The sequence below is a fragment of the Macaca nemestrina genome, chromosome 9, assembly GCF_043159975.1.
Source record: "Macaca nemestrina isolate mMacNem1 chromosome 9, mMacNem.hap1, whole genome shotgun sequence".
In the NCBI taxonomy this organism is placed as follows: domain Eukaryota; kingdom Metazoa; phylum Chordata; class Mammalia; order Primates; family Cercopithecidae; genus Macaca; species Macaca nemestrina.
In genome coordinates this window covers 19,276,377-19,564,734 of record NC_092133.1, presented here as the reverse complement: position 1 = coordinate 19,564,734, position 288,358 = coordinate 19,276,377, and the positions used below count along the sequence as shown (strand labels likewise).

The 288,358-nt window shown below is 44.1% G+C and overlaps 4 protein-coding genes, 1 long non-coding RNA gene and 1 pseudogene across 24 annotated transcripts; 4 read left to right on the top strand and 2 right to left on the bottom strand.

Moving 5' to 3' along the window:
• LOC112424105 (ubiquitin-conjugating enzyme E2 variant 1 pseudogene) overlaps positions 1-672 on the top strand; it is a 1,925-nt pseudogene extending 1,253 nt beyond the window's left edge.
• A 4,036-nt stretch (positions 673-4,708) lies between these two features.
• LOC105467042 (coiled-coil domain containing 186) lies at positions 4,709-58,023 on the bottom strand. 4 transcript variants are annotated; one of them, XM_011716347.3, is made up of 17 exons: positions 57,448-57,847; positions 56,587-56,711; positions 46,061-46,753; positions 41,032-41,158; positions 34,425-34,553; positions 28,803-29,015; positions 27,739-27,858; positions 20,516-20,620; positions 19,410-19,508; positions 19,157-19,243; positions 18,174-18,316; positions 14,896-15,151; positions 14,114-14,303; positions 12,850-12,930; positions 10,391-10,601; positions 8,813-9,032; positions 4,709-8,141 (listed from the first exon to the last, which is right to left on the bottom strand). In XM_011716347.3, exons 3-17 carry the CDS (start codon positions 46,690-46,692, stop codon positions 8,058-8,060), a joined length of 2,697 nt encoding a protein of 898 aa, XP_011714649.1. In that variant the 5' UTR covers positions 46,693-46,753; positions 56,587-56,711; positions 57,448-57,847; the 3' UTR covers positions 4,709-8,057. The 4 variants fall into 4 exon arrangements, with proteins under 4 accessions (XP_011714649.1, XP_011714653.1, XP_011714640.1 ...); XM_011716351.3 differs by lacking the exons at positions 56,587-56,711; positions 57,448-57,847 and adding an exon at positions 57,854-58,023; XM_011716338.3 differs by lacking the exon at positions 56,587-56,711 and having other exon boundaries at positions 57,448-57,846.
• A 4,660-nt stretch (positions 58,024-62,683) lies between these two features.
• Positions 62,684-116,126, top strand: LOC105467056 (tudor domain containing 1). Of its 4 annotated transcripts, none has more exons than XM_071069091.1 (25): positions 62,684-62,818; positions 71,310-71,640; positions 74,441-74,499; positions 82,561-82,705; positions 84,817-84,922; positions 85,963-86,026; positions 86,799-86,903; positions 87,134-87,313; positions 87,780-87,923; positions 88,417-88,588; positions 89,932-90,018; positions 94,294-94,461; positions 94,573-94,680; positions 95,908-96,078; positions 97,399-97,641; positions 98,022-98,159; positions 100,829-100,939; positions 101,686-101,856; positions 103,849-104,124; positions 104,654-104,773; positions 105,876-105,992; positions 109,366-109,533; positions 110,367-110,594; positions 111,201-111,247; positions 114,766-116,126. In XM_071069091.1, exons 2-25 carry the CDS (start codon positions 71,316-71,318, stop codon positions 114,817-114,819), a joined length of 3,507 nt encoding a protein of 1,168 aa, XP_070925192.1. In that variant the 5' UTR covers positions 62,684-62,818; positions 71,310-71,315; the 3' UTR covers positions 114,820-116,126. The 4 variants fall into 4 exon arrangements, with proteins under 4 accessions (XP_070925192.1, XP_011714681.2, XP_011714690.2 ...); XM_011716379.3 differs by lacking the exon at positions 114,766-116,126 and adding an exon at positions 111,329-112,372; XM_011716388.3 differs by lacking the exons at positions 62,684-62,818; positions 114,766-116,126 and adding exons at positions 65,938-66,043; positions 111,329-112,372.
• A 6,237-nt stretch (positions 116,127-122,363) lies between these two features.
• LOC105467991 (von Willebrand factor A domain containing 2) lies at positions 122,364-175,731 on the top strand. 6 transcript variants are annotated; one of them, XM_071069090.1, is made up of 14 exons: positions 122,587-122,899; positions 132,394-132,455; positions 138,168-138,242; positions 139,415-139,548; positions 145,678-145,787; positions 156,208-156,402; positions 157,266-157,399; positions 158,071-158,203; positions 161,898-161,953; positions 164,113-164,220; positions 165,210-165,782; positions 168,178-168,729; positions 169,476-169,601; positions 170,466-173,368. In XM_071069090.1, exons 2-14 carry the CDS (start codon positions 132,404-132,406, stop codon positions 170,561-170,563), a joined length of 2,346 nt encoding a protein of 781 aa, XP_070925191.1. In that variant the 5' UTR covers positions 122,587-122,899; positions 132,394-132,403; the 3' UTR covers positions 170,564-173,368. The 6 variants fall into 6 exon arrangements, with proteins under 6 accessions (XP_070925188.1, XP_070925191.1, XP_070925186.1 ...); XM_071069089.1 differs by lacking the exon at positions 170,466-173,368 and adding an exon at positions 175,606-175,731 and having other exon boundaries at positions 122,729-122,899; XM_071069087.1 differs by lacking the exon at positions 170,466-173,368 and having other exon boundaries at positions 122,364-122,630; positions 169,476-170,459.
• Positions 174,196-282,446, bottom strand: LOC105467069 (actin filament associated protein 1 like 2). Of its 9 annotated transcripts, none has more exons than XM_071069079.1 (21): positions 282,315-282,402; positions 276,695-276,748; positions 219,167-219,295; positions 212,098-212,172; positions 210,677-210,771; positions 202,167-202,257; positions 198,564-198,647; positions 194,221-194,426; positions 192,434-192,613; positions 188,588-188,677; positions 186,638-186,722; positions 186,022-186,126; positions 183,741-183,952; positions 181,408-181,553; positions 180,433-180,544; positions 179,535-179,780; positions 179,283-179,451; positions 178,349-178,504; positions 176,334-176,515; positions 176,080-176,202; positions 174,196-175,187 (listed from the first exon to the last, which is right to left on the bottom strand). In XM_071069079.1, exons 1-21 carry the CDS (start codon positions 282,328-282,330, stop codon positions 175,161-175,163), a joined length of 2,583 nt encoding a protein of 860 aa, XP_070925180.1. In that variant the 5' UTR covers positions 282,331-282,402; the 3' UTR covers positions 174,196-175,160. The 9 variants fall into 9 exon arrangements, with proteins under 9 accessions (XP_070925180.1, XP_070925179.1, XP_070925185.1 ...); XM_071069078.1 differs by having other exon boundaries at positions 176,322-176,515; positions 282,315-282,401; XM_071069084.1 differs by lacking the exon at positions 198,564-198,647 and having other exon boundaries at positions 282,315-282,401.
• On the top strand, positions 201,107-205,455 carry LOC112424110 (uncharacterized). The gene is made up of 3 exons (XR_003014784.2): positions 201,107-201,174; positions 201,943-202,096; positions 205,183-205,455. It is a non-coding gene; the product is annotated as an uncharacterized lncRNA (long non-coding RNA).
• Positions 282,447-288,358: the final 5,912 nt, after the last annotated feature.

Here is a 288,358-nt window from a genome sequence, read left to right as displayed (position 1 = left end):
AACAGAACTTTTGTACTGGGTTAGGTGGTAGAGATTCTTCTCTTGAATATAATAGCCTATCTGTTTTTATGGAGTGCAATTAGGGGCAGGTAGTCTGTCAAAAAGCCTGGCTGTTGGAAAAAGGCTGGAAATTCCTCAGAAATAAAATATTTCTTAAATATATGCTTCCCTCCACCTTGAGATTTTTTTTTTTAAGTAAGAATCAAGTATGTAAGTTAGGGAGCAACAGCGGCGGAAGGTGGCAGCTACCATAGGCTTGGGAGTAAAAAGGTCCCTCGCAGTTTCCGATTGCTGGAAGAACTTGCAGGCGGCCAGAAAAGAGCAGATGGCACAGTTAACTGGGGTCTAGAAGATGACAAAGACATGTCACAGGACGGACAGGAATGATGACTGGGCCGCCAAGAATAATTTATGAAAACCAGACATCCAGTCTTAAAATAGAATGTGGACCTAAATACCCAGAAGCACCCCCTTTGCAAGATTTGTAATGAAAATTAATATGGAGTTAATAGTTCCAGTGAAGTGGTGGGCCCAAGATCCGTATCAGTGCTAGCAAAATGGCAGAATTCTTAAAGCATCGAAGTTGTCCTGCAAGAGCTTTAGCGCCCAACAATATCTAAAGAAAATATGAAACTCCCTCAGCCTGCTGAAGGACAATGTTACAGCAATTAATTAAAAAGAAAAACCATGGGCCCTTCCCTTCCCCAGAATTCACTTTAAGGAGTCTTCATTTTCCACAGTAGTAAATTTTCTAGATATGTCTTGTAGACCTCAAAGGACTGGAAAGGAAACTCCCATTCAAAGGAAATTTATCTTAAGATACTAAATGATACTAATTTTTTGTCCGTTTGAAATAAGTTGTGCTATACGAAGTTATCCTGTCAAGTGTAGCCACTGTCCACAGGGTTGAAACTCTGGGATCAAGGTAAGTATATTTAAATTGACTCCCATTGTAACTGGTGGGGCACATCTAACTGTGAAAAGACACACCACACAATCACCTTTTTCTGTTGATTACATGGCCTGGGCTCTCGGCCTTCTCTCCTTACCCCTCCCCCTAGGTCCTACCCTCCCTGCAACAGCCCTCTACCCTGGGGGCTTGTTACCCTCTGGTCCTAAATCTTCCTTTCTCTTGCAAACAAATACAGTCTACTGAAAGCAGACTATTATGTTGAAAAGGTTTCTTTACGAATTTTACATTTACTCTACAGATCTTAGTTTCAGGGGATTCTTTCCAACAATTAACTCATTAAGTTTCCTGGCATAATTTAAGTGTACCACAACTGTTAGAGCAATGGGAACCAATGCCTCCCTCTGAGATTGGCCTTCAATGAGGAATTTAGGGCTTTCTCCATATCTTCTCTTCCCCAGCTTTGAGGGGTGCTTTTTCTCCCCTTCTCCTCAAGTTCCTTTTGCACCATCACCACCCAACACTTTCCATGACATCCTTGCTTTGGCCAGAAGCGATTAGGTAAGGTTGGAAAGTTTCCCTGACCTCCCTCACTATTCACTCTCCACCAGGCTACAAAATGAATATTGGGTCCTCAGTCCTGCCACTCTCTGCGGTCATCATCAGCTGATGCGTTGTTTTTAGCTCAGGTTTTGATAAAGTGAATTGTCTCCAGGGTTACTCAGACCTGTCAGCTCTCAAAGTCCTTGGTGGTTAAAATTGGAGAAAGGGCACATGAAGACACTCATAAGCACACATAATCCCTCTGTATTTTTTTTTTTTTTTCCTGTAATTGATTTTGCTTTTAGAAATTGAAGAAGTTTTGAACAGGGCTGTCATTTGGTCATCCTTTCAATTCATTGGGATCTAGTTTGAAATATGACAATTGGAACAAAACTTTGAATCCAGTGCATATTTTGGTTTTGGCGTCGCAGTTGCGTCTGAAGATCCTCGGAAGGGATTGAGACCTTGGTGTGCATGGTAGACCCCTGAAATTGGCGGGCTTGACCTCCTAGCAAATTGCTTCGTTTTTCCACTTCTGTTCAGGACCACTAAACACTGAAATGTGGATGCATACAGAAATAAATGCAGTTCATTATGTACTAAAGTTTTGTTTTTTAACTTGATATTTGTGTAAATCCACCTTTTGAAGCAACAACTATCAAGTCTGAAAAGCAACTGATGTTTCCATTAACGTTTTTCTGGGGAAAAGTTAGTTCTAAGGATTTAACATCCTGTAACTGAAGTTTAACATAACAGTATCCCATAAGCAGTCTTTTTTATTGTCAGATTATTGCCAAATTTTTAATTTTTAAAAGTGTGCGTTTTCTTCAAAAGTGTAAGTTAGAAATTAATAATTAATAATCTACTGGGCAGAAACATCAAGTCTGGTCACACTATTCTCAGTCATTAAAACTTATTAAAACTCAGCATTAGCATCAGTTAATCACAGAGGAATGCTTCTGAGTTGCTGCTCCTGAAGAGCAGGTACTCATTCTGCATTCATTAACTTAAGCTATTTTTATTAAGAAAAAACAGATTTGGATATAAGTTCATCAGAATGGCCTTCCCATCTCATGACTGCAGGTCATACTGACCACGTGAATGGTACTTCGATATAGTTAACCGAATATAAAGGAGCCACTAAAAGCCTCTGCTCATAATTATCACCTCCAGTTCAAGTCACTACTCTCCTGCTACGTGGACCTAAATCAAGAACCACAAGCTAATATCTTTCCTTGATTTACCCTCTTGCCCTGTATCTTCCTTTCTCTTGCAAACAAATCCACAGGCTACTGAAAGCAGCCTGTTAAGTATGTTAGAAAACTTACTTTATTAATTTTACACTTACTCTACAGATCTTGATTTCAGGAGATTCTTTCCAATAGAAAACTCAATAAGTTATATGGCATAATTTAAGCACACCAGAACTGTTAGAGCAATGGAAACCAATGCCTTGTTATGTGAAATATTTCATCCCACACATATTCACTTGATTGAATTAATGCCTTTTTCGTGTCTTCTTATTGAACATACTTAGTTCTTTATTACTGAAGCTAGACTTCATGGCAAGTGAGTTCTATTTCACAGAAAATCTGAACACATCACTGGCTTACCAAGTAAGAAATTTTCACATTACCTATGGGCCCAGAGCCTTCTGTAAAAGGCTCATGTGGTCTGGCTCTGTGTCCCCACTCAAATCTCATATTGAATTGTAATCCCCATAATTCCCAAGTGTTGAGGGAGAGACATGGTGGGAGGTGACTGAATCATGGGGACGGTTTCCCCCATGCTGTTCTCGTGGTAGTTAAGTTCTCACAAGATCTGATGGTTTTATAAGTGTTCGCAAGTTCTTCCTCCTTTTTCTCTCTCTTGCCTGCCACCATGTAAGACATGCCTGTTTCCTCTTCCACCATGATTGCAAGTTTCCTGAGGCCTCCCCAGCAATGCAGAACTGTGAATCAATTAAACCTCTTTCCTTTATAATTACCCAGTCTGGGGCAGTTCTTTACAGCAGTGTGAAAACCAATAAATACAAAGGCTAAGTTTTGCTATCAATAATTTAAACAAAAATTCAAAATACAACTTAGCATTCAACTTAAATCTGCTTACTATTGCTCACTGACTTCCAATCATATTGATAGAATAAAGACAACTATAGAAAGCAAAAATTCCCAGTCTAGTTAAAAAAAAGAAAATTGAAGCTATTTGAATAAGCCTTGCCAACAGTCTGAAGAATCAGTCTGTTTAGCAAATGGTGTATATAAACAAATAATTAAAGATGCCATTAAACTACAAGTTCGTAAACAGGCATTACCTATTTAATAAGTACAATATATACATAGAATCCTCTTGAAAAGCTTCATTTTATACAGAAACGTATTTACAACAAACAGTGTAATCAAATTAAAGATTATCTGTACAATACACACAAATGCATATATATATGTCTTCTGGAAGACAAGTTTCATCACTGCAGTCAAAATGGATAGCCATTTGCATTTTAAAAAAGAATTCCATTCCAGAAGAAAAATACATCTCTAATATACAATTATATTTTTCATTTATTTTCCTAAAAATTCTCCATGTTTAGATTACCTTTTCAATTTTTCTTTGTTCATCCTTGAAAAATTTCAGGTTTCTAGTGCCACCAACTGGTGTTAATTAAAAATCAACAATCTTGGTGTCCAAAAAAAATTGCTTTTAAAAAAAAGGTTATCAAAAAATAGGCTACTGGAATTACCATTCATAAAGCATAAATGACAACATGATTTATAAAAATATTTTCACCAGGGTAGCATATCTAATAACATTTACATTATCAAGGATTCTATTTTTTTCTTTTACTGATAAATCTTGGTTTAAATTTGCATATAACAATTTTTAGAAAATAATATATTGCAAAAGAAAGTTTGGAAACATGCGTGACATGATTAATCTTTATGAGCACCAAATAGGCATTAATAATTTAATGGTAAAAAATCTAATGCCATTTTCTGGTCTTTGGATTTTTTTAAATTTTTCTTAAATAATAAACATTAAACTGTGACAAAAGTTAGGAAACATGCAGAACCACCTGGAAAACAGTAATTTACTCTCAGCGTACCTTTGCAAGGATTTTCCAAAGCCTCATGTAAGAGTGATTTCTGGGCCACTTGCACAAGTAGATAAACCCTCTTCTCAGGCTAGTTATAAAGGGCTGAGATGAGCCACAGAAGTCCAAGACCTGCTCTGATTGTCTCCCAGTTCTCCCAGCTATTTTCTTTCCTTTTTTTTTTTTTGAGACAGGGTCTCACTCTGTCACCCAGGCTGCAGTACAGTGGCAATCACAGCTCACTGCAAGCTTCAACCTCCCAGGCTCAGATGATCCTCCCAACTCAGCCTCCTGGGTAGCTAGGACCACAGGCATGTGCCACTGCATCCGGCTAATTTTTTCTATCTTTTGTACACATGGGGTTTTGCCATGTTGCCCAGGCTGGTCTCAAACTCCTGGGCTCAAGCAATCCTCCCACCTCGGCCTCCCAAAGTGCTGGGATTGCAGGGGTGAGCCACCACACCTGGCCCCAGCTATTTTGATTAGACCATAAACTCCATGAGGATGGAAATGCCCTGGTCTGCTCACTAGTATATATACAATACCCTGTATGGTGCCAGTACAATAATATAGGTTTTCAATAAATGCATTTATTAAATAAATAAATAACATGTTGGTAGCCTGATAAAATTTAATTTCAAGCTAAATCGCTTTAAAATGGGTATGAAGATAGAAAGTAAAAACAAAAAAAAACACCATCAAAGTTCAAATTTATTCTTCTGCCCAAATCTACCATTTTCAGTCCTTAAAACTAAACAGGCTAAAGTCTGAAGTGGTATGGGAAAATGGAGTCACGGAAAATATTCACTTCAAAATTAAAACCTATTTAAGTGTATACATATACATACACAGAAAAAATCACTTCCAGCTCAAATAAACCAAAATATTGCTAAATAACCAAAACAGCCTTGATATGTACAACCAATAATGAACATATAAAACAAACCTCCCTCCAGGTTTCAGATTTATCCAGATCATTTTCCTTTTCCAGATACCCCATTCTTCTCGCCATGTATTTAGAGGGCAGAAGGCCCTCTAAATCCTTACATCAGGAGCTGTCTGTGAATTAGAGATAGGTATCTCTGACACATGTAGATTACTTTGCTCAGTCCTGATCCATATACAAAAGCACACAGTAGACACTGAAGAACAAAAGAAAACTAAAGCATTTTCTTTAAAAAATTTCCATAGTTTCTAAAATTTGTAAGGCAAAAAAGGTAATAGAGTCAAAATATTGTTTATAATAGTTTTCTTCTAAAATTTTCTCACTAAACTTCTCCAAGTAGATGGTAGCACAAATATTAATACTGGAGTGTGCATTTTTGTCTAAAATGTATACACATTTTAAAGTGTAGAGGCATAGGATACTATGGATCTGATCACTATTTGGTCTCCATTATACATTTTGTGCCTTGGAGGAAAAAATCCAAATACTGTAGTTTATGAATCTGTATCATAAGAAACTAGAAAAATTTAGTTATGCTGCCTACACAAAGTAGTCTTTAGGAGTGTTTAGTGTGTCTAGAAACAAATGGTAAAATAATTCAGATTTGATTGCACTTTCCCTCTCATTTTGATAAATTATTAATGGTAAAAAGAACAAGACACATTATGTTAAGACTAATAGTTTTTATAACTATTCTAAAAATAAAACATCTTTGAACACATATTTTCATTTTGAAGTGAAAAGATATTTGTTCTGGGATAACATCTAACTCAATATATAGAAAAAAAGACATTCATTAAATAATCTAATCCTTAGTAAATTATCTTTTTAAACAATGTTGATTAAAAAATGTTAAAACACATTAAAAGGATATTGCCACCATGAGCCCAACTTTTAGAGCCCATACAATTCTTTACAGGCTTTTAATCCATCATCCCAAAACTTAATTCCCTTAATGGGAGAAAAAGGGAGGCAAAAATCCAAACCAAACAAGGCTTGCTGCAGTATCTGCACAAGAGCCAAGGTATCTTATTATAGTAATGATCTGAAGATAATGAAATATGAAAAATCACTCAGAAATTGTAAGTGAGAAATAATAAGGGGTGAGAAAAAATTCAATGACATAGAAATATTGATACTATGGCAACACTTAAGTGTATATCTTAAATAAATATTGTAAAAAATCCAACAAGATAGAAAAATTTGGCTCAAAAATTAAGTTCCTTTGGTTACAGATATATACTTATTTTAGGTACGTGTGAGGTTTTTTTGTTTTAAGAGACAGGGTCTTGCTCTGTTGCCCACGCTGGAATGCTGTGGCACCATCATGGCTCACCTGCAGCCTTGACCTCCTGTGCTCAAGTGATTCTACCACTTCAGCCTCCCGAGTAGCTGGAACTAAAGGCATGCACCACCATGCCTGGATAATCTTTTAAAATTTCTTTGTAGAGATGGGGGTCTCGCTATGTTGCCAAGGCGGGTCTTAAACTCCTGGCCTCAGGTGATCCTCCTGCCTTGGCCTCCCAAAGTGCTGGGATTACAGGTGTGAGTTACTGCACCTGGACTATTTTATGTTTTAAATAAATACACTGAAACATCACATGTGGGGGAACTGTATGATCACTCCACTACAATACATAATTAATATATCAATGTTGAAGAATGGTGCTCAAATGAAATAGTTTATAGTGCCATATGCTGGTTTCTTTTGGAAGGTGGTTCTTCATAAATATTTATCTTTACACAATGTCAGTAAAACTAAAGTATTTCAGTTTCAAAGAACCATTCATCTCTCTGTTCTCATGATAGGATCCATTTCACAATTTAAAATATAAGTAAACTCCACAGAAATTTTATAAATTAATATGTAATTTAAAATCATATTTTAAGTAACTAAAAACTTTAAAAATTCAACCATTAACTCAAACAATCAGAATCTGAAAAAATGTACCTAAAACCGATAAGAAAACCTGACAGAGGTAAATAATGACTGATCATTGCTGGTTACCAACAGCTAGCTTTCCTATTAAGTTCAGCTTTCATTAAAACTGAAATTAGAAGATTTAAGTATTCATACGCATCCCTAAAACTCACCCAATATGCTGGAGTATAAAAATAAAAAATTTTATCATTTTTTTAAGCTGTCTTGATGTTGGAGAAATAGTGTATTACTGAATGCTTACCACCTGTCTTTTCATACATAATTTTCAAAAGGTGAGTCATTTTTGACATTATGTATTTTAAAGGGAAGAAATATGAACAAAGGGCTTGATAAAAGCCTTTGTAATGTTCAACATTTCTTATGAATATAAGCAAATTAAGTTGTTTAGATTCAATGACAGGCTGTTATATTACACCATACAAAAACAAACTTCATCAAAGCTTTCAGTCTTACAGTATATATAGCAATGCATTCATATTGTAAAAGGATATTTTCTGTGTACAGATGAAGCAAAACAATATTTTTACTGGCTGAAACAAAAAGTGGAAGAAAGTGTCCAACGATAGTGGTCAGTGGCACCTACTCCTGTGTGGCTTTTGTCTGTTTACTGAGCAGGAGGCTTGTATTAGGTTTTCTTTGTCTTCTGTTCTAGTTCATGCTGGTGTTTAATAAGACGTTCTATTTCTGTTCCAAGTGTTTGTAGATTTTCCTTTAATAATTGGGGTGAGGGGAAAGGGAAGAGAAAAACAAAAGTATAATAAATAAAACAATTCAGTTTGAACTATTTTTTGCCTAAATTTTGAAAATGAAAGAGTGGTTAGCCCTAAATGCTATGTCAGATAAACTAGCGATCCAGCTGTTTTCAGTAAAGTACTCCTGTCCATTTCAAAGTAATACTCAAACTTTCTACAGAAGCTACAGCAATTTTTTAATGCATAAAATAATTTCTTACTATTACTGATTTTAAAATTATTTTTAAACTCAGTACTAATTTTCAAGGCCTACCCACAGCAAAAATAAAATAGTTGGGTCAAATATTAACTGTAAAAAAGAAAATAAAGCTGAAAAATAAATCAGAAATGCCATAATCTTAAAAAATTGTTTCAGTAATTAAAACTAATTATATGTCAAAGCCATCCAATATAAATTTAATGACATCTTAGTGCCTATCAAATAGCAAAATTAATTTTTGCTATTTTTCATCTTTCCTAATATAAAGAACTATACTTTTTAAAAAGAGAAAATCACAAAACTTCATCTTCGGGTAAAATGCCTGTCTTGCATTACAGAAACAGCCCAGTTAATTGCTAGATCAGACTGTGAAACAGGCATCATTTTGCCATGTTTACTGGTTGGCATATGAATGAGAAATACAAATACCTTCAAAGTAATATTTTTTAGTAACGTATCCTCCAAAACAGCCTGTAATTTTCGGTTGATCTCCAAAGAGAGCTCCAATGTTAATCCATTGTCAGCTGGATGGGATGTGTATAAAGATGCCATGATGCCACCCCGTCTACTTAAATGAACTTTGTTAAAATCAGATGCCTCTGAAGAAAGTGTGCCTGACTCTTCCCGTAAAATATAACTTTGAATTATTCTGCAAAACAAAATGATAGTATCAGTTGTGTACTTGTAGAATTAAAAAAAAATGGAATTTGCAAAAGTCAACTAATAATAAAGATAAGCATAAAATAAGTATTAGGTTAATAACCTAACTATATTAGGAAAGAATTCTCCTTATTCAGATGGTTTCTTAAACTACCTCATTTTTGTTCTATTGTAGCATTCAGAGTAAAGACATATAAACATTGTTTTTCTACGTCTTTCCTTATTAATCAAAATTTGAGCTTTTTTGTTTGTTTTTAAAGAGACAAGGTCTCATTCTGTCACCCAGGCTGGAGTGCAGTGGCACAAACATAGCTCACTGCAGCCTCCACTGGATGGGCTCAAGTGATCCTCCTGCCTCAGCCTTCCGAGCAGCTAGGACCACAGACGTGTACCACCATGCCTGAATAATTTTTTTTTTGAGATGGGGTCTTGCTATGTTGCTCAGGCTGGTTGACCTCCCGGCCTCAAGCAATCCTCCTGCCTCGGCCTCTGGCCTCCCAAAGTGCTGGGATTACAGGTGTGAGACACCATACCTAGCTGAACAATTTCTTTATTGCTCCAATTTGTTAATATTTTCTGTTTTCCTACTATTAGACTTACAATTTGCTGTATTTTATGCTCTTTCTTTTAAAAGTCACAGGCACACTTTCCTATAAGTCTAAAATTATTTCAAAATAAAAATTAAGTCATTGGAAAAGGCCTACAATATAAAAACAACTTTTATTTACATAAAACAGTATTTGTGAGAGGAATTTGGCGCAGCACTCCCCAGAGTTAGTCAGAGCTGGGTTTGGATCTTCAGCTCTAGGTCTGTCACACAGGTGATGAATGGTGGCCCTGAAACATTTAGTGATTTGACCTGAGCCCCAGTTATCTGCAAAATTAGAGAACTCATGCACTGAGTGGTTGTAAGCAATCAATGAGATATTGCTAAGCCATAGGCACAGTGCCTTGTACTACTAGGTACTCAATAAATTATCCCACTATGTCCTACCCAACAGGAAAAAAAAATCCACAACCCCATATATATCTCTTAGAGCCACAGTCATGAAAATAAAAAGCTAAGCAAACCATTATCTTTTTAAAATCTAAAGTTGTTTAAGTATCTTAAAAATATTAACATTGACCGAACTCTCTATCACTTTAAAGGAAAGACCCGTGTTTTATTTCATCTTAGTATTCACAAAACCTAGAACCTAATAGGTGATCATAAAAGACTGGGAACTCAATAACTATAATTATTTTTTGAAAGATAGTCTCTTGATAGGACTAATTTTAAAAACAGTAACTTTGCCATATGAGTAATAGTATTTTGAAGACCGATCATGCTACCATAATAATACATACTTTGTTTTTTTCCTAATTTCTTCCACCAGTTGTTTGATGTGGTCCTCCATAAATTCTATCTTTTCATTTTTCCGGGCATGTGCTTTTTGCAGCCTAACTATCCTCTCAATCAACATGGCCTTATCTACTTGTGGAAAGTTATCCACAGCTACTGAGGACCCAGTATTTTCTGGAGATCGATCTTCTGCACTGCTTCGAGCATTCAGGGACCCTGAAGACAAAAAAAAAAAAAATTGGTTTAGATACTGTGCTTAATCTAACATCATCTCTCATCTCATATATTATTTATTCCAGTATCATTTCAAATATTCACTCTAACAGAGTTGGACACAGAAGACAACACAGGTCAACGTGGCCTAGGTTCTTGTTTCTGAATATACTGGTGACAGAGGTATCAACAGGGTCTATACTGTGTCTCTCAGGAAGTGGTAATAAGAGAAACAAGGATCTCAAAAAGAGTAACAAGTCTAAAGTGAGACCAAAATTAAACTATAATAGAACAAAGCAGAGAGGAGGAGGAAGGGAGGACAGGAACAGAGGTACGAGAGGAGACAGAGAAACAGAGGTTAGAATATAGTGGGTTAAGCTCTGAGGCCAGCCTGCCTATGTTCAAATACTACTCCTCTACTTACTAGCTATGTGACTTTGGACAAGGTATTTACTTTTCTGTGCCTTGGTTATGTCATCTTAAAGTGGCATAAATTACATTATTTACCTCACAGGATTGTTATCCTCATTTAAATGAATATATGTGAAATGCTTCGAAAAAGCCATATAGCAAGCATTACGCAGTGTTAGGTATTACTTTTACCAACATCAGTAAGAAGAATCTGATCCTCTTTACCCTACAAAGATTAGTTTTTTCCAATCCCATTTTATAGCTTTAAGTAATATCTCTTATCCAAAGTAACATATCTTATCCAAAGTTATATAACGAATAAATGGCAGACCTGGGATCTAAATACATGTCTATAATTTCAAATCCATGTTCTTACTACACATTTTTTTCCCACTACTATAACAGCTGATGATGGTTTTCTACTAATGTGCAACCTCTGGGAGGCAATATAGTATACTGCCAAGCAAGGACTCTGGAGCCAAAGATTTCTCACTGTGGACTTTGGGTGAATCATGCAGCCTCTGAATCTTGGTTTCCTCATCTATAAAATGGGAATTATAATACCTACCTCACATGACTTTTTTGCAGAGTAAATGGTATGTTTCAAGTGCTTAGCATGGTTCTTGGCATTCCAAAAAAGACATACTGATATTTTGCTAATTATCATTTTCATAATGGTATCAATCATAATTTTATAGACTCTACCCATTTTTACTTTAGAACATAGGCATATCTATCATGAGAAAAACTAAAAGATTTAAAAATATATACATGTGCATATATATGTAAAACTCTGGCACACAATGATGACATCTTCATTGGTTCTTGGCTGTTAAAAGAAAAAGAGAGAGACCACTGTACACCAAATCTCTTTATAAATCTGATTTTAAAAAACAGAAGAGGAAGCTGTTGCACAGAATAAAGCAGCAGCAGGCTAGAAAAAAGAAGGGGCTGGGCACGGTGGCTCACGCCTGTCATCCCACAACTCTGGGAGGCCAAGGTGGAAGGATCACTTGAAGCCAGGAGTTCAAGATCAGCCTGGGCAACATAGTGAGATCTTGTCTATACAAAACACAAAACAAAACAAACACAAAAACAAAAAACCAAAAAATAAACATTAGCTAGGCGTTTGGCATGTGCCTATAGTTGTAGCTACTTGAGAGGCTGAGGTGGGAAGATTGTGGTTGAGGTTGCAGGGAGCCAAAGTCACACCACTGCACTCCAGCCTGGGTGACCGAGTTAAGACCCTGTCTCCAAAAAAAAAAAAAAAAAAAAAAAAGAAAAGAAAAGAAAACACAACGAACAAAAAAGAAAGTAGGGAGGACACAGATTGCATAAAACCTCATGACATATCCGAAATCCTGGGTAATGAATAGAACTTAAATATTTAACCAGAAACATTTTTTACAATATAATTATATGTAACCATTATGTTTCATACTTCAAACTGAAACAAAGCATATCAATACTTTTTAAAATTAAAAAATGCTATTTATTTATTTTTTGAGACAGAGTTTTGCTCTGTTGCCCAGGCTGGAGCACAGTGATGCAATCTCAGCTCACCGCAACTTCCACCTCCAAGTGATTCTCGTGCCTCAGCCTCCCAATGGGATTACAGGTAGGCGTAAGCTACCACACCCAGCTAATTTTTGTATTTTTAGTAGAGATGGGGTTTCTCCATGTTGACCAGGCTGGTCTTGAGCTTCTGACCGCAGGTGATCCACTCATCTTGGCCTCCCGAAGTGCTGGGATTACAGGTGTGAGCCATTGTACCTGGCCAAAAATGCTATTTATTTTTACATCAATCATGAAATAACAACTAGAGCCACTAGTTTTTTACCTGATGAACTAGAACGACTTCCCATGCTGCTGACTTCTTTGTCATAGCTTCCATTCTCAACTTGATCTAATTTTCTTCGTGCTATAGGAAAAAGAAGATTATTTGTCACAGTTATCAGGACCATTTGCTCCTACCATCTCTGACTTTAATTGCTAAAATCACTGAGGCAAAAATGGCATAGACAAGAGAAAGTTCTTGAATACATACTTTAGGCAGAGGGCTATGTCATTCATATAAAATGTCATTTGGAAATGTACAAGTACAAAATATACAGAAACAACATTATAACTGACACTGGCATCACTTAATCACAGTGGAGTTAACTTTTTAAAGTACTGAAAGATTCAGAAGTTCTTTACAGTACCAGAAATTTCCTCCAAATTTCCCTTCAATTACATCTACAAAAACAAACGAAATTCTATGGCAAATATCCGAATATATTCATATTAAGTAAATGCTAAGTCCCTTTTAGCTTATTACTATGTTTCAACCTATTTTAACACAAATAAAGCCATGGGAAATAGTGGAGAATAGGAGGTTAAAATACGTGTCTTACTTATTTTTGTATCCCAAGCATATAACACAGACACCCAATGATTGTATGACTTTTTAAAAGAAAGAAATCTGGAATCTAGTTCAGCAGTCAATTGTTATGCTTGGGTAATTTCTAACTTTTTGGGGTCTGTTTCTTGAGACCCAGGTGAAGAGTTAAGTTGCAACGATTTCCAAGTTACAGGACGCATCTGGGGTATCTGCACCCTAGATGCCGGTAGCCTAGATGCAGCACAAAAGAAATCACAGAATGTGAAAGGAGAAGATATCAGAGCTGCTATTTATACTGATATTTAAAGATAGATGTTTAAAAATTTCTATTTTTCATGTTTTCTAATATACATAAAAGAGTAACGTATGTTTAAAATGTATAAATAAACACATATAAATTGGAGAACAAATGCCTAAGCACTTTTTACTGACAGGAGTATGTGATCACAAGTTTAGATACTAATGCCCTAACATTACTTTCCCAATTCTCATGTTTTGTGATTCTGTGAATAAATGTCCTTTAGCATACAAGATATCTTTTAGGATAAAAGACTATTCATGAAATTGCAAGAAGTTTAAGAATTTGGTTTACTAATATTGATAAAGAGAACATACAGCTCCAGTGTGGTAGAACCACAAAAAATTATTTTTTTTCTAGAAAATCCTTAATGATTAAAAGAAACAAACACATTCATGGTCTAAGTGTGGAAGAATTTTATACCTTGCTGAAGTTGTTTGGTGAGATCCTTGATACCAGAGGCATGTTTACGTCTTTGAGTTACTAACTCATCTTTTAATTCTTCTACTTGGGTACTCAGTGCTTTAACTTCTGTTTGTCTACAAGTAAGTTCAGCTTGCAGAGTTTGGACTTCCTCTTTTCGCAGTTCTTCCTCTTTCAACAGCCTACTTTCCTGAATAGTAAGTAAAACAAAACCCACCAATTTTAGTATGTTTGTTTCCATTAATGCTCAGTTTATTACCTTAACAATCTAAGGTTCTTGACAGTGGAGACTGTTCTATTATTATTCCTTACCAGCTTTTGTTTACTTGAGCTTCTCACAGTTCCCATATAGCAAAGCAGGGGGATACATTAACGAGCATATCGTTCTATACATACCAAGCAACATGTGATACAGGTTGTTGAATTTTTGGATTAAAGTCTCAAATCATTTTTATGTGTAACTTGAAGACATTCTCATAAATTAAAAAAATAGAAATTTAAAGTACATTTTAAAAATATATAATGATTCTAGTTAGGAAGGACACAAACCAGTTTTCTCATTTTCAAAAGTAAAATATTCTTCATAATTATTTTAGGAAGAAATTTTATTATAAATTATAACAGTTGAGGAAAAAAACCCAACATTTCTTACAGCAGCTGAAATTGTCAGAAAGTCAGTGCCCGGGAAAGAACTTAATTCAACTACCACGACGTTTATACTGTTAGGGAAATTTAATTTGTGCTTGTTATGTTGTTTTAAATAAATGTAAATTTATACTTACCAAATTAATATTTGTCTGTTTCATTTGTTCACACTGGCTTTGTAACTGACTTTCACTACAAGAAAGTTTATCAAATTGTGACTGCAAAGAATTGGATTCAGACTGAAGCTGTGCATTCTTGCTAGTGAGCCTTTCTGTAAACAGTAGCAGCTCCGATTCTCTTTTCCTACTGCCTTCGATGTCTTTTTGTAGGTCATTAATCAAAGAATTAAGACTTTCCACTTCTTCCTTCAAATTTTCAATTTCTTGCTTACCTCTAAAAAACAAAATTTATATTTAAGAAAAAAATAAACCATTAAAAGACATTAATGGTTTGGGAATTTGCATCTAGTCAAATGCTTAATACAGGTACTTCTATTCGTTCATCCAAATATTTATAAATGCCTAATATATGCCAGGAAATAAAAGCTGGAAAGAAAAGTGAGTAAGACCAACACGGTCTCCGCTTTCAAAGAGTTTTTAGTCAAGGGCAGAAATTATGAGTGTAAAAAAACACTTTTGATGATAAAAGCACAGAGTGGGTTTGCCTAAACTAGTCTAAGTGATGCTCAAACTAATACTTAAAGCAGGAATCAGCAACCTTTTCCTGTAAAAGATCAGATAGTAAATAAGTTAGGTTTCTGGGTCACATGGTTTTGCTGTAATTGTTCCACTCTGCCATTGTACTATGAAAACTGCCACAGATATTACATGAATGAGTGTGGATGTATTCCAAAAAAACTTCATTTACTAAAAGAGGAAGTGGGCTGGATTTGTTTTGTAAGCCATGGTTGATCCCTGACCTAAAGCAGAAGTTACTGGAAAAAAAAAATATGCTCTAGGTAAAGGGAACAGTATGTGCTGAAGGCTGGGAAGGGAGTAAGAGGACTTTTTGTTGGTCCTAACAGATGTTCAGTATTGATGAAGAGAAGGACTGTACTATATCCCAAGCACTTAACACAGGGTTTGGCACGTAGGAAACAATCCATTAACATCTGTTAACCAACTACAGCTGAAATACAAGGGTGAAGAAAGGGAAGGCATGGAAGCAGCAAGGGACAAGTCACTAATCTTATAAGCCATGCTAAGGCAATGGAACTCACTAAACAATCTCTGAGGCAGTGGGAAATCACTGAAGAGTTTTTAGATTTCCTTTTTAAAAAGGATTATACTAACCACAGTGTGGAAAATAGATTAGAGAGGATACAAGCAGAAAAAATACAAATGGTGGCAGTTTTCCAGGTGAGCGCTGATAATAGCTTGGACTATGGTAGTAGCAGCGGGGAGGTAAAAAGTGAATGGACTTGACAGATGTTACAGACTCAGTATCATGAATACTTTGTAACTGGCTAGATGTGTGAGGGGAAGGAAAGAAGAAATGTGGATGGCCCTCAACCTGTTGAGCTGGACAGTCACATGGATGCTGCACTCATCATTCATCCTAGGAACATGTGAGGAGAAGCATGGGACAGAGAAACCGATTTTGGACATGCTAAGGTTTGAGGTATCTTTGATACTTGGGCCTGGAGCTTAGTGAAAAGGGCTAAAGATAATGATTCAAAAGTCCTGCAGCATACTACAAAACCAGTTGGGGTCACCCAAAGTTACAATAAAATTAGAACAAGAGGGCTTTATGAGAGAAAGAGAAGCCTGCCAAGGAGATTGAGAGACGGTGGCCAAAAAGGTGAGAGGAAAATCAGCATGTGATGGAAATGAAGCCAAAGGAACAAGCCTATCAAGAAAGACAACTGAATTCAACAGTGTTTAAAGATGATAAAAATTCAAGCAAGGGTGGGTCTGAGATATGTCTACCATATGCAGGGAGGCATTAGTAATTTTTAATGAAATGCTGGGATAGAAGCTACAATGAACTGGAGAGGTACAGAACATAGGAAGTGAGGAAATGGAGAATGAATACAGAAGATTCTATAAAGTTTGGCTGCAAAGGAAAGGAGAAAAATAAGGCAGCAGGGCAAAGCTATAAGAATTTTGATTTTTTTTTTTTTTTGAGATAGAGTCTCGCTCTGTCGCCCAGGCAGGAGCGCAGTGGCACGATCTCGGCTCACTGCAAGCTCCCCGTCCCAGGTTCACGCCATTCTCCTGCGTCAGCGTCCCGAGTAGCTGGGACTAAAGGTGCCCGCCATCACGCCCGGCTAATTTTTTCTATTTTGTTTTTTAGTAGAGACGGGGTTTTACCATGTTAGCCAGGATGGTCTCGATCTCCTGACCTCCTGATCTGCCCGCCTCGGCCTCCCAAAGTGCTGGGATTACAGGCATGAGCCACCGCACCCGGCCAGGAGTTTTGATATTTTTAAAAGACACTTATGTTTAAATGTAGAAAGAAAAAGAAAGTGGAGAAAGGTAAGCCATAAAGGATAAAGAATAACAATCAAGACAGAACCCAAGAAGGCAGAAGAGATGAAATCCACAGCAGAAGTAGAAAGACTAATTTGATTCACAGAGGAGATTCTTCCATGGTAACAGCAGAAAATATGGCTGCAGATACAGGCAGTTCACGGGACTGAGGGCAAAAAGTTGAGAGAGCTGTTACCTGACAGTTCCCATTTTTTCTGTGAAGAAGTAAACACTTGCCACGAGTAAATAGAAAAGTAAGAGGAAAAACTGAAGTGTGAAGAAAACGGTAGGGTTTAGAAAAGATGTTATGAAGAGGGTGGAGAATCTCTGACCAAGGACACATGGCAAGATTAGGTGCATTAATATTTCCAATTGAGGTTAGTGATCATGAATTTATTAGCAGAATCAATCTGAATGATGGTAGAGATTTTTTTTTTAGCAACACTCAGCAGCTTAGTTATCAGCAAGGTGTGGAAAAGAAGTTACCTGGCTTCAAAATGAATCCACATTCTGTCAAGTAATGTCACAAGTCGAGTTTACTTAAATGGTTTTATAAGGAGCCAAGGAATAATGTCAGCTCCGGATCTTAAGGAACACACATGCAAAGATCTAGAGCTAGACTTACCTTTTAGAAGAAAAAGTAAACACTGTGCATAAGCAACAGAATTCGAAAGCTAAGGAATGGATAAGAGACTCAACCTATTCTGTCATAAATTGCCACTACCAATGTTTAAGGAATATAAACTTTGATTTTTAGAAACCATGATAGGAAGGAACTCAAAGATAATCCAAAGAAGTTCAAATAAAGAGAAAAAATTTAAAAATTTCAGCTAGTAAAATTCTAAAAATTGTTCTTGTTTAATGCAACAATTGCATTTAGAAAATCTCGAGATAAAATTTAAAAGCTTGTTTATTAATACAAATAGAAGTTGCTCATTTTGTACCTTTGAAGCTGCTCCTGTAGCTGATCAAAAATTTTCACCTTGTCCAATAAATTCTGAATTTCAGCTTTTTGGCGATTAATAATTTCCTTATATTTTGATAATTCATCTTCTGTTCTTAATCGTTCATCTTCTAGACATTTCACCTATCGAATGATCATAACCAAGTTACAAACCATGTCTTCTTGTTCTTTATAAACTATTTTATATAGTGGTTACATATGAATAATCTAGAAATTCTAAAGCACCATTAACGTGAAGAAAATATAATGCAAATTTTACAATCCTACGTTTTAGTCTCAGGTTTCTTATGATTCAGTCATGGGAGTTTTAGCATGTCATTTCACTTTTTACTGAATCACCATCTCCTCATCTGAAAAAGAATAATATATCTTCTCTACCTCAGAAAACTGGCAGGAAGAACAAGTAAGAAGGTTTATGAAAAACAATTTAAAATTATCAAGTGATCTCAAATTCAGAGTGGTTAAAGGACTATTTCTAAATAAATGAATGATACACATTCATATTCATATTGGAAGAGATACTAATCTTACAATAAAGACTGTAAACACTGACGAGGACTTAATAGATTATTGGCCATTAAAACTATCCGTCTATTAAATATATTTGGGAAAAATATAGCCTTCCTATTATTTTCTGACACAGTTCTAAGGTCCAGCTATCTTTCCAGTTGATTCATTGATGAGACTGTCTTTAGAGAGAGGCCCAAGGATAAGTTATAAACACAGCAAATGTGCTGTGAAATAGGAATGTTTGGCAAACACGTCAAAGGGACTAACACGGAAGACATTTTCCTTTAAACAAAAGCAGTTGCTAGGAAATTGCTCCTCTTCTCTACTCTAAGTTCATTTATTATGGAATATTTCTATGTTAATGTCCTTTCCCCACCACTTTAAAAATCAGAATGAATCCAAAATTTAAGATATTTACCCTTCCTCTGGATTCATGACTAAAGATTGAATTACCTTTGTTCTCAGTGTTCGTAACTCATCCATACCCTCCTTAAATGTTCTCTTCAGATCTTCTAGTTCCTTTATTTTGGCATGATGCATCTTTAAAAAAGTTTAAAAGAAACAACAAATCATAATGTACTAAACTGTATCTAGGATTTATTGCCTGTTCTTTCCAAAAGGCCTTAAAAGTAGATGGCAATAAGTTCTATTTCTCTTTCTGTATTTATTACGCAACTTAGGATATATAAAGAGCAAAACTACTCACCTCTAGCTGGTCGGATTTTTCTTGCATTTGTTTTTCAAGTTCTCCTTTTGTGACTCTAAGTTTTGCATCAAGCTCATTTGATTTAATTTCTTCTGACTCCTAGTGGAAAGAAAACGAAAAAAGTGTGACAATTTTTAACCCATTTCCCGTTTGCCCTGAGATTACTCCTCTCTAATCCTAGTGTAGCATCATATACATTTGTTACATTAGGATAAGAGACAAGTTCTGTTTAAAAATAACTCCAAGAACAGTTTTTATATTTTATCTTCACACTGAAAATCAGTCAGATTTGTTTCAGCCTCGAGTGTGTTTACGTAAAATTAAATGAGTGCTGGCAGCAAGCTGCACTTTTTTTCTAAATAGCAAATGGGTTAAAGTTTTATACTTTGAAAAGAAAGCATTGCAATTAAGTTCACTAATTGTAAAATACATAGTATACGTAAAATCGAAGACTGCATTGAAAGATTTTAAATATGTCAATTTTGCATAAACAAGAATAGTACATTAAAACATGTAACATAGTAGAGTAGTTATTTTTGTAAACTATACATTTCCTTGCACTCTTCATTCTTCTGACATTTTCTAGGGTTTTTATTTGTTGGAAAACTTCTCTTATAAAATCCATTGAAGCTGCAGGTACTTTAACATTGGAAATAACCTGCATTTTATTTAACTGCCTGCCCAACAAAGTACATTCTATATGCAGAAGTAGAATACTGCACATATGGAAATTTAACGAAACAAGAGAACTGGCTGGGCGCAGTGGTTCATGCCTGTAATCCCAGCACTCTGGGAGACCGAGGCAGGTGACTCACGAAGTTAGGAGTTCAAGACCAGCCTGGCCAACACAGTGAAACCCCCTCTCTACTAAAAATAAAAAATTTAGCCAGGTGTGGTGGCAGGCACTTGTAATTCCAGCTACTCGGGAGGCTGGGGCAGGAGAATCACTTGAACTTGGGAGGCAGAGGCTGCAGTGAGCCGAGACCATGCCATTGAACTCGAGCCCAGGTGACAGAGTGAGACTCCAACTTAAAAAAAAAAAAAAAAAAGATATAACTGATATTTGCTAAAATTTGATACTAATCTATTTTAAAAGTTATGCATACCTGATATGTTTTTATCATATCCTGACAGTTTTTTCGTATCTGATCTGCTTCTTCCTTTGCTTGTGTTAATTTTGTTGTTGTTTCTTTGAGTTTATCTTTGGTTTCCTGCATTGACAAAAGACAGAGACAAAGTTGAGTACAGCAATGTGATGAATGGTAAGAAGTGTTCGGCAAGTAAGAAGGTTCTTGTCCTAGCACTGTCACTGAGCGGCCGTTTATTATTCTAGCAATAGTATTTTATGTTTCTGACAAAAAATTAAAATGTTTTGTATAGTTAACTAATAGCCATTAAATACAGTTAAATTTGACAGTTTTTGGCACAAATTACTAGAAGTTACTAACCTGATAAGATGAGCAAAGTGTTAAAAAGTTCTTTGTACACACACATCAAAGACAATTCTTTGGTTTACGGCTGTGGTATCTATTTATAACTGTCTTGGCTGGGTAAGGTGGCTCATGCCTATAATTCCAAAACTTTGGGAGGTTGAGGCAGGTGGATCACCTGAGGTCAGGAGCTTGAGACCAGCCTGGCCAACATGGTGAAACCCTATCTTTACTAAAAATAAAAAACTTGGCCAGGTGCAGTGGCTCACGCCTGTAATCCCAGCACATTGGGAGGCTGAGGCAGGCAGATCATCTGAGGTTGGGAGTTCGAGACCAGCCTGACCAAAATGGAGAAACCCCGTCTCTACTAAAAATACAAAATTAGCAGGGTGTGGTGGCACATGCCTGTAATGCCAGATACTCAGGAAGGCTGAAGCAGGAGAACTGCTTGAACCTGGGAGGCGGAGGCTGCGGTGAGCCGAAATTGCACCACTGCACTCCAGCCTGGGCAACAAGAGTGAAACTTGGTCTCAAAAACAAACAAACAAACAAACAAAAACACAATTAGCCAGGCATGGTGGTGGGCACCTGTAATCCCAGCTACTCAGCTTGGGAGGCTGAGGCAGGAGAATCATTTGAACCCGGGAGGCAAAGATTACAGGGAGGCAGAGGCTGCAGTGAGCCAAGATCACACCACTGCACTCCAGCCTGGGAAACAGAGTCAGACCTTGTCTCAAAAAACAAAACAAAACAAAACATAAAAACTGTCTTTTTTTTTTGAGACAGAGTCTCATTCCGTCACTCAGGTTGGACTACAGTGGTACAATGTCAGCTCACTGCAACCTCCACCTCCTGGGTTCAAGTGATTCTCCTGCCTCAGCCTCCCAAGTAGCTGGGATTACAGGTGTGTGCCACCACACCCAGCTAATTTTTGTATTTTTAGTAGAGATGGGTTTTTGCCGTGTTGGCCAGGATGGTCTCAAACTCCTGACCTCAGGTGATCCACCCGTCTCAGCCTCCTAAAGTAAAACTGTCGTTTTATAGACTGATGCTGCAATCTGGTTTCTGTTCCTAATCATTCTCCTAAGATGGCAACTCTGAAAGTTTTCAGGGGCTACCCTTATTAAATCCAATTACTACTTCTTCTTGTTATTCTTTACTTAACTTGCTCCAGTTCTGACCACCCCTGACTCTTTCAATATCCTTCCTCTGTTTCCATTACAAGACAATATTCTCCTTCTCTTTCTGCCCTCTTCATTGTTCCCTGACTGGCTTTTACTTCCTGTGGTGATTTTCCAAGATACAACCTGGCCATACACCTCTTTCTTCATAATTCTCCCTCAGCAGACCGATCCATGATTTTGGTTATCATGTGGATTTCAAATGGGACTTTAGGTATCATCTCCTCTCAGTAGCTTCCCTTCAGAAAAAGGCAGATGCTGCTCACTCTGCTTTTCCACAGATATAATTTAGGCATTCCCTGGATTCTAATGATCAATACATTATACTATAGCTTGTATGTTCCCCTAATACAGCATATAGCTTCTCAAGAGCAACTAACTCAGTACTTGTCACATATTAATTGTTCAACAAGTATCTGTTGAATTAATAAAGGAATATCTAATATAAGCCTCTAGTTAGGCTGGGCACCCCCAAATACCCAATACTCATCTCCCTTTGTTCCTTTTTTTCCTGCTGTTCCTCTACATGGAATGCCTTTCCCTGCATCTCTTGAACCATCTGAATTGCATTAATAGGCCGGGTGCAGTGGCTCATGTCTGTAATCCCAGCACTTTGGGAGGCAGAGGCAGACGGATCACCTGAGGTCAGGAGTTCAAGACCAGCCTTGCCAACATAGCAAAACCCAGTCTCTACTAAAAATACAAAAATTAGCCAGGTGTGGTAGTACACGCCTACAATCCCAGCTACTCAGGAGGCAGAGGCAGGAGAATCACTTGACTCCAGGAGGCAGAGGTTGCAGTGAGCCAAGATCGTGCCACTGCACTCCAGCCTGGGTGACAGAGCAAGGTTCCATCTCAAAAAAAGGAAAAAAAAAAAAAAAAAGGGAAAGAAAAAAGAAAAACAAAAATAAATTGCTTCTTACATGTCATTAAAAAAAAAATTTACCATATAAGTACTGAAAGTTATATATTTTCAGTTGCTAGTTTTTAATAATTTGACTTGTATTAAAAGGTAGTACCACTTTTAAAATATAAGCAATTATTTACTTTTTCAAATGCTGACTTTTTAAAATACTAGACTCAATGGACAGAGAGGGAGAAAAAGAGAGAGAAAAAGAACTTCATATATGTTTTTCTACTACTATACCATTAATAACTAAAAAGAGCCTGGCACATAGTAAGCACTTCATTCACTCAAAAAATAGCAATTGAGAAATTCCTGTACGCCAAATAAATATTAAGTAAATGAGTAAGGGAAAAGTGAGAATCACATTAAATGTTTTGGTTAAGGTATTGATTGTGTTTCACTTATTCATTCATTCAGTATTCACTGGCGCATCTATGCACCAGGCATTGTTCTATGCTCAAGGGACATAGCTGTAAAAGAAAACAAACATAATCTCACCTTCATGAAGCTCATATTCTAGTAATGGAGACACTAAATACAATACGTAAGTAAAATACATTAGTGGCAAGTGCTAAGGAATAAAAATAAAGCAAGGACATGAGAAAGTTTGGATTGAATGAAAGTTTGGATAGATGAAAGTTTAGATAGAATTCCTAGGGAAACTATCATTGAGAAGGTGCTAGGTGAGTATAGACTCAAAAGACATGAGCAGGAAGATCTGCTGAAAGACTGGATTTGCTAACTGAGAAATTAAGGAAAAATCCAAGGCTTTTAGCCTGAGCAATTAGATGAATGGATTGTCATTTATTGACACAGGAAAGCAAAGGAGGAAAAGGTACATTATTAGTTCAATTTTAGACATGTTAAGTTTAAGATGCCTTAAGTCATCCAAGATGTCAGATGTCAAATAAGCAACTAATATATGAATCTGGAGTTCTGGGTAGAAGTTGTAAATCTGGGAGTCACTAGCATATAGTTTTCTACTTCTATGTTTTCAAGTACACTGATCTTGTTCTCTGCAGTTTCTAATTTGCTGTTAATTCCATCCAATGTATTTTTCATCTCAGACATTATGTCAATCTGTTTTTTTTCTCTTTCGTGTCTCTCCGTATCATACTCACGCTTTTGTCTATCTCCTTGAACATATGGAATGTATTTATAATAGCTGCTTTAACATCATTGTCTCATTGTCTACTAATTCTATTATTTGTGTCATTTCTGAATCTTTTTTTTTTTTTTTTTTGACACAGGACAGGATCTTGCTCTGTTGCCCAGGCTGGACTGCAGTGCCATGATCATAGCTTTAACTCCTGGGCTCAAGTGATCCTTCCATCTCAGCCTCCCAAGTGGCTAGTACTACAGGCATGTACCACACCTGACTAATTTTTAAAGTTCTTTTTGTAGAGATGGGGACCTCGCTATGTTGCCCAGACTGGTCTCAAACTCCTGGCCTCAAGCAATCCTCCCACCTCAGCCTCCCAAAGTGCTAGAATTACAGGTATGAGACACTGCACCTGGATCTGTTCCTACTGATCTAGTTTTCCTTTCTTCTCATGATGGGCTCCATTTTCCTGCCTCTCTGCATGCCTGGTAATTTTTGATTGGATGCCAAACAGAGTAAATTTTACGCTTTTAGGTGCCAGAATTCTCTGTAGTCATTTAAATATTTTGGGCCTTTGTTTTGGGACATAGTACATTTACTTGAAACAATTTATTTGAAGCTTGCTTTTGAAGTTTTGTTAAGGCAGATCTATAACAGACTTAATCTAAGGCAAATTCATCCTCACAACTAAAGCAATTATCTTCTGGGGGCTGCCCGATGCAGCCCTGCCTGATGTGTGTTGAGAGGTCATTTCTCTTTGGCTGATGGAAACATGAACAATTTCCTAGCCTTGTGGGAGCTCTAGGGATTGTTGACCCTATTTCTTTCGCCTCCTCTGTAGTTTCCTTTCTACACACACACACACACACACACACACACACACACACTCTCTCTCGCACACGTACTGATCAGTAGTCAGTTGAAGACTTGAAGGGAACTCACTGCAGATTGTATTTTTCTCTTTTCTGGGACTCTGCCTTCGTTCCCCATATTTTGAACTCTGTCTCCTCAATTCAGGTAGACTGCTATGCTGTTTAGATTCTTCTCTTTGTTCTGCAGACTGGAACTCTCCAGGAATACCTCATTTGTTTCCCTTCGCTCAGAGATCACTGTCCTGTGCTGCCTGTTGTCTCAAGTCTGAAAGCCTTCATTTCATATATTTTGTCTTTTGTTTTTTAAGGTAGAAGGGTAAACCTGGATCTTGTTATTCCATAATGCAATATAGTCAATAGAATACAATTATAGAACAGTAGAGTTATAGAACAGACACAGAATAGTTTTATTGAGATAAAATGGCAAAGCAAATAGGAAGACCGCTCTAGTTTCTAATGAGTGGGCCTTCCGAGTAAACAAACCATTTAAGAATGACACTATCAGTGACAACACGACAGACAGCCTCAACAGCCTCGGGAGAAGAGCTTATTAAGCAACAGTCTTACTTCGGGTGACCTAGTGTACAGAACATATTATAAAATATACCAAGCCCCTGTCACACAGTAGGCCTGTAAAATATTACCATCTACAGCCTCCTGCTGGGTCCAAGACTATTCTTCTAGCTTTCTCTGAAGCAGTAACATCTGGCAAGCACCCAGCATAGCCAAACCACAGTAGCCAAAGAACCACAGCCACATCTATTGCTAGCAGGCTTATCCTGATATCAGGATAAGATAATCTCACTTGAACTATTGTTCAATCTCCACTGAACTACTGAACAATAGTTCAAGTGAGATTACTTTATCCTGATATCAGGTAGGTGAATAAGTAGCAACCAGGTAGGTAAACAAGTAGATGACATACACTGGGGGAAACTCATCTTTATTCACTGTACTCAAAATAAAAGGCTTCTGTTTTTAGAGGCTAGGTGTTAAAAACACATTTTCAGTTATATCCTAAAGGAGTTTAGGGAAGGAAACAAATTGTTTCTCTTGGGTACTCTGATGATCTGGGTAGCCAGTCCACCTACTCTTAAGTTCTGGGAATATGCAATGGGGGTCTGACCAGAAGCTACTGATCACAATGGATCCAGTAACCAACAAGACTGCAGTATTATTAGTACCTAAGACTTGGTGGACAGGAATCAGAAACTAGAAAGGGTGCCTCAAGAAAAATTTACTAAGTGTCTCGTGTCTCTTGCATGCATCTCAAGAGGTAGACTATACTAACCACATGATTATTAAATCTTGTATCCTTTGATCCAGGGACTCCTTCCAACATCCAATAGGTAAATACCTAAAACAAGTAACCAGGAGCCCATCCTGGGCACTCTTTCGAAGTAATGACTGTGTCTCCTAAGGCTTTTATAGCCTCCAAGTTATCTAACACAGTGTTATGCACAAAGCTTGCTGGTTAATAAATGCCTTTAGTTAAAAAGAACTAGTGAATTTCTACATACCAAGTCAATATATGCTTGCTCATTTTCTAGCAATCTGCACCATGTAACCTTACAGAAGTCAGCCTTAAACCACTTCTCTAACCTATTTACAGAGTATCTGGTTTCATCTGAGCTCAAAACTGCCATTAAGAATCTCTTACATACATCTTTAACAGTTCTTGTGTTCCTCAGTGCTAGTATTCTAACAGGTTTCAGGATCCTGTCTCTTAGCACTCTAGATGAAGATGAGGAAAGTACCACAGATATCAGATATGACCAAGTATTATGTTCTGATCTTGAAGCAACTCAGGCAGTTGAGAATCATTACTGTTTTTATAAATTTGGAATTCCAATTCCTCATTCTGTAACTCAAAGGGAAAATTTAAATGGCTTAGCTGTGTTGTGCTCCAGGGACTGTCATCCTCCTCCTTTCTGAAAATTCTTTCTCTGCCTTGGTAGTTTCCTCACACACATGTGCTGATTAGTAGGTCAGCTTCAGACGTGAGGGAAATCCACTATTCTCTAATCTACCTTTGACCACTGTCAACAGAGATTATTCCTCCTACAGTTTTCTCTGATAATGCTGTATCAGAGAATACAATATAACCAAAGGTTATTAACAGTTCTACTGATTTAGAACTATTTAATGAGGTAATCCACGATCATGATTTTAACCATTATCATTAATCCTGTTTGTGAAAACCTGGAAACTGATATTTCCATAAACTTCTTAAGTCACAATTCAGAGTTGTTCTTTTACTTCACATTCTATCATCTTCAGATTTTTATTACCTCTAATATCAGCTCAGTTAGTGCTTAAAATTATGGTATCAGGTATCAGCCTTTATAATTACTTATATTAGCTTTTTAATAAAATTATATTCACTAGGCATAATACCAATGAAATTATATTTATAAAAAGTTGAGGCAACTTATTCTTAAAATCTTTATATTTAAATAAGAATTTATATTTTTTGAGTATAAAATCTGAGCATCATTGATTTTTAAAAATTTCTAGAATTTACATTCAAATTTGAAAATTCACACACGTTCTCCCCCGTCCAATTTCTCACAATGTTATTTAAATTTTGCATATCAAAAAATGCTTAAAGAACAGGGCAAATTTGGGTGTTGTAAACTATGGATAGTAAAATTTAACATTCCACCCCATATAATATGTAAATAATGTGAGGACATTTCTTTTTCATAATCACCAAATATTCAGGTCCAAACTAACTTGCAAGGGTCACTAAACAAAGCTTCATACCTCATTAACTGTTACTGCATTTGCTCTTAAAGCTCACTCTAATCATTATTCCATTGTATTACAGTACGTACCTTATGTGAATCCATTTCAGCTTTTAATTTGTTTTGTGCCCACTTTACTTTGATGACGTGAGAGTTAATGTCTTCCTTTAATTTGTCTATTTCTCTGATGAGTCTAGTCGTTTCACCTTCCTAAAATAATATCACTAGGTCATATATTTGCATTTATAGAATCAATTAATTATGTGTTTATCTTTTATATCTCCCCAACGTAATCAGTCCAGTAACACTATAATCAAGGGCTGGCACACTATGGCCCACAGACTATAAAACTGATTTAAAGTTCAAATGATGAGAGGGTAGTAAAATCCTAAATCCAATTAATAGAAACAAAGATGTTTAACATTTACATTTTAACCAACTGGATGTGTTGTCAACACAACATACCTTTATGATTCTTAACTGGCTGGCATTAATGTGAAATATGAACTAAATTGGTTTTGTCAGAATTCCTGAGGACGATGACAATGTTCCTGAACTAAAAGCTAATGAATAAAAAAATAACATTTATCATTGAAAAATGCTAATGCACTGGAAATATGACCGTTGAGAGGCTGCTAGTTAACAGGAAGGGTTCTGAATAGGTGGCTCAGTAACAAAATCTCTTTAGACAGTATCTAAGAAAGACATGTTTTTCGTAAGAAAAACATAAATTCTCTTCTATGGTGGTAAGTGTTACATTAAGATTATATAAAATTATACTTCTGGCTCTAAAACTATTCACATTTGACACTACTATATACGTATTTTACCAAAATATAATATTCCCTTGAGAAGCAAACAAATTTCTCCAACATACAGATTTTAAAAGAAAGTTTTTAGAAAGCTCAAGAAAAAGTTATCTAATAAACCTGTGCCAACACTTCATCTTTTCCCTAGCAAACTTTTTCTCTGCAGACAAGTAATAAAACACTTGAATTACTAAAATATTCATGGTTTTAGAAGCTAAACTAATAAAAACAACTTTACATTTGAGTGTTAACCATGTTAAATTATGATTATTTGATTAAATACGGAAAAGCAAAGAGAACAAATTTCAAGTAAGGTCAACATATTTCAAATGGCGCAAATTATACCTTAGTTTCATACAGCTGGTGCAACCGTCCTTTCTCCTGAGAAAGCTGCTTAATTTTGTTAGTGTTTTTCTCAAGTTCCTTATTTGCATCTCTAAGTTTTTTCTCAAGTGTCTCTTTTTCCTTTCGAAGGTCTAAAGATTCCTTTTCACCTCTTACATACTTCATTACCATTGCTTCTTTTTCTTGGCGTGCCTCTTCACATTTCTTGTTGGCCTTCAAAAAAAAATATTACTTAGCATTAATGAAAAGTAATTTTCCAAATGGAAATGTATCAAAATACATGGTATTTGTCTCTTATATTACCAATGCATTTTTTTTTTTTTTTTGCACAACATTCCCAGGACTTGTGCCATGAAATTTTAAAATGAAAGAAAAAATTCAAAATTATAGAAAAATTGTACAATATCCCTAGCATTTGCCTTTACCCTTTCCTGTTCCTTTTACTTTGGCTAATATGATTGCTATTTTTCATGTACTCCTCCAGATCCCCTTTCCCACTTTTTTTTTATTCCACGTGGTGTCCCAGGAACATGACATCATGAACCCTATCAATGAGCTCTCTTGACCTCAAACTTCCAGTTGGGTTCAGCCAACAGAAGGCAGTAGGCAGAAGCTTGGGAATGTAGGCAGAGTGAGATCTGGCTCCTCCAGAGTTCCCACAGGTTGGCTGATAGCCATTCCTCTTGTCAGGTGCCCTCTCTATACAACTACCCTCTGGGGTGTAATACCTGCTCCCTGTCCAGCAGCCCTGAAATTCTGCATCTTCCCTTTTTGGGCTCCCTAAATCCTGTTCACACCTTGACAAAGAGTCTTTTTATTAAGTTATCTTCATCACCAGTTTAAGTGTGCCATCTGTTTTCTGCCAGGACCCTGACTGTACAGCTGACAATTTCTAAAATCTTAACTATCTTTCGAAAATTAAAGTAGCCATATGCTAACAAATGACCATTTAATTTCCTATTTATGAAAAGCTTTCTGAAGCATTTTACACTTAATAAGAAACACCTAATTGGATTAAGTATGAAAATTATATACTCATTTAAAAATTGTCTCTTAGTATGAACTGGAACTCCATATTCTGAAATTTCACAGAATGAAAACTTCTACAAATAGGCCTTCTTTGAAGTAAACTCATGGTTTGCAAATATGGTGAAGCACACATTTATTTTACAAAAGATAGAACTTCAAATTTTAGGAATTTTCAATATCTTTTGTGGTAAATACACACTGATAATGCAACTGAATTGAAGAAGGTAATTATTAAAGTTAGCAGAATGTAGGAAAAGCTTCTATGCTTTGATGAAAAATGGCTGACAAAAATGTTTCATAAAGTTCTGGCACTGCCGATAAACACATCTAGTCAACACTGAGAATGCTATACATATACATATAAGTACTTTAAAAATCTCCCAATTGGGATTTGTTTCCATCGAAATAGTCCACTAATCTTCAGCTTAAGAAAGACATTGAATTAGGGATATGATAGGCCCCTGAGGATGTAACAATGTGCTTGTAGACAAGGACTGAGAAAATTATGCTGGACTTGGCCAACAGAATTAGATTTTTAGACAACTGAGTATCTGTACTTAGAAAAAGTCAATAGTTCATTATCAACTTTAAGAGAAGTCTGGTTTCATAATAATTTAATATTCAGATAATGTATCGGCTATTGGAAACAAAGTAGCAGTTGTGGCCTCTGAAAGACCTCACCATCTAGAGAGAAAGACATATAAACAAACATTATAATATAATATGAAAAATTATAGTAAATGAAGGTACAAAGTCCTTCAAAACACGAAAATACTTACATTCCCTGGGAGGAGTTGGCAGGAAGGGTAAAAGATGCTATACTTGAGCTAGGTATTAAAGGCTAAGCAGAATTCAATAGAATATAAAGGGTGAATCAAGGAAAGGAATTAAAAATAGAGTGAGTATCATGTGCAAACACCTAAAAGTATAAAACAGCATGACACATTTAGGGGATATCAAGTTATTTTATAGGGCTTAAATTTGGTATGTTGGCTGGAGTGGGAAGGAAGCAGTTATGAAAACAAAAAGAAGTGTAGATTAGATCCTGAAAGGAAGAACTACTTCTGTCATGGTAATCATGGTAATCAGTTGAGGTTTTATTCCATAGTCAACGTAAAGCCAAAGAAGAATTGATGAATCAGAAGCTCTAATTAAAATGTGTGTTTTAGTAAGATAACTGGTAGCAGCACGGGAGCTGCTCTGAAGTTGAGAGATGGGGGGCAGAAAATAATCGAAAACAGATAATTGTAATAGATAAGGTGAAATATTATGAGAGTCTTGGCTGGGTGCAAGGGGTCATGCCTGTAATCCCAGCCCTTTCGGAGGCTGAGGTGAGCAGATCGCTTGAGCCCAGGAGTTCGAGACCAGCCTGGACAACATGGCAAAACCCCGTATCTACAAAAAACCAAAAAATTAGCTGGGCATGGTGGTGTGCACCTGTAGTCCCAGATATTCAGGAGGGCTAAAGGAGGAGGTCTCTTGAGCCCGGGAGGTTGAGACAGGAGTTAGCCATGATTGCACCATTGCACTCCAGGCTGGGCGAAAGACCCTGTCTCAAAAAAAAAAAATAAACAGAAAACATTATGAGAGTCTTTACTATAGCAGGGAATGGTGCCCCAGATAATAGCTCTGTTACTCGTGGGGTCATCCATAGATCAACTGCAAAAGAATAACCTGGGGTGCCTGTTAAAAGTTCACACTCCTGGATCCTGCCCCATTCTGCTAATGGCAGCACCTACCTCACAGCATTATTGGGAGTATTAAACAAGACAATACAATAACTGCTATTTAAGCTATTATAGAAAGTTCATTTATGGCACAGATAAAGGAAGACAGGCCAATTAAGGTATTTGGATTTACCCACTATAAGTAAGATGATTATCATTGACTTGGATAAAGATAAGTAAAACATGAGTAAGATAACCAACAGATAAAATAAACACAAAGTATATGAAGTGTAGCTTCTACAAGTATGGCTTATGATAAACCCTCCTCATAAATACCAAAAATTTTAGATGAAAAATAACAAATATCTTTTAATATATAGTTGAGCTCACAAGAAAGTATGGGAAATTTCCAGGGCTAAAAGATCTAAGACAAAGTAGAAATCCAGAATGGTATACTACGGCTATAAAACCTTCACTGCCCTGTGATATTTACTAATATCAGGCCATGGGAGATGTGGGTGGGGGAAATGTTATCAAGTCCCTGAGAATTTATAATACAGCTACACCCTCTTGTAAGCAGAGTTCAAATACATTCTACCTATCTGGTCTATGAAATGAGGAAACCTTGGCTGGGCACGGTGGCTCACACCTGTAATCCCACCACTTTGGGAGGCCAAGGCAGGTGGATCACGAGGTCAGGAGATCAAGACCATCCTGCTTAACATGGTGAAACCCCATCTCTACTAAAAATACAAAAAATTAGCCAGGTGTGGTGGCGGGTGCCTGTGGTCCCAGCTACTCGGGAGGCTGAGGCAGGAGAATGGCGTGAATCCGGGAGGTGGAGGTTGCGGTGAGCTGAGATTGCGCCACTGGACTCCAGTCTAGGTGACAGAGTGAGACTCCGTCTCATTAAAAAAAAAAAAAACAAAAACAGGAAAGAAATGAGGAAACCTCAATCTGGAAACTAAACAGCGGGTGAATGTGTGTGTGCACATGAACATGGGTAAACACATATGGGAATCTATTTTTAAACAAAACTTACTAGGTTTAGTGACAACAGGTGAAAGATAAACAGGTGTTCATTTCACTAATCTTTCACCTTTTCTATATGCTTGAAAATTCTCAAAAAGTTGGGAGGAAAAGTTAGGAGAAAACAGGAATGAGGCAGATCTATTAATAATTAAATAAATCAGTTTTCCAAAATCTACTTTAATAATATCTACTTCTTACGGTTGTTGTGAAGATCAAACAAGTTAACACTTGTAAAGTATTTTGAACATGGCTTTGCATACAGCTAAAACTCAGTATATCAGCTACTATTATTAGCATCACCTACACTCTTCATCATCAAGGAGAAAACATACATAGTAGTGAATGTAGTATATTGCCATTTGTTTTTTAAAAGGCAGGGAAGGAAAAAAGAAAAATATACAAGTGTCTATCCAACAAACAATTTTGGAAGGATACACAATTTTGGCATCAGTGGTTACCTTTAGGAAGGGGGTAAAATGTTTGGAAGAAGACTTTTTCAAATGTTTGAATTGTTACCATGTACACCAACTACTATTTTATTTTAAATATTAAGCTTCAGAGAGTTTTAGGAAGGAAGGAAGGAAGGAAGGAAGGAAGGAAGGAGGGGAAGGGGAAGGGGAAGGGCAAGGGCAAAAGGAAAAGGAAAAGGAAAAGGAAAGGAAGAAGGAAAGGAAGCTCACCAGGTGATTCTAATGATTGGCTGGCTATGTTTGGGCCCACTAAAACCAGTTACTTCTAAAGCTCTTCGGCTCTTTATTTCCCTTCAATTAGTACAAAAGGGTTCAGAACTGATAGTAGGAGATTTAAACATAACATTTCTAATGCAAGGGGTCAGCATGTTTTAAAGAATCATCCAAATAAAGGCTGAGGATAATGTGTTTCCTAAAGTCCTTCCAGAATGCCATCTATAGTAGCAGCTTCAGGGTAGAAAGGGTGGGATCCACCACAGTCAAATAATGAAAGTGTGAGTTAACCCTTTCAGATTCAAATCATTGTGAGGACTAATTGTTGGTCAGATACTGTGCTACGTTTTGTGGATACAAAAATGAAGATAACAAAGATGTCATCCATAGAGTTCAGGCAAGTAATAATAAAAAAGCACTGCTTAAAATGACCTCTTCTGAGATCATATATACCAACTCAAAAAGATTACCACGGTATATTAAGTATGGGAAAAAAGGTTACAAAAAAGATGTACAGTATTATTCCAATCAAGCAGGGGGAAAAACTATATGACCATGCACAAATAAACATGTGTGACTTGTACATGTATATGTAGTAAGATATATAACCAAAATACCAATAATTAGCTATGGAACAAGGAATGGGATATAAAAGGATTGCAGGCAGGGGAAAAAGACATAGAGATTAAAAAAAAATTCACTTTTTATTCCATATGCTTTAATTTATTCATCTGTATGTATTTACACATTGATTTAGAATTTCTAATGACTTATTTTATTATTTTTTTTTAGACAGAGTCTTGCTTTGTCACCCAGGCTGGAGTGCAGTGGTGCAACCTTGGCTCACTACAACCTCCGCCTCCCAGGTACAAATGATTTTCCTGCCTCAGCCTCCCAAGTAGCTTGGACTATAAGTTTGCGCCACCACGCCCGGCTAACTTTTTTTTTATTTTTAGTAGAGATGGGGTTTCACCATGTTAGCCAGGCTGGTCTCAAACTCCCGACCTCAGGCAATCTGCCCGCCTCAGCCTCCCAAAGTGCTGGGATTATAGGCGTGAGCCATCGAGTCCGGCCTAATGATTTTTATATAAAAGAATTACCTAGTATTAATACAATAGTGAGGTCCAAAATAGTCTAACAGTGTCAGCTTATTTTAACAAACAAGAGTCACCAGAATATCAAGTTAATAATGACAACGATGTGAGAAATACCTGTTCCATCCGTTGGGCCATCTCTTTGTGTAATTGCTGAATTGCATTTTTAGCTGTAATGTCTTGAGCTACTAGTTTATCTTTGGAAGCTTTAACTTCTTTATTAAGTTCTTCTATTCTTGATTCTAACTGTAAAGAAAATTATATCCAAATTATTTTTATAGCTATACCAAACAGACCACGAATACTGCAAATAAATATAAACAAAGTAAATAAACATAAAGAATACAATGAATATACTTCAGCTATAGAAATAAAAACTTTCAGCAATGCTTCTATATCTCATTGGCATTTAGTAAAAATCTGGAGATTCCGTTAAGGTATCTGGCAACCCCTAGAATATCCACTAAGGAATAACGCAAAGAAATACAGTAGAGGCCCGCCTTACCTGTGGCTTCACTTTCTATGGTTTCAGCAACCTTCAATCAACCACAGTCCAAAAATATTAAATAAAAACTTCCAGAAATAAACAATTCACAAGTTTTTAATTGCATGACATTCTGAGTAGTGTGGATGAAATCTCGTGCTGTCTTACTACGTCTCACTCAGATTGAGTCATCCCTTTGTCCAGCATGTCTGCACTGTACATACTACCTGCCAGTTAGTCACTTAGCAGCCATCTCAGTTACCAGACTGACTATGGCAGGATGACAGTGCTTGTGTGCAGCAACACTTAGCTCTTAATTAATAAGTAAGTTTACGTATTAGTGGCCCCAGAGTATAAGAATAGTGATGCTGGCGATCCACAAGTGCCAAAGAGAGGCTTTAAAGTGCTTATTTTAAGTGAAATGGTGACTTGAAAGAAAAAAAATCATATGCTGAGGTTGCTAAGATCTCCAGTAAGAATGAATCTTCTATCCATGAAACTGTGAAGAAGAAAAAAGAAATTCATGCTAGTTTTGCTGTCACACCTCAAACTTCAGAAGTTATGGCCACACTGCATGAGCGCCTTGTTAAGACAGGAAAGGAGACAGGCAGTGGCTTATGCCTGTAATCCCAGCACTTTGGAAAGCCGAGGAGGGGGAATTGCCTGAGGTCAGGAGTTCAAGACCAGCACAGTCAACACAGCAAGACCCAATCTCCACAAAAAATTTTAAAAATTAGCTGGGCATGGTGGTGCATGCCTGTAGTCCCATCTACTCAGGAGGCTGAGGCAGGAAGATTGCTAGAGCCCAGGATTTTGAGGCTACAGTGAGCTGTGATCCCACCATGGTACGCCAGCCTGGACATCAGAGTGATGAGACCATGTCTCTGAAAAAAAAAAAAAAAAGAAAATGAAAAGGGCATTGATTTGTCAGGGGCAGACAAAAACAGAAACATATTCTGATTAATGGCAATCGGGTTCAGTGCTATTGACAATTTCATGCATCTACTTAGGATCTTGGAAGAAATTCCCCTCAGATAAGGGAGAATTAATGTACCGTATAGAGAAAATATCATGAAAGAAATGTAAATGTTATATTAGACAACATTCACTTAACGCAAAAGAAGGCAGTGAAGGAGGAATAGGGGAAGAAAAAAGACTTGAAACACGGAAAACGAACGATATGGCAGACATAAATTCCACCATCAATAATAACATTAAATGAAAGTAGATTTAATAACCATGTAAAAAGGCAGAAATTAACAGACTTAATTAAAAAAACAAGATTCAACTATATGTTGTCTACAGAAGGCATTTTAGGTTCAAAATGCAAACAAACTGAAAAGAGTGGAAAAAATACATAATGCAAACAGCAATCATAAGGAAGGAAGAGTGGCTATACTTACATAAAAAACAGACTAAAATTAAGAATGTTACCAGAGATAAAGAATAGCTCATAAAAATAAAAAAGATCAAGCCATCAGAAAGATCTAACAGATAAATGTATATGCATCTAAGAATGTAGCATCAAAATACATGAGACAAAAACTAACAGAAATAAAAGGGAAAACAGACAAGTCAACAATAGTTGGAGACTTCACTACCCTACTTTCAAATAACGAATAGAATTAGGCAGATGATTAACACAGAAATAGGAGACTTAACCGCTACAAAACAATGGAATCTAATACATCTACACAACACTCCACCCAGGAACAGCAGTGTATACACTTTCATCAAGTGCACATGGAATATTCTCCATGACAGAGGATACGCTAGGTTACAAACAAACTTCCATAAATTTAAATGATTAAAATCATATGGAGTATGTTCTCCTACCATAATGGAATAAAATGAGACCTCAGTAACAGAAAGAAATTTGGGAAATTCACAAATTAGTGAAAATTAAAACACATACTCCCTAAATAAACACAGAAGAAATTGCAAGGGAAATTAGGAAGTACTAGATGACTAATGAAAATGAAAACATAATATACCACAACTTAGGAGACACATCTAAATGAGTGCTTAGAGGAAAATTTATAACTATAAATACCTATATTAAAAAAGAAGAAAGGGGGCCAGGTGCGGTGGCTCATGCCTGTAATCTCAGCACTTTGGGAGGCAGAGACAGGAGGATCACCTGAGGTCAGGAGTTCGAGACCAGCCTGGCCAACATTGTGAAACCCCGTCTCTACCAAAAATACAAAAATTAGCTGGGTGCGGTGGCGGGCGCCTGTAATCCCAGCTACTCGGGAGGCTGAGGCAAGACAATTGCTTGAACCCAGGAGGCCGAAGTTGCAGTGAGTTGAGATCGCGCCACTGCCCTCCAGTCTGGGTGACAAGAGTAAAATGCCGTTTCAAAAAAAAAAAAAAAAAGAAGAAGAAGAAAGGATATCAAACTAATAACCTAAACTTCCATCTTAAGACACTGGAAAAAGAGCAAACTAAACCGAATACCAAGAGGAGGAAGAAAATAATAAAAACTAGAACGGAAATTAATGAAATGAAGAATAGAAAAACAGAGACAAGCCCAGGTGAAGTGGCTCATGCTTGTAATCTCAGCACTTTGGGAGGCTGAGGCAGTGGATCGCTTGAGCTCACGAGTTCAAGACCAGCCTGGGCAATATAGTGAAAACCCATCTCCACAAAAAAATACAAAAATTAGCTAGATGTGGTAGTGCATGCCTGTAGCAGCAGCTACTCAGGAGGCTGAGGTGGGAGGATCACTTGAGCCTTATAGGTAGAGGCTGCAGTGAACCAAGATCGTAACACCACACTCCAGCCTGGGTGATAGTGCCAGACTCTGTCTCAAAAAAAAAAAAAAAAAAAAAAAGAAAAGAAAAGAAAAGAAAAAGAAAAACGGAGACAACAAACAAAACCAAAAATTAGTTCTCTGAAAAGATGAAAATTGACAAACCTTTAGTTGGAATGACTGAGGAAAAAAGAAAGATGACTGAAATTACTAGAATCAAAACGAAAGAGGGACATTACTACTGACCTTATAGAAATAAAAAGAATTGAATGAATAAATACTATGAACAATTTAACTTAGAGACGAAATGAACAATTCCTAGAAGACACAAACTACCAAAACTGACTCAAGAAGAAATAGAAGATCTGAATAGACCTATAACAAGTAGAGATTGAATCAGAATAACAAAAAAGAACAACAACGAAAACCTACCCACAAAGAACAATTCAGGCCCAGGTGGCTACACAGGTAAAATTGTTTAAAACAATTAAAGAAGAATAAATACCAATTCTTCACAAATTTTTGCTCTTCCCCCAAAAAGGAACACTTCCCAACTCATTCTATTCATTCCTAGGTATACACCTGAGAGAAATGAAAGCATATGTACACATAAAAACTAGCACATCAATGTTCAGAGGCATTATTCATAATAGTCAAATGGCAGAAACAACTCAAATGTCCATCAACTCATGAAGGGGTAAACATTAAAACATCAAATATCTATATAAGGAACTACTATTCAATCATTAAAAAGAATGAAGTACTGATACATGCTACAACTTGAATGAAACCTTAAAAACACTATGTTAAATAAAACAAGCTAGATAAAATGGGGTACTTAATATATAATTCCTTTTATATGAAATGTCCAGAATAGGGAAATACGTAGAGACCAAAAGATTACTTGTTCCCTAGGGCAGGGTTGAGGGAGTACTGTTGGAGGGAAACGAGAAGTGACTACTAATGTGTGCTGCATTTCTTTTTGGGGTGATGGCATGTTCTATAATTGTGGTGGTTATACAAGTAAAAGTCATTGAATTGTACACTTAAAATAAGTGAACTGTGTGGAAAGTTAATTATATCTCAATAAACCTGTTGAAAGAGACCTAAATCTTACTTTATCGTACACACATACTAATTTTCCTTATTACAAAATTATCTACAGCAACACTGAGCAACAGAAGTACAAGCCACATGTGGAATTTAAACTTTCTAGTAGTCACATTTTAAAAAGTAAAATTCTTTTTACTGCTGGGTGCAGTGGCTCATGCCTGTAATCCCAGCACTTTGGGAGGCCAAGATGGGCAGATCGCCTGAGGTCAGGAGTTCAAGACTGCCTGGCTAACATGGTGAAACTCGGTCTCTACTAAAAATACAAAAATTAGCCAGGCGTAGTGGCAGGCACCTGTAATCCCAGCTACTCAGGAGGCTGAGGCAGGAGAATCGCTTGAACCTGGGAGATGGAGGTTGCAGTGAGCCAAGATCGCGCCATTGCACCCCAGCCTGGGCAACAAGAGCGAAACCCCATCTCAAAAATAAAATAAAATAAAATAAAAAATAAAAAGAAGAAACAGGTGAAATAGTTTATTAAACCCAATATATCCAAAATATTATCATTCCAATATTATCAATCCACGTGAAAAAAATGAGCTGTTTTATTTTTATACTAACTCTTCTAAGTTACATGTGCATTTTACACTTACAGCACTTCTCAATTTAGACTAGCTACCTTTGAAGTGCTCAATAGCTATATGCAGCTGGTGGATGCCATATTAGATAATGCAGATCTAGAGATAAAATTAAGGAAGAAAAGCCTGTTATACTGATTTTCTATTTAGAAGTATAAAGTTATTGAAATGCTAGCAAAAGAAAGGTGAATCCAATTTTCTCTGGAAAAAAAAAAAACCCACTAATAAGGTCGTGAAAGGAAGGGCTCTGGTTCCATTCTACCTGTTCAGTCTGAAGTTTCTGGTCATTGAGTGACCTGACTACCAAAATACGGATTCAGCCTGTTATTAAGGCTCCCTCACACTTTACCATTCTAACTTTGGTTTATATGTGGGGACCCTAGAGCACATCAAAATCAGGATTAAATACATCCAATATTACAAATACAGTCACCTTCCAATCACGCATCAAGTGAAAACTTGTTTTACCAATTGTTTACTGTTATTTTCGTTATATAACTTTCTGTGAAAGATGAGACAAAATGAAATACTTTTAAGGCTAGAATGCTTCTAATCCTTTTCACAGAAGAAAAAGCACCTCAAAAATAAAGAGCAGCTCAGTTTTGCTATTAGTCTGAATATTCACTTTGTTGATTCATGCATCAGAGGAGTTCATTTAAAAACTAGAAAGAGGCGGGGGCAGTGGCTCATGCCTGTAATCCCAGTACTTTGGGAGGCCAGGCTAAGGCAAGTGGATCACCTGAGGTCAGGAGTTCAAGACCAGCCTGGCCAACATGGTGAAACCCTGTCTCTAATAAAACTACAAAAACTGGCTGGGTGTGGTCGGTGGCTGTCTATAATCCCAGGTACTTGGGAGGCTGAGGCAGAAGAATCACTTGAATCCAGGAGTCAAAGATTGCAGTGAGCCGAGATTGTGCCATTGCATTCCACCCTGGGTGATGAGAGCAAAACTCTGTCTCAAAGAAAAATAAAAAGTAAAAAAAAAAAAAAAAAGAAAGAAAGAAAAGGACAGGCTAGGAAAGCCAGTAAGCCAGATGCAATCTAGTCTTCACAATATAGTTTTTAAAAATACTGAGAATGGAACCACACCAAAATATAGACTTAAAACATCCTAATGTCAGACATAAACTTTTATATTTCTATTGCTTCCTCCCTATTGGCAAAAACAGTCTAGTTGACTGTCAACTCAAATCGTCTTTTTGCTTATTTTGAACATAACAGAATGTGTTCTACTATATGTAGTACAGCAGTCACACATATAAGAATAAACTTACATAAAAGGAAATACATCAGGCTATGAGTCCTACTTTGTAAAAGAGAATGGTTTAAATGCCACGCAATTCTCTGCATTTAGAATATGATTTACCTTATAGAACTTCAACTTATATGAAAGTTTTTTTTTTTTTTTTTTGAGACAAGGTCTCACTCTGTCACCCAGGCTGGAGTACAGTGGCACGATCTCAGCTCACTGTAGCCTCAATCTCCCAGGCTCAAGTGGTCCATCCACCTCAGCCTCCTGAATAGCTGAGATTACAGGCGCATGCCACCAGATGCAGCTAATTTTCTGGTTTGTTTTTGTTTTTGTTTTATTTTCTGGTTTGTTTTTGTTTTTGTTTTTTGTAGAGACAGGGTTTCACCATGTTGCCCAGGCTGGTCTCAAACTCCTGGGCTCAAGTAATCCACCCACCTTGGCCTCCCAAAATGTTAGGATTACAGGCGAGAGCTGCCACAACCAGTTGCCATGAATGTATTTATTTTATTAATTGAAGTATGGTCTTTGAAGATTTTTTTCTTTTTTACCTGTTTAATTGTGTTCATATGCTGCTTCTCTGTTTCTGTTCTTTTTTTTAGTTCTTCTCTTAAATTGTCTTTTTCTGAACAAATATCTACGAAGAGCTCCTGATGCTTCTTATTTTCTTTAATTAACCTAAATATAAAAAGGGCAGTATATGTAAAACATAATTTAAAATGGAGATAAACTAATATGTGGAATATAATTTGTTTACAGATTAGGGTATAGATATCTATAATTATTCATTATAATGTTAATAAATTAACATTCCTAAATAATCATTTTATAGTGAAACATAATACTTTGCAAAAGATTCTCTGGCTAATTAGGCTATTAACTTTTCCCTAGAAATATGAATATTTCAAATCAAAATATAATCAGATGAATGAAAAGCACACTCTTCCAAATGTATACCTTCAGGTATCTCAATTATGCACCAATCCTGTCAGCACTGACAGTCTTCAAATAAGCGGTTCTCAACAACGGGCAATTTTGCCCTTCCAGGCAAATCTGTCTGAAGACATTTTTGGTTGTCATAACGCATAGGGGCTGCTACTGGTATCTAGTGGATGGAGGCCAGGGATGCTGCTAAAAACATCCTACAATGCACAAGACAACTCCAACAAAGAATCTGGCCCCAAAGGGCCATACTGCTAAAGCTGAAAAGTCTTGCTTTAGATTTTAACTATTTTAATGATATTCTAATAGTTATAATGTACAGTCAACGTAAAACAGCAAAATAAAATCTAGGCAGAAATATCATCTTGAATTCCCCTAGAAAAATAGAAATAAAATCTCAAAAACTGCCTGCAAAGTGCTAAGATACCTAAGAAAGTTAACAGCAAGTACTTGAGGCCTTAGCTGTAACCTGACACTTATTGCACATTTGCTATTGGTTAAATTTATTTTTAGTTTAAAAAAGTGTATTATTTCATTTAGTATTCAAAATAAGTCTATGAAATTATTACTATCACTTCTGTTTTACAAATTAAAAAAAAAAAAACTAATTAGGCATGATGGCTCACGCCACGAGTCCCAGGAGAGGCACTTTGATTCCAGGAGTTCCAGGCTGCAGTGAGCTCCACTGCACTCCTGCCTGGGCAACAGAATAAGACCCTTGTCTCTAAAAATAAAATATTAATAGCAAAACAAAACTGAAGCCTAAGACTTGTTCCAGGTCACACAGCTAGTAAGCAGCTGAACTCTGAATTTTGTTTTGGATCCAGGTATAGCACCAAAGCCCCAGGCCTTTCCACCTTCCACTTCGAAGATCACTCATTAACTCAACAAGTACTTACTCGGCATCTATTTTATGTGGGAAATATGTCAGCAAATAGCCCCTGCCCTGGTGGAACTTACATTCATTCTAGGGGATAAAATAAAAATAGACCCTAGATATATAACAAATGTCAGCAGGTGATTAAGTCCTATTAAGAAAAATAAAGGAGAGCGAAAAGTCAGAGAGTGACTTGAGCTGCTATTTTAGATAAGTAGTCCAGACAGGCTTCTCTGAAAAGGTGACAGTTGAGCCTAGGAATACAGTGAGGAAACAATCATAAAAATGTTTGGAAAAAAGGCAAATACATGCATGCTTATTCAAGCCTTTTATGACACAGTGGTTTAACTTAGATCATTTATGTGAGGCATACTCACTGTGCTACACAAAACTGCTTGAGACACAAGAGTCCTGGCTATAGTTCACAAGCGAATAATAAAGGGAGGGGGAAGTGAAGAGCAGTGAATACTCAATTTGTTACTTATGTGCCAAATGCATATGCTATATACAAACAACTGTTCTTAATTAAGAATTTTGATCCCAGCACTTTGGGAGGCCGAGGCGGGCAGATCATGAGATCAAGAGATCGAGACCACCCTGGCAAACATGGTGAAACCTCGTCTCCACTAAAAATACAAAAATAAGCTGGGTATGGTAGCGCATGCCTGTAGTCCCAGCTACTCGGGAGGCTGAGGCAGGAGAATCGCTTGAACCTGGGAAGCGGAGGTTGCAGTGAGCCGAGATCCGCCACTGCACTCCAGCTTGGCAACAGAGCGAGACTCCGTCTGAAAGAAAAAAAAAAAAAAGAATTTTGGGCTGGTCACAGTGGTGCATGCCTATAATCTGGGAGGCCAGTGTGGGTGGATCGCTTGAGCTCTGGAGCTCCAGACTAGCCTGGGCGACATCATGAAACCCCATCTCTACAACAACAAAAAAAAACAACACAAAAGTATTAGCTGAGCATAGTGATGCACACCTGTAGTCCCAGCTACTTGGGATGCTGAGGTGAGAGGACAAATTGAGCACAGGAGGTCAAGGCTGCAGTGAGCTGAGATCACGCCCACTACACTCCAGCTTGGGAGAGAGAGAAAGACCCTATCTCAAAAAAAAAAAAAAGAACAATTTTGGGCCAGGCACGGGGGCTCACGCCTGTAATCCCAGAAATTTGGGAGGCTGAGGCGGGTAGATCACTTGAGGTCAGGAGTTTGAGACCAGCCTGGCCAACATGGCGAAACCCTGTCTCTACTAAAAATACAAAAATTAGCTGGGTGTAGTGGTAGGCACCTGTAGTCCCAGCTACTTGGGAGCCTGAGGTGGGAGAATTGCTTGAATCCAGGAGGCAGAGGTTGCAGTGAGCTGCGGTGGCACCACTGCACTCCAGCCTGTATGACAGAGCGCACCTCCACCTCAAAAAAAAAAAAGAATTTGGTTGAAACCTTAGACAGTAATATTGATGTGTTCAAAAATCAAGGAACAGAAATAAAGAGAAGAATGGTGCTTGCGAGGGCACAGGGGGTGAGGGAAAAGGGTAGATGTTGGCCAAAGCCTACAGACTTTTCAGTTATAAAATGAGTAAGTCCTGGGGATCTAATATACTCCATGGTGATAACAGTTAATAACATCATATTGTACACTTGAAATTTGTTTAGACAGTAGATCTTAAATGTTCTCACTACACACACAAAGGTAACTGTGATGTGACAGATGTGTTAACTAACTTGATTGTGGTAATCATTTAACAATGTATATCAAATCATCACATTGTACTCTTTAAATATATACAATTTTTATCAGTTATATTTCAATAAAGCTGGGGCAAAAATGGGGGAATAGATGTATACACAAAGATATCTAGAAAGAGATGGATTCATGAAAATTTCAAAGAAAGTAAAAGGCAGTTTTCTTCATAGAAAATTAGATGAAGGAAAAAGTTAAGAAAAAAATCTAGTTGTTTTAGAGCTAACCTGAATCACACAGCATTTTATCTGGAATTTAAAACATTATGTGTATAACCAGAGATTAACCTCGATTTAAAATAACACCTGACATTTGTGTGATGTCCTAATGTCCACAAACAATTCCATCAGGTAAGTACTGTCACTCTCAGGTGAAAAAATCTTTCACTCAAAGAGGCTGACTTGGCCAAGACAACAGAGCTGGCAAATGCCAATGGGTATCTTCCAAATACCAGACATCAGAATTATGATTATTCTACTCACTTGTTCTGCCACTGTTCTGACAGGATGAAGCAAAAAAGAGAAACCAGTTTTCTACTCTATTTCTAGTATTTTCAGATACACTTAACAACTTATAACTGGCTCATTTCTAATAACCGTTTTTTAAAAAGCTCTAAAGCCCCATTAACAAAGCTTAGATTTTAACTTTGCATTTGTTAGCATATGGCCTTGAACAAGTTACTTTTTATCTCTCTGTGCTTCTGGTAACTCACCTGTACAATGGGGATAATAATACATGTCACACAGAGTTCTTGTGAAGAATCCATGAACTAATGTATGTAATATACCAGGCACATAATTATCAGCATATACATGTTTACCGCTATTATTAAATGTAAAACATCTTATAATTTATAAGATATATTTATAATTTATATATGAAAGTGGCAAGAGTCTAGATCTAAGTAAAGTGGGAAGAGGCATCAGAGATAATCTCAAGAGGAAGGTCTAAAAGAATAGGTACAGACTACAGGAAAATGAGAAAGTTACCCTATAAAATGCAAGAACAGCAGCAGCACTGATGGTTCAAGTACAAAAGCATATAGTTTATTCATATAATATAGTATTTCAGTAATGAATAGCAATAGCAGGGGGTAGTATTAAGAAGGGCCTTGGAGTACTTGCAAACCCAAGTTCACAGTAGCATTATTAACAACAGTCAAAAAGCAGAAGGAACCCAGATGTCCACTAATGGATGAATAAACAAAATGTGGTATATACATACAATGGAATATTATTCAGCTTTAAAAAGAAATGAAATTCTGGCATGTTACAACATGGATAAATGAGGACATCAGGCTAAGTGAAATAAGCCAGTCATGAAATGACAAGTATATGATTTCACCTACATGAGGTATCATGAGTAGTCAAACTCAGCAACAGAAAGTATAACGGTGGTTGCCAGGGGCTAAGAGAAAGTGGAAATAGTGTTGTTGCTTAACGAATACAGTGTTTCAGGTTTGCAAAGTGAAAAAGTTCTGCAGACTGGTTGTCCAACAGTGTGAGTATATAATAACACTACTGAAATGTATACATAAAAATGGTTAAGATGGTAAATTTTAAACTATCATGAAAAGAGAAGTTCACAAATCCAAAAGAAGTCTAAAAATATATTATTATTTACTGAATGACAATTATTCTGTTCTCTAAATTTTAATTTTTTAAACCAATGAATTTAGAATGGAGATTCTAAGAAAAAGTTTTGGAATTCTATGACTTGTCATTTCCTTTTGAGTTTCTCTTAGTTCTGACAATATTATACTTCTACATTCTTTCAAAAGTGAATTTGAGTTGTCTATAAAAATTTCTAGCACGTTAATACATTTATACTATTTAACATATTAGATATTTGAAAAACTCAACATTTGCTCACACATTCAGTAACTATACATTTATTGTGCAACTACTATGTGCATGATTCTAATGTAGAAGTAAAAATGGACAAAATGATATTTTCCTTTAAAGAATTCTATCTCGAATCCCTGTGGGGAAAAAAAAAATAACCTAAAGGTATAAAAAACTTACTTTTTTATGATATGTTCCTGCTGCAAATATTTATCTTGCACACACTTTTCAAACAGAACTAATGCATGTTCTCCCTTATTCATTCCATTTGGTACTCGATGTTCTGCAAACTCCGTAGATAAGAGCTCAGATTCTATTTCTTCCAACAAATCCTCTGATGCTGAAACGCTCTTTATTTTTGAAATAAATTTCTTGGTGCAGTCTGTATCATAGGGGCTTTCTGAATAAGTCTTTTCATTAGCTGATTCTGGAAATGTAGATGACCTTAATTCCACTAATATTTGTGTTACTTTCTGTTCTGTTTCATTTGTTTTTGAAATCTGTTTAGCAAAATTTCCACTAGGAAAATCAGCTGTTTGTTCAGAATTTTCTAGGCCTATGTCTGTTTTGGCACAAGAATCCTCACCTCCACCATGATCTGGAATATAATTTTCCTGGGCTTCAATTCGATTATTATGCTCATTAGGTTGACATAAAGTTTTATCAGTGTTTAATGACAATAGTTTGGACTCATTTTCTAATTTGCTGCTTTCATCGCCAGAAAACAAGTTGCATGAGTCTTCCTTTAATTCACGTGTTTTCCCAACATTTTTATCAGAGGAAGCAGAGGCTATGTGGTCTGTCTCTGACATGCTGACTGGCACCAATTCACTTTGTAATTCTTCAAATCTGCTCCTGATCTTCGTTTTACATCTAAGAAATTGAAACATCAAAATTAAAAACCACTTTAAATCAAAACCCCATACAAGCTTGAACACCCTCTGTGATGTGGAATAACTAACACCACAAATTTTATCACTAATAATTCCTTTAAAAGCCTTTCCTTGAGAAAAAAGAAAAAGGACTAGGACAGCTAACCCAAGCTGGCTAGCTACAAGCAGTAAGGCCATTGCAAAGTCTGTCTTTCCTCCCTCAATTCAAACAACTTCAGTAATTAATTTCAGTTGTAGTCTGCCATTCTCCAATCATCCCCATAAGATGTTAGGTAAGGAGTAACGCTAGCAACTAGAAGATGAGTGCCAAAGAATGCTGAGAATTCCTTCAGCTCTGTAAAGAAAAAAAGACTACCTCATAAACCTGTAAGAAAACACTGGAGAAATAATACACCAATAAAAGCACTAGAAGAGAAATCACAAACCAAGATAACAAAACTGCACATTAAAGCAGATAAAAATTTACTGAGAAGGAAACCTAAATAACAAGACACAACTATCTATAGCCCAGAGATCTAGATTTGAGCCATAATGAAGTCAGGGTATAAAGAATCCCCGGTAGAAATTAGTTTTCCATCCAGGCAGGAATTTACGAAGTACTATGGTGATTTTCAAACATTCTCTTCAGGAAAGAAACAATGTCCAGTACAAATAAAATGGAGCCCATATGCACTGCCTAGGTCAATAAAAACAATTTTAAAAATTAATTTGACAAAGTTAGACTATATGTATACACACACATATATACACATATATACACACACACATATATATATATATTTTTGGGGGGACAGAGTCTCACTATTGTTGCCCGGGCTGGAGTGCAATGGTGAGATCTTGGCTCACTGCAACCTCTGCCTCCCAGGTTCCAGCAATTCTCCTGCCTCAGCCTCCTGAGTAGCTGAGACTACAGGGGCCCACCACTACGCCTGGCTAATTTTTTGTATTTTTAGTAAGAGAGGTCTCAAACTCCTGACCTCAGGTGATCCACCTGCCTTGGCCTCCCAAAGTGCTAGGAATACAGGGGTGAGCCGCCACATCCAGCCTAGAATATATTTTTTAATTGCTTATGGAGGTTACTATTCTAGCCATTTTATGAAAATTAGTCATCTTCAAATATTATCCTACAACATATAATTATAAAATATTTCCACAATCTTGATTAAAAAAAATTGTTGACTTCTTTCGTCAGGTATCAACAAAGCATGTACAAGGTCATGAGTTACTGAAACCATGTGAGGTTAGATTAAAAAGTGGGCAGATCATAGTTTTGACAGAAATAACAGAGCAATAATTCCAGATGAGAGATACACTAATGGAAAATACCTCTAGTTTATACATGAGATATAAACTAATGGAAAACTAATGGAGAGATACACTAAATTTTTAAGTAACAAAACGTGTATGATTACATCAGGCTGGGATAAAGGTGGTTATCAGAGGATGATGAAAAGAGAGAGAGAAGACTGGTCAGGTAGACTCCATAAAAGGCTAAGCAGGAGTGAATTTTGTTAAGAACAAATCATGGTAAATCAGAATAGACTTGTATACTTAATTATAGTGCAGAGTTTCTAGCACATAGTGGGTTCTCAAATATTTGTTCAATTAAAACTTGTAAGCACAGAAATGGTAACACTAGTATTTGAGAAATATTAGTCTAGGAATCTCAAAAATGGGAGGAATAAGTGTAAGAAAGGAAAAGCAGACCAGCTTGTTAAATATGCTAATTTCTAGACTGCCCTCTGGGGCATCAATTAATAGAGCCATTGGCCTAAATACTCTACCTCTCTGTATAAATATGTTTCTGAACAATCAAATTATCATTATCTTGCTGCAGGTATTTTATAACCAAGCCAAAGTACACACTAGTATTAAAAGCTTGGTTTAGACAACAGAAAAAAAGGGAGTAAATAAAAGACCTCGTAAGTTCTCTGCATTCCAAAATCTAGGACAAAATAAAATAATTCTCAGAGGCACTGCCACCTACATTACCTCACCCAAAGTAACTCACTTTAAGATATAACTTGTGGGCTGGGTGTGGTGGCTCACACCTGTAATCTCAGCACTTTGGGAGGCCAAGGCGGGAGGATCACGAGGTCAGGAGTTCAAGACCAGCCTAGCCAAGATGGTGAAACTCCCCCGTCTCTACTAAAAATACAAAAATTAGCTGGGTGTGGTGGCAGCCGCCTGTAATCCCAGCTACTCACAGGGCTGAGACAGAGAACTGCTTGAACCCGAAAGGCAGAGGTTGCGGTGAGCCAAGATTGCGCCACTGCACTCCAGCCTGGGAGACAGAGCAAGACTCTGTCTCAAAAAACCAAAAAACAATTAGCAAGGCATGACAGTGGGTGCCTGTAATCCCAGCTACTCACAAGGCTGAGGCAGAAGAATTGCTTGAACCCAGGAGGTGGAGGGTGCAGTGGGCCGAGATCGTGCCATTGCACTCCAGCCTGGGCAACAGAGTGAGACACTTTGTCTCAAAAACAATAAAAAAATAATGAGAAGGAGCACGTCTTTGAGTCAAATTACACCTCCTCATGCCAAGCAGCTGGGAACAGCTTCAACTTTTCTTCAGAGAAAACAATGAGTTTGTGACTTCATTTCTTTTATTTTAATGGCTAGAACCTGTCTTAATTTCTGGAATAAGTTTTTTGTAGTAGCCAAAAGTGGTGTAATAGTTACATCAGACTAAGAGATTCTTAAAAGGACTGCACTTCAGAAGAAAGTACAGAGGTTAGGAGTGTTTTACACTGTATGACTGGAGACCTAGTAAGGAAAAAATAAAACCATTTCATGTTTATACCCCAGATTTAAGATTCCTCAGTAAACCAGTTGTACTACTTTTCCATTCTTATCTCTCAACACATTCCTGAAATCCTGGTACTTCACTATACTTCACTAGCCCAACCAATCTAACTCAAAGATTCCCCCAATTTGCATATTAACATTTCAATGGCTTTGTTCTCAACTAGAATGTTCTTCCCTTAGGTCTATCTAAAGCCTATGTTTAAAGGACCAATTCTAACGTCACATCTTCCTCCAAATTTTCTCTCATCACAAGTACAAAAATAGTCTCTCAGGGTAAATTAAAAAACACTGCATTTATACTCATCAAGCACATAGAGCCTTTCTTGTGACCTTTTTGACGAGGCAGCTTTAGCCTTTTAATGATCTTTGTACTTGCATGAAGATGGAACCTCACTCTGAACTGAATCAAACTCTAAAGTCTCATGCAATATAATAGTAATAATATATCTAACAAACATGTTCTCTACTACATTTACATGCATTTTTGCAAATGCTCTTCAGTGGTTATAAAAATGAAGGTGGGGTCAACCGGGTTTACACAGTGATCTAGGGAGCAAACAGCATTCAGTGGATGGAAAACAGGTTGTAAGATGACAATGTGCAAGACAGTACAGAAAAACAAAAATGTGTCAACCTGCTGGATATTCATCTAGACTTAAAAAGCTGTTTATTTGGTTACCCAAGCTTAGAATCTGTTTTATATATCCTTCTCCTGTAAATTAAGGAAGACTCAGATTAACCTCAAAAGGCAAGTACTTTCTGTAACTTCTCTCAGCAATATGCTCATGACCTTTAGAAAATCATGTAAATTGGCATGTGATAACTACTTAGCTTGCAAGCTGTTGTTTTTTTTTTTAATTTTAATTTTTGTAAAGACAGAGTCTCATTCTGTTGCCAGGCTGAGTGCAGTGGCACGATCTCGGCTCACTGCAACCTCCGACTCCCTGGTTCAAGTCATTCTCCTGCCTCAGCCTCCCAAATAGCTGAGATTACAGGCACAAGCCGCCATGCCCAGCTAATTTTTGTATTTTTAGTAAGATAGGGGGTTTTCACCATGTAGGCCAGGATGGTGTCTCTGGACCTCGTTATCCGCCCACCTCGGCCTTCCAAAGTGCTGGGATTACAGGCGTGGGCCACTGCACCTGGCCGCTTGCACACCTTCTGATGATGCTCAAATGAATACTGTTTGGCAGCCAAAGGAAAAGGAGGGGGTTAACAATGGTCTATGTGTATATATGCAACAAAGCCATCACCATAAATAGCTGCACAAGAATGGCAGCAGATGGGGGGGAAAAGCGATGAACTTGATTATGTCCACAATTAACCAGAAGAAAAACAGTTGGCTGAGTCCTCATGTAGGCCTCCAGTTGACAATACTGATGAAGGCCAATTTGGTTGCTATTCAAGTTTTTTGAGGGGAGAGGGGCATGGGGTAAAAGGGGAGCCGTCATCGAGGCTACTAAGGATAGAATGGCAGGTAGTAGACTAAAGGGGAAGGATGTAAAACAAGACATTCATTTGTAAGATTATTTTAAGAAGTGCTGGTACATCCAGGTTGCAGTGTGTAATCCCAACACCTTAGAAGGCTGATGTGGAAGGACTGATTGAGATCAGGAGTTTGAGACCAGCCTGGGCAACATAACAAGACCTCATCTCTACAAAAAAAAAATTTGTTAAAGTTAGCTGGGCATGGTGGCATGTACCTGTATTCCCAGCTACTGAGAAAGCTGAGGTGGGAGGATCACTTGAGTCCAGGAGTTCAAGGCTGCAATGAGCTATGATGGCACCACTGCACTCCAGCTTGAACAAGAGTGAGACTAGGTCTCTAAAAAAAAGAAGTGCTTGTACAAAGCAAATTTACACTCATATATATATATATAAAAAAATATATATATATAGTAATTACAATTATAGATTACAATACCTTTTAGCAACTCTTACTCATTAGGAGAAACTGTATTTAATACAGTACAGTCACAAAATTTCTTTTAATTCAAGTACCTTTTCTCCCCTAGAGTTGTTTCTGTTTCTGACACAGTACTACAGGACCAATTCACACTTCGAAAACATTTCAGTGGTGAGAACTGGTTTCGCTCTTACTGGAGCTCATCAGCTGTAGGCAACTGGTCAAGAAACAACTTTTACTTGCCTTAAAGTCAACCATTACCCACTTTGGAACTTATTTTTTAATGAAAGAACTCACATTTCTACAAAATTATTTTCACACAAGAACCATATAAATGAAAACACTGTCTTTTGGTTCCATTTCCTGTTTTTCTAATTAGCAGTATAAACAACAAAAAATTTAGGTTTATTTGATAAACTGCAAATATTGCCCCTATATATATAACATCACTATTGTTTGTAAAATCTAAGATTGGTGTTCGAGGTATTTTTCAGACCCTGCATTTTGATGCACCAGCTGGTGCCTGCCACCTGGACCACTAAACTGGCTCAACTGGTCTTGTAACTTGGCACAAGAAGACAGCTTCAACCCCCTATGAGTCATCCCCGACCCAACCAATTAGCATTCCCCATTCCCTAGCCCCCTGCCCACCAAATTATCCTTAAAAAACTCTAGTCTCCTAATTTTCAGGGAGATTGATTTGAGTAATTAACTTCTTACTACTACTTGGCTGGCGCTCTGCATTTATTAAACCTTCTCTATTGCAATACTGCTATCTCAGTAAACTGCCTCTATCTGTGCAGTAGGCAAGAACCTGTGAGGTGATTACAAACTCACAGACACTCAGTAACAGGTTATAAAACAACTAGTCTCATACGAAGGTACTAAGAAACACATTTCCAAACTAGATGTTCATTTTTACCAAATACATATTGAGCATCTATTAATATGTGCAGGCACTATTCTAAGTGTTGGGAACATGGCAGTGAATAAAACAGAAATCCTCATTTTATTCTCGTATTTTACTGCCAATAAACACTAAAGTATTATGAATTCTACAGTATTTAATGTTACAGTATTTTAACTTTAAGGTTTGCCAGGGCTCCATCAGAAGCTAAGAAAGAAATGTGTAAGTGTTTTAAGTCTATTAAGAGAAATCTGGCTTCATTCACAGACTATAAATTTTTAAATTATAAACTGCAGTACCATTCTTTTTTTTGAGATGGAGTCTCACTCTGTCACCCAGGCTGGAGGGCAGTGGTGCCATCTTGGCTCACTGCAACCTCCGCCTCCTGGGTTCCAGCGATTCTCCCGCTCAGCCTCCGGAGTAGCTGAGATTACCGGGGTGTGCCACCACACCCAGTTAATTTCTGTATTTTTAGTAAGAGGTTTCACCATGTTGGCCAGGCTCTCTTGAACTCTTGACCTCAAGCGATCCGCCGGCCTCAGCCTCCCAAAGTGCTGGGAGTACAGGCATGAGCCACTGCGCCCAGCCCATACCATTCTTAAATAATACCAGCTGTATACTTCTCAAGTAATATCCATTAAGCAAACAGACCTTGAGACCACTCCTGTTCTTCAATATAATGGCTTACTGTCCTTTGTAGGAAAAGCACCAACATCAAAAGAGCTTTAATGTATTCTCCAAAAACACCTTGAAAGCAGCATAAACAAAAGAATAACATCTTTCTGACTAGTTCTATCAAGATTTTGATATTGCAATTAATGTCAGAACTAAAATCAAATCAAAAAAGCATCCACACAGTTCAATGTAACCTGCTCACAACCCCCAAATAACTGATTTTTGATAAATAATTAACTTTAAAAGACAAACTTTCTGGATAAAGCTAGCTAGCTATTTACTTATTTATTTATGTTTAGAAATAGGGTCTTATTTTGTCACTCAGGCTGGAATGCAGTGGCTCAATCATAGCTCACTGCAGCTTCAAACTTCTGGGCTCAAGCAATCATCCCACTTAAGCCTCCCAAGTAGATAAGACTACAGGTGCATGCCACCTTACCCAGTTAATATTTTTAATTTAGCTTTTTAAAAACAGAATAATAGGATGGAAAAGAACTTGTGTAAGAAACATGAAAATGTTGTTTCACGTGATGAAAATATCTGACACTTAAGTTTCATACAAGGTGAATTTATGCAGATAAAATTCTGCTTTTAAAAGATAAAAACCGAGGGGGCTATTTGAAAAAACACCGTAAGCTCCACAAAAAAGGAAGAAATGATTTTTAAAGTAGTCACATCCTATTAAGCTTTTGGGTAAAATTTAATTTTTTATTTTATTATTAGAGATAGAGTCTTGCTCTGTCACCCAGGTTGGAGTGCAGTCAGAGGTCACTGCAGCCTCAAATTCCTGAGCTCAACTGATCCTCCCACCTCAGGCTCCTAAGAAGCTGGGACTACAGGTACATGCCGCCAAACCCAGCTAATTTTTAAAAATGTTTTGTAGAGATGGAGTCTTGCTATGTTGCCCAGGGTGATCTCAAACTACTGGCATCAAGCAATCTTTTCACCTTAACCCCCCAAAAGTGCTGGGATTACAGATGTGAGCCACCATGGTTGGCACAAATTTAACTGTAATATACTGAATTTCCTTTAAGTGAAACATAGCACTAGAATAAGAAAGTTTCCTTTAGTTCACCAGTTTGAAAAGTTTGTTTTATGAGACCACGGTTATTTATCCCTGTGGGGGTATGTTTAGCTTTACACCCAAGGCGCAAGGCAAGAACTTTATGATATATGCATTATATCACACACAGACACACACAAAAAGATGTTCTCTAAAGAACAGAATGGAGCAATAGAAGGGGGAAGACCCCCAAACTCCACCAACTCCCAAATAGTACCAAATCCTGTGATAGGGTAACAGCACAAAGAGAAATTATGGTCCATCAAAATTCCATGAAAGAGGGTCGGTGGCTACATCATGGTTCACATTGTCAAGTTACGCCATATATGTCATATCAGCTCAGTAATTTTACATATCTCCTATAAATACTTTAAAATACTAAAGCAGAAAGTTATCAGAAATAATTGCCTACTAATATAGAAATCTAATTTGAAGACTGCACTTGCACTTCAATGAGTCGAAGAAAACACGAAAAGTATTATCAGCTAATTTTCTTCCAAATCTGAAAACGAATAAAGGTAAAAAAAAAAATCTGTTCCTTTTTCAAAAAGGAAGGCTCTCAAGCCTTCCTTTACAGGTGGCTCACACCCGTAATCCCAGCACTTTGGGAGGCCGAGATGGGAGGATGAAATGAGGCCAAGAATTAAGAGACCAGCCTGGGAAACACAGCAAGACCTGGTCTATAAAAAATAATAATATATATTTTTTAATTAAAAAGATTAGCATGGTGGCCTGTGCCTGTTGTCCTAGATACTCAGGAGGCTAAGGCAAGAGGATTGCTTGAGCCCAGGTCAAGGCTACAGTGAATTATGACCATACCACTATACCCCAGCCTGGGTGACAGATTGAGATCTTGTCTCAAAAAACTAAACAAAACGAAGGCTAACATCTTTAAAAAATTTTTTTTTCAAGTTAAAAGCCTGCATTATATTAAAAAGTTTGGGTTAATGTTTACATTTTGAAACCACCTTTGGCCAGGGTTGGTTAATTTGGTGTGCTCTAGTTTATTAAAAACATGAACTGATAGTCTACTTAACTGTAGTTAAGTGTGGTACACATTACATAGTCTACATAATCCTACAACTATTAGTTCATGTGTCTTAATGATAGACAAATGTTAATAAACTCACAATCCAATCAAAACTATGCTGGGGCTGATTTCCACTTTGTGTCTACTATCCCTTCATCTCAGTATTTGCCCTTTTTTTTTTTCACTTTTTAGCCCAAATACATTTTTAAAATCTCAGTAGCTAAGAAAGTTCAAAGCAGTTTGAAACAATAGATTAAATTATCTATGCTCTCACTGCTGCCCCTAAAATGAATACTAAGTATAACATTTGCAATACTGTAAACTCTATGATATGTTTATGAGAAACTGAAGAACCAGCTTTAGTTATTTTAAGGTAGAGGTAAAAGAAAAACCTAAGTTTTACTAAAATAAAAAAAAAATTTCAGAGTAAGGATTCTTACTTTAACATGAAACTGTTGCATGAATTTGAGAAACTAGTGCAGATTACTAGTCCTTCTTCAAAGGGAAAGATTATTTTCTAAATCTCCAAATAAAGCTGCTTTGTGCTTCAACCTACTGTCTCTTCCCTAGAGTCAGTATACTGCAACGCTTTTATCTTCACTCCGTGATGTCAGCATAAAGCTGCAAATAGATGTTTCTAAACTGAACATACTAAGCAATCATCATCAGCTATGCTGTCACCGCATAGCATTAAAGAACAACTCTTTAATTTATGGGTGAAAGAACTAAAAGGTCAGAGTGGTCACTGTGATACACACCAGTCAACCCTTTCCGTTAGCAATAAAGAGGACTCAAAAGCCAATGACACACTATGCAATCTCCACTGTTTAAAGAAACCTTAAGTTTATATGCAGTTATTCTGAATTTAACAGGGCCTTTAAAAAAATAAACACAATCTATGCATTTCCAGGGAGAATCTTCAGTAATTATACGTTTGCCTATTATGCTGTAAAAAGAAGTTTTAATTCTTAATACTGAAAGATTCGTGATCTAATATCTTCACTGAATTAAAAATAACATGAAAAGACCAAAAATAAAACAGAAAAATGAACCTGGCCAATCACTACTGTTTTTTTTTTGTGTAATGTTGGAAAAATAATTGAAGTTACACAGGGAACAGTGCACATTACACATAGAGATAGTTTAGTTTCACTATCAATCTCTCTAGAACCTGAATCCTTCCCACGAGATTAACACTTAGGTAAATATTAAGGTGTAGTTAGTCGCTGAGAAAGCCACACCTACCTATTTAGCATACCTAGATAATAGCAGATTTATTTCTTCTGAATGACTACCACCCCACCTCCTGAAACTCTAATTTACTGCACACATTAGAAGACAACACCCGGCCTATCGTTTTGAAAGAAACAAAAAGCTGGGCATCAAAGGAACATGACACACATGCAGAGAAAACGGCCAAGTACCTGGGACTGTACTGCGTATTTTTACTATATTCTCTCTTCTGATTCCCATAGGTAACAAGATTATCAAGTGAAAGAAGTAGGATTCTAATCCAGATGTTCTGACTCCAAATCCAGGACTTTTTCCTCTAAACAAAATCAAGACGGGAATATTAGCTGAAGTTGTTAAACTGTTAACAGCTAAGCAATAATCACACCTGCACTGTTTCCCAAGATTGCTACTTTAGGGACTCGGGGAAGGGTTTCCGTTTTGTTTTTACCATTTTTCACTACTGATGGAGACATAAATTTGAAACCCCGTCCTTACCAATCAAGGTTTATGAAATGCCTTGATGTCCTTGAAAGACCACATAAAGAACAGTATCCACACTCCAAAGAATCATTTCTAAGGAACTTAGAATCACAGTAATGGAAGTGTTTGGAAGAGGGTAACAAGTCATCACAACAGTAAACATAGAACACCCACATATGGTCAACTCCAGACGAAAAGCGAAATCGGCGACTGAGTCTAGGAAAGATTCTCGAGCAGGTGGGGCTTGGCTGCAGTTCACACGCAGCCCAGGCAAAGGGCTCGAATTCAGACGCTCTCGAGGCATAGCCCCCACAACCCCCGCTGACCCCTCTTCGCCACCTCCAAGGTCCCGGAACCGAAGGAGGAAGGCAGGGAGAGGAAGGGGCTTGAAACTCGTTCCCCAGCCCTCCCCTTCCTCCATGCCCTCGAAGGAGCCCGGCGGGCAGCCGGTTCGACCTAGCCCTCGCCCTCGCCCCCGCCCTGGGACCTGAGGAAGGAGCGGAAGGCTGGCAGCCCCACCGCACCGCGACCGCGACTCCCCGGTCTGCCCCGAGCGCCCCTCAGACACTCACCCCACTTCTCCAAGCCTCAGGCCACACCCTAACGAGGCTGCTGGAGCTGTGGCTCAGGGGCCAACTTTTCCATAACGGGGTCCGACCAGTCAAGAGTGGGAGGAAAAGACCGCGGTGAGAAACAGCCGACGCCTCACTCCCTCAGCCGCGGTTTCCCCAAGCCCCTGCGGAGCTGACACATCAACAAAGATGGCGGCGACGCTGAAGCCGGCCCGGTTACAGCTGAGGGGGCGGGGGCTCCCTGGAGGAACCAATCAACGCAGCGCGGGCGGGGTGACGCGGCACACCTTGAGGTCCTGGGTAACCTGTCTGCAGTAGGCGGGGCCGGCGGGGCTCACCTCCCACCTCGCCGCCCGGGAGGCCCCGCCCCGCACTCAACCGGGCTGGGCACCCACGCCCCCGCGACCTGGAAAGCCGACTCTCCTGCCCCTTGGTATTGTCCTTCCTCTTACGCTCCTCCCGAGCCACGCAGGTTGTTTCTTTCCGCAGGACGCTCTTGTTGGCTATTACTCCTCCTCACCCTTTGGCCTGCATGAGTCAGGGACATAAAGCAATTAAAGAGAATTTGAAATTGGTGGCTTCCCGGCTCTGGTGTGTAAACCTTGCACCTTACGTGGGCGGAATCGGCTGGAGCAGGCTACCTGCCAGGTCGACGATTCAGCCCTGGGGGAGACCTCGGGGAGTTCCACAAGAGCGCGTTCGTGTCTTCAGCGTGGCGCTGCTACCATTGTTTAATAATAAACTGCTGGTGCCTTCGTCTCTGGCTCCGGACTGAGCGCACTGATGGTAGGAAGTGTCCTCTCGCGGCTGGGTAACCTGGCACGCAGCATGGCAACAAAAAGTGTATTGGGTACAGTTGCCTCCCCGGAGCCAGAGAAGGAAGGTCAGCAGTTCAGTCTCTGGAGGTTTTGCAAACCTCCTCAGTCCGGAGAAACAGTGTTCTTTGGTTTAGGACTTACACACATCACATGAATGAAAATAGCTAATTCAGACGATTCTGCAATGTAAGAGTTTGTAAAGCAAAACTTACTACTGCTCTGTTAAATTTCTTCGATACTGTTGGCAAAACACACACACGGAGGTGTAATGGCACCTCACTCCTTAAATGAAGGTACTACATTGAATGAAGCACATTTTGCAGTTAAAGTGTCTTGTCACAGAAAATGAATGATTTGACTTTAAAACAAATCGACCAAACCTTCCTAGGGAGACATTAATCCAAGGGGAAAAAACTGAAGAAATCTTAAGCTGTTTTCAGTACTCGTCAGTAATAACATTGGTATTGCTACTTCTGAATATTCATGAATTTATAATTAGTATAAAGTATCTTTGTGAACCAAGTTTTTCACTATAAAAGATACACAAATATAAACCAAAGACATTACATTAAAATTCTGCAATCCTATATTTGAATTTACAAAAATGAGAATTAACTCATGGTACATTTTTTTCATGAAAAAAAGGTGTGTCCACTGAAAACTCCTAGAACAGTGACCAACCCATTGCACACTCCTGTTCTCCAGATTATGATCTCTAAATAGCATTTCCCAGAAAAAGTTACTTTGGCTCCTCTTGGAGGTTAAGTGCTGATTCTCAGTAGGGGCAAGAAATATGCAAGATAGCCTAGGACATGTTGGTTGTAGCAGAAAGCAAGGAAGAAAGCAAAGATAACATGAACTGTGCCCAAAAGACTCAGAAGGCAGTTCAAAGATGCTGCAACTTCTCAAACAGGACAAATTTAGTATTCAAAAATGATAACAGCAATGGGTTACACATTATGTAAAAAATCAGTGAGTGCATTTATTTTTTTTAATGTCATTGACCCTCTTGGAAAGATGCCAACGAGTCATTACAATCTGAGAACTGATAAAGGTAAAGAATCAAGCATTCATCCTACCTTTCCTGCTGCAAACTGAATGTCAATGAGATAGTCAATGTGGGGAAGTTCTTCTCTATAGAACTCCATGTACTAATTGCAGAAAGAAAGATAGATGATCACCATTTTGCAAACCCTGACGAACTTATGGATCTAGGTAATGATCATCTGTGAATCTAGAACCATTAGATGAAAAAATGATAGGAAGCTTCGCATTGTAATGGATGGATGGGGCTGACACCACTTGAACCTACTAAATCAATCTTAATATCCTCCAAAGTGAAACCACTACATACTGTGTATTTTCTGAAATGCTGCAATAGAGAATCACACCACCACCTGTGATGTATTCCTGCCAGGGGGATGCAATCAACAAAATTGAATGGGGGAAAAGAAAAAAACAAAACAAAAAAAAACCTCTGCAGTTACTGTAATAAATAAATTGCAAGAGAAGTACAGGATTGAAAGAGAAACCCCTTTTAAAAATAAATCACTGAGTGCAAATACAGGATGTTTTGATCCTGATTTGAACATATCAACAATTTAACACTTGAATGGCTGGGTGTGGTGGCTCACACCTCTAATCCTAGCACTTTGGGAGGCCAAGGTGGGCTGCTTGAGCTCAGGAGTTTGAGACCAGCTTGGGCAACACAGTGGGATCCGATCTCTAAAAAGAAAATTAAAAAATAACATTTGAGGTATCTGGAAATGTTTAGTATTAATTTTATGATATTAAGAAATTATGACCAGGCACTATGGCTCACACCTGTAATCCCAACTACTGAGGCAGGGTGATAGCTTGAGTCCAGCAGTTCAAGTCTGCAGTGAGCTATGACTGTGCCACTATAGTCTGGGAGCAAGACCCTGTCAGAGAGAAAGGAAAGGACAGGAAAGGAGAAAAAGGAGAAAGGAAAGGAAAGCAAGAGAAATTACTGTTTTTTAAAGTTGGGATAAGTTTTGGTGATGTTACTTAAAAGTGGTAATCTCAAAGACACCCACTTACAATATTTTTGGATGAAAAGGATACAATATCCCAGAAAGTAATAAAGTGCTTAACAAATAAAATACCACCTGATGATAGCATGTGAAAGAACACAAACCAACCGAAAGAGCTCCCTGTGGCCAAAGCTGGAAAAATCTGAGCAAGGAAATACAGTAGTATTGGATTATAAAAGTATAAAATAAATATCCATGAGTCCATTATTAAATTAGTAAATGGAGAAGAGACAAATCTCCCGTGCAGAAGAATTTCAAATAATTTCTGTAGATACTGCACCCTCAAAGAGGGACAACATAACTCCCTACTCCTTAAATGTGGGCTTCAAATAATAGCTTCCTTCCAAAGTGTATAGTATGAAAAGGGTAGGGGAAAAAAAGAATATAGTAGAAAGACCTAACAAACACTACCACAGTCAGATGACTAAGTCCTACATCAATTGTCATAATCATATTCATAGGATGTACGCTTGATATGATGCAATAAAAATGGCATTTTTACCCCTGTGATCTTCCTTCCAATAACCCATAACTCCTTTCTCTACCAGCAGAAAAACATCAGATAAATTCCAAAAGTAGGGCATCCTACAAAACGCCTGACAGTACTCCTGGAAGCTTGACGTCAGGGTCATCAAAACAAAAAGTCTAAGGAAGTCGCATGGCCAAGAAGAGCCTAAGGGTCTATGAAAACTAAATGAAATATGATATCCTGATGAGATCTTGCATCAGAAAAGAGACAGTAGGTAAAAACTAAGGAAATCAAAATGGTGGACTTTAATTAATAATGTATCAATGTTGATTCCTTAATTGTAACAAATGTATCATGCTAATAGACCATGCTAATAATAGGGGAAATGATGTGACTTCTGTCAGAACTTTGTCCAGCACTTTCCTTTCTTTTTCTTTCTTTCTTTTTTTTTTTTTTTTTGAGATAGAGTCTCGCTCTGCTGCCCAGGCTGGAGTGCAGTGGCATGATCTCTGCTTGCTGAAACCTCCGCCTCCCAGGTTCAGGCGATTCTCCTGCCTTAGTCTCCCAAATAGCTGGGATTACAGGCACCCGCCATGACACCTGGCTAATTTAAAAAAAAAATTTTTTTTTTTTTTAGTAGAGACGGGGTTTCACCATGTTGGCCAGGCTGGTCTCGAACTCCTGACCTCAAGTGATCTGCCCGCCTCGGCCTCCCAAAGTGCTGGGATTACAGGCGTGAGCCACCATGCCCAGCCAGCATTTTAATTTCACTATTCTGTAAATCTGAAACTGCTCTAAAAAAATAAAATGTATTAAAAATGTATATCAACTAAAGAAAAAAAAAATCAGGCTTTTAAATAATTGAAGTTAGTTTTATTCAGAGTCTTACGGAGGACTGCAACCAGGGAGATCCCAGAAAATTTCTGTTAAACTACTCCAAAGCAGTGTGTCAGCACACTTTAAATATTAGGTGGTAGAGGTTATGCCCAGGGGTTACATTAAAAGTGCCCAGAAGCTATATAAGATAAAAATCTCTTCAAAGTTTGGGTGCGAGAGTAAGTCTAGGCATCATCATTAATCCTATCCGTTATGTACAGAAAAAGGCAAAGGCTAGATCTCTGAATGTATCTTTTCTAAAAATGCAGTGATTCTGAGAGGTGGGAACCTGAGTTCCATTCTGCTTACGCACTCTTCAAGGGATTCTTCTGGAGGGCTGAGAAGTTACTAAGTCAGGCGGTCTGAAATCATGCTGACAAACACAATGAACAAAGCTTTTTCACAGTGAGGGAGGACTATGCTGGGGGCCAGAAGCGGACGTTTGCTACTTTGTCTCACATTTACAAATCTCGGATTTGCTTCAAAACATTGCCGGAAGAGTGCTTGGGGTGCAGATGTAGACAAGATTAACCATGAATTGATAAGGTAGAAACTAGATGACAGGTACACAAGGGTTCCCTTCCTATGAAATTGTTAGGAAAGTTCCATAGCAAAAAAAAAAAAAAAAACAAAAAAACACCTTGTATTTAAGTAACACCAACAGGTATAAACGCATGCCCTCAGTCGGGAAGAAAAGAAAAAAAGTAGCACGTGTGTGTTTAACTTCTAAGACCAGGCAGAGGCAGTTGATTTGGAAAACCTTGGAAGACTTTTAAGTGGGTACGGCGACCCAAGTGACCTTCAAGGGGACAAAGTCTGCATCTTTGCGCCCAAAATTTGCCGAAGACGTTGCCAGAGACATCTTTTTAGAAGAAGCTAGAAGAAAATAAAGTTTCTGCAAAGGAACTTTTTGAGCCTGCAACTAGAGCACAAGCCGCTTCCGGGGAAGGCGGAGGGAGCACGTGGGCACATTGAGTTGCACGTGGACGCGGAGTGCGCAGGCGTGCGCCGGGGCCAGGAAGGCGCAGTCGGGATTGGAGGCGAGGAGAGTGCCGGGCGCATCCCAGGCGGCGGGGCTCCCAGCATAGGCAGTCGCCACCACCGCCAGGCCGCAGAGACAGGTTCGGGTCCGCGGTCCTCTTGCCCCTTTCCAGGTCAGGATTCCCAGGCGTATAGGGGAGGGAGAGAGCCTGCATGAAGGGGAAGGGAGGGGACTTCGGTCGTTGAGGGCCAGACGTTGGGCGCTGGACGTTGAGGTTGGGCGTTGAGCGGGTACAAGGGGCCTGGAAGTGGAGAGAGGAGACTTGGAACCTTGGCTGCGAAGGGCAGGTCTAAAGTTGGAGGGTTTGGTGTGGGAGGATTCTCTATGAGTTTGGAAATAGCACTTCCGGGCATCACTCCTTCAAATGCAAACGTTCACCTTCTCTCTAAGAGAAACTTGCATGTGGATTCACTGCCTTCGTTTCAAGGAAGATGCGCTAGGGCATTCACTTAGATGTGGGTCAGCTGGCGCTGGTTTGTTTAAGGAGTGCCTGCTGTGTGCCAATAGCTTTTCTGGGCCCTAGGGTCCTTGCTATAAATAACGTTAGCCCTGCTGGGCCTCTGAACTAAGGGAACTGATGCTTCCAGCTCCGTTAGTGAAGCAGCACGGTGCTGTGTGCTAAAATCCAAGGCCGTGGAGGCTGACCTGCGTTTTCATCTAAACTGTGTAAGGTGTTGGCCCTGAGGGGTTTGGTAAGTTATTCCAGCTTCCCACGTCTCCCTTGTTTATCTGTAGGAATAACGAAATAAAAATACTTTAGTCCTCAAATTATTTTCATCTTAAACCTGCAAGCTGGTTCCACAGGAATGGAAGAAATTTTGTGCTTGTAGGAGTGGTATAAAAGTAAAGCAGAAATAATAGCTGCCCTTCGAGCCCTTGAAGTACTAGCCAAGTGATTTACTTCGTCTCTCATTTAATCCTCGTGATTAGGATTTATGAGGAAGTTAACTACTGCACTCCGCATTTTACAGTCGCTGAATCCTAGAAAGATGAAGTGATTTGCCCAAGATAGTGTGGCTAAATGAGGAAGACGAGACTTATCTGGCTAACTTCAGAGCTCATGCTTTACTGAACCATTGCGTTTTGTCTCTTCAAAGCCGGGGTGTTTTTTGTTGCTGCTGCTGGTACTGTTGTTGTTTTTGAGACGGAGTTTCACTCTTGTTGCCCAGGTTGGAGTGCAATGGCGCAATCCCGGCTCACTGCAACCTCCGCCTCCTGGGTTCAAGCGATTCTCCAGCCTCAGCCTCCCGAGTAGCTGGGATTACAGGTACCAGCCACCATGCCCTGCTACTTTTTGTATTTTTAGTAGAGACAGCGTTTCACCATGTTGGCCAGGCTGGTCTCAAACTCCTCAGCTCAGGTGATTCACCCACTTCAGCCTTTAAAGTGCTGGGATTACAGGCGCGAGCTACGGCGTCCAGCCAAAACCGGAGTGTTTTCTTTGACTGGAATGGTTCTTGCAGAATACATAGGATTGCCAGGAAAATGAAAGCAAACATTAAAGAAGGAAAAAAATGACAGCTGAGTATCTCTGCGTGCACTTTTAATGTGGTTTTTTTTTTTTTTTTTTTTTTTTTTTGAGACGGAGTCTCGCTGTGTCGCCCAGGCTGGAGTACAGTGGCCGGATCTCAGCTCACCGCAAGCCCCACCTCCCGGGTTTATGCCATTCTCCTGCCTCAGCCTCCCGAGTAGCTGGGACTACAGGCGCCTGCCACCTCGCCCGGCTAGTTTTTTGTATTTTTTAGTAGAGACGGGGTTTCACCGTGTTAGCCAGGATGGTCTCGATCTCCTGACCTCGTGATCCGCCGGTCTCGGCCTCCCAAAGTGCTGGGATTACAGGCTTGAGCCACCGCGCCCGGCCCACTTTTAATGTTAAAAGAACTCTAGCCTGTGGTGTCCTAGAGGGAAAAGAAATGACTTACCCCCACTGTATCTTAGGAAGCTCCCAGCAACATCAGGGAGGACCGGTAGGATTCCAAAGAAAAGAGAGGGTCTACCCTTAGGGAGCTTCAGGTCTTAGTGGGTTCAAAGCGTGAAGTACAGAACAAAGAGATCTAGAAATATGAGCCCTCATTTTTGCCTGTAGCACTATAGAAATGAGTCACTTTCAGTTCACTACTTTTTTAGTACATCAGTGATTCCCAATTCTAAGAAAGTCAGGTACTCTCTAACGTAAAGAAATGTTGAGACCCTTCTAGTTAACCTTTTGTGTTAGCTGAATCAACATTTAAATACTGTGGATTCCAGAATGATTACTGTTTTTATCACTAGTAGCATGTAAAAGTAGTAGATTGTATATAGGGGAAATTACTTATTTTAAAACTGGGTGAGGTTAACCCATGTGGTTTCAGGGCCTTTGCAGCAATAATCTGTCACATTTGTTTACCTGGGTATCAAATCTAAAGCGTGAGGTTGGGAATCAGAGTATTATGCCATAGGGCCTGCCTACTTGTGATTCAAATATTCCCAGTGGTTGACACAGGATGAAACCAAGTAGGAATAGATGCTCAGTCTTACTGGTGTTTTGTAATGTTAAAAATTTATGGCTGGGTGCAGTGGCTCACACCTGTAATTCCAGCACTTTGGGAGGCGGAGGCGGCAGATCACAAGGTCAGGAGTTTGAGACCAGTCTCGTGAAACCCCATCTCTACTAAAAATACAAAAATTAGCCAGGCGTGGTGGGGCATGCCTGTCGTCCCAGCTAATTGGGAGGGCTGGGGCAGGAGAATTGCTTGAACCCGGGACGCGGAGGTTGCAGTGAGCCCGAGATCGTGCCACTGCACTCCAGCTTGGACAACAGAGCGAGACAACGCCTCAAAAAAAAAATAAATAAATATTTCACCCTTAAGAGCCTGTTCTGTATCCCAGTTGTGGTGGCTGCCTAAGTCTATGCCTGCCTTACATTCATAAAACTGTAAATCAGTGTACGTGTAATGGTATGATAATTGCATATTTAAAAATAAATTCCAAAAGGTTTTAGGTGACTGAATGTTTTATCTGGATTCACGGTAGTACTGGCCACCTGCTCCAAAAGCTAATGCATAAGTGGTAATAGTGTTCAAAGTCAGGGACATTCTGACTTTGCTGTTGACGGGCTGCCAACCTGTGTCTGGGATCCTGTGTTCCATTATGAGAGTCATGTCAGTATAAGAGTCTCATGTTTTTGAAAGGTTGTGGTTACAGGGCAGCAACAGTTGGGAAGGGAACCATTTTAGAAAATGGTTCCAATGCAGCACGATTGGCTGTCCCAAATGAAAGGAAACAAGAAGTTTGTGGTCCCAGAACAGGTGTAGATGTCTGTTTGCCCTGGGTGTTATAATGAAAATTCCTGAACAGGGTAAGTCCTTAAGACTTAAGCACATCACTTAAGACTGCCAGATGTCATTTCAGACAGCAAGTGTCATTTTCAGTGAACAGGTTGGCATGAAAACAGTGCAATAGTGCATTTAAAATAGTTTTTATCATATGAATATCTTTTGAATGCCTAGTTCTATAAAGCACCATGGTGGATACTGCAGGAAATCAGAGGTATTTTTGTTTGGATTTTTAAAAATAAGAGTTCCTGCACTCAAGCAACTTAAAATAAATGATAGATATAACTGTCTATAGGTAACTAATACAGGGTAGTGAGGCGCTGACTGTAGATTGATTGGCAGCCTGAGTTACTAAATAAAGATAGTGTTATGAAAGACTATCTCAGGTGTAACACAGCAGCCTACTGAGGATCCAACTCAGTGTCTTAAGATAACTGTACGCTAGTTTTATGGTTAAAATATTGCTGTGATCCTTTACTTGATTTAGAATTAAGTTACCACATTTTTGGAAAAATGGTTTACTGTTAGATACTTCAGTCTTAAAAATATTTTCATCTATAAAAACGATTCATTCAATATAATTTGGAAAATGTAGTGAGAAAGATATCCTCATCAACCCACCTACTCTGGAATACTCATTGTTATTTATAATGTAATATGTTTCATTCATCTTTTTTTAACCTGCAGTTCTGATTTTCTTTTGCAGTTATAATTGTATTGAATATACAGGTTTTTTCTGCTTTTTCATTTGCCATTCTTCTTTTTTTTTTTTTTTTGAGATGGGGTCTCCCTCTGTCGTCCAGGCTGGAGTGCTGCAGTGGCGCTGTCTGGGCTCACTGCAAGCTCCGCCTCCTGGGTTCACACCATTCTCCTGCCTCAGCCTCCCGAGTAGCTGGGACTACAAGTGCCCGCTACCACGGCCAGCTAATATTTTGTATTTTTTAGTAGAGATGGAGTTTCACCGTGTTAGCCGGGATGGTCTTAATCTCCTGACCTCGTGATACGCCCACCTCAGCCTCCCAAAGTGCTGGGATTACAGGCGTGAGCCACCACGCCCAGCCTCATTTGCCATTCTAATAGACATTTTAACAGTGTTTCTGGAAACTAAGATTCTGAATGGTAGTGTAATAGTCTGTCTATTAAAGGCATCACAGTTAACTTTTTTTTTTTTTTTTTTTTTTTTTTGAGACAGTCTCGCTTTGTTGCCCAAGCTAGAGTGCAGTGGCACAATTTCGGCTCACTACAACCTCTGCCTCCCAGGTTCAGGCGATTCTCCCACCTCAGCCTCCTGAGTAGCTGGGATTACAGGAACCCACCACTCCTCAGCCTCCTAAAGTGCTGAGATTACAGGTGTGAGCAACTGCGTCCGGGCCTTTTTTGCTATTTTAGGTGGACATTTTTATATATAGGATTTTTTGGTATTTAGGATTATTTCAATGGCATGAGTTCTAGATGTAGAGGTACCAAGTCAGTGGCTAGGAATGCTTTTTAAAAACCCATAGGTATAAACCCATAGGTATATATTTCTAAATTGCTTCCCAGAAAGAGCATATTAATTGATACTCCCTTCAGTAATGAGTGGCTTAATGTTTTAATTGCACTCACTAGGTGGAAAATGTATACTTGCTTCAATTTGAATTTTTTTGTAACTATAGGGTTGAATGTTTTTCCCCTTATGTTTACGAGCTGATCTGCCTCTCCATTCTGTTCATGCCTTTTTGTCATTCATTTTACTGTACTGGCCTGCAAATAACAGCTTATTTGATGCCTCAGCGTGTCTCTGCATAGGCAAACCTGAGCTGGAGTGGCGACGTGAAGGAACTGCCAGACACACCTGGCTCTGCATCTTCTCCTTCACCATCCTCAGGCTGTGCTTATTACTTACTCCCTGATTACAAAGCGTGTGATAAGTCACCAGGCCTCAGGACCGTGTTGCAGGAAGAAAGGGGTGAAGGACTGTGCTAGCCACGTCTGTCCCTCTTCTGCAGGGTAGGGAAGAGCTTTCTCAGAAGCCACCTCAGGAGAACTCTGTGGCCAGTATCGTTGCTAACTCTAGCTGGCAAATCAGAGGTTGAATGGTGTTTGAGTCTGCTACAGTATCTGGAGGTTCTTAATATTTATCTCACTTTTGAAAAGGTATCAAATTTGTCATTTTTGTGATAGTATTTCCTGGACTGCTTACTATTTTGGTAAGTTTTCGTTGTCACATGGTTATGTTTGCTATCATTTCCTTTGTGATTGTTTTAACCACTTTTAAACTAAACAAAAGAAACCCTTCACCCATGGCTATTGCAGGCTGATTCTCTGTGAAGCATAATCTGAGATGGAGATTTGTGTGTATTGTGATGAGTGAATGTGGCCTGTATGATACTAGTTTTTTTGTATTCGAGATGGATTTTGCAGTCCAGTGTACACTCAGTGTTGAAAAAAAGGAATGTTATTGGTTATATTAGTCCCGATTAGGTCAAGTTTGTTAACTCATACAGTCTTTACTATTGCCTGTTTTCTGTCTGAGTAGTAGTTGTCTAAGATAGATGCGCCCTAATCATAGTGGACTGAATTTCTTCTCCTTCAGTCAAATTTTGTTTTATACACCTCAAAACAACATTAAATGATTCAAAGATTCCTGGCTGCTTTATCTCCTTGGAGTGTTTGTTTTTGAGACAGTCTCATTCTGTCGCCCAGGCTGAAGTGCAGTGGCGCTGTCTCAGCTCACTGCAACCTCTGGCTCCCAGGTTCAAGCTCTTCTCCTGCCTCAGCCTCCCGAGTAGTTGGGACTACAGATGCGCACCACCATGCCCAGCTAATTTTTGTATTTTTAGTAGCAATACGGTTTCACCATGTTGGTCAGGCTGGTCTCGAACTCCTGACCTCAAGTAATCCACCCTCCTTGGCCTCCCAAAATGCTGGGGTTACAGGCATGAGCCACTGTGCCCAGCCTGTGTTTTCTTAAGCAATGTAAAGTATCTTCATGTATCTTAATAGTTTCTACCTTGAGTTTGATTTTATGTGCTACTGATACTAACATTACATCTTTTTTTTTATTTCGAGACACAGTTTTGCTCTTGTTGCCCAGGCCGGAGTGCGATGGTGTGATCTTGGCTCACTACAACCTCCACCTCCCAGGATCAAGCTGTTCTCCTGCCTCAGCCTCCCGAGTAGCTGGGATTACCGGGGTGTGCCACCACACCCAGTTAATTTCTGTATTTTTAGTAAAGATGGGGTTTCACCATGTTGTCCAGGCTGGTCTTGAACTCCTGATCTCAGGTGATCCACCTGCCTTGGCCTCCCAAAGTGCTTGGATTACAGGCATGAGCAACCGTGCCCGGCCTAACATTACATCTTTTAGCTGTTTGCATAGAGCATATTTTAGTCCTTTTATTTGGAACCTTACCATATGACTTGGTTATATGTGTGCCTTTTGTGCCTAACATTTTACTGAATAATTTTCTTCCTGAGTTTATCTCTTTTTTCTTTTTTAAGACTAACTCATTGATACTTGGATTACTTGGGCTTGATTCTGTCATCTTATTTGATGTTTTCTGTACCTGAATTTTTTTTTCTATTGGATTAAGATTTTCTTCTGTGATTTTAAAGTTATATATTCTGTTTGTCTGGCAGTTACTCTAATATTTTAATGCACATTCTTTGTCTTTCTTGTACAGAGTATACACTTTATTCCTCCCCGCCCGCCCCACCACCACCTGATTCCTCTGGAGTTTCTTTCTTTTTTTTTTTTTTTTCTTTTTTTGAGATGGAGTCTCACTCTCTCACTCAGGTTGGAGTGCAGTGGCACAATCTTGGCTCACTGCAAGCTCTGCCTCCTGGGTTTACGCCATTCTCCTGCCTCAGCCTCCTGAGTAGCTGGGAGTACAGGCACCTGCCATCACACCCGGCTAATATTTTGTAGTTTTTAGTAGAGACGGGATTTCACTCTGTTAGCCAGGATGATCTCGATCTCTTGACCTGGTGATCCGCCTGCCTCAGCCTCCCAAAGTGCTGAGATTACAGGTGTGAGCCACCGCGCACGGCCTTTATTTTTCTTTTGTAATTGAACAACATTGCTCTTATTACACAAAACATTGCAGTTCTCAGCCTGTCCCTTCAATTTAGGCGTGCTTATCCATACAGTTTTACTTCCCCTGGCAGCTGCAGTATCTCCCCCATCGCTGCCCACCTGCAGTCATTCTGTTAGGGATCTTCTCAGGGTCGGTCCAATAAGAGTTCCCTACCTTTGAGTGTGCCTGTATATTTTTGTTTTTCATTATCTTGTCTGTATTCTCATTAGATTAGGTTAGGCCTAATTTAAAGTAAGAAATGAGATAAGTCGTAGGACACCAACTGCTATTTATTTTTTTCTATTCAAGACCATGTTAAACAACATTTAGATATTACTCATGCTAGTTTTAGCTGTGACATTTTTCCTCCTGCTCAGCTGTTTGGGGAGCAGACAAAGCTATCAGTCACTACTTGAGAAAGAAGAGGTGTTTGTCCCTTTTAATTCTCCTGGGCAGGGCACTTAGCATTCTTTAAGAGTAATAGAAAAACAAGCCAGCATCCTTTCTGGACAGAGGTTTCTCAGAGACACTTTGTGACAAATTAAACTTGGAAAGCTTGCAACATTTCCAATTTACTTTCAGAGAAAGATGCATAGATAGGACCTTAAAAGCAGTAGGTATAAATTACAATTTGTGGAAGTTCAGCTGGAGATGATAAAAGCAGAGACCTTGGCAAAATGGGAGGAAGGAGGGGTCAGCTGAGATGGATTGTGAAGCCTGCGCAGGATGGTCAGGCAGTGAGCGCGAGGGCATTCTGGGTAGAGCGTTCAGCATATTCAAGGACTGGATATAGGAGAGGGTAGAGGGATTCTGAGAAGGTAGAAAGGTAGGTGACAACCTGATTTAAACACACCTTTTCTGTTGCATTTTGCCATTAAGGTGTAAGCTTTAGCTTGGGAATATTTCTTTTAAAACATGAAAGACCTTTTCAATTAGTGTTGTCTCAAAAGCTTTTACAAGTAAGGAATGGTGTTGAATGCTGAGATTTACTTTTTTGATTTTTCATGAGTTGGTCTGTTGTTGATTTCTGTTAGAGTTCATACTTACAGAGAATCGATGTTTTTCTTGTGCCTTGTCGGCCAAGTTTTGATGTCATGGTTATACCTGCTTTGGAATCATTTTATAGGAATTATCTGTTACGTAAATATATTTGGGAGAATTTCTCTGAGCCTGCAGTTCTTCTGAAATTTTGAAATTAAAAGATGTCTTTTCAATACATTTCTCTCCTTAGGCCTCTATGAGTGTTAAATCGCCATTTAGTATGATGTCAAGAAATAATTTGGAAGTACCTCCTTCTAAGATGACAGAGCCATTTAATTTTGAGAAAAATGAAAACAAGCTTCCACCACATGAGTCTTTAAGAAGTCCTGGAACACTTCCTAACCATCCTAATTTCAGGCTGAAAAGCTCAGAGAATGGAAATAAAAAGAACAATTTTTTGCTTTGTGAGCAAACCAAACAATATTTGGCTAGTCAGGAAGACAGTTCAGTTTCTTCAAAGCCTAATGGCATCAATGGAGAAGTGGCTGGCTCCAAAGGAGACAGGAAAAAATTGCCAGCAGGTGAGTGAAAACCACAGGCTTCCTACTTCTTGATTCTCGTGGTTTCTGTGACTTACCAGAAGTATATATAACCACACACCAGTGGGCTATTAACAGAACAGGCACATGACTACCTTACCGTATTTGCATTTAATTATTATTGTAGAAGGAAAAACCAGATACCAAGTGGCTGCCTTCGGCTTCATTAATCTCAGAAAAAATTCCTGGGGAGAGAATGAGCTTTTTTCCCCACAGAGGACTATACTAGGAATGCAGAAAGGAAACACTCTAGCTTTTTTATGGGTGTTCTAAAGATTGACCGTATCTTAAAAATACTGTGCAAACTTTATGCATATATCACAAAGATACAGCTAAGATTTTAATTGGTTTCATGTGACTTATTCCTTTAGTTCCAATTCTAAAAACGTTTTTCGGCTGGGTGTGGTGGCTCATGCCTGTAATCCTAGCACTTTGGGAGGCCGAGGTGGGCAGATCACGAGGTCAGGAGTTAGAGACCAGCTTGGCCAACATGGTGAAACCCCATGTCTACTAAAAATACAAAAATTAGCCGGGTATGGGGGCGCAAACCTGTAGTCCCAGCTACTTGAGAGGCTGAGGCAGGAGAATCGCCTGAGCTTGGGAGGCAGAGGTTGCAGAGTTGACATCATGCCACTGCACTCCAGCCTGGTGACAGAGCGATACTGTCTCAAAAAAGAAAAAAAACAAAAACAAAAAAACACACACCTTTCTAAGGCGGTTAGGACCTGGTAAATTTAGTTTCTTTGTGAAGGTATATGAGATGTGATCTTTTAACATGGTGATATAATTCTCAGAATGTGCCCTTGGGCTTCTGGGCTTCTGCAAGATGTCAAAACTGTTTTCCTCACATTCTTGCCTTTTCTGCTATGCCAGCTTTATACTGATAGTGCAAAAGCAAATTATTAGCTCAGCTTAAGGCAGGAGCGCCAACCTGGGTGAGGGTTCATTGAGTTTTTCATTGTCATGCACTTCCAGTTAAAAGGAAAACCAGAAATGGCAATTTCAGTTAAAAATGCCCTTGATTGAGCAGTAAAAAGTATTCAAGTATTCTGTTAAATCTTGACCATTGTGTGCAGTATTTTTAGTATTTGTGTGATGAAATGGGAATGACTCCTTTTATCCTCTGAAGTAGGAAAAGCATGTGTGCAATTGAGTTGTGAGCTGAAGAGAAACTCTTTTCTTGGAATATACTTTTTACTTGAAAAGATGACACACTGGTTATTCAGATTTACCTGGCAAGCATTTTCTCAAAAATTAAAGTGAGCCCTTTACTTCAAGGAAAACAGCTGACAGTATTTTGTCAATGACAAAGTTTAAGCTTTCAAGCAATTTCGGATTTTAGGAAACTTGTGTCTGCCACTTTGAGCTTAAGAACTTCCCAAGACAGACTTTTCTGGTAAGATGCATGGTGATATTAACACATGAATATTAATATTTTTATTTTTTTTTGGAGACGGTCTCTGTCACCCAAGCTGAAGTGCAGTGGCACAATCATGGCTCACTGAGGCCTCAAACCCCTGGGCACAAGCGATCCTCCTGCCTCAGCCTCCCAAAACCCTGGGATTACGGGCATGAACCACCACAACAGGCCCTAACTCATGATTTTTTGCTATTGCATAATGAAATATGTCAACATTTGGTAATGCCGCATAACTCAGTGAACCTGTCTTTTCCAAATGGCCAGTGCATGATATTGCTGTCATGCATGGACAGAAATCCAAAGTGTGGGATAAATCAGTGAATTCTAGTGTAACAATATGAAAAGTTCCTTAATGTGGTTTTAGAGTTCACATTGCTTCTAACTCTATACCACTTTGTTTTGGTGTATTAATAAAGGCAAATATCCACAGTTAATAGAGGAGGACATTAAGTATTCCTCCTCCTTGCAAATACCTGTCTCTGGGAGGCCAGACCTTTTTTTTTGTTTTGTTTTGTTTTTTTTCCAAATACCAGAAGCAACTTTTCACTGAGTGAAGGCAAAAACTATATATGAATCCAGCCGTCTTCTGTTAAGCCAATCATTAATGATATGCAAAAATGTGTGATCCTTCTATATTTTGTTTTGAAAAATACAGTTTTTAAAAATTGTCAGCATGTAATGCATTTATTTTTAAATGGATGCTTAAGTTTAGTTTTAATTTCTAATACAGTAAATATTGATTGAAATAAACCATGTAAACAAAAGCTCTGCAGGGTCCTCAGTTTTTAAGAGTGCAGAGGGTTTCTGAATCCAGAAAATTTGAGAACTGCTGCCTTAGTGAATGGAGAAAAGTTCACAATGAGAGGAGTACTAGTCAAGAAAATTTTGGACAAGTTCTTTTATTTATATTTTTATTTTTTTTGAGACAGAGTCTCTCAGTCACCCAAGCTGGAGTGCAGTGGCACTGTCTCAGCTCACTGAAACCTTCACCTTCCAGGTACAAGTAGTTCTCCTACCTCAGCCTCCTGAGTAGTTGGAATTACAAGTGTGCACCACCATGCCCAGCTAATTTTTGTATTGCCCATGTTCATGTTGGCCAGGCTGGTCTTGAACTCCTGACCTCAAGTGATCCACTTGCCTCAGCCTCCCAAAGTGCTGGGATTATAGGGGTGAGCCACCATGCCTGGCTAAGTCCTTATTTTCTGTTGGGCAAAGTAGGATGTTGCTTAGGTTCTGGTGTAGCTATAAGGTCATTGTGGTATAGCCCTGTTACTTGAATATCACCTAATTATACTATTTTTCATTATTAGCAATAAAAAGTAATATCTGGCTTTTATTCAAAATTGTGTTTTTCCTCCCCAGGAAACTCAGTGTCATCACCAAGTGTAGAAAGTAATTCACCACCCAAAGAAGTGAATACTGTAAGTTACTTTATTGTGTGTTTGCTTGCTGGGGTAAAAGATTCTAAACATGTTTTGGTATTTAATAAAGAAGTATTCAATTTGTAGGTATCATTCAAGATCAGACATTTTTTATTTAATGTACATTTTTAAAAAAGAAAACTTCCTTAGGTCATTGTAGATTCACATGCAGTTGTAAGAAATAATGGGGATCCTGTGTAGTCTTTCGCCTGTTTCCCCCATGGTAACATGCTGCAGAACTATAGTATAGCATCACAGCCGGGTTATTGATACACCATCAAGATACGGAGCATTTCCATCACCACAAAGGTCTCTTACATACCTTGTTGCTTATGTTCTGGTGTAGCCAATCCACTTTTCCTTCTGCGCCTGCCCTCTTAATCCATAGCCACTGATATGCATATTTCCACAATTTTGTCATTTTTGAGAATATTATATAAAAGGCTACATACAGACAGTATGTAACCTTTTGGGATTGGCTTTCGTCATTTCACATAATTATCTAGAAATTGATCTAGGTTGTATGCATCAATCATTTGATCCTTGTTATTGCTGAGTAGTAGTCCATGGTATGGACAACTTGTTTAACCATTTACTTATTGAAGGACATCTGGGTTGTTTCCACTTTTTGGCTCTTAAAACTAAAACTCTATATCCATTGATGTACAGAATTTTATGTGAACATGTTTTTAATGCTCCAGGATAAATGTCCAGGGTTCAATTTCTGGGTTGAAGAGTAGTCCCAACTTTGTTTTATAAAAAACTGCCAAATATTTTCCAGAGTGACGGTATCATTTTACATTCATTCTTACCAAGGGTGTATGAGAGCTTGTTTCTCTGCATCCTCTTCGGCATTTGGTGATGTCGTCGGTATTTTTATTCTACCCGTTTTCATCACAGATGTGTAGTACTATCTAATTGTGGTTTAACTTGCATTTCCTTCTTGATTGATGATAAACATCTTTTCATGTGCTTATTTGCCATCTGTACATCTTTGGTGAAATGTTTTCATGTCTTTTGTCTATTTTCTGAGTTTTTTTACTGTTTTGAAAGTTCTTTGTAATTTTCAGATATTAGTCATTTGTCAAGTATGTGATTTGCAAATATTTTCTCCTAATCTGTAGCTTGTCTTTTCATCTTAATAAAGTCAGTTTTTCCTTAATGGATTGTTTTTGGTGCTTTTGATACTCTGGATCCTGAAAATGTTCATTTTTTCCCCAAACAATTTGATAGTTTTACTTTTTTTTTTTTTTAGATGGAGTCTTGCACTGTCACCCAGGCTGGAGTGCAGTGGCCTGATCTCGGCTTACTGCAACCTTCACCTCCGGGGTTCACGCCATTCTCCTGCCTCAGCCTCCCAAGTAGCTGGGACTACAGGCGCCCGCCACCGTGCCTGGCTAATTTTTTTTTTTTGTATTTTTAGTAGAGACAGGGTTTCACTGTGTTAGCCAGGATGGTGTCGATCTCCTGACCTCATGATCCACGTGCCTCGGCCTCCCAAAGTGGTGGGATTACAGGCGTGAGCCACTGAATAGTTTCACTTCTTACATTTAAGTTTTGATCCATTTTCAGTTAATTTTAAGATTTTAAGTTAAGAAACTTGAGAGATTTATTTTTGCCTGTGGATGTTCAATTGCTCCAATGCCATCTGTTGAAAATTTTCTTCACTGAATTGCTTTCACACATTTGCCAAAATTCAGTTGGACATATTTGTGTTGGTCTAGTTGAAGTTATTTATTTTCTGTATACTATGTGTCTGTCTTTCCAGTACCACACAGTCTTGATTCCTGGAGCTGTGTAGTAAAATTTGAAATTGGGAAAAGTGGTTCCTTTCACTTGATTTATCTTCTTAAAAATTTTTTTAACTATTCTAATTCCTTTGCCTTCCAATATGCAGTTTAGAATAATCTCATCTCTACAAAAAATATTGCTGGGATTGTCATGTGAATTGCATTAAACCTATATATCAGTTGGGGAATTATTGACATTTTTGCTGTGTTGAATCTTCCAATCCATGAACATAGTGTTTCTCCTTTTATGTAGATCTCTGATTTCTTTTCGTTTTGTAGTCTTTAGCTTACAGGTCCTGTGCATGTTTTGCTAGATTTACACTTCAGTATTTGATTTTTTTTGAGTAACTGTAAATACTATTGTATTTCTGTCCCCATGTTCATTATTTGAAAATATGATTGGTTTTGTATGTTTATCTTCTGTGATCTTGCTGAAGTCTTTTTTTTCTTTTTCTTTTTTTTTTTTTTTGAGACGGAGTTTTGCTCTCGTTGCCCAGGCTGGACTGCTGGGCTGCTATCTTGGCTCACTGCAACCTCTGCCTCCCTGGTTCAAGCGATTCTCCTGCTTCATTCAGCCTCCCAAGTAGCTGCGACTATAGGCATGCGTCCCCACACTTGGCTAATTTTTGTATTTTTTAGTAGAGACGGGATTTCACCATGTTGGTCAGGCTGGTCCCAAACTCCTGACCTCAGGTGATCCACCCGCCTTGGCCTCCCAAAGTGCTTGGGATTACAGGCGTGAGCCACTGGGCCCAGCCATTGAAGTCCTTTTAAGATCCCTTGCAGTTTTCTACATAGCCAATCATATCATCTGCAAATAGGGACAGTTTTATGTTTTCTTTTTCAGTGTATATGTCTTTGATTTCCTTTCTTGCTTTATTGCATTTACTGTAGGAACTTTCTACACTAGGTTTGAATCACAGTGACAGTGGACACCTTGCCTTGTTTCTAATCTCAGGGAAAAAGCATTCAGTCTTTTACGATTAAGTTTAGATGTAGGTTTTTGTAGATATTCTTTATCAAGCTGATGAAGTTTTCTCTAGTCCTGCTTTTCTGATCCTTTTTATCATGAATAGGTGTTGAATTTTGTCAAATGCTTTTTCTGTATTGATTGATATGGTAGTGACTTATTTTCCTTTAGTATATTAATTTGGTAGATTACATTGTTATTTTGAGTGGTTAACCAGCCTTGCATTCCTGAAGTGAACTACGCTTGGTCATGGTGTATAATTATTTTTATGTATTGCTGAGTTCTATCTGGTAATATTTTAATAAGGATTTTTACATAAGTTTTCATGAGAGATTTTGGTCTGTAATTTTCTTTTATACTGTCTGTGTGTGGTTTGAGTATCAAGGTAATATTAGTTTCATGAAATGAATTGGGAAGTGTCCCCTCTTCTGTTTGCTGGAAGAGAAATTGTATAGAACTGGTGTTAATTCTTTAAACATTTGGTAGAATTCTCCAATGAAAACCATCTGGACCTGGAGATTTCTTTTGGGGGAGTTTTAAAGGTATGGTTCAGTTTCCTTAATATTTATAATTGAAGTCTATTCAAATTGTTTCATATTGTGTTTGCATTTTTTAAGGAATTTGTTCATTTTGTCTACACTGTCAAATTTATATGTGGAAGTGTTCCCAGTATTTTCGTGTTTGTGTTGTCTGTAGTAATGTTCCCTATTTTATTCCTGATACTGGTAATTTCTGTCTGTCTTTATTGTCTGTCTCGCTACAGGTTTGTGTTTTATTGATCTTTCCAAAGAAATAGGTTTTTGTTTCATTTTTTTCCTGTTTTTAAAATTTCTTCTTTATGTTTACTGTCTCTACTGCTTTTGGGCATTTTTTTGGTCATTGATTGGGGGTTTTTTTGGTTTGTCTTTTTGGTGGTTGGTTGGTTGGTTTTTTAAGACAAGGTCTCCCTCTGTCATCCAGGCTGGAGTGTAGTGGCACAATCATAGCTCACTACAGCCTTGTACTCCTGGACTCAAGCAGTCCCACCTGCTGAGCCTCCTGGAGTAATTGGGACTACAGGTGTATGCCACCACACCTGGCTATTTTTTTTTTTTTTTTTTTCTGTAGAGATGGGGGTCTTGCTATGTTGCTAGGCTGATCTTAAACTCCTGGCTTCAAGTGATCCTCCCACCTTGGGATTACAGGCTTGAGTTGCCCTGCCCAGCCCCAGTGTAACTTTTATTTATCTCGAAACTTCATCTTTAACTCATATTATTTAGAAGTGTGCTTTAGTTTCTGGGTGTTTGAAGATTGTTAGTATTTTTTCTGCTGCTGATTACTGGTTTGAGTCTATTGTGGTCAGAGAACAGCTTCTGAATCACATCAGTTCTTTTAAGTTTTGGGGTTTGTTTTATGGCTCAGGATGTGGTCTTGGTATACATTCTCTTGGCACTTGAAAAGAATGTGCCTTGTCTGTTGGGTCAGACGATCTATAAATATCTAATAGCTCCTGTTGGTTGGTGATGTTGTGTTCCATCCTCTTGCTGATTTTATATCTCATTATGTCAATTGTTGAGAAGGTATTAAAGCCTCTATAATCCTGGGTTGTTTATTTTCAATTCAGTTAGGCTTTATATTTTGCAGCTGTGGTTCATGCATATTTAGGATTGCCGTGTCTTGTTGGGTTGACTCGTTGTCATTATAATGTCCCTCTCTTTGGTACTTTTCTTTCCCTGTAATCTGTTTTATCTGATATTAATACAGTCACTCATTGTTCTTAACATTTACATATTTTTCCATCTTTTTACTTTTGGTCTATATTGTTATACATAAAATGAGTTTCTTATAGACACCATATATTTGGGTAAGGTTTTTTAATTCACTAGGACAGTCTGTCTTTCAGTTGGTATACTTAATTTACATTTGATGTAATTGGTACTTGAGAGTTTATGCCATTTGTTTTGTTTTCTGTTCTGTTTATTTTTCCTGCCGCCTTGTGGGTTACTTGAATACTTTCTGTAATTTTGATTTTTATCTGGTGTTTTCAAGTGTGTCTCTGTATACCTTTTCCAGTGGTTGCTCTGCATACTACATCATGTATACGCAACTTATGACAGTTACCATTTTACCAATCTGAGTATAGTGCAGACACCTTAACCTCCCTGTGCATTTCTTTACCTTCACCCGTTTATGTCTTACATATTCTATCTCATAGATTTACAACTCCTTCAGACGGTTTATCATTTTTGCTCAAACTCTCAAACATAATTTAGAACACTCAACAGGAGAAAGTCTATTGTACTTATTAATATGTTTCGTTTATCAGGTCTCGAACTCCTGAGCTCAGTCCTCCCACCCCGGACTCACAAAGTGCTGGGATTACAGGCATGAGCCACTGAGCCTGGCCTGTTGTGTTTTTCTTCTCTATTTCAGTGTTCCTGCCTTTATCATTTCTTTTCTCTTTAGAGAACTTCCTTAGGCCATTCTTTTAGGATAAAGCTGCTGGTAACAAATTCTCTTAATTTTCTTTCATCTGAAAAGTCTTGATTTCCCATTCATTCCTAAAGGATATTTTCCTTGGATAAGTTTCTCAGATAAGTTTTCTTTCAGAACTTGAAAAATGTTTTGTCACTTTCTTCTGGCCTCCACGGTCTCTAATGGGAAATCTGTCTTTTTAAAGACGCCTTACTGCCATGTTGCTCTTTGGGTCTCCAGGTTCCTAGCCAGCCTACCTCCTCCTTTCCTACTTTCAGCGTCACCTTATGTTTGTTTTATATAGAAGTTCAGGGTTTTAGTTTACCTTAATAGAATGAATTTTAAAAATCCTCCCTCCCCCATACAGGTAAGGGATTCTTTTCCTCTTTCTGCTTTCAAGCTTTTAATTTTCAGAATTTTAAGATGTGTCTTGGTGTTTAGTCTCAGTTTACTCTGGGGCTCACTCAGCCTCTTAAATTAGTAAATTTATATCTTCTGCCAAATTTGGAAGTTTCTGGCAGTCTTTTTTTTTTTTTTTTTTGGAAACAGAGTTTGACTCTTGTCGCCTAGGCTGGAGTGCAGTGGCGTGATCTCAGCTCACTGCAACCTCCACTTCCTGGGTTCAAACGATTCTCCTGTCTCAGCCTCCCAAGTAGCTGGGATTACAGATGCCCTCCACCACACCCAGCTAATTTTTGTATTTTTAGAAGAGATGGGGTTTCGTCATGTTGGCCAGGCTGGTCTTGAATTCCTGACCTCAGGTGATCCCACCAGCCTCAACCTCCCAAAGTGCTGGGATTACAGGCGTGCGCCACCGTGCCCGGCCTCAGCAGTCATTTTTTGAGTACTTCTCAACCCTACCTTCTCTCTCCTTTCTGAAGACACAAATGCTAGATCTTTTGTTATAGTCCCACAGGTCCCCGAGACTATTCATTTATTAATTCATTTTCATTCTGTTGTTCAGATCAGGAGTTTCTGTGGTTCTGTCTTCAAGTTCACTGATTGTTACCTCTTTTCCCTCCATTATGCTAGTGAGCCTGCTATTGTGTTTTTTATTTTGGTTATACTTTTCAGTTTTAAAATACCCATTTGGTTCTTTATATCTTTTATTTATTTAGGGAGACTCCGTATTCATTTGTTTCAAGCCTATTCGTAATTGCTTGTTAACGTATTGATGACTGCTTTAAAATCTTTATAGATAAATGAATGTTTTTGTCATGTTGATGTTGGGTGCTTGATTTTTTTTTTTCCGGCATTCATTTGTGATCTTCCTGATTCTTGGTGCAGTGAGTTATTGTCTATTGAATTCTATTGAAACTGGGATATCTTGGGTATTATGAGACTTTTTTTTTTTTGATTCAGAATCTTGCTCTGTTGCCCAGGCTGGAGTACAGTGGCGTGATCTCAGCTCACTGCAACCTCCACCTCCTGGGTTCAAGCGATCATCGTGCCTCAGCTTCCTGAGTAGCTGGGATTATGGGCATGTGCCACCATGCCTGTCTGATTTTTGTATTTTTAGTAGCAATGGGGTTTCGCCATATTGGCCAGGCTGATCTCGAACTCATGGCCTGATCTGAAATCATCTGCACACCTCATCCTCCCAAAGTGCTGGGATTACAGGCGTGACCTACCACACCCAGCCTCTATCTTATTTAAACTTCCTGTCTTAGCTGGCTTCCTCCGACACTGCTCTGGCTGCTGGTTTGTTACTGCCAGGTTGGGGGTATATGTCCAGGTTCCCTACTCAGCCTCTGATATTCAACTGGGGAGCTCTTTCTTTTGGGTGAGGATGGGAGTTCCAGCTTCACAGGAGGCCTCAACTGATTGCTTTCTGGCTGACAGTGGTGAGTACCTCATTACAGCTCCCCATTTGGTCTCTAGTGACACGCATGGAGAGAGGGCCGACTGAAAGAGAGGGTGTTAGGAGGGATTAGTTTGTATTGAATTGTGGTGGAAAGTCCAGACTCTCCACTAGGCCTTTTCTGACACCACGTTGATGGGGATGGGGGCACCTCATTGCTGCCAGGTGGAAATCCAGGTTTGCCATGTGGTCTCCATAGGCAGGGATGTCATCCTTCCACTTCAGGGATGAAGTGCTGGCACCCTATTCTGTTGGCCTTCTCTGATACCATACTTGTGAGCAGGTTGGGGCACCTCACTGTAGCCTTGTGAGGGTGGAAATCTTGGCCCCACACTCTCCCTCTGTGGGTGGGAGTGGGGCCACAGTTTTGTCTGTGGTGTTTGGAGTAGAGCAGTTAACGTTAAGTTTTCTGTCTTTCTGGTCTGCCTTTTTTTCTAGTCCTTTGGCTAGACAGAGCAGGTTTCTAAATTTTTTTTTTTTTAATGATGAGGGTCTCACTATGTTGGCCAGGCTGGAGTGCAGTGGCCATTCACAGGCACTGTCGTAGCTTGCTACAGCCTTGAGCTCCTGGGCTCCAGTGTTCCTCCCGCCTCAGCCTTAGCCGGGACTGCAGGTGCCCGCCACCACACCCAGCTCGAGAGTACAGCTTTTCTTGTTGGAGTTTTTATCATCTCTGCCTTCCGGTGTTTCTGGGTTGCTGGCTTCTCCAGCACCCAGTCTGGTATATATGAGGCAAAAAGAAAACCCAGACACCTTACTGCCATGTCGCTCTTTGGGTCTCCAGGTTGCCAGTCAGCCCACCTCCTCCTCTCCCACTTTCAGAGTCACCTTATGTTTGTTTTATATATAAGTTCAGGGTTTTAGTTTACCTTAATAGAAGGAATAAGGAAAAGTACATCTACTTGATCTTATCTAGTCCCAAATCTAGTATTTAAATGGAAAAGTTATTGCCAAATTCTAACATTGCTCTTCTCTGTTCTTAATAGAAGCCCGGAAATAATGTACGTCCTGCAAAATCAAAAAAACTAAACAAGTTGGTCGAGAATTCCTTGTCCATAAATAATCCAGGGCTCTTCACCTCCTTAGGACCTCCTCTTCGGTCCACAACTTGTCATCGATGTGGCCTGTTTGGTAAGCATATTGTTCTTAGGTGTCTGAATTCTTCTACATATTTGAAAATCATTTTTATTGTGGCAGATGATAAACATTAAGTGTAGTTAGAGCAGTGTCCCCATGCCACACACACATCTCAGCCTCAGCCACCGTCAGCATCCTGCCGTTCCTCTTCACCCATCCCTTCCCATTTTTCCTGCTTCCTCAGTGTACGTTTTCCTCAGTTTTTTTAGGGGAAGCTCACATGCATTGAAATGTACAGACTTAAATCCTTGTCATAATATAGGATGTTTCTGTCTCCTCAGGAAGTTTTCTCATGTCCCATCCCGGTCCCTACTTCTGAGAAGCAACCATTGGTTTTCTAATCATGAATTAATTTTGCCTGTCATAGAATTTCACATAAGTGGAATCATACAGCATGGACTCTTTAGTATCAAGGTTGTTTCATATACAATAATACTTTTGAGGTTAATCCATGCTGTTCCACGCACCATTATTTTTTGTTTATTGCTGAATAGTGTCATTGTATGGTTATACCATGGTTGAACTGTTCTCCTATTGATGAACGTTTTGGCTGGGTCCAGCTTTTGCCTGTTAGGAATAGAGCTCTCTAAACATTTTTGTACAAGTGTTTGTGTGAACATAACGTTTTCATTTATTGTGGGTGCACAGGTAGACACAGAATGGCTGAGTCAAAGGGTGGGTGTATGTTTAGCTGTATAAGAAGCTACCAAACCATTTCCAAGGTATTGTCCCATTTTCTCTTCCCCCTGGGAGGGAGTTCTGGTTGTTCCACATCCTCGTCCATGTTTGGTGTTTGTGTTTTTATAGCCCTTTTTGTGGATAAGTTGGAATTGTCATATGCCTCTTGAGTTCTAATTTTTCAATATATAAGTCTTACTTGCATGGCATTTACCAGTTTAGAGTTAAATTTGCAGTGCTCTCGTGATCAGTGATCTTGAGCAGTTTTTTCTGTTTATTACTGGCTATTCGGATATGTAACTTTTTTTTTTTTTTAAGTTTCTTTTAGGGTGGAAGCATTTGAGGCCAGACTGGGTTGGTGGTTACTTCTTTGTTGTGGGGTGTTTTGTTGTTGTTTTTGTTTTTTAGATAACCTGTTTCTTTAGCATGAACACTGATAGAATTTTTTTAAAAATCCTTTATTTCAGAATCTCCCTGGGTTTTTCTAGATACGATTCTCGTTGTTTTTTGTTGGTTTTTTCATGATACGCAGCCATTTCAGTCACTGGTACAAGTCTGTTTTCACTACAGGAAAGTTTTGTTTACTTTGCTTGATCTTGCCTCACTGTAACCTCTGCCTCCTGAGTTCAAGTGATTCTCCTGCCTCAGCCTCCCAAGTACAGATGTGCACCACCACACCCGGCTTATTTTTTTTGTTTTTGTAGAGACGGTGTTTCACCATTGTTGGCCAGGCTGGTCTCAAACTCCTGACTTCAAGTGATCCCCCCCACCTTGGTCTCCCAAAGTGCTGGGATTACAGGCGTGAGCCATGGCACATTTTGCACCATTGCTTACTGCTTTTTTTTTTTTTTTTTTTTTTTTTTTTTTTTTTTAAAGACTAGAGTCTCGCTCTGTCATCACCCAGGCTGGAGTACAGTGGTATAATCTCAGCTCACTGCAACCTCTGCCTCCTGGGTTCAAGAGGTTCTCCTGCCTCAGCCTCCCGAATAGCTGGGATTACAGGTGCCTGCCACCGTGCCCGGCTAATTTTTGTATTTTCAGTAGAGATGGGGTTTCACCATGTTGGTCATTCTGGTCTCGAACTCCTGACCTCAAGTGATCTGCCTGCCTCGGCCTCCCAAAGTGCTGGGATTACAGGCGTGAGCCACTGCACCTGGCCGCTTGCTGCTTTTATAACATGTATTCGGAGGTCTATTTTTAGGAAACTCAGTTATGTGTCCCAGTCTGATCTCCCTTTTTTAAATCTTTGTAGGTCTTTTTTCTCTGTATTCTGAGAGTTTAAAAGTATAATCTGAATACCTAATCCTAAATAGCACAATTCTCTTCAGATAGTCTTCTTGCCATGGTTAATAGAATATTTGATCAAGTGTGGACCTTGAGAATGTCTTGATCTTCATCTGAACTATTTTGTGGGTGGTGTTCTCTAGGATCGCTGAGGTGCTCTCAGTGCAAGCAGACCTACTATTGCTCCACAGCATGTCAGAGAAGAGACTGGTCTGCACACAGCATCGTGTGCAAGCCTGTTCAGCCAAAGTAAGGATTTATGGTCTTTTTATTCATTATGGATTGTGCATAAGGTCTTTTTCTGATACAATAAGCATCCAATAGTTCAGCAGACCACAACCAAGTAGAAGTTACTTTTTATTAAGCTCTATAACAAAAGTGTACAAATCTGAAGTGAAAAGCTCTATGAACTTAATTTTCATGTGTATTATTTTACTGGGTAGTACATGTGAAGATTTGTAACCTTCAAAGAGTTTTTCTTTAATGTTTAGAGCTTTAGAATGCCTTACTTTAATCATGTACTTTCCTGGATCTTAATAAGTTTGGAACTTTTACATGCCTCTTGAGTTGTGTTTTTATTTGTAAATATATAAATTGTACTTACATGGCATTTACCAGTTTACAAAACAGTTTCACATATGACCTCAAAATTCTGTGTAAGTAATGTAGGGAATTATCTCTGGTTTTTGGTTTTTTTTTTTTTTTGAGACAGAGTCTTGCTCTCTCGCCCAGGCTGTAGTGCAATGGTATGATGTGGGCTCACTGCAAGCTCAGCCTCCTGGGTTCACGCCATTCTCCTGCCTCAGCCTCCCGAGTAGCTGGGACTACAGGCACCTGCCACCACGTCTGGCTAATTTTTTGTATTTTTAGTAGAGAAGGGGTTTCGCCATGTTAGCCAGGATGGTCTCGATCTCCTGACCTGGTGATCCACCCACCTCAGCCTCCCAGAGTGCTGGGATTACAGGCATGAGCCGCCACACCCAGCCGGGAATTATCCCCATTTTACAGATAAGAAAACTGAGGCTTGAAGCTATTCTCTCACTCTTACTCTCAGTCTCAGTCTCCGTCTCATTAGGTGACTTTTGGAAGAAGCACACCTATGCACACACAGGGTGTGGACCACTGTGTAGCCAGCAGTGGGGAGTTTGACTTTACCACTGTGATTCTGGAAGAAGCTGTTTTGCTCTTTCAGGATTTTGTTCATTGAGAATTTACCATAATTGTGATTGATAGCACCTATGTTAATTGCCTCTACACTATAAATATTGTAATCTGTTGCTTTATTGCAGTTTCCACAAACTTGAAGATAATAAATCATCTATTGAAACAAAGGATGTGGAGGTAAATAATAAGGTATGGTATACTTTGTCTTTAAATTTTGAATGACTCCTGTTTATTGAATTAAGAGGATGTGAGATAAATAGTTTGGGCTTATTTCTGCATTTTATCAATATTTAAAAGTAAGTTTCCTATTTAAATATGTACACCATAGTGATACGATCAGGGGTTTTTGAAAATTACTTCATCTTTTTTTCTAAAAGGATGTGGTAGTATCTCAGCGTAAAATCATGTGGATTAAAGAGTCCCTTTAGCCTCTGCGGGCACAGGTTTTAGCTTTATGTGCTGTACTCTAATAGGGCCTAGTTATCTAAGGAGGCTTTCTGATAGCAGTTCCTCATTTAGACAACAACATGGGCTGAATTATTTGTAATCTGAAAAACATCTGTCACGTCCAACTCATATTTATGAATAATTTTTAGCTTTCTTTAGCTGCTTCTAGCATCTACTTTAAAAAAGGTGACTTCAAGTATTCATTCTTACAGAAAGCATTAACAAGTGCAGATTTAAAATAGTAACCTCCACCACCACCACTTTCATTTTTTAAAAATAAAGTCAACCTTCTCTTCACCCGCATGGCCTTATTCTTGGGTTATCCCCAGTGCTGTGCACACTGCCTGTGGACAGTGGGTTTTAGTGACTCTTGGAGGCCTTCCCTATTTCTGTATTCTTTTATTCAAGCTGAAGAGTCAGGATATTGTGGTTGCGGTTCCGGCGTGTAGTGGCCATAGAATCATTGAAACATGCGCTTTTAAGTAACTCGCTTCTGTGGTATTTTTCAAACCAGAGTGACTGTCCACTTGGAGTTACTAAGGAAATAGCCATTTGGGCTGAGAGAATAATGTTTTCTGATTTGAGAAGTCTACAACTCAAGAAAACCATGGAAATAAAGGTATTTGTTGTTCTTCAATCTCCACAGACAGATCCAGAGAACTGTATTTATTCTCTTGTTTCCTACTTGAGTTCATGCGGTAGCTGCAAAACATATCTGATTAAACTAATAAACATTGCAAAAACTGTCTGTGATGCTGTTTGTATTTTAGTTACAAAGCTTTAAGAAATTGATGTTTCCTTTTGTGCCTTAGGAATTATTCCTCTTTTTTTTTTTTTTTTCTTTGAAAGGGTACAGTTACCGAATTCAAACACCCAGGGGACTTCTATGTGCAGTTATATTCTTCAGAAGTTTTAGAATACATGAACCAACTCTCTGCCAGCTTAAAAGAAACATATGCAAATATGCATGAAAAAGACTATATTCCTGTTAAGGGGGAAGTTTGTATTGCCAAGTACACTGTTGATCAGGTAACCCGTAATGAAATGAATTATTGAAAACGTTTGAGCTAACTTTGGTAGTATGAACTGAACACCAGAGCTTTTAATGATGCATGGCAAGGCTTAAAACCAGCCTCTGATCACTCTGATCCTCTTCAGTATCCCATGCCCTGTTCAGCTTGCTGCTTCCCTGTCTTACCCCTCTCCAACTCTGTTTACGGGTTCCTGAATTGCTGCTTGTAGCCGAGTGGCTGGCTAGTCTTAGAGCTTGTGTTTTATTTGAGTAGCTGAGGCATTAGTGTGTGATAGTCTCATGGGATAGAAATAGCTTTGGAATAGTTGTGTATATTATTAATAACATGTCCTAAGTAGACAATTTTAGGGATTTCTTTGCAAGATTCTTAGAAAATTAAGTTGGCTTTTTGCATGTTCTGTAGATCGATTGAGGGTTTTTAAAATCTAAGATTGTGAAATGCTGTTTATATTTCACTTTCAGACCTGGAACAGAGTGATCATACAAAACGTTGATGTGCAGCAAAAGAAGGCACATGTCTTATATATCGATTATGGAAACGAAGAAATAATTCCATTAAACAGAATTTACCACCTCAACAGGAACATTGACTTGTTTCCTCCTTGTGTGAGTCTCTTTTCCTTTCTAGATATTTAATAGTGTCCCACAGGAGCTGTTTTCAACGTTTTGATGGGCACAGTGTTAGTTCTGTGTTATTGTACCTGTACTATGTAAATGAACACTCATTGGCTATCTTGACCTTATTTAAGTACTGCCCAAGGTGAGAAACTAACATTTTTAGGCACATCTTTTCAATTTGCTCTTCAAAATAATCATTTCTGTATTTATTATAGTATCTGAAAGTGGTCTTAATTTATGTATACTTGAAGGATAATTATTCTTTCACGAAGTTCTTAAGTTTCAAGTACCAAAAGTAAGCATTATGAATACAGTACTAGCAGAGGCTAATAATAATTATACATAAAATTGTCTGTCTGATTAGTACTTGAAGATTTGTGATAAGTTTTCAGCATGAGATACATTCTTTTATATACAAATAATTAGAAAAAATCATTTTTAAATGGCAATTTTTGTAAGTAACCTGCATAAAAATTTTCAGGCCATAAAGTGCTTTGTAGCCAATGTTATCCCAGCAGAAGGGAATTGGAGCAATGATTGTATCAAAGCTACTAAACCACTGTTAATGGAGCAGTACTGCTCCATAAAGATTGTCGACATCTTGGAAGAGGAAGTGGTTACCTTTGCTGTAGAAGTTGAGCTGCCAAATTCAGGTACGATCTTTTTAAATTGAGTACTTAATAGGAAAAGTAGTTTCCACCTGTTACTCAGAAGAAACAGAAACATCAAGTGAGGCCAGGTAAACTGCCCTCTGGCGTCATTCAGATTGTGACTGAACCCATTCTTGAAATTGGCAGTTTGTCAAAGACGTGGCACAAATTCATAGAATTAGGTGGCTGGCTAGATTTAGACTTCATGTGAGCATAACTATTATCCCATTAATAGAGCCATTATAATATCACTCCTGAATGTTGGCCCCTTTGTTGAGAAAATTCCTGAAGTTCTCCGAATTCATTCGTCCTTATCAGTGCTTTTTCTTGGAGTAACCTTCACAGAACTGCCTTTGGCTAGTACACAGTAGCTAAGCTGTGGAAATGGAAATGCTTTAGAATTCTCTTCTTCCCTTCTGGCCTTTCACCTGTTTGATAAATGACTTCTCGCCGTGTGATGGGTGCCTCCCAGTTTCCAGGGTATCACCCCTCTGCTTTCAGAGATCTGGCATCATGGCTGAATTGGTAGAAAATCAACTAATCTCTTGTGAAATTAAGTAAAAAACCTGTTGTTTGCTGTGTTTCATGTTATGATCTCAGCTTTTGGATATTATTTCAGGGAACTTGAAGTTTGGGTCCATGCTGACCCTTGTTTCAACCATACTTATGTCTTAAATTTATTTCCCATGAACAGTGGTCATTCTAAGCATGTTCGTGAGATGGGAAAAGAATCTTTTGTGTTCTTCAGGATTTCAAAGTGAAACCTTTTCGTTAAAATTTCTGTCAAATAGAGGGTAGAAGACTGGTTACCAGAGGCCAGGAACAGTAGTCGAGGGCTGGGAGTAGGTGGGGATGGTTAATGGGTACAAAAAAAAAAAAGTTAAAAAGACTGTATAAGACCTACTATTCAGTAGCACAATAGCGTGACTGTAGTCAATAATAATTGTACGTTTTAAAGTAACAGACTGTAATTGGATGGTTTGTAACTCAAAGGATGCTTGAGAGGATGGTCACCTCCTCCTCTGGTGTGTTTACTTCACATGGCATGCCTGTGCCAAAACATCTCATGTAACCTATAAATATGTACACCTACTGTGTACCCACAAAAATTTAAAAAATTACATTTTAGAGAAAAAATTCTGTCAGGTGACTATGGTAATTTTGCCTCAGTTTTTCAGGCTGGGTATTACCATAGCTTGCCCATAGGAATTGAACTGGCAAAACAAGTCAGCCTATTAATAGCTATGAACGTGGGTCGTATGATTGACTTGTTTCTTCTTTATGCTTTTCCCATAATTCTTTGTATAGTTTCTCAATTGAGGCATATTTTCTTACTCACTTTTTAGGAAAACTTTTAGATCATGTGCTTATAGAAATGGGATATGGCTTGAAACCCAACGGACAAGATTCTAAGAAGGAAAATGCAGATCAAAGTGAGTATAGATTGATATTGAGCAGTATGGAAGCTTCAGTTATTGAAACCGTCTACCTATTAAACAAAGGCACAACTTTATCACTGTTAAGACTTGTTAACGATAAACATTCTATGAAAGATTTAAATATGCTGTTTTATATTTAGCCTATCATTTCTAATCTCAATCTTTCCTGCCTGTTCTCCTCCTCTATTTTGCACACGAATCCGTAACATGGTAATATCAGATTATGACGTATTAAATATTATAACACTTTAGAGTAAGGGCTTTTTTTTTTTTTTTTTTTTTGAGATGGAGTTTCACTCTTGTCCAGGCTGGAGTGCAATGGCATGGTCTCAGCTCACTGTAACCTCCACGTCCCTGGTTCAAGTGATTCTCCTGCCTCAGCCTCCGGAGAAGATGGGATTACAGACAGGCGCCTGCCACCACGCCCAGCTAATTTTTTGTATTTTCAGTAGAGACAGGGTTTCACCATGTTGGCCAGGCTGGTCTTGAACTCCTGACCTTAGAGCAGTTCATTGGCCTCAGCCTCCCAAAGTGCTCACTCCTTACAGGCGTGAGCCACCACGCCCTTCCAAGTTAGGGCTTTTTAGCTCACATTTTCTTAGTTTGTTTTCCTTCCTTCTTGGGCATTCCGCCAGTAATTAATAGGGCTGTAAAATTATTTTCCAGCAGGACGGTGTTTCTGATTTTTTTTTACTTCTGTAAAAACTTGTGTGTGTGGTTTATTTAGATTAACAAGAGAACCAAGAAATTATGCTTTTAGTGTTTTATTTCCTCATTGCCTAGTCACCTGTGTTAGTATTGTCTTTTTGATCCTTTACTTTGCTCCTGTACTGATTGCTTTAGGAGTAGATATAATTCATTGCCTCTTGCTCATTCATTCAGAGGTGATTGCTAGATTGACAGTGCCATGGTTGGCCACATCCTATCACATGAGCACACTTGAATCATCCTTAAATCTGCCTCCTCCTTACCTCCCATCCTTTGCCCTATCTGATTGGTTGCCAAGTCTTTATTGATTCTTCTTCCCAAGTATCCCTTGTATATGTCTTTTTTAATTTCTCCACTACCATTTTCTTAGCTCAGGAATCCTCATCATTCATGGACAATTGAAATAATTCTCTGATGTCATAGTTTATCCTCCCTATCTCTATTCTTAGAGTACTTGCCTATGTGATATGCCTGAGACACAAATCTTGGTGGAACAGCTCTGATGAAAAGCTTTCAGTTCCTTGTCATTTGGTGGAGGAAACCAGAAGAGTTAGTGGTCTTGAGGTAGTCATGGTTGAAACCGTAAGTTCTGGTGCAATAGAGTGAGGAAGAATAATGAGGAAGAGGAAGCTGGGGCCACCTGCAACGTGGAGTGAGGAGCTGTAATGGGAAAGGTGGGGACAGAATGGGAAGAACCTTGCCAGAGCAACAGAGGGTAAATGCTTCCAGGAGGGGGAGTCATCAGTAATATCAGATGCTATGAAGGTGTCCAATGGAGGCAACAAGAAATCCACTGAGCAATATCTTCTTCACTAAGGCACTATGAAGGTACCTTCATGAAGGCTAAGACCAGTACAGACAAGCAGAAGAAATTATGTGGGATAGAGAAATTAGGTGTGATAGAGAAAGTGCAGGGTGCAACGGAAGCAGGTGGGAGGGTACCTAAGACTTGGAATGAAGCCATCTGGAAGTGATGCCACACGGAGCAGGAAATAACCAGGTGCTGCGGGTGGGGAGTATGTTGCACGAAAAGGAACATGTGTTAAGGCCTAGAGATGGGAAAAAGCATGATCAGGCCTGAGAAACTGAAAAATAAGTACGGCTAGATTTGGCCACTGTTGAAGAGGTGTATGTAGGATGGGGAAAGTATAGGTTGAGAGGTAAGCTAGAGCTGATCATTAAAGGTCGCAGGAGCTATGTTAAAGGGGTTGGACACGATTCTGAAGCCAACATAGAGAATGAAGGCTTGAGACACCTCTGTATTCAGCTTTTTGGATTCAAGTAATGTTGGTGGGTATGGGAGAATCAGATTTGGAAGTCAGAAAAGATGAGATATGGGATATTAAGAGTTCCCATTAAACCACCTTCTTAAAAATTTAGCTGTGCCTCTGCCACAGAATTAAATCAGTCCTCCTGTCCTGCCCCTTTTTGGCCTAGCCTGGCTGAAAGCCATTACAACTTGGTCTCTAATGTCAGCGTACGGAGCCAGTGACATCACCATGCTTTTGTCCTCTCTCCTCCTACTGTGATCCTAAGCCCAGCTGCAGTCAGCCTGGCATTATGATTTTGCACCCTCTTGTGATATTTGTCACACTGTAGCTCCTGATTGAACATCTTCTGTCTCCTACAAGATTTAGAATATCTAGATGCAAAGACTGTGACCTTTTACTTAACTACTTCTCCCCATTGCTGAGTATGGCATCTGACATACATTAGATGCTTAAGATACAATTTTTTTTTTTTTTTTTGAGACGGAGTCTTGCTCTGTCACCAGACTGGAGTGCAGTGCTGGCGCACCCTCTGCCTCCTGGGTTCAAGTGATACTCCTGCTTCAGCCTCCCGAGTCGCTGGGACTAGTAGGTGGGAGGTGTGCACCACCATGCCCAGCTAAATTTTTAGTATTTTTAGTAGAGACGATGTTTCACCATGTTGGACAGCGTAGTCTCCATCTCCTGACCTCATGATCTGCCCACCTCGGCCTCTCAAAGTGTTGGGATTACAGGCGTGAGCCATGCCTGGCCAGATACAGTTTTTAAAAGCTGACACAGTGGGTCTCTTCTCTAGTTCCAGCTACTCAGGAGGCCGAGGTGGGAGGAGGGCTTGGAGACCAGGAGTTTGAGGCCCCCAGTGTGCTATGATTGTACCTGTTAATAGCCATCACACACCAGCCTGGGCAACATAGCAAGACTCTGTCTCTTAAACAATAACTCATGGAGGATCTTATGATGGACTCATGCAGCTGAAACGAACTGTCCAGATCTCCCACTCCACCTATGTACACATGAAGAAACAGAAGCTGACTGGTCCAGTGGGTTACCTTAAGCCCAGAGATGGAGAACCAGAATCTTGCCCCCTTACTCTAGTTTAGTGCTCTTTTCACCATTATGCATACTGTGCTGTGAAACAACAGGACAATTGTTCATTTTCCTTGCTATTAAGTTTTTCTCTTGTCTTCTCCCTTATTTATGTTGTGATTTCTTTTGGAAACATTTTAAGAAATGGTTTTTAATTTGAGCCTATCTCTTACCTTTTACACTTGAGATCGTTAAATTTACTTTGGCTACTGTTTAGAGCCAGTGATCCATTTCAGTGGGATTTCTAACATCAAGAATCCATTGTAATACATTCTGAGAGGTCATTCCTAGATAGCAAATTCCCTCCACTTTTTGTGGTGTATCCCAGCCTCCCCTTGGTCTTCAGAGTCAACCTATAGGTTAATGGTGAGAACCATTTCCTTTAATAAGTCTATAATCTAGATAATTATTTTCTCATATTTCTGTGTTTAAAACAATGAAGTCAGCCTTAGTTTTATGTGAATGGTATCTTATCCTTTAGTTCCTTAAAGCAGTAGTGGTTTTTGTCTTCTAGGATTCTGATTTGTTGTCGTAATGTCTCTAAATCTTGATGCTAAAAATATATTGCTTGAATAGTTGAAATTTTATAAACCATATACTTTTTTCATTTCTGTGAGTTTTCTCTTCTGAGTTATTTTTCATTGTGCTTTTGAAGCCTTTCCTTCTTAAACTCTTAGGTTAGCCCTAATTATTTTTCTCTTGACTTGTTACTTACGTTGCTTGTATCTTTTTTGAACTGTTGAATGCATTTTAAATTTCTAACAATTTTATCCTAATAAATTGTTCCCTATGGGGTTTATCATTTTCACTTAGAGTGAGTAGTAGGTCCTAATGTAATCTGATGTGTTTCTACTTGAGTATAATGAGAGGGTATCTATTCCAAATTGCATTTTCTTGAACTCTTTTAGGGACTATAAAGAGTGTATTATAGAGCATTTTAATTAGATCTGAACTTGTCTTTTATAAGTCGCTGATTTTCTATCTTGGACCAGTCTAGCTTTTGGTGACATTGAAGACTGCCCTTATAAACATTTATTATTGGGAAGAAGAACCACTATGACCTCTCAGACTACCATCTTCCAGGAACCTTGCAGTCGTGGTCGTACTCTTTTTAAAATGATTAAAGCATGCATAATTTTTTTTTTTTTTTTTTTTTTTACTTTGGATGAAAACAAAATGCCTTACTTTTCCGTTTTCTTCTGATAAGGTGATCCTGAAGATGTTGGAAAAATGACAACTGAAAACAAAATTGTCGTAGACAAAAGTGACCTGATCCCGAAAGTGTTAACTTTGAATGTGGGTGATAAGTTTTGTGGTGTGGTCGCCCACATTCAAACACCGGAAGACTTCTTTTGTCAGCAACTGCAAAGTGGCCGTAAGTCAATTTTCTTGATTTGCTCTATCAAGCTAAAGTACTTAGAGAGATGACATGTAGAAATAATGTATAGATGCGTGTTTTTTTTTTAAATGTCATCTTTTTCTTCAGGAAAGCTTGCTGAACTTCAGGCATCGCTTAGCAAGTACTGTGGTCAGTTGCCTCCACGCTCTGATTTTTATCCAGCCATTGGTGATATATGTTGTGCTCAGTTCTCAGGTAAGGAAAGAGTATTACTGATTTTTAAAATTCATTTTTATTTATTTTTTACTTACAATTGAGTAAAAACTGTTGAAACAGAGAGTCTTTGGTTTGCACTGATGGCTGGACTTAAAGTTTGAATATTACAGTGAACCAATCATGTTTTTAAATAGATCAAATTAAACTGGTTGAAAGGAGTGTGGTCTGACCTGGGTAAGGGCAGAGGGCCTGTGTGTGTCAAGGAGGTGGAGATATAAAGGAGGTATTTTGGGTTATTTTGTCAGCCTTTTGGTTTTTGGGGACTGGTGAAGATAATTCTGTTTAAGCTAATAGGTGGATGTGGAACCTCCCAGGTTCATATCTTCACCGGTTTTATTGAAATAGCAAGAGGGCCTGGAAGTGTGGAGCTGTCATGGTGCAGCCTTTGGATGGCACATGGCCTGCCTTGTGATAACCAGGTTCTGTTACTCTCTGCCAAAGAGAGGCCCAGTGGCCTCATGGAAGGGGAGATGCAGTAATCCTTCAGTAAACTCATTACTTGGTTAGTGGAGTCTGGTTGACCCATGTTTGCCAGGTGTTTTAAAACTAGTCTTGCTGCCGGGCGCGGTGGCTTAAGCCTGTAATCCCAGCACTTTGGGAGGCCGAGATGGGCGGATCACGAGGTCAGGAGATCGAGACCATCCTGGCTAACACGGTGAAACCCCGTCTCTACTAAGAAATACAGAAAATAGCCGGGCGAGGTGGCAGCGCCTGTAGTCCCAGCTACTCGGGAGGCTGAGGCCGGAGAATGGCGTGAACCCGGGAGGCGGAGCTTGCAGTGAGCTGAGATCCGGCCACTGCACTCCAGCCTGGGCTACAGAGCGAGACTCCGTCTCAAAAAAAAAAAAAAAAAAAAAAAAAAAAACAAAAACTAGTCTTGCTATTGAATGCTTCATGTATTGAGACCTTGTGATTCACATGATCAGGTTATGTTCTCTGTCCTAATGAGCTAACTACTGGAGAGACAAGACATGTAAACTAATAATGACAGCATAAGACATAATTACTGTAGTAAGCTATTAATAAAGGTTACGTTTTAGGAGTTGAAGGCTTCTGATAAGCAAAATTAGTAAACATACTGTTCTATAAGCTTGATATCTATCAAAGAAAAATCTATAAATGACCATCTCTAATTTGAGGAGAAAAGGTTTTTGTTTACATCTGCAGTGGAAAAATCATTTGAGATTGAGTCTCTCCTTTTTTCAGAGGATGATCAGTGGTACCGTGCCTCCGTTCTGGCTTACGCTTCTGAAGAATCTGTACTGGTCGGATATGTAGATTATGGAAACTTTGAAATCCTTAGTTTGATGAGACTTTGTCCCATAATCCCAAAGTTGTTGGAATTGCCAATGCAAGCTATAAAGTGTGTGCTAGCAGGTATGAAATTTTTATAGCCTCCATATTCTTTAAAAATTCTTAAGATGAAGAAACATGAAAACATGAAGAGAGAAATGAAATAGGGAAAAGCTGGCTCTCAAAACAACATGATCAGATGCTTAAAAGTTACTGTATATGTCATTTATCCCACTAGGATCAGAGATTTCATTCCATGTCAGTCAGTTGGCTTCATTCAAACATACCATAATTTAGAAAGAATATCCTATCTCAGAAGGGTATTATTATTACATCTGCAGCATATCCAAGATCTTTTCCTTAGGCTATGTTGCAAAATGTAGTTATATCCCAAAATACTTCCTTAGGCTACATTCCCACAAGTGGAACAAGTCAGTCAGTCTCCTTCTTTTCATGTTTGTAATACACGTTGTACATTTTCTTCCAGAAAGGGTTGATCTAGTTTACATACCCAGCAAAAAAGTATGAGAGAGTCCGTTCTCGTACACATTGGTGCATCAAAGGGATGCTTCCATATTATTTCATCCTGGCCAATTTTGATAAGCTAAAGGTGAAATCATTTCAATTCACCTTATTACTAGTGAGGCTAAACATTTTTTTTGTAAGTTACTTGGCCCTTGCATTTCATAAACTGACTGAAGCATAACTCCTGGATTGCTGATTTGTAAGTGCCCTTTCAGGGTCGAGTTGTAAGTGCCACCAGTGTTTCGTATGTTTATGAGGGACCAGTACTTCTTCAGAGATGGTTTCGTACTTTTGTTTGTGGCTTTATTTTATTGGGCTATAATTTACCTACCTACCATAGTGTTCACTTTAGATGTTAACTATACAATTCAATAATTCTCAGTAAATTTACTGAGTTGTACAGACATCACCATAATCTGATTTAGAACGTTTCCATCAGCCCGGTATGGTCTCTCGTGCCTATTTATAGTTAGTCCTTGCTCTGCAGGTAATAACTAATCTAATTTCTGGCTCTGTAGATTTGTGTTTCTGGACATTGTATATCAATGGAATTAACGTGGTTTTTGTTTTACATATTATAGAAGCTTTTTACAAGCTTTTTCTTTTTCTTTTTTTTTCTTGGTAGAGATGTGAGTCTGGCCATGTTGCACAGGCTGGTCTCAAATCTGCCTCGGCCTCCCGGAGTGCTGGAATGAGCCATTGCACACCAGCAGGCCTTTTCTTTGTTAATTATGTGTTCATTTTTATGTTCCTCTTAAGTGACACGTTTCCTTTCCAGTGTTTGCCATAGGTTTCTTAAGTTTAACGTGGGGAAGTTAGGAGCTAAATTTCTAAGTGCTTTAAGAATAATTGTAACATTCATTCAAAATTCTTTGTTAGGAGTAAAGCCATCATTAGGAATTTGGACTCCAGAAGCTATTTGTCTCATGAAAAAACTTGTGCAGAACAAAATAATCACAGTGAAAGTGGTGGACAAGTTGGAAAACAGTTCCCTGGTGGAGCTTATTGATAAATCCGAGACGCCTCATGTCAGTGTTAGCAGAGTTCTCATAGATGCAGGCTTTGCTGTGGGAGAACAGAGGATGGTGACAGATAAACCCAGCGACGTGAAAGAAGACAGTGGTAAGTCAGATGTTTACTGGATAATGCCTGTTCTGGAGTTCAGACGGTTCTATAAATAGTTTTTTGTACTTATAAAAAGAATTTATGTTGAAAGCCTTTCATCTTTTTAAATCAAGCATTCATCTAAGTACCTGTAAGAATGTTTGAAAAATAAAATTTTATGGTGAGTTTTATAGGTTGTCAGCAGCTGATGATCAGAAATGTAAATCTGAAATCACTTAGATAATTAATTTTAAGACTGACTTTAAGGTTAGTTTTCCTATAAAGTCACTTAAAAAGTCAGTGGAAATTCAGTTCTTCAAAAACGAATTCCTCAGCCACCCCAACCTTGCTACATCCTTCCTCCACTATGTCCATTTAATGTTTAATTATTTTCACAGTTCCCTTGGGTGTGGAAGGAAAAGTAGATCCATTGGAGTGGACATGGGTTGAGCTTGCTGTTGACCAAACAGTAGATGTTATGGTCTGTGTGATATATAGTCCTGGAGAATTTTATTGCCATGTGCTTAAAGAGGATGGTAAGTTGACCCTTGTCATTTGTTTCTTTTTACAAATACATTGGCATAGATAATAACTTCACAGGAGTTTGTTACTGAGTGATAAAAGTACCTCTTTCCAAGCAGGGCCAAGTGGGTATTTGTATTTCCAAGAAAGATTTGGTTATACGTAGTTAGCTTTTGTTCTCTTTTAAGTCACTATTTCTGTTTTCAACAATGCCTCTTTATATTTAAACCAGTTTACATGTCATACAGTATCTCCTAAATTCATTTACAGAAATTAATTTGGCCTAGTATAGTGGCTCACTCCTATAATCCCAACACTGGGAGGCTGAGGCAAGAGGATGGCGAGGCCAAGAACTCAAGGGTGCAGTGAGCCTTGATCATACCAGTGCACTCCAGCCTGGGCAGCAGAGCTAGACCCTGTCTCTGGAAAACAAACAAACAAAAAAAACAAATTTAACTTGTATTGAAGTATTAATGTAACATATAGATACATGTGTATATAGGAGTACAACATAATGAATTATCACAATCTCCACACACTTATATAACCAGCCTCTAAGTCAAGCAATAAAACATTACCAGTATCTCAGAAGTTTCCCTCCTATCCCCTCCCATCATTACTTCTTCTTTCTTTTTTTTTTTGAGATGGAGTCTCGCTGTGTTGCTCAGTCCTGAGTGCAGTGGCGCAATCTCGGCTCACTGCAACCTCCGCCTCCCAGGTTCAAGTAATTCTCCTGCCTCAGCCTCCTGAGTAGCTGGGACCATAGGAGCGTGCCACCACACCCAAGTATTTTTTTTTTTCTTTTGTATTTTTGGCACCTATTTTTATAGGTGATTATACAAACATCATCTAAAAATTCTAAAGATGAAGAAGGAAACATGAAAACATGTTTCAAAAGTTACAAAAGTGTATATAGTGGAAAGTAAGTTTCGTGGTTCCTCTTCTCAATTTTCCAAATATTTTTTTCGGAGATACTTTATACATATGCTTGTATGAGTACATATAATCCTTTTCTATATCTATAAATAGTATAAAATGGTAAGTTTTGCATTTTTTCTTCCACTACATTTTGGATATCAGGTCACATACTGTTTAGTCTCTTTTTAAATAAGTTTTTATTTTGGAATAATTTTAGGTTTACAGAAAATCACAAAGATGGTACATAGAGTTCCTGTATGTCCCTCACCCAGCTTCTCCTGTAGTTAGCATGTGATCATGGCACATTTGTTGCAACGAAGAGACCAACAGTGGTATATTGCTATTAACTGAACTCCAAACTTTATTTGGTTTTTGCTAGATTTTCCACTAGTGTCCTTTTTCTGTTCAGGAGCCACTCTGTGATACCACATTGCTGTTTAGTCTCTCTTCTTTTTCATGGCTACATGATACTCCACTGAGTCGGTTTATCCTAATTTAATTAACCTAAGTTAACATCTAGTTGCTCCATATCCTCACAAACATTGTGTGTTTTCTTTTTTGTTTGAGCCATTCTGGTGAGCATCATTGATCTTAACTTTTCCAAATCTTGGTTTTTCTTTGTTAAATAAGGACATTAAACTAGATAATAAGGACATTAAACTAGATAATAAGGACATTAAACTAGAGATAGGGTCCTGTCTCACCCCATAGTTGTGAGATTTAACCTAAGTGTGGATAAATACTACTTAGTGTGGATAAATACACACTAGTAAGTGTGGATAAGTACAGAATTAGTGGTTTCCAAGCTTTTATTACTAAAACAAATCCTTGTACTGTGATTTTTACTTTAGGAGTAGATCCCTGGGACAAGTTGCTGAAACTGTAACTAGAGTATTAGGTCAAAGGAATATGTGTGTTTGTGCTTTTGAGAGCTAGTGTTCTTCAGAGGCCAGGCAAACAATCCCCCAGCAGCAGTGTATCATTGTCTATCGCGTGTCCTTAAACTGTATTTAGGCTAATCTGAAAGGCGAAACTTCTGAAACATTAGAATTTGTTTTCCATTTTAGTAAGTGAGCCTTTGTTACATACTTAAAAGGCATTTGCTTTTCTTTTACTACTACTAAGTGATTCAGATCCCTTCTGCATTCAGAAGCTCTCCGTGGTCTGCATTTTGCAGGGACAGCTCCAATGTCACTCTCCAGTGGCCACTTTTCCACTTCTGTGCTTCGCTAGCCTGCTGCCCACTTTTGGTTGCCTAATTTCATAATTCTGTCCTTTGTCTGACAGCCATGTCTTCCTTCTGGAAATACCCTCTCCTGCAAATGTGGTGTACTTCGAATTTCTTTATGAAACCTCCAGCATGCAGAGCTCATGAGCTCTGACTTCTTACACGTTACCTGTGCCATCCATTTAGTGATTATAGTCACTTTCAGGACAGCTTTTATGTAGCGTCTGTATGGGCTTTGTATGCTGTTTTCTTCTCTCTCTGCAAAGTTAATGCTTGAGTGTACTGATGATCATGCTCTAATTGTTTCTTTTTGTTCAGTAAATCGTTGGTGTTGGGTTTATTGAGAGTGTTAACTAAGTAACTTATTTGCCCAATGGTTTTTTAATAAGGAAAAGCATTGGGTAGACTTAATAGTAGTTCGGGGCGGTACCTGTGATTTTTATGATCAAGACATTTTCTGACTTTAAAGGAAAATCTATGTTGTTTATTTTTTAATATGTTTTTAATTTTTTAATTCTATATGTATTTTATTTTCAGATTTAAAGAAACTGAATGATTTGAACAAGTCATTAGCAGAACATTGCCAGCAGAAGTTACCTAATGGTTTCAAGGCAAAGATAGGACAACCTTGTTGTGCTTTTTTTGCCGGTAAGTTGCAGTTGATGTAATCTTGACTTTTAGAACCTTATATTTCTTAACATTCAACTCTTATTTTTAGTGCACATTTTCTTAATGTTTAAGCAAATGTTTTTCATGGCCAAGACTAAATGAATGCTTACTTTGTCATGTGTTTTTCCTTCTCTTTGTAACAAGGAATCTCCAAGTGATGCTTTGTTGCCTAAACTTCATTAAACATTATTTTAATGCTTTTCTTTCCAGAATTTCTGGTAATATTAAAATAAGTTAGCTCATGGAAGAGTTGTTCACTGCAGGGTGTTTCCTGTCACTCTAAGTGTTTAGAGTATTTTGGAAATCTATTTGAGACATCTTCATTACAATAATTTTTTTACTATTTAGTACTTATTTTACCACATAACAAGTAAAATAATCTGAGCCATTAGTGCTAAGAGTATTACGCATCTCCAAAACTGACAAGTATATTCAAGTCTTACCTTCACCTTCACATTCTGTTTATTGGATAGGTTGTGAATGAAATCTTTAATTCATATCAAATGTAAAAGTATGGTACTACACATTTTGGCGATAGTCTAAAAATAGATTTTGAGAATTCTTTCTAGAGATTTTGGAATTTTGAAAAATGAAAGGCATGATTTGGGGAAGTAAGCAAATTTATTACCTGCTTTTAGACAAAGGGTGGCTTTTTTTCAAGATAAGTATTTCAAGTGCCAATAGAAAGGAAATGTTCCATGTCACAAACTGTGTGTTAAACCTAGGTGATGGTAATTGGTATCGTGCTTTAGTCAAGGAAATCTTACCAAATGGAAATGTTAAAGTACATTTTGTGGATTATGGAAACATCGAAGAAGTTACTGCAGATGAACTCCGAATGATATCATCAACATTTTTAAACCTCCCCTTTCAGGGGATACGGTGCCGGTTAGCAGGTATGGTATACCATAAGAAACTTTCTCAACTACTTTCTAATACTTGCGGCATATAATGTAAGTGTTAATATCTACAATGTTAACATTTTGTGTGAGTTAGAAGATCCTGCTTCATATTATTATAAAACTTAGAAATTTATTTACCATATTGGCCAAAACGTCCAGTGTTGTCAGAGTAGGGAAGCAGCTGCTTTCCTGACCATGGGAATAAAAACTCCTTGATCCTCTGGAAGGCATTGGCAGGATTCCTTAAGAACCTCCAGTGTTCATACCTTCTGATTTAGTAATTTTCCTCCTAGTAATTTTTCCCGGAGAAATCCAGGAATTGCACAGAGTAAGTTACAAAAATAATGATTACACTGCTGTTAATAATGACAGAATAACATAAATAGTCAATAATAGCGGATTGGGTAAATGATCCATAAAATGAATAATGATAGTACTTATTTCGTAGGGTTGTTGGGAGGATTAAATGAAGGCTTAGGACAGGGTCTGGCACCCAAAGTTCTGCCTGTTTAACTCTCTATTGCACAGTCATTATGGATGATGTTAAATATGTGTTATTGATAAGAATTGTTCATGATTTAAGTGAAGAAAACAGGTTATAAAAGAGTGTTGTGATGAAGACAACAGACTTCAGAGCCAACCGCTGCTTGCTGTCTATGAGATGTTTAGACAAATTATTTAAACTTGCTGTGCTTCTGTTTCCTTATCTGGAAGTTATTCCTACCTTCCTCAATGAGTTGTTAAGAGAAAAATATAAAGCACTTAACAGTGCTTGGCATTATACCTATAGTAGCAGTTATTATAAAAACTTTATAATAGAATATATGAGAGAATATGTGTATATGTGCATGTGTGTATTTTGGACATCTGCACATAAAAAGTATGGGTGGTTGGATTCCAAAATGTGAACAGTGGTAAAGTCAGGCAGCACAGATGGATTTATTTCTTCTGCTAATCTGTTTCTATTTATTTTACAATATGTTTCAGATTATTGGGTTTTTTTTTCTTTTTTTCTTTTTTTTTTTTTTGTGATAGGGTTTCACTCTTGTTACCCAGGCTGGAGTGCAATGGCACAATCTTGGCTCACTGCAACCTCTGCCTCCCGGGTTCAAGCGGTTCTCCTACGTCATCAGCCTCCTGAGTAGCTGGGATTACAGGCATGTGCCACCACGCCCGACTAATTTTTTGTATTTTTAGTAGAGACGGGGTTTCTCCATGTTGGTCAGGCTGGTCTTGAAATCCTGACCTCAGGTGATCCGCCTGCCTCCACCTCCCAAAGTGCTGGGATTACAGGCATGAGTCACTGTGCCTGGCCCAGATTATTGTTCTTAATTACCATATTTTATTCCAGCGCTGCTTAAATTATGGCCTCCAAACCAGCAACATCAACATGGGAACTTGTTAATAACTGCAGATTCTCAGCCCCCACCCTAGATCAGACCTACAAAAATTAGAAACTCTGGGTAGGGCCCCACAGTCTGTGTTTTAACAAGGCCTCTGGATGATTGAGATACGTGTTCATGTTTGAAAATCGCTGCTAAGAAAACAAGGGTGTAAGCCAAAGTTATCCAAGAAAAATAATTTTTGCTTACATAATGAAAAACATTTTGATGTTACTAGAAAACTGTCCACAAAAGTGGCAGTATATCAGCTGACATCTTCTACCAGCATAATGGTTAACTCAGAACATGATGGTGAATTCTAAAACAGTACTCCTTTTTCTATTGGAAAATGCCAGGTAAAGATACGTTAGCAGAGAAAGTAAGGAAAGATCCTGAGCCTCCTAAAACCCTAGAGTGTATTAGTAAATGCATTATCCGTAAGTCAGGCATGCAAGATGTAGGTGTGTAATTGAATATTGAAGATACTCAGGTTTGCTGACCTGAAAGTAAACTTGGCAAAGACCTGGTCCTGGGTACGGGTACTACTAAAGCAAAACTGAAGCTTGTGCATAGGATTCTTTTTACTGCTGTCCTTATTTTCCAGATATACAGTCTAGAAACAAACATTGGTCTGAAGAAGCCATAACAAGATTCCAGATGTGTGTTGCTGGGGTAAAATTGCAAGCCAGAGTGGTTGAAGTCACTGAAAATGGGACAGGAGTTGAACTCACTGATCTTTCCACTCGTTATCCCAGAATAATCAGTGATGTTCTGATTGATGAACATCTGGTTTTAAAATCTGCTTCACCACATAAAGACTTACCAGATGACAGACTTGTTAATAAACATGAACTTCAAGTTCATATACAGGGACTTCAAGGTAACGTTTTAAAACCATTTTATTTGTTTAAATTTGTTATTCTTTGCTCTCAGAGACTGAAAATTATTCCGTCACAAATGACAATTTTCCTGTAGAGATAGGCTTTACGGACATAGATTAGTAGGTTAATATTAATTATATTATTGAAAGATAATTATTTTATTGAACAAACATTCATTTCAATGTAATTATCAGATAAACATATATTATACAGAGATAATCTCCCTTAGAAGCTTGAGTAAATTGTAAGAATTAAGTATTTGACAGAGATGGAAATATAGAGAAATACACTACAGGAGTGTAATAGTTCAAGGATTTCATTGTAGACTGAACTTTTTTGTACTGCCCACACAATCCCTCAAATGGAATAGATTGTTTTGTGAAAATACAGATTTTTATTTTGGGGATTTGGAAATGTTGATAATCAATTGATGAACAAATGATTGAATTAAATATGTTACTGAGGAAAACAACAGTACATTTTTTTTTTTTATTCCATGTGTGAGACCTGTGTTTTGTATGCTTCCAGCTACCGCTTCAGCTGAGCAATGGAAGACGATAGAATTGCCAGTTAATAAAACTGTGCAAGCACATGTATTAGAAATCATAAGCCCAAACTTGTTTTATGCTCTACCAAACGGGATGCCAGGTAAGAAACCAAAATTTGAGAAATATTTACGCTCGTCTTTTAAACTGTAAAATGGAAGTGCCGGTCTTGAATTCCTTAGGAAATGAAGGGGAGAAGAGGCTCACTGTTTTAAGGAAGAACTGATCATAACACTTAAGGCCAATTTAGTTACGAAACACAAGTGGGAACTTGAAGGGAAGCCCTACTACAGTCAGCACCTGCCTGCCCAGTGGCCTGGTCTACAGCTTTTTATAACAAAAGTGTCCTTAATTACTGTATAATTTCTTGTTTAAAAACACGTTCTCTATATTGAATCATATTTAGTGCTTTAGATATATCGAAAGACTTTGTAATCCATTCGTAATCATAGCTTTACTACACCTTAGAGACTTAGAGAAATGTTTCATACTAGAACGAATCTTGAAGAAAAGTAGCACATAAAAATTTATTTTTAATTTTCTTTTGTTCTTTCGTGAAAGTTACAATTAAGGAATCCCTTAAATGTATATGACTTTATCCTTGTAGTATCTGAAGATGCAAGTTGAGTGCTTTTTAGAATAATTTGCAGGCACTTTTAAAGCTGAAAAAAATGAACCTTTTGTTTCAAATTTTCAAAGTTAGAACTGTGGTAATGCCAATAACTGCTCTTAAATTTATCTCTAATACTACAAAATGATCTTTATTCTGTGTACCAAAAAGCAGGAGCTTAGGGTTGATTCTGACAACATGTGGTATGATGAATTGGAAATGCTATTGAGGATAGTTTTATTAAGTATAGCACTCACTGTGAAAAGTACACTAAACAATTGTAAAAATACAACTTAGTAAGTTTTCACGGAGTGAACAAACCAGTATAACCACCCTGATCAAGCAATTGATCCACCGGAGGCTTCCTCCCTGCCCCCTCCCAGTATTGATTGCGTACCTTCTGCAAATGGCAACCAATAGTGGGTATATTTATTTTCAAATATAATGTATATTTTATATACGTGTGTATATTTTCAGTATGCATATTTTAATACACAAAGGGTTTTTTAATTGATTAGACTTGCCATTCTTTTGTATACTGTTAATAGTAGCATTTGAAATTTTCTTCACAAAAGATTGCTTTTGTATATTTTAGAAAATCAGGAAAAGCTGTGCATATTGACAGCTGAATTATTAGAATACTGCAATGCTCCGAAAAGTCGACCACCCTATAGACCAAGAATTGGAGATGCATGCTGTGCCAAATACACAAGTAAGGTTGTTTTAGGGAAAATATTAGAGGAAAGGTATTTAGTCTGTTTTCTTTTACATGATACTATGTAGATTTTGGTATTTTAGCTGCTTATTTCATTTGGTTTAGGGAGAGAAATTAAGGAAGGCAGTCATGTGGATTTAATTCATATATTGGTCATTCAGCTTTTCGATTCTATATAGATTATTTTTAGGCAAGGATATAGGTAGATTTCTACAAATCTGTCAGTACTTACAGATAACCAGCTCGAGATAACCACACTTCTAATGGATCAGTCACGTTACACTTATTTATGGAGGGGTTGCAAAGAATTCATAGGGTTCCATATGTGAATGTACTAAAAGAAGGATGAAATGCTTCAGGGAGTCAGGCTCATTGATGAGGGTATACTTTGAGCATTCTCTGTTTTAGTATCTCTTTTTAATAAATTTCCTATGCTAATATAAATAACACTTGGATTTGCTTCTGGGATCAAGGTTAAATGGAGCGGAGCCAGGTTACAGTGCTGCTTCATGGTCCGCACTCAGGTCCAATTGGCAGGCCTGTTACTGGGGGTCATGGATAAGTATGGCTCCTGCCAGTCCCTGGGCAGAGGTGGCTGGTGGCAGGATGGCAGCCACATGGGGCAAGAGCTGAGATCAGTTGGGGACAGGGCTGCTTCCAGTCAGTAGCTAGGAACAGGGTCTTGAAAGTCTGCCACTGGGGCATGGGCCTGCCTTCTCAAAGAGCCTTCCTCAATCTTGGGCTCCAATGGCGTTTCAGAACCCCCATCTGTATCCCAAACCTCTCACAAAGGCATTTTTGTGGTTAGATGGGCATCAAATTGCTTTTGTTCAGGGTGCACAAGTTGGGGACCTTCAAATTTCATGGTCTTGCAGATATCACGCATAGTTTTGTTTTTCTTTTGTATGAGAACTGGATCTACACTTTCCCTTTCTTCCCAGGATAAATCATAATTTTTGGTTCTGTAAGTATTCTGCCTTACTGCATTAGGACTGCATGAGCACTGTTCACAGCTGAGCTGTGCAGTGTATTACAGTTACATTCTCGTTTGCCACTTTTGTTGTTAGTGTTCTATAGACTTTCACTAATTATTTCTAGTGCTCTGCATTAGTGCAAATTCCTGTAAAGAACACAACATGTACTTTATCAACTATTACCATATTGGAGGCATCTTCAGCCTTCCAGTCTGCTTCTGCACAGGCTGCTTGTCCTCCAGACCTGAGCTGTTATCCTGGGTTTTTCCTCACCATGCTGAGATTGTTTCAGCCCTGACCCCCTTATTTCCTGGATGGTGCTTCTGCCCCCCACACCATGTTAGCTAGATTTCTTCCTCCCTCCTCCCACTTTGTTTTTTGGATCCTCGGCTTCCCTTTTGATTTACTCCAGTATTTGGGCGGATCCTGTCCTCCAGAAGCTGAGAAAAGGTGCATGTAAGACATTTTCTGTTACCTCCTATGTTTGAAAAAGTCTTTAGCCTAATCATTAATCGATAGGTTGCCTGGATATAGAATTCTAGATTGGAAATGGTTTTTCCCTTACAACTTTGAAGGCACTGCTTTTATTGTGTTTTAGCTGTTGGTGTTTCTGGTCAAAAGATCAATGTTATTCTGGATTCCACAAACTTTGTATGTTTTTTCCCCCTTTCTGGAACAGTTAGTGTTCTCTTCACCTGTTGTGAAATTTATGATGTGACCTTAGTATGGTGTTTCTTTTTCTACTATTTTGCTGGGCACTCAGTGGGTGGACCCCTTAAGTCTAGAAATTCATGAGCTTCAGTTTGAGAAACTTTCCTGAATTAATGCTTTTAGTTCCTTTTGTTTTCTGTTCTGTTAGGAGCTCCAAGTCTTCTAATGCTTAATTTGGACTCTTCTGCTAAATGTCCTTTTCTCTCATCTTTTTTGTTTTTAAAGAGATTTCCTCAATTTCACCTTCCAACTTATTAAATTTAGGTTTTCATTTCTATCACATTTTAAATTTCAATAGCTTTTTTTTTTTTTTTTTTTTTTTGGTTTTTCATGTGTATGTGTTTTAATACTACCCTGTTCTTTCAAGCGTGGAATGTATTTCTCCAAGGATATTACTGTCAGTCTTCTAATGTTCATTGTCATGTTCCTCCTTTGCCTTGGTTTCCCTAAGGTCCTATTTTGTTTTGGTCTCCTCTGTGATGTTAGAAGCTTTCTGCAAATCTCTGGTGATCCTGTGCTGTTCCTGTATTTAAGATGGGGCACTGAGAAGTTACTGGGAAGTTGCTTTGAGAGTGGGCAGGGGCTTATCCACTGGTGGCCTTCACTGTGGGTGATCTGGCTCTGCCATTTCACTGCAGACTCCCAGTGTCGCCATCTTGATGGGCTGTCACATGGGCGGGTTGCCTCCTGCCTGGAGTGCACAGCTTGCCCGCCGGTGTTAAACTCCCCCTGGTCTGCTCTGCCTCATGCTCTCCAGTCCATGGCCACTGTGGTTCATTGTCTCCGGAGAGGAAACCTCCAGTCTTCTGCCCTCAAGTAGAAGCATTATTAAAACATGGGAACATAAAGCTCACCATTCTCTTTAGCAACTTAAAAGTAGGTGTTATATGTAAATAAGTGTATGAACCAAAGCCTGTTCAGATGTCTTTGCAAGTAACTCTGCTTCCTTGGCCAGTCATTTCCAACTCCATCTTAACTCCTAATGTTGAATGAGTAGCACCAGTCGTTGAGACTTTAGGGACTGGGGATTTGTGACGCGAGCTGGGATGCTTTTTGGCTTCCCCATTGCCAACTTTGGTTGAGCTACCATGGCTCTATTAAATCATTTTCATTCAGACATCTGCTTTCCAGCTTCCAATATTCTGTGGTCTTTTCTCTTGTTCTCTATTCTTGTGGTTTTACACATTAAAAAAAAAAAAAATCCTGTTAGGGATTGGGCCCAGTGGCTCACGCCTGTAATCCGAACACTTTGGGAGGCTGAGGCAGTAGGATAACTTGAGTTCAGGAGTTCAAGACCAGCCTGGGCAGCATGGCAAGACTCTATCTCTACCAAGAATAAAAAATTAGCTGGGCATGGTGATGTATACCTGTAGTCCCAGCTACTCGAGAAGCTGAGGTGAGAGGATTGCTTGAGCCTGGGAGGTGGAGGTTACAGTGAGCCAAGATTGTGTCACTGCACTCCAGCCTGGGCTACAGAGCCAGACCCTGTCTCAAAAAGAAAGAAAAAAAATTCTATTACATTTTACATAGGAGTGTAGAGGTAAATGCTTATATTTAGTTTGAAGTCTAACCAGAAATTTTGGCATGGATTTTTAAGTGACGTAAATATAACTATGGATAACCATCTTAAAGTAGGAGGAGTCACTGACTGTAAATTCTTACCTGAGATTTCATTCTATTTTCAGGTGATGATTTTTGGTATCGTGCAGTTGTTCTGGGGACATCAGACACTGATGTGGAAGTGCTGTATGCAGACTATGGAAACATTGAAACCGTGCCTCTTTGCAGAGTGCAACCAATCACCTCTAGCCACCTGGCGCTTCCTTTCCAAATTATTAGATGTTCACTTGAAGGTAGACAGCTAAGTCACTTTCCAATTTAGGTGTCTGGGTTTTGTTTTGTTTTTTTTCCTCTTTGTGTTTCCTAGCTCTAAGTCTGAATCAAATGGGTATTTCCAGTAAGTGCCTTAATGTTTTTAAATATTAAGAGTTTTCAAATCAGTTTCATATTCTTTATTGAATTCTCACAAAAACTATACTCAATGAGTCTTTGTTTTATAGATTAGTTTCAGAGGGCCAGGGTTCAGAGATTCGGTTTGCCCCAGTTGCTGAGCTAGTAAGTGGCAGGGCCAGGATGTGAACCAGGGTGTCTGACCTCTCATTTGGGGTCTTTCTGCTTTGTCACATCTCTCTTTAGGGACTAAAGGCATTCAGATGACACCATTTTTGGCTACCTTATGCATAATAAATCATATATTCAGCTCCTTAGTTGAAATTTGAATAAAGTGAACAAAAATACTTAAAGTAGCTTTTTAGTGTCGCTCCTGATGTCCTTATGCAGAGGACTTGCAGATAATACCATACCAGTTGCTTCATGTTCCTCTTAGGTTTTGACTCAGAGTTGGAAAATTATCTTTGTTGTGTGTTTCTCCTGTTGGAATATATGAGGGACAGATGTGTCTGTTTCATGCCCACTAGTCCAAGATGAGTGCTTGATGCCTTGTTAGGTGATCAGTAAATATGTATTGAATAAATTTGCCTTTTGTAATGCAACAGCAGTAGTACATCAAAGCATACCTAAATCCAGCTGAAGTCCAGTAAGCCTTTTGCTTATTATTCTTAGATAATTTATCCAAATTATATCTTTTTAAAAGGGACTAAAAGACTGTAATATCCATTTTTTCCAGGGTTAATGGAATTGAATGGAAGCTCTTCTCAATTAATAATAATGCTGCTAAAAAATTTCATGTTGAATCAGAATGTAATGCTTTCTGTGAAAGGAATTACAAAGAATGTCCATACAGTGTCAGTTGAGAAATGTTCTGAGAATGGGACTGTCGATGTAGCTGATAAGCTGGTGACGTTTGGTCTGGCAAAAAACATCACACCTCAAGGGCAGAGTGCTTTGAATAGAGGTATTCTTTTCAAGTGTTATTAATAACAGATGTTAAGTGTGAGGAATAAGAGAGAATCAATTTAGTTGACTTGACCTTTTCTCACTCCCCGTGCCATACTGTCTCCTCCTCCTCCACAAATCCAGTGGTGGGATTCTGATTCCCATGGCTGCCGGGGAGGGCCGCCTTGATGGAGGCAGTCCTCCGAGTCCAGATAGTCCTTAGATCAGTCCTTAGTCAGCACTGCTGTGGGAATTGTCACAAAGGGCTTTGAAAATGCCAGGCATTCTGCATGTCCTTATTTCCAATTTACTTTTATCCTGATCAAAAGGAGAAGTCATAGTTTTGAGATTCCATCTTCTTGGTGCTTCATAAGATGTATGTTTAACAGACCTGGCCTCAACCAAAAAGAGAGATGATAGACAGCCGAAACCTTGGAGACATGGGTTGTTAATGTAGTCAAATTCAGACCACGGTAGTAGATCGTCTCAGAGCCCAAATGGATCCATTCAGGTCTCTGTAGTCGGAACCCATGCACAAGGGGGAGAGCTATCTGTATGTTTAGACTCTCAAGTTTCTTCTTTACGTTGTATGTTACCTAATGGCTTATTTTTCTTGTGCTTTTAGAAAAGATGTATAGGATGAAGTGCTGCTGCACAGAGCTACAGAAACAAGTAGGTAACATTTCCTTTAGGTGAAATTATACTCTTAACGTTTTTAGAAACTAAATCATACGGTTTCTTTTTCACCCACAGGTTGAAAAACATGAACATATTCTTCTCTTCCTCTTAAACAATTCAACAAATCAAAATAAATTTATTGAAATGAAAAAACTGTTAAAAAGTTAAGTAAGTTAAATTGTATGTTTTCGCCTCTTTTATGATCACCAATAGGACATCTTCAGGCATATTGTCAGGATAGAGCTCACGAAGTGAAACCTATTGTAAGGCTGTACTTTTGTGATTTAATGACGTGAGGTTTGGTCGTAATGCTTCTGCTGTTTTTGTAGGTTTATCTGATCGTTTTCCTTTGCCACTGCTAACAGAACTGAACCCCCAGGGGTATTCCAGTTGTGATAGCCTTTCCTTACTGTTGTTCGATTTTAAGAATGCCTATGTTACTGATACATGGAGGGACTTGTAAAACTTGTTGTGACATAAAGCTTAGCCTCAGATCTTTTGTCTAGATTTGAAATTAACTCAGCTCTCACTTGTGCACATTGCTGTAAATATGTTTAGCACTTTTTGTGAGGGTATCTGAAGGGCCAGGAACAGAGAGTGGGCTACACTGAGGGTATTTTTCATTTCAAAACAAAACATACTCCCTGCTTTTGGCTGTGGTGATTCGAGTGTCTGGAGAACATACTGGTGAGTTTTAAACCAGTGTTCCTTCCCCTCCACCCCCTTTTTTATTTAAATGTCTGGCATCCTTCGTTGCAAGATGGCTCTCAGAAATACATTTTTGGTTAAGAGCCAGTTAGAACTTGTGATCAGGGCTGGGAGTGGTGGCTTACTCCTGTAATCCCAGCACTTTGGGAGGCTGAGGCAGGCAGATCACCTGAGCCCAGGAGTTCACAGCCAGCCTGGCCAACATGGCAAAACACTGTCTCTACTTAAAATACAAAATTAGCTGGGCGTGGTGGTACACACCTGTTATCCTAGCTACTTGGGAGGCTGAGACAGGAGAATCACTTCAATCCAGGAGGTGGAGGTTGCAGTGAGCCAAGACTATGCTACTATACTCCAGGCTGGGCGACAGAGTAAGACTTTGTCTCAAAAAAAAAAAAACCACAACAAAAAGCAACTTCTAATCTCAGAATAAAGTTGTCCTCCTCACCACGTTGAGTTGTTATAGTTCCAGCCAAAAACAAAGGAACTTTTGTTGGTTAACAAGTTTATGTTAGACTGGAAATAGTTCGAGAGGTGGCTGTATTACTCTTCATGAATCTTTTATGGGTGTAGTGACTCTCAGGAACCAACTGCCAACTGTGTTAAAACGTATCTTTCAAGTGATAATAGACGATTTCTTTGTTTTTTAAGAAAGGTCAACTGAATTATAAGCTAAATGTAATTAATACAAGATCAACTATCTTGATTCTTAAGTTTCCTTTTACACATTTTGGGTTATTACAACTTTCAATCCTTTCTAATACATTGTCTTGATACTGTTTTGTGTGTTTGAGCTTAAAATCTTTTAATCTTTTTTTTTTTTTTTTTTTTTTTTTTTAAAGAGATGGAGTCTTGCTCTGTCACCCAGGCTGGAGTGCAATGGCGTGATCTCGGCTCACTGCAACCCCTGCCTCCCAGGTTCATGCCATTCTCCCACCTCAGTCTCCCGAGTAGCTAGGACTACAGGTGCATGCTGCCACGCCTGGCTAATCTTAAACTTAATGGTGATTTTAATTTCATAGATTAAGGAACATGCAATGACATGGATTTTTGGAATTTAGTCCTAGTACCAAGTCATTTTATATATATATATATGTATGTGTGTATATATATATGTATGTGTGTGTGTATATATATATTTTTTTTCTTTTTTCTTTTTTTTGGATGAAGTCTTGCTCTGTCGCCCAGGCTGAGAGTGCAGTGGTGCGATCTCAGCTCACTGCAACCTCTGCCTCCGCGGTTCACGCCATTCTCCTGCCTCAGCCTCCTTAGTAGCTGGGACTACAGGTGCCCACCACCATGCCCAGCTAATTTTTTTGTATTTTTAGTAGAAAAGTAGAGACGGGGTTTCATGGTGTTAGCCAGGATGGTCTCGATCTCCTGACTTCGTGATCCGCCCGCCTTGGCCTCCCAGATTGCTGGGATTACAGGCATGAGCCACTGTGCCCGGCCACAAAGTCGCTATATTTTTAACCAAGTTGGTTACCCTGTATGTTCTTCTTATGTGTGTAATAGGCCTTTTTCCTAAGGATATTGAAAGTGCTTACACATACAACTTAAAGTGAAATTTCATTGTTTCTCCATAGGTTTAGGATAGGGCTTAGTAGCTTTCAAATTAATTTGATATAAAGCATAGTAGTTGAACTGGATTTTTCCTTACTGTGGGAATACATAGATATTTTATTTACATTTGAATACGGTGTAATACCTTGTGTTTGGGTAGTGCATATTTACAAAGCACTTTTACATCTATTCACATACTTAATCTTCACAATACCCTTGAAAAGAAAGTAGGACCCATTTTACAGTTAAGGAAGCTGAGGCTCAGAGAGGGGTACAAGACTGTCCAAAATCACACACAGGCTGTGAAACTAGGTCTTACGACTCAAAACAATTCTCTCAACTTCCCTTAGCTGCTACATGTACAGTATCCTTTTAGATCAGATCAGTTCCACAGGGCATGAAACTAGAGGGTTATATTATTGGGAAAAAAACGATGTACAAGGTTGCTTAAGCATTACTTCATTGTGGTGAAAATAGAGCTGAATATTTACTCCTTTAAATTATTTGGTGTAGAATGGGTGTAAATATGTATTTTGGCCAGGCATGGTGGCTCAGGCCTGTAATCCCAGCACTTTGGGAGGCTGAGGTGGGCAGATTGCATGAGGCCCAGGAGTTTGAGACCAGCCTGGCCCATATGGTGAAACTTCATCTCTACCAAAAAAAATATAGAATTAGCCAGGCAAGGGCACACACCTGTAGTCCCAGCTACTGGGGAGGCTGAGGCAGGAGAATTGCTTGAACCCAGGAGCCAAAGGTTGCAGTGAGCCAAGATGGTGCCACTGCACTCCAGCTTGGGCAACAGAGTGAGACCCTGTGTAAAAAAAAATAAGTAAAAGACAAACACATGTTTTTCATCATCTCTCTGGAGAGATTTAGTTGTTAATTTGTTAATTTAATTGTAAAATTGCTAAAACAGAAGTGCGGTGGTGATAAGAACATAAAATCCTCTGTAATCTGTTGCTCAAGTGATGTTTCAACACACAAGTTAGTGTCAGATACCTTTTATTTATGAGGAGAGCATGAACAACTGTATGTTTTATTTGTGAAGGAGAGTATAAACGGCTATACTTAGCATATATTATGCTATGTTATTGTGGGTTAATTTTCTTAACTGACAGGTCTGACAAATGCATAATTTCAGTTAAAAGTGAATATTTGGTTTGCTTGTGTTTGAAATTAAAAGCCATAGCAATTGAGTTTTTGTATAAGGCATAATGATAGTTGATTTTTTTCTTTTTCAGAAACAGCCTCTCTTGGAGGTAAACCCTTATGAGACAGGAAACAGCAAAGGCTAGCTTTAGGATAGAAAGTACAGCACCTGTTTTTTTTGTTTATGGGAACCTTTTTTTGTCCTCTTTCTCTGTAATGACCTTCTATGCCTCTATTTTTGCCTGCCTGCCATTCTCCTATTAGGTTGGTGGTTTTTATTTTCCTCTAAGTTCCTCCCACCGAATAAGTATTACATAGAAAATTCATACCAAATCTATGAGAATACTGGCAAGGAATACATAGGGGCTTTCTACTATATATGTAACTTTTTATTACTTAAAGATACTGAAGGAAGGGCCAGGTGTGGTGGCTCACACCCAGCACTTTTGGAGGCTGAGGTGGGAGGATCCCTTGAGGCCAGGAGTTGAAGGTTACAGTGAGCTATGATAGCGCCACTGCACTCCAGCCTGGGCGACAGATTTTGTCTTTAAAAAAAGAAAAAATAAGTAGTTAGTGGATATGAGTTTTATTTTCTGTCCATTTGAAATATTTTGCAATATTCCCTGCATTCTCTGTCCTCTGCCTCTTCCACATAATGTCCTTTGCTTTCATGTTTGTTACCCTCTCTTTTCCTGTTGACTCAGAGGTCATCAATTTCTTTCTCTCCGTCCTTAATTGGATTACTTTTCTTTTGGCCTTTGGGCACAGAGTCTGACCTCTGGACCACTCTAGCTGGAGAAGGAACTTTATGTTCCCTCCACTGCTGTGTCCACACAGTTAGAAATCTGTAGCTAGTTAGATTTTTGTTGTTGTAGATAGAATTTACTGTTTCTGAAACCCAAATACAGTTATCAGTTTAAGGTTAAAAAAAAAAAGTATATATTTTTCCTGAAGCATATAAAATAATCTCAAATTCTCCTAAACCACACATATGCAGAATTATGGGCTGGCTGACTTTATTGCCAACCCCAAAGTTTGAATTTTTTCATGATTTAACTCTCAGGCTATGAAACCTAAGATGTTTCTCACCAACTCATAGCAAATACTTAAGACACTTTTTTTTTGTTTTTTTTGTTTTGCTTTTACTGGCAATGTATGTTGTCTAATCTGTTAAATGGAATATTTCCTCATGTAAAAAGTTGTTAAAACACTGATGTGCTTCTGTTAGATAAAAGTTCCCGCTGCTTTGCCCAATAAAATTATTTCACTTCCCAACCAGCTTTCTCTTGTTTTCTTATTGCAGGCATTTTTGCCAATTTCCTTTTCTTTCTTGTACATACTGGGAGAGTTAGAGGCTTAATGTGTTCATACTGTCTGCTTTATTGTAACTACGGAGGAAGTGCAAAAATACGCAATCACACAATTGCCATTTTTATTAAGGAAAATTAGAGAAACAAGTCAAGGAACACAGAAAAATCAGGAGTCAACGTTTGTCTTCAAATTGTAACATTTTATCCTATGGTACTAGACATTTGAATAGGAACTGTTTTAATTAAATGGAATTTAATATTATTTGCTGATTCAGCTAATTTGCCTTGTTCTCCAAAACAGACTAATATCTACAGCACTAGCCTCACAAATAGAGATATGGGTTAAATGTCTCTTGGATTAATTAGACATAGTGGATCATCAGGTATTCCTTCTGAGTAGATTTAACATGTTTCCGATTTTAATGTGCCAGCTGCATGTTTCATTCAATGAATATTTGAGCTCCCGCTATGATTTTGACATTAAGGTATGTGCCAGATTTTTTATTAGGGCCAGCATAGCTCTATCATACCAGCTGATAGGTTCTTCAGATCCCCTCAAAATATATCTGGTTTGGTCATAAGTACAGTAGAGCTTCAGTCTTGAGATCCCCTCAAAATACCTGGTTTGGTCATAAGTATGGTAGAGCTGAGACCATATATCTGAACAAATGATTTAGTCTTGGGTGGAGGCCTCGTAAATATTAAATCTTACCCAGTTTGCCAGGGAGGAGATTTCTATCATAGGAAAAGTGAACTCCTGGGGGTTGACAAGGGGAAAAGGGACATTTTTGATACGCTTCTTGTTTTGTTAAAATTCTTTTGCTGCAGCAGCTAGAAATGTAAAAGTCTCAAAATTGTGAATGAGGATGATTACTATTCTGAAATTGATCTCGCTTGCTATGTAATAACAGCTCCAGAAACCAACACATGAAGATCCTCACCAGCGGGGACCCTAAGCTGCCAAATTTTCAGAGAGAAATTAAGTCATTGTGAGGCTCACTGCTGAGAGACTGTCAGCCACCAGCAATAGATCGTTAGTGTTACCTAATAGGCTCCTCACCAACACAGCTGCCTGGATTTGGCAAGTTGAGCTCTTCTGGGATCAGCCAAAGAGGACACCTGGGCTCCTCACCAGTAGGTGGTTTTGTGGCCCAACTTGCATCCAAATAGCTTTTAATACAAAATTGTCAGAGTGGTTGTTTTTCCAGATAAAGGAAATTGGAGAGTAACCTGTGATTCTAAACATGCAGGCAGTTAAGAAAGAATGGTAGAATGGTTTTGCTTGCCGGAATTAAGGTGGTGAAGTTCTGTTAGAAGTAAGGTTACCGCCCAATCTCACAGGGTGAGAACTGCACATGGCTCACCCAGAGAACCAACCATTAACGTTCTGGTATTGCCCTATATACACGCTGCAGTCTGGTTTTCCTAGGAAAGTTCGTGCATTTTGGCTGTAGCTTCGGATAACCTAAAACTGGCTTCATTTAAGGTGTTAGCTAGCTGTGGCGCCTTAGCCATTTTTTCCATGCTTGCTTGCTTCCCTTAACACCCTGAGGGGATGCCGTTTTTAACACCTTGTGGTGTTAACCTTTTGATGAAGAGTCCCCTATCTCCTGTGATGAGAACCTTCCAGGAAGTGAGACAGACTCTGATGCTTATTATAAGGCAGGAGGAGCCTACTCTGCCTCCAGGGTACACCCAGATGCCTCTCTAAATGTGTTCCATGAATACTTAGTTAAAGCAGACATGTGAAAACTAAAATTCATGATACTGGGAATTTGGAGAGGAGGTGGAAATAACATGGAAGTACTGACAGGTTGAGGTAGAGCACTTACAAAATTTCAAATGTTGGCTGAGTGATTATTACACAAGCCTGTGCCTTTGTTCCATGTTTACTTGATTCAGCCAGAAAGCACGTTTCCCAAAAGCAAATCCAATACAACTTTGTGCATAATTCTCACTGTCTTAAGTAGGAGCCGGGATGAATGCATTAACCCTTAAAACAATTGCTGCCTGTTTCACACCTAAGTGGCTTTGGCTTGTATTTCTGCTCCTCACGTCCTGTGTCTCTCTCTGCCCCCCACGTCCTGTGTCTCTCTCTGCCCCCAACTTTGTTCTCCTTGTTCTTGGCTCCACAGTCAAGAGCCACAGACCAAATTAAGCTCTGGCTTAATATGCCGCTTGTTGAGCACCTCTGAGTCAGGTTCTTTGTTTCCTCGGGGATGGTGTCTTTGCTGTTTAGTAGGTACTGTTTCCTGTTCTTCTATTTCTCAATAAGAAGGCTCTGATTAGTGGCTACTATGTGGCTTCTGGAAAATATACAACTCTTGCCGCTCCGTTAAGCATCCTCCTTTTTTGTCTGTTCGTTTCATGTGTGCTTTACCTTTCATCATTTGAGGGACTGGATCAGAATTTTAGTTGGGATTCTACAGAGTTAGGAACTGTTGTACCCATCACCCTTTATAGGTCAGGAAACTGAGCAATCCAAAGTTAAGTATCTTTTCTGTGTTTCAAAGCCAGTAGGCAGGAGCCCACTAATCTCTGAAGCCACGGTCACTCTACTACAATGGGTGCCTCTGGATGATGCATGTCACCCAGTGTGGATGTCTCCATTTACCCCTGAATGAAATTCAGTCACCTCTGTGTTTACACTGTCTCAGTTTACCCTGAGACTGTGTTTACACCTCTTGTGTTTACAGCTGAGACAAGGCAACTTGAGAAATACCATAGAAGGTGTCAACTGAAGAATGAGAAAGTTCATTAATTTGGAAAAGAGAGCTTTATTTTTCATAAAGGGTGGCTACTGGCAGGGTAGCTCTTGCTACAGTCTGGGAAGTGTAGCCTCCAGCCGAAAACCAGAAACACACTTCCAGGTTGAGAAAAATAAGACAGGAATTTATGCTGAGTGGAGTGGCCAAATAATAAGCTATAGGAGGAGTCATAAATATTTATGAAAGGAGATGTGTGTGTACAGTTAAGCTTCATGCCTCTTCATGGGTTGCATGTACAAAAAATGGTATTAGCACGATTCTGGGGTGGAGTTTTTGGCCCTCTTAGGTCAAAAGGTGAAGCAGAGGACACAACCCTCATGGTGCATCTTCTGTAGACTAGCCAGAACCACTCTGTGGTCCATTGTCTCTTAGGAGTGCTGGTTGCTTGGTTTGTTGAAACCTTAAAAGGAAGGGGCAGCATCAAGTGGTTGGTTCATGTCAATAGTAGAGGCCAGGCCAGGCGCAGTGGCTCACACCTGCAGTCCCAAAACTGGGAGGATCCCTTGAGTTCGAGAAGTTCAAGACCAGCCTGGGCAACAAAGCACCTCATCTCTACCCAAAACAAGAAAACAACCAGTGCAATGGTACATGCCTGTAATCCCAGCTACTTTGGAGGCTGAGGTAGGAGGACTGCTGGAGCCCAGGAGGTCCAGGCTGTGGTGAGCTATGATTGTGCCACTGTCCCTCAGCCTGGGGGATACAGTGAGACCCTCAAAGATAACAGGGCTGGAGCAAGTCTTTCCCAAAGGGCTGGTTTCTGTTTAACCCTTAAGAAGGAAGGTTGGTTACTGTGGCTCATGCCTGTAACCCCAGCACTTTGGGAGGGTGAGGTGGCCAGATTGCTTGAGCCTAGGAACTCAAGACCAGCCTGGGTAACACAAGGAAATCTCATCTCTACAAAACAAAAAAAAACCTGGTATGGTGGCATGTACCTGTAGTTCTAACTAGGGAGGCTGAGGCAGGAGGATTAATTGAGCCCAGGAGGTCAAGGCAGCTCTTGGCTGCAGTGAGCCAAGATCACACCACTGTACTCCAGGCTGGGCAACAGAGCAAGACCCTTTCTCAAAAAAAAAAAAAGAAAAAAGAAAAAAAACCTAATGGCTGATAGTGAAGGAGCGGATATAACAAGCTGTGTCCCACCTCTCTTCCAGTCATATCTGGGAACTCTGCTTTTAAGATTTATCCAGATCATTTAAGATCAGGAGTTCGAGACCAGCCTGGCCAACATGGTGAAACCCCATCTTTGCTAAAAGTACAAAAATTAGCCGGGCCTGGTGGTGGGCACCTGTAATCCCAGCTACTCGGGAGACTGATTGATGAGAATTGCTTGAACCTGGGAGGCAGAGGTTGCAGTGAGCCGAGATCCAGCCACTGCACTCCAGCCTGGGCAATAGAGCGAGACTAAGTCTCAAAAATATTTCTCTGGGGTCCCCTTGGACAAGAGGGGGTCCTTTCAGTCAGTGGAGGACATGGAATTTTTTTTTATTTCTGAGGGCATTTACTGTGTGCAAGTTACCAAGCATTGGGCTGCAAAGATGAGTAAGGTAAGCTCCTGGGAAGCAAGAAGCTTACATGCCCCTTACGATGATGGTAATTCATAATAACTTTGTTTTTTAAATCCTTGTAAATCTTCACAAAGGAAGGGATGTCATGGATGACAAAAGTAGTTACCCAGCTTTCTGCATGAAAAGCCTCCACACCTGCTGGTCACCCACTCATCACTCACCGGGGCCTGTGCCACCTATCTTCCCTCCTGTCGGCGTGCACGTCCCGGACAGACCGATTATACATTGATGTGAAGTCTGAAGCAACAGGTATCTTCACTGTAGTTACACTTTCAGTTCTTCATAATCACAGAATGAAAATGTGAAATACTACCCCCACCCCCAAATTAAAGACATGCGAAATACTTCAGGAACAACCAGGGTTGAAATGTGGCTTCTCCAAGGTAAACCTGATTAGGCCAAAGTATGCTGGTAACTGTTAAACAGCATAAGGGGTGCCGGGAAAGGGTTGTCATAGGTAGAATTTCCACTTTCTTGAGGACCTGGGGTTTGTCTTTGTTGGACATCTCTGGAGCAGCACAGGCCACTCACCCCATGTGACTATTGAGCACTTAAAAATGCAACCACTCCAAATTGAGATGTGCTTGTGAGTATAGAATACAACAGGATTGGCCAGGCGTGGTGGCTCATGCCTGTGTTCCCAGCATTTTGGGAGGCTGAGGCAGGTTGATTACATGAGGTCAGGAGTTCAAGACCAGCCTGGCCAACATGACAAAACCCCGTCTCTATTAAAAATACAAAAGTTAGCCAGGCATGGTGGCGGGCGCCTGTAATCCCAGCTACTAAGGGGGCTGAGGCAGGAGAACCACTTGAACCTGGGAGGAGGAAGTTTCAATGAGCCAAGATCATGCCATTGCACTCCAGCCCGGGCAATAGTGAAAATGTGTCTCAAAAACAAACAAATGGACTTTGAAGACAGTATAAACATCTTTATTGATTACATGTTGAGATAATATTCTGGATCTTTAGGTTAATACTGAAATCCTGCTTGTCTGTTTCTTTTCACTTTCTTTTCTTTTTAAATGTGGCCACTAGAACATTGAAAATTACACACGTGGCTTACGCAATATTTCTCTGGGGGCATTGCTGATGTAGAGGCAGAGACTATCCCTCCCCAGCAGTTAGACCTCAAGACCAACTGCTGTCGGCTTACGCAGTATTTCTCTGGGGGCATTGCTGATGTAGAGGCAGAGACTATCCCTCCCCAGCAGTTAGACCTCAAGACCAACTGCTGTCCCCTGTGGGGATGGCATGCTGGTGGTACATTATGTCTGCTGCTCTGGTGTGGCCCTGTTTTCATTTTTGGGCGCTCAGTAAATGTTACTGGGATAAATGAATTACAGGAATAAATGAGTCCCTCCCCCAGCCTCCTTCAATGAGGTTTGCAACATTAAAGTCACCATGGGCCACTTTCACTAGAAGCTGTCAATGTCGGGAGGCTTGGAAATTAACTGAGAACTACAGACAGGAAAGATGTAAAACAAATTATTTTCCTATCAAATTGACATTTACAAGAATAACAGGAAGGAGCATGGAAAAGAGAAAGCAGGTCAACCTTCCTTGAGGACAATTTGATAATATGCATCAAAAGTCTTAAATTGTATAAAACCTGTATCCTAGAAATTAACCTTTTTGTAGTTTATTCCAAGGAAGTAATTGGACAAAAGCACAAATACATCTAATTGTATTAAAATGGAAAGTTTAATATTCAACAATAGCAGATAGGTATGTTAAAACATTATGTAGTGGCTCAAAACATAGACATTCAAAAACAGGAAGTGGAAAATCTGAGTAATGTACATTTTGTATCGAATGAACTAAAAATACATAAATTTTTGCATAGATAGAATGATATTAGAAGAACATACACCATAATGTTAACAGTGATTATCTCTGGATGGTGGAAAATGAGTGATTTATCAGTTTGCTTACTGTTTTTTCTTGTGTTTATATGCAATGAACAGGCATGCACTGACAGTTATTAAATGAAGTGTGGAAATTATAGATTGTGCAGTCATAGTCAACGTTCATTGAGAGCTTACTTTATATAAAGCACCATGCTGGGCATTGTGCTTTTTTTTTTTGTTTTTTAAAAAAATCAAATGCCCTCCAGACTTAAGGATGATGGCCAAAAGGTCCGCTTATTACCCAACTACAATAATAGGAGGCACAGGTAATTAAAGGCAATTGCCACGACAAATAGAAGAGATGCCAAAGTCAACATTTTTTCAAGGAGCTATAAAGCCCGCAGAGGAGTCAGCTGATGGCACAGTTCGCTGCTGCACCGCTCAGAGGCTGGGTGACCCGCGAAGAAGTAAGTACTTGTTTATTTGCAGACCTTGGCCGATTCAGCGAAAAACGCTAGGGGCTCGATGCACCTCCCTGGCAGTAGTGCCTCCGACCTCAGCCGGGTAGGGTCGGGTCGCGCCGCCCTCTCCCAGGAGAGACAAACAGGTGTCCCACGTGGCAGCCGCGCCCCAGGCGCCCCTCCTGTGGTGCCGTAGCGCCCCCTGGCCCGAGCCGCGCCCGCGCCTGTGAGCAGAGCTGCCCGGACACCTAGCGCTGGTCGCCGCGCTCCTCCCGGTGAGTCCCAGCTTCAAGTTGCCGCTGGCGCCCGGGTACACATCAGCGCGGGCTGCCGATGACTGATTCGCGCTCCCAGGACTGGGGCCCCCTCTGCCCGGTCACCCCTACCCGGAGCACCCGGGCTGGGCGGCCCCGCCGAGAGTGCGGGCTTTGTTCGCATTGTCTGAGCGCACCTGAGTGCGGCCTTCCCGGGACGGCGGCGTCGGGGGAAGAGCGCACCTGGCGCGCGCCGGCCTTCTAGCCACTCGCCGTCCGACCCGGGCGAGCTGGTGAGGTTTTGGGAGGGGTGCGGTCAGCAGGTAAGGGGGTAGTGGCTCTGGGTACAGGGGCGGAGAAGGGCATGTATTAAACCCAAGCTGCCCGCCTGGCACAGTCGCGGGGCCTCCTTCCCTGGCGGCCGCGGAAAGGGACTCGCCCTTTGAATAAAGTATTTGGTGACATGCTCGCCTCCACCCCATACCCCATTACAGGACATGTACAGGTGTTAAGGGGACATGGGGCAGTTTTCCCAGGCAAAACGAGTGCCCCCAGCGAAGTGTCTGCAAGCAGAACCTGAGAGGGGCCGGCTGCCCTGAGAGAGTCCTCGCGCTTGGGCAGTGGGAAGTCCAGGGGTTTGTTGTGCTGGTGGCTTCCCCCACCTGGCTCAGCCCTGCTTCCTGCGTGTCTCCTTCCCTTCCAATAAGGCTAACAAAACTTTCTGTAGCTAAGCCGACCTTTCCCACACATCCTTCCCACCTTGGGCCCTTTGCCACCTGCTAGTACGGTGAATGGGAGAGTCTCAGAACTGCACCTTGAAAACTTGCTGGGGGCACCAGACAGAAGAGGAGGGAGGAGGGCACCTTGCCGCTTGTGATTGTGGAATCAAGGGCTCCAGCTGAGAGGGGCCTTGCGATGGGGCCACCATGCTACGCGTTTGATGTCTTGGAGATTGGAATAATTAGAATGTGTGCATTTTTCAAATTATAAGCTGCTTTAAGTAAAATCCCAGAACCTCTAGGTGTTTTATAGATTCAGTCCCAAAAATTCAAGGTCTCTTTTGCTCTCAAGGTGACACTATATTAAGAAATGTCGATTTATTGAAGAGTCAGGAAAGAGAAGGGAAGAGGTCAGAAAGGTACCACTAGAGTTGGCAAAAGCCACAGGCATGAATTTGTAAATGCTGCTGGCTTTCAGCAGACTGAAGCCATCCTCTCTTGTGACTGATGGGGGTACAGAGCTCCTCAGGCCTTACTCGTCTTTTGTAGAAATCCAGCCCAGAGCCGTCTCCTAGTAGTATAAGAATTTCTCAGGTTAGGTCCCCAGGCAAATCCCAGGTTGGAGAAGAGGATTGCTTGCCTCATCATCTCTGTCTGGCTGAAAACCATCAGTGTGTTTTCTTTAAATCTGGTTTTTGGTCTACCATCCAGAGATTACAGCCACTGTTTCTCCTCTCTTCAATAGGCACAAGCCCCTGGGATGAATCATAGTCAGAAGCCCATGTTTTTACGGATGAGAAAACCGAGACCCAGTTTTAGAGTGTTAGGTTCAAAGCACAATTGAGCAGAAGGTACTGATTTCCCATATACCTCCTGTCCCCACCCATGCACAGCCTCCCCTATTATCAGCATCCCCCACTGCAATGGTACATTTGTTCCAACTGATGAACCGACATTGGCACATCATTATGACCCAAAGTTCGCAGTTTGCACTGGGCTTTGTCCTGTTGTACATTTTACATTTGGACAAATGTAAAATGACATAAATCCACCATTATAGTATCAAACAGCGTAGTTTCACTACCCTAAAATATCCTCTGTGCATCCTGCCCTCCCTACAATCCATGGTAATCACTGATCTTTCTACTGTCTCAATAGTTTTACCTTTTCCAGAATGTCGTATGATTGGAATCATGTAGTATGTAACCTTCTCAGATTGGTGTCTTTTGCTCAGTAATATACATTGACATTTCCCCTCCCGGCTTTTTAATGAGCATCATAAACAACAGAATCGTTATTTGGCAGTGATGGCATCAGAGATAAGCTCCTGGTGAGAATGGCTTTTGATAATAACTCCCCTGACATGTGTGCATCTTACAAAGCATTGTCCTTGCATTCTCAGCACCTGGAAGGGTATTGAGCACAGGGCAGGTGCTTAATAATTTTTACTGGATAAATGAAATTTCATATAATTATAGCAAGGGGAGGGTCAGCAACACTACGAGGTTGTTTTAGAACAACCTCTCTTCTAGCCTCAAACTTTTGAGTTAACGTATCAATAAATGAAAACCTAGTTTAATTGGGAGGGCTGCAACAGAATTGCTCATTTTAAATTTTATCTAATAAGGCTATTTTAAAATCAAACAAATCCCCACCTCCCATCATCGAGGAAGCTATTGGAAGTCTCTTGGTGACTGTGCATGTGCATTCCCTGCAAAGTGTGTCTATATAACCCCAAGGGAGCACACTGGGAGAGCTGAATACATTTGAAGTCCCTTCCTTTCTGTGCCATTTCATCTTCTAAACAGCTCTGGACTGCTTACTTTTCCTCTTTCACCCACGACATTACCTGCTGACTTTCCTTGAATGTGATTACTACCCTCAGTCCTCCCCTTCCTTTCCTGGTCATGAGTCTCTTCTCTTGAACTGGATTTCCCCGCTCTCAAATTAGGAAACTTTGCCCTTTCCCTGGGAGCCTTCGCATTGTGGTTTCATGGGATCCTGGCGACAACCTTTCCAGGGAAATAGGATGGATGGTGTTACCTCCATGTTACAGAGAAGGAAATTGAGAGACTGAAGTGAAGAAATTTACCCAGGAGGCTCGTGCTCAGGTGTCCTGACATCAGATGGTTGCTCTTTTCAGTGCATCTGCATACCGCATGCCTCCTAGTACCAGGTGCATCTGCGTGCCGATGCCTCTGTGTACCACGTTCCTCTGTGTACCACGTTCCTCTGTGTACCACGTTCCTCTGTGTACCACGTTCCTCTGTGTACCACGTTCCTCTGCATACCGTGGTGCCTATGTGTACCAGTGCCTATGTGTACCAGTGCATCTGTGTACCGTGTGCCTGTGGTCATAGCTGAGAAGCCCTGGGCTGGACTCGAAGCTTGGGGTTTTCTCGCTCTGTGGCCTTGGGTCTCATCTTCTCCAAGACCATTTCCTCTTCTGTAAAAATGGAAATGGTAATATCTACCCTACAGGTTATGATTGTTGTTAAATGAAATGAATATATTAAAGGTAATGATAAACTTCTAACATCATTCATTTAGAAAGCGTTTTACTATTTAGCAGAGACTTTTCTACCCTGTCTCACTGAATCTTTACAACCAACACTGGGGGAGTTTATGAAACTGAGATTCTCCCCATTTGGCAGATGAGGAACTAAGGCAGGGGGAGGTTGTTGCTTGCAGTCACCCAGCTGCTAGGAGCAGAGCTAGGTTGGAATCCTGTCTCTCAACTTTGGGTCCTGTGTGTGTGCTCACACCTCAGGGCTAATCCGTGTCTCACACAGTGAATTCGGATTGTGTACAATTTAAAGCATTTTCAGATATCATCCGTCAAAACAAACATGAATTCTCTTCTGGCTAAAAAGGTCTCTGCAGATGCAGAGAGTGGGAGGGCTTGTGATCTGTGCCTATCTTCCCGGCTTTTCTCCCTCACCCTCCAGGGAATTCACATTTCCAGGGAAATGGCACATAGTTCATTCCTTGCTGCTGACTTTTGGTTGTCAGGCCACTGGGTTCTGAAACTTGAATACTTTTAGGGGGAGCATGACTTTCCCCAAGCAGCTTTTAAAATGCTGTCTGCCATGTTAAAGTAGAAATGTGTCCTCCACATCTGCTGACACTCTGGGCCCAAGCCAAATGTTTTGCCAAAGGTTACAAGAGGACTTACAGCGAAGACTTCCCCACCGGAGATTTTTACCTCTGATTTTAGCCTTCCCGTTCAGGTGTATGCTGTTCTTGTAAAGGGCTCCGATTTCCATCCTGCTGATTTGGAGGAGGCTGCCGAGGGCTAATCCATTTGGGACTGGAATTGCATTTAGTAAGGAGGTAGACATGGTTTCCTCTTTTTCCCTACACTCATTTCATTTCCGACGGTAGAGAAGGCAGACGTTATCCTGCAAGACTGCCTTCAGCTATCCCCAATCCAGCTCTTTTTTTAAAAAAGTAGCTTTGTTTTGGCTTTTATTTCTTCCCGTGTCATGGGAAATATAATTCCTGGGTAATGCACAGTGGAAATTTTTGTGGCATCCTGCAGCAGACTTCACATGCCTGCTGTCCCAAGTGCAGCTAGTGCTGCGTGGCACCAGGATCCGAAGGCCACACTCTGATGAGGAGATCGGGGGCGTGGGGAGCATCTACATCCATGGATGAGAACTCCAGAAGCCAGAAATAACGTGTGGGATTAGCATGAGTAATGGAACAGAAGGGAACAAGGTGATGAGCGAGGTGCCTGAGAATGGGTGGTCTGTTCCAGCCCCTGGCTTGCAGATCACTCCCAACTTCTTTGTAGGAAGCCATTGTAGGAAGCCAGAGGGCCCTGGCAAATCTCATCTTGTGCCGAATGGAGTGTGGGAGCTGCTGGCAGGTATCAGCCAGCGGGAGGGGGAGTGGGTGGGGGGACGGGACGGAATTGCCAACGTGCAGGATTCAGGGTGACAGATTTTTAAAACTGTGCTTCTGTGCTTCTGAACTGCCCTTAGTTCATAGCCTGTTTTCTGGAGCCTGGACTTCTGCCAGAGTGTCCCCTCTTACCGGCAGCCCCAGCACCTCTCCCTTGTTGAACATTCTGTGGCAGCTTTCCCCAGAACCGTGAAGGTGATGCTAGGAGGCCAGAATGGAATCTGATCCACTGATTAGCTGTGTAAGCTGGAGCAGAACACTTCACTTCTCTGTGTCTCAGCTTTCTCGCCTGTGAAATGGGGATAATATACCCTCCCTGGCTGGCTGTGAGGATTAGGAGAGAAGACACGAAGGGCGGAGCCTGGTGGCAGGCACACAAGAAATGCTCATTACATGGTAGTAGCTGTTGATTTTTACTGTGGAATTCACCCTTAAAAAAAAAAAAAAGCTTTCCAGGTGTAGGGCTGTATTTTGGAGGTCAAATTAGTATCGTAGGAAAATTTTGATATGAGAGGGGAATGAGCTGCCTATTTGAGATGACTGGGTGGGAATAGAGTGCAAACAATACTTCACCAGCATCGCAATAGCATTCATTTCATTAATCTTGGTATAAAAAAGAATGCAGTGAACACAGTGAGAGCAACGATGCCCTGGAAGTGCCCCTCTAGCCCTCCTGCAGGAGGTATTCTGGTGTTTCATTTATCTAGCAAGCAAGGACCAGACATGTAGGTCTCTGGAGCTCCAGCAGAGACTAGATGCAGTCTGTAGTCTCAGGCATTTGCCACCTGGCAGTCAAGACAAACGTATCACCGGGCAGTTTCAGCATGGGCTGTGTGACGATAGGGGTTGTATTGAGGGGGACAGGAGAGGGAGGTGCCGCAGAGGTTGCAGAGTCAACACCGTCTGATTGATCCAAACAACTAGGAGAAGGCATTTGACCTCCTGTGTGCATTTGCAGATTGCCAACATACATTCTATTTTAATGAGCAGAAACTTGGACGACTTTGGAAAAACATGCAGCTGGGCAAGCAGAGGCACATAGTGGATTGAGATCAAGCTGGTTAGGTTGGTCTCATAGCATGGAGGGAAGGGGCCTGTGTTTACTGGGTGCCTTCCTATGTGGCAGGAACCTTCTGTACTTCCTTCCACTTTATCCTCACAGCAGCCTGGGGAAGTGGCTGCTAGAGTCCTTGTTTTATAAATAATTAACAGGCCTGAGCCTTACTCTCCTGCCAGTGCCCAGGGTCAGAAGCTGTAACTCAAGAAGATCATCCTGAACCTAAGGACTAGAGACAGCATTGAGAAGCTCTTCACCGCATCCTCAATGCCTCGCCCCGGCGTGACTCACAGGTGGCAGGTGGGGGGCTTGCTCTGCCTCTGTGGTGTGGAGTAAGAGAAAAAAAAAAAAAACATGTCCTTAGGGGAAAGAGAAATCATGAGTCTTCCTTGCTAGCATGCGCAGGGCTGGAAGCTAGCAGGAAATGTGTGCTGCAGGCCAATATCCTTCCCGCCACCATTCTCCCTTTGATCATGTCTGGAGAGGTCCTGACATCCTGGCTCTTGCCATGTTAGGTGTCTGATTTTCACTTAAATCAGGGGAAGACTTGAGCCTCTTAGTTATTTGAAGCAGGAAGACCCTGCACGAAGACTCGGCTGGCGGGGATATTTGTTTTATAATAGTTTATTTTAGGACTGCTTTGAAATCCAAGGAGCTCTATAGACTGTTCCAAGTGGTGCATATTCTAGAATTAGGTAGAATCTGGTGGCATGGAAATAACCATACAGCCTGAGAATATTGTGTGGTCAGTACATGCTCCATCCCCCAGGAGGACCACGCTCTGTGGCACCCTGGACTCCCTCCCCCGCCCCCAGCGAGATGATTGAAGGTCAGATGCATGATGAGAAGGTGGATCTCTGGAGCCTTGGTGTACTTTGCTATGAATTTTTAGTTGGAAAGCCTCCTTTTGAGGCAAACACATACCAAGAGACCTACAAAAGAATATCACGGGTTGGGCCGGGCGCAGTGGCTCATGCCTGTAATCCTAGCACTTTGGGAGGCCGAGGCGGTCATATCACCTGAGGTCAGGAGTTTGAGACCAGCCTGATCAACATAGTGAAACCCCGTCTCTACTAAAAATACAAAAATTAGCTGGACATGGTGGTGTATGCCTGTAATCCCAACTACTCAGAAGGCTGAGACAGGAGAATCACTTGAACCTGGGAGGCAGAGGTTGCAGTGAGCCGAGACCGTGCCATTGCACTCCCACCTGGGTAACAAGAGCAAAAGAAACTCCATCTCAAAAAAAAAAAAAAAAAAAAGAGTATCACGAGCTGAATTCACATTCCCTGACTGTAACAGAGGGACCCAGGGACCTCATTTCAAGACTGTTGAAGCACAATCCCAGCCAGAGGCCAATGCTCAGAGAAGTACTTGAACACCCCTGGATCACAGCAAATTAATCAAAACCATCAAATTCCCAAAACAAAGAATCAACTAGCAAACAGTCTTAGGAATCGTGGAGGGGGAGAAATCCTTGAGCCAGGGCTGCTATATAACCTGTCAGGAACATGCTACTGAAATTTATTTTACCATTGACTGCTGCCCTCAATCTAGAGCGCTGCAAGAAATATTTATTTTACTGAGCACCTGGCAGTGCCTCAACCTCCCTATTCAGAAAGCTCCACATCAATAAACATGACAATCTGAAGTGAAATTAGCCACGAGAATTGTGCTGCTTACACTGGTTCATAATCTGGAGGCAAGGTTCCACTGCAGCTGCCCCCTCAGCCTGTGCCAGGCATGGTGTCCTCCCAGGAGACAAATCCAGAGTCTGGCTGTGGGGAAAGTGACCACTTCGCCCTGACTCGATTGGTTAAGGAGCTCTGCAGTAATGTTCCAAGTACCTGAGTGTGTAACATACTGGGTTGGCCAAGCCTAATAAAGCTGTTGGAATGAGGATGTGATTCAAGTGTGAAAATAAAGATTTTTGGCCGGGCATGATGGCTCACGCCTGTAATCCCAGCACTTTGGGAGGCTGAGGCGGGCGGATCACGGGGTCAGGAGATTGAGACCATCCTGGCTAACACGGTGAAACCCCGTCTCTACTAAAAATACAAAAATTAGCCAGGCACGGTGGTGGGCGCCTGTAATCCCAGCTACTTGGGAGGCTGAGGCAGGAGAATGGCGTGAACTCAGGAGGCGGAGCTTGCAGTGAGCCGAGATAGTGCCACTGCACTCCAGCCTGGGCAACAGAGCGAGACTCCATCTCAAAAAAAAAAAAAAGATTTTTGTACAGATTTGTATTTTTTTCCTCTGGTGGCATTCCCTTAGGAATGTTCTGTGTCTGTCCAGCACCCCGGCAGGCCTGGTTGGGTTTCTAGTCCTCCTTAACCACTTATCTCCCGTATGAGAGTGTATAAAATAGGAACACATACTCTACCTCCATTTAGGGACTTGCAACGTCCACATCCCGGGTTCAAGCGATTCTCCTGCCTCAGCCTCCTGAGTAGCTGGGATTATAGGTGCCCACCACCATGCCTGGCTTATTTTTTGTATTTTCAGTAGAGACGTTTCACCATGTTGACCAGGAGTTGGCTGGTCGCGAACTCCTGAACTCAGGTGATCCACCTGCCTCAGCCTCCCAAAGTGCTGGGATTACAGGCGTGAGCCACCACGAAGGGTTTATTTTTATTTTATTTTATTTTTTATTTATTTATTTTTTTGAGATTACAGGCATGGGCTGCCGCGCCCAGCCCAAAGATCTTATTTTTTAAAAAACTTCAGAGTCATGGCATGTGTGTAAACTTTATGCAAATAAGTATGTCAAAAAAACAAAACTGAGCTGGATGTATCTTGAGGTCCACACATCATAGGTTCACGATGGAGGCGGGGATCCAATGGGACTTTTAAAACTCTTAAGACAGCTTAGCCACATCGGGGCCCTTCTCTTCACTTTGTAAGGGAGGACCCACAGTCTCTCTCAAGGTCACAGGGCACCAGGATGAGGACTAGGGCCCCTGGGTTCATGTAGGCTCTCTGCCACCACGGGGCAGGTGTGGCTGCTGCCTGGGTGGTGACGTTTTTTTTTTAAAAAACTTATTTAAAAATAATTTTTCTTGGCCAGGTGTGGTGGGGTGTACCTGTAGTCCCAGCTACTCGGGAGCCTGAGGCACAAAAATCACATTAAGTCCCGGAGGCGGAGTTTGCAGTGAGCCGAGATCGGGCTGCTGCACTCCAGCTAGGGCTACTGAGTGAGACTCGATCTCAAAATAAAAAAATAAAAATAAAAAATTTCCTCCTCCTTCAGCCAGATTATGATTCATAAATAATTTAGATGATTAGTGATGACTAGTGGATAATTTAGATAGTGCAGGCTTTCTTCAGATGTTGTCTTATCTAGGGAAAGGTTTGTTAACCGCATTAGAAGGTTTCAGAAGATGAGGACGTTGAAAATCAGATCTTCAGCCTGTTGAATTCTAACTCCTCATCAAGAAATGGAGACCCTGAGAAAGGAGTGACTTTGCCCAGAGTCACATGGCTAGTCAGGACCCAGGCAGAGCCAACACCCCGGGCCTCTTAACTCCGGGGAGAGCAGGAGAGCACACCTTCCCAGGGCGTGTGGAGGGTGGGGTGCATTTGGGGGTGGATGAGAGAGGTATCCTGGGGAGGATGTTAGATTAGTGTCTAAAACGAAAGTAATTGGAGTAAAGTCTTCCATGACTTTTTGGGAACTGGAGACTTTTCCAGGCCACTGTAGTTATTGTGCTGAGGGCCTCCGGGGTCATATCTGTGACCTGGAAAAGGCTGAGTTGGCATCTTGTTTGGCAGTGTGACTTGGGGCGTTCACAGAACTAATTGCTGATTCTTTCCTTCTTTTCCCATCTCTGTAGTTATATCAACATGCCCCCTTTCCTGTTGCTGGAAACCATCTGTATTTTCCTGTTTTCCAGAGGTAAGTTGTGTTTATTGGTGGTGGGGAAGTACTGAGGTGTCGGGTGGAGGGGTTTCTTGCTTCAAATCCTGTTGATTTTCAATTCTAAAGGTCTCTTGAATCCACCTGCATCTCCCCTCCGTGGCTACCTCCCTAGTCTAAGCCATGTCATCTCATGTTTGGATCACTGCAGAAGCCTCCTGCTGGTCTCCCTGGGTCCCCTGTGGCTATTTCTTTTTTTATTTTTAAGTTCCAGGGTATATGTGCAGGATGTGCAGGTTCATTACATAGGTAAATGTGTGCTATGGTATGTGCCATGATGGTTTGCTGCACCTCTCAGCCCATCACTTAGGTATTGAGCCCAGCATACATTAGCTGTTTATCCTGATGTTCTCCCTTTCCCCACCCCACCCCACCCCACCCCTCAACAGGCCCCAGTGTGTGTTGTTTCCCTCCCCATGTCTATGTGTTCTCATTGTTCAGCTCCCACTTACTTTATTTATTTATTTATTTATTTGAGATGGAATCTCGCTCTGTCACCCAGGCTGGAGTGCAATGATGCGATCTCTGCTCACTGCAACTTCTGCCTCCCGGGTTCAAGCGATTCTCCTGCTTCAGCCTCAGCCTCAGCCTCAGCCTCCTGGGTAGCTGAGATTAGAGGCACACACCACCACACCCGGCTAATTGTTATATTTTTATATTTTTAGTAGAGACGGGGTTTCACTATCTGGGTCAGGCTGGTCTTGAACTCCTGACCTCAGGTGATCTGGCTGCCTTGGCCTCCCAACATGCTGGGATTACAGGTGTGAGTTGCGGCGCCCGGCCCTCAGCTCTTACTTACAAGTGAGAACGTGCAGTGTTTGGTTTTCTGTTCCTGCATCAGTTTGCTGAGGAGAATGCCTTCTGGCCCCATCCATGTCCCTGCAAAGGACATGATCTCGTTCCTTTTTATGGCTGCATAGTATTCCATGATGTATATGTACCACATGTTCTCTATCTAGTCTATCATTGATTGGGTTCATTCCATATCTTCACAGCGGCCATTTCGAAATGCAAATCGGATCATGTCTGGACCCCTCTTCACCCCCAAATAAAACTTTTCAGTGACTTTCTGTGGCTTTTTTTTGGTTGTTTTTTGTTTGTTTGTTTGTTTGTTTTTGAGACAGTCTGGCTCTGTCACCCAGGCTGGAGTGCAGTGGTGCGATTTCAGCTCACTGCAAGCTCCGCCTCCCGGGTTCATGCCATTCTCCTGCCTCATCCTCCCGAGTAGCTGGGACTACAGGCGCCTGCCACCATGCCCGGTTAATTTTTTTTGTATTTTTAGTAGAGACAGGATTTCACCGTGTTAGCCAGGATGGTCTTGAACTCCTGACCTCGTGATCCACCCGCCTCGGCCTTCCAAAGTGCTAGGATTATAGGCGTGAGCCACCACTCCCGGCCAACTTTCTGTTGCTCTTAAGAGGCTTTGTCTCATCATACCCCCTGGCCATCGTGAGTCCCCTCTGTGCCCTTTGCACAACAGCCCACTCTCCTTCCAGTCCTGCCCTGCATCCTTGCTCCCCGCCACCAAAAAGGTTCTGAATTATGTTGCCCCTCTGCTTGGATCACCCCCTCGCCCAAACACTGCCACCCTGGCAAACTCCTCCCCATCCTTTGGCCCCAGCTCAATTCCCCTGGGACCTCTAGATCATGTTTCATCCCCTCTTCAAACCCCTTGTAGTCCCTGCTCTGTAGCACTTAACGCAGATATGAGTTTTGTGTGCATTTTAAAATGACATCTTTTCCATAAGACGTAAGCTCTTCAAGGAAAGAGACTGTACATTCTTTAACATTATTTATTCACCACTGCATTATTTCAGGGCCTGCACTGGGCAGGGCTCACAGTTTATGCTCCAGAAATAGATTAATAAATAAATAATGGAGCAAATTCACTTTCTTTTTACTTCCCACTTTGTCCCTTTCAAGTTCTAGCCTCTTTGAAATATGAGAAGGTAGGAAGGAATTAATGTGTCTGCAGATTGTTGTCTTATAAGTAAGAACAGGTGGACTGGGCGGCCAAGCTGTCCCAGCCTTGTGAGGCTCGGGATCCTCTTCTGTAAAGCCAAGGGGTTGCACAGTGGCCTCTGGGATTCTTTTTTGCAGTTCCTCCCTGGTCTGTGTTTCCATGAGTAGATATTTGTTCTCTGCTGAATTGGCTAATGTTAACACCTGCCTGTTTCCTGGAACCTCGCGGGCATCAGAAAGGCTGGTGGCTCCAGCCTGGCTGCCCAGCCCACCTGTTTCCCTCTGTCTCGAAGCCAGGTGAGGTGGATGGAAAGTGTAACACAGCAGCTTCATGGCCAAGGGGTTGGGGAGTGGTGAGATGTGTTTGGGGCCAGGGCCTGAATGAGGTCTCTGCAGTCCCGGGCACAGTCCAGGTTCTGTTCCAGCTTGTCATGGACCTTTGCCTTCTGTGGCCCTGTCCAGCCTCCCGCTCGCGATCACATACACTTGATCTGATCATCCTTGGGTTGTGCAGATGAGGCAGGGGAGGCCCAGAGAGGCCCTGTGACCTGCCCAAGGTCACACAGCTATGTGGCAAAGCTGGGACTAACACCCAGTTCTCCCTACTCCTGGGCTGGCCGTACCACTCGGCTTCTCTGGAAAGATAAGAATGTACAAAAGTTCTCTCTAAGACTTGGCTGTCACATCTGTAAAGTGAAAGAATTTGACTAGATTAGTGATTCTCAACCCTGCCAGCTCAATAGTGTCACCCATCCTGCAGATTGAAGTTCCGGAGTCTAGGCAGCTGGTCTTCAGGGGGGCTTCTGACTTGGTTGGAAAAAGCAGCAGCAATCACACATGAAGCAGCCGCCTGTTCAGGGGGAGCCTCTGCAGTCCTGAGGACATTTCACAGGGAGCATGGGGGATGTCACCCGGGCTCAAGGTGGGCTCACCTGAAGCCTGCCACCTGCCATGACGGCTGAGCACAGGGCATAGAGGCATAGTTAGCTGAACGACATCTTCAGTGAGTGGTCTCTGCTCACAGAGCTCCCCTACCTTCCCATCCTGGGGAGATGGCTGGCCTGCCTTCAGCTGGAGAATTTGCTGGTAACATATTTAAAAAGAAACTGTATTTTTCTGTTCTTTGTGGGGTCTTGAGGATTCCTCAGCTACTGGGCCCTTTGCCAGGAGAGTAATTCACAGACTCAGTTCAGGAAACTTTAGGGCCTGTGTGTTGTATGCAGAGGGCTGGACGAGGCTCTGTGGAGGACTGGGTGGAAATGTTCCTGCCCTCGGGGAGCTTTCAGGCAGCCAGGCGAGGGGCTCGTGGGAACAGCATCACATTATGGGGTGGGCTGCAATGGGCCCAGGTGTTGGCATGGTTGTGATCTCTGAATGCAGTGAGCAGAAAGCCTGTAATTCTTTTTTTTTTTTTTTTTTTTTTTTTTTTTTTTTTTTTGAGATAGAGTCTTGCTCTGTTACCCAGGCTGGAGTGCAGTGGCATACTCTTGGCTCACTGCAACCTCCGCCTCCTGGGTTCAAGTGATTCAACTGCCTCAGCCTCCCGAGTAGCTGGGATTACAGGTGCCTGCCACCACACCCAGCTATTTTTTGTATTTTTAATAGAGATGGGGTTTCACCCGGTTGGTCAGGCTGGTCTCGAACCCCTGACCTCAGGTGATCCACCTGCCTCGGCCTCCCAAAGTGCTGGGATTACAGGCCTGAGCCACCCTGCCAGCCTGTTTTTGTTTTTGATGCTGCCCCTCCCTCTGTCCCAATAGCTGCCATGGATTTTCTTTTCTTTAATTATGTCTGCTGTCTTTCTTTCTAGTCTAAGTCTTGTTTCTGTCTCTGGTGGCAAAACAGCAGCAGCAGACTGTGCCAGATCTAATGAGAGAGATTTGTCCGGCAGCTTTTGGCTGTGGAGCTGACTGCTGGCTCAGCACATTGACTTAGAATCTCCATGAGTAGAGATTGAGGGGAGGAGGGAGTATTAGGTGAGCAGGAACTGTCTGCTCAAAGATACAGTATGGAGAAAGACTAGTTTAGTTTGCATGGGGGACTAATGAATGGGAAGGAGCTGGGAAAGATAGAGCTGGAACCAGCCAAGAGGGTGCTGAGTTAGCAGGTTGACCAATAACGTGGGTCCTTGCTGTCACTCCCCCAGACTGAAACCCTCTTTTGGAGTCTGTCTTGTCATCGCTTTCCTGGCAGTTGCAAACCTTGAGACCAGGTGCCCTGTACTGTGTGATTCCTCCTGTCCTCCCTGCTGTTTCTCCTTCACCTTTCTTTACAGTAGCCCCCATGCTCGTCTGCCACTCAGGTTCAAACAGTTCTCCTGCCTCAACCTCCCGAGTAGATGGAACTACAGGTGCCCGCCAACACACCTGGATAATTTTTATATTTTTAGTAGAGATGGGATTTCACCATGTTGGCCAAGCTGGTCTTGAACTCCTGACCTCAGGTGATGGGCCCACCTTGGCCTTCCAAAGTGCTGGGATTACAGGCGTGAGCCACCACACCTGGCCTGCTCGTGTTCCTTCATCTGCCCCATTTCCGTGACCTGGCCGCTCCTAGGCTCTGCCCCTCTAGCTTTGGTTCCTCTGTGTTTAGTCGCTGCACATGGACATTTACAAAGCATCTGAGTGTACTTCTCTTCTGCCACTAGACACCTACCAGCTGCAGTTGCGGAGAGGATTTTGGCTTTCCCAAACGTCCCTTCTGGGGACCCCTTATTGTCTTCAGGACTTCCATCATGGGTGGCTCACTGTTCCGCAATCCTGTGACCTCCTCGGCGTCTTACCCCTGCCTTCCAATGCCCCCTCCCCTTTCCCCTCCCCTCTTTGTCACCGAGTCTCGCTGTGTCGCCTAGGCAGGAATGCAGTGGCGCAATCTCCGCTCACTGCAACCTCCGCCTCCCAGGTTCAAGCAATTCTCCTCCCTCAGCCTCCAGAGAAGCTGGGACTACAGGCACACACCACCATGCCCAGCTAAGTTTTGTATTTTTATTTTTAAATTTTATTATTTATTTATTTATTTTGAGACGGTGTCTTGCTCTGTTGCCCAGGCTGGAGTGCAGTGGCCGGATCTCGGCTCACTGCAAGCTCTGCCTCCCGGGTTCACGCCATTCTCCTGCCTCAGCCTCCCGAGTAGCTGGGACTACAGGCGCCCGCCACCATGCCTGGCTAGTTTTTTGTATTTTTAGTAGAGACGGGGTTTCACTGCGTTAGCCAGGATGATCTCGATCTTCTGACCTCGTGATCCACCCACCTTGGCCTCCAAAAGTGCTGGAATTACAGGCATGAGCCACCACACCTGGCCATGAAGATGAATCTTCAAGGCAGTGAGATGTATTTCCTGAGGAGCCTGGCAGGGGTAGTGAGGGAGCTTCCAAGGATGTGTCTAGAGGTCGTGCAAGGAGCTGCACTCCCAGGAGACTGTGGTTATTACACCTGACCAGGGACAAAAGTTTTCAGAATCACAGGCTCTCTAGAGCTCCACTGTGTGTTATTTTTATTCTTTTCTCTTAAAACTACCCACATTTAAATACAAAGATACCTCACAGAAGTGAGGTAATTGGGGGGTTTCTTTATGTTATCCATCTGGTAATTTTTGAAATGCAAGAATCATCACTCCCCCACATTCTAGGTTTCTCTGCTGTTACCTGTTCAGTCCGGTCACTTAATGTGGAGATTGAGCCTCCTCCCCTCTCAGCATTTTAATGGTTGCTTCTGGTGTTTTCTCTCCTAGTGCCCCCATCTCTCCCTCTCCAGGAAGTCCATGTAAGCAGAGAAACCATCGGGAAGATTTCAGTTGCCAGCAAAAGTAAGCCCAGGTTCTTCTTAACCCTCTGGATGCCCACTCAGACCACTCAGACCTCTGCATGAGGGACTGGAGGAGAACTGTGTTCTCCCAGAGAGTTTCTGCCCCTTTCCCGTCTTTCTTTCATGCTGTGGCCAGAGTCATTTCCCCCAAACAGCGACCTGACCAAGTTACTTGGTTTAAAAACAAACAAAACTGGGTGCCTGTAATCCCAGCTACTCGGGAGGCTGAGACTGGAGAGTTGCTTGAACCCACGAGGCGGAGGTTGCAGTGAACTGAGATTGCGCCATTGCACTCCAGCCTGGGCAACAAGAGGGAAACTCCATCTCAAAAACAAACAAAATAGCTCAGTAAACCTTTTTTTGTTTTGTTTTAAAGACAGGGTCTTGCTCTTGTTGCCCAAGATCTGCAGTGCAATGGCACAATCTCAGCTCACTGCAGCCTCGACCTCCTGGGCTCAAGCAATCCTCCTGCCTCAGCCTCCCAAGTAGCTGGGACCATAGGCATGCATCACGCCCAGCTAGTTTTTGTGTTTTTAGTAGAGACGGGGTTTCGTCATGTTACCAGGCTGATCTTGAACTCCTGAACTCAAGCAACCCGCCTGCCTTGGCCTCCCAAAGTACTGAGATTCCAGGTGTGAGCCACCATGCCCAGCCTTAGTAAATCTTTATTATTGAATTACTTGGCCTGTGTCTCAAGGTTTTCTGTTATCTGCTCACCAGGTGATGGAGTGGCTACCTGCCATGCCCATCTCCCACCATATTCCTTCCTTTTCCACCTTAATCAGTATCCCTCCACATGACTGCTGTTAATGCTACTGAACTCTTGGGTAATATGGCCTCACATATCAGGGTGCCCGTGTCCACACTAGATTGTGGCCCTCCAAGGCCTGGGACCAAGCCTTTTCAGTGCTGCTCACTGGCCCAGTAGACCCCCTCATAGAGCTTAATTGGCATTGTTGAACTAGGTTCTTCCATTATCATAACACAAAGGCTTTCATGTGAGGGCCTATTTGTGGGCATCACACCCATGGTGCCTGTGCTTCCTGCTTCAGAGGAGGGCCGCCTTCTGCAGGTTAGTTCTTCCCTTTCATGCTAAGAGGGGCAGCAGCCTGGCCCACCACAAGGCTGTTTATGCCTTCACTGGTTGTCACCTGTCTGTCCCGCTCTTCCTAGTGATGTGGTGCTCCGCTGCAGTGGACATCCTGTTTCTGTTAGATGGGTCTAACAGCGTCGGGAAAGGGAGCTTTGAAAGGTCCAAGCACTTTGCCATCACAGTCTGTGACGCTCTGGACATCAGCACTGAGAGGGTGAGTGCAAGTCTTTGTAGATGTTTGTGTTAGGGCGTCTTCTGTGATAAGGGACAGAAACCCGGTCTCAAGCAGAGGAGGCATCTACTGGCTTGTGGAGCTGGGAAGACCAAGGGGCTGAATCCTGCTTCCTGGCATGGTGGGATCCCAGGACTGAGTTGAGGCTATAAGGCATCTTTCTCTCTCTCCTTTTTTTTTCCCTTCTCTCAATTTTGTTTTCTTTTGGTTGACTTCCTTCCCAGACAGGTTTTCCTGACATAGCCAAGTTGTCCTGCATTGTTCCTCAAGCTAGTGACCCCAGTAAAAATTAAGGGGACTTTTTTCTCTATAGAGCAGGTCAGAGCCCCAGGTCACATGATAATCACATGACCAATCACAGCAGTCAGAGGGAAAAGAGTTTCTGGCCAGACCACAGTCAAGAGCGCTGCCATGTTTTTGGGGTAGGGGGTGGATTTGGCCTTCTAGAAAGAGAGGTTGGGTTGTATTTGCAGAACAGTGGGAAAGGGAAAGCATGCTAAGCAGACTAAAGCTGTTACTACCTCAGCAGACTGAACATGAAACACAGCTCCTACCCTCTCTTGCACTTGAGAGAAACTACTCCTGCTTGAGTGGATCCAGACAGTATCCTCATTTCTTGTTCTTCAAATAGTAGGTCTTAAATATAGCAGAGTGTGGTAGCTATGGCTCTTATTTCTAAAAGGGGCCTTTGTTTTTTTTTTTTTTTTGAACAATCCAACAGAAAAATGGGCAAGGAACAGAGACAATTCCCAGAAAATGAAACACGCAAGGCCTTTAGGCATACAAAAAGAAGCCCAACCTCACTCACTCAGAGGGTCAGCAAACCCTCTGCCTAACATACAGTTTTTCACTTACTGGGTTAGCAAAAAAAATCCTAAATTTGGTGACATGCTTCACTGGCAAATCTTGAAAGAAACTGGTGTTCTCATACACTGCTGGTGGAGTGTGAAATGGTGCAGCCTCTGGGGGGAGTCGAATAGTATTCATCCCAGTTACAAAGGCTTGGATCCTTTAACCCAGCAATTCAACATCAAGGAATTTATTCTACAATACACACGCCCATGCAAAATAGTACCCATACAGAGTTATTCATTGCAGCATTATGTGTAGAACTGTGAAAGATTTCAGGCAATCCAGACGTACATTGAGGGGGACAGATACATCCATTATGATGCATTCATACACTGAAACACTAGCCAGCTCCAGAGAGTGAGTGAGGAAGCTCTCTGATATGGAAAAACACCAGAACGAGCGAAGTGTCAAAGTAAGGTGCAAAGGGTGTGTATGTTACTTTCTATGTAAAAGATAAGGGGGGATGAATGAAAATCTATCTTTATATTTTCCTGTATCTGTATACATTCTGGATGGATTTGTAAGAGGCCGAGAACAGTGGTTTCATTAAGGGGGAGGTTGGGAAGTGAGTTGACAGAGCACAAGGCCAGAGGGAGACTCATCAATACAGACTCATCAATACAGACTTAAATATTTTCTGGATTTTTGAATCATGTGAACCTACTCAAAAGTCAACTTAAAAATTAAGAGAGGCCGGGCACAGTGGGTCACGCCCCCAGCACTTTGGGAGGCTGAGGCAGGCGGATCATGAGGTCAGGAGATCGAGACCATCCTGGCTAACATGGTGAAACCCTGTCTCTACTAAAAATACAGAAAATTAGCCAGACATGGTGGCATGTGCCTGTAGTCCCAGCTGCTCGAGAGGCTGAGGCAGGAAAATCGCTTGAACACAGGAGGCAGAGCTTGCAGTCAGCTGAGATCGCACCACTACACTCCAGCCTGGGTGACAGAGTGAAACTCCATCTCAGGAAAAAAAAAAAAAAAAAGATTAAGAGAGGATGTAGCCTGGAAAAGCCGTCATTACTTGGATGAGAGACCAATTGCATACAGGTTGAGGAAGGAAGTGGTTTTCCAAGATAACATTCCTAGATTAATCCTAGTAAAACCTCTAGGATTTAGGAGAATACATGGCTTTTAATGAGGGTCAGATTTTCTGCAGAATGGTGTGTCGTTTTTTTAGCTGGAGCACACTACCTGGACCTTAGACCGTCTTGTACCTGAGGACTCCTTAGCAGCATCATTCAATCTAGGCACAAGCAGCCCAGAAGTTTTCTAACCATGATGTTAAAGCAGCATAGACCCTGAAAGGGCCGGGCCAAAAAGTGCCATTTCCCCACCATCCTCTGCACAGGACCCTGTTTTAAAAGAGTTCCTTATAAAGTGTCACTAGTTACTCATGGAGGAATAACAAAAAGAGAAGTAGCATGAAGATAAACATTGTTGACCTCGGCATTGATGTAACGTGTCCTGAAATGAGTAGCCTGGAGACCCTGGGGTTGGCTAGTTGGGAATGTAGGGTCCTGTGGATTATTAGTGTGTGTTTCACAGATGAGGGAGCAGGCTCAGAGAGGCTAAGTGACTGTCGAGGGTCACACAGCAACCTCAGGAGAGAGCTAAGTGTGGAAGAACTGGGGCTCTTGACTCTCAGCCCAGGACTTGCTCCATTAGGCCATTTGTCTTAGCCCTCAAAATTCACACCTTGCTATCACACAGCAAATGGCCAGCAGTGTGGCAGTCTGTGTGTGTGTGTGTGGGAGTGGTGTAAGAAATCCGTGACAAGAAATTTCCTGGCTGATGCTATTGGGAGCAGATCCCAGAGTTCAGGGAATTTAACCTGGGCATTGCTGGACCACATCTAGAAAGTGTCATTGAGTTCTGGGGGCTGATTTCTTGGTTAGACATGGGCCAGTCAGTGCCCATGAGGGAGCCAGGACAACCAGAGGCCTGGAAACCTCTATGAATGAGGGAACCTGAGGATCATTTTCATGTGAAAGAGAGCAGACAATGGCTCTGTGTTTTAAGGGTAGAATCTGGGTGTTCAGGGAGTTAGATTCAGGCTTAACCTGAGAAAAGCTTTCTCGCAGCAAGACTTGAGAAGCAGAGGAATTGAGTGTTTACTTGGGTGAGTGAATTAGTGTGTTGACCCCCAAGGTCAGGTGGACCCCTTGGCATGCTGCAGAAGGGTTTTTGCATGAGGGCGATTTAAGATGGTTTAGTCTGACTTGTGGCTTCAGGCTTTATGTTTTTGCTGCTGCATTTTTTTTTTTTTTTTTTTTTTTGTATTCTCTTTTTGTTATCTCCATGTACAAGGGATTTCATTTGTGCCGTGTTTTACTTGCTTTAACTTTAGTTTTCAAGAAGAAATGTCAGGTAGCTGTAAATTAAGACTTTTATGGATGCTCTGTTGTTAAGGTGGATTTAAGGTGTTTGAAGTCTTCCTCTTAACACTTAAAAGCTGAGAGGTTCACTTCCTGGCTCTAATGTAGTGACTGGGGCAGAGTGATTATGGCTGGTGAGATAGCTGGGCGGGCCTGTTTCTGAGCATACAGTAAACTGAAGATAAAAGGCAACTATTTTGTTCCCAAACCACCAATTAAACAAAATGCTTTAACTACTGACTTAAGCTGCTTCCTTCTTGTTTTGAAGTTATATTTCTTCCTGTTTAACTCAAGTAAACACACCCAGCTGTTGGTCTCAGGAGAGGTTATTTTTTCAACTAAGTAATTCATTCACATGGGTTCAATAAAAAGATGTACAGTGAAAAGTCTCCCTTTCACCCACACATTTTCCATTTGGCCTGTCCCTCAACTTGTGTTCTTGAGTCTTTTCCAGAATCACTTTGTGCAAATACAGGCAATGTGAATAAATATTCTTCTTTCTCCCTTATTACACAAAGGGTAGCCTACCACACACATTGTTCTCTCATGCCTTTTTTCTCCTCTTATTTTCTTGGAAATCTTTTCATATCTGTATACAGGTATAATTTTTTTACAGGTCATTAAAATGTTTCATCATAAGGATTTATCAAGGTCTAATTAACCCCTAATGATGGATATTTGCTGTTACAAATATATTGTGATCTTGTAAATAACATGATTTCTCACGTACAAGTAGGATACATTTCCAGTAGCCCTATGCATTTTTTTTTTAATTTTCTTTTTTTAAATTTTCAATAAATATTTAAAAATTGCCCTCCATGGATGCTGTACCAATTTACATTTCTACAAGCAATGTTTGCGAATGCTCGTTTCACCCTGGAAACATCGTATATGGTTTTTTGCTAAATGGATGGGGAAAAATGCTATTTCATTATGGTGAGCCCAGGTATCTTTCCATTAAAGAGTTATTTGTATTTCCTGTTCTGTGATCTCTGTTCAAATCCTTTGCCCATTTTCTGTTGGATTGTTGGTCTTTTGTAGGTTGATTCTCATTTTTTTATATATTGAGGAAGCTAACCCTTTAACATGAATTGCACATAATTTTTCCATTTTGTCTTTATTTTTTTATTCCATTAAGGTATGTTTCATCCCACAGAAGTTGTTTTTTTTTTTTGGTGCATTCACATTTATCAATCTTTCCTTTATAGCTTCTGGATTTTAAGTAATAGAAAGTAAGGTCTTTTTACACATTGAAATTTTAGAAATTCTCCTGAGGTTTTCTAGAACTTTCATATTTAGATTTTTCACCCCAAAATCTTGAATTCATTTACAGTTTATCCTTTATTTTTTGTAGATTGCTCTCCAGTTGTCCCAGTATCATTGACTGACTAGATCATCTTTTCCCCCTGGTTTGAGATGCCCCTTTTTAATCACACACTAACTTCAAGGAAAACCTAGGAAGCTCTCCTTCCCAGAAGCTTCTTCCCGAGATCACCTACTGGTCTGTCGTCCTGTGTCCATCTCCCCCATGTGCCCACTGAAGACTGAGATTTCATTCTGCTTAAGGTGCCGAAGAGCTCCTCCCCAGAGCACCCTGCCTGCAAAAGGGAACCCCACCCAGCTGATCTGGAGCAGATGCCGCCGGCCTGGTGTGGCAGGGCGTTTCCATCATCTCCCAAGTCCCAGGCCTGTCGAGGGAACGACAGTGAGGGAATTCAAGTGAGGAGCAGAGGGCAGCATCATTGCTTAAACATGACTCACTTGGCCCATTTGCACTCTTGGCCAGAACTAGGGTTAGTTTTGAGAATAGTAACAGAGAATGTTGTTTCTCCAGGGGTCTTGGAGAACCAATGATGAGGTGCAGGCCTTGGGCCCTCGGGAGGAAACCTGAATGTTTGTAGCCTTCTCTGCTCAAGACATGCTAGTGCTTGAAGGATCCAGAGAGCGACTTTACTCAGTTTCCTTTCTCCAGTTTTGCAAGGCATTGGATCTCCTGTGGCCTCCTCAATTAGGACACAAAATCTATGTGGATTCACCAGTGTTCTCCTTCATTACAGAAGAACTTCAGCCCCAATGCTGGTCGTCTCAGTTGTGGATGCTGATTGTCCCTCAGGTCTGACTGTGGTCTAGAGACCTGGACTTTCTCTAACTTGGCAGGAGCAGGTCTGGCGGGGCTGACCACCCAGTCAAGGACTGGGTTGTGGGGTGGCTGTGCTTAGTGATGAGTTATCAGTGATGGTGGCTGTGGTTAGCTTCGCAGCAGCCCCAGTTGGGTCAGTAAGCGTTTTGCTGCTGGCCTGTGCTGGCTGCTAAGAAGGCAGGAGTTATAACCGGGTCTTAGGGAAGACCATAGGCACAAAGTCCGATGGCCTGGCTGCCTTTCTTACTAGTCCTGGGCAAGTAAGCATTTGCCTTGGGCCAGACGTATATATTCTCCACATTGGGATTTCTCCACCCATAATGTGGGTGTTAATAGTGACTCTGTGGATTAAATGAGATAGTGCATGAAACTGCTCAAGACAGCAGTGGCAGCTGGGAGGCAGTTGGTAAAAGTGAGCGGAGACCCTGCCCTAAAGATTCAGAAGCTCAGCTGAGAACACTGCCAGAATGTTCAGCTGCCTAGCAGAAGGTCAGTCAAGAAGATTGAATTGGGGTCGTCAGTGCAGAACACAAACAGATTTGGCTGGTTTTTTTTTTCCAGGTTCTCCAAATGGGTCTTTGGAACTTCCTCCCAGGGAGACAGGAGAAAGCTCTGGCATTGGTGTTTGTTGAGTGGGTGGGAGGCAGGGTTGTTAACCTTTCTTGCTCCTTCTTTCCTCTTAGGAATGTTTTTGACTTGACCCCAGTCTCGGGGCCCTGAGCCCACTGTCTCCTACTGCAGGTCAGAGTGGGAGCATTCCAGTTCAGTTCCACTCCTCATCTGGAATTCCCCTTGGATTCATTTTCAACCCAACAGGAAGTGAAGGCAAAAATCAAGAGGATGATTTTCAAGTATGTATGATCAGATACTGCTGTGGTTAGGGTGACACCAGCTGCTCTTAAAATTGCTCCATTGAAGGGTTTGGTCCTGCTCTGGGCTCACAGAGAGGACTGTGGGCTGCTTTCAGGGGCCCAGCTGGGCACAGTTGGTCACACGAATTCCATTCTCAAGGCTGCCCCTCCTTATTGCATGATAATGTCCCAGGTAGGAATTTAAGTGGAAGTAAAAAAATTTGCTGCTGTGATGTATAGTTGTCAATTACCTGGGAGAAAGTGCTATTGAAGGTCACAAATGGGGTTAAGAGCCTGGAGGAATAGGAGGAACACTGAGTCTTAATCCCATTTCTGTCTCTTGTGACCACTGCAGCGTGGACAGTTCACCACACTTCTCTGAGCCTCATTTTTGTGCTCTAAAAAGAGCAAGTGCCCTCTGTTATTGAGAGTGCTTTAAAAATTATGACTATCTGGTTATGTGCTCATACATATACACACCTTATGTGTTAGTCTGTTCTTGCATTGCTATAAAGAAATACCTAAGGTTGGGTAAATTATGAAGAAAACTTTTATTGGCTCATGGTTATGCAGGCTGTACAGGAAGCATAATGCCAACATCTGGTAAGGGCCTCGGGAAGCTTCCAATCATGGTGGAAGGCAAAGGGGGAGCAGGTGCATCACATGGAGGGAGCAGGAGCAAGAGAGAGGAGGAGGTGGCACACATTTTAAAACAACCCGATCTTACGTGAATTCACTCATCACCAAGGGGATGGTGCTAAGCCATTCATGAGGGATCCGCCCCCATGATCCAGACACCTTCTACCAGGCCCCACCTCCAACACTGTATTACAGTTCAACATGAGATTTGGAGGCAACAAACATCCAAACAATATCACCCTCTAAATATATATATATAGTCATATGTTTACTTTACTTACATTATAAGTTAGCTGATGTGTGCATCTGAATATGATATGTGTATATGCTCATATGTTTTTATACACATATATTTTATGTATTTTACATATATATACATATAATCTATACACATGTGATACATATATATGCATATATACATATGCACATATTTACACATACATGTATATACATACACATATATAATGTTCTTCACAAGCCCTCACAGAATAATGACTTTGACTTGCCCCTTGCCATTCTGGTCTCTGGATCCACTCTGGGCTCCTGCTGCCCCTTGTACTAGTGTCCACTGAAGTCCTCCGAAGTCCATGGTCAGAGCCGTTTTTGGCTGTCTCCTCCCATTGCAAAGGCTCTGAGCTCTGAGGGCCTTTTTCCAGTTGCAAGCCTCTGTAGTTCTGTCGGTGCTCTCAGGAAACCTGAGGCCCTACAGTGGGTACATCAGGGACTCTGGGAGCCCTGCAGACCTCAAGAATGTCTGAGTAACCCTCAACTGACTTTTATCTTGGACTGTCTATCCCAGCCCTTTCCTCTGCCCTTGAACAGATTAAGGGGCAACTCATCATGCAAGAAAGTACAAAAGGAAAGAGCTCATTAATATGTGTTCAAAAAATACATTAGTGCACATTGGCCTTTTCTTCCCCTGGAGCCTTGTGCCCTTGGGGCCTCCAAGAATTGGCTTCTTACAGAGAATAGTCTCAGCCTTGCTCCGTATCTTTGACAAAGACACACAGTGCTGGGACTTCCTCCCAGGTTTGTGGAATCACTCTCTGCTCTTGGTATATTTAGGAATCCGCGCTTGGTTTTTGAAGCACAGTCTCACTCTGTTGCCTAGGCTGGAGTGCAGTGGCACTATATTGGCTCACTGCAACCTCCACCTCCCAGGCTCAAGCCATCCTCCCACCTCAGCCTCCCAAGTAGCTGGGACTGCAGGCATGCGCCACCACACTGGGCTAATTTTTCTATTTTTGTAGTGATGGGGTTTCGCCATGTTGCCCAGGCTGGTCTTGAACTGCTGAGCTCAAGCAATCCACCTGCCTTGCTCTCCCAAACTGCTGGGATTACAAGTGTGAGCCACTGTGTCCAGCCAGGAATCTGCACTTTTTTTTTTTTTTTTTGAGATGGAGTCTTGCTCTGTTGCCCAGGCTGGAGTGCAGTGGCGTGATCTTGGCTTACTGCAAGCTCCACCTCCCGGGTTCACACCGTTCTCCTGCCTCAGCCTCCCAAGTAGCTGGGACACAGGTGCCCGCCACCACGCCCGGCTAATTTTTTGTATTTTTTAGTAGAGATGGGGTTTCACTGTGTTAGCCAGGATGGTCTTGATCTCCTGACCTCATGATCTGCCTGCCTCGGCTTCCCAAAGTGCTGGGATTACAGGCGTGAGTCACCACGCCTGGCCGAATCTGCACTTTTAAAAGACCTCTCCCCACCCTCCACTGTGATTGTTATACACACTAATTTTTTAAAAACAGCTTTATGGAGATATATTTTATATGCCATAAAGTTAACACATTTAATGTGAAATATACTCAGTGGTTTTGAGTATATTTACAGAGTTAAGCAACTTTTACTCTAAGTTTTGAACATTTTTATCACCTCGCAAAGAAACCTTGTAAGTAGACATTTTTCCAAAGAAGATAGACAAATGGCCAATAAGTACACAAAAAGATTGTCAACATCATTAACTATTAAGGAAATGCAGATCAGAACCTCAGTGAGCTACCATGTCGTAGTCACTACGATGGCTCAAAGACTGACAAAAACAAGTGTTGGTAAAGCTGTGGATAAAGCAGAGCCCTCATCCATTGCTTGTGGGTTTGTAAGTGGTGCGTGCCAGATTGGAAAAAAGTTTGGCAGTTCTCAAAATGTTAAACATAGATTTAGCATATGACCCAGCAATTCCACTTCAGGAGAATTAAAAACATGGGCACACAAAAATAGTTGTATGCTAATGTTCATACCAGTGCTATTTATAGCAGCTCCAAAACGGAAACAATAAAAAATCCTCAACTAATGCATGTATAAACAAAATGTGGTATATCCAAATAATGGAATACTACTCAACTGTAAGAATGAATGAAGTACTGATTCATGGTATAGCACGGAGGAATCTTGAAAACATTAGGTTAAGTGAAAGAAGCCAGGCATAATAGGTCACATACTATATGATTCCACTTTTTTTGTTTTTTTGAGATGGCATCTCATTCTATCACCCTGGCAGGAGTGCGGTGGCGTGATCTCAGCTCACTGCAACCTCCGCCTCCTGGGTTCGAGCGATTCTCCTACTTTAGCCTCTTAAGTAGCTGGGACTATAGGCACCCGCCACCACGCCTGGCAAATTTTTGTATTTTTAGTAGAGACGGGGTTTTGCCATGTTGACCAGGCTGGTCTCGAACTCCTGACCTCAGGTGATTCACCTGCCTCAGCCTCCCAAAGTGCTAGGATTAGAGGCGTGAGCCACCATGCCTGGCCATGATTCTACTTTTTATGAAGCGTCTAGAATAGGCAAATCCGTGAAGATAAGAAGTGGACTGGTCATTGCCAGGGGCTGACGGGAATGAGGAATGGCTGCTAATGGGTATAGGGCTTCTTTTGGGGGTAAAGAATATGTTTTGGACTTAGATAGTGGTGATGATCGCACAGTTTTGTGAATATACTAAATATCACTGAATTGTACACTTTAAAAGTGTGAATTTTATGTTATATAAGTTATATCAATAAAGTAGTTACAGAAATTTACCCATTATATGCAGTATGCATTTTCAGAGGTAAAAGGCTGTTGGTATAAGTTTAAGGCTAAAAGTCAAAGACCATTTGAGTGACTTTGACTCAAAGAATTCAGCTCTGCTCTTGTCTGAAAAACTAATCAAATCTCAAAGAATTGGTACAAAAGGAGCAAGGAGAATTGAGATCATCTAGTATGTTTTCCATCCCTTATTTTACAGAGGAGGATATTGAGGCCGAGAAGAAACAGGTGCCCTGGCCAGGATCAGTGGGTTACACTGCCAATCCAGTAGGCCCCACCCAGCTGTCCTTTCCCACCTCTTATCATGCTCCCTCTCCCACACCCCCCAGATGATTAGTTGAGCTGCTTTTCAGCTGTGTTGAGGTCATAACTAAGGGCTTGAGAGCATTATTTATAACATATGAAATGCAGAGACACACTAAGATTGAGGACATTGAGGGTGGAGAATGAAGACTTCTTATGTGTCTGAACAAGGTCAGCTCTTCTGGGGCTGTGTATGGTTAGCACTTATGTTTCCTAGGACAACTGTAAGTGACAACAAACAAGGAAAGGAGGCGCTGATTTTTGGCCCCAGTTGTGGGGTTACTGAGGACACTAAAAATGAAGACAAGCTGTTATGAATCAGAACGGAGGAACATGGGCCAAATGGAAGTGATGACCTTCCTGGGGCACTTTATTCTTCTTCTACAGTGAAGTTTGTTTTTAAATTTTAAACTTTTGTAGGTACGTAGTAGGTGTATATACTTATGGGGTATATGAGGTGTTTTGGTACAGGCATGCAATGAGTAATCATCACATCAGGGAGAATGGGGTATCCATCCCCTCGAGTGACAGTGAAATGTTAAATGCTTGACTGATTAGGACAGCTCGACCCAAACCCAGGATACTTGCCTTTCCAGACCAACGCAATCCCCCAAAAGTATGTTTTGAGGTAGTTAAGAAACCACTCTGACAACCACCTTACTGCTACTTTGCAAGAAGTTTAAAAAACGTTGCAGTCAAACCTTCCAACATTGCATCCCACAATAACATAAAATCAAGATAAGACCTGGCTGCTGATTGGTTCCTGAATGCACAGAGCTTCTGGCCTGCTGGCTGCCCAGCCGTGCTCATTTCATTAATCTCATAGTAACACAACCCTGTGTTTACTGTGACTGAATTTTTTGGACTCCCTCCATAGCTTTGTCTCCACTTTACCTTAGCACAAAACTGTTGATGGCCTTCCCTGGCCTCTTTCAAACCACATTAACGTTGAAATGTGGCTTTTAGGTTAGTTAGAATTACAAAGCATTTTGTCCTTTTTTTCCCTTAATATTATTTGGTATGTGCTATTACATAAAGCTGTATTATTTTTCACGTTGATCCTTTTTAATGATTATTTAATAATCCAAGTTCAGCTATCACAGTATATTTAATCTCCTAAAAGGTAGCATTTAGGTTGATTGCAGAATTTTTGTCTGTTGTTGAGAAAAAAAGATGTAATCAACATCACTGTACCTACAGTGGGCTTTCTTTTCTTCTTTTTCGTTTTGAGACGGAGTTTTGCTCTTTCACCCAGGCTGGAGTGCAGTGACGCGATTTCGGCTCACTGCAACCTCTGCCTCCCGGGTTCAAGTGATTATCCTGCCTCAGACTCTCCTGAGTAGCTGGGATTACAGGCACCCGCCACCACACCCGGCTAATTTTTGTATTTTTAGTAGAGATGGGGTTTCACCATCTTGACCAGGCTGGTCTTGAACTCCTGACCTCAGGTGATCCACCCGCTTTGGCCTCCCAAAGTGCTGGGATTACAGTAGTGAGCCACCGCACCAGCTGGGTTTTTATGAATTATTATTATTGTTAAGACAGGGTCTTTCTCTGTCACCCAGACTGGAACGCAGTGGGGGCGATATCAGCTCACTGCAACCTCCGCCTACCTGTTTCAAGCGATTCTCCTGCCTCAGCCTCCCGATAGCTGGATTACAGGCCCCTGCCACCATACCTGGCTAATTTTTTTCTTTTTTTGTATTTTTAGTAGAGATGAGGTTTCACCATGTTGGCCAGGATGGTCTCTAACTCCTGACCTCAGGTGATCCGCCCACCTCGGTCTCCCAAAATGCTGAGATGACAGGCATGAGCCACAGTGCCTGGCCCCTTATGAATTATTTTTCATAGTCTGTTTCTTGGCCTGCTGACATCAGAATGACTTTCAGGGAGGTGAGGGAGGGAGAGAGAGGGAGTGCTGGTTTGAAATCTAGATTCTCAGGCCAGGTTGCAGACCCACCAATTTGGACTGTCAGGGAATAGGACCTGAAAATCCACATCATTAAGTCTCCTGAGAGATTTTTATGAACACTAGAATTTGAGACTAGACTCAAAAGATAAACTTCTTACAGTAGGCCGCTGTGGGTTCATTTTGGTAACAGCCACCCACTAGGTCCTCAGAGGCGCTGGACCCAGCATTTCATCCTCTAACAATACTATTTCTTTCCCCTTTTAACGTGGAAGGAAACTGGGACTCAGGTCAAGTAACTTTTCCAAGTTTACCTGCTAAGATATTGCAAAACTAATATTTGAGCCTCTCCACCTCTGGAACTCATGTTCTTAATTACTTGTCTGCACTGATAGCAAAATGTTTTGATTCTAGCCCTCCCACCACCCCTCTCCAAAAGTTCATGCATGGCAGTCATAACCTCCAAGACAGTAGCTGATCTGTGAACTTTCATCTTGTAACCTAGTTTAGTCCAATTTGAGAGAAATTAGAAAAATCCTGGTGAGACTCTGGCCTCAGAGCCCCCCTGTCTGGGTTCAAGTCCTGCCTTCACCACTCATGAGCGGCATAACCTTAGTTTACACCCTTCTCTGGACTCTTCTATTCCAGAGAGCTGTGGTGAGAATTATATGAGAATATGCTAAGCGTTTGTAGATAAACATAGGTTGAGCACAGCATCTGGCACGTGCTAAGTGGCCAGGAAATATTAGCAGTTATTACCACTATTCTCTGAGTGGGGTTTCCTCGTTGGTTAAATGTGGAAGTAGATGCTGAGCTCAGAACAGACTCTCAGGCAGAAATGCTTCCTGGAGTAAGCGGAGAGGTTTCTTCTCACGTCTCAGAGGTCCAGCCATGAGGAATCTCACCTTACCTTGGTCGCAAGCCAGCAGACAGGGTTCTTGTGGGAAAGCCTTCACAGGGTGCTGAGATAGAGAGGGTGACAGCATCGGTATCACTGCTGAGCAATGTGAAGGCCTGTGTCGTGGGTAGCCTGGGCTCTCATGTCCCTGAAATTTAATTTCTCTGTAACCACAGTCTGATAGTTGTGAAGAGGGAGGCCCAGACCCACTAGAAAATCTGAATGGGCCAGATGTGGTGGTTCACACCTGTAATCCCAGCACTCTGGGAGGCCAGGGCAGGTGGATCACCTGAGGTCAGGAGTTCGAGACCAGCCTGGCCAACACGGTGAAACCCTGTCTCTACTAAAAATACAAACATTAGCAGGGCATAGTGGTGAGTGCCTGTAGTCCCAGCTACTCGGGAGGCTGAGGCAGGAGAATCACTTAAACCCGGGAGATGGAGGTTGCAGTGAGCTGAGAGTACGCCACGGCACTCCAGCCTGGGTGACAGAGTGAGACTCCGTCTCAAAAAACAAGAAAACAAAATCTGGATGGAACCCAACCCTTCCCCTGAAGGTGGTAGATGGAAAGGAAAACCAGTTTAACTCTGAAGGGGCCCAAGAGCAGACCCCTGTGAGAAACAGAACAGAGTGTGGGGAACAAGTACTTTTTCTTTTCATTCCTAAAGCTGTGAGCCTATAGGAGTGATAATGATCAGATGGACCACAAGGGAGGGAAGGCTTTAGGGAGAGAAGGCAAGGACTGGTTGAGAACCTCAGAATCCAAGAACATAGCCAGGAGGCCATAGGGCTCACTGGCCAGTGGGTAGAGGCGCAGGTTGCTTCAAAGCCACCGAAGCACCTTGGCTTTGGATGAGAAGAAAGTTTTGTGAGCATTTAGGTGGACAGTTTAGAACAGGGGATGGCAAACTTTTTCAGTAAAAGCTTGTATAGTAAATAATTGTATTTTCAGGCTAATGCTCTCTGTGTAGACAGTACATAAATCAGTGGGTATGGCTATTTTCCAATAAAACTTTATAAAAATGGACAGCAGGCCAGATTGAGCTGACTCCTGGAGAGGAAAGAGCATCAACTTCAAAATCAACCAGACTGGGCTTAAACTCCAGTTCCGACCTCCACTAGCCAGATGAGAGTCACGTGCCTTCACGAGTATGTAACTATCTGTTTAAGAACTTGGGCTTTGGAAGTGGAGGGCCCTGGGTTCAAGTCCTGCCTTCACCACTCATGAGTGGCATAACCTTAGTTTAGACCCTTCTCTGGACTCCCCTATTCTAGAGAGCTGTGGCGAGAATTATATGATAATATGCTAAGCATATATAGATAAACATGAGTTGAGCACAGTGGCACATGCTAAATGCCTGGGAAATATTAGCAGTTATCACTGTTCTCTGAATGGAGTTTCCTCGTTTGTTAAGTGTTAAGATTAGCACTTTTTACCATGGATGTAAGGATTACATTCAGTAACAGGTGTGTGTGTGAAGTGTCTGGCATAAAGTAAAATGTCAGCGCTAATATTATCCTTTAGAAATGGAAGCCATTCTGCTCTCCCAGGAGCCCTGGAAGAACACTCTTTTTAAATATAAGAGCTCTTTGGTGAAGGAAACTGTATTAGTGGGAATCAGAATTGGGTTGGTGGTCTTCGGTATCTAATGTGTGATCCAGCAGGGTGTGAGAGGAGTTAGGGGCGCTTGGGAGTCAGTGGCGTAGGTGTAGTCTTCCTCTTCGAAGACTCATCCGTGTTGTTATGCTCTGTTTTTCTTTGATAAGCCCATTGTCTAAGCCAAGCTCTGCTCACTAGCTCCAGAACACAGGTTGCATTGCTCACCTGTGTCTTTGCTTTAACCCCTTCCTGTAATCAGGATGGCTTCTTCCTTTCCTCATCAGCGGATTCACCAAGACCCCATTTAAAAGCTCTTTCCCCCGAAGTCTGTTCCCTGACAGCTGCACCCCACAATGAATCTGCTCCTCCGAATTCCTGTTATTTGCATCCTTGCATTTCTGTTTACTTGCTGTCTTGTAGATCCCGTATCTTTAACTAGACCGGGAGTTCTTTAAGGGGTGGGATCGTGGTTATACTTCCTGGTCTCCATTTCACTATCTTCCCTCTAGTGGATCCATAGTAAATACTCATGGGTTGAAAACAAGTAAGTGAATTTTTAACCGATGCAAATGTCAATATATATATTGTAGGCAAAACGGTTAATTCTAGGAGTTGTCAGCTCTTGTTGACATTTTTTAACTTTATGGAGCACCGCAAAGAAAACTGCCCTTTAAGAGCTTGCTTGTGTTAGAAAGCAATAAAAGTGAAGAATATTCTAGGGCTGGTCTATAAATCCTTCCCAAGCACAATTTTCACGCTCTTTGCCTGTCTTCCTGCTGAATGGAGAGCACTTTGAGGACTGAGGGGAAGGTGGAACCACAACATGAAAGGAGCCTGGATTCCTGAGTAGCTGCTTGGAGGGAAGCCAACCAGGAGAGATGCCTGGGCAGGAGGACTCATGTCAGACTTGCATGAAAAACACACACAAACACACACACACACACACAGAGCAGGCAATGCCTATGCCTCTTGTCAGTTGGATGTTTTCACATTAGAAGAATGACCATAGTTAGGGTTGAATTACAGGTAGGCATTGCCTTAATTTATGGTTGGTGCAATCTGAGTGTAAATGTGCCCCCCATCTAGAGTCTGTGGTTAGTCACTATTACAGAATAATGCTCCCACAGGGTTTTCTCTGTGTGTACAGTTGATAACCACAGTAATTCCATCAGCCTCACAGTGTTGATCATGTTTGGATGGGCTACAAACCACTGAATAGTTTGGCTGCAACAGGGACTGACTCACAATTCAGTAACCTAAAATCCATTGTAGTGAGTCATTATTTTCTGTCCAACTGACACTCAAAGCTGGCAGTCCTCTCTCTGACAGGACACTTACAGGAGTCTCCTAATTTGAGATTTAGCAGAGATACTGCTCTGGGATTCCAGGACTAGTCAACAGTTCCTATAACTGAGCTGTGAGGATGAGAGAGTCTCAAGCCATGGCAAATAGAGCACCACTGGCATCCCGATGAGATGGGACCCCTATAATCTGCCCTGATCTGGAGGTGGTCAGACAGCTCAGCCTTCCAGCTCCCAACCTTGAATCTGGACATGGCCCACAAAGGCCTAGATCACAGAAAAGACTCATCACACCTTTGCCTTAAAGCCCTGTCCTTCACTCTTATGGATCCTTCCTCACACAGTTTTCCTAAGCTCAGTTATCTGCTTTCCCAACCCAAGATGTTGAGCCATAACAAGAAAGAGATGACGCAGGGATGAGGAGATGGGAGGCAGGTATCAGACAAATGACAAGAGCTGTCAGCCCAGAGTCATCACTCGGGGAGGAGAAAACACACCCAACACACAAAGAATGACATTATTACAGAATACAACAGAGACTTGCAGGGTGAATCTCAAGTGCATGGAAAAAGTAATTTCTGTTCATTGTTGTTGTGGTTTAGATGGTAGAACTATCACTTTGAGCCTCTGCTAGGAGAAGGTGACCTTTTGCTAATAACGGAAGAGCCCATCGATTTCAGGCTCTCATCCCAACTTCACCTCCTCGCATCACTCACTTTGCTTCTTTTTTCCTTCTGGGTGTGCACAGAGGAGGGCACACGGATACAGGACTTGCTCTGAAATACCTTCTGAACAGAGGGTTTCCTGGAGGCAGAAATGCCTCTGTGCCCCAGATCCTTGTCATCGTCACTGATGGGAAATCCCAGGGACATGTGGCACTGCCAGCCAAGCAGCTGAAGGAAAAGGGTGTCACTGTGTTTGCTGTGGGGGTCAGGTTTCCCAGGTAAGAGCCTCAGTCACCCTGGAACAAGCCCTCAGGTGGTCAGCCTGGGGATCGTGTCATGGCTATGGGAAGGGAGGGGACTGGAAGAGCTGTCCGGGTCCTTCCCTGGATCTGTCTTTTCCTCACTTTGCCATTTTGGCTCCAGTGCACAGGAAGCTTCGATCTTTGGGAGCCTAAGCATTTGCATTGACTTTGGTTTTGTTTGAACACTTGGTTGCAAGTACCAGAAACTCTGCTGAAATTTATTTGGGCAAAAATGGAAATTCATGGAATCATCCCATTCACTGGGTGGGATGGGGGTCCCTCGGGGTGGGCAGGAGCCAGGGACTTCAGTGTGATCAAGATTCTTCCACACATCTCTGCTGTTCTCTGCCTGTTGCCTCCTCTCTTACCCTGACTTTCTTAGGAAGCTGGAACTGGAGCTGCGGATGGTGCCCAGCTCACGTCTTCAGAGCTCCACCCTGGAGAGAAAAGACCCCTTTCCACAGTTTTAACAATGCAAGAAAACCCTCTAATCAACCTGAGGCAGAGCCCACACTTGGGGCCAGGGGAGGGGGAGTCTGGCTGGCCACTCCCCTTTACCCCATTTGTCTAGCTGCTGGGCAAATAGGCTTTCCTAGAAGAGAGGAGGGTACAGATGCATTCTGTTACCAGCTATGCTTGCTTGTTCTTTACTTGCTGTCACCTAGAACCACTTTCTTTCATTTCCATTCTGGTTAACTGTTTTCCTCACCAGCTATGGGTCTGACAAAACCAGACACTAAATCTGTGCTGCCATCCACAAGGAACCCATGGCCTAGGAGATGAGTGGGCAGGAGAAGGATGGGTACAGGGCCACAAGCTGTCACAACCCCTTGGCACAGGTGGGAGGAGCTGCATGCCCTGGCCAGCGAGCCGAGAGAGCAGCATGTGCTGTTGGCTGAGCAGGTGGAGGACGCCACCAACGGCCTCTTCAGCACCCTCAGCAACTCTGCCATCTGTTCCAGCACCACGCCAGGTAAGACCTTCCAGCCTGGAGGGAGTGGAAGTGCCATGTGGGGTCAGGGAGGGCTCCCTGAGGCAAGAGATCAGGACCCAGGAGCCTCCCAGGGAGGGAGAGCAGGCAAGAGAGAGAGAGAGACTGGCAGCCTCCACCCTGGGCACTCTGCTGTCTCCCTGTGCCTTGCCTTGTGGGTTTCCCAGCTGGGAGCCCCGAGCTTGTCTTCATGGAGGTAGAGAGGCCCAGGGCTTGAGACTCAGACGTAGTAGGTTCCCTGTCCCCTGCTCAAGAGAGAGCCAAGTCTCCTGCCCCTGCCTTGGTCCACACAGAGGAGCACAAGGAGGCTTTCTGCTTGGTGCAAGATCCCTGCATTCTAGTTGTCCTTGTCAGGGTCCACCCAGGAGCCAGAGTGATGACATTATGTGGAGTGTACATGTGTGCACATTATGTAAAAGCTCTGTCGGGTGGGGCCCAGCAGAGGAGATGCTTAGAGACTGGATGCCCCGCTGAACAGGCAGAGCAGGGCCGCTCACCTGGAGATGTGCCCTGACCTGAGAGAGCGAAGGTGGCCAGCCTGGGGGTGTGGTGAGAACTCCCAGGAGCGGGAGCAGCCGCTGGGGGGTCGTGTGTGGCGGGAGGAGGTGGAACCCTGTCTCCTCCGTGGGTGCGGGTGTGTGTTGTGGACACAGACTGCAGGGTCGAAGCGCACCCCTGTGAGCGCAGGACGCTGGAGATGGTCCGGGAGTTCGCTGGCAATGCCCCGTGCTGGAGAGGATCGCGGCGGGCCCCTGCGGTGCTGGCTGCACACTGTCCCTTCTACAGGTTGGTCTGCAAGCTCTGGGCTCGGCCTGGGTGGAGATGAAGGCCCCCACCCCTGAGCTGTGGGGAGGATAGCACTTTGGGGCCCCGCCATGGAGACTGTGACGGAGATTGAAGCAGACCTGGGAGGGAACCAAGGACATAGCCATGGGAGAACAGGGAGAGGTACAGCTACTCGGTATCAGCATCCCTTAATCCACAGCCCAGGCACCCAGGGCGAGCGCCGGTGGCAGGGTCACAGGCATTCTGGAAGGCTGGTGAGTGAGCCAAGCGCTGACCCTGCAGGGCAGTGGTCTCCACTTGTGATATTGATTTGGTAATTTGGTTCCTCTGAGCACCAGTTTCCACATTATGGGGGCTGAGTGAGGCAGGAGGATCAAGATGAATTCCATTCAGGGAGGCTGTGGGATGCTGGGTTCTCAGCTGTGGGATGCTGAGCCCAGGCACCCAAGAGCACCTGCTGCCCGGCCGCCAGCCCATCCCTCCCAAACACTCCCCACGCCATTCCTTTAGACTATCTGCCATTCAGCATCTCTGTCCGGAGTCCAGTGACCCTGCTACTCTCCCTTCCTGGGGGTCCAGGGCAGTGTTTGAATCAGCTACATCTTGCCCATTGGTCCTCCTCCAGCGATGAGCTCATAGCACAGCACACAGCAGTGAAATTGATTGGCTGAGAAGCCTCAGGGCTGTGCTGGGCTGATGGAAAATCCAAAGACTGTTTCTCTGGGAAAGGTCAGTCCCCTACAAGAGGGTCAGAGGAGATGGGGCCTCATGCCACATCGGGGCCACCAGAGGCTCTCCTCACAACCCAAGCTCTTAAGTGAAAGGAGGAGTTGATTTGTTCCTTGATGGCCACGTTCTAAGTGCCCGCTCAGCCAGGCAATATGTGATAAGGAGACAGCACAGTTGCTGCCCCCAAGGAATCGTGGTCTAGAGCAGGGCATTGGAAAAGGAGACCAGAGGCCACCCTGAGGCATCCTAGGTGCTGGGGTGGAGTCTGTCCTCTCTGGGATGTCACAGAGAAGGGGCCGCTCGAGCAGTTTTGCAAGATTTGGAACTGTGGCGGTGGGCAAGGTGGCCAGAGCCGGGAGCAGGTGGGAGAGGCTGGTGGCCGCAGTGTATACTTCCTGGGCCTTGCATTCAGACTCTGCTGTCAGCCTGCTGAATTTTTAATCCTAGCAGCACCACTAGGGAGCTGTGAACTTACCACTGCATGTTTCTGCATTTGAAAAGGGGTGTGATAATAATCATAACTGCCCTACAGGGTTGTTGAGAGCATGCGGTGATTTAATAGGTAGATGCGTTAATATTGCAGGCTCCTAGAATGAAGCATTTGGGAGCTCTTTATCTATTTCCTCACTCAAGAAATACCCACGGAGGGTGTCCTGTGCTCCCCGGCACTCACCCAGGAATCAGCACCAGCATCTCAGAAACACATCTACCCTCACAAGCTGATGCTCTAGTGATGGGAGGCAGCCATTCCAAAATGAATACAGAAAATAAACTGTTCAGTGGTAGCAGGTGTTGTGGAGGAACACGACAGCAAGACGGAGATGTGGTGGGGTAGGCGGGAGCGCTGGGGCAAGGTCACAGTTTGAAATGGAGTGGCCAGGGAGGGCCTTGCAGAGCATGTGGCATTTGTGTCCAGACCTGAGGGAGGTGGGGAGCGAACTGTGTGCAGGTCCCTGCGAAGCCCTGTGGGTAGTGTCTGCACCATAAATGCTGATTCCCAGGAAGGCCTGAGTCAGGGAGCGGGAGGGGCATAGGGAGCTTTCTGGGCTAGGACTTGTGGCTTTATTATGAGGTCGCTAGGATAGACATGGAAGAGAAGACGATTTCTCTTGAATGAGCTGGCAGTTTGGCATACTTTGTTTTTATTGTTATCATTTTTTTGAGACAAGGTCTTGCTCTGTCACCAGGATGGAGTACAGTGGCAGGATCATGGCTCAGTGCAGCCTCGAACTTCCAGGCTCAAGTGATCCTCACATTTCAGCCTCCTTAGTAGTTGGGACTACAGACACGCACCACTGTGGCCAGCTAATTTTTAAGGTTTTTTTTTTTAATTTTTTTTTAATATGGATGGGGTCTCACTATGTTGCCCTGGCTTGTCTTAAACTCCTGAGCTCAAGCCATCCTCCTGCCTCGGCCTTTCATAGTGCTGGGATTACAGGCATGAGCTACCACGCCCAGCCTTGGTAACCTTTATTTCAGCAACTCCATGAGCTCTTAATTGACTTGGCTTTTACTCCATTTTACCCCAGGGAAGACCCTGCCCTAGAGGAGCACCTGATTGGCCTGCCCCTGGCGTGGGCAGCCCAGGGCAGGATCTTGTTGGAAGAAGCCTTATTTGGAGAACTTTAGGGAATGTTTTTGCCAAGGCCCAAGAGTCTCCTCACGTGAGGCCGTCCCAGGAATTGCTGCCAACCCAGAGTGGGCTTTCTGCCCCCGGATGAGGAACTGCTCCTGTGGCAGCAGGGCACATGGCCCCGGAGACTCAGGAGAGGCGAGGATGAGGCCCAGAGGGCAGAGTGGGGGGATTTGGGGTCATGGTCAGGGTTTGGACCCCAGCTCTGCTGTGTTCCAGTAACTATGTGACCTCAGGGGACCTAAGTCAGCCCTCAGAACCCATTTCCCTATCTGGAACATGGAGGGAACCATCTCTTCAGGTAGCTGTGGTTAATGGAACACCCGCGGGTGGAAGCCACTGCAGGAATGGTGGCTGCTGTGTTATCACAGAACGTTAGTTCTCCAGCAGACCTGAGAAGTCATTGAGCCCAGTGGCTTGCATGTCTTCACCTGCAGAGCCTCGTGTGGACACTTGTTGTGCAGACCAGATAGAAGCAGCACACCTGGGGTGGAGGGGTGGGGCTGGGGCACTGCGGGAGGCCTGGAGCCTTGTTCCTTCAGTCCTCTTCTCTCCCCATCAAAGCTTTAAGAAATACAGTTGAAAACTGCAGATAGAATTACTATACAAAGAAGAAAGTGAAGACCAGAGGAGGAAAGTAACATGTCTGTGGTCACACAGCCAAAATCCAGTTGCTCATTTCCCAATATTTCTCTCCCTACTGCATTGTGAGCCTTAGAAAGTAACTTATAATAAAAAGCTGTTGGCTACAGTTTGAGGTTTTGCATGTGGATGTCTCTATCTTCAAATGTGATAGCCAGCTTATGTTACCTCTTTTTCTTTTTTTTTTCCCCTTTTTGAGATGGAGTCTTACTCTGTTGCCCAGGCTGGAGTGCAGTGGTGTGATCTCGGCTCACTGCAACCTCTACCTCCCGGGTTCAAGCGATTCTCCTGCCTCAGGCTCCTCAGTAGCTGGGATTATAGGCACACTATGCCCAGCTAATTTTTTATTTTTAGTAGAGGTGGGGTTTCACCATGTTGGCCAGGCTGGCCTCGAACTCCTGACCTCAAGTGATCTGCCCACCTTGGCCTCCAAAGTGTTGGGATTACAGGCGTGAGCCACCACACCTAGCCTTTTTTTTTTTTTTAATTAATTGTCACTGGATAGTTTGAAACATTTCCTACTCTATGTGCAGAGAAAAGTTAGGGTAGAATCAAGAAAGAAAACCAGGAAGTCTTTCTTTCTTCTGCACTGGAATCTTCCATCAGCTTTTGGTGTTGTAAATCATCTTACGTTTCTGCCCTCCCCTTACACCTCTGATCTGTCTATCATTCTGTTTCCTTGGATTGTAGCTGGAAGAGAGTGTTCCTAGCCCACCCTGCTACCTGCTACAGGACCACCTGCCCAGGTATGATCTGCCTCTTGGATTACCGGTTCTTTCAGGGCCCTGGACCCAGGCTGCTTTGTAAAGGGGCTTTTACAATCCTGGGACAGAGGGTGGGGTTGCGACTGGCTCCAGGACGGAGGGATGGGGCGCCTGGTGGGCAGAGGAGAGTGTGCTCTTCACTCACTCCATGGTGTTTGCTCATTAAGAATGGAGTGGCGGCTTTGGGATTACTCCCCTGAACCAGTGTTATGTGCATTGGTGAGAGGCAGAGAAAGGCAGGCACCGAGCACCAGCTTTGCAGACATCCTCAAAGCCAGCACCAAACTCAGGGCAAGATACCTGAATGATTTCCTCCTCTATAAAATGGGGCGATGTTTACCCGATGTCCGGAAGCCCATTTCCCTCCTCCATATAAAAGGAGGCATCGTATATGAGGTCCTGGTGAAGATTCGGTAGATAATGCCCATGGAAGTAATCCCTCAGCTGTAAAATCCCAAATTAACGTGAGGAATCATCGATGCCATTATGCATCATTCAGCATGGTTCCCCAGTGTGCCCTCACGGTCCCTCACCATCCCTCACCGGGGGTGCTAGTGACCCCACTGACCTGGGAGCTCAAAATTGCACTTGAATGTGTAGGTGTCAGTCCTGGGGTGGATTTGCTACTCCTGATGAGTAGCCCGTCTCCCGGAAGCAATGCCAGCAGTTAGACACACAGGCAGGGTAGTGAGCGTCCCTATTTGGGGTTAGGTGATCCCTTCAGTATGTTCTCACGGTTTGCAGTTCCAGCACCACGGCCTCTGAAGCATAGGGGAATCTGAGAGTGGAGCTGTTTCTGCTCAGTAATTAAGGTTTGAGGACTTATGGTTTAGAAACTAGAGTGAAATGGCTTTCAATCCCAGCTCTACCTCTTACCAATGATCTGACCTAGGGCATGTGACTTCTATTCATTTAGCTTCAGCTTCCTCATCTGTCATACAGGGTTTTTATAGTTCCTACCTAAGGTTGTGACAGTGAAATGAGAAAAGCAGTGTATTGTGCTTAGCACAGTCCCTGGCACATAATAGATGCTCAGTTAAAGGTCACTTTGCCAATGTCAGTGAGCCTCCAGTTATTTCCAGTCTCCCGACTGATACAACCGCAGCCCCAGTGAGGTGCCTAGACTTAGCCTTAATCTCTTCTGCCTTTGAAAAGTCTATACTTTAATTATAATGATGTGACCATCAAGTAACAGATTAATATTTTTAAGCAAAAAGGACAAGAAAATGCCAGTCCCAATTGTGACCACACTCAGCTGCTTCTCCAGCCCTTGGAATACACAATCACATGAAGACCCTGTTTGTTTTCTGTAACCCTGGGAAGGAGGTCATGTGGTTTTAGCTGCATTTTGTAATAATTGACAAGGAAAGTGATGAGATGCTCAGGCATGGAGCACAGGGAATCATAGATCAGACACTTCAGAATGGGTCGGATTTTGACACAGGCTGTGGTTTCCCATGTAAACTTCCAGCTTTGAAGAGGCCTTGCTCATAATTTGCGTCTCATATCTAAAAGTCAATACTGTCATTACCTGTTGGGGAGTGTTTTTTTAGTACTGAGACTTTCTGCGGATTAATTCATTTAATCCTCATGATAACCCCACAGAACAAGTTCAGTTCCCATCACTCCTTTTGAGATGAGGATATGAAGATGGGAGATGTTAATTAAGGTGCTGGAGGAAGTGGAAGGGCCACATTCAGTGCTGAGCAGCCTGACCGCAGGATCCGAAGGCTGGTGTGTTTTGCTGTGCCAGGCGCAGAGGCCATTAAGACAAGCCTGTGTAGAGCTTAGAAGACGCCCCATTGGCGCCGCAGCTCGCTCTCAGCCTTGAGGCACCCACACTTGATGTCACGGGCAGCTTCCTCCTTGTCAAGCTCCAGTCTGACACCAGTTCAGCACACAGCACCTTACAAAGCCTGCTACAGAGCATCCTTTACCAACCGTGCCCAGCTCCTCCTCTATGAACTCGGCAGTGCTTTCCCCTCTGCTACAGGTTTCCTGGTGAACTGTGAGGGAAGGAAGGGGCTGGCCACTGTTAGAGCAGGAAACCAGCTGCACCCACACCTCTGGCCAGTCCTCTCTACTCCTCTCTACTCCTCTGTGCTATGGTGCTTAGCGGTTAATGGGCATCTCTCTGATAGGCCCCTGTGACTCGCAGCCCTGCCAGAATGGAGGCACGTGTGTTCCAGAAGGACTGGACGGGTACCAATGCCTCTGCCCGCTGGCCTTTGGAGGGGAGGCTAACTGTGGTAGGTATGCACCGGCCCTGTAAGACTGCCCACTGGGGAGCAAGGAGAGGACAGGCTCCCCTTTTTACTGCACACCCTTCCAGCTTCTGGCTAGAAACTGGCCCTCAAGCCATCTGCTTTTCAGTGCACCACTGGTCTGCGGTTCACGTGGTGCAGCCTCTCAGTGTTCCGTGCGTAGATAATTCAGGTGGCTGAGCTCTGGAGGAGACAGTAGCTCCCAGCTTATTAGCTGCAGAATGGTCATTGCTTGAAGTTTGAGTGCTGCCCAGCCCAGCTGAAGGCAGGAGTCTACCCAATTCTGGCTCCCAGTCCTGGGCAGAGTCTTTTCTTCTCTGTTCTATGAAAGCAGAGAAAGGAGCCCCAACTCCTTTTGATTTTAGGTGTGAAATGAAGATAATAGTAGGCTTTACCTCATTGGGTGGTTGAGAGTTTTAAATAAGATTATGCAAAGTGCTTAGTATCATGCTTGATGCATATAAGGGCTTGCTGAACAGTAACTTTTAAAAACGTGACAACTGGGTTAGTTGAAGATCTATATGAAAAAATTAATCTTGACCCTGTACCTCACAACCCTTCCAGAAGTCAATTCTAGCATGGCTATAGACCTCCATGCAAAAGGCAAAGCAGTGAAGCCTCTAGAAGCAAACACAGGAGCATATATTCATGATCTTGAGGTAAACAAAGATTTCTCAGGGCACACACTGGACTAACCATAATGGAAAAAAGTGATAATGTAGATGGCATTTTGTTTTTTTTAAGTGGCTAAATGGAGACCCTTAGCGAGTGCCAGGAGTGCCGTGTCTGGCCTTGTCTCTAACTCTGAGACGAGCACCGGTCACTTAAGCTTGGGGGCCCACAGTTTCTCTGCCCCATCTCCCTCCTGGGACGGGGTTTCTCCTGCCCTGCGTGGTAGTTTGGCGTCTCGGGTGGGACAGATCGCATGCTGCATGGCCATGGCTTGACTGTGGGTGTTGCTGTGATCCCCGCAGCCCCGAAGCTGAGCCTGGAATGCAGGGTCGACCTTCTCTTCCTGCTGGACAGCTCTGCGGGCACCACTCTGGACGGCTTCCTGCGGGCCAAAGCCTTCGTGAAGCAGTTTGTGCAGGCCGTGCTGAGTGAGGACTCTCGGGCCCGAGTGGGTGTGGCCATGTACAGCAGGGAGCTGCTGGTGGCGGTGCCCGTTGGGGAGTACCAGGATGTGCCTGACCTGGTCAGGAGCCTTGATGGCATTCCCTTCCGTGGTGGCCCCACCCTGATGGGCAGTGCCTTGCGGCAGGCGGCAGACCGTGGCTTTGGGAGCGCCACCAGGACGGGCCAGGACCGGCCACGCAGAGTGGTGGTTTTGCTCACTGAGTCACGCTCCGAGGATGAGGTCGCGGGCCCAGCGCGTCACGCAAGGGCGCGAGAGCTGCTCCTGCTGGGTGTAGGCAGTGAGGCCGTGCGGGCAGAGCTGGAGGAGATCACGGGCAGCCCAAAGCATGTGATGGTCTACTCAGACCCTCAGGATCTGCTCAACCAAATCCCTGAGCTGCAGGGGAAGCTGTGCAGCCGGCAGCGGCCAGGTAAGGTCCCAGTGCCTGACCCAGGGCCGCTGGTCAGGAGGCAGGTCCTTCCTCCTTTTAGCTGCCACCTAACCATCATTCTCTGCCAGTGCCCCTTCTAGGGGCTGAAACCACAGCCCCACTCTTTTAGTTACCAGTCACATAAATAATTTCTCAGTGTACCTGTCAACAAAAATGGGACTAATAGTAATACCTCCTGAGAGACCTTTAGTGAGAATTAAGTAAGATGGGCAGTGTACATGCTTAGTACAGAGTAAGCACTCAGCAAACTCTAGGTGTTGCTGTTACTATTAATCATGATTTTATTATTGTTACAAAGAGCTCTGAATCTACCAAGCGGGCTCCAGAGCAGCAGCTTGCCAGCTCCTTTGATGGCAATCCACAGGAAGAAGTGCATTCCTGGTGTACACATGCACATGTATGCACACAGATGCACGTGCATGCACACCTGCTGGTACAGCCACACACAACTGAAACAAACGCTTCCTGAGAGGATACTTACCCTGTCTACCTGGGAGGGATTCTGACATTTTTCTCTTCTGTTTTGCAAACCATGAAGTTGATTTTTTATGACCCTATTGGAAGGCACTCTAGATAACACTGTTTCCGTGCAGAGGCCTGGCCCGTGGCCAGAGATGTCGTAACTGAAACACGTCCTTTTTTTCTTTTGAGACAGGGTCTTGCTGTTACCCAGGCTGGAATGCAGTGGCACGATCATAGCTCACTGCAGCCTCGAACTCCTGAGCTCATGTGATCCTTCCACCTCAGCCTCCAGAACAGCCAGGACTACAGGTGCACAACACCATGCCCAGCTAATTGTTTTATTTTTTATAGAGATGTGGTCTTGCTGTGTTGCCCAGGCTGGTCTCGAACTCCTAGGCTCAAACAATCCTCCTACCTCAGCCTCCCCAAGTGGAGGGATTACGGGCATGAGTGAAATGCATCCTTTATAGGGCTCCTGGAGTTCTCCCTTGGTAGGTGGGCATGGGAAGCTACAGATGCAATTCTGCTTCTCAGCCCTGATGCCACCACTCTCCCCAAGGTGAGAAGCATTCCCTCCTGTAAGGGGGAAGGACAGGGACTGGCTGCCCACTTCTACCTTGCCCCTCCAGGCTGGCCTAAGTGCTTTTGTTCTGCTTCTTTGTTTGGTTGGGTTTTAAAAAAAATAATAATTGTAGATTTATAGGAAAAAAAAAAAGGACAATAGTGGAGAGTTCCCTATACCCCACACCCAGTTTCCCCTCCTATTTACACCTTGCATTAGTATGGCACAGTGTTATTATTAATGAACCAGTATTGATACATTATTATTTAGTGAATCCATGCTTGATTCATATTTGTTTAGTTTTTACCTAATGTCTTTCTTCTGTTCCAGAATCCCATCGAGGACCCCACAGTATATGTAGTCAGCCACCTTCCCCGTAGCTGTGATAGTTTCTCAGACGTTCCTGGTGTGGGAGTGGTTTTAAAAACCAATAATCAGAGCATCAGATCCTCTAACTTCACACTTAGAATTTCCAGTGATTCCCCTTTGCACTTGGAACAAAACCCAAACTCTATCCCCTGGCTTCTGAGAGCTCCCTGTGGCCTGGTCCCCATAGGCCTCTCTGCATCCCCTGCATGGGACAGGCCTCTGGCTCATACTTACTTGTCTTTCAGTTCTTAGATGAAATGTCACTTCCCCAGAGAAGCTCTGACCCCTTCTTCCAGTCTTGTTATGTTACCTACTGGTAACATAAGTCCCCTGCTTTTCCCTCCAGGCTGCCGACATCATTCGTAATTCTATGTTCATTTCATGTCTGTTCCCCTAGACTGTCAGCCTGTTGACAGCAGGCATGGGCCCATTTTGTCCATACAGCATCTAATTAGTGCTCTGCATACTGGGGATGGATGAAGGCACAGGTGAAGATGTTGTCACAAAGGGTTGCCCAGAAGCCCCATGGGTTACATAAGACAGGAACTTATTTGTCTCACATACAGTTCAGAGGTGAGTGGCCTGGGCCAGCAGGGCTTGGTCATCTTATGGCTTCCACCTTGAGGTCCAAGGTCACCATTTCTCAGCCGGCAGGAAGAGGGAGAGGGGAAGTGGAAGGTAAGCAGCTTCCAGCTGCATGAATTTGAAATTGATCACATCCGTCAGATAGAACTTAAGACACGTGGCCACCCTAGCTGCCAGGAAGGCTGAGAAATGTGGTCTGGCCAGGCACTCATCTTCCTGTTAATATTCTAGGAAAGTGCTGTTCTGTGGCTAAAAGGAAGACATAGAGGGTGGATTCTGCCGTGAAAAGAGCACCCTGGCTGACCTGGGCCCTACCCAACCAGGCAGTCCCTGGGTCCCGTCGAGGGGCTCTGACTGGCAGATCCACTGCCGACGCCCCTCTGCTTGCTCCTGCAGGGTGCCGGACACAAGCCCTGGACATCGTCTTCATGTTGGACACCTCTGCCTCAGTAGGGCCTGAGAACTTTGCTCAGATGCAGAGCTTTGTGAGAAGCTGTGCCCTCCAGTTTGAGGTGAACCCTGACGTGACACAGGTCGGCCTGGTGGTGTATGGCAGCCAGGTGCAGACTGCCTTCGGGCTGGACGCCAAACCCACCCAGGCTGCGCTGCTGCGGGCCATTAGCCAGGCCCCCTACCTGGGTGGGGTGGGCTCAGCCGGCACCGCCCTGCTGCACATCTATGACAAAGTGATGACTGTCCAGAGGGGCGCCCGGCCTGGTGTCCCCAAAGCTGTGGTGGTGCTCACAGGCGGGAGAGGCGCAGAGGACGCGGCTGTCCCTGCCCAGAAGCTGAGGAACAACGGCATCTCTGTCTTGGTCATGGGCGTGGGGCCTGTCCTAAGCGAGGGTCTGCGGAGGCTTGCAGGTCCCCGGGATTCCCTGATCCACGTGGCAGCTTACACCGACCTGCGGTACCACCAGGACGTGCTCATTGAGTGGCTGTGTGGAGGTGAGTGGGGGAATCCACATGCTCAGGGCTATCCCCATGGCAGACCTTCAGCCTGAGCCTTCACATACATCATGGCAAGGATGGCAGCTCTTCCCAGCTACTGAGCACTTGCTTCCCAACTGCCAGGTTCTGTGCTAAATCCCATGCTCACATAAAATCCTACAGTAGGTATAACCATCCCCATTTGACATTTAAGGTATAGAAAGTTTAACTAACATAGATAACTCCCTCCCAAACTTGAGAATTAATGCATTCCCTTTAAACAGAACCCACTTTTAGGATATCCACAAGCTTCCTAAGGGTCTACAGATCCCACATTGACACTGACTTGGGCAGTGACAGAGCCCAGAGCAAACAGGGCCAGCCCAAATCCAGTGACCTCCTCTTCACCTTCTTAGAAGAGACAGGAGAATCACTTGAACCCGGGAGGTGGAGGTTGTGGGGAGCCAAGATCGCGCCATTGTACTCCAGCCTGGGCAACAAGAGGGAGACTCCACCTCAAAAACAAACAAACAGAAAAGTCTGCCATATGTATGGCACATCTGAGCAATGGACTCTCCATGAGTCTGTAGGAGAGCTGGATCTTACTAACCTAGCCAAGTTGTATGCAGCACCAACCATGAGCTACCAGGGCAAAGGGAGACATGACTCTAGTAGCCTTGCACCTCTACTGGGCTTACTTAGGGTGGGGGATTTCAGGTCTAACCCATGCCCGGCCGGCCTGGTGGGTGTGTTCTCCATTGCAGAAGCCAAGCGGCCAGTCAACCTCTGCAAACCCAGCCCATGCATGAATGAGGGCAGCTGTGTCCTGCAGAACGGGAGCTACCGCTGCGAGTGCCGGGATGGCTGGGAGGGCCCCCACTGTGAGAACCGTGAGTGGAACTCTTGCTCTGCATGTGTCAGCCAGGGATGGTATTGCAAGTCCTGCCAAGTCCCACAAACTCAGCTGAAGGCAGGTTCTAAAGCATTCGTTCAGTGGAAGGAATTATTCAGTCATTTCCCCACAAAACATTTAGTGAATACCTCATGCATCCCAGGCATTGTTCTAAGTGCGGGAACATAGCAGTAAACAAATAAAACCTCTGCCCTCATGGAGCTTCCATTCTAATGGGGAGGCAGACAAGAAACAAATTAAGTATAATACAACATGTGGTGTGTTAGACGGTGCTCAGCACCCTAGAGAAAGTCATGACAACTAGGAGGGAGGCCACAGTTAGGAGCACAGTGGATCCAGGGTACAGGAGGGCAGACAGAGGCAGGGATGGGTAAATGCAGTGGTGGGAGCTGCTGGAAGCTCTTTTTGGGGTGCTTTCTATTTGCTCAGTAAAATGGGAAGAACAGCTAAGTGAGGATGAGGAGGAGGTGCCAGAGGTTTGAGAGAAAAGAAATGACTATCAAGAGAAGGGTAACAGATTAGGGCCTAGAGAGTGATTGTTGGGAGGCATTAGAGGTCCACTTATGGCTCCCGTTCATGAGTTTGAAGTAAGAACAGCCAGAAATCAGAAGACAAGTCCAGTCGGAGCCTTGGTTTTTTGGCCATGGGCAGAGTTTGGCTTCCTAAGGCCAGAGAGAAACTCTGGAGGACAATCTGATGGGGTCTCTGATCTGGCATCTTCTGCTGGGGGCGAGGTGGGTTGTAGAGTGGGATCGGGACCTGAAGGGGTCCTCAGAGGCTGCTGGAGGGTTGAGAAGGGGATGCAGACACTCCTGTCCTCAGAGTTCACCTCCTTCCCCAGGATTCTTGAGAGGAGATGCCCCCGAGGCACGTGGCTCCCATGCAGGAGGGCAGCAGCCATACCCCTCCCAGCAACTACAGAGAAGGCCTGGGCACTGAAATGGTGCCTGCCTTCTGGAACATCTGTGCCCTGGGGGTCCTTAGAATGTCTGCTTCCCGCTGTGGCCAGGACCATTATTCTCAGTGAGGGAGGAGGATGTCCCAACTGTAGCCATGCTGCTTAGAGACAAGAAAGCAGCTGATGTCACCCAGAAACGATGTTGTTGAAAACTTTTGATGTGTAAGTAAATACCGACTTTCTGTATCTGCTGTGCCTTGTTGAGGCTATGACATCTGCCACCTTTTCCTTGAGGATAAACAAGGGGTCCCGAAGCCTTAAATTTAGTGGCCTGACATTCCTTTGCCCACAATCAATGCTAGCTAGAATGTTGTTGACACAGTAATGCCCAGCAGAGGCCTTTACTAGAGCATCCTTTGGACGGTGAAGGCCACAGCCTTTCAAAATGGAAAGCAGCGGCTTTTCTGCTTCCCCATAGACATCCTGGATGCATTTGCATTGAGTCTGAAAGGGGGCTTGAGGGACATTTTTGACTTCTGGTGACTGCCTTTTGTGTGTGGAAGAGACTTGGAAAGGTCCCAGACTGAAATGTGACCAATTAACCAGCTTATTTGATGATGGGGGAGGAGCTGAGTGTGCAACTGGCCCAGGTCTGGAGGTGAAATTGTTCTGAGTAGTGAGCAGTGTCCACTTGAAAGGTCTTCCTTTAAAAGAGGTTACGGCCAGAGGCTGTGGCTCACGCTTGTAATCCCAGCACTTTGGGAGGCCAAGGCAGGCGGATCACCTGAGGTCAGGAGTTTGAGACCAGCCTGGCCAACATGGTGAAACCTCGTCTTTACTAAAAATTCAAAAAGTAGCTGGGCGTGGTGGCAGATGCCTATAATCCCAGCGACTCGGGAGGCTGAGGCAGGAGAATGGCTTGAACCCGGGAGGCGGAAGTTGCAGTGAGCCGACATCACACCACTGCACTCCAGCCTGGGCAACAAGAGTGAAAATCTGTCAAAAAGAAAAAAATTTACTTAGGAGGGGTTGTGGTGTGTTTATGGAATTATTTCCTTATTCTCCTTTTAGTGGGGCAAAGAGAAGATTCTTAAACTCAAAAATATAGGATAAAGAAACTTAACAGAGATTTTGCTTTCTAAAGCATTGATCTTACGCTGCCTAGGTTTTAGTTTTGTTTTGCTTTGCTTTTCTACATAGCTTTTAAAGAAATATTTCAAGAAATGTTGGTTATTTACTAAACAGGGATATTTGTACCTATGCGGCAAAGAGGCATGTTTGGAATATTCTCTGGCAAACTAGATACTTACTTACTATCCCTGCAGTATTTAGGAATTACTTCTTCTCCTTAGTTGTGTTGTTTAGAGTTGGATTTTCAGTAGAAATCTTTCTAGAGCTCTGACGTAACTCCAGACACCTTATCGTTTTTCTTTTTTTTTGAGACGGAGTTTCGCTCTTGTTGCCCAGGCTGGAGTGCAGTGGCACAACCTCGGCTCACTGGAACCTTTGCCTCCCAGGTTCAAGTGATTCTCATGCCTCAGCCTCTTGAGTAGCTGGGATTACAGGCACATGCCACCATGCCTGGCTAATTTTTGTATTTTTAGTAGAGACAGCATTTCACCATGTTGGCCAGGCTGATCTCAAACTCCTGACCTCAGGTGATATCCCTGCCTTGGCCTCCTAAAGTGCTGGGATTACAGGGGTGAGCCACCGTGCCCGGCCTGTTTTTCTTTATAAATATTTTAACATAATGTTTTATAGACAAACATTCAAGCATACTTTGGCTTTAAGAACTTCAGGATTTCTGGTGCTAGAAAAGTGCTTGAAGTAGTATCACCATGATTTTAGATATTAAAAAGTCTGGTGTACCAGACATTGAGTCATAATCATCTGTATTCAAGGGATACTGTCCTTGATAATATTCTGTTGTTATGCTGCCCTTCACAGAAGACAACGTCCAGGGCAGCATCATGTGCTCCCTGGCAGATGCTGATCAGTGATGTCATAGAAATTACATGAATGCATTGTCTTTAAATAGCAGTTTAACCATGTTATAATGTAGGCTTTTTGTCTTGTTCCGGGCTGGTATTTAGGTGCCCTGATTGAATTACTTGGATTTAAACAGCAAACTCTGGGCTCTGGACTTATAAAGACCTTTACCGTTTCTTTGTAGGAGATGGTGTTCCCACCTCTGAAATATTTTTTCCCCCTTTTGTAGTGATGGTGCCACTGAATAGTTCAGCTTTTGTCAGTCCCCCAGGAAAATGCTATCCTTTGGCCTAACTAGCCAAGCCTTCTTTCATTTAAAAGAAATTAGCTTTAATTTTTACCTTTAATTACTTATTCAAGTAAGACAAATATATTTTCCTTGCAAGAATTAAAACATTGCATATAGGCCATAAATTTCCTTATTTTCTCTGAATGATCCTGATTCCAGTCATCCTGTTGAATACCCTAGTTCTAATAATTGACTCTTGCTTTTCTAGAGAAGTATTTCCAAATGATCCTAGTTCTTGTCTCTTCCTTTTAAAGTTGTATACCACGTCTTTTTGCATTGCCTGGGACCTCCAGAATAATGTTTCACGAAGTAGCAGGTATCCATATCTGGTTCTTGACTTTTTCATCATTATAATTGTTTTCTATGGGTTACTTATCAGTTTAAGAATGCTTTATTCCTAGATGAACTAAGAGTGTTTATTATATGTTGAGATTTTTGGTATGCTTTTTCTTCTTCAAGATAATGTGATAGATTATCCATTTATATATTTTCAGTCATTGAACCACCCTTGATTTTTCTGGATAAATTCTATTTGGTCATTAAACATCATTCTATAAACCCTGCTGAATTTCATTTGCCAGCATTTTATTTCAGATTCTTTTAATCTGTGTCCAACAATGAGATTTGTTTACTTTTGCAATTTGTTTTGGATTTTTGGTATCAGAGCTATACTAACCTTATAATGGAAAATACATATTTCTCAAACTTTACACAGATATAATTTGAAAACTCTTGTCAGTATCTGTACTTAGGGCCTCCATTTCAGTTCTGCTATTTTATATTGCCTTAGGTTGTCTATTAGTCTTTTTAATGAACCAGATTTTGGTTTTGTCATTTTTTAAATAAACACATTTATGCTATAAACTTCCTTAATTACTACTTAGGCAACCTTCCCAGTATTGGTATGTTTCTTTTTTCCCAAGAATTCTTTAGGAGTATATTTAACTTGTGGGAGTACTGATTTTTCATTTACTTACATATGATCAATTTCTGCAGATGTTTCCTGTGTCTTTGGTATGTTGTTAACTGTACTACTAAAATTTGCTTTCAGTCTTATCTATGCTCTTTGATTCAAGGAGGCTGAGTTTCCTGCTAGGACCCCATCTTGTAGTTCAGTGTGTAAATAACCAAAACATTTCCTCCCTTGAGAACCCCTCAGGCCCTGCCCCAAGTCATTTCATGAAATACAAGGAAAACCTCAAATACAATGAACATTTTATTTAAAAAAAAATCTAACTCACCACTTGGTAAAAGGTCACCAAATGTTTATGAGAGAGGAAATAAGAATAAAAAAAGACCTTTAGTTCTCAGGAACAAGTGTTAGAGAACTGATACACAACCCCCCAGAAATGAGGCAGAGATAATAGATGAAATGTTTCAACGTGTGTTTAAAAAAAAAAAAAATCAGGAAAAGACAGGGGCAGCACAAGGAACAGCACTGCCAATTTTAAGAGGGAGACCAGCCTAACCAAAATTCACCACTTTGTTCTTGGAAGGGGAATGGACATCATTAAACAGAATTTAAAATCAGGGACTATTTATATTAAATAACTCTTCCCTTAAAAATGGCCCGACCACAGGAATGAATCTGTAAACACACAGTAATATTTTTCCCTATGGTAAAGAGTCAGTTTAATCTCAAAAGACACTTTTCACTGTTTCTAAATGACAGGATTTTAAGCATTTTTTCCTATATATAATACAGCATCACTTAAAATTTTATTTAAAGACAGTTGATTCAGGCCTGCCTTAGACTGGAAAGAAGTATTTAACTTAGTGGGATCAGTGCTTCAGCTTGGTCCCAAATATTTTCCCCCATTACTGTTTCTGGATGTCAATGCTTTTTAAAATCACTGAAGACTGAGTTGGGCCTGGTAATATTGGAGAGAACTGAAGGCAAGGATGGTTTAATCCCCAACTGCTAAGTATTGGATAAGAGACGATGGCCAGGAGTTTAGGTCTTCTCACTCACCAAAGCCAGGTGACCCATAAGACAGGGCCCTGCTTCCTTGATTCATCTTCCACCAAAGTCTAAACATGAGGTTTTTACTATTTAAAAATCTTAGTAAAGCAATTGATGACAACTTCAAAAAAGAAACACACAACATCCCTAAATACAATGTCTTGTTTACATCCAATATACTTAGGTCTCCAAAGAAGCCTCCTTTTTGTTGTATTATTTCCTTTAGCTCTGAAAAGGGACAGATCCTCCTCTCAGCTGAAGCTTGCCATTCACAGTACCTCAGTCTTTGCTTTTTCTTCTAAACAGACTCACCCTTTTGCAGAGTTTTTGCTTTAACAAAGCAGGATTGTCACCAAGGTCCACATTGACATGAGAGTCTTCAGATGAAGCTTGTTTTCTAACTTGCTCCTTTCTTCTCCCATTCCTAGGGTACCATTCCAATATGAGCACCCACCCCCCACAAAAAAGATAGTTAGTTATCCACTGTAGCAACTTTGATATACATAGAAAAAATGTGAGAAAAACTATTTTAGGCATAGAGGTAACAAACAGGTTTCAAACCCTGTATGTTCATCACTGCTTAGAGTGCCTATTCAGAGGTTTTTGAGACTGTGGCACAACAGCGAGTGCCTGTAAGTGATGTCTCCCACAGCAACAAGGGAGTGGAGGTTCAGATGCTTGCATGGAATTATTGGTTAGCCATTGTTGTGAGCACCTCCAAATATCTCCAGCAAGTAAGCAGGGTAGGAATAAAGAACAGAGTTTGCCAAAGGCAGCCCTAGGCATGTTCTTTAGTGTACAAATGAGTAAATGATTAATGATACTTTTTGACTAACCCTCAGGGAGAAACTACATCATAGCATGGATTCCTCATTTACAACTTGCTGAGAATTTTGCCACTAGTTGGGTGGTCAACTTTGGACAATTCAAACCACCTATGTGAGTCTGTTTCTTTAGTTTTAATGGTAGAAGTCCTGTGGAGTAACTGACTTTTTGATTTGAAAACTGTCATAATCTGTCCCTGAGCTGCAGCTGTCCTGCTGGAATCTACCCGTAACTGTGTGGAGGGTAAGAACTGAAGTATCCCCAAGTTCACAGGGAAGGACACGCGAACCAAGTGCAGGCACCTTTCTGGTTGGTCAGTGCGAAAGACTGAGCCAAAGGCATGGCAAAGCCACTGCCACTCCCTGGTGAGTGCCAAGCCCTTGCTCAGAGCTGGTGCCAAAAGCCACAAAGCACCACCTGGGTCAGAAGATGGGCCCCTATCTTAGTGACATTCCTGCTGGCCCCAAGGGAGACTGGGAGTGACTACTTACCTTGGCTTTCTGGAGGACAGTGCCTTTGCCTGTGACCATGACTGAGAGAGGCCTGTTCTTGAGCGTGGTTGCGGAGTTGACTGGGGTACAGTCTGGGGCAGGGGCAGGTGTGACAGCTTTTGGCTATGGTTACAGGAGGAGAGCAAGGACTGAGTCAAGGGGAGGGAGATGTGACCCACCTGCCCCAACCCATGTCCAGGGAGCCCTACAAGCAGCCCAGAGACCGTGGCTCCAGCACTCACGCGGGGGCTCACGTTCTCCAGGTGGGTGGTGTCCACAGTGGTGCCCAGTGTCACAGGTCCCGCCTCAGCCTTCTTCAGGTTGTCCTTCACCTCCATGATGCTGAGCTCCAGGTCCACACGCCTGCTCTCCTCACCCCGGCACTCCTCATCCATTTCCTTCAGCTTCTGCTCCAGGCTGGCCAGGACTTCCTTGTCTGGAGAGAGAAGTATGCAGGCCTCAGAGAACAGCATCTCGGCCCAGGCCAGGGAGCCCTGCTGGGTGGAGGCAGGATCTACATACCTCACCACCCAAGAAGGACCACAGGTCTGGCCCCAACACTTAAGAGCCGGGGGTGGGGGGCCTGTGTGCCGGGGCAGCCTGCAGGCCTGCTCTAGTTAGCATTCTGCAAAGGCTAGGAGGCTCTTGGGGAGGAGAGCTCTGGCTTCACTAAAGGGCATGAGTCTGAGGCTTAAGCCCCTTCTTGTAGATTCTCAGAGACTCTTGGTTGTTTTGACAGTGACCCAAAAGGGTGAGGGGCTTTATTCATGGCCCATGGAGGAGGGCTGGGCAGCTTGACCTGCCCTACCGAGTTCCCTCAATCCTCTGACTTCCCTAGGCCTAACAGAGGAGGAGTCCTCAGCCCTGGCTCCTCCTCTTAACCCTGAACCTCTCGGGTTGCTGCTGTCACACCATGAAATGATGCCTAGGGCCTGTATCCTAGAAGCTCACTGCTGGAGGAAAGGATGGTATCACGTATGTACCACACAGAGTTCTGAGCACAGGGCCACTGTTTAAGAAAAATTCATAGATGCTGTTGAAGGACCATCTCTAAAGACAGAAGGAAAAGAAAACATATACCAATAATGTTTTGAAGATTGGAGTTTAAAAAAATACAGTTCAAGCTGGGTGAGGTGGTTCACACCTGTAATCCCAGTACTTTGGGAGGCTGAGGTGGGCAGATCACTTGAGACCAGGAGTTTGAGACCATCCTGGCCAACATGGTGAAACCACGTCTCTACTAAAAATACAAAAATTAGCTGGGCATGGTGGCATGTGCCTTTAATCCCAGTTAGGAGGATCACTTGAACCTGGGAGGCAGAGGTTGCAGTGAGCCAAGATCGTGCCACTACATGCCAGCTTGGGCAACAGAGCAAGACTCTGTCTCAAAAAAAGAAAAAAAGCCAGTGGGTGACTTTGCATTCTCAAGACCTTCCCTCACCAGTCAGCTGAATTTGTCCCCAAATCTGCACTGCTGCTTATGCTTGTTCATGCACCTCTACAATTTAAATAAACAAAAAGTTACTCCTTGAACACTAAGTCAAATACTTTGAAAAGGTTCTAGAAGAGGCAGGTTGCAGCTGGTTTACACCTGTAATCCCAGCACTTTGAGAGGCCAAGGCAGGTGTCCCTTGGGCTCAGGAGCTCTAGACCAGCCTGGACAACATTGTGAGACCCCATCTCAATTTTTTTTTTTTAATTTTAAAATTTTAAATGCAGCAGATTGCCAGGAAATAGCTGTCAAATGATATGAGTATGATTTGGAAGATAATCTAAAAGACTTCTTGGCAAGTGTCTTAAGTTTTTGTTGACTTTAAAGAAATGAAGGCTGATGCATTAACAGGTATAGTTAATGCATGAAGGATGACATGAGACTCCAGTCAGCCAACCAGAGCTCAAAAAATCTGCAGTGCCAGGTCTTCAAAAGATGGGCCAAGGAATATGCATTTAAGTGACAATAAAATACTTATGGCCTATGCATAATCCACAAAACTTATGCCTTTAACTAGCTTTTCACAATGACCTGCTGGTCCTATTGATGTTCTGTCATTGGCTTTCTCTCTATGTCCAGGAGAATGGCCTTTCAGACAGGATTGTGTGTCAAAGAGGACACACAAGGAGCACCCACCTAGGCCAAGGGTTGAAGGGGCCAGGGCCCACTGATTGGGAAGGCAGGTGACAGCTAGATCTTCCGCCAAAAAGTTAAGCCTACAACAGCCCTCTGAGTTGAGGGTCCCTCCCCACTGGGGGTGCCCCTTAGGCCCCTTACCTGTGCATTTCAATAGAGTTTCCTTTAGCTCCCGTTTCTCTTTCCGGAGCTGAGCCAGGTGCCCCCGGATTTCTTCCTTTTTCTTTTCAAGCCTCTCCTTCTCCTCTGTGTACCGCTTCACCTCAGCTTCTGTCCGATTCTTGCCAAGCTTGATCTCTACGGACCCAGAGAGGGAAGCCCCAGGTCAGCACGACTGGATCATGAGGGCTGTCCCCAATCTACTGGCTCGGATAGAACCTGGGGCTTTGGCACAAAGCCCTGCTAGGCTGGATGCCAGACCTGGACAGGGGCCTCTACCTCTCTGAACTTGTTTCCTAATCTGAAAAGGATGGTGTGTAAAGGATGTCTGAAGGATGGTTAATATGTCAACTTGATTGAAGGATGCAAAGTATTGTTGCTGGGAGTGTCTGTGAGTGTGTTGCCAAAGGAGATTAACATTTGAGTCAGTGGACTGGGAGAGGTAGACCCGCTTTCGGTCTGGGTGGGCACCATCTAATCAGCTGCCAGCGTGGCTACAATAAAGCAGGCAGAAGAACGTGGAAGGACTTGACTTGCTGAGTCTTCCAGCCTTCATCTTTCTCCTGTGCTGGATGCTTCCTGCCCTCGAGCATCAGACTCCAAGTTCTTCAGCTTTTGGACTCTTGGATTCACACCAGTGGTTTGCCAGGGGCTCTCAGGTCTTTGGCCACACACTGAAGACTGCATTGTCGGCTTCCCTACTTTTGAGGCTTTGGGACTCGGACTGATCCACTACTGGCTTCCTTGCTCCTCAACTTGCAGATGGCCTGTTGTGGGACTTGACTGTGTGATCGTGTGAGTCAATTCTCCTTTATAAACGCCCTTTCATATGTACATCTGTCCTATTAGTTCTGTCCCCCTAGAGAACCCTGACTAATACAGATGGAATCGGGCTAACTTCCCCAAGCACAAGTACCTGCACTGGTCACACGCAACCTGTCCTTCACAGGTGGGCTGGCACCAGGTGGGGTGGCCACCACGGCATCAGGGCAGCTCGGTGGGAAGGAGATTCTCTGCTGTTCAGTCTGGATTTTGACGGTGGTGATTCTCAGGGAAGGCTCCTCTGGCTCCAAACTCTCCAGCTGCTGTGGGGGAAAGCAGACCTGGCTCAGCGGGCTGAAGGGGTGTGGGAAGGTGGTCTGGCTTTCCTGCAGGGGAGGGCCTGTACCTGTTCCCCCAGGTTCTCTGGACACTTTATGCAGGGCTCATCTGGGGTGGGACCTGGGCCTGGGTCTGTAGGGAGGGCCTCAGTCGCATTGTCCAGGTGGGACAACGTCGGGGAGGAGGCCTGGGCCCGGGCACTGCTGGGGCCATGCAGAAAGGACTTGACAGGTGTGAGGTCCAGGTACACTCGGTCAGATTCTCTCTCATTTGGGTCATCTGCAACAGGGGTGGCTTCCTCGGTAGGCTCTACCTGCAGAAGAGAGAGAGTCTGGGGCATTCACCATTACCTCCACTCCCTCAGCTGTGGAGGGGGTACCAGCCCTGCCTCACAGCTCTGGTGCCCACCTCACAATGGTCCAAGAGATCTCCCTCCCTCCTGGTGGGGGCCACTGGTTGAGTCCTAGATATGTCACTCAAGGTGGAAGACCCAGACAGAGCACTTAACTTCCCTGAACCTTATTTCCTCATCTGTAAAGAGGTAAAGAGCAGCACCTTCCCATAAGGTGGTTAGGGTTCAAGGAGATCATCTGTGGGAGGTCCTCAGCTCAGCACAGGGTTCAGTGCCCAGCACGTGGAAGCTGCCATTGCTGTGATCATCCCACTCGACAGTCGATTTGGGCCTGGTAAGCCTACTGGTGCCTCCACTCCCAATCCCACCACCACACCCCTAGCCCTGACCAGAGTGGTTCACCAGTGTTTCATCTAGATAAGTCCCCAAGCCAAGCAGACTGCACAGCCTCACATATAGGAGACAGTCTTGTTGCACTTAGGTGTCTGCACTAATGGCCTGGTAGGTGACTCAGAACCCACTCAATCTCAGGGATACTCTAATGATCTCTGGGATTGAGGTTTGCAGGAGGAGGGCTGGAGAGTCCCAGGCGGCTGCCTGGCCAGGTCCTTACCGCAGCTGTGAGCTCCGACAGTTCCACGTCGTCATACAGCTCCTCCTGGCGGTCCTGGCTAGGCAGGCCATCGATGTAAGTGTTGGGCTCTGAGAATTTTCTCTGCATCAGTCTGGAAACAGGCCGAGGTGGCATGCATGAAGCACCGGGGGCAGGGTGGCAAAAGCACCAGGCTCCAAGGATTCCCAGTGATGAGTGGTTGCCATGAAAGTGGTAGCCACACAAGAGATCTGGGACACCCACCTCCATGGATCAGAGGGCACCTCCTCCCTCTTTCCCAGTGCCTTCTTCCTGGAATTCTTGGTTCGAGATTTTCCTCCCAGAAAGACAACCTTCCCTTGCCCATACGCCTCATTCTAGGAGGATCCCTTTGCCATCTTCTCCCCAATTCCTCCCTTCTAGGATCTCCTTCCAGCAACCACAACAAAAAACCCCTTCTCATTTCATCTTCACAATACACTTGAGGTGGCGCCCGCCACACTATCCCTGTCTGGTCCATGAGAAAACTGATTGTTTCAGTGGCTCGGCTGGCTTCCACGAGACTGGCTTTACCACCCTGACCAAAAAACGCCTCTCCCTCAGCCCGTTTGCTCATCTGGAAACAGAAGCACCACCCCCTGACCTGCTTTTCTCCAGGGTGTGCTGGAGACCCAGTGAGGGATTCACTGGAAGGACAAGTAGGAGGTCAGGAAAAGGGACAGCTCTGCCCGGAGGAGCTGGAAAGTCTAACTGCTGCCGCGGATGCCAAAGCCGCCCCCGGGGCCCAAAGCCTGGCTCAGCTCCTTGCTCTTAGCTCAGCTCCTGGCCGTTGGCCGGGCCTCCCCGAGGGCTGCTCCTTGGCTTCGCATCTTCCTACTGCTGGGTAGAGAGGGGTGGGACCCTGTGCTCTCTGCTGCCCCCGACTCCGGCTGACCCAGGGCCTGCAGCATGGCCAGGAATAGGAGAGTATACAGAGGAAGGGTCCAAATTACTCACAAGAGGGAGTTTTTGGCCGCACTCACAATACAGGAAACCCTATCGGCATCCACGTAGTCGTAGGTGAACTCTTCTGGGTCTGTCTTGGAGCCTGACTCGGAGAGCAGGAGACCCAGCCAGTGGCCCATTTCCTCGGAAGACTTGGCCTGGAACGAGGCCAAGAGAGACATGAGCAGGGCCAGGCTGTGCTGCCTGGTGCCAGCCCCTCCCCACCAGGCCATGACCACACCCCTACCCCAGAGCCCACCCACAAAAGCCTCTGTAACAGCCCAGGGCCATGCCCTTCCTGCTCACCAGCCTACCCACCCCCCAATGGCCCCAAATCACATTTCTGTCAGTGACATCTTGATGCCACCTCAGTAATGCTGTGGATTTTTGTCCCAAGGGCCATATGAGATTTATATACATTGTGTGTTTAGGAGGTGAAAACTTATCACCAGGTGATCACTATTAAAAATTGTTAGTGATCACCTGTTAGTTTTTAAAATGATTAAAAAATTGTCTTTTAAGTTGACACTTGTATTTTATGAACGATGCATGTCATCACCTTAATCCCACATACAACAAGACTCCCTGGATCCCTAAGAAATAACATTCAAATTTATTTTTGTTCGTGGCTTCAGTAAAGTCGGGACAACTTTTAAGTGCCTTACACTAGCTCAGCTGCTAAACTGTGATCAAAATCCCAGTGAATTTGGTATATTTTTCCCCAGGGACAATGCATTCTCATCAAATTCATCCATTGGGTACCTCAGTTAAAATGTCAACATTGTTTCTTTAAAATAAGAAAAAACTGCCCATTTAATCAAAGCTATAGGTTTATTTTCATGAGGAAAATCAGCTCCCTTTGGTATAACCCATAACTCCATCACTTTTGCTGCTACATTCTCTTCACCAAAGAGGTCGCGATGAGCAGAATTTGACATTTAGCTGATTTCTTTTTCAGTTTTTTGTTGTTTTTTTTTTAAGACAGAATCTCGCTCTGTGGCCCAGGCTAGAGCGCAGTGGCGGGATCTTGGCTCACTGCAGCCTCTGCCTCCCGGCTTCAAGCAATTCTCCTGTGTCAGCCTCCCAAGTAGCTGGGACTACAGGTGCCCCACCACCCCCAGCTAATTTTTGTATTTTTAGTAGAGACAGGGTTTCACCATGTTGGCCAGGCTGGTTTCAAACTCCTGACCTCAGGTGATCCACCCGCCGTGGCCTTCCAAAGTGCTGGGGTTACAGGCGTGAGCCATCATGCCCAACCCCCACTTAGTTTCAACTGGATTCTAAATACAGCTTTTCATGGGCCTCCCCTAGTCCAGGCTGTGTCTCTGCCCTGGACAGCTGTGACAGCTTCCTAACAGGTCCCTTCTTGCCCCCTTCCATCCACTCCCACCCCAGTAGCCAGAGGAAGCATCTCAGAACCCCGATCTGAGCTTGCTGCCCTCCCCTGAAAGCCATCAGGGCTCTGTTGCTCCCAGCCTGTCACCCAGCCCCCAGTACAAATCTATAGCACCCTCCCCACTTCTTTCCAGTCATTGAAGCTCAGCGATCAGTTGGGTGATTTGCTGAATAACATCACGCTCCCAAACTAGGACGTAAGTGCCACAAGGACAGGGAGCCCATATTGCTCTTGTCCACCATATTCCTGTGCTGAGGAGATGTTTGTTGATGGGGAACAGCTGAATGGACAAATATAAGCTATAAGCTAGACCCTGGGAAGCAATTGAGATGTGGGTCTTTCAGCCACCAGAGGGCAGGATTGGAGCGAAGTTTGAATGAGGACCTCCTCATCAAAGACTAAGTGAAGGAGCAATTCACCGGCAAGTGGGTGCTTCCATGCGTGGAAGGGACTCAGTCTCCGCTTGCAGCAGCTTGCAAGGCATTATATCACTTCTTATTTTGGTAAATGTAACATCATATCAAACAGGATGGGGAGTGAGAGGAATGTAATTGTATCACAAAGTGAATTTTTTCCCCCAGATAAGCTCTAACAGTGTGGTTTTTATGTACTGGGCCTAGAGGCTCTCCCAGCTGGTGACACCCAAACAAAACAGCACCCACTTTGAATCCCCAGCAGCTTTTTTCCAGTAGCTCAGGGAGTTAAAAATACTCCTCCTGCCCCAAGTGCAGGAAGTAGCGCATGGTTCCACTCCTATAATACAACCACCCTGAGGTCAGAAAAGGAATGGAAATTTTTAAAAATGCGAACAATCTCAGGCAAACGAAAAATAACACGTGGGGACATTGATTCTCCCTTGGTAGGATTACAGTCCCAGAGACTGGCAGCAAACAGCCACCACCGCCACACCCTGGCTGACCCTGCTCCCTGCCCCGCAGGCCGGTGGTACCTCAAGCTTGGCCAGCTCCTCGCCCTTGTGGAGGATGCGGAAGGAGTAGAGGTGGTCAGGGCTGGGGTCTGGGACCACCTCGCAACCCACCAGGCTGAGGGGTTGCTGGGCCACCTTGCTCCGGTTCCGGTCCTGGTAGAAGTGCAGGTGATTGTCCCTGACAGAGCACCAGCGAGACTTCCACTGGCTGTTCACCAGCACATTCAGGTAACCTGCAGGAGGAAGTGCAGATGCAGGAGGGGACTGGGCTGCAGGAGGGGACGGGGATGCAGGAGGGGACACGGATGCAGGAGGGGACGGGGCTGCAGGAGGGGACGTGGATGCAGGAGGGGACGCGGATGCAGGAGGGGACGCGGATGCAGGAGGGGACGCGGATGCAGGAGGGGACGGGGCTGCAGGAGGGGACGGGGCTGCAGGAGGGGACGCGGCTGCAGGAGGGGACGCAGATGCAGGAGGGGACGCAGATGGAGAGGGGACGCAGATGCAGGAGGGGACGCGGATGCAGGAGGGCACGCGGATGCAGGAGGGGACGCGGATGCAGGAGGGGACGGGGCTGCAGGAGGGGATGCAGATGCAGGAGGGGATGCAGATGCAGGAGGGGATGCAGATGCAGGAGGGCATGCGGATGCAGGAGGGGTCGCAGATGCAGGAGGGCACGCGGATGCAGGAGGGCATGCGGATGCAGGAGGGAGCGGGGCTGCAGGAGGGGACGCAGGTGCAGGAGGGGACGCAGGTGCAGGAGGGGTTGGGGCTGCAGATCCAGGAGGGGACGCGGGCACAGAAGGGGATGCGGGTACAGGAGGGGATGCGGGGACAGGAGGGGATGTGGGGACAGGAGGGCATGGGTGTCCAGGTGTGTCCTGGGCTGGCACCGCCTCTGGGCTTCCTTAGTGTCCCCCCGGAATCTCAGCTTCAGAACCCATCAGACACCTTCCGTGTCCTAAGGGACTGGAAGCTGCCCTGAGCTTTGGCCTGCTGAACCAGGCAATAGGGTGAAAGTGCACAGCTACCTTCCTGCCTGGCCCAGTGCTGGATACACAGTGGGGATCATGCATATTGCCAAGCCATATTAACACAAAGTGGTAGAATTAGAGACCAGGACAGAGATGCCACACACCCATCACAATCCTCTGGACTGAAGAGAACTTTGGATCATGAGAGGTGGGATCTCAGATGTGTTAAGCAGCCCCAGTCCTGGGAAGGAGAGCAGCTGTGGTTCTCCCAGTCCTCCCCTAGCCACAGGGAGCATGCTTCACTGCGGAGTAGACATCCAGCAATAACCCAGCCACATCTCTTAAACAGTGACTCATAGGGACCGGGCTCCCAGGCCAAACATCATGCCCCCTGAGGCCACTGCCTGGCACCCTGGCTGGAGAAGCAGGAGAATGCAAAGATACAGCTCTGTCTACTGCCTTCCTAACGCCACCCCCCCCCCCCCAGCACCCTGCCAGCCTTAGAACACAAGAAAACTCAGCTGGGACTCAGGAAGGGAACCCAGAGATGGGACAATGGCCTTCAGGCCCCAGGAAGGATGACCTCCAATGTGGGACCAGCTTGGGGATCAAGATACCAGGCCCACCCCAAGATATTTCCCAGGAAAGGCTTGTAACTCCTCCTAGCCTCAGTTTCCCCAAGTATGAGCAAAGGCCATAGAGATGACCTCTGTCCCGCACCCATACCCTCTGCACCAGTACAGGGTTCTCATTGTCCCCTTCATGGTCTCGGCTGTTCCCATCTCAGAGTCACTGCTCCTGTCCACAGGTACCATTCCGCTCCTACATGCCCCTCAAGGCTCAGGTCCACACAGCTATCTCTGACCACAGGGCAAGAAAAGTTCTCTCTGTCCCTGAGTCCCGATAGCTACGAAGATGGCACAGGGCATGCTTATGGGTATAAAATCATCACCTCCCTCAGGCAGGCTGTGAGCTCTCAGTACTGTGCCTGCCATCCTTCTGCTTGGTCCCCTTTTAACACGGTCCCTGCCATACCCTGTAAATATAGATCAAATGAACATCATTTTTAAAAGAATTCTAGGAGGACACCAATCAGTTACCCTTCACTTCCACAAAGGCCCCAACAATGCAGCAAGAGAGAGTTGGATCAGGCATAAAGAACTGCCTGCAGTAACAACAGATGGGAACCTGACGGCTGCAGGCTCTCCATCCCTAGAGATGTTTACGAAAGACCTAAAACCCCCTGCCTTCACTGTCCGAGCTCGCCTTCCTGCAGGCTCCAACCCAGGGAATGAGCCTCTGGTCCCGGAGGTAGCTACAATTCTTACTGGATGTCTCGAGGGACCTCTCCACAGGCTCCAGTGAGGTGGATTTCTTCCTGCCTAGATTCATTAGGTTGCTCAGTTTGAGGCCAGCAGAACATTTCTTCTTGACTGTCAAGATGAGACACAAAGCAATTAGTATTGCACGTGGTCCACCCGCGTGCCCATGAGAGATGGAAAAAATAGCAAACCCATTTCCACTCCATCCATCCATCCCTCCCCGCTACATATGCGCACACATATGCACACTCATCTCCCCAAACCAGGAGCCGCAGGCCAGAGTCAGGTGTCTTTAAAGTCACACATTCAAGAGGGGTACACAGACCTCTTATAGAACATACAACCGCTTGAGAATCTTTACAGACTGTACTGGCTCAAAGAGATTTGAAATAGGGTTAGCAAACAAGAAGAGATGGAAGAACATTCTATCCCCAGCATTTCATGAAGCTTAACTTCAATTTGGCTGTGTCTCCCTTTTTCCTGGATCTATTAGCAGTATTTCCAAGTAGTTTATTAATGGGAGGCCATGGTAGAACCAGCTGCTAAAACCCATTAGGGTTGAGCCCGACAGCCCAGTCTCACAGCCTGGGACACCATTCCCCTCCCGATCACACGATGTTACCGTCTTTGGTTTCTGGGACCTCAGGGTGGCCATCCACGGAGCTCCCATACTCTGAAGCTGACAGGTACTTCTCAGCTATATCTGGCTATGGACAAAAGAGACAAGAATGGAGATCACTGGCTGGGAACAGTTACCTTGGAGACCACAATTTAAGGGAAAATAATAGATGGCTATTCGTTGTATGCCAGAGGTTATATGCCTGAGCAAACCCCTGCCGGCCACCTAAACGGCAGAATCCAGGTCGCTGGTAGGACACTGGCCCAACTTCCAAATGGCTGTTCAACCTGATGTGACGGCGACCCTGTAGCCACTGGGCAGGGCAAGCAGGTTGCTCATGGGTGGCATTAGAGTGCGTCCCCGATGGCGTTGGCTGTCAAGCTAGCAACTACTCATACTGAGAGCGTGAAGAAGTCTTTTGAGAGCTGACTGTTCTAGCAACGCGAGCTGGTTCGTCTGCACAGGAGCAGACCATGTGATCTGAGTCCTGGCCGGAGCATTCTGCTGCCAGGCCGGTGCCCGAGTGACATGAGCCTCTCTGAGCCTCACTCTGCAGGTGTCACATGGGGGTGACATCCCCGTCTGCTCACAGGGCTGTTGGGGACTCAAGATGATCCCTAGAAAAGTATAGCAGCTGCTGCTGTTAGAACATGAAACCCTCAGAACGTTCCAATCAAGCTGCGTTCAGAGCATCACTGACTCCAGACCTCTAGAAAACAAGCTGACGGCCTCCCAAGCAACAGGACCGGCCTTAGGCAGGGTCCAGGGCCAGCAGTCCCTGGCCAGTGAAGCACCGCATGCCGAATCTTTAGGGACAGCTCTTGATTCTCACCCCAATGTGAAGAAAACCCAAATTCGTTCCAACTTTTGTTTTCTTGTCAGTGGCCAAGGAATACATGAGACGATGAAAAATGGCCCCTCCTGAGTCACTCTGGAATCTGGAGGGACTGTGGGCTATTTCTCCATGTGGGATGACCTGTGCCTTCTGGAGAGTAAGTAGCCTCCTTTCTGCTCCAGCCCTCTGTGTGCCTCGTTTTCCCCCCTGCCAGGGTGGGGACCCCAAGAGCAGCCACAGTGACGTTCTGACTGTTCTGTGTGTGTCCACACTTCAGGACACCTACCTGCAGGTACTCAGGGACAGGAAATGTGACCCCACAGGTGACAATCCTCCTTTTGGCCAGAACCTAATTCAACTTCTTCAGCCTTGACCTTTAAGCCCAAAGCTCCCCCAAAGCACCATGCAAATGAGCACTACAGCCCTTTGGTTGCAATCAGCCTTGAGACAGTACCCCAGACCCAGAGGCCCTACTGAGGAATAAGGGGGAAGGAAGTGCCTCATAAAATCAATCTCCCTATTTAAGAATGCAGGCCAAAGTGACTTTTGTTCCAATAAAGCTTCCCCCATCCCCCCACCTGCCCACCCCCAGCACCCACAAGCAAGAAAGTATTTTAGGTCTGTATCCGTTTCCTCCATTTTCCTGCCAAGCTAGAATTGCTGCTCTTTTCCAAGCAGCGTATGTTTCTTTTCCTTTTTTTCTTTTTTTTTGAGATGGAGTCTCCCTCTGTCACCCAGGCTGGAGTACAGTGGCACTATCTCGGCTCACTGCAACCTCCGCCTCCTGGGTTCAAGCGATTCTCCTGCCTCAGGCTCCCGAGTAGCTGGGATTACAGGTGCCCGCCACCATGCCTGGCTAATTTTTGTATTTTTAGTAAAGACAGGGTTTCACCACATTGGCCAGGCTGGTCTTGAATCCCTGACCTCAGGTGATCCACCTGCCTCAGCCTCCCAAAGTGCTGGGATTACAGGCGTGAGCCCACCGTGCCCGGCCTCAAGCATTGTATGTTTCTTGTTAATTGGACTGAAATATAAAAACGAAGCTCCCAATTTTACACTTTTAATTTTTAGAGAAAACATGGAAGGAGATTCTCCCTCCAGGCAGGGCAGAGGCTTACTTTCTGGCAGTTAAGGCGCTGGGCATCCGGGGTGTACTGGTTTCCTTCAGATGCTCCTTCGGAAGGCAGGCCGCTCACTTCCTGGATAACCTGAGGCAGGAGGGAAGCTGTTAGCAGGGGCTGAGGTCCTCCGGCCAGCACTCACAGCCAGGCCGAAGCCAGGGGCCCTGCAGGTCAGGGGAGAACGGGTGGAGGTGAGAGAGAAGAAGAATTTCCGAGGAGGAGGGCCCCTGCCCCAGCCCCAAGGCCTGCATGTGGCCCTGGACCCAGCTGGGCAGGGCTGCAGTGGGGAGGGCTCGTCCTTTAGGCTCCTTTCTGCAGGTCCCACACGTTCAGGGGCACGTGAAGGGGGGCCTTGACAGCAAAGGCCAAAGATGACCAGAGCCACAGCCCAGGGCTCCATGAGCCCCTTTCCTGCCACCACTCCAGGAAGGACTACTGTTCTGTTGTAGATGTGACGAACAACTGCCTTGCTAGGCAGTCCCTCTGGCTTTCCAGAGGTCAGGCAACTCTGCGGAGTCTCCACGCTGCCTGAGGAGCAGGCCTGCAAACTGCCTTGTTCCAACGACCCACTGGCTCTCCCGACTCGCCAGCCGCCACCCACCCACCCACCCTCCTCTGGGAAGGGGCCTCTTCACTGGCTTCATTGACCAGTGGAAGAAGAGGGTCTCTCTGTAAAGGCTGGACACAGAGAGGCTGTGCCTTCTGAAAGCATTCTTGTCTTTGAAACCCCGAGCAGAGGCTATGGGGCAGGGGTCTCAGGAAGAGGGCGTGAGACTCTGGGGAGGGAGGCTGGGTCCAGAAAAGGGTGGGTGGGTGGGTTTGGGCCGCTGGAGGAATGGAGCCTGGGCTGGGGGCAGATGCAGAAAGTCAGCAGTGGCTCTGACTATGCAAAGCATTGCCTCCGTCTGAGCCAGGAGCACTCCCTTCTTCCCGGGGCAGCTCCAAGGGTGACCAGAAACACGCTGCCCACCTGGAAGCCCTTTGGAGGTGCAGAATTAGAGTGATTTCAAAGATTCTCCTCTTTCAGTCTATGCCTACAGTAGTTTGTGGAAACAGGTTTCAAATCAGAAGAGCCCAAGAACTCCAGTTCGGGACTGTGGTCCACACTGCATATGCAACCCAGTGTCAAGGGAAGAGCGCAGGCACTAGAGTTGGCACCTGTGTGACATTGAGTCCGAGCCTCAGCCACTGCATCTGTAAGCTGGGACAATACCTTTGCCAGGAACCGGCTGTGAGCACTTGTATATCAAGTACGCGGGCACACGATTACCATCCCTATTAGCTTGGGCCAAATACACAGATGCCCCTGCCCAGGGAAAGTGCCACTAAGCCAGGAGTTCAGGAGTGGGGTGGGGGCAGGGTCATGCTTCCCGGAAAACCCCTGCCTTGTGCCTTCCTTTACTGGGACCCTCGTCCCATAGTCAGCAGCTCCCGTTTACTGCCATATATACCTGTCTCACCCTGGGCATGGGTGTGAGTATGCAGGATTGGGACACAGAGGCCCAAGGAAGGTAGATGGGGTTCACAAACCCAGTGCAGCCAGGTGAAGAGCCCATCGGACAGGCGGACCAGCCCCTACTGCCAAAACGCAAGAGTGGGCAGCTTCTCAGAGCAGGCATTTCCAGCCAAGTCCATCTCTGCACTTATCTGACCAGGGGGAAAGGGTCTCTCTGTGGAGGCCAGACACAGAAAGTCTGTGCTTTCTGAAAGCGTTCTTGTCTTTGAAACCACCAGCAGAGGCTGTGGGGCCAGGGGTCTCAGGAAGAGGGCGTGAGAGTTTAGGGAGGGAAGCCGGGGGGGGGCAGGGAGAGGATCAGTGGATCTGAGCAGTCAGAGAAACAGAGTGGGGAACTGGGAGCAAGAGCAGTGTGTGTGTGTGTGTGTGTGTGTGTGTGTGTGTGTGTGTGTACACATGCATGCACAATGCATGCATGAACATAAATGTGCATGCAAATGTGCATACATGTGCATTTGTCTATGTGTATACAAATGTATGCATGAATGTGCATGTGTGCATATATGTGTGCAAATGAGTGTGTGTGTAGTGGGTGAGGATGGGGAGGGATAGGAGCCAGGAGACTGGGGTAAGAAACCAACAGCCCAGAGCTCTGGGTCCTAATCAGCTCTGCAGCCCAGGACAAGCCCCCCACTCCCTCTGGGCCTCAGTGGTCTTATCTGTAGTATCCAGGTTTCATGGAGCACTCAGCATGTACCAGGCACAGTGCTAAGCACTTTGTGCACATTAAAGAATCCAGTCCCAAATCACTCAGCTAAAAAGGGGTGAAGCCCGGATTTGGACTCAGAGCCCTGGCTCTTAAATGCCCAGGGCTGGCCTTTCAGAGCTTGTTAGCTCTCTCAGGAACCCCACCCCACCTGGAGATCTGTGAAGCCAAGCCACAAACCTGTGTATGCACTGGCCTTTCCTTTTCTACATGCCACTGTCTTGCACCACTTGAAGATTTTGCAGTAAAGACTGAGATACCTGTCAGCACCTTCTAGAAGCTTGGTTAGGCCAGGCCTGGCATTTCTAAAACAATTAGTGGGTTTACAAAAACAGCCTGCCTGCTCCAAATCTAGGGTACTCAACCTAGGGATGGACCAGTGCCTCAGGTGGGTACATTTTGGTCATGTTTTGCTGAGGCGGTCCAGATCTGTTTCTGACAGGCTGGCCAAGGTGGTTACATTTAGGTGGGTGGCAGGTGGAGTGGGGTGGGGTGCAGGGTAGATAGAATGCTCCTGTGCTGAAGTGGTTGTGATGGGAGAGGGGGCAGCAGGAAGGAGGGGAAGGGCTGCTCTGGCTCTTGCTGGCCTCACCAGGGTCCCTGCTGGGTTTGGAGGTCCCTCTGGAATTGGGGATCCATTCCTGTTGCAAACTTTACACCTGCTGGAAGCATCAAGCCCAGCTTTCACCTGGGGCAGGCAAGCCCCTCCCCAAGTGGCTCATCATCATCACACCCGGGGAAGCGTGGGCAGAGTGGACCACAAGCATTTGCGGTGGCAGGAGGCACAGCACTGTATCAGACGGGCCTAGGCCTGAGAACCAATGCTGCCGCCACTTGGCAGATGACTTGGATCCATCACCTCCACCCTTCGAGCCTTAATCACCACTCCTGTAATATGGGGACATTAACATTCCCCAGCCATCCCCAGTGTGGTTACATGGGTTAAAGTTGCTAATAGTCCTTGGTCTATGGCAAATACATGGCAAATGACAGCGACATGTATTCTTTTTTAATAAGGAGGTGGGGGAGCCGGGTGCGGTGGCTTACGCCTATAATCCCAGCACTTTGGGAGGCTGAGGCAGGCGAATCGTGAGATCAGGAGATTGAGACCATCCTGGCTAATACGGTAAAACCTGTCTCTACTAAAAATACAAAAAATTAGCCAGGTGTGGTGGCGGGTGCCTGTAATCCCAGCTACTCGGGAGACTGAGGCAGAAGAATGGCGTGAACCCGGGAGGCAGAGTTTGCAGTGAGCAGAGATCACACCACTGCACTCCATCCTGGGCAACAGAGCGAGACTCCGTCTCAAAATAAGTAAGTAAGTAAGTAAGTAAGTAAGTAAATAAATAAATAAATAAATAGGTGGGGGATGCCTCACTACAGGCAAAAAGGGGAATGGATTTCAACTGCACCCAAGTCCGGGCTACTGGGGATTCAGACCTAGCAGCAGCATGCTGTAACCCATTTGCAGAAGACAGATCACTACCACTTAGAACACAGGAAGCCCTGCAAACTTGAAGGATCACAAATCTTCTACCCCTGACCCTATCATCCATCCCTTTAGAAAAGCTGGGGGCCACAACTCTAGGAGCCCCTCCAAGTGGTCCGGTGTCCCCCTCACCCTGAGCCACTGCTCAGCCTGGTCCTTGCTCTGCAGACCCAGCACAATCACATCGGCGTTCATCGGCGTGATCTTCAGCTTGTGCTCCTTCTTCCGCACTTGCTTCTCCTTGTGAACGACGCTGCTGCCCAGCAGGTTCACATCCAGCTGAGGGCTGTGGTCCTTGGAGGATTTGTAGCACTGGAAGGAAAGAGAGAAAATGTACCACTTTCCCAGGGCTGCCGGGTGGAGGTGATGTCTGCAAAGGAGGGGCCCCTGGACATTGCAGGACCCACCAAGAGCCTGACTTTACCCAGCAAGACTAAGAGGCTGGACACCCCGAAGCAGCCTGGAGCCTTAACCTCAAATATCAGCAACTCCTGTTCTTCACATCAGATTGTCCCTCTCTCCCTCAAGCCTCCTTCTCACTGGCCTCAGCCAAGGATGCTCCAGGATGCTGCTGTCCAAATGGTTCAAACTTGCCCCAGGCCTGGGGGGCCCTAAAATACGTCCTTTGTGGACACCTTTCAGTTCTCCAAAGTGGACAGACTTTCACTCTTTCTCCACCTCTCTGCATTGCTTGCTTGGCTTCTGGAGTAAAGGATCCATAAGGCACAAACACTAAGCTTCTTCTCTGCCTAGTTAGGAAGATGATGTGTTAACAAAGAAAGGAAGGATTCTCTTCCCCTACCAGAGAAAATACTTTACCCCTTGGCTCCCTATTTGTAAAATGGGGGAAACCTTACAGGCTTGCTTAACAGGATTACCTGAAATAACACTGGCACGGAGCAAGAAAAGGTGTTTGTAATAATTCCGTGGAATTTCAAGTCAGGACACGCAACTGGGAATTTTAATTTAAAATAGCAGGAAACAGGACTGTTGTCAGAGTAATATCTGGTTCCTTGCTGGGTCTGGTCTTATAATCACTTATTCAAAATATTGTTGTTTCTGAGAAGATACCTAGCATTCTCATGCTGCACAGATAAAAACAGTAGCAAGGGCCGGGCGCAGTGGCTCACGCCTGTTAACCCAGCATTTTGGGAGGCTGAGGCAGGTGGATCACAAAGTCTGGAGTTCGAGACCAGCCTGACCAACATGGTGAAACCCCATCTCCACTGAAAATACAGAAATTAGCTGGGCATGGTGGCGGGCGCCTGTAATCCCAGCTACTCAGGAGACTGAGGCAGGAGAATCTCTTGAATCCAGGAGGTAGAGCTTGCAGTGAGCCAAGATCGCGCCACTGCACTGCAGCCTGGGTGACAGAGCAAGACTCTGTCTCAAAAACAACAAAAAACAAACAAAACATCATCAACAACAACAACAACAACAAAAACAGTAGCCAGAATTGGGGCTGGGCTGGAGGAGCCTGACTGGACTCCAGTGGACAGGACATGAAAAAGGATCAGGGGACAGAAAGATGTATCTGTCTCACAAAGAGGAGGATGGGATGGAGACGGGGGAGGCAGTGGTAGTCACAGCCCTCTTTGAGAGCCTGGTGAAACTACTAGACCTCTCTGGTTCAGAAAAAGTACATTCATCCATATACACAAAATCCTGTATACAATTTCAGGTTAGGGAGAAGTTAAAATCTCCTGATATAAACAAACTTGAAACCTCTCAGGTCAGGGACCATCCTGTCCCTCCTTCCCTGTCCCTGCGCCTCCTTCCCTGTCCCTGCCCCTCCTTCCCTGTCCCTGCCCCTCCTTCCCTGTCCCTGCCCCTCCTTCCCTGTCCCTGCCCCTCCTTCCCTGTCCCTGCCCCTTCCCTTGAGAGGAGCGGGGGTACAAGACAACGTGAGGCAGACTGACCAGAAGCCTGTTGTCCTTGATGACACAGAGCTGCTTGGCCCACTGTCCCAGCCACTTCTTGCGCCACAGGAAGGCGCAGATGCGGGCATCGCGCATCAGCTCGATGCCAGCCTCCGGTGAGGGCCACTGGTAGGGGGCCGATTTGCCCTTGCTGCCGTCCTCTTCATCGTAGGACTCGTAGGAGCTGCTCACAGCCTCTCCGTCCTCTGCAAGGAAGACCAGCTCAGTCAGGGCCCCATGGGGCAGGGGACGGTCCCGAAGCAGCATCACTGGGGAGGGCAGCAGGCAGGAGCAGCAGCGGCCAGACCACAGCCCCCGACTCTCCCTGCCCTCAAACCAACCCCACAGCCACCAGCCAGATCCCAGGGCTGGCTTTCCTGCCCCCAAACCCCTCAGCGAGGCTTCTTGGATGCTGCCTCTGGCCACAAAACACACATAACTTAAAACCAAAGTCTCTCCTTTTTCCTTCTCAAATCCTGTCACTCCCAAGTCCACAGGAACCCTGAGAAGACACTGCCCCACAGACCAACTGTTTGCTCTTGACAAGGCCGGTTCTCCTACTCACGGCCTCTAATTCCTCAAATTAAAGATGAAGGGCGTGGGGTGGGATGCTGCCAGGTTCTCCCAGGCCTGGCCTCTGGCATTCCAAGGGCTCAGGAGGAAGAGAACGCCACCTGCACTCCACCTGAGCTGTGTGCAAGGCAGGCCTCTAATGGCCACTGGCCTGGCTGGGCCTGGCTCAGTCCTAGATCTGGGGAAGGGGCTGTGGCTCCTCCAAAATAAAAGTCCAAATAAACCACGGCAGGAAATACTTTGTGGGCAAAGGGGCCACCTTCTTCCTCCCAAATACCCTCTCCTAGTCAGAGCCCTTTTTCAAACCTCCACTCATATCCTCCATAGACACTGCTTGCCTTCCTTCCCTAATACCTCCTGGCACAAATGTAGCTCCTTTTACTCGTTTCTAACTTAAACCCTTACTCTTTTGTCATTTCAAAAGAATCCCAAAACTCATCAGAGCACACATCATGCACGATTCTACGTATACCCCACCCACCTCAGTTTCTAGTTTCTGTCCCCACCACCCTGCAAGAGTGGCTCTGTTCCCAGGTCCCACTGCTCTATTCAAGGACAAAACAAACGTGTGAATAAATCAGTCAGTCAGTTCATCTGTCTATCGATTGATCGATCTATCTGTCTATCTCTCTATTCATCCATCCATCTATCCCCGAAAAGCAGGGCATGGAGGAAAGGGAACCTCAGGATTTCAGTCCAACACCTGGCACAGGAATCCTGTCTACCATAACCTTGATGTTCTGCCCGAATTTCCCGGGGAGGGCTCACTGTCTCCTGATCACTGGATACTCCCATTCCCGGCAGCCCTATCAGTTAGGAAATGGACTCAGCATCTATTTCCCTGACTTCTGCATGGCAGTCCTTGTTCTTTCCCCTTGAGTCGGGCTGAATGACACTCTGCCTTCATTCCCATGACACCCTTCAGAAGAGGACCAGCCCAGAGGCCCCTAAGTCTTGGCAGAAGAATCCAGAAGCCCTTTCTCCTGTCTGTATAGCTACATAAAATATTGTTGATTTTACTAAGAAGCACATTTGATTTTACTAAGAAGCACATTTGAATTAGAATATAGAAAAATGGGATGAGGCCCCTGCAATAGTTATTCTAGCAACAGTGCCAATGAAAATGTGTTTTAATGTTTCTAAAAACAACATTTTAAATATTTTAATATCAGTTTTCTTTAAAAGTTGTGTGACACTACTTCTCTTTATGGCTTAATGTAAAAGTGTATAATTTATACCTATTAAATAAGACTGAAAATAGCAGTATTACCCAGGATGGAACCCTGAACTCTTAGATGACAGGTGACAATGTAATTTAACACAGGCTTCTCAGACAGCAGTCTGGCAGCCTGTTTGAAGAGCCATAAAAACACCCATCCTCTTTGATCCAATAATCTCAGTCCTGCTATTTTATCCTAGGAAACTAGTTTTTTAAAAAGAGAAGGGACCAGGCGTGGTGGCTCACGCCTGTAATTCTGGCACTCTGGGAAGCCGAGGCAGGTGGATCACTTGAGCTCAGGAGTTCGAGACCAGCCTGGGCAGCATGGCAAAACCCCATCTCTACAAAAAATACAAAAATTAGCTGGGCATAGTGGTATGCACCTACAGTCCCAGCTACTTGGGAGGCTGAGGTGGGAGGATGGCTTGAGCCCAGGAGACGAAGGTTACAATGAACTGAGATCATGCCACTGCACTCCAGCCTGGGCAACAGAGACCCTGTCTCAAAAAAGGGCAGGTGTGGGGAAGAATGTTACATGCATTAGAATATTCATTCAAGTGCTGTTTAGCAGTCAGCAGAAGGGGACTGGGTAAGTAAAGCATGATTTTACCCACTTAGGAATCTACTATGCAATTGTAATCAATTAAAACTCTGAAGACTGGTGTGCAGCTCAATAAACTCCCTAAGGTATGACAAGGGAGAAAGCACAATTAGAACTATACGTGCAAATAGATCAGCACTGCAAGGCAACATAGAAAAAGCTCAAAATAGTTGATTTGATGGGTGGTAGGATCAGGGTAATTTAAAAAATTTTTCTTTATTGCCAGTATTGCATTATCTGTATAATAAGTGACATTTTAAAAATGATACACTGTCATTGGGATTCTTCCTTCAGTAACAAAAATTAATGGATGAGGCTACAGAGTTTAGTGTGAAGAATTTGGGTAAGTCTCCACTGTTCTGCGCTTCTGGGGTTGCCCCACATGTTTCATGAAGAATTCTAACATTTGCCCATCCTCCTCCATGGGGGTATTAGGAGGCTAAGAACAGCAAATCATTAACAGGACTAGGTATGAAAGAAAAAACATTGAGAAAAAAAAAGAGGCTGGGCATGGTAGCTAACACCTGTAATCCCAGAAATTTAGGAGGCCAAGCTGGGCAGATCACTTGAGGTCAGGAGTTTGAGACCAGCCTGGCCAACATGGTGAAACCCTGTCTTTTCTAAAAATACAAAAAAAATTAGCCGGGCATGGTGGTGGATGCCTATAATCCCAGCTACTCAGGAGGCTGAGGCAGGAGAATCGCTTGAACCAGGAAGTGGAAGGTTGCAGTGAGCTGAGATCATGCCATTGCACTCCAGCCTGGCTGGCAGAGTGAGATTCTGTCTCACAAAAAAAATAAAATAAAAATAAAAATGACCAGGCGGGGTGGCTCACGCCTGTAATCCCAGCACTTTGGGAGGCTGAGGCGGGCAGATCATGAGGTCAGGAGATCGAGACCATCCTGGCAAACACGGTGAAACCCCGTCTCTACTAAAGATACAAAAAAAAAAAAAAAAAATTAGCCGGGCATGGTGGTGGATGCCTGTAATCCCAGCTTCTCGGGAGGCAGAGGCAGGAGAATGGCGTGAACCTGGGAGGCTGCAGAACTTGCAGTGAGCGGAGATTGCGCCAATGCACTCCAGCCTGGGCAACAGAGTGAAACTCTGTCTCAAAAAAAAAAAAAAAGAAAAAGAAAAAAGAACAATAAATCATACTCCTGGAGTAGCTCGGAGGAAATTTAGAGCAAATATATTAATAATTGTTTTTACCCGTAAGAGGGATCATAATAGCACACCATAAACATTGGATATTCTTGGCCAGGCATGGTGGCTCACACCTGCAATTCCAGTACTTTGGGAAGCTGAAGAGGGCAGATCACTTGAGGCCAGGAGTTCGAGACCAGCCTGGCCAATATGGCAAAACCCCGTTTCCACTAAAGATACAAAAATTAGCCAGGCCTGATGTTGCATGCCTGTAATCCCAGCTACTTAGGAGGTGGAGGTAAGAGAATCACTTGAACCTGGGAGGTAAAGGTTGCAGTGAGCCAAGATCATGCCACTGCATTTCAGCCTGGGTGACAGAGCCAGACTCCATCTCCAAAACAAAACCAAACAAAAACAGTACCATATTCTGAAAACAGATACTTGGCTTCTAGGAGGTGCAGGGTGAACAGGAATGAGAGGCAGGATGCTGAGATAATTCCATCCCCGTCTGCCATCCCTAGGTAGACTCTACCTCACTATGTCCTGTGGAACTGAGGGCAGAACAGCCATGCACACTGTGGGTCTTTTAGCCATGTGTTTTGATAGCACGTTCAGGGCAGTGGGGGTGGGACTGTGGAAGGCCAGGTAGGTGGCTCCTCTGGGAAGATTGCACAGAGCATGCACGTGCAGGACCCATGCACAAGGACAGGAAGAAGGCGGTGGCCACCCTCGGGGCACGCACACATCTTTGAGAGCCAGGCAGCAGGCAAGAATCACTGGCATTCCAGCTCAGGGAGCAAGCAGTACCCAAGGTGATCGTGGCGTAAATGACTCCTTCGGGCGTCTGCACCCATCTGGGGACTCCACTGGGGAGAAATCCACCAGAGTGACCTGCACAACATCCAGAAGCACGGACAGAGGGAAGAGAAGAGAGACAGGATGAAGAGAGGAGTACGTCCAAGTGCAGAGACACAAAGAGAGACCCAGATGTGGCAACCCAGCTGCCAGTCCACCAGAGGTTAATGCTTGCCCATCAGAGGTGTGGGCTGTTGGGTGAGGCCACTGCTGAGCCAAGGACAACATTTCCTGGATCCAGACCCCTTCGCATCCAGAGATGACCATGTGACTACTTGTCACCAAGGGACTGTGGGTGGAAGTGATGTGTGTCGCTTCTGGCTGGTGCTGTTAAGAAGCAGATAGGGGTTCTCTGCTCTCTCTCTGCAGAGGATTCTGTGGCCCTTAAGGGTGGCCGAAACAAACATGGACGGAGCCTGGGCACCTAATCTACATGAGGATGAGTAATGCCCCCCACTGAAATACCCCTGAGTGAGAAACAGGTTTGCATTGTGTTACTGTAGACAGAAGCTGCTGGGTTGTTATAGCCACTAGCATTACCCCAGGGTAAGACACCATCAGCGAAGTACCTGGTATCTCTGGCAAGCAGGGCAGACCCCGATACCCCTAGCACAGGCCATCAGGGCACTCATTACACATGTGCTCAGAGAGAGGGACATGACCCGGGGAGCAGTGTGGGGACAGGGCTGATACAGCAGGTCAAGAATCCAAGAAACTGACCTTTTGCAGGAAGTCAGCAAATCGCTATGGCCACCAACTATAGCAAGGGGCTGGGGCCCACACCCATTTCTCTGGCCACATGCTGCATGTCACACTGACCAGGCAGGACCTGAGGCCAGGCCAGCTTGTAAGGCAGGTGAAGGCCTCGCTCTGTGCTGACTGTGACTGCTTCTCCCCAAGTCATCCCCAGGCCTCTCGCTGGCTGGCAGGACAGGCAGAACTATGTTCCCTCCCACCTCGCAGCTGGATTTCCTCCATCTCGGAGCTTTCTTGACCCACTCCACACAGTGAGTTCAAGCTGTCCTTGGGATGACCCCTAGTCCCGGCTACGACAAGTATGAACTCACAGTTGAGAGACAAAACCAAGAAGCGCTGGCCTTTCTGACCACTTGTTTGTGTCGAGATGGAGCGTCTGCCCCACAAACTGGCCCCCTGGCACGTCTGGCAGGCAGGCCCCTGCTGGCCCGACCGCACCTGAGGGCAGGGAGGTGCTCACCGCGGTGAGTCACTGTTTCCACCTTCAACGCGCATCCAGACGGCAGCACCGCACCCTTGCCTTTGGTCTGAAATCACAGCCCGACTGGTGAGTTGGCACCACCTCGCATGCTCAGTGGGTCAGTGCTAAGTGCCGACTGCCCACAAAGCCAGTGTCTTAGAATAGACTCAACCCAAACAGGCGATCACCTCCCACAGAGTTCCCAGCAGGAGGCGGCAGGTAAGTGTGAAGGAAGGGCAGGGGAATCCCATGCCTCTCCCAGTCACCAGTCCCATCTCATTCCTGGTCCTGTTCTTATTTTTATTCCAATAGTTTTTGGGGTTCAGGTGGATACGTTCTTTAATGATGATTTCTGATAGTGCACCTGTCATCCGAGCAGTGTACACTGTACCAAATATGTGGTCTTTTATCCCTCACCCCTGCTCCCAATCTTCCCCCGCTAGTCCCCAAAGTCCATTATATCACTCTTATGCCTTTGGGTCTTCAAAGCTTAGCTCCCACTTATAAGTGAGAACATAGGATATTTGGTTTTCCATCCTGAGTTACTTCACTTAGAATAATGGCCTCTAGTTCCATCCAAGTTTCTGCAAAAAACATTATTTTATTCCTTTTTCTGGCTGAGTAGTCTTCTGTGCTGTGTATGTACCACATTTTTCTTTATCCCCTCATTGGTTGATGGGCACTTAGGCTGGTTCCATCTCATTCCTGGTCCTGTTCTTTATGGAACCAACAACACCTTCTTCAGCCTAGTTCATTCCCAGCCCCAGGGGCCCTGGCCTTTTATATCTGCTGATTGATTATGCTTTGAAAGCCCTTTCACTTACAAAGGAAGGAAAGAGAAGGAAGCCAGAAGGGGAGGACCACAGTCCAGCTGCCCCAGAGATGAGGGTCACAACCACCTCTTCCTGAACCTCGAAGCCTTCCTGTGTAATCAAATCCCCAAACCAAGAGCACTTTTGATCCAACTTCCTCAGGCTGCGAACCATCAGCCAAGGACAGAGGGTGTTAGCATGAGCCCTGCCTACAGAGCTGCTCACACAGTATCCAGGGCGATTTTTTCAATACCTAAGTGATATAAGTTTGACTGTGTCTCCACCCAAATTTCATCTTGAATTGTAGCTCCCATAATTCCCATGTGTCATGGGAGGGACCTGGTGGGAGGTAATTGAATCATGGGGGTGAGTCTTTCCCATGCTGTTCTCGTGATAGTGAATAAGTCTCACGAGATCTGATGGTTTTATAAAGGGGAGTTTCCCTGCACACGCTCCCTCTTGCTACTGCCATGTAAGACGTCTTTCCTCTTCATCTTCTGCCATGATTGTGAGGCCTCTCCAACTATGTGGAACTGTGAGTCCATTAAACCTCTTTCCTTTATAAGTTACCTAGTCTTGGGTATGTCTTTCTTAGCAGCATGAGTACAGACTAATACACTAAGTTAGGCCAGTCCCTAAGTAACCCTCTGGAGGTTTGCAGTCTTTCCTCACTCAGAGAAAGGCCAAAGTCATTCCTGTGGCTGGCAGCCCCATCTGTGTCCCCATCTCCTGTCACTCTCCCCTGCTCCTGCCATGCTGGCTTCCCTGTTGTTCCTCAGACACACCCAGAGCTCTCCTGCCTTGGGGCCTTTGCAGATACCATGTTCTCTGTCTGGAAAGTTCTTCCTGAATGTATCTGCCTGACTCACTCTCCACTTCATTCAGGAATCTGTTTAAGTCATGCTATCAGAGAAGCCTTCCCTATCTAAAGTAACTCCCCTGTCCTGCAGAAGCCCAGCTCCTGTTCTGTTTTCCATCCTCTCACTTATCACCACTGACACATGCTGTTTATTTGTTGTCTGTCTTCTTTCACCGAATGTCAGTGCTAGGGATGACTGAGCTCCTGTCCCTGACACAGTGGGAGCACCATAACTATGAGATCAGTGAAAGAACGTGGAAACTGAGCTCAGACTCAGCCTGACCACCACTTCCATTGCTGACCAGGGCCTTGGGCCTGTTGGCCAAAACTCCTCTCTTCCATCACCTTTGTGCTGAAATCTCACAACTTGCAGGCAGGAACCACAGAAAACATCAGACACAGTCAACCTATTTGTTATGTGCCATCCCTCGTTCCTCCTTGCAGGACAGCTAGGTCTGCTGTGGGTCTTCACTCCCCATTCAGACTAAAGGCTGAATGCTCTGTGGCCAGTTCTCAATTTGGACCATACTTTCCTGTCACAGCAGCCCAGGCTACCCTCTGTCACCCAGCCCAGGATGAGCATATCTGTTACCCCCAGGTAAGTCTGCACCAACATCTGAGAAGGAAGCAGTAAGTTGCCCTCCCAAGCCCCAGCCGCTGGGATGTACCATTCAGGGATGTGTCATATGGCTCAGCCTCTTCATAGTAGCCCTCTGGAGACTCCGTCTTTGGGATGGCAAGCTGTTTCCGTTCTGGAATCTGTGGTATGAACAAATAAGACAAACATTTGCAGATACAGTACACTGGGAGCAACTGGACATAACTCTTTGGGTGGAAGTCTAGAAGACAAAAATGCCCAGCTGGATGTTAAACTTTAAGCAAGTTGGGAGGGAGAACACGCAATATCATGAATCCCATCAGTCAGAGTCCATAGTGTTTGATCTGTAGCCATGGAAGGGCTGTGGGCACGTTTTCTAACCTTGCCAAGACTCAGCTTTCTCCCCTGCAAAATGAGGCTCAAACTCACTACCACACACACAAAATATCATTATGCACATGATATATCACACACTTAACGGTCCAGAGAGTGCCAGGCTGTTGGGATAGCTATTGTGGCTTTTAAATAGAATACAGAATATATTTTCTAAAAAGACAAGTGCTAATCAATAGCACATGGAGAAAGAGGACCAGGTTTCTAAATCCTACACTTTTACCATAGTATATAGTTCAATCACTCATTCAGCAAATAGTGGATGACTTCCACGTGCTAGCTGAGAGGGACACATTGAAACTTCACGAGTCAGTCCTAAAATAAGCTTGAGTAGCTGGTAAATCTTTAACAGCTCCTGGTCAAGTGCATTGTGATACAGTAGTACTATAATGAACAAGGTCAAAGTTCTGTGGGAACCAGAAGAGGGTGTGAGGAACATTTAGGACAAAGGAAGGATGCCCAGGGGATGTGATCTTTGGACTGAGTCTCAAAGATGACCCTGAGCTGCTTGTGTGGGATGAGGATGAACGTGTGCAATTCGAGTAGAGTAAAAAACACCTGCAACTGTGTTAGAAGCATAGAACATGAAATCATTCTGTTCCTCCCTTATTCCACAGTAGGCACTAGACTATGAAACTATGCTTCCATAAGCTACCTTTATACAGCAACCATGGGGGAGAAAAAGAGGTAACTTGTTGCATTACTATTATGAGAGACAGGTCATGAATGTGTAAGCACCCTTGAACGTGGGTCTCTTTTGTTGTGTTTTTCAGATAGAGTCTTACTCTGTCACCCAGGCTGGAGTGCAGTGGTACGATCTTGGTTCACTGCAACTTCTGCCTCCCAGGTTCAAGTGATTCTCCTGCCTCAGTCTCCTGAGTAGCTGGGACTACAGGGGAGCGCCACCACGCCCGGCTAACTTTTATATTTTTAGCAGAGATGGGGTTTCATCATGTTGACCAGGCTGGTCTCAAACCCCTGACCTTAAGTGACTGCCCGCCTTGGCTTCCCAAATTGTTGGGATCACGGGCGCCAGCCACCACACCCGGCCCCCAGCATCTTTCTGAATCATGAAACTCCATGGGCTGCAAGAGTATCCCTTCCAGCTTCCCCAGGGCGAGGACACAAGGGTCCCCAGAGCCCAGTCCTGTGTGGCTTGGACTCTACAATCTGTTTATATAGACCCTGGAGTTCATGTAACTTGATTTCAATCCAGGCTTTAGGACCTCATAGATTTAACCTTGGGTATGTGACAGGCTCTCTGAGCCTTGCTTTCCTTCTTTATAAAATAATACTAGGGTTGTTTTGAAAATTCAATGAGACAAAACGTGACTGTTTCCACAGGGCCTGGCCCATGTTAAATACAAGGAGGCCATTGTTATCACTGTCTGGGGCCCCTCCACAGTCCCAGGGTCTGCAGGTTGGGCAGTGAGGGCAGTTAATGTGACAGGAGTCGAACTACTAGACTGTTGTCCTGCAAGCTGAGACGAAGAGGATTGACCCTGACAGGGCATCACAGAGGGTTGGCTGAGACCAGGCCACAGCCTGGGTCCAGCAGCAGATCTGGTCCTGTACCAACAGAGCTGACACGAGGCACAGGGCAGACTCAGAACAGCCTTCAGCCCTCCTCTGGCACATGGCACCCCCTACAAAGGAAGGAATCAAAGAATTTGGTCATTTCGTAAGCAAACCTGACACTGTACTGGGCCGACAGATGCACTGCCGAAGGGAGTCAGGTCGCACACCTCTGCCCTAGCAGACAATGGGCGCGTCACTGGTAACTGCTAGCATATGGTCCTCCCTCTTTGCAGTCCCAGCCTGGTGCGGTATCTTTGCTGTCTCAGCCTGTCCTGGTCCCCCTGGCCAGCCAGCAGCCTGAGAAAAGGCTGAGACAGTGACAGACTGCCCGTGAGCCACTAACAACAGGCTCCCTAGGGTCCACAGGGAAAGGGTCCTCTCGCCGCCACAGCAGTAAGGTCTCCCCAGTGGGCCCTAGGCCTCATAGTCTGATCTGGCTGGGCCTCCAGCTCCAGCCTCCAAGAAGCTCCATTCCCATCAGGTGGGTCCCATCTGGAGAAAAGCTCTGGGCACCCAAGATCTGGCCCCCCCAGGTCAGGATTCCCGAGAGTCGAACAGGACAAAGGGAGGAGTGAACTCTTCTGCAGGAGCTCCCCAGGGGTCATCACCACAGGGCCTGTCCCTGGGGGCCTCCTGTCCTGTCCAGGGTGGAGCCAGGCAGTGTTTTCTGAGTGTCTCCTAAGCTTCTTTGAGAAGAAAAATAGCTCAGAGGAGTTTGAGCTACTCAGGTGTGCAAAATGTATCAAGCCCAGAGACAGGAGTATGGGGCTTCGGGCACCATTTTCTCCCCTCCCCATTCCCATTCCTGGGGGCAACTGTTTAAAGGCATTTTATTCCTCACTAGCTGCCTCATCCATTATCTTCAGGTTCCTGGAATTTATGCTACAAAGAACAATGTTTAGCTGATGGATAGCTTACGGTATTTTAATGTAAAATATTGGTAAACAACTTAAAAACTCTCTCTTCTTTTTCCTTTGAAAACCCACTTGTAACTGCTGCCAATAGGAACATGGATTCAGGGTAACTTGAATCTGTGCTCCTGGACTGCAGCCCTCATATTTGGTCAGAATAAACTCTCTACTTATATTTATTTTGCCTCCATTTTTTGCCTGTAGGTTGACACTGCAAACTCTGAAAATGGCTCACTATGCAGAGACAGTGCAGGGCAGGAATGGAGTACGATCCCCAGAACTAGGCTTGAATCCTGACACTAGGACATCCTCGCCGTGTGACTCCGACCAACTCACTTGACCTCTCTGGACCTGGCATAAGATGGGGAGAGCAGAAATATCTGTCACATGGGGTTGCTGTAAGGATCGAAGTGTGCCTATCACTATTCAATATTCAGTACACATTAGTTTTTACTAACCTAAAAAATAAAATGTAAAAATAAGAAAAGGAGAAAGGTGTTATATATGTGTTTGGTGGAAGATAAACCAATGCACTCCAGGGGTGGGTGCAGAGGAGACCACAGGATGGAGTCCCAGCTCTCAAGGATGCTGGGTTAAATGATGAGTCATGTGATTAAACAGACACAATGACCTATTATCAGAGCTTCAAGGAGACAGATCATCTCACAGGGTTAAGGAGAAAGGACTATTATTTTAATTATTATCATTATGATGGTGAAGACTGTGAATTCTATATATATATATTTTGAGGCAGAGTCTCGCTGTGTTGCCCAGGCTGGAGTACAGTGGTGTGATCTCAGCTCACTGCAACTTTCAGCTCCTGGGTTCAAGTGATTCTCCTGCCTCAGCCTCCTGAGTAGCTGGGATTACAGGCGCGTGCCACCATGCCTGGCTAACTTTTGTATTTTTTGTAGAGACGGGGTTTCACCATGTTGGCCAGGCTGGTCTCAAACTCCTGACCTCAGGTGATCTGCCCGCCTTGACCTCTCAAAGTGCTGGGATTACAGGAAGAATGTGAATATTAAATGAAGATCCAGAAGAGATTTAACATCAAAACCTGAAAAACTTTGACTGTTTGGAGGAAGGGACTGTGTGAGCGAGTCAGGCGTGGCAGGATTGACCAGACCAGAGGTCCAAAGGGCCGCAAATCTTTTCAGGAAAGGGCCAAAAAGTAAATGTTTTAGGGATTTGTGGGCCACTCAGAACCTCTGTCTTATCTCAGCTATTCAACTCTACTGCTTGCTGTAGCTCAGAAGTCCACAGACTAATACAACTAAATAAGCTTGGCTGCGTTCTAATAAAACACTATTGACTAAAGGATGTTGCAGATCAGATTTGGCCAGTGAGCTCCAGTTTGCCAAGCCCTGGCTTAGACTAGACACAAGAGCTGATGAGGGATGGCTCAGAGGACCCAAGGCGTCCTCCCAGCTCTAACCACCCTGCCCCAGAGTACACTGCAGAAGGCTCCCAGGTGGGGGTGAGTGGACAGGCCAGGCCCAGCCTCCCAGGCTAGCCATGGCAACGTCCTTTTAGGGATTAAGTGGCTTCCCCCACAGAGCAGCTCATATAACAGCAGACCAGCGCGTGGCCAGGCCTCAGAGGGATGATGGGGTGGAGATGGCCATGCTAGCCAGACCATCAACCATGGCCAACAAACATCTGTTTCTCCTGCAAGGACCACGGCACCTGGCTGTGTAGACAGCAGCCTGGAGAGGCCACAGCTCCGTGAGTCACTGTCCACACCCACGAGGTCACTCCAAACCCCTGGCTGCCCCTTCTATCGCTGGACAGACCTGCTCTCTACTGAGTCTGTAGGGGTTGGAGTGAGGACATCTGGGCTCGTGGCCGACACGCATCCCGAGCCTGCGACCGAGGCATGATCCTGGCCCAGCCATAGGCCCTGAGGACCCCAGGCGGACCTCCAGGTGCTGCAGAAGGGGCCGGTGAGTCCAGGGCCAGGCAGCTGTGCAGGGCCCAGCCCTCAGGTGGAGAGGCCTCCCTGACACCTTGAAGTTCTGGGATCAGGGGAGGAAGGCACGGGTTTGCTGTCTGAGGAAGAGAGGCCACAGGGCACTCCAGGCTCAGGGCTCCAGCCTCAGCTGGACAGTGACTCAGGCAGCTGTGGCCTCTCCAGGCTGCTGTCTACACAGCCAGGTGCTGTGGTCCTTGCAGCAGAAACAGATGTTTGTTGGCCACAGTTGATGGTCTGGCTAGCATGGCCATGGGGTTCCGGCGGCCACGGCCTCTCCCTGCTCTGGTTCTCCTCCTCCTTCAGAGCCACAGACACGGCTCTGCCCTGACGCTGCTCCTCTGGGGGCCCTGGACTAAGAGTGATGGCTGCTTCAGCCTGATTCAACCTGAGGAGGCCTGACGGAGTGAGGACATGTGCTCGTGTGTGTGGACAAGGACAGGGAGAGTGCCTGGTGGACACCACCTACATCCCCGTACCACATCTGGAACCCCCTGGGGTAGTTGGGTGCCTTGCACAAGACCAGGAGGGACCTAGTCAGGGGACTCGCGGTCCACGCCCATCTCTGGTCCTTCACAGCAAAGTCCACAAAGTGGGAGGCAGCTGCCTTTTCCTGTCAACTCAGCTGGCTTTGCTAGAAGTCTCCCTGGGGCCTGGAAGCTGTCCACAGGCAGTTACCACTTGGCTGAAAGGCCACCTTGGGATCAGGCCATTCCTGGGTACTGATATTTTCCCCAACTGCAGCACCAGTTGCAGTTGTCCTTTCAAACAGGACACAAGCCCTAATCACAGACGACAATCCAAGAAGTCTACTCTAGAGGGAACCACGTGCCCCTCTCCACACTCAGTGTCCGAGGCACAGGGCACTGGCCGAGGAGCAGAAGCCAGCACCAGAATCCCAGGGCCCACAGGGACTCACCATGGCCCAGTTAACTTACAGCTATAGCCAGGCCCCAGACCCTGGGCCCCTCAGTCCATGCTGTTTGTAAAACACAATTTCTCGAACACTCACACAGTACTCGGTGCTCGTGAATCTCTGCCCCTACCCACCAGCTGAGGACCCACCCGCAGCTGTCCCTGGTGGGGCAGATGATGGCACTTCCACTAGCAAAGCCCAAGGTACCTTGGTCAGAATCAGACGCTGGATTTAGGATAGAAAAGTTCCAGCCGTGGCTCAGAACAGCCACCTTTCCACTCCCACCAGCCAGCAAGCAATGCCTGGGCCACACCAGAAAACCTCTGGTTAAAGCCGTCAGCATACGGATGGGACAGCAGAGGCGCTGTGCTGTTCCCCCAAGTATCGGGACTGAAAGTGAGGGGAGCCTGGTGCTGGAGGGACACAGCTTGAGCCCTTGCTCTGCTACAGACAGGAGCAAATGTCAGGGAGGCCCAGGCTGGGGGAGGAATTGGGAACAACAACAACAAAAACCTGCATTTAAATCCTGGCCTAGTACCTCCCAACTGTGGGACCTTGGCCAGTGGTTTTTAACTCTGAGTCTGTTTCTTCATATGAAAAACAGTGACAAAAATAGCTATTCCTTGCTGGGTGGTGGGCGGATGGTGTGTGTGCATGGGATGGGGTTGAGGCTCAGGGTGTAACAGTGACTGGCACTGTCAGCATCACAGGGACACCAGGGACTCAGGTTCAGTCTTGACATCAAGCCTCACTCAGCCTGAGATGAGGAGTCCCCACCAGCTGTCACCCAGCTCAAGGGACAGCATGCAGTGGGACACTGTCCCCGGTTCTCTGGAACTGCCCACCCATCACACATGGTGGAGTCAGATCCTCAGCTGTGGCCCCTGCCCCCCAGGAAGGCACGAATGAAGGGGCCGGTCCAGAGCCATTCTGGGGCTGGGATCCCCTCCACGGAAACATGTGCCCACAGATCAGGTGATGGTCACTTGGCGGGAGCTTAGCTTCCTGCTGGCGCTGACCCCAGACCCCCTGGCTACCCATATAAACGCTTCTAAGCTGAGACCCCGGTCCTGCCCCAGGATCCCTCCCCAGCCATGCCCTACAGGGGAAAGAACATGGGTTCAAATGCTGACTCTGTTACTTACAGGCTGTGTGACATTAGGCTTCCTCACCCTTAAAATATAAATACTACCACTTATCTCACTGAATACTAGCACAGTATGCCACACAGTGGTGAGGGGCTGCCAGCCTTAGCCCATTGAATAAGCCCATCTGATGAGACAGATGTGAGCACTTCTTCCATATAAACAGGAAACAGAGGGTTAGAGACTTCAAATAACTTGCTCAAGGCCAAAGAGCTAGTGGCATGCAGAACTGGGATTTGAACCCACATCCATATGATTTTACAACTCCATCCATCCAAATTAATGGATATTTATGTATGGCCTACCTCTGTCCATGTCTGCAGATACTGGACACAAAATAGTAAACGAGAGACAAGGTCCCTGTCCTCAGGAGGTGACATCAGGAAAGGAGACAGTAAACAAGACTGTTCCAGTAGCACAAGCCATGGAGCGGGTAACTGGGTGGTGGGTAGATAGCAACCTGGGTGCAGATGGGGGAGGGATGCCTTACTTAGCCAAGGCAGCAGAAGTCTCTTTTTTTTTTTTTTTTTTTTTGAGACCGAGTCTCGTTCTGTCGCCCAGGCTGGAGTGCAGTGGCACGATCTCGGCTCACTGCAAGCTCTGCCTCCCAGGTTCACGCCATTCTCCTGCCTCAGCCTCCCGAGTAGCTGGGACTACAGGCGCCTGCCACCACGCCCGGCTAATTTTTTGTATTTTTAGTAGAGATGGGGTTTCACTGTGTTAGCCAAGATGGTCTCGATCTCCCGACCTCGTGATCCGCCCACCTCGGCCTCCCAAAGTGCTGGGATTACAGGCTTGAGCCACCGCGCCCAGCCGAAGTCTCTCTTAAGAACTCCGGAGAGATGAGAAGTTAGTAGGGGCCCAGGTGGTGCAAAATCCCTAAAGCAGGCCTGACCACAGTGACAGAATCCAGGGGCAGAAGGGAGGCCAGTGAAGACCCTGTATGAGGAGGCCGGACAATGAAGCTGAGCCAGATCATAGGCCCTGAGGCCATGCTAAGAAATGGGATTTTGTTTTTTCTATGTTTAATAAGAACTATTGGTAAGGTTCAAGCAGGAAGTGCAGTATGATATGATTTATGAATTTTTACGTTTCCTTTGCTTTTTAACTCCAGAACAACATAGGGGAATGATTTATTTATTTATTTATTCACTTATTTTATATCTTAGAGATGGGGTCTTGCTGTGTTGTCCAGGTTGGCCTATAGTGGCTATTCACAGGTGTGATCACAGTGCACTGCAGCCTCCAGTTCCTGGCCTCATGCAATCCTCCTGCCTCAGCCTCCTGAGTAGCTGGGACTACAGGCATGCACCACTATACCTGGTTCTTGCAAATTTTTTAAAGGTCACTGTGGCCTAGGCTGATGACCACAGCTGTTCATGGCCCTGTTCACATGATACTAGATAAAGAGCCTGAGTAGCGTCAGGTGGCACTCAATCAAATTTCCCCAGACCCATCACCCTCAGCATCCGGAGTACCGCGGCCCCAAGCAAATCCCCTGTAGGCAGGTTTACTTTTGCTCTGTCCCTACCCGTGCCTTGTCCCCGTCCCTGAACACAGCAGTTGCTCAGAAAATGCCAGACACTGAGTGAGCTGACACCTGTGAGGACAACTGGACGTTCAAGGGGCTCACATCAGGGAAATCAGGGGTCCTGGACTGACACTTACCATCTTGGGTGGTGGGAGGTCTGGAAGGCTCTTCTGAGGGGCCGAGGAGTGCTGGCTGGGCTCCCCATTGGGCAGCAGGCCCTGCTCCTCAGGTACTGCGGGCAGCAAAAGGAGAAGGCTTCGGTGAGGGGTGAGCAGCCTCACACAGGGTCTCCTTCCTCAGGAATGCCCGGTCACATGCACCATTCCTGGTCACATGCACATGCACCTCTTTTTGAGGCGTTTATTATCCAGGCAGGCGGTTTCTGGAGCTGAAGTTGTTTTTCCTCCAAGAATAGGATACAGGAGTGCCCCAGCCATGTGCCTGGTGTTTCTGGCAGCCTCTGTACCTGCTCCCCTACCCACCCCACGTCAAAAAAATGGTCTAGCCACAGAGCTTCGGCCAGCAGAGGAGCTGCCTGGCGGCCACTATATTGAGCCACTCTCAGCATGGACCCTGTGATTATGGCTCTTTCCTCCCACAGTATACTCGGAAGGCAAGCGACCCCCACCAGAGTGGCCAACCTCATCTGGATGAGTTCTGCCATGTCTCAGGCTTGGTGAGGGGCAGGAAGTGAAGGAGCCACACCGGGGAAGTGAGGCCACCAACCCTCGGTGCACTTGTAAGGAAAGGTGCCAAAGACACTTCTGAGCCTGTCCATTTCATCCAGCCCTGGGACAGACAGTCTCAGGCAGGCCCGACCTCGGGGATTTGGTGGCTGATATCTCAGAGACAAGCCTTTGACGGGACTGAGTGCTTTGCAATGCTGTGTTCCCACCCCTCTCTAAGCCTTTGTGTTTGAGTCACAGGCTTGGGAGTTAGGAGATGGTGCTTCTTAGCCTGCCTCTTCTGCAACTAGGCAGCTCTGCATACCTCTGGGCCTCCCCGAGGTCTTGCCAGGCCCCTCCCTGGAGGTTTTAAGGGAAAAGCAGAGAGCAGAACAGAGCAGAAGAGGGAGGCACCATGGAAGACAACATATGTCCTTTCCATGGGAGACAAAACGTTCCACCAAAGACAGCACCTTTGAACATCATCTGTGACTATTAAGGCAGTTGCTGACACCACCATTTATTTCTCTCTCCTCTTCTTCAAAACAGACTTCTATCAAAAGACATAAAGGCAGAACCGTGGGATCAGCACCACACACAGCTGCTTTCTTCGAACATCTGAATTATGACTTCCTGTTCCTAGGATGATGCTGGGAACAGCCAAAAAGTTTTAGGGCCAGATTCCTTATCCAATGGGCAAGGAGGGGGTGGCCTGTTGAAACATCCCAAAATACATCAACCCAAAATACCACCAACCAAAATGTGGCTTCCAAAAATAACTCCGCCAGGCGGGTCTGTGTGCCGGCTGGGAGGAAGAAGAGGTGGGACAGAACCAGCGTGGACCTTCCCTCATCCCGGGAGTGGCCATCCCGTCAGTGATCCCAGCCTCATACCTTTGCCTTGAGACTCTGCATTCTGTTGCTGGTTGATGGTCACTTTGTTCATATAAATGTACTCCTCATCAGAGCCTGCAGAAGGAAGGAGACACGGACTTTGTGTGACTTCATGAAGAGAAAGGGCCTCCAGCCAGAAACCCTGTTACCCCAGAGCCGTTTTCATCTGCCTGGGTTCCAGTAAAAGCACACGGCATTTTCAGTGGATTGAAAGAATAGTCTAACATGGAAAGAGCTGACAGATTTGCAAAAGAGAAATGACAAGTTGCTGACTGCTGGTTTTCTAGCCTGGCCGAGGGGGCGGGGGCAGGTAAGATACAGAAGGATAACTTAAGGAATAAAAATCCTGTGCTTTGGGAGGCCGAGGCAGGTGGATCACTTGAGGTCAGGAGTTGGAGACCAGCCTGGCCAACGTGGTGAAACCCTGTCTCTACTAAAAATACAAAAGTTAGCCAGGCATGGTGGCGTGCCTATAATCGTAACTACTCAGGAGACTAAGGCAGGAGAATCACTTGAACTCGGGAGGCAGAGTTTGCAGTGAGCCGAGATCACACCACTGCACTCCAGCCTGGGCAACAGAGTGAGACTCAGTCTTTAAAAAAAAAAAAAGAAAGAAAGAAATCTTAAGTTCAAGATCTGCCTTGTATCCCACCAAGCAGAGAGGTCTCTGGGCTTCCTAGCATTTCATTTAAATTGTAAAATATTTCCTGTCATTCTCACCCTAGTCTAAATTACTTGAATGGGCTAATCCGAGTGTGTGTAGATAAGCCAGGTCACACTGAGGACCTGGAAGTTTAGCTCAGAGGCCTCTAGGTAGGGGGCCATTGGACGGGTGAAGGGGGACCTGAATAGCCAAATCACGTGAGTTTTGAGTTTAAAGGGGTGAGTATCCTGAGAATAAGAACTGAAGAGCCACCAGCCACCTGCTCTACCCTATGGATTATACCCTGCAGTGGCACAACCCATGCCCTCCTTCAAAACCACTTCTGTGCAGGCTAAGTCACCTTTCCCACGCCTGTCTGGGCAGAGAAAAGCTGGCCTCCTAACTCTTGCTCCACTTCCAATCCCCCAAGGACCCTTTCTTCAGAAGTCTTCAGAGGAAACTCGTCCTAGGGTTTCTCTTTGTCAAAATCCTCTTGAATTTCTTCTGCAGCCTTAATTTGCATTTCCTAGAAACTTGTGGCTGATAAATTCCAGTGGTTGGAGACTGCGTTACTGAGCCAAAGGACCCAATTCTAACCTCTGGCGAAGGAAGCAGTTCAGCGTCACTCTGTTCCACGGCCACAGACCACCCAAACTCCAGCCAACAGGCCTGCAAAAGCAGGGCCCCAAGAGCCAAGAGGAACAGGATGGGCTGGATACAGCCTCAGTGAACGGCACCTGGGGTTGTCATCTTGGTGCCTTGCCCTGCCAGGACCAGTCAGCAATGTCACCCCTGTGCCAGGGACTGCAGCAGTTTATGGTGGGAGCTATGAGGTACGAATGGAGTGAACCGAAACTCACAGACTCCCACCCACTGAGACTCAAAGGGGGCTGGGTCAGTCCCTTCTCCAGAATATGGCAGAGGGGAAAAGTGCCCTGCAGGGAGAGGCAGGAGAGGGCGTCTCAACCAAAGCTTTGCCATAATGGCAGAATTCTGGGTAAAGCACCTAACCCTTGTGCCTCCGTTTTCTTGTCTGCATAGTATGGAAAACAATCATGATGAAATACTGCCTGTTTTAACAAAACTCTTCAGTTTTCAAGAGTACAAAACTCAGATACTAGGGGGTTTGGAAAGGTAAGGTAACCTTACAACTAAGACGAAAAATGACAGCTTAAAACATGGGACGTGACTGAAAGGCTCAACAACAGGAAAATGGTAACAAACCATGGCACATCAACATATACAACAGCAAGTCATGTTTAAAAACTAAATAGATTACTGAAGAGTGTATAATTGGCATGGCCATTTTAGAGATGATTTTGGAGGATATGTTTTTGTGTTCATATTCTTTGACCCAGCATTTCTACTGCCAGAAACTTATCCTACAAATAAACTCTAGCCTTTAAAGAAAACTGTATTTAAGGACATTCACTACAATATTGCATGAATTTTTTTAAAAAAAGAATACAAAATATGGCCAGGCACGGTGGCTCACACCTGTAATCCCAGCACTTTGGGAGGCCAAGGCGGGCAGATCATGAGGTCAGGAGATCGAGACCATCCTGGCTAACATGGTGAAACCCTGTCTCTACTAAAAATACAAAAAATTAGCCGGACTTGGTGGTGGGTGCCTGTAGTCCCAGCTACTCAGGAGGCTGAGGCAGGAGAATGGCATGAACCCAGGAGGCGGAGCTTGCAGTGAGCTGAGATAGTGCCAGTGCACTCCAGCCTGGGCAACAGAGTGAGACTCCGTCTCAAAAAAAAAAAAAAAAAAAAAAAAAAAACAACGTAAATGTCTACCAATAGGTTAAACATTAGGATTCACCCAGCATTGAACTCTACCCAATCATGAAAACTAGCAAGGTAGCTCTGTGTCTGTTTACAAAGATATTCAAGACCTAGAGTTTGATTATAAGATCATGTTTCAGAATAGCAAAAAAAGAAAAAGTATATGAATTGTCAACACATGGAAATGTGTGCATGCAGCAATTCTAAATATAAAAATAATGTAAAGCAGAAAACAGAGGAAAACCACAAAATATTCAGATAATGCTGATAAAGATCAGAAAAGGAACTGGAAGAACATAAATAGTGTTCAGTGTTCATTTTATTTTTTTATATCATTAAGTTCACACACCTATACAAAAAAATAAAAGACAAGATGTTATTGTTTTAAATGTTAGATTCTGAGCAGGTGCTTTCTCTCTAAGATGACGATTTGTAAGTTGCAGAGAAAACTCACACTGGCCACTTCATGAGGGTGCATCGGCCCACCTCGGGTGCGCTGCAGGCTGAGGCTGACTTAGTTTTGATTCCTAGAGGGTTGCTAATCTAGGACTATCCAGGTTGGGAAGTAAGAGGCTCCCAAGACCTTCTGCAATTGTGGGAAAAACAGTAAACCTGGCCTTAGTCAGTGAGGTCGCTGACAGGGAGGCCAGACTGCTCAGTCCTGTCTGGGAGGCAGCAGCCTTGGGCTGGAGAACTTTCTATCGTTCACTCAACTATCTGAAGAAGTGCATTCAGCATCAGCACTGTGCTAAGTGTTGGGGATACAGCAGAAAACAGATGTTACCTCTGCCTTTGTGAACTCCACAGTCTGGCAGGAGAGACATACCTGAATCTGATCGTTACACAGTGGGTGGGAAATGACTATGGCCTGAAGGTGTTGGGAAGATGAGCTCAAAGTGCTTGGAGGTCTGCAGAGGATAGTCCTTCCCAGAGAACTGGTGTAGGGTGGGGAGGAGGAACATGAACCTCTTTGCTACCACTGGATACAGAGCATTTGAAGTGCCTTTGATCAGAGGGGCAGCCACTGAAACGTCCTTGGAACTTCTGAGGGTGGGAGTAGGAGTGTGAGGCAGGAGCAAGGGCTGGTATGGTAGGGACACAGCTCTCACTGATGAAGGCTGGAACAGACCACAGGGAGCCAAGCCCTCAATAAACAGATCTTAGTCTATGCCTGGACCTCTCCATCCAAACAAAAAGCAAAGAGGGTAGAAAAAATTGTTACACTGAGGAAAAAAAAAAAAACACAAAGATCAGAAAACTCAAAAGAGACAATTCCCTTTGCGAAGTATAAATGCACACATACACATCCTGCCCAAAATGTGTGGAAGTCCTAGCAGCTCAGCCTGTGTGGACCACAGCTATCTTGAGATGATCACCTTGCCTCCATCTACAAGTCTCAACAGGCTGAGCTAATTTTTGGGTAGAGGTGGGTCTGGGAGGGCAAGGGAAAGAATGCTGTAATTTCAGGTGTGGTATGTCTGTTTAAGATTCTGTCCTGTGCGACACAACAGTTACTGAAGCGCAATGGAGCAGGGGGAGACAAGGTTAGGTCCACCTGTCCAGGCCCAAGCCCTGGCTCTGCCCTCACAGCCGTGTGCCATCAGGAAAGTGACTTTCAGAGGCTTGGTTTCCTTGCCGGTAAAATGGGAATAAGGTTTGGGATAAGGAATGAATGATGTCATCCATGTCATTTACTACATTAAGTACAGAGACACAGAAAGTACACAGTAAATGTTGGCTGCTATTGTACCCAATCTGCGGTCTAAGGGCTACAAAGAGGGCCGGAAGGGAAGTTCTGTTAAACAGTGGCTATTAACAAGTGGGCTTTGCTTCTGAGAATACAGGCCCCAGGCCTCAGTGTGGCTGTGCATGGGTGGCACTCTGGAGGTGATTCACCTTGGGGAACCCATGACCAGTTCTCAGCAGCTTCCCACCCCCTACGAGCTGCGGAGTCCAAGGAGAAGGGGAAGGCCTGACTTTATAAGAGCTGATCAAGGGCAGAACAAAAAGGTCATCCTACAGGAAGCCACATCACAGGTTAATTCAAAAAAGAGACCACATATAGGAGGCGCTGCCAGAGTGGTTAGCACCAAGAACCACGGGTCAGACTTATCACAAACAGGTGGTTTCCGTTCCCAACAGAAGCGTTTTTTTATCATTGTGCGTTCAAGGTGGAGCATATCGAAGTGGTGTGGGGAGTGTGCTTTTTAGAGGATTCCACTGATAAATCCTTCATGGAGTGAACCATCCCCCTCTAACTTTCCCGCTTTGTAATGTGGATTTCCCATCTGCGTTCCCACGGTGGGCTGCTTTGATGTGCCGCTGACCAGCACTCGTGGCGGCAGGCAGGCAGGCGGACGCTCCCTACAAAGCCTTCAGGAGCATGGGAAGCTGCAAAGGCTGAAGGAAAACACCTCTGATGAGAGGCTAAGGCAGATGATTCCTCCAGAAGAGAAGGCAGATGGGCATATAGCAACATGCCTCGGCTTTACGACTGCTTATTCAGAGAATAGAAACTAGTTCCACAGGGAACAGGGAAGGGGAAAGTCCTCGAAATGTAGTCTGGCAGATTCAGGTTGGACACAAGGAAGCATTTCTGGACTGTGATGGCCGGGGCAGGTGGAGACTTCCCTTCCCTGGCAGGACTTGGCCTGTTCCCGCTGGGAGGCAGATGGATTACATGCCCTCACACGGTCCCTGACTGTCCCCAAACAGCATTTCCAGTTCTTAAACATCTGACATAAAAATCAACTCAACTGTTACGACTTCACAAAAAGGGTTTTCCTTTTTTAAAGGAATCTGAATTTGCTAGAAATAAAACCATATGTCCCCAAGAAGACTTTTTCAAGAATGTTCCTAGCCGCCTCATTCGTAATAGTTCAAATCTGTGACCAACCCAAATGGCTATCAGTTAAGTGAAAGGATAAACAGACTGTGATATATTCACAGAATGGAATACTACTCAGCGATAAAAGGAACAAACTACAGACACACTCAACAGCATGGATGAACGAATCTCCAGAGAAGCCAGACATACAGTACACATCATATGAATCCAGTTATACAGAACCCCAGCACAGGCAACATTAATCAGCACCATGGTTGCTTGTGTTCGGCGGCTGGGAATGGCCAAGACAGAACTTTCTGGATAATGGAAATGTTCTATATCTTGTTCTGGGTGATGAGGAGACAGGGGTATACAATTATCAAAACTCACTGAATTGATTATTTCACATATGTGCACTTTATAGGTAAATGATCTCAATTTTAAAAAGACAGAAAAATTATGGATTCAGGGTTCTGTAATTTACAAAGTCTTCCAACTATGTTTTCCCTTGGGTTGTGTAATACAGGGCAGGTTAAACTCTCCAGGTCTCAGTTTTCCCCTCTATAACAATAGCACCAGCCTCACAGGGATGTCTTAAAGATGAAATGGGTTATTACATATACTCATGAGACTGTTCAGTAAGCCCTAGCTATTATTATAGTTCATTATTGCATCTCTACTTTCAACCAGCAGGGAAGAGTGCTTTGAAAATACTTCATTTAAAACCTCACTCATAGGCTGCTGTGTCAAGTGGCCAGAGATTTCTAGGGCTCCAGCCCAAGTCGGGTCAGTCCTGCACCATCGTATATTAAATTGGTATATTAAATCCTAGCACCCAGTATGCCTCGGAATATGATTGCATTTGGAGATAGGTCTTCAAAGAGGTAGCTAAGTTAAAATAAGATAATTAGGGTGGCCCTAATCCACTATGACTGATATCCTTATAAAGAGAGGAGATTAAGGCCAGGCACAGTGGCTTGCGCCTGTAATCCCAGCACTTTGGGAGGCCGAGGTGGGTGGATCACCTGAGGTCAGGAGTTTGAGACCAGCCTGGCCAACATAGTGAAACCCTGTCTCTACTAAAAATACAAATTAGCTGGGCGTGGTGGTGGGAGCCTGTAATCCCAGCTACTCTGGAGGCTGAGGCAGGAGAATCGTTTGAACCTGGGAGGTGGAGATTGCAGTGGACTGAGATCATGCCACTGCACTCCAGCCTGGGCAAGAGAGTAAGACCTTGTCTCAAAGAAAGAGAGAGAGGAGATTAGGGCTGGGTGCAGTGGCTCACACAGTACTTTGAGGGGCCCAGGCAGGGTGGCTGGCTTGAGCCCAGGAGCTGGAGACCAGCCTGGGCAATGTGGTGAAATTCCATCTCTACAAAAAACAAATGCAAGAAAAAAAAAGATAGCTGGGCATGGTGGCATGCACCTGTAGACCCAGCTACTTGGGAGCCCAGGAGTTTGAGGCTACAGTGAACCATGATCGCACCACTGCACTCCAGACTGGGTGACAGAGCGAGCTTCTGCTTCAAAAAAGTTAATTAAATAAGAAGAGGTGATTGGGACACAGACACAGAGGAAAACCCATGTGAGGACACAGGGAGAAGACAGCCATCAGCACGCCAGGGAGAGAGGCCTCAGAAGGGACCAAACCTGCTGATATCTTGATGTTAGACTTCTGGCCTCCAGAAGCATGAGAAAAGAAGTGTCGTTTATAGCACCCAGCCTGTGGTCCTTAGCTATGGCAGCCCGCACTGACTCACAGCCATCTCTATTTGCGTGGAGGCCTCTGCACCGCCCGGGGCCCACACTCACTGCTGCTTTTGGTGTAAAGCCGGAGGAGCTCCGCCAGGCAGCTTTTCTTCACCAGGGCTGTGCTGCTCAGGTTCTCCTGGTCAAGAATCTTGAGGAAGTCATCCAACTCCGTCAGCAGCTGTTCCAGGGCTAGGGACAGGAAACAGAAGAAACTCACAGTGGCTGCCCTCTCTCCAAAGGCCCAGCTCAGATACACCTCGAACCCTCTGGTCCCAAGAGGAAGGGTTTGGTGTGAGGTCTGGCAGCGTGTGGGGCGACTGGGCAGAAGATGGGATTCTCAGCTCCAGGGCCACAGGGAGAGAGAACCAGGCCCTTGGCTTGGAGAGAAACAGCCTCCGCTGAAGCCTCAGGCTTACCAGGTGCTGAAAGAGTGACCATGGCCTCGTCGGCCGACTTTCTATCTCCTCCACTGCAAACGTCTGCACTCACAGCGTGCTTGTGAAAACTAAGACTGTACTACCTCCAAAGTGCTCTGAGGGCCGCTGAGCTCTGCTCTCAGAGCTGTGGCTAGAATGAGGGTTCCTCCCATCCGGATCCTCTCTGGGGGCTTCCGGCCCATTTACTTCTTAGGTCTTTTAGGTCAAATGCTTTGTCAAGTTCCTTCCAGTTCTGAAGTTCTATGGTTCTCAGCCTCGTCTTGGCTGCATGACTTTAAAGTACGAATCTCTTCACGGGTTGTCCATGATTAAAAGCCACACCTGGGCCGGGCACGGTGGCTCACACCTGTAATCCCAGCACTTTGGGAGGCCGAGGCGGGTGGGTCACAAGGTCAGGAGATCGAGACCATCCTGGCCAACATGGTGAAATCCCATCTCTACTAAAAATACAAAAATTAGCTGGGCTTGGTGGCGTGCGCCTGTGTTCCCAGCTATTCAGGAGGCTAGGGCAAGAGAATCGCTTGAACCCGGGAGGCGGAGATTGCAGTGAACTGAGACCACACCACTGCACTCCAGCCTGGCAACAGAGCAAGACTCCAGATCAAAAAAGAAGAAAAAAAAAAGCCACACCTGGTTCCTCAGAAGCCCTACCTGGCCTCCAAAGCCCTGCAGATTGCAGCAGCCTCACCCGTGGTCACTGTCATACTCCACAGCCCGGACACTGCACCCCTCTTTCCTTCCCTGGCCTTCATACATCATGGTCTTCCCCTCTGCTAAATCACACTTGTCCCTCTGTTACCAGTGTTAGTTATCCGTACGGATCTGAAGCAACCTCAATTCTTGCCTCCTCAGAAGAAAGAATTTGAGGGGCATAAGGCAGGAGGGGAAACAGACAAGTTTCAGAGCAGAAGTGAAAGTTTATTAAAAGCTTTAGAACAGTAAGGAAAGGAAAAGAAGCAAAGTCCAACTTGGAAGACGGCTACATAGGCGACCTGAGAAACCAAGTGTGAGGCTTGACCGCTTTACCTGGGGTTTTCTACGCTGGCATACTTCCGGGACCCTGCCTTACTTCTCCTACTCCTGAGATCTTATTGGGAAGCTGCTGATTGGTTTCAGGTGTTTTCTATGAGAAGCCTGCCTTTCCCTGGCACTGGCTGTGACCAATCATTCCTTTAGAGAAACAGTTAACAACTGCCTGACCATCACCTGGTGGTCATCCAGCACTCCTAGTGTGTGGGGCGGGGTGGGGAGCCCTCTCCTTCCCGGCTCAAACCTAACGAGCTACCCGCTGTAACACCTCAGGTCTTGGTCTGGATAACATTCCTCCTGAGACACCTTCTCTGGACCTCTTTTTTTTTTTTGAGACGGAGTCTCGCTCTGTCGCCCAGGCTGAGTGCAGTGGCACAATCTCGGCTCACTGCAAGCTCCGCTTCCCGGGTTCACGCTATTCTCCTGCCTCAGCCTCCCGAGTAGCTGGGACTACAGGCGCCCGCCACCTCACCCGGCTAGTTTTTTTTTTGTATTTTTTAGTAGAGACGGGGTTTCACCGTGTTAGCCAGGATGGTCTCGATCTCCTGACCTCGTGATCTGCCCGTCTCGGCCTCCCAAAGTGCTGGGATTACAGGCTTGAGCCACCACGCCCGGCCCTCTGGACCTCTTTAACTGATAATCCCATGTTACCAGCACTGGCCTCTGTGATGGACTAAATATTGGGCCCCCAATGATGTCCATGACCTAACCCCCCGCATCTGTGAACATGCTACTTGACATGGCAAAGGGACTTCACAGATGTGATTTAATCAAGGAGATTATCCTGGTTTGTGCAGGCGATCACAGTGTAATCACAGGGGCCCTTATAAGGGGGAGGTAGGAGGGTAAGAGTCAGGGAGATAAGATGCTACCATGTTGACTTTGGGGATAGAGGAAGGGACCATGAGCCAAAGAACACAGGTAGCTTCTGGAATCTGGAAAAGGTGAAGAAGTAGATTCTTTCCTAGAGCCTCCAGGAGGAATAGAGCCCTGTGGCCCCTATTCTCAGATTAGATCTGAGATTCTGATCTCCAGAACTGTAAATGAATGAGTTCGTGTTGCTTCATGTCACTAAGTTTGGTAATTTGTTACTGCAGCAATAAGAAACTGAGATACCCTCTCAAAGCTCTGACTGCATCATGGCGTAGCTGTCTGTGTCACCATTTAGATGCAAGCTCCAAGGACAGGCTTTGTGTGGAGCTCATGTTTCCAGGGCTCAGCACAATGTCCAATAAACATTTGTTGACTAAATGAGTAAATGAAAGGAAAGCAAATCTATCCACTTACTTTGTACATGAAAGAATTCTGTGGCCTGGATTAAGAGCAAAGAGAAGTCCACTAAAAATCTAGGTATCTGGCAGGTCCTATCTAGCTAAAATATTGGAACAGACGGGATTTTTAAAAGCATCTCCTCCACTTCTCTAGCTTACATGACACAGTCACAACACTGAGAACCCAAACAATTCTTCCTCCAAATGGTTTCCATGAAACCAACTCCTAGAGTTTACCGCATGAACGAGCTGTTCTGAAACCTGGACCCCAGCAACCTGCCCACCATCTAGAACCCTTGGCACCTCCTGCTTTCGTTGTGATCACTCTGCTCCAGACCAGCATGAGCTCCCTGTCTGCACGGGCAGCCCTTCATTTGTGTCAGTCTAGGGGCGAGTCAGTGGTTAAGGAGAAACAGGCACTTTGTGGGAAGCCTGCACTCATTTGCTCACCTCACCCCGCCGCCCCCTTGTCTCCCTGGCATTGCTGGTCAATCCCACCATGACACTAAGCAGATTTACAAATAACCAGCAAGAAGGGAGGGAGGCAGCTGGCACTGGGCACACCACAGTGCAGGGCAGAGACTAAGCTCTTCCAGGTAGTCAAGTGTTTGCCCAAAGAGCATTGGTCACAGGAGCTTCTCAGCAGACAGAGAAGCATCGGCAGGATCAGTTACCATGGGCATCACCCAGCAAAAGTTGCCCTGTTGACCTTAACCTTAACCAGTAGGGCACCCACCATCTGACCCAGGGGAGCTTCTCTACTGGAGCTGGGGACCTCAGCCCCGTGCCCTGCTGTGACCAGACTTGCTCACCAAGGGCCAAGAGCCACACTGCCAGCATCACCGCACCCTCATCTAAGGCAATGGTGCTGCTGGGCCTGGATGACTGAGCCGAACCAGAGAAGAACGGGAGACAACACCAAGGTGGGGAAACTGAACTAAACAAGGAAATGAAAGGAGCACGATGACGGCAAAATTTCAACTCTCGCCTGAGATAAAGTCAGGAGGGACCATAATCCAGCTTTATAAATGTGAGCACTGATGGTCTGCAAACAAACATTTCCTACTATGAAATCCACGAGCATTGATTCAGCATCTACCAGGCTGGCCCACAGAAGCATTTAATAGAAAGAATAAAGCATGTTCTCCCAACTAAAAGGCCTTAGCTTGTGTTGCGTTTTGTTTCTAACACTATTCATGAGTTTCCTGTCGGCTGCAGGAACTCAGAAGCAGTGAGTTTAAAGAAGCCAAACCAGGGAAAATAAATTGAGGACAACGACAGTGAGCCTTGAAATCAGCTTCAGGGCACAAGGGAAAGTGAAAGGGCCTTGTAAGGCAATTGGGGTCTCAAGCTGCATTTTTCCTGAATTCTGAACTTCTCAAGGCTGTCCCTCCACTGCCGCTTCAGGGAAAAAAAAAAAAAAACCGTAAAAACTGTAAGTATGTTTTCACTTCCGCATCCTTGGCTATTCCCAAAAGCCGCCCAATTCCTGGAAAATAGCCTTTGTTTCTATTCCACAAGAGCCAATATGTACCAAGCCAAAGAGTAGAAAGAGCTGGGCCTGGCCCTGGTGAGACAAAGGTGACCCCAAGGGGTCCTCAGCCCTTCCAGAGGCCTAGTGAACCCAGGGTGAGAAGAGAACTAATCCAGGGATGTCTACAAGGACCAGCAATGCAATAAGGAAAGTGGGGCAAACTCTGCGTTTATCAGGGAAAGGAATTGTAGCTCGTCATTGAGGAATGCATAGGAGCTCACTGGAAAGGGGCAGAGGCATTTTAAGAAATAGGGATGGCTGCGTGCAGTGGCTCATGTTTGTAATCCCAGCACTTTGGGAGGCCAAGGTGGGTGGACCACCTGAGGTCAGGAGTTCGAGACCAGCCTGGCCAACCTGGCAAAACCCTGTCTCTACTAAAAATATAAAAACTAGCCGGGGGTAGTGGCGTGCACCTGTAATCCCAGCTACTCGGGAGGCTGAGGCAGGAGAATCGCTTGAACCTGAGAGACGGAGGTTGCAGTGAGCCGAGATCACACCACTGCACTCCAGCCTGGGCAACAGAGTAAGATTCCTTCTTAAAGAAAAGAAAAGAAAAAGAAAAGGGATGAGATGCTCAGAAAACTTGAGCCCTGAAAGTACATGTGTGTCTGGGAAACCAGCCAGTGTCTCTGGGTATCAGGGGAACATGGAGCATGGAGGTGGGTGGGGGTGGGCCTCAAAGGGGAGAAGGTGGGCTCTGAGGCCAGAACTGTGGACTGGGGGTGACGCAGACGAAGAGGGCTTCATCCTTCTGCTCAGGAGTTGGTGCCTTATTCTGCAGGGCCATGCAAGGCTGTTCTTTAAGCAGACTAGAGAGAATAATCCTGAAGCTGTGGGGAGGACGGATGGGAGAGGACTGGCAGTGGAGGCAGGAAGGCCAGTTAGATAGACTCATTAGTGCATATGGAATGATGAGGGTGTGAGCTAATCATGGCAGCTGGGCACCATGCCATTAGCTTTGCCCCTACCCCCCCAAATTCTCACAACCACCCTGCAAGTGCACAGCTGTGGGAATGGGCTAAGGAGGCTGAATGACAACCTGATTTGGCCACATCCCTGATAAGTAGTGGCATGGGGGATCATATCCAAGCATGTCCAAGTTCAAAGCACTTGTGTCTGCCATCCATCCATTGGCTGTAGTCATTCCCAGGGAGCCAGGAAAGTATATTTGAGTCATGGCTCCTGCCCTTCAGTCCTTCATACACCACAAGGCAAAGGGTGTAGGGATGAAGAGAAAGAGTGGACTGTAGACACGAGATAGGGAGAACCCACAGGACCTGCCGATGTAGGCACTGGAGGGTGGAGATGCGAAAAACCATCAGACACCGTAGTGAACCAGGCAGCGGGTGGGCCAGCCAGATGTGCTGGGGAGAGCAGCTCTTGGTGCTGTCTGCTGAGGACCATGTTGATACCCTCCTTTTCTTCTAGGCTGTGGCAGGTGAAGGGGAAGCCCCAGGGTTGAAGGAGCGCAGGCCCGGGGATGAGAGAGAGTCAGAAGGGAAGCATGTTCCTTCCCTTCCTCTCTGGATCCATCATTGTTCCAGGTCCAGCCAAGCCCCTTCTCCATAAAGCCACCGTGACCAGCGGCACTCAGCTGTCTTGCTGGCATCTGCCTCCCTAGGTTGTGGACTGTCAAAACCAGTTGCACACAGTCGTCTGGGTGTGTGTCTATCTCTGGGGCTAGGCAGAAGCTATTTCCGGTCAGGGGTCAAGTTTTATAGATTTGGGTGTCCGACAAGGTGCTAAGCACACTGGAGGCTATCAGCGACTGTCCTCCAGACACACCCTTTCCGGGTCCAGCCACAGGCTTGAGGAAATAACAATCAACAAAGGCAAGGCCCCAGTGTGCCAACCTCAGTGACATTTATCAACCCCCAGGGCTGGGAGGGGTGGGCATCCCTTAGAGGAATGTGGCTATCACCCTGAGGCCCTGGAACTCGCTCACCACATTTCCTTTCTCCCCCACCATCCCCCACACTTTCATTTCGGTCTCTTCCTCGTCCTCCCGTGGAGGGAGGGAGAAATAAATGTGTTGTTCATTCTGGAAACTGTAGGCCCTTGTGCGGGCTTTCCATCCCAGCTCTGTTAAAGTTCAGGGTTGTCTGCTTAGGGTCAATAAGATTCTTGTTCGGGACTTCCAAGGCCCACGCAGGGCTGGGCGGTTCAACTGCTCGATTCATTGCGCTTGGCCTTGGTGAAGCTCTTCCTCCAGATGACCTCCTCCCCCAGCTTTTCTCATTTTGAGGCTGTCTTGCTTTTTGGTCACTAAGTTCCCAACCATAAACGTCTTCCCAACACGCCGAAAAAGCCACTCTTCACGGTTTCCCTGCTGTTTTATGCACACATTTTTATTTATTCAGCTGCGTTTGCTGAAGACCTGAGATGGAGCATGATTTTCCTTCCCAACGTCAAACTGAGCAGACCTTTATGTAGAAAGACATGCACCCCTCTGCCCCGACAGTTCCCAAGATCAAGCCACTGAGTGTATTATCCTCACGAGCCCAACTGCTGGGGAGCAGTCAGAGTTACGAGCCTTGTGAAGCTTTCTGCGAGAAGCAACAGCATCCCGTAGATGCCAGGGAGAGTGGAAAACGTCGAAGATCTTCCTCCTGATCAGAGAGAGCTCTCAAGTTCCCAAGATGAGCTTCTGGAAAAATATACTCCTCACGCCACCTAACAAGGGTGACCTCAGAGCAAATGCCCTTTTTCTTCAAAAATGCAAAACACTGACTCAGCCTTTACCACGTATCTACTGTATGTCTGCCCTGTTCATAGAAAGCAGGATTTTTTTCTTATTTTTATTTTACTTTACCTTTTTATTTGAAACAAGGTGTCGCTCTGTCATTCAGGCTGGAGTGCAGTGGTGCAGTCATGACTCACTGCAGCCTTGACTTCCTGGGTTCAAGTGATTTTCCTGCCTCAGCCCCCCAATGAGTAGCTGGGACTATAGGCATGCACCACCACACCCTGCTAATTTTTAAATTTTTTGTAGAGACAGAGTTGTGCTATGTGGCCTAGGCTGGTCTTGAGCTCCTGACCTCAGAGGATCCTCCTGCCTCAGCCTCCTAAAAAGCTGGGATGGCAGGTGTGGGCCACCGCACCCAGCCTTTTTTTTGTGTGTATCTGATGATAAAATACAGATAACATAAAATTTATTACTTTAACCATCCTAAAGTTTACAATTCAGTGGTGTTAAGATTCCCAATGTCGTGCAACCATTACCACTATCTAGTTCCAGAACTTTTTTTATTACCTCAAAGGAGAGCTCATTAGGCAGTGACTTCCCTATTTCCTCCTATGCTCAGATGCTGGCAACCACATATCTGCTTTTGGTCCAGTGGGTTTGTCTATTCTGGGTATTTCATACACATTTTGCATCTGGCTTCTTTCCCTTAGCGTGATGTTTTCAAGGTTCATCCATGTTGTTGTAGGTATGGCTACTTCCTTCCTCCTTAAGACTGAATACAATTCCATCATATGGATATACTACATTCTACTTACCCATTCCTTGTTGATAAGGCAATGGATTTTTTAAACAAAAACTTTTTTATTGGGATATAATTTAAATACAGTAAACTCTCCTGTTTTTACTGTGCAATTCTATTTGTTTTGACAAATACCCTCAGCTGTGTTAATCACGACTGCCACAGTGAAGGCACAGAGCCTTCCCATTACCCGAAAAAGTTTCTTTGTGCCCTTTATAGGCAGCCCCCTCCCTACTCCCAGAGCAGGCGTGGGAGCACGGATAGCTTTTGGAGTCTGACTTCTTTTACTTAACATCAGGCATACGAGATTCATCCAGGTTGCAAGGCATGAGAAGTCCACTCCTTTTTCTTGTTACATAGCATTCCATTGTGTAGATGTAGGAAGAATCTTTATAGCCCCGCTGCTGGGCATTTCTGCACAGAACAGCAGTTCCTGCTTTCCCACACCAGACTGCCATGCTCTCGAAGGCACCTTACTGCTGACTTTACACGGCATGCCCTGCTTTAAGTTCACGTAATTGTGTGGCCACTCAGAGACATGCATACACAAGGTGAAGCAGTGATTCTCAGCCCGGGCTGCACACTGGAATCACTGGGGGAACTTACAAGAATCCTGATGCCTGGGTGCACCCCCAGAGATTCTGCTGTCATTGCTCTGGGTGTGACCTGGGGCAGGACTTTTCGGTCTTCCCAGGTGAGTCTAATGCACAGCCAAGGTCAAGAACTACCTAAAGTTGTGACGACTTGCTTTATGAAGTCTTTTACCTTATCAAATTATGCGTAAAGTTCCTTAAAACGCAAACTTTCATAGTGCTCCTATATGACCATTCTGATCTACATGTAGAACTTTCTAGGCTCATGCCTGTTATAGAAAGTCAGATACATTTGAAAATGTGTTTTCTCCTAAAGTCCTTTTCCTTCTGGACAGTAAGAGTGCAGAAGGCCAGGCTGGGGCTGGGTGTGGTGGCTCACGCCTGTAACCCCAGCAGTTTGGGAGGCCAAGGTGGATGGATCACTTGAGGTCAAGGGTTCAAGACCAGCCTAGCCAACATGGCAAAACCCCACCTCTACACCTCTACTAAAAATACAAAAATAAGCTGGGCGTGATGACACACACCTGTAATCCTTGCTACTTAGGAGGCTAAGGCATAAGAATCACTTGAACCCAGGAGGCAGAGGTTGCAGTGAGCCAAGATTGCGCCATTGCACTCCACTCCAGCAGGGGCAACAAGAGCGAAACTCAGTCTCAGAAAAAAAAAAAAAAAAGAAAAGGAAAAGAAAGAAAAAAGAAGGCTGAGCCAGGTATGGTGGCATGCACCTGTAGTTCCAGCTACCCTGGAGGTGGGAGGATTGCTTGAGCCCAGGAGTTCAAATCCAGCCTGGGCAACACAATGAGAACCTGTCTCTTGAAAAAAAAAAAAAAAAAAAAAAAAAAAAAAAAAAAAAAACCTGAGTGTAGAAGGCAAGGGTCAAGATGTCTCAAGACAGCTATATGTTTACATATCACTGTACTCAGTTTTTTGTCCTGCTTAAGCTCTTATCACTGAAAATCAGCACCCAAAGCAGACCGTAGTCATTTCTGCCTGCTTGAAACCCAGTAAACCGAGCCAGAAATGTAAATAACTTTCTCCAGTGTAAATACTCAAGAAGTTTTTCTTTCTCTCCATCTCCAAGAAATGGCGAGGGGGCGGGGAGGCTTGCTTCCCTTGCTAGCACTGTGAATGCTCTGCTCCCGCCAAGCCCGACCGACAAGGGTCATCTTGCCATCATTTGTGCAAGATCTGCTTTTTCTCACCTATCTTTGAGTCTCATCACTGAAAACACTTTCGCCAGGAACAGCCCACCCTCCGCATTCCCAGATGAGCCGCTGAACCTGAGATGGGACAGATGCTGGGCCGTGGCTTGCAACACTGGAAGAACAACGCAAGTTCCTCACTCTGCCGCGAGTTCCTCACTGCCAACCCCTCCGATGAACAAAGCTCCCTAAGAGCAGAATTCCAACCCCAGCTTAGCAGCCAGCTGGAACCAGAGCCTCTCAGATAGGGCCTTCGAAAAGTCACACAGTCACAGCTGAAGACGTGAAACCAAGCACAGAAAGGGAGAAAAGACCACAGTCCTACCAAGAACCACATCCACTCTGACTCAAACTGCCCAGAAGCACGACCTGTCCATCCAGTAATAGCCCCAAGCACACGGGGCTATTACTTGACAATTCAGCCGTCTTTATTGTTCTCTATTGTTCCATGGACGCAAGTCCTTTGTCCCCAATGAAATTGAAGGCTCTGTGTGGGTAGGGACTACATCTTCTGGTTTGATTTCCTCCCCCATTGTGCCTAGATAGTGCTTTGCTAAGGTCAGTGCTTGGAAAACATCTGATGAACATAAGGCTTCTAAACAGATAGACAGACGCATACAACCTGCCTTCACTAATGAAAGCTCCTCCTATTTAAGTGTCTGGGCTGGTCAGTCTAGTAGACCTGGGCAAAGGGCTCACAAGTCCCATCTGGGCCAGTTAACATCTCTGAAGCCACCAGAGGCAGCCCCTGGCAGCTGATGGGCTGGAAGGACAGGAGGCATCTTACTTTTGGATGGTGTTCTGGTGGGAGAATTTTCTCAAGGGTACAGGTGGGAAGGGCATGGAGTGGCATGCTGCCCTAGGGATCAGAATCAGAGGGAACTCAGGGTGAAAGAAACCCGACCCCTGGGGCACTCCAGCAGTTCAGAGGGCACGTGAGGGCAGATCCGAGACACTCCAGGTTCCAGCAGCCACCAGGGTCCAGGCCAGACAAAGAGGCTTTGGGTCCCGGGAGGCCTTTGTTCCTCAGTTCATTTAAGACATTCCTTAAATGCAATCTACCAGAAGAGTGGCTTCATTCAGAGGCAGCGGGGGCCAGTTATGCGGGTGGGAGGCACAAAGGTTTAGCTGGGTATCTCCCTGCGCGGCAAGTCCCACAGCCAGCACAAACCATTTTGGCCTCAGAACAAGAGGCTGTTGGGGGTCACTCGAGTTCACATTGGAAAGGCTGTGTTGGATAGGAAAAAAGAAGGCTGGAAAATGATAACAGCAATTATCTTTTGGTGGAGGGGCTATGGGAAATTGTCACTCTTTCTTTACAGCCTCCCCTGTTCCTCAACACAGAAGAGCACAGAGTTTTTACACAGAGAAAAGAAGTTGTGCAGGGGCCGCTACGTTTTCATTTGGGGCCATAAATCTAAGGTTGTCTCTGTTTACTTGATAATTGTACCAGAGAAAAAAGACACATATTAAGGATGAATGGAAGGGGGAAAAATCACCGTATGTTCAGATTTACTGTTTCCTTCCAGCATTCGGCAAAAGTAATGAGACACCATTGGACTGGTGTTCTGGTCAGGACCTTTTTATCCTGTCCAGGCCCCTGCCTCCAAGTAGGTCAAAATCAGCCCCAGCAATCCAAAGTGACCACCACTCTGACGTTGGAGTCAGCTGGGGGGAGGCACGCGAGGCTGATTAGGTGCCCACTGGACCACCAGGCAAAAGCCCTTCCTTGGGGCTTCAAGGAAGCTGGGTAGGAGAAACAAAGGCCTCCAGGGCCACCCCCTGCCCCAAGCCTCCAAGCCTCTTTGGCCCCTGAGGGCTGCTGGAACCTACAGTGTCTCTCACCTGAACTTATGCTTCCCCTGAACCAGAAGTGCCCTGAGAGTCAGGTTCCCCTTGCCCTGGGTTCTTGATCTTGCAAGAAGCAGCCACCTCCACCCTTCCCACAGGTACCACACTCCAGATTCAAATTGCCTAAATATTAGTTCCACATCTTGGCTCACTCTTGGCTGTACCACATACTGGCTGTGTGGCCTTGGGGAGCTTAATGAGTCTCTCTATGCTTCAGTTTCCTGGTTTGTAAAATAGGGCTAATAATAGTACCTCCTTCGTGGGATTAATGTGAAGATCACAAAATAACCTCCTAAAGTGCTTATACTAAATTAAATGCTGGTTGCTAAGTAAAACCCTCATTCCTCCTATGAGAGTGGTAGAGAAAACTCTCCATAGACTCTAAATACACACACACACACACACACACACATTATAATTCTAGCAGACAGCTTCAAAAAAGCAACTGTAGGCCGGGAGTGGTGGCTCACACCTGTAATCCCAGCACTTTGGGTGGCCAAAGAGGGCAGACCACCTGAGGTCAGGACTTTGAGACCAGCCCGGCCAATATAGTGAAACCCCATCTCTACTAAAAATACAAAAAATTAAAATTAGCTGGGCATAGTGGTGCAGGCCTGTCATCCCAGCTACTCGGGAGGCTGAGGCAGGAGAATTGCTTGAGCCAGGGAGGTAGAGGTTGCAGTGAGCCGAGATGGAGCCACTGCACTCCAGCCTGGGTGACAGAGCAAGGCTCTGTCTCCCCAAAAAAAAAAAAAAAAAAAGCAACTGGAGATATCCTGTTTGATTTTACAGGACTACTAAATTATGTCCTGGTAGACAGCAACAGGGGCAGTTGAGGAGGAATTTGGGTTAAACCCCTGCAGGAAACCACCTTCATAGAAACATACAGTACTGAGAACGAACAAGCAAAGGTTTTCAAAGTTTTCTGTAGCTTAGCCCAGGTTTCAACAGGTTAAAGCCAACACTAGAAACAGGAGGTCAAAAGAATGAGGGTCAGCTCCAGGCTATGATTTGAGAGGTGGCTACCAGGTCCTTTGGTTTTTTTCTCCATCCTTCTGCCTGTCTGCCCCCTTTCCACTCCTCTGGCAGCCACAACAGGCAATGTTCCTTTTGGCAAATGGCACGGCACTATCAACATTGCCCCGGAAGGAATAATCCATGAGTGTGTTCAGTGGATACCTATTGCTTTTCCCCCTTCCCCCGCATCCATTCACTCATATTTGGAGCCAAATTTCCCTTGGGAAACTCCTTTTCCTTACTGTCTATATTTGTGGAACTAAAACTCCACACCCAACTCCATGGGCAGTCACATGACCTTGGACCTAACCAGTCAGAGCATTTCATTCCCCAGCCACAATAATTGGCTTAGAGACAGACCCATGACCAGAGCCAAGCCAATGAGCATCAGCCATGGGACTCTTCCTGGAACTACTAGGAAATGGGCTTCTCCTTCCTCGGGGTTGAGCTGCTAGAATGTTGGCCTGAAACTTCTGGGGCCATCTCCAGAAACAGTCCGCCTGAGGAGGGAAACGGGGCCTGAAGATTCCTGACAGCATCATTTCAGCACTTAGATTCAGCCATGACTCAAATTAGCTGTTCTTCCATACCACTCAGTAATATGTGGCCAACGCAACCTCTTTGTTTGTTTAAGGCAGCCTGAATTGGGTTTCCTTTGCTTGCAAACTGAGAGTGAACTACCAGTGCATTGTTGGACCCCAAAATCTGGACCAGGCAGTCTGCAGATCCAATTCTAGTTCATTCTGTGAAGTAGGCATCACCATCCCCAGATTTGAAGCCAAAGGAGGCTATGTGGTTCCACCAGGGTCACACGGCAAGTCTCAGCACTCAGAATCAACGGGTTCTTCTGGCCTCAAGCCTAGAGTTTATCCTCTTCCTCTGAGTCGACCTTACATTGGTAAAGATTTGCTTATTAAAACAGACTGTACAGAGAGTGGACTTCAGAAACATTCTAAGGACAGCGAAGTGTGGGAAAAGATCCAAATAAAAGCACCTTGAGAAGCCTGGGATATAATGTTACCAAGTCCTGGGGTGGGGGACAGACGATAAGTGGACAGAGGACAGTGAAGACAAACTTCCATCTGCCTTAGGAAACAAAAGGGGTGGAAATGGAAGGGGGAATTCCAAAGACCCGGGGGCCAAGTAGAGCAGAGGCATGGCATCTTGGGAGATGGAAGGATGTAAAGAAAGACCTTCACTTATTCTAGGGAGTGCTGATGGATTTCAAGATCGTGGAGCCCTCTGGGGCAGCCTGATGGGAGATACAAGAGTGGAAGCTGCAACTCTTGGCTCATGGAGCACGACAGCTGTGGAAAGAATGCCATCCCGGAACCTTCACGCCTGAGTCCTCAGTGCCAGACGCCAGAACATAGAGGCCAAAACAACTGATGAAATGGATGGAACGTGATTGTTAAATTATGCGGCAGCACAAGCAAAGCATCTGCCTAAAATGATCCTTTATATTAGGAAGAGTGGAAGAGCAAAAGCCGCCACAAAAAGGAGCAATTTTAACATCGCAGGTGGTTCTGAATGGCTGTCAAGCTTAGACTAATCTGCTTCTGCTGATCGTAGCACCTCTAATGGACAAGAACCAATAATCAGGAGAGAGCCTGTGTGTAATTCCTTTCTCTGAACCATATCAACTTGAAATCAGTCCTCTTAAGCCTTGAAGAAGTTAGAGATCAATAATGAGTGGAAATTAATCATTTGGTCTATTTTTCCCCTTCTTTGTACAATGGGAGGACCTATTCCATATGGTTCAGATTTGACCAGCCCCAGCTAAGCCATAGGAGATGGGGATGTAGTTGAGGTCTGGTCATCCCTCAGGCCCTGGTGATAAGTTCAACTAATTCAAGCGAGACTGTCATCTGGGATTTGCTATATGGGCTTTGGGAGAAAGAGATCTTTCTTCTCTTGGGATTGCAAGCCATAAGGATGCATAATTGGAGTTAGAGGAGACCCCTCTTTATCCAGTCTGAGGATTAAGCCAGTGCTCAGAAGAGAACAAAGCTAATAACTAGAGAAAGAGACAAAGCCCTGATCACATAGCGAGGGTCCCTAGGTCCAGCCATGCCTGAACCTAACTTTGCACCTGCCAACTACAAGAACCAATAAATTCCCTTTTTCACACAAGCTAGGCTTTAGTCACTGATGACCAAAAAGTCTTTTTTAATATAGAAGTGAAGGTTGAACAAATGGTGGCTCCATATAAACCATTCCCTATATAAGGCATACCCCAATTTTTCAAGGTCATACAGTGGCCCCACAGAATCTAACTTTCTTGTTCCCTTTGAAAAGTCCAAGCACGAAATTAACAGGACCAGGTAATTATCCTGGATAAACCATGGCCAAACCACTAGAAAACTGCTGACAATGGCCAACAAACACTGAGGGGTATGGCTGTAATTGGTGCTATTTAAACCACAGTGGAGTATAGCAGGCCTAGGGATAGATGCGTGCGGGGGAAGGTTGCCTCCCCAACAGAAGCCTTTCTTCTCTCTCTTTCTTCTGACTGATGCTCACATCCCTGTGCAACTGTCCATGGCCCCCAGTACAGGGCCCACAGCAGTGCTTTGGAAACTATGGGCATAGTCGTTTAGGTGGGCTATGCTGTCAGTTCAGTGCATTAGCACTGGTAGCTTTAAAAATTAAAAAAAAAAAACAGTTTTGCTGTGAACTTAAAACTGCTGTAAAAATAAAGTCTGTTAAATACATGTAGTAGAAAATATTTGAATGCATACCATCTAATAAAGGCACATACTCTTTCAAAAAATTTCTGTTGGGTCTAGGCACAGTGGCTCATACCTGTAACCCCAGCACTTTGGGGGACCAAGGTGGTCAGATCACTTGAGCTCAGGAGCTTGAGACCAGCTTGGGCAACACGCAAAAACCCTGTCTCTACAAAAAACTAGCCAGGTGTGGTGGCACATGCCTGTGGTTTCAGCTACTAGGGAGGCTGAGGTAGGAAGAGAATCTGAGCCCAGGAGGTCAAGGCTGCAGTAAGCAGCAATTGTGCCACCACACTCTAGCCTGGGTGATAGAGTGAGACCCTGTCTCAAAAAAAAAAATTGTTTCAGGTGTATGTGTGTGTGTATCAGTGTGTGTGTATGTGCGTGTGTGCACACCCTGAGAAACAATATAAAATACATTTCTTACCATAAGTTTGAAAAACATTTATCTGAAACTCCCAAAGCCAGAGATATTTTGAAATTCAGTGTATTTTGGAAAAGTAACATGGTACATATTCCCCCAGCAGAGTCTGGGGAAATGGGAATAAAGTGTATTAATATTTCTATAACAAAATACACAATTATTTATAATAAGTGGGATAAACAGATAATGAGTCACCTCACATCATTTCAGGGACGTTTTTCTCTCCAAATTAGTTTCTGCCTGCTTTACAAAAAACTTCTGGTTTCCAAGAAACTTCTGATTTCCCCCTCCAAACAAACAAAAAGAATGTAAAATAAACATATTTAAAATATTGATGACATGTTGAAATGATGATATTTTGGATATGTTGTGTTAAATAAAATCTATTCTTAAAATTAATTTCATCTATTTTTCAAGTTTAAAAAATATGAAATGTAATTTAAATTTAAATGTAATTAAAATTACATATGTGCTTTAAATTTTATTTCTATTGGATAGCACTGACATAAAACATCAGAGCATTCTTAAAGCATTTTAAAAAGTCATCCCTCTGACTAAAACAAAACAAAACAAAACAATGCTCAGAGAGAGAAAAGGACTTCATCGAAGTTGCACAGAAGACCCAAATCTCCTATTCCTGTCCAAGGCTTTCTAACCCCAATTTTGAGTATTTTTGTATCCTAGAGAGCAAAGGAAAGAAGAAAGGTCATTCTTGAATGGGAATTCCATGGGAGCAGTGAGTAAAGCTTGGAAAAGGGCTTTTACATGTGTTGGTCATGATTTACCAAGGTGAGAAGGCACTAAAAAAGGAAAGTTCTCTCCTCAGCAAAACAGCTGTGACCTGGATGAAAAAGATTTGGTTACTCCGTGCAGGCTGTACTTTGTTTACATGAACAAGAGCCAGTTATTCATCACAGAAATATTCTAAATTAAACCCTTGAAGCCCTATTATATAAACAAGCTAAAGGTATCACAGAGTTTTGAGTTGGACCATTGTTTTTGTTTAATGTTTCAGCCAAAATTTGTCAAAAGAAACTGCTGATGTACAATTTCAGACTCTTCCAGAGCATTTCACTTGGTGAATAGTTTGCATTTGGCTCTTTAATCAAATCTTCTGTTCCCTTTCTGGCCAGTCTCAAAAGGACACCTCGGGTCCTCACCTCCCTGCCCTGCCTATGCTCCTTACTATTTCTCCAACACTGTGGCCTCCAACTTCAAACACCCTGAAACTGTCTTTAGCCATTCTTTCTCTGGTGTAACCACATTCTCTACTGCAACACCCACGCACACTCATACTTGCTCTGAACTGTTATCCCCTCGACCTTGAAACCAGGCTTTAGCAAGGCCCCGAGGTGTGATCAGTATTTCAGCCCCTCCCTGCCCAACCTCACAGCACCGCTGTCTACCCACAACAGTTATTCAACAAGCATTTCCTAGGTGGCGACTGAATATCCAATATTCCATTGAAAAAAGCAGTGAGTATCGGATCTCTGCCTGGGTCTTGCTAAGCCATGCAGTGGGGAAGATAAACACGCAAATTCTGATTTCCCCATTTCTAATTTGCATGTATTCCTTAAAATCATAAAAGAACAACGCATGTTGCAATTCTGTTTGCATAAATGTAGTCGTGTCTCTCAAATAGGGTGCTACTAAAAGGCAATGTTTCTTAGAATCAGTGACATTTTAGAATCAATCGTTAGTCAACCTGTCCTTCCAACCACGGTTATTTTCCATTCCCTCACAGGGGGTTATTTACAGTGTGTTAAGTTTCTTTTGACAATACCCTACTTTCTAAGTGTTTTTAAGGGCCTTAAATGCTAAAATTGTGTCTGTCTCAAATCTCAAACCAAATTCCTACAGTACAAGCATCCTGCCTGAGAGTTCAGCCTCCCCGGAACACTCCTCGCTCTGAATCCCAGTGTGGTCCAGGAGCTGCTCCCTTCGAAGTGAAGCTGAATTAGAAAAACCCAGGAATAAAGAAGCCTCTCTTTCATTTTCTGTTGTTCTGAATATAATTTGGCCTAAAGTAAAGCAAAAATTCAATGACTTCTAAATTCGGCAACACGGATTAATAGATTTTATGACGGGTAATTTTCTATTGAAATAAATTACAGTTAAGGAAATAACACAAAATGTATCAATAATAAAGCTGTCAAAGAAAAAGAAGTCTACAACCCAAACAAGGGAAATTGCTTTCATTAATAATAAAGTCAGCCAAATGATGACAAAGGATATCTCACTGAACTCAGACTTATAATAAAACTACATGGTATATCTCATCATCCCTTAGATAAAGAAACAGACTTAGGGAGGTTAAATAACTTGCCCAAAGACACACAGCCAGAAAATCCAGATCTGAATTCAAATCACTCTATCTCCTTCCACCATCACCACAGCTGTCCTCCCTTACATTTCCTTCTTTCAATAACAAATAACAATAATAATAATTATGATAATAAAAACCAGAGTCATTTGAAAATAGAGCCTTAAGCCAGGCACGGTGGCTCACGCCTGTAATTCCAGCACTTTGGGAGGCTGAGGCGGGCGGATCACCTGAGGTCACCAGTTCGAGACCAGCCTGGCCAACATGGCGAAACCCCATCTCTACTAAAAATACAAGAATTAGCCGGGCGTGGTGGCATGAGCCTGTAATCCCAGCTACTGGGGAAGCTGAGGCAGGAGAATCTCTTGAACCCGGGAGGTGGAGGTTGCAGTGAGCTGAGATTACGCCACTGCCCTCCAGCCTGGGCAATAAGAGCGAGACTCCATCTCAAAAACAAAAAAAAAAAGAAAAAAGAAAATAGAGCCTTAGCAGAGAAGGTATATCTAAGAGACAATTGTTTGCCTACATTTGTATATACATACAGGAGAATTATGGTCCATTTTGACCCTTGTTATTAGTACAAGTTGTCAGTGATCAAATCATATCCTCTGAGAAGAAACAGTAAAAGAAAATGGTAAAAAGACTCAAGAAATACATTACAAGAGGTAATGTAAGAGCTGAGACCACTGTCATTAGGACCACTGTCATTAGGACTCCTGGTGTGTAACACTGAGTTATTCAAACACGTGACAAGTTTATTAGCAAATCCAGCATGGTAATGATTTTGTTAGTATAATATTTGTTAAGCATGGGTGACCAAACTGCAAACCATAACAATGTTATAACTGGGTTTAAAATGACTTTTGGTATTAAAAAGGCTAAATGACTTCTGATAAAGTTAGCTAATAAGAAAACAAATCCACCACTCAAATGCATTTTGTCATCCCCATGTGTAAACTTTTCTTGTACTTCTTAATGGAGCAACTGGGAAATGAAAGATGGCAGGAAGGAGGCTGAACGAACATCCACAGACCAGTACTGCTGGTGTCATTCATCTGAGTCATCTGCAAATGGATCATCTTTCCCTGTACCCTGCAGAGCAGGTCTACTCATCAGAATGAGTTCATGGGGAGTTAGAACTGCTAAAGGAAAGGTAAAGTTTGGCTAGCAAATAATGTTTTAATCAAAGCCTTTTCCTCTGGATTTTAGGCTTCAAACAAGTGATCTGTTGGCTTAGTGCAGACCTGGACAAAGAAACCCAGGTAGCTCTTGGTACACTGTAATAGTATATCCTATCCATCTGCTCTTTCATTCATTTAACTAAAGGTGTTGACGTGGTCAGGGCAAGAGGTAAAGGAAGCCAGTGGAAACTCAGAAGGCTAAGAACACATCAATCTTAAGAGCTCCTCTTTTGGATTTCTGTCTTGGCCCCTCCAATCCTGTTTTAACTGGTGTCCTTCACCAAGGACACCAAAAAGGGTAATATACATGACATTGCCACCTTACCAGAGCTAAGGACAAACATTTGCCCACAGAGAGAGTGTGATGGTTAATTTTATGCATCCACTTGACTGGGTCACAGAGTGCCCGGACATTTGGTCAAACATTCTTCTGGGTGTGCTGGTGAGGATGTTTCTGGGTGACAGGAACATTTGAATCAGTGGACTGAGGAAAGCAGATGGCCCTCTCTAATGTCACTGGCCCTCATTCAATCAACTGAAGACTTGAATAGGACCAAAAGACTAAGAGGAAATTCCTCCTGCCTGTCTGTCTGAGCTGGGACATCAGTCTTTTTCTACCTTTGGATTAAAAAGTTGGCTCTTCTCAGGTCTCAAACCTGCAGGTTTTCAGACTGGAACTCTGATCGGCTCTTCTGGTTCTCAGACCTTCAGACTCAAACGAGAACTATACCATTGACTCTCCTAGGTTTCTAGCTCGCCAGCTACAGATCCTAGGACTTCTCAGCCTCTATAATGATGTGAGTCATTTCCTTATAAGAAATCTCTTCCCAAGTAGATACCTTGATATCTCGATAGATAGATAGGTAGGTAGGTAGGTAGGTAGGTAGGTAGGTAGATAGATAGATAGATAGATAGATAGATAGATAGATAGATAGATAGATAGATAGACAGACAGACAGACAGAAAGATAGATAGATAAATAGATAGAAAGATAGATAGATAAATATAGATAGAAATATAGATAGATAGACTGAAAGATAGATAGATAGATAGATAGATAGATAGATAGATAGATAGATAGATAGACAGACAGACAGACAGACAGACAGACAGACAGGTAGAGAGACTGACCTATTGGTTCTGTTTCTCTGGAGAATCCTGACTAGTACAGAGAGCTTCTGCAAACCAGGGAGATGATCTGTTCAAGTTGAAATACATTTTTTAAACAGCAAGAAAAATGTTACACGGTTGGAAATTAAACCATTGACCATTATTATTCTGAAACCTAAAACTTCCTAGGTACTTTTCTCTCCCAAATTTATTCCAGTGAACATAGTTCAAAACCCCACAGATCAGGACAGTCTCTTGGGGTTGAGGGTCAGAAGTTCTTAGAACTTTCCACATGCATTTTCTGTTTCAAGCAAAATTCCTGCGTCAGCACAACGATTTCTCCCTGTATTAGTCCGTTTTCACACCGCTGATAAAGATATACCTGAGACTAGGCAATTTACAAAGGGAAGAGGTTTAATGGAGAACTCACAGTTCCACATGGCTGGGGAAGCCTCACCATCATGGTGGAAGGTGAAAAGCATGTCTCACATGTCAGCAGACAAGAGAAAAGAACTTGTGCAGGAAAACTCACCCTTATAATAACCATCAGATCTCACGAGACTTACTCACTATCACGGAACAACATGGAGAAAGACCTGCCCCCAGAATTCAATTACCTCCCACCCGGTCCCTCCCACAACACATGGGAACTCAAGATGAGATTTGGGTGGGGACACAGCCAAACCATATGACCCCCACTTACATGTATTTTCTTCTGGTGGAATCATAGGACCAAAGGTCAGAAAATCAACATGAGCAGGAAAAGGTGGGCAAGTTTCTGTCTGGGAAGGTGTGGAATTCAGTAGCATTCCTGTGATGCCTTAACCAATCCCAGTCCAGAAATATCAATGAGACTGTCTGGAGATTATTCCCAAACTCCGGGCACCTGACTTTTAACACAGACTCCTGCCCTGAAGGTGCCCTGCAGAACATTAAACCAAAAGTCGGGGATAGGACTCACTCAAGATCAGTACTCCCATCAGACATGGGAAATCTGAACAGACAGGCTAGGATACCTCTGGTGCCGGGTTTGCAAAGTGATGGAAATATCTTGGCTTCCCTTTGGCAACTAAGAGGTCACATCCCATAGTGGAGTCCTGTCCCAAGTCAGCCACATCGTTGTGCTTCCCCCAGCTTCATTGCCGTGGGAATTCACTTCTGCACCAAATATGCATGGAGCACCTAACACATGTTAGACCCTTAGATGTGGCCACTAAATAAAATGGGTATGGCCCTCTTGGAGTGTACATCCACATGTCTCAGTATAGGTTATCCTGCTATAACCTAGAATTAGGTTATATTAGCTTTTCTGCACCTTTTGGATGACCTTCCATGCAAAATTCCTGGTATTCTTCTGTGATTCTCTATGCAAAAATGGATGGCAGAATATTTTAGTATCTTACCATGACAGCTATTCAATGTTTTTCTTTCTTTTGATAAAGGGTAGACCCTTTATCTATCACAGGAACAGCATGGGGAAAGACCTGCTCTCATGATTCAACTACCTCCCACCCGGTCCCTCCCACAACACATGGGAATTCAAGATGAGATTTGGGTGGGGACACAGCCTAGGCTTTTCTCCCTGCATAGTGGAGAGAGCTGGATTGGAATTTAAGAGTTGCACTAACAAGTGCTGTGAACTTCAGCAAGTTTTATCACTTCTTTGAGCCTTGGTTTCCATACCCATAGAAGTAAGAGAAAAATCATATTGATGTCTCAAGGTTGGTATGGGAATTAAAAGCGATGACACGTGAAAATTGCCAGACACAAAGCACTATTCAATACATGTTATTATTACCCACTGCAGTGGGTTGATTTATGCCCTGCCCCAAAAAGATATGTCTAAGTCCTAACCCCTAATGCCTGTGAATGTGATCTTATTTAAAGTTGGATCTTTGCAGATGTAATTAGATTAAGGATCTTGAGATAAGGTTATCCTGGGTTTATGAGGGCCCTGCACCCAATGACTGGGGTCCTTACAAGATAAAGGAGAGGGAGATCCAGAGATCTCAGAGATCTCTGAGATATAAGACACAGAGAATAAGGCCTTGTGAAGACAAAGGCAGAGATGGGAGTGATGCCACCTTGGCCAGGGAACACGGGGCACTCCCCAAAGCTAGAAGAGGCAAGGAGGGATTCTTCCCTAGAGTCAGCAGAGAGCATGGTCCTGCTGACACCTTGATTTTGGACTCTGGCCTCTGGAACCATAAGAGAATAAATTCCACCTGTTTTAAACCAACATAAACTGTCATGGTTATTTGTTATGGTAGCCCCGGAAAATTAATACACCCCCCATCAACTCAGGGAGCTAGAGTAGAATAAGGGTCTGTAGCTTTAGGAAGAAAACAAAGAGCCCCTGTAAGGAACAGATTTACAAAAGATTAACCTTGTTGGAAAAAATCTGATTTTCCACTGGATTATAAGAATTTGATTATGTTTCAAATCAGTCAGACAAAAACTTCTGATTTGAAAACATTCACTCTGGTGAAACAAGGCCCTCCATCTGTGCCATAGATAATTATGAATAATGCTCACGAAAAGCTGACGCACAGTGGGCCGGGGGATTCCCTGGTGGGAGCCCGACAGGTGGGGAGGGACAGCCGCATGGAGCCCACCAGAGAGGCCCACGCCCAGGCTGCCCTCCGCCAGGGTCGGCCCCTCACTTGGTGACAGTGGGATCCGAGCCTCTCAGCACTAGGCGTCGTCGTCTTGCAGGAGCAGGTTCTGAACACATAAGCAGCAAACTGGGGAAATGGGTTCCTGGGAATCAAGGAGAGGCAACTCTTGAAAAGTACGCTGGACTTAGAAATTTCAAGTTGCATCTCTCGGATGGTCCTTGAGCCCACTGACTTCTTTACCGTAACATGTAGCCTGTAGAGTTCGCCACACGTGCTCCCAGGCAGCGTTTCAGTGGCCCAGAATCAGGCCAGCTGTCCACTGTGCCATTCTTGAAAGCTAGTCCGCTGGACCCTCACCAGCCCCAAGCAAGAAGAATGAGGCTGAGCCCTTGCTCTCTGATCCTGGCTCCTGGTCCTTCATGCCCTGTCATGGCTCCAACCAACATTTACCAAACGCAGAGGCGCTGGGCTGGGCACTTGTGTAATTTAATTAAATTTCATTTAATCCTCCACAAGCTTGTGAGATGAGATGAGATTTTATTATCCAATTGTAAAGCTGAGAATGCTGAGTTAAGTAACTTTCCTAAGGTTATAGACGAAACAGGTGCCAGAGTTAAAGTCAAAGCCTAGATCTTTGGCCTGGCATTCACTGCTCACCCACCACCTCTGGGAGGCCTTCCTTATCAGTTCATTTGGCTTCTGTCCTCCAACATTCAGCCGTTTCTGTTCATATCACGAAAGAACAGTGCTGTTGTGTGATGGCTTGCTTTGCCCATTCTACTCACATTGTTTTATTTAATCCTCACCACAACCCTATGTGAAATATAGCATTATCCCCATTTTACAGATGGGAAAACTGAGGTCTCTGACAGAGAAAATGCCTTGCCCAAAGACACACAGCTAATGTGCAGAACAGGATTTGAGCCAGGATCCCAAAGCCCATTCCTTTTCCCCATACAGAACCCTGTCTGTGCTGCTGACTCGATACCAAGGCATCTTTGAGCAGCAATTGTTGCTGTGGGGCTAAAGGTTAATGTCACTAACATTTCGTTCTTTGAGTCCCTCTTCACATGCTGACAATCTCCTGCGCAGGCTGCCGCTTTGTTAAAACTCAGTCACAGCTGTGACAACTGCGGAGGGTCTGCGCCTGGGCTCCTGCTGCTGTCCAGGTCAGGGGAGGGGCCTGGCAGTCACTCCTCACGTGGGCCGAGATCCTAGGGGCCTGTACCCATGTCCCAGGACTGACGCAACAATGTGCCACAGATTAAACGGCTTAAAACAACAGATGTTTATTCTCTCATGGTTCTGGAGGCTGGAAGTCCAAAAATCACACATTGACAGGGTCCCACTCCCTCTGGAGCCTCTGGGGAAGAACCTTGCTGGGCTCTGCCTGGTCCCTGGAGGTTGCTGGTCATCCTCAACATTCCCTGGCTTGTGGCTGCATCCCTCCCATCTCTGCCTCTGTTGTCACATGGCATGACATGTGTCTCCCTGTATGTCTCTGTATCCAAATTATCTTCTTCTTATAAGGACACCAGTCATGGGGTAAGTGCCCGCCCTAATCCAGTATGACCTTTTATTCACTTGATTACATTTGCTAAGACCCTTTTCCAATCACATTCCAGGGGTTATGACCTGAATATGTCTTTGAGGGGAATATAGTTCAACCCAAACAGGACACATGGAAGCCCAAATTAATAAACCCCCTTCTTTGAGCCCTCTTACCTGTGGCCCCTGCACTGAGCAAGGTCCTTCCTCCTCAGCTGCCAGGGGCTCAGCTGATTTCCCCGGCTGGCTACAGAGGGCCAGGAATGGGAGGGGGAGCCTTCTGAGTCCTCATGCTCCTTCTCGGGTCATGAATTTTGTTTTGTTTTAACATCCATGCCCCAGACCAAATCTTTCTTTGGGGGGGTTCAAGTACCCGGAGGCCTCCTAGTTGGGTCAAATAACATGACAGGATGAAGAGCCAGAGTCCGGGGGCATAAATGTGCTAAGTCCTTGGTTCAAGACAGGTAGTAAAGTCATATGCAGCCCAGGGCTGGCACCCCTGTGCACCGTGCTTCCAGGCTTTCCCCAGCTCTGTGTACCCTAACATTCCTTAGCAGTCAAGGTCTTTTTAAGGCCTGCCTTTCCTCTCCTACTCCCCCTGGCCCAGAAGTGTCTAGGTATGGACACTGTTCTCTTCCACTCCCAACCCAACACATAATGAAGGAACCCCCAGGCATAGCATGGGCTCCTCCGGGGAGTCTAGTTGGTACTGTTATTCTTGGTGATCCCTGGGCACCAACCTGATAGGAAATGTAAATGAGGCACCAAACTCTCAGTCATTAAGGTGGCCATTCAGATGATCCAGAATATGTTTCAAAGAATTTTTCAAAATTTTACTAGAATGAAAATATAAAATTTTAAATCCTCATAGAGAATTCCTAGAAACAAATAATATCTAGGATCAGGCTGAGAAAGATCATTTTTATCCTGTGTAGAAAAGTACCTAGAGTAGCCCCAGTGAACTGGTCCCCTTCCTCAGTGATACTCTCCCATGAGGCTCATGGCCCCTACAAATGCCTTTCTAGCCCAATTTCTTCCAAATCCAGTTACCATGATGGATCTAAGGGGCAGCCTTTCTTTGACCACTCTTAATTTTCTTTTTTCTTTCTCTCTCTCTCTTTTCTTTTTCTTTTTTTTTTTCTTTTTTTTTTTTTTTTTTTTTTTTGAGACAGGGTCTTGCTCTGCTGTTCAGGCTGGAATGCAGTGGCACGATCATGGCTTACTGCAGCCTTGAACTCCTGGGCTCAAGTGGTCCTCCTGCCTCAGTCTTTCAAGTAGCTAGGACTACATACAGCATGGGCCACCATGCCCAGATAATTTTAAATTTCTTGTATAGAGATGGGGGGGTCTTGCTATATTGCCCATGCTGGTCTTGAACTCCAGGCCTCAAGTGATCCTCCTGCCTCGGCCTCCCAAAGTGCTGGGATTACAGGTATGAGCCACTGCACCCAGCCCATCCCTAATTTTCTAGATGCTCATCATGTACTTGTAACCATCTCTATCCTTGGGGCTTTAATGGATAACAGAAGTAAGTGTGTCCCTAAGATAATATTTAGTGAGTAGATTTATTAATTACAGAGAAGAGCTGTGTGCCTTTATTCCCAGTAACAAGTTGCTACCTCTAACCAAAAACGCAAGATTGTCATATACACATGAAATACATGAAATATGCAATGGAGGCAGGCCTGGGCTGTAAAAGGCATGCCCAGTAGGGATTCTGGGAAGAGGAATTCCACAGCAGACACCAGTGGATAGTGCTGTGCAGAGTCCTTAAGACCCAAGGGCGGAGACGATCAACGGAAGGGCAGTGCAGGACCCACTGACTGTGACCATGTCATTTATTTGTGCCCTACACACTTCCTAAAGGATTTGTGAAAATGGAAACAGAAGACCAAAACCTGAGCCTGAAGAAGGAGGAAGAAAATATACTCCACACTTCAACTAGAGTTGTAAAGAATATGAAATGGAGCTCTACCTTTCAAGGCAGTCAAAGAAGAGAGGTAAAGGAAGGGAAGCAGTTATTCTTATCTGATAAGAAACCTACTAGTTCTTCAGGGGTGCCGATGATTTTCTTTCTGATACTCAGTTGTAAGAATTCCTTGGCCAGGCGTGGTGGCTCACGCCTATAATCCCAGCACTTTGGGAGGCCAAGGTGGGCAGGTCATGAGTTCAGGAGTTCGAGACCAGCCTGGCCAATATGGTGAAACCCTGTCTCTACTAAAAATACAACAAAATTTGTCAGGCGTGGTGGTGCACACCTGTAGTCTCAGCAACTCAGGGGGCTGAGGCAGGAGAATCCCTTGAACCCGGGAGGCGGTGGCTGCAGTGAGCCGAGATCATGACACTGCACTCCAGCCTGGGTGACAGAGTGAGAATCCTGTCTCAAAACAACAACAACAACAACAACAACAAAGAATTCCTCACATTTGACAAATCGAGCCTCCCCCATGTGTTTTCATATTAACGCAGTGTCAGGGCTGGGCTGGTCAGCTAAGATGGCTGGGCTACACGACACCAATGAACAAGGCCCCAGATGTGTGGGAGGTGAAGGCCAACACATCGCTTACTGGCTAAGCTGAAAGGAAAATAGAGCTTTGGGTGACTTCCCATCTCTTCTGTGTAACAGGAGCCTTCCTGACAAAAGGCAAGAAGACAAATAGCCCTTCTGGAAACACCCCGTCTATACCAGGGCAAAACCTCACCAGCTGTTTGCAGACAGGCATGTGGGAATTTGTATCAGGCCAGCTTCATGTTCTCTGAGAACTTGTTACAGAGAGCAAATTTGGGGGTGTATTCCATCCCTAAAGTGCCAGGGGAAAAATTACCCAGGGATTTGGCCCATCTGTCTACGGGGGCTGTCTTCACTGTGCACCCCTCCCCTACTTCCACATAGGGCGGTCCAACACTGTACAATACAGGATGTGGTTGTGGGCAAGAGCTAAATGTGAAAAGGATTGTTTGCAGAGCAGCAAGAAACTGACCAATAATGAGTCCAGTCCTCGAAGCAGCTGATAACAGGGGACCGAGGCCCAGCGAGAATGCAACCCCCAGTAAATCACTGTTAATTGCCAGTGAGACAGGAATGAAGGCTCTGCTTGAACTTGCAAGTTTATTTCAGGTTATTCCAAGCTTTCCCAGGCAAGGAGGCAGAACGGGCAGAGGGGGTGGAAGACAGACTGTTCCCCACCCTTTTCTAACTGTGGGATAATGTTTTGCAACATCAACAGCAGCCGCTGATGGCTATGGGAAGGCGCACACAAATTTAATTTAATACAAACAGAAAGTTTGCTTATCCTTTCCACTCTTGCAGGCCGGGCTGAAGCATGGCATTTGGAATAATTAACTGCATGAACACATGAATGTATACCATGCACAGACAGGGAGCAGAGATAAGAAGCCTGAGTCACCAGGAGCGAATTCTACAAATGGCTGCTAAAAGTGAGCTGGTGCAACACTGTCCTACTTGGCACAGTAGATAAGAGGACGTGTAAGGCAGATGGATAAAGAAAATGTGGCGTATATACACAATGGAATATTATTCAGCCTTAAAAAGAAGGAAATTCTGCCATTGGCAACAACATGGATGGACCTGGAGGACATTATGCTAAGTAAAATAAGCCAAATACTGCATGATCTCACTCATACACAGAATCTGAAAAAGGCAAACTGGCAGAAGCAGAAGCAGAGAGTAGAATGATGGTTGCTGGGGGTGGGGGAAATGGAGAGATGTTGGCCAAAGGGTGAAAGTTTCGGTTATAAGATGGATAAGGTCTGGAGGTCTAATGTATAGCACAGCAACTGACTATAGTTAATAATAGTGTATTGGTTTAGGGGTTTTGTTTATTTGTTTGAGACAGGGTCTCGTACCATCACCCAGGCTGGAATGCAATAGCAGGATCATGGCTCACTGCAGCCTCCACCTCCCAGGCTTAATCAATCTGCCTGCCTTAGCCTCCTGAGTAGCTGGGACTACAGGTGCCACCAAACCTGGCTAATTTTTGTATTTTCTGTAGAGATGGGGTTTTGCCATGTTGCCCAGGCTGGTCTCGAACTCCTGAACTCAAGCAATCCACCCTCCTCGGCCTCCCAAAGTGCTGGGATTGCAGGTATGAACCACTACACCCAGCCAATGCCGTATTGTTTACTTGAAATTTTCCTAAACATGGATCTTAAGTGTCCTTACAACACACACACACACACACACACACACACACACACACACACACACAGAGTAACTAAGTAAGATGATGGCTGTGCTAATTAGCTTGACATTCGTAATCAAGTCACAATGTACCTGTATATCAAATTTTCACATTGTACGCCTTAAATGTATACAATTTTTATTTGTCAATGATGCCTCAATAAAGCTGGGGGGGGGGAAGATTGCACCTGCTCTCATGGAGTTGGCTATGGCAAAACTGATGCCACTGTTTAATAACTATAACACAATTAGAACAGGAACAAAATCCTATCCTTCATAAAATCCAATTATGACATTTTTGGGGGCCCAACTATGGGTGTTCCTCACGACAGTGGTTTCCTTGGCTGGGTGTGAAGAATCACTTCTGATTTTTAAAAACTTTTTATTGGCTGGGTGTAGTAACTCACACCTGTAATCACAGCACTTTGAGAGGCCAAGGTAGTGGGATACATTGAAGCCAAGAGTTCAAGATCAGCCCTGGCAATATAGTGAGATACTCATCTCTATTTAAAAAAAAAAAACTTTTTATTATGAAAAATTTCACACATACGAAGTAGAAAATAATAAAATGAGCCCTCATGAACCCATTTCTGAGCTTTATCAGTTATAAACATTTTGCCATTCTGGTTTTACCTATGCCTCCACATTGTGTGTGTTTTTTCTTTTTTTTTTGTCAAACTACTTAAAACAAGTACATTTAAAATATAATACGTATACGTACTGCAATATGTATAAATACTTCATTATGCCTCTACCAGATAAAACCTTTGTACTTCAGTCCAAACCAGTGACCATACCCCAAAAGAATTAACATGCACACATCGCATTCTTCTGTTATTTTGGGTTCTACCTGCCCAGATACAGGATGTAGAGGGTAGTAACCGGAAGACGGTCTTTCCTGGAGTTGAGATACCCAGTTCTCTTTCGCCACCACCAAGCAGGGTGAACCCAGGCCAGCTGATCCCTCTCCCTGACTCTATTTCCCCACCAAACTAATAGAAAATTAGAGATACTAGTGTCTCAAGTATTCTCCAATTCCAAAATACTCCAAATACTGTTTATAATTCACTTTAATTCTCCTGTTTGAATAGTCTAACATATATATATATGTCCATAGGTTAATTAAATCCACTCTGCAAGACTGAGGAGCTAATAGGTAAAGTATCCTAATCAGATCACACACACCAGAGGCTGCTGGTGGGTTGAAGAACTCCAATCAGAAGTCCACACCCAGAAGCAGCTACTACAAGCCTTCAGCTATTTTTGTGGTTGCTAAAAATGTTTCTTTGCTGAAATGAGTGGTGCTCAGGATAAATGGAGTGGCTGGAAATACTGTTCCAGCACTTCCACCCTCACATGAACAGGATCTAAGAGTCTGGGTAAGCCCAGCAGGCCAGACCATTCATAATTATATTCTAGGCTCAGGACAAAATGCAGTGCAGGGTCCACAGAAGGTTGGAAGATTCTGCTGCCTGATCCACTGGGGTAGCTAAATCCTGCCCCTGGTATTTTCTTTCGCTTACCTTAAGCCAAATGTCTTTTGGGCAGGATACCTAAATGCCAGAGAGCTGGGGCCCAGAGGATAAATTGTAAGACTGTTTTGGGGCCTGATTGCTAATAGATTTTTGGAGTACAGCTAAATTTGGTCTGAGACTTGTTTTCATTTGAACATCAATTGGGGGTGAAATTCTGCAGAGGAGACCTGTGCCCCCCTTCTGTATCTTGCCATTGGAGGTTACCGGGTTCACTGAAAGCACCTTTGGTATGGTTATCCACTTGCACTATTTCTCTCCATCTGGAATTCCTTATTTTTCCCCACTTTTCCATAAATCCTATGTAGCCGTTAAAGCCCAGCTCAAGTCCTGCTTTCTCTAAAAAGCCTTCTCCAACCATTGGGATTTAGATGACAGCAAGACAATATTAAACAGAACCTTAAGTCTCTCATGACCATGACATCTACTTGGAGACTGCAGCAATACTGTGAGTCCTCACTGTAACAGGCTGGTGTCCAGTGGGCCACCTGCAGGGCCCACGGAGAGGACACTCCGTAAGTGTCTGGTCACTGGCTGGCAGGGCCAAGCTGGAACTGCTCCTTCTCTCTCATCCCTCTTCATCAGCTGCTGGACAGAAGTGGCTAAAATCATGCCGAACACTTTGCTCAGCCCGGCTGTTGCTACTGAGTTCTCAAAACAGAGAGCCAGGTGGGTTTGTGCTGAGAAGGTGATGGGGAGGAGGAAGGCGGGGATTTGGTCACCATCTTGGAAAGAAGAAATTCAGCTCAGCTAGGAAGAGGCAAATCAGGGAAAGAAAGCCTTTGGGGTGTGTAGTTGTAAACACTGATTCGGAAGAAAGTAGATTCTGAAGAAAGTAGACTGGCAGGGCAAAGCCCCCTCAGCAGTCCAAAAGAAAAAAAAAAAAAAAGATTTACCAAGGTCAGAATTTGGGCCATGGAAAATCTCCCGTGTTTCCTTTTTCTCTCTCTTTCTTTCTTTTTCTTTCTTTCTTTCTTTCTTTCTTTCTTTCTTTCTTTCTTTCTTTCTTTCTTTCTTTCTTTCTTTCTTTCTTTCTTTCTTTCTCTTTCTTTTTCTTTCTTTCTTTCTTTCTTTCTTTTCTTTCTTTCTTTCTTTCTTTCTTTCTTTCTTTCTTTCTTTCTTTCTTTCTTTCTTTCTTTCTTTCTTTCTTTTCTTGAGAAGGTTTTTTGGAGAAAGCAGGACTTGTTTTTTTAAAAAAATAAAAAATAAAAAAACAGCACCAAGAAAACCAAACACTGTATGTTCTCACTCATAAGTGAGAGTTGAACAATGAGAACACATGGACACAGGGAGGGAACATCACAGACTGGAGCCTGTTGCGGGGTGGGAGGTTAGGGGAGGGAGAACATTAGGAGAAATACCTAACGTAGATGACGGGATGATGGGTGCAGCAAACCACCATGGCACATGTATACCTATGTAACAAACATGCACGTTCTGCACATGCATCCCAGCACCTAAAGTATAACTTAAATAAATAAATAAACAGCACAAGAGCAGAGGGAAGATTATTTGTGTGTGTGTGTATGTGTGTGCGGGGGGGGGGGGAAGTCCCTTTATAGCTTATATACCTAGTGAACTAAATAGGACTCCAGTGTATGGATAATATGGGTGAGTCTTCTATATTTTATCAAGGAAAGGAAAGATAAAATGGAAGGCGTCTCCCCATGGGAACCACTACATTAACTTCTCCCCAGCAAGGCACATCTTGCAGAGACAGTAACAACAAAGGTTCTTTCCCTTAACTTGGATGAAACAACAAAATTCTTAACTAATCTGTTCCAAATTGAAGTTTCTTCTTGGGCTTGAGGATTGATGCTCTAAATCGTTTTGTGGGGAATCTCAGGATAGCTGAAGAGGTTAACCCCAGATTGACCACTGCTGGTCCAGTCCCTTGGTCTCTGGGACTGCCCTGGGAGTCCCCCACTTCTAGCTAGGAGCTTGGGATGCCATTCTTCATTCCAACGGATTCCCAGATTTTCCCTCTGTAAACACTAAGCCCAGCCTTGGGCTGACTTGCCATTGTGTGCCCGAGAATTTATGGCTCAGATAAGGGAAGCTGCACAGGGCTGGGCCGGGTGGGAGGGGCAGGGTCTGCCACCCGTGAAATGACTCAGTATTGTCCTTTGCTTCATTCTCCATATCTCAATGTCCAGAACAAGCCAAGGGTAGCCAGCTCCGGAAGCTTCCATGATGTCAAATACCTTCTCAATGACCTCTTTTGTATATTTTCTTCTATTTTTATTAAGCTTTTATTGGAAAAATGGAGTGTATGCATGTGATGAAAACATATATATTTATATATACATATATACACATATGTATACATATTTATATGCATATATATGTACATATATAAAGCAACAATTAAAACATATGCAATGAAAATTTCCCCCATCTTAAAACCCTCCCAGCATCAGCCCCTTCCTGGCAATGACTATCAATAAACTGTGGATCCTTCCAGGAATTTCCTATGCATAATGTTCTCTATATAAAATATTCATACAAAAATTCAGATTAAGTTATTTTATACAAGTAAGCTCACACTATTCTAGCATCCTGTACCTCGCTATTTTCACTTGCTAATGTGCCTTGGAGGCAACAGACAGCTGTGCCCCATTCCTTTACTACATGGTATTCCATTGAATGGATGCAATGTATGTTTTAAAATACATCCTTTCCTTTATAAAATACTACATAATTCCATCCCAGGCAACAGGGTGAGACCCTGACTCTATAAAAAATTTTAAAATTTGCCAGGCTTGGTGGCATGCACCTGTCGTCCCAGCTACTCAGGAGGCTGAGGTGGGAGGATCGCTTGAGCCAGGAATTCAAGGCTACAGTGAGCCATGATCATGCCACTGCACTCCAGCCCGTGTGGCAGTGAGACCCTGTCTAAAATTTTTAAAATTCCTCCATAATTCTTATTTTGCAAAATTTGCATTACAGGAAATGCATGTCAATGAGGAAAATCCCTTCCTCCCCACTTTTTTAAACTTTTGGCTGGGCGCGGTGGCTCGCGCCTGTAATCTCAGCACTTTGGGAGGCTGAGGTGGGCAGATCACCTGAGGTCAGGCGTTCAAGACCAGCCTGGCAAAAAGGTGAAACCCCATTTCTACTAAAAATACAAAAATTAGCCAGGCGTGGTGGCGCACGCCTGTAATCCCAGCTACTCGGGAGGCTGAGGGAGGAGAACTGATTGAACCCCGGAGGCAGAGGTTGCAGTGAGCGGTGATTGCACTATTCTACTCCAGCCTGGGCGACAGAGACAGACTCCATCTCAAACAACAACAACAACAACAACAACAACAACCACCAAAAACCAAAAACAAAAAAACCTTTCAATTCTAGCACTTCAAAGTCCCCTGACCACAGGCTTCCCCAAAAGGAGGACACTGAGACATTCACTTGGTGGCCAGCAGAGAGAAGATCAAGGCCACGCCCCCAGAGCTCTGTCTCTGCTCCCTTGTCCCCCTCTTGAAGTCTCCAGACCTTTGTCACCATGGTTACCTTCTGCCAACCCCTTACACCCCCCTGCCAAGTAGTGAGATAATCTTGCCCCTTCTCTGCCCATACAATCAGCACAGCCTAGGTCCACAGTGGACAGAAGATGCTGGTTGGGATGCAGTGAGGTACCAAGACCATCCCTTCCTAGGAAATGTACAGGACACGAAAAATAGAGCCCCTGCCTTCATGGACCTTCTCTGTCATATCAAAGAGTGACAACATATGGTCCCATAAGCTAAAACCATTTCCTATAAACTCTGCGAGCCCAACCCATTCTCACTCCTCCTCTGTTGCTTCAGCATTCTGGGCTTGTGAGGATATTTTGTCGGTTATTTCATAGACTTTAACATGTTCACCCCTTAAATCTCCCAGGCAACGCGACCCCAAACATCCCAGCTAAAGTTACAGATTTGAAACGCCTGCACATTATCATTGGATTTTTCTGAAACTTGGTCATTCAAGCAGAAAGGGAAAAAGTGTCTCTGGAAACTTTCTTCATGAGACAAACAGCACAGCTGGCTAAACCTCTGGCACAGAACCATAATGCCAGGGGCAACAGGACTGACAATCAGGACAGTGGTCTCATTGAAGGAGCCGCAGATGTGATCCTGCCCTGGAGCCTCTTCATGGACACCCAGCTGGGTGAGAGAGACTCCCCTTCCCTAGCCCTGGCCTCAAAATAAACGCAGATGCTTGGAGCGCTGGCTTTGATGAGCCATTCTCCCCGGTTTGGGAGCAGCAGCGTTTGCTCCGGATTTGTGCTGTCTTTAGTTGCTCAGCATTTACACAGGAGCTGCCAGAGTCCTGAACTCACCCCCTTGCTGGATGATTCTAGAAGAAAAAAAAAAATGCAGCTGTTTCAGTTTCTCCATCCTTGGAAAGAACTTCCAACTAAGAGCTGGAAGGGGCCCAGCGCTGATGCTGCATCCTGAAGAAACTCTTTCCTAGACAGATTTTAGAGAGCTAGGCATGTGGGATGGGAAGGAATGGAGGATGGGGGCAGAGGGAGGGAGGGGATGGGGGCGGGGAGAGTGGTGGTTTACATCCCTTAGGGCCATGGAACAGGGGCGTGGCTTTGGTGAGAAGGGAATTTGTCATTAAACCAGACATAACCCGCATACTCTTCCAGGTTCACTAGAGTGTCTGAGGTAACCTAGTCAGGTCAGGCATTACTCGGGGCTACTGCCTGATCCTCTAGAACAGGGGTCAGTGAACTATATACCTAAATCAGATTCAACACCTGTTTTTATATGGCCCTCAAGCCATACGAATGGCTTTTACATTTTTAAATGACTGGGGAAAATCAAAAGAAGGATAATATTTCATGACACATGAAAATTATATGAAATTTCAACTTTGGCGTCCATAGATATTTATGGGAACACAGCCATGCACTTTTGTTTACATAGCGTCAGTGGCTACTTCCAGCTGCGATGCCAGAATTGAGTCATTGCAACACAGAATATCTGACCACAAATCCTAGAATATTTCCTACGTGTTCATGATAGGAAAGCTTGCCAGCACCAATTCTAGAGCAGGCCAACAGGCAAAATCAAGGTTATTATGCAGGTACTACTACTATAGCCAGAAAGAATACAAATGTCCACAAATTTTTTATTGATAAAATTCAAAATATAATAATAATACTTTATTCCAATGCTCTGTCATACAAATCTACCAATGGGAATGGAAATTTTTTTTAGTGGGAGTAACATTTTGCTTAATTGGGGTTCAACATTAGCATTTCCTATCATTAAATCAGTCGCAAATGTTTATTTGTAAAAATCATTCAGCCGGGCGTGGTAGCTCAAGCCTGCAATCCCAGCACTTTGTGAGGCTGAGGTGGGTGGATCACGAGGTCAGGAGATCGAGACCATCCTGGCTAACACGGTGAAACCCTGTCTCTACTAAAAATCCAAAAAATTAGCCAGGCATGGTGGCAGGCGCCTGTAGTCCCAGCTACTCGGGAGGCTGAGGCAGGAGAATGGCGTGAACCCAGGAGGTGGAGTTTGCAGTGAGCCGAGATTACGCCACTGCAACAGAGCGAGACTCCATGTCAAAAAACAAAAACAAAAACAAAAAATCATTCTTAGCTTGAGGGCCATTGGCTGACGTAGTTTTCCAACTCATGCCCTAAGACAAAAAGAAAAGTGTCTAGGCATCATAGCTCACACCTGTAATTCTAGCATTTTTGAAGGATGAGGAGGGAGGATTGCTTGAGTTCAGGCGTTCAAGACCAGCCTGGGCAATATAGCAAGACCTTGTCTCTACTAAAAATTTTTAAAAAGTAGCCAGGTGTAGTCTCAGCTACATGGGAGACTGAGGCAGAAGGATCACTTGAGCCCAGGAGATAGAGGCTGCAGTGAACTATGATCACACCACTGCATTCCAGCCTGGGAGACAGAGTGAGACCCCGTCTCAAAACAAAAAACAAAAACCAGAAACGTGACTTCAATTTTCTAATTTCATACTCCAGTCTTCTAAGAGTCTAATCAGGAACAAATATAAAAATTTTAAATGGAATCTGGGACAACAAATATTACATGGCCAGTTGTACAGTTTCCTCCTACCTCTGCCAAAAAGCCACCCCCTTAAAGGAACTGCACACACTAAACCTTGTTGGAGAGACTGTGAGATCTTCCAGGGGAAGAAATATGTGTATTCATTGCTGCATAAACACTTTGACTTGTGAAATAAATCAATATATATGGAGCATTAACTATGACCAGACCTTGTGCTTGGATCCAGTGGAGGTGGAATAGGGGTGGCAAATGCAATACAAATCAGTATGAAGTGTCATCTACACTTAAGGACTTCCAATTTAGTGGGGAAGAGAGGGAATCAAGGCCAATTAAGAGAACTAAACTTTGATGCTGATGATTCTACCAAAGTAGCATCTGACTAGCATATAGACAGTCTGGATTGGATCCTATAAATGCACATTTGTTTTAACATGGAGTAGAGCCTATTCAGCTTCTCTTACTCAGAAGAATCACTGCTCCCATTGGAGGAGAATTCCAGCAATTACCTAACTCAAAAGAATCTACAATCACTGCTCCCCTTCGAGGAGAATTCCAGCAATTACCAAACTCAAAAGCCACAAGGAAGAGCGTTTTGAAATGATCACAGGGGCTGAAACAACACTGCCAATTCAGACCCTGATAATGCAGTTGCTGAACTTGTTACATCCAGAACTGTCAACACTCAGTTAAAAACACTCACAATTTCAACACTATCCAAGGGATAGAAATACTGAAGCCTTAAGAATAGAGAAACATGGGAAGAATAATAGACCACCCAAGCGGAATCAGCTAGAGACTGAGAAACCACTGGAGCTTTTGGGCCTCCCTAGAAGTCACCACCCACAGAGCCATGAGCTAGGAGGGATAGGAGCAAGACGGAGTAGAGACCCCAGGAGACTGGGATTGGCATATCCCTCACCTGCTGAGGGATATTCCCTTCACAGGGAAGGTGAAGGACACTCAACTTGGTGTTTTCAAATATCACTGGGGGCATTATACAAGACAAGGTCATAATACATGTGAAATATCTCCTCTGGTCCATGGTTTACTAATTCACATTCAGCCCTCTCCTTCCTAGTCCCAGACTTCCCAAGTCAAAGAACACTTCTCAACAACCACATATGAGATACTATGAACTCCATCTCACCTAGCAAACAAAGAGTTATCACACAAGTGTAGCAGAAGGAATGTTTTACCAGAGTATCTGGAAAGCCTAGCAGAGATATTCTGCCTCTAAGACCCTTCAGAAAGGCCAGTTCCAAGGCAAGAATCAAATGTGGCTCAAAGCATGATTTGTAAACTAGATGACTCTGGGTCAAGTCTGATCAAGGACAGTGAGGTGCTTCTTGGAAAGAAGTCACCACTGTACCCAAGATGTGGTAGGGTGGTGGATGGGAAGGACACAAACATTTGTTGACTGATTGCTGTATCATAGACACTGTACCATATGCCATATGTACTTAATCAAGGGAGTATAACTTAGGCATCAGTGGTCAATGTTGCTTACGGAACCAAGGTCTTGGCAAAATAGCAGTCAATGGTATAGAGCGGTTATTTGATTTCCCCAGTGTGATGATGGGGTTTATTCAATAATTATTTATTGAGCTGTCATACTTCAAGATACAAAAATGAGCAAGATGCATTTCTTCCCTCAAAATACCTTAGTTTCAACTCAGCAAGATATCTGTGAACCAAGTGCTGAGAAGCACAGAAGAAGGAGGACCTGTTGGCCTGAGAGGCTTAAGAAGAGAGAATCACATAGGTGATTCCATTTCCAAGGGAGACTGAAGTCCTCCATGTGTCTGAGGGATTCTGCAGAGAGCTCAAATATGCTTTCTACACTTCTCAGGAATACTTCCCAAGAAACTATATCATGGTTTTTCTGGGTCTTCACCCCTACAATAGGCTATGTCTCTATTTGCCATAAAGCCTCCCAGGCAAGGAGGGCTGCCACAGCAAAAACAGAACCCATGTTAAGGGAAAGGACCTTCAAAATGAGGGTACCAATCACCAGGTGTTCTGCCACCTGCGAGTGGATTGCTCTGCTTGCAAGAACTTGAAGGATTCTTCTCTACCTTATTCATGGAATTCTCAAGACAGCTACTTACAATTCTTTCCCGCTTCAATGCCCAGCATGTTTCTAAAATAAGCATTAGTTCTGTATTGACACAAGAAATTGACTGGGAATTTTCAGTCAATCAGGGGCAAAGCTGTGTCATCCTACTGAAGCTTATACCTATACCTTATGATTCTATAAACTCTTTCCCGTTGACACACTTGTCATTGCCTGGATGGAATCCAGAAAAGGTGAAAGACACACCAAAATCAGAGCCCCTTCCAGGATGAGCTGATACACTTTCCATGGGCAAATGTTTAAAATATTGTCATTGTCCTCATTATACCCTCAGAGACCAAGAGATTTAGAACAGAAATGAATGTCTTCTAGTACAATGGATTATAATTTCTACATGAGAAATGGTCTGTCTCCCTCAAGCAATGGAGTCTTGCTCCTTCTGCAGTGGTATCTCACTTCTTCCAGATTTCCAGTGCACCTCTAAATCTAAGATAGTGACTGAAATTAAATCTTCCAGTGCACCTCTAAATCTAAGATAGTGACTGAAATTAAATCTTCCAGTGCACCTCTAAATCTAAGACAGTGACTAAAATTAAATTAGCCGTCCCCCAAAATACCAAAGCCAAGTAAACGGCCTAGAGGAGGAAAAGCAATGGCCCCCCATCTTCCAGCTCCCCGAGACAGTCCAAGAAGTTTCCAGAAAGAACCCATGGAGAAAGAAGCTTGTTCCAGGCCATGCACCAGATATAAAAGTCACTACCTACCCAGCTCCTCCACCACAGTGATGTCTAAAACAAAGTCAGCAAAATTGGGATCTTCAAAACCAGGTCACACTGACCTGAACTAAATATACTATTTTCCCATGATAACAGACACGGAGGCTCATGCCTGTAATCCCAGTATTTTGGGAGGCCGAGGCAGGCAGATCACCTGAGGTCAGGAGTTCAAAACCAATGTGGCCAATATGGTGAAACCCTGTCCTACTAAAAATACAAAAAATTAGCCAGGTGTGGTGCTGGGTGCCTGTAATCCCAGCTACTCGGGAGGCTGAGGCATGAGAATTGGTTGAGCCCCGGAGGCGGAGGTTGCAGTGAGCTGAGATCGCAGCACTGCACTCCAGCCTGGGCGACAGAGCAAGACTCTGTCTCAAAAAACAAAAAAGGAATAACCTGGTCATCACTGGCCATCACTGAGGGAATCTGGACCAGAGAGCCCCAGACCTGTCAACCACAAGAAAGCACCTGCCCTCTTCCAGGCTATGCACCAGATAGAGAAGTGACTACCTACCCAGCTCCTCCACCACAGTGATGTCTAAAACAAAGTCAGCAAAATTGGGATCTTCAAAACCAGGTCACACTGACCTGGACTAAATATACTATTTTCCCAAGATTAAAAAAATAGTAAAGAATGAGTCACCCACCACCAGATGGAATAGTTAAAACTTTGGAAAAATGTATCCCATAAAACAAATGATCTTGAGGAATGATAGAGAGAGAGAGGAAGAAGACAGACAGATGAACATTTTTTTCCTTTAGAGGAAGTTTTGAAATATTAAGACAAGTTGGATTGCATGTTTATTGCTAGTTCCAGGCAAAATCCTTTTAAGGTTTTATGTTCGGCATGGGTTTACCCCACATTCTTACACGTGAACACTTCCAGGGCAGTCACATGATGTTGTCCTAATCCCGTAACCCCCAAACCCCAAATGTTTGATGAAGTCTGAGGATGTGAAAGTTAAGCAGGTCTTTTCCTTGAGTGAATCAGTTTCCTTGCCTTACAACTCCCCATAGAGTGGAAGTTGGCCAAGGTCAAAGACTGGGTCTGCCTGGAAAGAGATGATGATTTCATTGGTTGGGACTTTATGGGGCTTTGTATGTTTTATGTGGCAAATACTTTTGCTATCCCTTTCTGAGGCAGCGGGGGCAGGGGAACCTCAAACTCCATCCCTGCCAGAGATCTTGAGTTACGCAATCTGAGAAGAGAATATAGACAAAGTCAAACCCCCACTTCCTTACTATCTAGGTTCTCAATGGCAATTTAGCACTGAGTGATGACCATATTTATGTCCAAGAGGCTTTCATTCCAAGACGTGGGGCTCTCCTCACAAGACTCACTCACCGTAGTCCTTCTACCATGAGAAAGCCAACAGCTCCAGTGAACACATTAAATGGAATTTTCCACCACACTTCCCTGGACTGTTCCTCTCTTGACAAGGTGCCCAAGAACACCTGAGGCAGTTGCTTTTTGAAAGGCAATACTGTAGGTTTCTGTCTCCAGATTTGTCTCAAAGCCTCAGTTTCCTTGTATTTATACTAGGAATGAAAAACTCCACCTTCCCTCATAGACTTGTAAGGATTAAATACGGCAATTTATATAATGCATTTGTCAGAGTGCATGGAAGCAGAACTAGCTTTTATTCATTACAAGCTTCTAGGCAGCAGGAACAATGTTGGGTTTGATTTACACAGTCTCTATCCCTGCACTATATATAAAGGCCTAATAAATACTTGTGATGAGTGGGTTTCTAAAAAGTAAGAGTGAGGGAACATATCACAAAGCTACAATAATTAAAGCAATACATCCACAGCACACAAATGGACAGAGAGATCAATGGAAAAGATTAGATTATACAGAATAGACCCTAATGTGGACAGTGATCTCATTTATAATAAAGACATTAAGAAGTAAAGATAATCAAAAAACATTGTTACTACAATGGGGTAGCCATCTGGAAAAATACAAATTTGGACCTTTGTGTCATACATTAGGAAGAATTTTAGATGGTTCAAAAGTTTTAAACATGAAATATAAGATTACAAAAGTACAGCAGAGAACACAGCTAGTGGGTACGTAAAATGGTGCAGCTGCTTTAGAAAATAGTCTGTCAATTTCCCAAATGATGAAACATAGATTGCCACATGACCCAACAATTTCACTCTTAGGTGTGTGTGTATTAATATGCATGTGTGTGTATCTCACACACAAGAAAAATGAAAGCATATGTCCATTCAAAAACTTGTACACGAATGGTTACAGCAGCATAGTAGCATTATTCATAATAGCCAAAAAGTGGAAACAACCTGAATTTCCATCAGTGGATGAATGGATAAACAAGAGGTGTTATAGTCATACAACAGAATATTATTAAGCCATGAAAAGCAATGAAATACTGATACAGGCTTCAACCTGGATTGAACCTTGAAAACACTATGCCAAGTCAAAGAAGTCCGTCACAAGAGTCTACATAGTATATGATTCCATTCAAAAGAAAGTTCAGAATAGGGAAATCTGTAGGAACAGAAAGTAAATTAGTAGTTGTTTAGGGATGGGGATGAGAGAGAAGGATGTAAGGATGAAGGGGTGATCACTAAAAGGTACAAGGTTTCTTTTTGAGATGATGAAAATGTTCTGAAATTAACTGTGATGACGGTTGCCCATGTCCGTGAATATACCAAAAGCCATCGAATTGTACACTTTAAATGGGTGAATTGTATGGTACGTGAATAATACCTCAATAAAGCTATTTTTTAAAAACACAAAACACAGGAGATTTTTTATGTATAATTCTAGGAAAAGACTTTCTAAGTATAAGCAAAACCCAGAGCCATAAAAGGAAATAAATTTGACCACAAAATAATTTTTTAAAAATCCTATTTCAGAAAAATAAATATAAAACAAGTCAAAAGATAAGAAACTGGAGAAATCTTTGCAACTCATACCCAAAGGGTTAATTTCCTTCACACACAAAAAGCTCCTAAAAAATTAAAAGACCTACAATCCAACAACAACGAAAAAGGATAATGCGTATGAAGACAGCGTACACACACACACACACACACACACACACTCACACAGACACAGCTCTTAAACATATGGAAAGATGTGCCATTTCACCCATAAAAAAAGAAGTGTAAATTATCAGGAAGAGATCCTATAAAGAGATAGCTTTGCCCCTTCTCTGGGGCAAAGATGACTGAGTTTGATACCATTTTGCTGATGAAGGTTTAGGGAAACAGACAGACACTTTGCTGATGACAGTGAAAAAGGACAAGCCTCTCCAGAAAGCAATTTGGTAACATCTTTGCAAATTGTAAGCACACGTGTCCTTCAATCCAGCAATTCTACTCTGAGAGTTTATGCTGCAGATATTTTTCACGTGTCTGAAATAACCTACATGCAAGGCAATTCATGGTCACGTTGTTTGTCATAGCAAAGGACTGGGGGAAAACGTAAATGCCCAATGATTACATGAACTGGTGATCGCCATATAAAGGAAGGACAGAGCAGAAGTACAAAGAACACAGCAGCATATCTATCAGGAATGAGCTCAAGATACAGCCTTGACTTAAGGAAGAAGGTCCACCCTCACTTCTATGTGAGAGCTAAAAAAGTTGATCACGTGGACATAGAGAATAGAGTGACAGATACCAGGCACCGGGAAGGGTGGGTAGAAGAACAGGAAGGACGAAGAGAGGCGGGCTAAGGACAAAGAGAAGCTGGCTAACGAGTACAAACATACATTAAGAGAAGAAATAAGTTCTAATGTTTGATAGCACTCTAGGGTGACTAAATTTAGCAATGATGTTATGTATACTTCTTTTCTTTTCTTTTCTTTTCTTTTTTTTTTTTTTTGAGACCGAGTTTCACTCTTGTTGCCTAGGCTGGAGTGCAATGGCACAATCTCGGCTCACTGTAACCTCCGCCTCCTGGGTTGACGCTATTCTCCTGCCTCAGCCTCCCGATAGCTGGGATTATAGGCATGAGCCACCACACCTGGCTACTTTTGTATTTTTAGTAGAGACAGGGTTTCTCCATGTTGGTCAGGATGGACTCAAACTCCTGACCTCAGGTGATCCGCTCACCTTGGCCTCCCAAAGTGCTGGGATTACAGGCATGAGCCACCGCGCCTGGCAATATTATGTATATTTCAAAGTAACTAGAAGAAAGGATTTCAAAGGATACCAACACATAAAAATGATAAACACTTCAGGTGATGGATACCCCAAATGCCCTGACTGGATCATTACGCTTTCTATGTATGTAACAAACACTCACATGTACTCCATAAATACACAAATTATTATATAGCCATGAAAGAGGAAAAAAAAAGATCAACAGTGGTATGCTCTGTTTGGGGGAAAGAAAAAATGTTGTACATATATGGCTGCCTATATGTGGACAACGTTTTGAAAGATACACAAAAATCTGGGGCAGTGTTTGCCTCTCGCAAGGGCAGGCGAATGAACCTGGCTCTGAGGGGCTTCCTTTTTGCTGTGCTCTGTTGCTTTTTAGAACTTTTTACCATAGGGTTTGGAAAGAAGGAGCGGGCAAAAAACAGGGACAGGAGAGGAGGAAAAGGAGGAAGGGAAGGAAAGATGGAAGGGAGGGAATAAAGGGAGGGTGAAGGGAGGGAAGGAGGAAAAAATAGAGAGGAAAGGGGCTTTTTTATTATTGCAGAGAGAAGAAAAAGATCTGGAGAGTGTAACACATCCCTGACAGATATTATCATGGAGGGTGGAATTCTAGGGATTTTCATATTCTATATTACAAATTTCTGCCACATATGCATATTTTATAATAAGCATGTATGACTTTGCCATAAAAATATAGCTGTAAAATTACTACACTGAACTCCTTACAGAGTGAAATAGCAATTTGAAATGTGTAGCTGTTGTGTATGCTATTTTAAATTATTTAAAATAACTCCATCTGAAAAACCAAAAACAACAAAAAGAAGAGGAGAAAGGAAAACTAGGTTTACCCCATTGGGTCCCACCAACTTGGAAATCTGACCCTTTCTTTTTGCCCTGGAAAGTTGGGGGAGACAATAACCAGGGAGGGAAATGGAAACAGAGCTTACTGGAGGTGGGGATTGCCGACGCGCAGCCTGGAGGCTGACAGAGGCTCTCCTTCTCTCTTCCTGAATCCTCAGTCCATCTTCTCTTCTTCTCAGTCTTCCCCTCCCACCTCCAACCTCATCACAGGAAGAATGAAGCAGGACCTGCCTTCTGGTCCTGCCCCTAGCGCTTCTCCCTTGGCCCCAGCGCCCTCGTCCATTCAATGACAATGGATGCAACAACATGGTCTGCCCTAAAAGGACTGAACCCTCTCAAACCCCACGATCCAGTGACAACTGCATTTACACATATGTCAAGAGGAGGAGCCATCATCCCATAAGGAAGCTTCCAGAAGACAGTACGTGAGAGGCACCATCATTCACTCTGATTATTCAGGACCTTTCTTGGCAGCCATGAATCCCATCCTTGCCTCTGCCTCTATCTTCAGCTGCACCCTCTCCACGGCTGCTTGGCCTTCCTTGCTTCATCAATGGCATCTTGTCTGTGGTCCCCACCCCGCTCCAAGCGACGAACCAACTTCACTGGAGCGTCTGCTGCAGGCTCTCTGAGAAGGGCCATTGTTCCCCCCACACTTGTCCAAAGCCTCCATTGAGGGCCGCTGTGAGCGTGGATGGAGGGCATTCATCACCGGGAACATTTGCCAACAAATGAGAGACAGCTGTTGGGCCCCAATGGCGTGTGGCTGAACGTTGCCTGGGGTGAGATTTATTTTTCGAGTGAGAACAACCTCACTTATTTTTCCTTCCAAATTTTAAGAAAAAGAAAAAATACTCACCTTCCTCTGCCAAGCCAGAGTCCAGGGCCATCCCACTAATCACATAGCACGTAAGGCCCATGGGGAGTCCAGCAGCATGGGTTAAACACCTACTTCTAGAGACAGGTACAGCCACAGCCTAGCCCACTGCCTGCTGGGGGCTGTGCCCTGTGGTCAGGGACCACGCCTCACCCCCCGTGATCCTCCACTTGCCCACAGCAGTGCGGGGCCCCCACACTCAGCAGGGACTTCCAAAAGCTCCAGGCCTGGTTGAGAGGGACAGATGGGAAACTCAACAGAACCTCCTGGGAATGATCAGGAACAAAGCAGATGCCCACCTGGGTGCCAAACACTCTGCAGCACATTTTAGGAGCTGTAAAACAGAGACCCCAGGAACAGAGACCCACATAGGCCAGGGACATGAAGCACTGAATGGGCCCCGTATGGAGTATAGGCAGCAGGGGCCAGAGGTAATCAACCAGGGTGGGCTTCCAGGAGGAGGCAGCAGGGGGTGAAGGTGGGTGTGATGGGGAAGGTGAAAGGATGGGAGCAGGTCCCTGGCATGATGAACAGCATGAACAAAGTCCTGGCTGGACCAGCAGGGACAGGACATGGAGACAGGAGGGCTGGAAGCCAGACACACAGGGCAGCCCCGTTTTAGGAGAGGCTCTTTCATCAGGCCAGCGATCTCTTCAGAGATAGCCACAGAGTCCCAAGCTCAGCTGTGAGTGATGCCAAGGCACCCTCCTCCCCATCCTAAAGGAATGCACCAAGATGGCTTGACTGCAGCTGGAGGACCTGACGCCCCGGTTAACATCAGATCCAAACATGGCTGCAGGTCAGGGTCGAAGCCATCTGAGGATGGAGGTCATGTCCAGCTTGATCAAGCTAGACCAGGCAGCAGAATGTGCCGGAGAGTCAGATAGAGCTGGGTTTGGATGCTGCCAGGTTGGCCGTGGGCTTTTGCTGGGGTTGCCTCTGGCCTCAGTGTCCAGCCTCAGTGTGTTCCATGCTCAGAATCAGGATAATGACATTTACCGCTGGATGCCTGCCTCCCTGCCCCCACATCCCATTGTGATTCTGCCAGCCTGTAATAAAATGAAAGTGTCTGACAGAAAAGCCTTGGGAAGCCTTTGATTAACATTCTTAACTCAGCCTAGCTCAGGCAAACAAGTTCCAGCATTCCAGCGGACATCTCCCTGAACAAAGCGATGCCAAGAATGTCAGTGAAAGATTCTAAAATACTTTTCTTATTGGAACCCTTCCAGGTGTTCAGCCACTCCAGGGAGGCTACAGGTACCTGGCGGAGGGTGGGAGTTAAATAGTTCAGGTTCTCACCACCCCCTCTCAGGAGTCCCTGGGGATTCACTGAGACGACGACAAGTAGAGAATGTCCAAGGAAGGAATCAGAAGCCAGGGAGCGTGGTCATTACCAGATATGGGCAGCCAGACCGAGACTCGGTTGAGAGTCTGAAAACCCACCATCTGGTAGTAACAGCTTCCCAGTCAGTTGCTGTGAGACAGGTAAGTTAAGGTCCCAGGCCCTCGGTAACCTCACGGAGAAAACGTCTATCGTAGGACTTCTGACACCTTAAATGGGACATTTGTGAGGGGAAATGAGGGAAACGATGGAACGTATTTTGAAATAAAAAGGAAAAGGACCTGGGCATGGTGGCATGCACCTGTAGTCCCAACTACTCAAGAAGTCGAGGTGGGAGGATCGCTTGAGCCCAGGAGGTCAAGGCTGCAGTGAGCTATGATGGTACCACTGCACTCCAGACTGGGCAACAGGGAAAGACCCTGTCTCTTAAAAGAAAAAAAAAGGTACTGGCCTTAATTCTTATTTTTAATAACTGCTCTTGATCGTGATTCCCTGCTTAATATCAACAAGGCAGCAGCTGCAAAGCAGGGAAGATGAAGAGAATCAGGGCTGACAGGTGGGGGCTCTTCATGTCAGAGATGGTGCTAGAAGTTAGGAGAGGGGAGATGAATGTGTCCCAAGCAGCCCTGCCCTACCCAGGCAGCAGCCGGAACTGCACCTGCTCCAGAGCAGCTGCCAGGAGGCCCAGGGGTTCCTTAGGCCCAGCAGGCTCTCCTGGCCAGGCTAAGGAATCAACAGCCAGGGAGTGACCGAGCAAAGCACACCCAGCAACAGCATGGTCCCAGGCAGATGTCCTTCTAGAGTTGCAACTCGTGCTTAGGCCATGTGGGCCTCAGTCCTGGGACTGCAGGGGGTTTACCAGCCTCCATGCTTTGCAAAACTCTGATGGTTCTCCCCACAGCAGGCTCCTCCTATTCCCTGAGGTCTCAACCCAAATGTCACCTCCCTAGGGAGACTCTCCATGACCCCCATGCTAATGTTGGACACCACTCCCTACCATCACCAAGTTACTCCCACAACATCCTGCTTTCTTTCTTCACGTGACTCATTACTCTCTGAAATTAACCTGTTGTAGAATGGTGCTTGCATGTTTGTGGTTTGCTTTCCTCCACTGGAACACAAGCTCCATCAGGACAGGGGACTCGTCAGTACTGCGTCGGGCTTACCTCTGCACTGAGACACTGGCACAAAGTAAAGCTCAGAAAATGTCGATTGTCCAAATACCTGGATATTCTCCCATTTAAAGGGGCCAGTTAAGGACATCGGCACATTCATTACAAAATCATACATCCTTTGAACTGGAAAAGACACTGGGGCTGATACCTGAGCTTGAGAAAATAGAAATGAAGATTTCTATTGTCCCCTCACTTAAGATATCAATATTCCAAGGGACCCAAAAAAATGGAAATGCAGGTTCAGAGACATGGGCAGAAACTGAACACTGTCAGTAAAGGATGGACAAGTTGGACGAAGAACAGCTAGAAGGAAGAGGCATCAATAAGCAACATCCAGGGCATGAGAAAGAATGCTGGGAAAACAGTGACACCACCAGAGCCAACCTCAGGGGTTATTTCTATGTTCTGGAAGACTTAAGCTTTAGTCATTGGCTTTAAATGCAATTGGAGTTGCTGCCCACACCCTGAGCCCACATCCAAAAGGGTTAGCTCTTCTCCTGCCCACACTCGCAAGACCCCAGGCAGCACCAGGTCCTGCCTCTGGGGCCCAGGCAGGACACGATGCCAGGCAAACAGGGACCCTGGTCATCTGGTCCACATGGACCTTCGAATCTCAAAAAAGGATTTTAAAAAAGAAAGCAACTATTATTTCAAGTAGAAATAGAGATGATGGAACAAAAAAAGATCAGGGGCCAGCTCTGTCCAGATCCGATCAATCCCAGGGTGGAAAGCGGGGAGAGGGAATGTGTCATGCTTGGATACACTGATTTTGAGTGAATCTCCTGAGTGGAGAGGAGCAAAATGAACCCCTACCTCAGAGTCTAGTGATCTTGTGTCCAGTCAATCAGGTACTAGAAAAATCTAATTCCACTGCATTTTACTCAGTGTGATAAACATTTGGACGCTGGCTGTCAGCCATGACCTGTACTTAGCGATGTGAACCCAAGGATGACTAAGAGCTCAGGCACTCAGAATGGCTGGAGGCGACTGAAAAAAATACACAGCTACGAAAAGCCAGCCCTACCACCCCAGGCTTATTCATGCATCTCCCCTCTTCTGTGACAATGGTGGACTGCTAACCACCACTACAACCCTGACAGTCAAAGGCAAGCTTAGAGTCAAACGTAGGGATAGTCTGTTATCACAGCTTCATGAGAACTTGGACAGTCCAGAAATTAATATGAAGGAAAATGGCCTTACCATGACTCCTCCATAGGGTGAGGGGTGGTAGAGAGTCTCCTCCCCATCCTTCCACAGCACATCACTTGAGCTTCTGGTATTGTTCTCACTATGTCAAATTCTGCTCCAAGTCAGAATTATATGTAGGCTCTGGTATCGACAATAGGCTACAAGCAAATGCATGCAATTTCCCTTTCTTCCCCATACCTCATTCTCCTCCCGCAACAACGATGACCTTCCTAATATGCACCTTTTCGTTTGTATGTGTTTTGCTTAATGTGGATTACTTCATGAATTTTTAATGACTGTAAATACTATTGTCAACCGTCCTTTTCTGCTTCCTACCTTTCCATGAGCACTGTGTGTTAAAGATTCATCTATGCTGTTGGATGTACATCTCAGCCATTGCTTCTATTGCTGCATAATTCTCTAAGACGTGCATCTATCAGTTTATCTGTTCCCTCACCCAAGTGACACCTAGACTGCTTCCCATTCTCTACCATGACAAATAATGCTGCAGAGATCATCCTTGACCCTGCCCCCTAATGGGCCCATGCAGACATTTCTTTGGGAATTGCTAGATCGTATGGTAAGTGCATCTTCAACACAATTAAGAATAGTCGGCCGGGCACGGTGGCTCACACCTGTAATCCCAGCACTTTGGGAGGCTGAGGCGGGCAGATCACGAGGTCAGGAATTCAAGATCAGCCTGACCAACATGGTGAAACCCCATCTCTACTAAAGATACAAAAATTAGCCAGGCATGGTGGCATGTACCTGTAATCCCAGCTACTCAGGAGGCTGAGGCAGGAGAATCGCTTGAACCCGGGAGGCGGAGGTTGCAGTGACCGAGATCACGCCACTGCACTCCAGCCTGGGCAACAAGGCGAGACTCTGTCTCAAAAAAAAAAAAAAAAAAAAAAAAAGGTCTACCTTCCAGACTGGCTGCACTAGCCTATACTCCCTCAGCTCTACATGAAAATGGTTGAACCCGGTGTCCCTGGGAAAATGTGGCTTCGTGCCACGTTCTCATTTCTGCCAGTCTACTAGGTGGTGGTTTTGGTTGACTTGCCTCTGATGACTAAAGGAGCCCAGGCATTTCTTCAGATGCTTGTTAGCCTTTTGGCAGCTTCCTTGACCCGTAAACTCCTGTTCATACCCTTGATTCACTGTCTTTTCCATGTAGATTCCTGCCTTTTTCTGGTTGATTTGCAGGAGTTCCTTGTATATCCTAAATGTTAATAGAACAGCTTTTAAACATTGTAAATCTCTCTCTCCTTTCTGCCAGCTGCCTATTAATTTTGTCCAGGATGTCACTCAGTGAACAGAGCCCTTAACTTTGATGTAATCCAACTCTAAGAAAACCTGAGGACAGCAAACAGTTCTCATTCAGTTGCTGTTTCTTTTTTTCTTTTCTTTTCTTTCTCTTTTTTTTTTTTTTTTTTTTTTTTGAGACAGTCTCTTTCTGTCACCCAGGCTGGAGTGCAGTAGTGAGATCTCGGTTCACTGCAACCTCTACCTCCAGGATTCAAGCGATTCTCCTGCCTCAGCCTCCAAAGTAGCTGGGATTATAGGTATCCGCCACCACGTCTGGCTAATTTTTGTATTTTTAGTAGAGATGGCATTTCACCATGTCAGCCAGACTGGGCTCGAATTCCTGACCTCAGGTGATCCACCTGCCTCAGCCTCCCAAAGTGCTGGGATTACAGGCATGAGTCACTGGGCCCAACCAATCAGTGTTTCTTGACTACTCACAATATCCCACACATGAGATTAGTGCTGTGAACACCAAGAATACTGTCCTTGGCCCTTAAGGAGCTTACAGCCTACTAAAAATATAGACTTCCATCAACCATAACCCAGACACAACGACCATGGCCATGAGGGTTGTGCGAGATGAGGTGAGGGTTAAGGGATCCAGTGGGGGCCAGGGTCAAGGTGTCAAGGCCCAGTGAGCCTTGACAAATATGCTTACCAGGCAGCCCTGAAGGGAAGGCCTTTCAAACCAACGGACCAGCACATGGAGAAGCCCAAGTTAGGGAGCTACAAGGAGTCCAGTATGACTGTGGCACACAGCCAAGTGAAGAATGGCTGCAGAGGCTGGAAAAATAGGAATGAGCCAGGTACAGAACGGGCTCAGGCTTTCTCCAGAGCAGTACAAGGACTCCTTACTCTCCCCACAGCCACTGGTGAGCTGCCCTAGATGCCGCCTGCACTCAAGGACAGGTCCTGGTTCAGGGGTCTCAGGAAATCTAGACTTATCTTAGCTAGGATAGCAATGTATTGAAGTCTGAGAAACCCATAGACAGAATCCTAGAAAGAAAAGCACAGTGGCTCACACTTGTAATCCCAGCACTTTGGGAGGCTGAGGCAGGAGGATCGCTTGAAGCCAGGAGTTCAAGACCAGCCTGGTCAACATAGTAAGACCCCACCTCTACAAAAAAATGAAAAATAAATTAGCCAGGTGTGGTAGTGTGCACCTGTAAGTCCCAGCTACTCGGGAGGCTGAGTCAGAGGATGGCTTGAGCTCAGGAATTTGAGACTGCAGTAAGCGATGATAGTACCACTGTACTCCAGCCTGGGTGACAGAGCAAGATCCTGTTGAAAGAAAGAAAGGGAAAAAGAAAGAAAAAGGGTTTGTGTGCATCCAAGTTAAACTATCAAGGTGGATAAGAGATATCCACTAGACAGGTCTGGGTTGTCCTGAATGAAATTAGGACTTTCCCTCCTTCACCTCAGTTCTCAGCCACAAAATTCCCCAGCTCTCAAGGGTGCTTGTGTCAGAAATACACCGAATAAAGTCATTAGTGACACCGCAGAATCTTACCCAGGAACTCACCAGGAATGCTGCCAGTCAGCTGTTTCCTCCTAAATCTAAACCATTTTCACACTCATTATGATAATTTTTTAAAAAGCCATTTGGGGAAAATATTTGCTGCAAGCTATGTGACCACCTTTATTATGTTCTCCAACCAGAGAAGAAATCTATATGCACAGACACGTGGCAGCCAAGCCTGAAAGCACAGAGGAGGCCTGCAAGGAACTGAAGTCTGTCCATCCCAACAGAACAAGGTCCTCTGCACTCTCACTTTCTCTCTTCCAAGCTACCTCAACCTTCCCTTGGCAGGAAAATAAATCTTGTAGGACAAGTCTTATGCTTTGAGGACATTAGGTAAATAGCTTTAGGAAATTTTAAGAAAAAGGGGCTGATTGTCATCCCACACCTCCTTTCCCCCAATACGCATGTGCCCCGATCATACCTGATACCCGGAAAGTAAATGCTCAAGGCTGCAAGGAGACAAGGAAGCAGGCAGGCCCCAAGATAGGAGAACCCCATATCCTTTGAACCTACCAAAGGCATTTTCCAACACAATCTTTGGATCACTTCTGCTCTGAGATGATTCCCAACTCTATTGCTAAGCAGAGGGAGGTAACTAAGTGCCCCAAAGCCACCAACACTCTCCTGAGGCTTCCACAAGAGGCTTTAGCACAAGAAGCTTAGCACAAGAGGCTTTCACTCCCATACTGCCATGACATGCACCAGGGGTGAGGCTGTAGCCAAGAAACAAGGCTGACACTGACCTGAGCCCACACTGTTGCCCTGATTGGTGAGCCCCTGTTCTCACACAGGGGATGTGGGCTGCTGACTTGCTCTTACCCTCAACAATACACATGCTGGTGGCTGCCTGCATACCTGAGAGCACTCAGTGATCCACACTCTTACCTCCGGGTCAGAAAAGCAAAATCCCACACGCTAAGGACTTCATGCATGAATTAGAGTCCCTACAACCTTTTTCATCGTGAATAGAGACCTGGAGGCTGGGGGCAGGGAGGGAAGTTGGGGGTGGAATGGGAGAGTGAGTCAGGCTTTGGAAGGATCTGATCTCAAAAGCAACAGCCTGAATTCTCCCTCTGAGAACAAAACAGCCTTTCCACTCTCGAGGGAACCAGTGCGTGGTGAGTTGGGAGCGGCACCTGAATCCCGTAACTCTTGGAGATTTGCTCCCTGCCAGAGCTGTTTACAATTACATCCACCAAACCAGCTTCACATGGGCGGGAGACGGGCGCTTGCCCGCTGAGAAGCCAGGAGGTCAATGGAAAAAAATATTTTAGTCAATGGTGAGCCTTCATGCTTGGAACTTTTATCCAAACAATGGACACTTTCTCATGCTCCTGCTGGGCGGACACCAGTCCCTCCTCTGATACTCAGTTCCTGGGGACCTGGGATGGCAGTGGGAGGAGCCCCTCGCAGTGCGGGAATTTTGACTCCACCCCTTGGTGGTCAGCGAGTCACAGCACTGTTTAAGGACCCACAGAAAGAGAGTAAGTCTGCCCTTTCCTGGTACCCTAATCACTGTGACACTAACCTGCTGGGGGGGGGGGACCACGGGCAAAGTCCCAGGGTTAGCAAGTAGCACTGGATGGGAGGATCGGGGACGGTGCCATTTTTTGCAGCAGGCCATGAGAAGTGACACCTTTTAGGGCTTGAGGAAGCAGCAGGGGCCACAGTGAACAAATTCCATTGAGACTTGCACTTCTAGGAGGGAGTAAGATACTGAGAATAAGCCCCAGTTTCCCCACCCTGCCTCTGAGGTCACCAGCCCCTCCTGGGGGAAGCCTGGAATTCAAGCCATGGCTATTTGAAATGAGAGCCTGAGACCACCAGAGGCCTGGGGACCAGGAGAGAGTGGGAGGGTCTGACTCTCCTCTGTGTCTTTTTGGCCTCAGGTTCTCAGTGGGAATCCCTTCTTTGAACTCAGGACCCAGGAGACCTGGAGACCTGAATGGAAGTGGTAGAAAGAAACAGAGTGAAAAAGCAGGAGAAAGTCAAGAAGGGAACAAAAGAAGAGAGGAGAAGAGGAGAGGAGAGGGAGGGAGGGAGCAAGAGATGCAGGTACAGGAGCCAGTGTGAGCCTGTGCATCCAAGAGGCGTCCTGAAGCACCCATAACTCACACCTGTGCATGTGGTTTTGAGATCCACCCTTCCTGCTTTGCCCCAGGCTACTTTCAGAACATCTGGGATATTACTAACTTGAACCAGAGACAAGCTTCCACCGACTCCTGGGAGACATGAGTCTCACCCAGCTCAAGTACCTGGAGCAAGACATCTGGAATTGTCACAGCACAACTGTGTCACAGCCATACAGAAACTGTGCTTGACCACCATGCACACCATGATCCTCAGCCACAATTCTGGTAACATCAACGGTAGGGACCCCATCTCTAAAACATGCCAAAGACATGTGATCCAACTCTGCCATGTCAGTCAAGGACCAGCTGCTCTGTACTGGGTGTTCAAGCAGTAGGTGCCACTTCACCATCCTTTATTCTCCCTAAGTGTGCAGGAAACTGCCAAGCAGAAGCCACGGGGGGGCTTCTGTTAACTGTAGTACCTAATGTTGGTGCTCATCTTTATTCAAAGAATGTGCTAGAATTGAGTGCTGCAAAAGTCCTGACAATGCAAAGGTGGTAGAGTGTTGACCATTGTGAGCTGATAAGGAGTCTAGGATAGTAACAGAGTATTTGCCTCCAAGGAGACCCAGGGCCATGAAGATGGCCCAAGCAAACTTGCCACCCAGTAGGTCCCAGCTCTGATTCCGGGGACACGAAGCACCCTAGCAGTTCCTTCCAAAAGGACCACATTTGAATTTTAGTAAATCAGCTCAATATGTTCTAGGACTGTGGGTATTAAATAAAAGAAGTCAGTGAAACCTCCAAACAATAAGCTCATTCAACACAATCTTTTTTCCTCCCCCCATCTGGGGACTTGAATACAGTGGACATGAATAAATCCTGTTGTATAAAAACTGGGGGAGAAAAAACGGGGGGTGGAGGATGGAAGGAAATGGCAGGATTCCCACTTGTTGGGCTAACAAGAAGGCTAAGACAGTCCCCCAAACCCAAACAGATGCCAGTGTGCCCAGGCAGCCCAGGGGAGACTGTGGCAGAGGTGTGCAGCCCAGGGAAGGAAGCATCTGGAATCTCCCACTCATAAGCTCCCAGCTTCTCCCTTGCACTCAAACCAGATGTGGGCCTTGGGGCTGCCCCAAACCCGATCCTTCTTAGGTAGACCAGCCACAAACGAGGCCTGACCCTGCATCAAGGAAATTTCACTTCAAGTATGCAGAAAAAACACTTCCTGCCTCTCTAAATATCAGTGCTTTCCCCTAACAAAGCTAAGACAATTAGAACTGAGGATTGCACTGGCTATGAGTCTGTAATTCTTCCAGAACACCCTGGAACAGGAGGAAGAGACCTGCCTTTGTGGGTGACTAGTGGTTTTGATGTGTTTGTGATTTAAAAGAGTTGCATGTGTGAAATTCTCCTGTGTAATTCATGGTTGAATGTGACCTCAGCCCATGTGGTCCTCACGGATGGAAGTTCCACAATCTTCCAACAGGCTGCGCTTAATAGAGATGCAGACACAGACTCAGCTCCCCAGGGTACACAGCGAGATAAAATTCACCTGAAAAACGGCAAATTCAACATGGGCTTTGATAAAAACAAATAAATAAATAAAAAGGAGACCACCAAGATCTTAAGATTCCATTAGGATCACCAGAGTGATACTTCTTCCTTCTTGGGGACTTCTGCATCCTGTCTGCTGGCCTGGTGCAGAGATGACTGGTAATTCTGCCCTTGCATCAAAAGGCTTCTCGCTGTCTAGAAATAAAAGGACTAATTCCTTACATCAAATGCGACTAGGTATGTTATTTCGATAAATCATGGGTTCTTCCCCTCAAAATCAATTCTAGCTAGCATAGACAAGCAGGACTGCCAAAAACAAAAAGTCAACCAGGAAATAATTATCCTGCAGACTTGAGTACTCAATTCTAATACAATAACTTTATTGGTGGAAAAATAAAAAAAGACTTGCAGACAGGCTGCCAAAGTCAGTACATTAGATCCATGTGTGGATAGCAGCCGAGTTCCCAGGGTGGGAACCTGAGTCTAATGCTCTTATATTCCATGGTTCCTCCTGGGCTTGTTGGCTGCCTGGCCTTTAGGGGAGCTGCTTTTGCCTTTTCTCTAAACAAAGGGAAAGCTTCCACTATAACACTGATTGTGCCTAATGAAAAAGTCTCTGGCATTTAGGATGTCATCAGGCATGAGCCTTTTCGTTTTGTACCAAATTTCTCACCCTTTTCTGCTGTATACACCTCCAGAACCATTGCAGACACACCCACACCAAGACTCGGTTGCTAATTACAACCCAGGATAACCAACCTTGACCTTGATCCTTCATCTTATACCACAGCATCACAACTGCTAGAGTGTTTTTAAAAGTCAGCTTTATTGAGGTTCATTTACACACAGAAAAAAACAAAACCCTGTTAACTACACTGTTAACTACACAGTTCTGAATTGTGACGAGTCTGTATGACTGTGTAACCACTACCAAAATAAAGATATTGAACATCTCTATCATTCCAAAACTTTTCCTCATGCCCTTTGTAGCTCACGCCTTCCCCTAGTCCCAGTCCTGGCAACTACTGATCTATTTCCGTATAGTTTCGCCGTTTCCAGAAAGTCATATAAATAGAATCATTCAGTGTGTAAGCTTTTGAATCTTGAAAAGCAGTATGCTTCTTTCACTTAGCATACTGGTGTGTATCACCAGTGGTAAGTTACGATCTGCCAGTTTTTAAGCTTTGGACTTTCACTTTCTTGTCAAAGAGACAAAATAATTGGCTCTAGCTCATCTTTGCTATGGAGACATCAAACTCTTGATTCAGAAGCTTTTACTAAAGCTTAGGTCCGGTAATAGGGCAACTCACCATCTCAGTTGGCCCAGGACTGCGGGGTTTCCTGGGACACCAGACTTTCAGTGGTAAAACCAGGAAAGTCCCAAGCAAGCTGGGAAGGCTCGTCATTCAATTTGGGAAAACCACCTCCAAGGGTAGGACTGTACATTCACCCAGCTTGGATTCTTCCTGTTGCACAGTGGTTGCTGTCTCTGCACTAACAGCTGGCTAGCCTCTCTTGGTTTAATCTCCAGCAGAAGGCTGATTGGCAGTGTGCTGGGGCTGAGTTTCCATACAAGCTCACCACAGTTCACCAGGACTGTATCTGCCTTTGAAGTCCTGGGAGGAGCTCCAGGAAGTGAGAAGAGAACTCAGGGATCTGCTTAGAAAACAGCAGAATAGGGCTTCTCTGGGCATGGCTGCCTCTCCCCACTCCTCCCTAACACCAGACTCCCCTGAGAGATGTGAGATCCATGGTCCCTGGCCTCACTGTGTTTTTGCATCAGTCCAGTGCATTGCGTCCAGGGGGAGGCAGGCTCCTCCTGTTTTTCTACACATTCTCCCTTCTCCCCGCTCAATGCTGTTTGTGGTTAGTTTGTTTTTTGAAACTAACTAGGGAGAATATGAGAGTCAAGTGATAGAAAATTAGGAAAGGGCTCAAAGCTACTATTTGAATGTAAGGGTCTCTCCTATATGGACTTACTGACACATCAGAGAAAAGTCAGGCAGGGCTAGGATGTAGCTCTACACATAAGGAATGAGCAATTCCTCGCCTCTTTCTCCACTGACATGAAGAATACACAGATGCTATCTCTGAGAAGCTAGGGTGCCTAGAGGCTGAGAAGCCCTGACTTGTATCTCCTAACAGCAGTGAAAAGCACACAGTGGGCAGAGCCCAGTGAACTGTGCAAAGGCGGGGACTGGTGGGATCAGAACCACATGCCAGAGGTTTCAGGGTATCTGCTCCCCTGCATTAATTTAACATTCTCTTTCTCAAGGTCTTTACCAATAGCTCTTACAAGTTATTCCACCAAGTGGCCTGCAAGGTAGATTAGTAATCATTATCCTCACTCACACAGATGAGGAAACAAGGCTCAGAAAGATTAATTGACTTGCCCAAGGTCGCATAGCAAGTTAGTGGCAAAAGTCAGATTAGAACTCCGAGCCCCTGAGTGCCCAGGCCGGCGCCCAGCTCCATGATCTCCCTCAACCATCCACCCAGAGCATGGGCAGAGCCAGGTCTGCGCCCTCGGGAGCCCTGGAGGCCAGACGAGCTGCTGCAGAGGGCACAGACAGGCTCATACTCACATGCAGAAACCTGCCGGATCCTTCTCTGTACCACCAGACAGCAACACCCCTGTGCTGGAACAGACAGAAATAAGGCTCAAGTCGGGAAAGCCAAAGGTGGCCACTGTGGGCCTTCATCTCCATTTCTGGAATTTGCCTTTGGGATTTTGCTTCATTTCTTTTTGTGAACCAGGTCTGTTCTCCAGAGCTAGAGCATGGGAGAATATGTGATCTCTTTGCCTGGAATTTGTTCATTTCCCCATTCCCCAATCATGTCCCAGACACCTACTATGCAGCTGGCAGTGTGCCAGGGGCTGGAGAGGGACATAAGGAAAGACAAAGTCCCTGTCTTGAAGGAGTTCAACCTTGCAGGGAAACAAACATAGACATGTACAATTATTAGAGAAATGTGACACTAATTCCACAAATATTTGTTGCATACCTGCGATGTGCTAGGCATTAATGAGGCTATCCCAAGAGTAATGAGGGTACACATCGGGAGTCAGGGGAAGCTTCCTGGGTGAAGAGACATGAGAGCTAGGTCCTGAAGATTGAGGAGAGTTTAACTGAGCAGCTAGTCCCTTCCTGGCTGAAGGGACACTGATAAGGAAAGAATCTGAAATTGCTTTGAGCACTTCTTTCCTAAATAAATCCTTGAAAAGGAATTCTACCCTTTAGAGACTCAGTTCTCAGGGATATTATATCCTATTTCTGACTGTCTGGACTGTTGCTTAATCTCTGTAGGCCTCAGTAGGTCTGTCTCTCAAATGGGAGTGAATAATGCTCCGTGTTGCAGAGGGTAGCTCTGGGCTCAATGAACAATCTTTGGAGACACGGTCACACAAAAGTCCTTGAGAAATGGATTCCTCACATGGCCTACAGCATTCTCTTTCCCACTAAGTCTGCTACTCTCCAGCTCTCAACAGGAAATTGGTTTTATTTATAAGAATCACAATCCTAAACTGACCTTTGCTGGGCTACCCACCCACATTCCCTCCCTCATTTCCCTCTCCTCCCTAAGACACATCCTCTCTCCAAAGATTCCTCAGTGACCACAGAACAACTAGCATCGAAGAGCCATTGGAAAGTCAGATAGAGGAACACTACGAACACTGGAGGTTGTTTTCCAGATGGGGAAACTGAGGCCTGGAGAGCTCAGCAGTTTGCCCAAGGAAATGAAGCCTGTGGATCTCCAGGTTCCTGAGCCGCGACCTTCTTCATTGCACCATGACTGCCTTCATGTCTCAGCCAGGGCTCTGAACAGAACAAGCCATCCTCCCTCCGCGTGGGGGAAGTCTCTCTTCCCTGAATGACAGAAGCCTTTAAAGAAACATTTCCCGTTATTAAAGGGAATTGGAAGAAAACTGGCACAGTTTCCTCAGCTTTGAAGCTCCTTGGCCTTTCCTGGCCCTTTAATTGTGCTGGAAGCAGCCCAGCTCCCAGAGGTCCCACCCCTTCAGAAGAGAGGAAGGGCCCAAAGCAGAATTCCCCCACTCCGCTTGGCCTTTCAGCACCAAAAGTGACCTCTCAGTATTTCTGTTTCAGGCCATTTCATTGCCACATCATCCAGGGCTCCCACGCAACTTCAAAGTCAGGGAGCTCAGGGTCAAGTACAGGGAGCAAACCCTGAGCTTAGGATTTTAAGCACTACATTTGAGATAGTTTTAAAGCAATGTTCCCATAGCCTTTTAAAGCCTCTAATAGCTGAAGGTGATTACAGTAGATTTCTGCTGATATTATAAGATTTGGTTAAGGAACATGATGTGAGCATGGGGGGGTATCCCTTTCACCCCACACTTGCTTTTAGTTTTCCAGGTGAAGAAAGCGTATGTAAAATTACAGACCTGTTGTGCTCTTTTGACATTTCATGTTTTGTAGGAAATTTGGTTTCCAACTTTGGCTGCTCAATGGAACCACCTGAAGACCTTTAAAAACTACAGTGCCCAAGCTGTACCCCAGACCAATTACATCAGAATGTCTTGAGTGGGGCCTTTACATCCATATTTCTGAAAGCTCCACAGATGATTCCATGCACAGCAAAGGTTTAGAACTACTGCCTTAGGTAGAACTTCAACAGAAAAAAAACCTGAGTTCGTAGGCACTGAAAAATAACAAATACAGATGATCCCTGAAGGTAGCATGCCCATCTCTTTTAATTTGCTTTTCTTTTCCAGGCCTTCCCTGACCACAGGTCTCAGGATCCCCATACAAACTTTAACGTATTTACTGGATTGACTCTTTGCAGTTCATATCTGCCTCCAGCGCCCTAGAGCTAAGTCGGGGGACTGGATGATCAAATTCAGAAACAAAAGAACCACAGAGAAAGAATGATTAGACTTTCAACCAATTACTGTGATCTAAATTGAATCTGAATATCTCAACCAGGCCTATCTGTATCCAAGTGTGATGCAATTTCAGGAAGCTTCGGCATGGATGTTCCAAGCACAATCCACAGATAGTAGGTCAGTCACATTTGGCCCAGACTCACTCACCAGCTGGGAGAGCAGTCAGAACCAGAATGCGTGACCACACTGGGTGAGTTCAGCCAATGGGCTCACGCACAGCGATAAAAGGATGCTCTTATGAGAGTCATAAATATGTAAACACATAAGGATGGGAACCTTCTCAAAGCACCCTGTAGGACTTGGCCCCACATCCTGACATTTGCGAGAGTCTTACTGCTTATACAACGCCAAAGAGATTCACATACAAAACATAGCCACTTTACCATCGCTATTTACAGCAACTCTCATAAAAGTGCCATCTCTCTAGGAAGGGACTCCCACATACTCCCCGATCCCTTATTTTTGCTTGGGCGAGTCATGGCTATCTAGCAGAAATCTTGGAAGGGACTGGGAAGAAAGTCTGGAAGTGTCTCTGCATCAGGCATATCACATGGGTGATATTCCAACCACCCATCAACTCCAGACCTCACTTTACATCCTACAAGACAATGGAAAATCCACTCAGAGCCTAAAAATGATAGGCTATTTTTGGAAGATGTAGAATATATATAACAAGCAGGCTAAGGAACATGGAAAGACAATTTCTCCTACATGAACTGCTTTATAAGATTTGCAAATTAGAGAAAACACTTTGAGACTCTGAAGACAGCCATGAGGCATTTCCACCTACCTGGGAGAGGGAGAGCTCAAAATTGGATATACAGAAACAGAATGAAGAGGCATTTAAATAACACATTTAAAAAGTGTCACACATAATAAGAATTTTTCTTTACAATTTTTACTTAGGCTCCGAGAGCCCAACTAAATAAACCTGTTTTTTCCATTTAACTTTGTTGTTTAAACCACTATTCCTCGTTATCCCAATAACCATTCAATCTCAACTTTAAGATGATGCCCCCAGTCTCCGACAAGCAAGAGGAGTCTACTGATTCTAGTCAGTTACACTGGTTAATTAGAGATGGGCTTCATTTTGCATTTTGCACAGACGAACTTCTCCATTTAAAGGGTGTTCAAAGCACAACTTATCTGCCTCTCAGGAGAATGGGGAATTCTATATCCTGGGGCTGGGGGATCCCCAAATTCCTCAGTGAAAAGTGTAGTAAACATATTAGCGGCATGACACCAGGCAGACCAAATAAAGATTTTTCTCATGAGTCAAACACTGGAATTTGAGTTGGATTAGCCTCTGAAACCTAGATAATTCTCAGGTTTACCCACTTATCACTCTGTGTCTGATTTACTGCAAAATGATGAGGCAGAGACATGTGTTACCAAAAAACATAAGCACCCTGACCTGGAAACTAAGTTCCCTTCAGTTGGCAAAACGCCCCTAACTGATCCTCTTCGCGGGTGGGAGGATTTTAAGCTCCTGAGAGAGAAAGATAACTAAGGAGACTTTTATCAGGTCAAGGGCCAAGTCAAAAGCTGTTAATACAAAAGCCTTCTGAGAATAACTGGACATTTGGAAAGAAGACCCCGAATGTGATTTGCCCTGATTTAGAGAGATGAATATGCTGATTTGAGAAAGTAGCTTGCAGCCTACAGCTAACACCCCCCCACCAATACACACACCCCAGCTTTGCAAGTCAGGGAGCTGGAAGGCACCCCAGAGGCCAACACTTCCTGTCAGGCTCAACTCAAGGCCTGAATTCCCAGAGAGGGTCCCTCCCAAAGGGCGGAGGGGCCCCGGTGGGGAGGGAGTGCAAACGGCCATGTTACAAGGAGCGGGACTGTGGCTTCCTCAAGTGTCTGAGACAGCGTAAGTGCGCATTCAGTCATTCAAGCACAAAACTGACGTGATCCCAGTAGAATTTGAGACGAAGAAAATCACTGGGTTAGAAATGCGAGAGAAGCTCCAGAGAGGGTTCACAGAAAGAAATCAAAGGTGGCCAACTCCTCTAACCTTGTTCCCCGCCCCTCTCCACCCCTCCCCCCCCTCCCCCGCCGGCTCCCTGCTGTCGGCAAAGACCCTTCCTGAATATGTGAAGCGCTGTCTGAGACTTGGATCTTTTGCCTTCACCAGTAACCAGGAGACCCAGATGAGAAAAAGCAATGGGAAAGTGAAAGACATGACTACTTTAGGGAGGCCGGTCCCAACAGGTCCCTTTATGTCAGTTTCAGGGATCAGAGCCCGCCGGGAGTGAGGTTTCTTGGGAATCTGAGCGTTCTCTTTTTATTACTCTCTCCCAGGGGAAAACAAATATAGAAGCAGCATTTCCTCTCGCAGGTTTGGCGGAGACCGGTCTAGCACAAGAGAAGGCAAGAGCCTTTTCCAAAGGGAAGGGGTCTGTGGGGGGGATGGGGGAGGGGGAGCGCCTGCAGCGTTCCGCTTAAGGGGCAACTCCCTGTACTCCCTTTTCAAAAGAACCGCAATCGAGTCGTGTAGACCAGCTCCGAGGCTCCGAGTGCGGGTGCTAAGCTGGGCACTGGGCGCACCCGGGACGGCCCGCCCACCAGAGTTTGGCGGAGATCCTGGCCCCAGCCAAACCCAAAGCTCGCCCAGCTGCGCACTGAGTTAAGCCCTCGGGCCGGGAGGCCTCCAGGAGCTCCACCTGCCGGGCACTCCATTCGGCCCCCAACCCTCGCATCCCTCCTTTCTTGGGGTGGGGTAGCGGAGAAGGGCTTGGAGATAAACGGTGACCCGAACGGCAGGACGTTTGGGGAGGCCCGAACTAGCCCGGGGAGGGTCTGCGCGCCAACTCCACTGCCCAAACGCTTTGCCCGGAGCAGGAAGCCCCTAGCCCAGCGGGCGACCGTGAGAAAGGACCCAACACCCCGCCCCTTTGCCCCCAGCAGCTCAGCACGGTTCCCACCTTCTTCGGGGCTTCCTTGGCCCCAGGCATCTTTACCGCGCGGCGGAACTGATGGTGGAGTGGGGTGCCGGGCGCACCCTCTCTCCTGCAACAGGTGAGAAGCCCCGCCACGCCCCCCACTGACGACCCCCTCCTTCCGCGCCCGGGAGGATCAAAGGGCTCGGGGCCGCGGCAGTCACCTAAGAGCCCACCCGCCCAGTCCGCGGCGCCGCTGTCGCCCCCTCTTCGGCCCAGGTCCGGGCTGGGTGGTGGCAGCGGGCTCTGCTTATCCCGAGTCCTGGCGAGACCAGTCCTAGCCCTGCCCTCGGCGTTGCTGGGCGAAAGGGAGTGGGTGTGCGCCGCGCGGGGAACCCGCGCCCTCACCTTTGTACCGCTCCATCGGGGCCACGGAGTGCGCTCCTCGCGGCTCGGCTTCGGCGCTGCTCTCCCGGCGCTCGGCTCAGCGCCCAGGCCGCCGCGCTGGCCCCTCCCCGTGAGGTCACGCTCGCGGCCGGACCTTCTGGCTGGGCCGCCGCGCCCCGGGTCCTCGGACCCGGCCCCCGCCGGGCACGCCCCCAGCGCCCCTGTCCCCGCGCTGGAGAACTCCGGCCCGCCGGGGCTGACAGTCGGCGCTTGAGTTGGTGCGCACCCGCGGCCCCACTCGCCGCCCCCGGTCGCCTTGGCACTCCCTTCACGTCTTGGCTCCGGGGGCGTCAAGAGGGAACGAGACTGGAACGTTCCCAAACCCTGGGGGAGGCTCCGGGAGGCCGGGCTTGGGTGGGCCTCCAAGATTGTTTTTCCCCCACCCCGCTGCAAACCCAATGCCTGGAGGAGGAGACTGAGGTGCAAGCTAGGAGCCTGAGACTTGCTTAGATCTAGCTCCTCGTGGTTGACTCCCGAGCCAGAGCGCTTTTGCCCTAGGCCTTCCTGGAGGGGCGACGAGGGCAGGGGGGCGGGCAACCAAGCCTGCTCCGGGTTCTTTGGGGATTGCTCCCACTCTCTTGGAACCCTCTGGGCAGCCGCTGCCAATTGCGCACACTTTAGGGTGTGTGAAAACATCTGCTTGCTGACTTCTACCTGAATTTCCAGGGCCAACGACACAAGTCAGGGAGTGCCGTTTCCGGGGTGCCCAGTAAACCTGACCGCCTTGGAGGGGTGGCACCGGTTCCATAAGCAAGCTCGGTCATGGCTCTGAATCTCCACCCTGCACTGCCTCCATCCAGCAAATGCCACACTTACATCCTTTACCTTTTGCCACCGGTCTTTCCAGGCCCTTAACACGACCAAGTCTTCCGCATCCTCCCCCCAGAGATCTATGTGTTCTTTGAAACTATTCAGTTTTCATTTTAAAATCTCAGTCACGGTTTGTGCTGGGTGCCTGGTTTCTTAACAAGTTCCCCAGCTTCCTTGAAGGAATACTTAAGGAAGATTTGGCAGTGGTGGTTTTCTAAAAGACTTCTTAATTCTTCCTTGGAATCGCAGATTTTGTTTTGATGTTTGGAGACCTCCCCCAACCCCTCCCAGGAGCATGTAGAAATATTTTTCTTAGTTATACTAGCACCTAATGTGGATGAAGACCTCCCCACAAGCCAGGCACGGCGCTAAGGGCTGTGCATCACTGCCTTTAGTTTCCCCGATAACCCTGTGACATGGGTGTTATTATGATCTCTTTCATAGAGGTGAAGCAGCTACGGCTGGGCGCGGTGGCTCACACCTGTAATCCCAGCACTTTGGGAGGCTGAGGCGGGTGGATCACGAGGTCAGGAGTTCGAGACTAGCCTGGCCAACATGGTGAAAATCCATCTCTACATATATATACACACACAAAAAAATTAACTGGGCTTGGTAGCAGATGCCTGTAAACTCAGCTGCTCGGAAGGCTGAGGCAGGAGAATCATTTGAACTTGGGAGGTGGTGGTTGCAGTGAGCTAAAATCGCAGGACTGCACTCCAGTCTGGGTGACAGTGTGAGACTACGTCTCAAAAAAAAAAAAAAAAAAAAAACAGAGGTTAAGCAATTTGCTCAAAGTCACATAGCTAGAAAAGAGAGGAGCAGGTGTTAAACTTGGATCTGTCTGCTTCCAAATGTGTATTTTTATTTTTATTTTTTTAGAGACAAGGTCTTGGTTTGTTGCCCAGGTTGGAGTGCAGTGGCACCATCTTGGCTCACTGCGGCCTCAAACTCCTGGGCTTCACACTGATCATTAGAGAAATGCAAATCAAAACTGCAATGATATACCATACCATCAGAATGGCTATTATTAAAAAGTCAAAAGATAACAGATACTGGCAAGGTTGCAGAGAAAATGGAATGCTTATACACTGCTGGTGGGAATGTAAATTAGTTCAACTATTGTGAAAAGTACTTTGGTGATTTCTCAAACAACTTAAAACAGAACTACCATTCAACCCTGAAATCCCATTATTGGGTATATACCCAAAGGAGTATAAGTGGTTCTACCATAAAGACATATGCACATGTATGTTTATTGCAGCACTACTCAAATAGCAAAGATATGGAATCAACCTAAACGGTCATCAACAGTAGACTGGATACATAAAATATGGTATATATACACCACGGAATACTATGCAGTCATAAAAAAGAACAAGACCATGTCCTTTGCAGCAAAGATGTGAAGGAACTGGAACAAGACCATGCCTTTGCAGCAAGGAGGAATGGAGCTGGGGGTCATTTTCATAAGCAAACTAATGCAGGAACAGATAACCAAATACCACATGTTCTCACTTTTAAGTGGGATCTAAATACTGAGTACACATGGACACACAAAAGGGAACAACAGACACCACAGCCTACTTGAGGGTGGAGGGTGAGAGGAGAGTGGGGATTGAAAAATAACCTATTGGGCAGTATGCTTATTACCTGCGTGATGAAATAATCTCCACACTGAACCGCTGTGACACACAATTTACCTATATAACAAATTTGCACATTTGCCCCGAATCTAAAATAAAAGTTTAAAAAGAAAAAGAAGAATCATCTGAAAATTAAATACTTAAAAAAATATATTTAAGGTAAAACCGGAATGTGTTGTGTTGAATGAAATAAAATGTTTAGGCCAGGTGCGGGGCTCCTACGTGTATTTCCCAGCACTTTGGGAGGCCAAGGCGGGCAGATCACCTGAGGTCAGGAGTTTGGGACCAGCCTGGCCAACATGAAGAAACCCAGTCTCTACTAAAAATACAAAAATTAGCCGAGAGTGGTGGTGCACACCTGTAATCCCAGCTACTTGGGAGGCTGAAGCATGAGAATTGCTTGAACCGAGGAACTGGAGGTTGTAGTGAGCTGAGATCACGCCACTGCACTCTAGCCTGGGTAACAGAGCAAGACTGTCTCAAAAATAAATAAATAAAATTAGAAATAAAACAATTAAAATGAAATAAAACATTACAAACAAACAACAATTAAAAAACCTCCTGGGCTTCAGTAATCCTCCCACCTCAGCCTCCCAGGTAGCTAGGACTACAGGCACATACCATGACACTCGCCTAGTTTTGTTGTTGCTGTTGTTAATTTACTGTTTATAAAGACGGGGCCTCCAACTCCTGGGCTCAAGTGATCCTTCCACCTAGGCCTCCCAAAGCGCTTGGATTATATGTGTGAGCCACTGTGCCAGCCCCAAATATTCACAAAACTTCTTGGCACTCATAGGAAGTGCCAGGCTGTTTGTTACCATCTCACAGGGCACACAGACAAGTGAACAATGCAGCACAGTGAGGTAGATGCTCTGGTAAGACAGAAACACAAGGGATTCTGGAAACCCACAAGAGGACACTGAACCAGCAACAGCTGCACTGAGTTCCGTGAATCTAAAGAGTGCAGTGAGCGGCTGAGTGTGATGAGTTCGAGTTAGTGAGGTGACAGGAAAGGTACAGTGAGTGCAGATTTCCAGGCAGAAAGGACAGTGGGAACAGAGGCAGGGAGATGAGCCCTTTCAGGATCAAACAGTTCTGTTGCTGCAGCAGAAAGGAAGAAGCCAGGAGTGAAGCACGTGAGGCTGGAAAGGTGGGTGCAGCACTGCTCCAGTGCCCAGGGTGCTGAGCTGAGGTGATTAGACAGCACTGCAGAGTGTGGGTGCCCCGGGGGTCCCCGGGGGGCTGAGAGCAGGGGGAGCACAGGAGGCAGTTGTACCCACCAGGTGAGAAGCTATGGGGTGGTGGAAAAGCCGATGGGGAAGAGAGGACTGATGGCAGCAACCTTCTGGAAGTTGTGCCTGAGCAGAGCATGAGGGAGGAGAAGAGCTGAGGCCGACTCTGCAGTTTCCAGCAATTTGAGTGGTTAGGTGAACAGCATCACGCCGCCCTCAGATGTGGGGCCTGCTGTGTGCCAGGTGTCGCTAGGAACTGCAGAGCATGAGGAGGGCAAGCAAGTCCTGCTCTCCTGGGCTGCTTTGCGGGTGGCAATGGGGACAATGAGCAGGAAAAGAGTCACACTCAGAAGTGGCTGCAGGTTGGGGAGTTGAAGGGAGAAAGTGAAAGGCCTATGGTGCCCCCAGGGGAGTTAGAACTCTGGGTCTGAGCCCTGGAGCTCAGCCCCTTACATCAGCCCCTCTTCCATGTGGGCCTGGCTCAGGAGGGCTCAAGAAATAGAAAAGTCGGAGGCTGTGGCAAGCATGCTGACGTCTCACGGATGAGAGGAGAGGGAACAGCGTTCCGCGGGCCTCCCTGCAAGCTGGAGCTGGAAAGTGGGGCAGGACAGAGGGTGTCTTGCCTTTTTGTCTTCTCTTTCTCCTTCCCTTCCTTTCCTCATATTGCAAATGGCCCAGCCTGGCATCCACCCTCTATTCTACCGGTGTCAAGAGACTATTAGCAATGGGTCCTGATTTCGTTTCAAATTCTCAGGGCGAATCTGATGGCGCAGCTCTTCCTTTTGAAGGAAGACTCAAGTCTCTAGTCCCAGCCCTGACTGTCAACTGGGGCCAGCAGGGCCAGGTTACAAGATCCCACTCAGCAGCTGTTTTGCTTGAGCTGACTCTCCCACCAGGGTGGCTAGGAGCAAATTGAGCTATCTCTGTTTCACAAATGAGGAAGCAAAGAAGTTAGGTGACTCACCCAAAGTCTCAAAGTAATCTCTCTTTCAAAACTAGGACTCAAAAATGAAGTTTCCTGACTCCAAATTCCTGGACTTTATCATGGCCCTTAGTTCAGGCTTTCCCAGGGCTCCAACTGGACAGTTTTACCCCGGGAAACCCTTTGATAGCCGTCTCCCCGAACACTTCCTGTAACTGCGGCCCCCTCCCTGCAGGCTGGGGACAGCTCAATATCTCCATTTCGCCTGTCCTCTCTCCCCCTTTCCTCACTGGCCCCAGCCCCTTCAATTACCTCTTCCCTAAATCCTCTCTAGTTTATTGATGGAGACTTGGCAAATCCCAGAGGCTCTAGACAAACAAAAATCAATCAGAAATGTATGCAGAGTGAATTTAAAATGGGAATTCACTGCCTTTTCCAAGAACAAAACTGAAGAAAAAAAAAAACAAAAAAACCCCCCACCACTTAAAACCATCAATAGGAATCCTGGGCCTCTGGAAGCTCAGCACTGTCTCCTCCTCTCCAAAACCTGGGTGCAATTTAACCCCTTGTGGCTTTGCAACGTCCACACAGGGCTCATTCACATTCCGATTCAAATTCCTTGGGTTTTTGGCCTCAGGAATCAGATGATCTGGTTCCTAGCTCATGCTCAATCCTCTGGGGTGCTACCACGGACCCCACCCTGGACCACAGGATCAGAAACGGTCCATTCCAATGCATCAGTCCTGAGAGCAGACTGAGCAACCCCACCCTGCAATCCAGGTAGTGAGTGTTTTCACCGAGCTCAGATGGAGTAGGAAGGGCTCTAGGCCCCCTGGGTGTGTTGGCTAAAAGGGTCCAGAGGAAGAGAACTGAGCTTCAGGATCACCTACTCTCCTAAACCAATTCTCAGCAGCCGAGATGTTCCTTCAAACACCAGGGTCTTCTCCAGCTGAGGCAAGAAGGAGGGGGTACCCACCAGAAGGCAGTTGCTTTACAGACTTTATCCTGTTTAATTCGCACAGTGATCTGGGCAGCAGATATTACTTCCCCCCATTTCACAGATGGAGACCTCGAGTAACTTGCCCAAGGCCACAGGTGGGCAGGGCACAGGGCAGTCCCACTGAAGCAGTGTCTCTCACCAGACTTCTCACCCAGGCACTCTTTTGTGATCATGTATTGTCAAAAGCCATTCCTGCAACTATTCTCAGCGTCCTGCCTACGCATTCTGTCACAGCTAGCTCAAAAGCCACTCCTCTGAGGATGTCCCCCGACCCAAGAAGCCTGCACCCCCTTCTCAGCACAGCCCTACCCTCTGGCTCTTCTAGGCAGTCTGTCCCTAGTCATAGTGCTCTCGTGTATTGTGTTAGTTCCCTGTTGCTGTGTTTAATATCGCACCCA

Excerpts from the sequence above, each read along its gene's own strand:
- LOC105467069 (XM_071069077.1), bottom strand. Across the intron at positions 188,678-192,433 it reads AGGCTGAGCAGTGGCTCAGG|GTTATCCAGGAAGTGAGCGG; the intron begins GTGAGGGGGACA and ends CTCCTGCCTCAG. Across the intron at positions 178,505-179,282 it reads GTTGCGTGTGACCAGTGCAG|AGATCAAGCTTGGCAAGAAT; the intron begins GTACTTGTGCTT and ends CTGGGTCCGTAG.
- LOC105467042 (XM_011716351.3), bottom strand. The coding sequence starts at position 46,692 with ATGTCAGAGACAGACCACATAGCCTCTGCTTCCTCTGATAAAAATGTT. Across the intron at positions 19,509-20,515 it reads ATATGATAAAAACATATCAG|GAGTCAGAAGAAATTAAATC; the intron begins GTATGCATAACT and ends TCTTTCCACTAG. Across the intron at positions 15,152-18,173 it reads CTACAGGAGCAGCTTCAAAG|AGGTAAGCAAGAAATTGAAA; the intron begins GTACAAAATGAG and ends TTTGTTTTTTAG.
- LOC105467056 (XM_011716379.3), top strand. The coding sequence starts at position 71,316 with ATGAGTGTTAAATCGCCATTTAGTATGATGTCAAGAAATAATTTGGAA. Across the intron at positions 94,681-95,907 it reads ATGTTGTGCTCAGTTCTCAG|AGGATGATCAGTGGTACCGT; the intron begins GTAAGGAAAGAG and ends TCCTTTTTTCAG. Across the intron at positions 110,595-111,200 it reads GCAGAGTGCTTTGAATAGAG|AAAAGATGTATAGGATGAAG; the intron begins GTATTCTTTTCA and ends TTGTGCTTTTAG.
- LOC105467991 (XM_071069087.1), top strand. The coding sequence starts at position 132,404 with ATGCCCCCTTTCCTGTTGCTGGAAACCATCTGTATTTTCCTGTTTTCC. Across the intron at positions 138,243-139,414 it reads GATTTCAGTTGCCAGCAAAA|TGATGTGGTGCTCCGCTGCA; the intron begins GTAAGCCCAGGT and ends CGCTCTTCCTAG. Across the intron at positions 158,204-161,897 it reads GCACACTGTCCCTTCTACAG|CTGGAAGAGAGTGTTCCTAG; the intron begins GTTGGTCTGCAA and ends CTTGGATTGTAG.